The 234,229-nt window shown below is 43.5% G+C and overlaps 7 protein-coding genes across 11 annotated transcripts; all 7 read left to right on the forward strand.

The window, feature by feature from the left end:
* Positions 1–14,040: 14,040 nt before the first annotated feature.
* Positions 14,041–216,897, forward strand: LOC137635743 (zinc finger protein 813-like). Of its 5 annotated transcripts, XR_011042762.1 has the most exons (7): positions 14,051–14,234; positions 15,461–15,538; positions 176,068–176,326; positions 177,555–177,632; positions 210,735–210,994; positions 212,216–212,293; positions 216,528–216,897. XR_011042762.1 is itself a non-coding variant. In XM_068368198.1 (3 exons), exon 3 carries the CDS (start codon positions 40,910–40,912, stop codon positions 42,308–42,310), a length of 1,401 nt encoding a protein of 466 aa, XP_068224299.1. In that variant the 5' UTR covers positions 14,041–14,234; positions 15,461–15,538; positions 40,692–40,909; the 3' UTR covers positions 42,311–43,639. The 5 variants fall into 5 exon arrangements, 2 of the variants coding, with proteins under 2 accessions (XP_068224299.1, XP_068224300.1); XR_011042763.1 differs by lacking the exons at positions 210,735–210,994; positions 212,216–212,293; positions 216,528–216,897 and adding exons at positions 197,970–198,032; positions 206,953–209,876 and having other exon boundaries at positions 14,048–14,234; XR_011042764.1 differs by lacking the exons at positions 176,068–176,326; positions 210,735–210,994; positions 212,216–212,293; positions 216,528–216,897 and adding an exon at positions 206,953–209,876 and having other exon boundaries at positions 14,043–14,234.
* On the forward strand, positions 48,682–52,742 carry LOC137635741 (zinc finger protein 813-like). The gene is made up of 2 exons (XM_068368195.1): positions 48,682–48,966; positions 49,717–52,742. The coding sequence occupies exon 2, from the start codon at positions 49,936–49,938 to the stop codon at positions 51,418–51,420; it is 1,485 nt and encodes a 494-aa protein (XP_068224296.1). The 5' UTR covers positions 48,682–48,966; positions 49,717–49,935; the 3' UTR covers positions 51,421–52,742.
* On the forward strand, positions 67,155–79,280 carry LOC137635744 (zinc finger protein 845-like). The gene is made up of 2 exons (XM_068368200.1): positions 67,155–68,944; positions 76,961–79,280. The coding sequence occupies exons 1-2, from the start codon at positions 67,373–67,375 to the stop codon at positions 77,978–77,980; spliced, it is 2,592 nt and encodes an 863-aa protein (XP_068224301.1). The 5' UTR covers positions 67,155–67,372; the 3' UTR covers positions 77,981–79,280.
* Positions 167,509–169,924, forward strand: LOC137635740 (zinc finger protein 665-like). The gene has a single exon (XM_068368194.1). It carries the CDS (start codon positions 167,661–167,663, stop codon positions 169,731–169,733), a length of 2,073 nt encoding a protein of 690 aa, XP_068224295.1. The 5' UTR covers positions 167,509–167,660; the 3' UTR covers positions 169,734–169,924.
* On the forward strand, positions 198,039–200,932 carry LOC137635742 (zinc finger protein ZFP2-like). The gene has a single exon (XM_068368196.1). It carries the CDS (start codon positions 198,191–198,193, stop codon positions 199,673–199,675), a length of 1,485 nt encoding a protein of 494 aa, XP_068224297.1. The 5' UTR covers positions 198,039–198,190; the 3' UTR covers positions 199,676–200,932.
* Positions 216,898–217,462: 565 nt separating the features above from the next.
* On the forward strand, positions 217,463–218,401 carry LOC137635745 (zinc finger protein 83-like). Its single transcript, XM_068368201.1, has 2 exons — positions 217,463–217,809; positions 217,951–218,401. The coding sequence occupies exons 1-2, from the start codon at positions 217,463–217,465 to the stop codon at positions 218,399–218,401; spliced, it is 798 nt and encodes a 265-aa protein (XP_068224302.1).
* A 267-nt stretch (positions 218,402–218,668) lies between these two features.
* On the forward strand, positions 218,669–227,156 carry LOC137635746 (zinc finger protein 765-like; the record flags this gene model as incomplete). Its single annotated transcript, XM_068368202.1, has 2 exons — positions 218,669–218,726; positions 226,614–227,156. Coding segments are annotated over exons 1-2 (601 nt in total), but the record flags the coding sequence as incomplete, so codon positions are not given.
* Between the last annotated feature and the right edge of the window lie 7,073 nt (positions 227,157–234,229).

The following is a 234,229-nucleotide window of genomic DNA, read 5'->3' on the forward strand; positions in this document are numbered from 1 at the left end:
TATTTACATATGAACAAATAAAAATTTGATTAATGAAAAACAAAACTTTCATCATTGTGGCCAATTGTCTTTCCAGTTTAAATAAACAAAAAATATTTTTTTCTCAAAAATGTTTTTCACAGAAATATGCCATTTTGTATCTGTTTACCTCAATGAACTAATGAACGTCCCCCCTCCCCACAGGTGTGCAGACGGGTACATGGGCCAACGGTGCGAGTTCAAGGACTTGGACGGCTCCTACATCCCCGCCCGAGAGAAAGTCCTCCTGGAGACGGCATCCATTGCTGGCGGGGCCACCGTCGCTTGCGTCCTGGTGTTCATAGTCCTTTTCGCCGTCTACATATTCATGCAGAAGGACAAAGACAAACGATGCAGGTGAATAAAACGGTTTGAAAAGGGGCGGAGTCCCAGTCGTTCCCTTGATCGTAGATGTTTGGAAATTTTTCGTCCGTTTTTAGATGAGAACAACCTTCGTTAACTGGTTTTAGTTTGATCGTAGATTTTGGGACATTTTTTTGGTCGTTTTCAGATGAGAAAAATCTTCGTTAACCGGTTTTAGTGTGAAATATTCTCACGGTTAAGAGATAGTTATACAGTGGTTGAAATGTACATGTAACTCCTTACGAATGAATTGAATTCAAATTATTTGCACACGATTGCAGTAGTAATTCACCAAGACTATAGATTTTGGGACATATTTTGGTCGTTTTCAGATGAGAACGGTCTTCGTTAACTGGTTTTAGTTTGATCGTAGATTTTGGGACATATTATGGTCGTTTTCAGATGAGAACGGTCTTCGTTAACTGGTTTTAGTTTGATCGTAGATTTTGAGACATATTATGGTCGTTTTCAGATGAGAACAACCTTCGTTAACTGGTTTTAGTTTGATCGTAGATTTTGAGACATATTATGGTCGTTTTCAGATGAGAACAACCTTCGTTAACTGGTTTTAGTTTGATCGTAGATTTTGGGACATATTTTGGTCGTTTTCAGATGAGAACGGTCTTCGTTAACTGGTTTTAGTTTGATCGTAGATTTTGGCACATATTATGGTCGTTTTCAGATGAGAACGACCTTCGTTAACTGGTTTTAGTTTGATCGTAGATTTTGGGACATATTATGGTCGTTTTCAGATGAGAACGACCTTCGTTAACTGGTTTTAGTTTGATCGTAGATTTTGGGACATATTATGGTCGTTTTCAGATGAGAACGACCTTCGTTAACTGGTTTTAGTTTGATCGTAGATTTTGGGACATATTATGGTCGTTTTCAGATGAGAACGACCTTCGTTAACTGGTTTTAGTTTGATCGTAGATTTTGGGACATATTATGGTCGTTTTCAGATGAGAACGACCTTCGTTAACTGGTTTTAGTTTGATCGTAGATTTTGGGACATATTTTGGTCGTTTTCAGATGAGAACGACCTTCGTTAACTGGTTTTAGTTTGATCGTAGATTTTGGGACATATTATGGTCGTTTTCAGATGAGAACGACCTTCGTTAACTGGTTTTAGTTTGATCGTAGATTTTGGGACATATTATGGTCGTTTTCAGATGAGAACGCCCTTCGTTAACTGGTTTTAGTTTGATCGTAGATTTTGGGACATTTTTTGGTCGTTTTCAGATGAGAACGGTCTTCGTTAACTGGTTTTAGTTTGATCGTAGATTTTGGGACATATTATGGTCGCTTTCAGACGAGAACGACCTTCGTTAACTGGTTTTAGTTTGATCGTAGATTTTGGGACATATTATGGTCGCTTTCAGACGAGAACGACCTTCGTTAACTGGTTTTAGTTTGATCGTAGATTTTGGGACATATTATGGTCGTTTTCAGATGAGAACGACCTTCGTTAACTGGTTTTAGTTTGATCGTAGATTTTGGGACATATTATGGTCGTTTTCAGATGAGAACAACCTTCGTTAACTGGTTTTAGTTTGATCGTAGATTTTGAGACATATTATGGTCGTTTTCAGATGAGAACAACCTTCGTTAACTGGTTTTAGTTTGTGAAATATTCTGACAGTTGAGAAATAGTTATACAGTGTTTGAAATATACCATGTAACTCCTTACAAGTAAATGTAATCATTTGCACAAGATCGCAGTAGTAATTCACTAAAACTATAGAAGACCACTGTTAATAAAGTAAGAAAGAGTTCACTTGGAAAAGATTTTCTTTTTACTAAATGCTCCTTTTTCACAGGGATCTTGACGACGGACGAGACAATGATCGGCAGCCATTTTCGGGATACCAGAATCCCCGTCCGGAGGTGTTCCGAACCATAAGCAACCCGTACGCTCGTACTCTTGATGTGAGTATTTTTGTAACGTCCCTTAAGTCACTGTGTCATAGACTAGTGATGCTGGCCTGGAAGAACGTATTTAAGGAAAAAGTAATAAGAGTTGAGTCTAGGGAGAGACACAGCTCAAACCTTGAATATATTTAAGGAAAAAGTAATAAGAGTTGATTCTACGGAGAGAGACAGCTAAAACCTTGAATGTATTTAAGGAAAAAGTAATAAGAGTTGAGTCTAAGGAGAGAGACAGCTAAAACCTTGAATGTGTGTTGATGTATACTTAGGTCAATTAAGCGTCAAAAACCTGTTATTATGGTAAAGCCATCAGCTAAAAATTAATATCACTGTATTTGAAAAATAACAGTCTGATCATAAATAAGATTCTGTGAGGTGATTTAATCTAGTTTTCCTTTGCTCAACAGGAGCTAAGCCATGTGGAAGTAGAATCTGCTGGGCATGGCGTCAGCGCGGGCACGGTAGGAAGAATTGGCAGTGGAAGTACAGGAGGAGGAGGAGGAGGAAACCCAGTCGACTCAAATCCTCATCACAACGGGAAACAGCAGCAGCAGCAGCAAACTACATCCACGCCAACAGCCTTGTAGTTGACGGGGGAATATTTGGGAAAGCATCTCCGCGGGCTCGACGTAAAAGAACTCTCAGGAGCGTGTCATCGCAACAGCGCAGTGCTGCTTTCCGTACCGAAATTCTTCCCCTCGCAGTATTGGCGAAAACTACAATTTTTCCCCCTCGCAGTATTGGCGAAAACTACACCCGACCGTTGTTACTCAAAGACGACTTATTTGATCCTTGCTGGTGCAAGGTTTTTTTTTTATATTCTTCCTCCGCAATCTCTTCTCCTCCTCCTCCTGCAGTCCTGACTCTTTTCCCTGGTGCTCACTTTTTAAGTACTCGCTCGGCCAGCATGGATGTCTCACTTTAGGTAAAAGCCGAAGATGATGGTTGGATTGGTTCATGGGTCACCTTTTTCTTTTAGGTTTCAGTTGAGAGATGAATTGAATAAGAGAAAAAAAAAATAAATGTGCATTAGCTGTTTTAGACACATCTTCAGCTGCCAGACATTATATTCATATATATATAAATATATCTTATTCAATATGACACTTGATCGTTCTAATTGTCTTTTAGATTTCACAGAGTAATATATATCTATATAGTGTTTTAGTGGTCTCTTCTGCCTTGTGTATATAGAAGTAACCATGATAATGATCGTGTTTTTGAAAAGGTGCCTCTCTTCTCCGCACTGTTGCCTTCCATAACTAGGCTCGCAAGGTCCACATCTTCTAAGATAACGATGTATTTTGTCTAGATGTGCCCCTAATAGCCTTCTGAGAAACTGCATTCTACTTAAACACAAAAAAAAAAAGTTAAATGTGAGTATCTTTGCAAAGTCCCAGCCGTCCATGTGGTACTTAATAATATTAATAATATTAACAATATGATAATGTTAAAAATATGTCTCGTAGTTTTGATTTTCTGTGTAGATTCCAAAGAGTAATGATATTTTTATTCAGTCGTTCATTCATCGTATGTTTAGCTTCTTCGTGTTAGTATCCTCGTTGATTATCATGCGCAGTTTATATTTTTCTTTCGTATAGATATAACTTGTATATTAATATTAGTCATAGTGATCATGATAACCCAATCAATATTTTGTTTTATGCTGTGCTTAGATAATGCATTTCTCTACATTCCCAGCTTCAACGATTACCCCTTGTTTTACAAAGGGTGTGGCAGGCTTTTTTTTTTTTTTTGGGCCACCGATTCCAGACAATTCCATTAGAACCAGTGTATAGTTCAGTCAGTTTATCCAAAATGAAAAAAAAAAAGAAAATGGAAAAAAAATGATCACACGTTAGGTCTCTTCATAGTCGTTTTTATATTTCTATTTTTTTTTTTGTCTTAAAATCCGTAAGATTTTCCCTTTTGTTGAATAGAAAGAAAAAAAAAGGACACTTGTAGTCATACATTTAACTTTTAGGATTGTGTGGTGGATTGTTAAATCTTGATAACAGTATAAGGTTGCATCCTGAGGACTTGCGTTACACCACAACTTTGTCAGGTGTCCTCATGACTACCAAGTAACTTACGTAATATTTTTTAGTTCGTTATGACTACAGTAAACTCTTAACACATGACTGCTTTTTACTTCATTAATTAGATATACTCTTAAGTTGATAATCCCTAACTTAACTAGTTGAGACGGCTGACGCCGAGAGCCCCCCCCGCGGGCCTGGCGAGCAGTCTTAACGTTGTTATTTTATCATTGTGTTCAGCACTGCCAGCCTGCTTAGCACTAAAAGTTATCCAGTTTCTGATTAGGAAATGTTTGTACATATTGTAAAGAACCTAAGTTAATCTCCAGCGCAAGTGTGTTCAAGGTGGCCTCTCTGAACTAGAAAAGCCTTCATGTAATACACAGCAAATGTGTTTGGCCAAGGCTCGGGAGTCGGCAACGCTCCGAATCGGATGTTTTATCTTTTGCCCTGCACACAAGTTTGCAAACTGGGTTTCCTTTTATTATTAAGTTAATGGAAGGTGGCAAATATGTTCGCGAGCCTTGCCGGCTCCCCTTCCTCCTCCTCCTCCTCTAACTTCGGATGGAGGTGGACCACCTTCTACATTCTTGGCTGGAGTTGGGATAGCGTAGCTTGTAACATTTGTAAATAAATTATATCTAGCAAATTATTAGCATACTGCTGATCAGCTTTGTGTAAGATTGTCTGCTTTCTTTGTAATTCTTTTTGATTATTATCTTGCTATAGAGTTGATTATCTGTAAACATCAAGTTATATTAAGAAGCAGTTTCAACCCCCGAATGTCTTGTCTCTCTCAACACTGCTGCAGTAATATACCTCGCAAGTTGTTTGAGGAATGAAGGGTGTTTTCTTTCCGTCATTTTCACTTTGTGTAGCCCCTTGTGAAAGGCTCGACCCTTTTTTTTTTTTTTTTCCCCACACACACGGGCGTCTTTCGGTAGTGCAAAGTGCATTGAGGGAATTACAACTTAACATTTAGAGGCTGAATCCCCTTCATGCTTAAAACAATTTAATTTGTAACAGTGCTCAAGGCGACTTGCATTCTAAGGTTAATATTTTTTTGTGTCGGAATCCTCCTGCAGACTGCAGATCCACACCTTCTGACCACCTGTCGATCGCTGTAGTCAATGATGATATTAGACAAGGCACTCAGCTTGTAAAGGTTCCTATGATGGTATTTTGCCCGCATTATTTTCTGCTCTCCTGAGTCTCTAGCGGTTTGAGCTCTGCAAGTTTACAAAGGTCATGAACACAAGGTAAATTTTCTCACTCGTAAAAAGGGCTCCCGTCCCTGCGGTGACTTGAAGTGCTTCTTTTGTTTCCGTTGCCCTCGTGTTGTGTTGACGGCTTCCATATTAATGAACATTATGTATTTGGCTTAATCGTCTTCATCCACGTACTCTTTGATTTTGTGTACGCTGGCTGCTACGGGTGACAGGATTTACCGCTTTCTCGTTGGACCATGCCTTAACCAAATAGTCAGTACCCACAGGTTTCACCCCTGCATAAGTAGCTTTTTTCAAGTAGCAAAGCTATGGATGTTAGTTGCAATTAGCAAATCGTCGTCGTAGGTGAAATAGCGAAAGTTTGCGTAATGATCTAGTATTAATATCTGCCGAAGCCACAGTCAGTTACAGTACTTAGGAACAGAAGAGGGCTTAGTTCATTTGGTGTGTGTTTGTAGCCTCACACTACCTCTGGTATGCCTTGGCTAGTCTCACTGAACGCACCCGAGCTTCAACATCGTCGTCACCGCCGACATGCAGGGGTGGGTGGGGTTGCCGAGGTTCCATCCATTTAGCAAATACGGGATTCTTAGTCGATGCTTTATCGTTCGTAGCTAGAAGAGGGAGAATTCTGATGCTAGTTAATCATCATCATCCCGTGGAGAGAGAGAGAGAGATCGTGCCGTGTTCGTTTATTATAATCATTTTATGTCCAGATACTTGATGTGTGGAGGATCTTATCATCATCCAGTCAACAGAGATTTTACCATATTTAAATAGATTCCAAAACCATGGATTGTAAATGGTTAGGTTTATGTTATTGGAATGTGCAGGCAGTGGGGTACATGGCTGCCTGCACTTTAAGGAATGTGGGGATGTTCTGTGCGTTTTCTCCCACAGTATGTGATTACTGTTTGATAGTCTATGTGAGAGTTGCTTCCCAGTCTTTTACTTAGACTAATGACAGCATCCTCGGTAGGAAAAAGATTCGCGTGTACCGCACGACATTCGGAGAACAGCTTTGTCGTTATTCCTTTCGTTATCTTTGAATTAGGGTGGGTGCTGTTTCCATTGACAAAGTTATTGATGACTCGAGTGTACGTTCAGAATTAATCACCGGCACTTGAGAATTAGACAACTAATTATTTTATAGAATAATGGAAGAGCAAAGCTTTTAAGTGTAACAATACACTGAATTGATAATGTTAGTTAAGTGAAAATGGCCTTAGATTAACACCCTAGTGTCTTACAGGTAACCTTAAATTTTTCCCCTTTCTCGACCATGGTATATGGAAGCCCCGGTTGGAGCATATAAAAACACACATTAAATTCCAGTTGGTTGGACTTTTGAAATGGATGATTGCAGCTGATTGTCTGTACAGGAAGATAAAATATTGTTATCCAGTGTATTTTATTTTATCAGGTTATTGTCAATAGATGAAATAAAGAATTTGTTATAAAGTCTATACTTTTTTTTTTTCTTGATTCCTTGAAATTTTGCTTTGAATGAAAATGCTTGCGGTCTTCGAGCTCTGGTGTTGTTCGTTATACCTGCAAAGCTGATGTAGATATTTGCATTTTGTTATTTAAGATATTTGAAGCATAAAATGAGTTATATATATAATTTGTAGTGTTTTCAGTGCTTGTTAAATAGATCCATTGAATATTGTATTGTAAAAAAGTGTTCAGCATTTTTCAATCTCTCTAACAATATTTTACTGGAACTTTTGATACAAATGGGTAATTGATGTAGAAAGCAAATTAACATGAAAAAAAAAAACCAGCATAAAAATGCTGAAGAAAAGAAAATTAATGGATAAATAAGATGCATTAAACCTAGTCTATTTAAAGTGTTATGAATACAGAATTACAATCCTAAGAAATGTACAAAAGTAACGATGAAACCAGAAATAAAGAGCGGCTCATGCAAAACTACTAAAACATGAGAAGATGAATTTCGGTATTAATTAAATCGGATATTTAAAAAGCAATTCTGGAGACCTTTAGTTTAATTCTCTGGGTATATCCACTGTAGTCAAATATACCCTAGGAAGCTACTGAAGGAACCTTCCATCAGGACGACATGGCTATCTCACCCAAAAATAGATTTTTCGCTTCGCTCAAAATCCGTTATTTAAAAAGCATTATTGTTGTAGCCTAGTAGAAAGTTGATGGGTAGAGACTAAATCTATTGGAACAGGTATAATTCCCAGAAAGTTTTCATTATTGTCCTCGATATTCCTCTCCTTGTGAGACGCTATTTCTGGTTCTTTACATGCAGTGTCTATCAGCAGCCATTGCCTAGCCGTCCTTAGTTTCGGCTTAAATGGAGAGATGACTCGTAAACAACCTTCAAACCATACAGTAGAGGTTAGAGTCCTTACTTTATTCCTACGCGGATACAAACTTCCGAGTCATTTATATGGGGTTACTACTAATCGCGTTTTCTACGACCGGCCAATCAAAATTTGGTTTATTGCTTCGTGCTTGGTAAATGCAGTGCCATGGCAAGGAGCAAGCGGTCTTCCCCTCAACACTATTAGTCAGGAAGTGAGGAGGTTGTTTTCTCGCTTCCTCTCTACGATCGAGCATTTTGCATTCTTGTGTACCCTTTTAATGTTTAGCTCTTGATTTTTGTTTTTCTTAATTCAAGGTCATTTGAGTGACTTCATTAACTGTGAGTTACGAGTTACTGCTTATGTCCAGTAAAGCTCGGTGTTTACGTTTATGCACAGTACTGGAAAGCTATCTACCAGAATCCAAACATGGATGATTCTACCTTCGATTGTCTTCTTACCATTATGGCTTAGATACAAGATGATGATAGAAAAGCCTCTTTTGTCTTTGATGGTGATTTCAATGCTCACCATAGGGAGTGGTTAAATTCTGTCTCTCCTACTGATCGGCATGGCTTAAAAGCTTTAGACTTTGCCTCTGAATCAGACTGAACAAATCATAAGTGAAGCTGCTCGCAGGTCTGGTAACTGCTTGTGTCCCACGAGAGGGAAATAATTTAGGAAATAGAACAATTCATATAGAAAGATGTGTATATATATATATAATATATATATATATATATATATATATATATATATATATATATATATATATATATATGTATATATGTATATATATATATATATGTATATATATATGTATATATATATATATATATATATATATATATATATATATATATATATATATATATATATATATATATATACATATATATATATATATATATATATATATATATATATATATATATATATATATATATATATATATATATATATATATATAAAGTAAAAGGGAGGGTTGGAGAGTGAGCCAGGTGATCTTTGGAGATGTGGCAACAGTGGGGGAATCATTTTTAAACGGTGTCCTCCCATATCAACCATTTCTCACTGCATTGAGTATAGGTGGAACTTCAAATGTTGACATGAGTATCTTTCTGTATTTCACGTTGCTTAACTGTTTAACATTGGTAATTAACGTTGCAGCATTGCATTTAATAATAATAATAATACCCAAGTGCTCCAATAGGGATAAATAGTCCAGTGAGGAAAGGAAATAAGGAAATAAATAAATGATGAGAAAAAAATTAATAATAAATCATTCTAAATACAATAACTACAACAAAACAGATATGTCATATATATATATATGTATATATATATATATATATATATATATATATATATATATATATATATATATATATATATATATATATATATATATATATATATATATATATATATATATGTCATATTATTGTTATTATTATTATCATTATTATTATTATTATCATTAGTCTAGGATGATTCAACTTTATATATCCTTTGACTTTCAAATAAACTTTATTTTTCACGTAAAATGGTAATGTAGATTTTAAAACTCAAAAAATCGTATCGATTTGGGGGCACTATAGGATCAAGAAACTAGTCTTATCTTAATAGCTCTTTTGGTATATTCACGATAGTGAACATTTAAAATCTTTCATATTTTTCTTGCAACTTTGCTTTATTTACCCTTGGCCTTATGCCAACAAGTTTTCTTGCCGGAGAGTAACGATATATTGATAACTCCCATTTGTTTTGAATCTTTGTCGATAAAGAGGGTAGCCATCAAGGCGTTTTTATGACGTCATGGGTATAGCTTTAATCCCGGTAAAGCATCTTAAATAAATCGTCAAGTTCAACTAATATACAGAATAAATTCTACTAAAACGTATTTAAATATATTGATAATTTATATAAATGATATAGATTTTATCTATTTATATTTAAAGAAATATAATAAAATAAAACATTTCAAAGATGTATAGTTTATTTGTTTTGGTATGACGTCACCTAGAAGCCATCTTTTATTTATGACGTCATTACACACTAGCAAATCAAAGAGCTTTAAATATGTGACGTCATTAATTGAATAATTTGTAATACCAAATACACGAAAAACAGCAATTTTCAAACTATTTTTGTTTAATCGAAAGACATTTAATTAAACTATTCTTACAATCATAATGCATACACCCTTCTCCCTTCCGTATTTAAGTAAATAAAGCGAGTGCTTTGTACAATGACGTCATTATTTAAGAACCAATAACAATCGCTATCTTTTATGACGTCATTATTGAGGAGTCAATAACGAGCTCGAAAGTTAATGACGTCATGATCAAAGCAACCAATCACAGCACATAACCTTCCCACTAGACGAGCTTAACACTAGGTCTTATGAAATGCTATTGGGATATTCCCTTATCCGACCCTTATTTCATGAAGATATATTTTTACTTGAAGCAATTTTGTCTCAAGATGCTTTGAGTAGTAACTGCTGACTTATGGAACCTATTTTAAGTATCTTAGACATATAATAATGTATGAATCAAAGTAAATACATAAATGTATACTGTATTATGAATGTATTTTTATATGATTATGTATACGTATTAAACATAACTGTTTCCTATTGCACTGAAATAACTAAACCATTATATGTTAGGTAGTAGGTTGGCCAGGGCACCAGCCACCCGTTGAGATACTACCGCTAGAGAGTTATGGGGTCTTTTGACTGGCCAGACAGTACTACATTGGATCCTCCTCTCTGGTTACGGTTCATTTTCCCTTTGCCTACATACACACTGAATAGTCTGGCATATTCTTTACATATTCTCCTCTATCCTCATACACCTGACAACACAGATTACCAAACATTTCTTCATCACCCAAGGGGTTACTGCACTGTACTTGTTCAGTGCCCCTTTCCTCTTGGTAAGGGTAGAAGAGACTCTTTAGCTATGGTAAGCAGCTCTTCTAGGAGAAGGACACTCCAAAATCAAACCACTGTTCTCTAGTCTTGGGTAGTGCCATAGCCTCTGTACCATGGCCTTTCACTGTCTTGGGTTAGAGTTCTCTTGCTTGAGGGTACACTCGAGCACACTCTCCTATCTTATTTCTCTTCCTCTTGTTTTGTTAAAGTTTTTATAGTTTATATAGGAGATATTTATTGTTGTTACTCTTCTTAGAATATTTTATTTTCCTTTTTTCCTTTCCGCACTGAGCTATTTTCCCTGTTGGAGCCCCTGGGCTTATAGCATACTGCTTTTCCAACTAGGGTTGTAGCTTAGTAAGTAATAATAATAATAATAATAATGTGGATTGTAAATCGCATTTTAATGTTTTATTGGTCATTTATACATAATATAATGCACATTTGATAGAAATAATAATGATTTTGGTTGATTTTTATATTGTTCTACCATGATGTGTGAAAATAATTTCTTTCCAGTTAATATTTTGCTCTATATCTTTTCAGTTATTCGCTAGCGTTTGTATTCTGGCTTAATAGTTTTCTGATCACTATTATAACACTTTCCAAAGAGATAAGTCTTCGGGTTTTTCTACATGGCGTCATCTCCTGAATCTTTGAGTTATCACTAACATTTCCCTGCAACCAAGTCTCAGTTAATAAGCATAAATCTAATTCTACTTCATTATAATAAGATTTCTAATTTTTATGGTTTTATTCCCCACCGATTGAATATTTATCAGACCACACTTAACCAATGGGCTAGACTCCATGATCGGTTCTATTTTTTATCCTGGTAAGCTCCTCCTTGTATACTTTACAGTTATCATCATATGTCTTATGATTCGTATCACTGTAATTCCTCACTGTGCAAACTATAGGCAGAGAGAGAGAGAGAGAGAGAGAGAGAGAGAGAGAGAGAGAGAGAGAGAGAGAGAGAGAGAGAGAGAGAGTGTTGATCGCTTTGGTAAAATGATATTCAAATCTTACTGTTCCTAGGAAAAAAACAATTACAAAGAAAATTAATATTTAAATGAATGTTAATCGACTGATGTAATGAGTTAAAGGAAATTTAGAAATAATAACATAGAAATAGGGAATTTATAAACACCAATTAAAGAGGTTGTCTGGGTATATTAGAAAAGGTCATTGAAGTTAGAAGTAAAAGTATGTAATCTGTGAAGCTGTCTTGTGATGAGAGCAACGAGGAACTTTGTAATGGTAACAAAAGGGAAAATAAAACCAATGAAAAATCCAAAAATCACAACAGAAAAAGTAAAGAATTGCCTGGGAAAATTAAAGGCAAAAAAAAAGCGGCAGGACCAGATGGCCTAAAACCCGAACTATATAAGGCACTAGGAAAGAGCAAAATATGTCTTGAAACCTTACAGAAATGTTATCAAAATGAGTTGGACGAAAAAGAAAAACCGAATATGTGGAAGAAGTCAAGAACAAAGATGATTGAAAAGAAAAGAAGGCCAATGGCAAAAGACTTAAGACCCATAGCTCTATTAAATATTTCTTATAAAATATTCATGATGATGGTGAAAGAGGAAATAGAAAACCACATAAGAATGAATGAAGAAGACAATGAATGTCAAGCAGGATTTACAGGTGGAGGCAGGATAGAGGACAATATCTTTATATTACAGTATTGTGTTGAAGAGAGCTATAGTAACAAGAAACCCCTAATAGTAACCGCGATAGATTTTAGTAAAGCATTTGACTCTGTAAAAAGGGAGGTATTAATAGAAGTTTTAAAAGAATATAAAATTAACACCAAAATCATAAGTGCAATTGCAAATATCTATCAAGGAGATACTACGGGCATTGACTTAGGAGAAGTTATAGAACAAGAAATGGAGGTTACAAGTGGAATTAAACAAGGTTGCACAGGATCAACTTCACTTTTTAAACTGATTACGTATATTATCATGAAGAAAATAGAAGAGGAAGGAAACGGTTTCAGAAATCAATTAATAAAGATAGAATAACTATTTTTTTGCAGATGATGCCTTAATAATTGCACAGGATATACATAATGCAAAGCGTAACATCCAGATATTAGTAGAAACTAGTAAAAAATGTGGGTTGGAAATTAATAAAGAAAAGAGTAATATTATGATTTACAATATGAAAGAAAAGCCAGATAACATAGAGGGAATCAAAGTAGTAGAAAGTTTGACATACTTAGGAATAAAGCTAGACAATAGTAGGAATATATTTAAAACTCAGAAAAGGGTAATGATAGAAAAGGCAGAAAAATTAGCTAATCTAACATATTCAGTTACAGAGAAAAGTTGCAATAAAGTGATGATAGGAAAAACGTTCTGGAAAAGGATTGCTTTACCATCTATTTTGTATGGAACAAATGTTATAAATCTAACAGAAACTGAAATAGAGAAACTACAAAGAATAGAGAATGGGGTATATAGGAAGATTTTAGGTGCCACTAAAAGCACAGCTAATACTGCTCTAAGAGGGGAGATAGGTGCATCTTCAATGAAAGCAAGGGTGATGGATGGGAAGCTGCAGTACTTAAATCGTACCCTGAATGGAAAGAAGGAAATACTTAAAATAATTATCCAGGATATTCAAGAAAAAGAAGAAAGATGGTGGAAACAACCTGCAAAGTATTTGGAAGAATTAAGTTTAGGCATAAGACAAATAAGAAGAATGAACAAGGCAGAAATAAAGACGGAAACCAGAAAGTGGGATACTGAAAAGTGGAAAGAAGAAATAGAAAGTAAAGTGAGCTTAGAAATATATAGAACGTGGAAGAAAGAAATTAAAGAAGAGTTAATTTATGACAATACATTTGCTTCAATGATATTTTTTAGAGCAAGAACTAATACGTTAAAACTAAATATTGTAAATAGACACAATGGAGGGAATGTAAACTGTAATTTTTGTGAAAATGAGGAGGAAGATTTGATACATTTTTTGTTATTTTGCCAGGAATATAGAAAAGAAAGGAATGAAGTAATTGAGCTACAGCAACCATACGACGAAGACCCAAAGAAAATAGTAGGATTATTTTTATTTAGTGAAACAAATATAGAAAAGAAAAAAGAAGTATTAAACATAATGTGGAAGAAAAGACAAAACAGTACAAGAAGATAAGCGTTAAGAGGCGTCGTTGTAAAGGCTATGCCTCACCCCGGAACCTGAACCTCTTTCAAATAGTGACACGCGTTTTACATAGTGCCTCAAAATAAGCCATTTAGTTAGAGGAGAAGCCAACACCATTGTGAAATTGTGTAATATATAAACTCAATTTGGTGTGACTGGGGATATTTGTGAAGGAAAATGTCAACTGGGCCTTGTGAATCGGAATAAGGTAAGATAACTTAAATCTGTTTCTGGTTACTGATAATTTTAGCGTCTGTTCACAAGACCACGTGTTTTCACTGTTGTGGAGAGAGCAACGAGGAACCTGGAACGTCGACCCTGAATCACTCTCCTTTCGTTTTTTTAAAAGTGTATTTAATTGGGTTGCCACTAACGCCTGTCAAACCGTCTTTGAGGATTGACTTCTTAAAATATTTTATATTTCCTTGTTTCCTTTCCTCACTGGGTAATTTTCCCTGTTGGGGCCCTTGGGCTTATAGCATTCTGCTTTTCCAACTAGGTTGTAGCTTAGCAATTAATAATAATAATAATAACAATAAGCCATGGGTTCATAAAATATTCTTAGTAATATATGGAAATGTATTAGATTTTGGTAATTTATAACTGACTTTTTGGGTGTATGTCGTTCGTTGGGACAGGGTAAGATAAAGAGTCCGGCAGTCTAAGGATACGTCTCCTAGGTTAGGTTAAGTAGGAAACAGAAACATTCGGTAAGGTGATGTTGTGTCTAAAATGTGGTTTTTCACTCTGTTCCAACAAACTACAAAGGCTCCGCATTGGGAATGCTCGTCAGAAACATTGTTCGGAACTTTTTGAGTGAAGTGATCGAGATATCCCTAACCGAATAATAACATATCGCGTCCCTCAGAATTATATCGCTGTTTGTATATACCCACAAATAGTGGTTTTGAGTTTCCATGGGGCTCCCCAAATGGAGTGAAGAGATAAAAAAAACAATGTATTGACAGTGGCATGTATATATTAACAAGGAATGCATGAAGAAATAGCCGGACATGCGGCATGATATAGAGAATATAATAAGACTAACCTGGCCGAACTAGATCTGTTTTTGCGTGACCTAGCAGCGTTGTTCATGGTGTCTTCTTCTTCGGCTCTCCCTGCACGGGCCTGCCGAAATTCGCTCGGGACCGGAATTTTGATGGTCCTTCTTCACTCACGTCGCAAAATAACAACAAATTACGGTCCTGATGTGAATTTCCAGGTGTCCCACCATTGCATATGGCACTTAACTAACATGTAGAAAAATACGTTCCAACAATGCGAGTGCTGAGGGAAATTGTTTTCATATACAGCTATATTACTTATATCGTCCTGGTCACATTCAATTACACAAATTAATTGCATAAGATAATTTAATTTTATATATTAATTGTGATTTACAAAATTATAATTAAAGCATTATCCAAATGACAGGCACCCTAGAGATGAGGATCTAACGAAGCTTATCCAATCAAGAGATTTGTCCAAGGCCCCATAGCTGCGTCTCCACAGGTAATTATATTTGAATTTATTGTAATTGGTCCAATTATATGTTATAAGTAGTATTTATTTACGGTAAGCAGAAAGTTCCTGTTCTTTTATTCTAGTTGACATTTTTTGTAAATTATATCAAATAGGCCAGGGTACGTCACAAATAGGTTTAGACTAGGGTACGTGTTGGGTGCTACTTTAGCGTGAGATTTACCGCCATATGTACGAAGTGTGTATCGCTAGAATAAATGTGTGGAAATTTATGATAACATTTTCATTTGTTCCAACACGGAGTACTTACCTCGAACTACATTCTTAGGAGTATCTGGGATCTTCTCCCAACCGACCAGAATTTTGTGTAGTTTACCCTATCTCCGTTTTATATGCGGGGGAACCTCTGGCGGAGGAATACGCGCCATGAGGCGACCCTGGGTCAGAGAGCGTGCTCGCTGAGGTCTCGACCTCCAGTAAGTTTTCTGGTCGCGTCGTGATTACATCTCGCCGTGCTGATTATTTATACCTTTTGAGAATTGTAAGAGAACCTTACAAACCCACCTAACCTAATCTAGTAGTTCTCAGGTCACAGCCCCTATCCGGGGGCAAGCCCCTCTGGACCCTCCTTCCCAGGTCACAACCGCTAGCTGGACCTCCTATCCAGGTCTCCAACTAAAAGTAAATCACTAATAAATCATTTTTGTTTTGGTAATCTTTACAGAAGCTTTGCAGTAGAAATGTGCTGGTCTTCCCAAAAAAATTAAGTTAAAATCGGAACTTTGAGGCATTATTTCGCTGTTAATTTCACGAGTAACAGTAGCTCTGCACTGAACAGAGAGCATTTCCATCATAGTCAGTTGCCGACATAAATGAAATTACACAAAATTTTGAAATAGATTGATGTACTTCCCTTAAGTTCCCTCTTGGAGACGGCTTTATGTGATGGTGGTTGAGTTGAAACCGATGGGGTAGGTGGGGGAAATATGGCTGTTGTAGAACAACATCCAGGAACTTATGAAGAAGTACTACTTGTAAACTGTTAATTGGTTTAAAGAAACCAGCAGACAAATACATCATTGTAAATGCACAGAAAGCTCCCCAAACCCATGGGAAACAACGCTTGTGCAAAAAGTTCCCTTCTGTCTCTCAGATGTAAACAATGGACTTGACGTGCAAAACATATTTCACATTTTGACAGACCAATATGTAAGTTATTATGCCCCAGCCCCTATTAAACATAAAGAGAAAAATACCAAACTAGCTAGCCCTCCTTCATTTCTTATAGCGAATTCCAGTTTCGTTGTAAAGTATCTAATCTTTACCATGAAAACAATATCTTATATGGCTTCAAAAGACGGGTGCACGCTGTAATTATGGGGATATTTCGATAGAGTCCCACCCTGCATGTACAGCTCACCAGTACGTAGGAGCCTGAAGGTTTTCTTTTTTCGCGAGCAAAGCAAAATCCATTAGACTCTACGAAATATTTCAGAAATCTTTCGAAATATTGCCATAATTATAGGTTTTCTGAATGTTTTTGATAATGATTTCTGGTGGAAAGCCATAATTTTTTAGTTATGGTGGGTTGACTACCGAGTAATACTAATGAAACATGGTCAAAACACTGAAGTTTTTATTTGCTAGGAGGTAGCCTTTTTATATCAGCAGCCATTTCCTCCTGTGTGTATAGAAAATAGACAACAACTAACCTAAACTTCTCCCACCTAACCTAACCTACAAGCCGTGTCCTAACCTACTTACTTATTGGGGGGTGCTAATGCCCCCCCTGCGACCCCCATTACACTGCCTTATTCATAGTCTGCTTTCATGATACATACAGGCGGCCGGTATCTTACGTACACCCCTACCGGGTTCACAGAAAACCTGCCTTTCCATCTTATTTTCTATGGAGGTGTTGTAGCTTGGTTGATGATATTAATAATGTTAATAATTACAAGGCATTGTCCTGTCCCTTGTCCCTGGTATTCATGAAAAACTTATAAACTGGTTTTATTGAAAGTAATTGCTGCCTTAGTGGCGTTAATTTTGTAATTGACTTTTTGTATTGTTCTTATTATCTTTTTTTCAATATTAATCTTACCCGATGATCATGTAGCTGTCAACTCCGTTGCCCGACAGAAATCTACGGTCGGGATACGCCAGCGATCGCTATACAGGTGGGGGTGTACACAACAGCGCCATCTGTGAGTAGGTACTCAAGTACTTCTTGTCAACAAGAACTCAATTTTTCCTCTGTCGTGCCACCGGCAAGACCTACTAATACGCTGTCCCTAACTGGATTTGTTTTCACAACTTTTTGGTGAAGTACACTATTCCAGTTTTGAGCTTTCGCTATGCAGGGGTTTTATCTTCATTTCAAAACTTGAACTTGTTTTGGATAGATTTAATTATGGTGACGAAGAGAGTATGGACTCTCTTTCACTTTTAAATGGCCGACCCTTCCCTTAGACGGAAGTGTTGGTGTTGAAGAGAGTATAGACTCTCTTTCACTTTTTATGACCGACCCTTCCCTTAGACGGAAGTGTGTTTAGGTTTTTGGTAATTTTGCTTAACAAAGTTATAGATTTAGTTTATATCTCTCCGCCATTTATAGGCCTCTTCGATTAACTTTCCATTTATTATAAACTTATAAAACTTAATTTTTATGTTTGTTTATATGCGACCTTTCCTAATAGTAGGCGGTCCTTACTTGGAACCGAAGTTAATTAACATTGAGCCCGTCATATCGTATTTCCTGTTAAGAATTTATGCTATTTTAATTTTAATGTTTTTGAAAGAATTTCTTTGATAGTCTCGTACTGTTTTCAAAGATGAACTAACGTTTAGTTTAGTCTCCGCAGTTGTTGACGTTCAGAACGTTCAACATGCGCTCTATCGTTACGATAGAGAGAGAGTATTTCACGGTTTCGCGTTGCAGTAAGAGTAAACTGATTCTAGCGTTTCGTTCATTCTTTCTTAGCTTAAATGGTTTTAATTCTAATAAAGGAACTTTTTATTTGGGAAACCTTTCAGTTTTTTTTCCTTTAACAAATAATATGTTTTAACGATATATAATTGGGCTCATCTCTCAGGTTCTAAGTCAAGAGAGAGAGAGAGAGAGATAGAGACGGAGGGAGAGAGAGGAGAATAAACGTTTCGTTCAAGCGGGAAACGTTGTTCTCGTTTTTTACTCTTCTCCCTAGTCGCTATAGGGGAAGAAGGTAAAACGTTTCTAGAGTTTTATTCTTGTTCCCAGGCTTTATGCGGTGAGAGATTTTAAACGTAGTTTATTTGATCTAGTGTTTAGTCTCTTTTCCAGCCACTGAATTCTTTATCTTTCATTATGTTTTTCTGTTACATTGTAAAACTGTTTTCGCAATTACTACCTTTTAATGAAGGATAGGATTGCGTGTTTCAGGTACAAATCACTTAAAGTTTCGAGTTCACTGAAATAAGTGCAAACAGAAAATCAAAAGTGATAAAGTGATATGCGCAAAGTGTTACAGTGTTGCGTTCGAGGGTTCGTCTGTTCGTGCCAGTTGTTCACCTAGTCCGATACCTCTTACAAGCTCCCAAGCCCAGGGGAGAAGTAATGTCGAAGGACTTATGGGTTCCACAGGTCTTGATCGACGAACAGACGTTTCCCTCCGTGGTTTCGGGTGTATCTACACACGTTGCCGACGTGATCACCCCACCCACACAAAGACGAGAGAGCCCATTTATTCCTCGTCTGCGGAAGAGGTTTCTCGCAGAAACCATGGACCAAATCTTGCAGCTTTTAAGTGCAAGTCGGTCCCTTCCGCGCAAGTCCAACGGCCTAGGTGTAGCCACTGGGTCAGTTCGGACTCGCTGCAGTACGACAACTGCACACCTCCCAAGAGAGGCAAGGTGGTACCGCAACAGGCAGTAACTCCGTCTGTTGCCGCACCAGCTGTTTTAGACCCTCAGTCACAACGGACAGTAGCTCCGTTTGTTGTTGTCTTTCATAGACCCTAGTGGTCCATGCTGCAGACTATACAGTCTCAGCTTGCTCCTTCATGCAGGAGTATCGTGCTGGAAGGTTGACAATGCACCTGTTAACCTACAACCCGCCGAGGTTGTGCGCTCAGCAGATACTGCGGCTGCCTGCTCCCACACTCCACCTGTGAGAGCTCCACCTCCGATGCGCAGTCCACCCTGCCAGACGCATGTTCTTGCTGCACCTTCCGTTGACGTGTGAGCTACCGCATCAGCAGTGGGAAGGTGCTGTAGAGCTGCCGGGTTCCAGCTCTATGCGGCATTCTCCGCAACTCATGCGGCATGCTCCGCATACCATACAGCATGCTCCGCATACCATTCAGCATGCTCCGCAACCCACCGCAGCCCCTCCCACGCACCAGCACTCTGCTTTTGTTGTTGCCAGCTCCCACACTCCGACTGCGGAGAAGGTTGACGATGCACCCGTGGGCCTACACCTCCCACGGTTGTGCGCCCGGCATGGCTTCCTGCTCTCACACTCTTGTTGTGAGAGCTCCTCCACCCATGCACAGTCAACCCTGCCAGATGTATGATGACTCCCACACACAGAGCACTCCGTTGCCGTGCGTGAGCTACCACAAGCTGCTGTGTTTTGACACGGTGTGTCAGCCTCCGCAACACACTGTGGTTACCGCCACTCGCCCGCAGCTAACTAGTCAGTCAGGAGTTGAGGCTTCCCCACACAACTTTGGTTGTTGCCAACTCACAGACTGTCAAACAGTTACATGACGTTGCCTTCTGGTCTGCTACTTATACACCAGTGCTGTATGTCCTCACGCTCCTGTTGTGGTTGACAGTTCAGTTTTTGACAGTTCACAGACTGTCAATCAGTTTCATAACGTTGCCTTCTGGTCTGCTGCTTTTGCACCAGTGAAACCCTCACTGAGAGAACCTAGCTTTTCTCGGATATGGTTCCTGTAGATGAGAAAGTGCTGTTCTCCCTCCTTCTGATATTCCCTTGAGGACTCTGTCATTTGGAGAGGAGCCTTAAGCTGCTTAGCCTCCTATGGACTTTAATTTAAGCATAACATGCTTCCAGGGAGGGTAAATGGTTCCGCTTCAGTCGCTAACCCCGTCTGTTGCCACACCTGCTCCCATAGACCTTGGGCTTTGTTGCAAGACATGCAGTCCAAGCTTAGTCCTTGATAGAGGATTTTTTACGGAGAAGAACCTTCTTGCCAACGACCTTCCTACCGGTTGGTTGTACGCCCTGTTGACGCTGAGGTATCCTACTCACGTCCGCCAGTTGAGATGGTTCCTCCACCGGTGCGACCCAGTGTGGGTTGCCAGTCGCACGTTGACGTTAAGCTACTCTCGGAGGTGGTTGTGGACGTTCAGTGTGTCACTGGGAAGACGTTCAACAACCAGCAGAGGTGACTTGTTGTGACGCAGTGCGGCAACCTCAGCAACCCGATAAGGGGTTGTCTGTACTACCCAGACAGTCTAGACAGTTTCGGGTTGTCGCTGTACTTCCTCGCATCCTCATGGTTGACAGTTCACAGGCTGTGCAGCAGTACCATGATCTTGTGTCCGGCTCCGTCACGCATCCTCCAGTGCGACCGGATTCAGCGAGTCAGACGTTGCCCTCTCCGTTGCCGTTTCCTCATCAGTTTCGGATGAGGAACCCTCTGATGAGAACATGGCTGAACAAGAAGATCAATCCCCAGCCCTGCTATCCATCCAGAAGATGCTGAAGAAGGAATACGGCCCTGTCAGGCTGTGGATGAGTCTGGTTAGGACACTGTCATCCGTGGTTCAATTGGTGTCACTTGGAAGACTACACCTCCGTCCTCTTCGGTTTCATCTAGCTCTTCACTGGAAAAGGACAAGACGCTAGAAGCGGTCTCGATCCCGGTTTCCGGAAGATAAGTCTGGTCTAACCTGAGGAAAGGACTTTATCAACCTTTTATAGGGTCTTCCCCTGACTGTTCAGACTCCCAACCACGTTCTCTTCTCAGACGCATCGGACGTAGGCTGGGGTGCGACCTTAGGCGGTAGGGAATGCTCGGGATTATGGAACTCGAGTCAAAGGACAATGCATTTTAACTGCAAGAAGCTTCTGGCAGTACGTCTGACCTGGAAAAGCTTCAGGTCTCTCCTTCAAGACAAAGTAATGGAGGTCAACACGGACAACTCCCTGCTTTGATGTTCATCTCCTAGCAAGGAGGGACCTACTCTCTGACATGGTGCGAGTTCGCTAGTGACCTCCTCTCCTGTTCAACAGGTCTAGACTTTTCACTAGTAACAATTTCTTCCAAGGCAACTTGAATGTCTGAGCAGTTTGTCTCAGTAGGAAGGGACAATAATTCCAACATATTGGACCCTCCACAGAGATGTATGCAAGAGACTTTGGGTCACCTGGGGCCAGCCAACCATAGATCTCTTCGCAACCTCGATGTCCAAGAGGCTCTCAATACTTTGCTCACCTATCCCGGACCCAGCAGTGGTTCTTTTAGATGCCTTTCTACTAGATTAGTCTCATCTAGATCTATATGCATTCCCTCTGTTCTAGATTGTCAACAAGGTACTGCAGAAGTTCGCCTCTCACGATGGGACAAAGTTGACACTAGTTGCTTCCCTCTGGCCCGCGAGAGAATAACTTACCGAGGTACTTCGATGGCTAGTAGACGTTCCCAGAACTCTTCCCCTAAGGGTGGACCTGCTACGTCTGCCACGCGTAAGAAGGTACTCCAAGGCCTCCACGCTCTTCGTCTCACTGCCTTCAGAGTATCGAAAGACTCTCGAGAACTAGAGGTTTTTCGAAGGAGGCAACCAGAGCGATTGTTAGAGCAAGGAGAACATCCACCCTTAGAGTCTACCAATCGAAGTGGGAAATCTTCCTAAACTGGTGCAAGTCAGTATCCGTATCCTCGACCAGTACCTCTGTAACTCATATAGCTGACTTCCTCTTATATCTGAGGAAAGAGCGATCTCTTTCAGCTCCCACTTTCAAGGGTTACAGAAGCATGTTGGCATCAGTCTTCCGTCACAGAGGAATAAAGATCTACAGGACCTCCTTAAGTCTTTTGAGACCACGAAGGAGCGTCGTTTGGTTACACCTGGTTGGAATTTAGACGTGGTTCTAAGATTCCTTATGTTAGACAGGTTCGAACCACTTCAATCAGCCTCCCTGAAAGATCTCACCTTTAAGACTCTTTTCCTGATATGCTTAACCACAGCTAAAAGAGTCAGTGAGATTCATGCCTTCAGCAAGAACATCGGATTTTCATCCGAAACGGCTACATGTTCTACATCTTGGTTTTCTAGCCAAACACGAGCTGCCTTCTCGGCCTTGACCAATATCGTTCGTTATTCCAAACTTATCGTATGGTTGGAAATGAACTAGAAAGAGTATTATGTCCTGTAAGAGCTCTTAAGTTCTATTTTAAAAACCTTTACGAGGCCCGTCTGAAGCTTTATGGTGTTCAGTTAAGAATTCATCTTTGCCTATGTCAGAGAATTCTTTATCCTATTATTTTCAGACTGTTAATACGAGAAGCTCATTCCCTTCTGAATGAGGAAGACCAAGCTTGGCTGAAGGTAAGGACACACGAAGTTAGAGCTATCACAACTTCCGTGACCTTTTAATAAAATAGATCTCTGCAAAATATTTTCGACGCAACCTTTTGGAAAAGCTAATCAGTGTTCGCGTCTTTTATCTTAAGAATGTCCAGTCTCTTTACGAGAACTGCTACACTCTGGGACCATTCGTAGCAACGAGTGCAGTAGTGGTGGGGGCTCCACCACTACAATTCCCTAATTCCAGAACCTTTTTAATCTTTCTCTTGAAATATTTCTGGGTTGTCCGGAAGGCTAAGAAGCCTTCCGCATCCTGGTTTATTTGGCGGGTGGTCAAATTCTTTCTTGAGAAGCGCCTAGATTAGAGGTTGTGATGAGGTCCTTTAGTATGGGTTGCAGCCCTTCATACTTCAGCACCTAGGAGTCGCTCAGCATCCTAAGAGGATCGCTAGGCTCAGTAAGGAAGACGTACTTAAAAAGGCAGAGTAATGGTTCAAGTCGACTTCCTTACCAGGTACTTATTTATTTTATGTTTGTTATTTTGAATAACGGCTAAAATAAGATTCGGGATACTTAGCTTCTTTGTTAACATGTATGCTGGTCTCCACCCACCACCCTGGGTGTGAATCAGCTACATGATCATCGGGTAAGATTAATATTGAAAAATGTTATTTTCATTAGTAAAATAAATTTTTGAATATACTTACCCGATGATCATGAATTTAAGGACCCGCCCTTCCTCCCCTTAGAGAACCAGTGGACCGAGGAGAAAATTGAGTTCTTGTTGACAAGAAGTACTTGAGTACCTACTCACAGATGGCGCTGTTGTGTACACCCCCACCTGTATAGCGATCGCTGGCGTATCCCGACCGTAGATTTCTGTCGGGCAACGGAGTTGACAGCTACATGATCATCGGGTAAGTATATTCAAAAATTTATTTTACTAATGAAAATAACATTTCTCTTCATTGCTCTAATCCGCCAGTACCTGGGATAGGGACATTTTCCAGAGGAAGGTGATGGAGTCCATATTCATTCACAATTCTTCTTTAAGATATCACTACATATTACAAAAGTACAGATAATAAGTGTAAAGTATGTCTTTACCGTGAAACACTATCACAATGTAGATGTGTTGCAGGCTTTGCTGTCCTTGGGTGTTGCTGGACTTCCTTCTAAGGAAGTCTTTCTTAAGCTCCTTTAGCTGGGTTCCCAGAGTATTCCTGTTCCTGCTGCCCCTGTTGTTGCCGTCTCTTCTCCTGTCGACGCATAGTCTGTGTGAAGCCCATCTCTTGCCTTCTCCATCTAGTGTTGTTCATGACCCTCGCACTCATTTGCCCTCCCTTCGACGGCTACCTGCTGATGACGAGCCCTCCCATCACCCTCAGACCTCCAGGTCTTCTAGGGATTACAGCCCTCTACATTCGTCATTCGCCATGCAGAGCTCCTGTTCGCAAGATCGCCAATCTTCTTGTCGTTCTCCTGTTCGTGATCGTTAGTGTTCTCAGGATCATCACTCGCCGGCTCATGCTAGTCACTCCAGTGGTCTTAAGACAATCCCCATGGAACGTGGTTCGAGTTCTCAGGTCTTTTGAGAGACCTCCCTATGAACCATTGCGGCAGGCAACCGATCGCCACCTAACTTGGAAGACGGTGTTCCTGCTAGCTTTGGCTTCGGCCAAGCGACGATGATCTTCGTGGTCTCTCATACAACATCGCCCATTCAAGGGGATGGGGAGAGTAACGTTCAGCTTCGTCCCTAAATTTATTGCTAAGACTCAGAACCCTGGAGTAGCGGATCCACGATTCGACCCCTTCCGGATTTCTAGTCTCCTTACTGTAACAGATGACCCAGACCATCTCTTACTATGCCCAGTGAGGAGTTTGAGGCTGCATCTTAAGAGAACAGCCACAGCCCGTCGTCGTGTGTCTGGACTATTCGTCAGCACAGGAAGGACCAAAAGGAGGGTCACCAAGAACACCATCTCAGCATGGATTCGCAAGGTCATAGACCATGCACTGAATCCAACCCTTCTCTGTCACGTCGCCCGAGCTCATGATGTCAGGGGCGTAGCTACGTCCCTGGCATTCAAGAGAAACTTCTCAGTGACGCAGGTTCTTCAAGCTGGGGTGTGGAGTTGTCAGACCACATTCACATCCTACTACCTGCAAGACGTAACCCACAGAAGACCCGATACGTTCTCTATCGGTCCTGTGTTGGCTGCACAACAGCTGGTTTAAAACCTCAAGCTCCTTATTGGACAAGTAGCAGAAGGGTGAGTGGCATTGTTACCCGGTTTTAGTCTGCGTGAATGAAAAGGTTTGACTGGCCCTTATTCTTTTCTTCATCCTCCCCTCTCTTGGGGAAATCAGCATCCTGTGTTCTATGCATAGCTGACCTCAAACCACTGCAGGTAAACCATGCTCCTTTGTGTTCCTAGTATTAAGATTAATACTGTTACGTCCCCATACCCTGACGAGGTGGTATTGGGAAAGTCCTAGTTACACAGTTTTTCCTTCTAAAGAACTCAGAATAACTTTACCAGGACAGTCACACTTCTACATACCTCAGCACACAGCTTGCATAGGCCACGGACCTTGCATAGCATGGTTTTAGAGAGGTGCAGGGACTCCTTATTTTTTGAGTACTGATACACTCAGATCAGGAGCCCCCGGGTAAAGCCAAAAGCCAGATTGGCTGGGATGTCCACCCTTCCTAATGGGTGAGTCACCCCTATTAGATAGCGTGGTTTTTATTCCAGTTACAGAACAAATGACAAATTCGTAGATAATTTGTATTTTTCCTAACTATACGAACCTTAGCTATTTAAGCAAACTTACCCGCCAGCCCTATCTCCCTTGAAGTCCTACCTCCGAGCAAAGTGAGCTCAAGCACAGGTGTGTGAGGGGGGGGGTAGCAAGCTACCCTCCCCTACCCCCCCTAACTAGCGGTGTGGGTAGTAAACCCTTGTTAAATAGCCAAGGTTTGTATCGCTAGGAAAAATACAATTGTTCCGTAACCGAATACAAACCACGCTATTTACAAAGGGTATTACTTTTAGCGCAGCTGAAATGACGAGCCAATAGTTTTTAACGTGGGTTAATTACCCCCGTGCTAGTTAGCGGGGGGTGGGGAAGGGTAGCTTGCTACCCCTCCCCCCTCCACACACCGGTGACTTGCCCACTTCACTTTTGGCTCGGCGGTGATCAGACGTGTCTGTTCATCGCCTTCGTGACAGCCTTTAATTTGCTTCTTTTTCTTTTCAGCTTGTGTGATTGGTTGGAAGTTGACCTTCAGTTATTTTCTTTTATTTAATATGCGGACATGCCCTGGAGTTGCCGGCCGCCCTTGTGGGACTTTCATGTCGGACGTGATTACGGATCCTCACACCCTCTGCCCTCAATGTCGGGGCCGACGGTGCGACCAGGATAACATGTGCCGTGAGTGCAGGGAGTGGTCTGCCTCCCAGTGGGAGAGGTTTGGCCGTCGGCGTAAGAAGAAGTCCAAGAGAGACCGTTCTCCTCCGGGGTTAGCCTTGAAGGAGGAAGGTTCTCGGGACTCTTCTTCCGCCGCCTAAACCTCCTCCGAAGCTCCCCCTCGTCCGCCTCCTAAGGAGAGTCGTCCGAGTGGGAGCGCAGGCCCTTGTTCTGTTTCCCTACCTTCGGTGGGGGGAGAGGGCGTCGCCTCCCATAGCGAGGCGGTTCCCCCTCCTCCTCCGGGGGAGGTTATTGATAATAATGCCTTATCCAGTGATGATCTTTTACAGATTTGGTCGTCCCTGGGGCTTAAGGGCTTGCCCTCCAGGGTCGCTCTTATTGACCTTGTCTCGTTGGGGGCCGCTGTTAAACAGTCGCCGGTGGTAGCGGAGGTAGACCCTCTGTCTATTGTCGACGTCGTGGTGACAGAGGCCTCCGACGTGGCTGGGCCTTCCGACGCAGGTGCTGTTGCTGGTGATGGTGCTCTAGGCTCTCCTCCTCCTTCCGTGCATCCTTCGAAGGGGGAAGTGAGTCCTTCGGTCTCGACTGCTGCCCAGCTTCCTTCTGAGGGAAGTGTTTTGACGGAGACTCCCCTTCGGAGGACCGATGGTCCCGACGATCTCCCCTGAGGCCGCCTCCGCCGTAAGGCTCACCACCCTCTACGCCACAAGGGCCTCCCTTCCCCTTACAGGGGGACTAAGAGGCGCCTTTTTGGGTCTTCGTCCTCCGGGGGGGACTCTCCTCGTCAGCCTCAACCGACTGCTCCGCCCTCCTTGAACCTCTCTGCAGACCGCTCACCATCCCCTGCCGGATCTTCGCCTTCTGGAGAACTCGTCACCCGACGGGCAACGGTCCCTTCGGGGCTAAGGGATTCTTCCCTTACGCGAGCAGGGCTAGCGCACAAGCGCTCTCCTGCTCGCCAGCGATCTCCTGCTCGCCAGCGATCTCCTGCTCGTCGGCTCTCTCCTGATGTTCGCCCCCCTCGCCAGCGCTCTCCTGCTCGTCAGCTCTCTTCCGAGCGTCAGCGCTCATTTGAGGACCATCGCCCTGTGGTCTCTGACCACCCTTTAGTTCCTGCTAAACTCCCTGCTCACCATCCACCTGGTCCTGTGGCTACGCAACATCGTGCTGCGCGTGTGTCAGAAACACATGTTCGCCAACGCGCCAGCGATCTTCCCGTTCCTGCTCGTGAACGCGCCGCACCACCTGTCCTCTCACAGGACACGCGTCGACCTTCTGCTCGCCAGCGATCACCAGCTCGCCAGCGATCACCTACACATGGTGCCCGCCATCGCACGACCCTGCATGATCGCCCGCTTACGCATGCTGCTCCTCATCGCACTACCCTGAACGATCGCCCTCCTGCGGATGCTGATCACCATCGCACCCTTTCACGCGATTATTCACCTGCGCATGCTGCTCGCTATCGCACAACCCTGCACGACCGCCCGCTTACGCATGCTGCTCCTCATCGCACAACCCTGAACGATCGCCCTCCTGCGGATGCTGATCACCATCGCACCCTTTCACGCGATCATTCACCTGCGCATGCTGCTCGCCATCGCACAACCCTGCACGATCGCCCGCTTACGCATGCTGCTCCTCATCGCACAACCCTGAACGATCGCCCTCCTGCGGATGCTGATCACCATCGCACCCTTTCACGCGATCATTCACCTGCGCATGCTGCTCGCCATCGCACAACCCTGCACGATCGCCCGCTTACGCATGCTGCTCCTCATCGCACAACCCTGAACGACCGCCCTCTTGCGGATGCTGATCACCATCGCACCCTATCACGCGATCATTCACCTACACATGCTGCTCGCCATCGCTTACCATCACGCGGTCATTATCGCCAGCGATCTTCTTCACCTACGCGGCAGCACGATCCCTCGCCGTCGCGCCATCGCTTGCGTTCGTCGCCTCGGACACGTGTTCATTTACCTGCCCACCCTCACGCCCACTCGCCTGCGCGCCCGCGCGATCGCTCGCCTGCGCGACCGCTCGCCCGCGCGATCACCCGCGCAACCTTCGCCTTTGCGCGACCGTTCGCCCTCGCGCGACCATAGTTCGCGGCGAATTCCACAGCCGGTGGTAGCAGCAGGGACGCGTGCTCCTAGACGGCACTCGGGATCACCTCCATCCAAGCACAGGTTGGTAGTGCAGGACGAAGACAGGTCAGTACAGCATTCTTCCCCACCTTCTTTTCAGGCAGGTACCGTCGTGTCCACTCCAAAGGATCGCCCGATCCCTTTCACCTTAGCGAGGATTTCAGACTCTGTGTCCTTTGAGCAGCAGACTTGGTTTGGTCCGCTGGCACGGGCGTTAGTGAGGGTTATGAAACCAGCACTCGCCGGCCAGGGTAACAAACCAGCGGCTGTCTCTCCTACGCTGAAGAGAAAGAGAGGAGTGGACTTCGTGGTGACTTCCCCCAGGGCGAAGTTGGTTCCCAAGAGGTCGGTCTCGAGGGTCCCCTCTCCTGCACGAGTACTCTCTCCTTCTCCCGTGGACGAGGCCTTTCCGTCCTCAGGTGAGTCCAGTGGGGCGGTAGTCTTCCCCTCGGCACCAGGGGGGGGAGACTTCGCTTCAGGCAGGAGAATCGTCTCGTGAGGAAGGGGCCCCTCGAACCTCGTTGTTGGGATCCTGTATCCCTCCTAGGAGGGAACCCAAGGATTCCAAGACCATCCCTAAATCCTCTGCAAGGATTCGTCAGGAACCCACGACTACCCAGGGGAATGTCCACGTATCTCCCCAGGAAGAGATTCCTGGGGCAGGAGACTTAGCTGCCAGCCCGCAGGGAGGAGAACAGCAAGAGTCCGAACATGCCTTCTGGCAGGTCCTAAGCCTGATAAGGCAACTTAACAGTCTTACGGATCCAGTCATCCCCCCCCGTGAAGGCAAAGACACGATTCTGGATGAAGTGTTTGACGTTCGGAAGGCCCTAAGACCAGTGCAGCTCTGCCCTGGTCTCGGGGGCTGAAGAGTGCGGAGAGAATGTCTCGGCACCTGCGAAGGTCCTCTGAGGGAGTCTACCAAGCGAAGTGGAGAGTCTTTTGTGGTTGGTGTCGTGGAAGGGGTATCTCTCCACTCGATGCCACTATTCCAGCAATAGCGGACTTCCTTGTGTATCTGCGAGAAGAAATGCGCCTTTCTGTCTCGGCAGTGAAAGGCTATCGCCCAGCCTTAAGCTTGGCCTTCAGATTGAAGGGCGTGGATATTTCTTCATCGCTAGAACTTTCTTTACTCATACGTAGCTATGAGCTTACCTGCCCCCAGTCGGAAGTGAGACCCCCTCCTTGGAACGTGGTTCGAGTCCTCAGGTCTCTCAAGAGACCTCCCTTCGAGCCATTACGCCAGGCCTCCGATCGCCACCTGTCTTGGAAGACGGCTTTCCTACTCGCCTTGGCCTCGGCCAAGCGAGTTAGCGAACTTCATGGTCTCTCGTACGACATCGCCCATTCAAGGGGATGGGGGGAGGTAACGTTCAGGTTCGTCCCTGAGTTTGTGGCCAAGACTCAGAATCCTGGAGTGCCGGATCCTCGGTTCGACTCTTTCAGGATCGCGAGTCTCCGTTCTGTAACAAACGACCCAGACCAGCTGCTGCTATGCCCAGTGAGGTGTCTGAGGTACTACTTGAAGAGAACGGCTGCAGTCCGTCCTCATGTGCGAGCTTTGTTTGTGAGCACAGGCAGGACAAAGAGGAGGGTCACCAGGAACACCATCTCTGCTTGGATTCGAAGGGTTATCCACCATGCCCTGAATCCTGACCCTCCTCCGTCACGTCGCCCTCGGGCCCACGATGTCAGGGGTATTGCTACATCCCTGGCCTTCAAGAGAAACTTCTCTGTGACGCAGGTACTTCAAGCTGGGGTCTGGAAGCGTCAAACGACCTTCACAGCCCACTACCTGCAAGACGTGACCCACAGGAGCCTCGATACGTTCTCTATCGGCCCTGTGGTGGCTGCACAACAGCTGGTCTAACCTCAGGCTCCTTTTTGGACAAGTAGCAGTAGGTTGAGGGCGTTGTTACCCGGTCTTAGTCTGTGTGAATGAAAGAGTATGTCTGACCCTTACTTCTTTCTTCATTCTCCCCTCTCTTGGGGAAGCAGCATCCTGGTCCTCGCATAGCTGACCTCGACCTCTGCAGGTAACCCATGCTTCTTTGTGCTCCTAGTATTAAGCTTAATACTGTTGCGTCTCCCATACCCTGACGAGGTGGTATGGGGAACGTCCTATCCTAGAATTCCTATCTGAAGGTCTCAAGGTCAACTTCATAGGACGAGTCACACTCTCCTCCTCACACTACTTATGAAGGCCACTCGTTCCTAGCGATGCTAGGAACCTGTGAGGTACAGGGGCTCCCTCTCTCTAGTGCTGCTCACTGAGGGATCGAGCCCCCGGGCAAGCTGAAGTCAGTAAGGCTGGGGACTTTCCACCCTTCCTAAGGGGTAAGTCACCCTTTGTGAATAGCGTGGTTTGTATTTCGGTTACGGAACAAATGACAAATTCTAAGATAATTTGTATTTTTCCTAACCATACAAACCTTAGCTATTTACACATATGTGCCCGCCATCCCTGACCCCCAAGTCAAGTCCTACCTCTAAGTGAAGTGAAGCAAGTCACCGGTGTGTGGAGGGGGGAGGGGTAGCAAGCTACCCTTCCCCACCCCCCGCTAACTAGCGCGGGGGTAATTAACCCTCGTTAAAAACTATTGGCTCGTCATTTCAGCTGCGCTAAAAGTAATACCCTTTGTAAATAGCTAAGGTTTGTATGGTTAGGAAAAATACAAATTATCTTCGAATTTGTCATATTATCTACGAATTTGTCATATCTTAAGCTAATCATACAAATTGTCCCTCCATCACTTGTCCCCCGTAAGAACTTCCTGCAATGAAAAATGATGACATCACTGATATGTGAGTTGGTGTACCCGGTTATCCCAGATACCCCCTCGACCCTCCCACTACCTAGTGGGTGGGTGGTTGCCACCTTGCATTAAAGTCCTAATGGCTAATCTTCCAGCTTCTCTGAAAGATAATCCCCATTAAATAATTAAAGGTTTGTATTTTATGAAAAATACAAATTACTTCTAAATTTGTCATATTTTCATTGTGTTCTTCTCCAGCTGATTATAGTTTTCTATTATTTCAGACTTTTCATCCCAAAGGAAGGAATCATCCACTTCCTGCTGCCAAAGCTTGTAATCTACTGAAGGTATATGCAAGAGACGTAAGACTGGAAAAGAACGGGTCATGTCGGAAGATTTTGTTGTGCAGTATGATGTCTGAGAATAGGAAGTTTAGTCTTATTTTCATCTTTGGAGTCTATTGAAAATAATATTAAGGGGTTTGTCATCTTTTGATAGGGAGAGGATCATGAATTCTGAACCACCTTTTGAATTTTCATTGAAAAGTGAAATTGAAGATTTATTTTCACCTGCAGTCGATCCAGAAAATAATGATAGGTCTGGCAGTGTTGCTCTCTTTAATGATGGCGCTCTATTCTTGGATCCAAAAATGGAAGTCAAAGTAGAGCCAGAAATATTTGATTGTAGCGAAAGCTACTTGACAAATTCCTACGAGTACGATGCATCAGTGAGTGAAAACGGTTCATCAAGTTGTAAAGAGAATGTCGATGATGAGGAAAGTGTAGACACTTACTTAGGGACAGCTGTGAAAGAGGATAAAGGAAAAGAAAAAGGAAGACTTCCATGTGTAATCAGTGGAAGAGAATTATTACAGAAAGATGTTTTGAATCAAGAGGTGAATCAAATAAAGGAGAAGCAGATAAAAAAAAGGATCTTTAATAATGTTAACTCCAATGCTCTTGCTAGAAAGCGATGCACATGCAGTGAATGTGGGAAAACGTTTTCACATGAATTTAATCTTGCAGTGCATTTAAGAATTCACACGGGAGAGAGGCCATACAAGTGCAACGTCTGTAGCAAAACATTTACCCAGAAAAACAATCTCACTGTACATTTAAGAGTTCACACGGGAGAGAAGCAATACAAGTGCAGCGTCTGTAGCAAAACATTTAGTACAAAAGCACATTTCACTACACATTTAAGAATTCACACGGGAGAGAAGCCATACAAATGCGATGTCTGTAACAAAACATTTAATACAAAATCACATCTCACTATACATTCAAGAAATCACACGGGAGAGAAGCCATACAAATGCAATGTCTGTAGCAAAACATTTAATGCAAAACAAAGTCTCAATAAACATTTAAGAATTCACACGGGAGAGAAGCCATACAAATGTAATGTCTGTAGCAAAACATATACCCAGAAACACAATCTCACTATACATTTAAGACTTCACACGGGAGAGAGGCCATACAAGTGCAACGTCTGTAGCAAATTCTTTACTTCGAAAAAATATCTCCCTAGACATAAGAAATCACATGAGAGATCTATTCCAGTGTCATGAATGTGGCAAAACATATAATTTAAAACAGAGACTCTATAAACATTTAAGAACGCACATGGAAGAAAAACCATTCATGTGCACGGACTGTGGTAAAGCATTTTGGTCTGAAGGTTTCCTCAAGAATCATCACAGAAGGAGGTGCTATAAAATCTGATATTGTGATCTGGAATAAAGAAAAAAAAAACAGCAAAGATTAGAAATGTGGGAGTTCTTACCCCTTCGCACGATTGCCCAGGCCGTTAGCTCTCAAAGTCGACGAGGTGACATGATGCCTCCAAACAGCTCATGCGAAGCACAGAGTAACACCTCAGGTCAGGCAACAGCCAGTTAGTTTTTTGGACTTGCACCCACCTAACGGTGAGTGTCCACGGTAAATATAGTAAGGGTTTGTATGTAATGCAGTAATAAATGACAAATTTGGAAGAAATTTGCATTTTCCCTATGTATACAATCCTAGAGCTCTTAACACAACCTGGTCCCGCCATCACCTTCCCCCAGGAAGTTCTGCCGCAATTGCACAGTGACTTTCAGTTACAAGTGGTGGTGTGAGCAGAGTGGTTGGTCCAACTCTCGCCCTCCCTTCGCTAAGTAGCTAAAAGTTTTACAGCTAATTCCAGCTGTTGCCAAAATGCATCTCCAGTGTAAAGAGATCCAGGTTTGTATAGTTGGGAAAAATACAAATTATTTTCAAATTTGTCATATTAGCCTAATTATTACTATTAGAAGCGCCAAGGTGCGAAAGCAAATTGCCACTAGCCCAAGGGACCAAATAGTTGACAGTCTGGTGCAGTGAAGAAATAGAAATGTAAAGAATAAACTATATAAGAGAAAAATGAGATTATTTCAAGATAGATAACAATGTTGAATTAATAAGCATTATAAAAACCAGGAAATAAAACATCGTTAACAGAAAAACATTTGTACTAAGTTTGAAGTTGTAAATATCTGCTGATTCAGTTGCAGGGGCAGTAGTTGATTGGCTTGGTCACAGCCTAAATAAAGCTTAGAGAATAATATACAGCATTAAGCCTTTTGAAGCAATGCTGGTGACATTTTCTCTTTTTTGGAAATTAATACGGGTGATTCTACCTGCTTTTTGTACTGTAGTGAAGTTATGAATGTTAGCTTGAAGGAAGATTTAAAGGCCAGTCTGCTCATATTGGACTATGAAGCCATGCAATTATTTACAAAGTACTATGGTATGGAGATAACTTCATTTTGGGGGTTTGAATATAAGTATAGTAATAAGGTAGAAAAGTATCATTATTTTTTAAGATTTATGTGATTTTCTTGATGTAATCTATTTTATTGTCTTAGTGACTAGTTTAGGTTTTATAATTTTCTATTGGATTGTCCTTGAGAGGAGAATCTTCATTAAAATATCTAACTATTTGGTTTCTCTTTCATTTCCACAAATGATCTTCTCAAACATTTCAATATGCATTGGTCTTTCTGGAGAGAGAGTTTCTCGTCAAATGATTTTACAGCATTCTTCGTACAGTACTGTATTCAGGTTTCACAAGAATGAAGTTAAGATTTAAAGATATTTTGCTGAGTAATATTCCAAGTCCCAGGGCTGGGTCTTGTGGGTAAAATCCATAACCCAATTTATTTAAGAATAAATTCTACAGGTTTCAGTATTAATGTGAGTTAACGAAATTAGATATCTGATGTTATTAATTAAGTTTACAGTATATTGATTGTATTTGGGGTACAGAGCAGTAATCATGTCCAGAGGCTGTCATGGTTTGTTTTTGGAAATCCAATTTGTTTGGACTCATAGCTCACCCTAATGTTAACTGTAATAAGTACAATCATTTGGGTCTAATTTCGTGGCAAGTTAGTTGTCAGTGTTTGAATATGAAAAATAGAAGATTGAAGGATTAAAAGCAATATTTTTTTTTTTTTATGTAACTTTAAAGGAATATTTGTTCTGTCTATACCTTCGCTGTTTATAGGGATATTACTTTCGGCGAGGCTGGAAGATGAGCCATAAGACTTTTATTGAGGGATAATTACCTAAACCGCCAGTTAGCGAGAAGGTTGTGGGTAGCCGGCTACCCTGTTCACTGACACACTGGGCTGAGCATCTACTTTGCTTTTGGCTTGGTGGAGAACGGACATTGCTGCTCTCCTGCTCCCTTACCTTTTTGACTTGCCATTGAGTGATAGCTTTGAATTATTCTTTGTATGTGCCGTAACTGGAATACAAACCTACCCTATTCAATAGGGGTATTACTTTCAGTGAAGTTGAAATGATGAGCCATTAACCCTTTTACCCCCAAAGGACGTACTGGTACGTTTCACAAAAGCCATCCCTTTACCCCCATGGACGTACCTGTACGTCCTTGCAAAAAAATGCTATAAAAATTTTTTTTTTCATATTTTTGATAATTTTTTGAGAAAATTCAGGCATTTTCCAAGAGATTGAGACCAACCTGACCTCTCTATGACAAAAATTAAGGCTGTTAGAGCAATTTAAAAAAAATATACTACAAAATGTGCTGGGAAAAAAATAACCCCTTGGGGGTTAAGGGTTGGAAATTTCCAAATAGCCTGGGGGTAAAAGGGTTAAGATTTAGTGAGGTTCAACTTGCCGTTTCGCTAGTTAGCGGGCATGCTCTCACACACCGGTGATTTAATTTACTTTGCTTCTGGCTCGGATGGTAAACGTTGTTGCCGTTTTTCATCCTCACCAAGTTATATTTTGGAATGCCATTAATGCCTTTATTTTCTCTTTAATAGTATGTGTTTGTGTTGTCTTGTGCGACCTTGCATACCGTCCATAGACGTGAAAGCCAACCCTGCCGGACCTTCATGTCGGCCATGGGCACTGACTGCCACACACTTTCTCCCACTTGCAGAGGTCAACGGTGTGATTGTGGTAATAAGTGTAATGAGCATCGGGAGTGGTCTGCTTCCCAATGGGAAAGATTTTGGCGAGGGCGGAAGAAGAAGTCAAAGCGGGATATTTCTCTTTCGAAGGTTCCTTTGTGTGAAGGGAAAAAACACAAGATCTCTTCTTCTGCCTCCCGACCTTCCTCCGTAGCTCCTACTCGTTCGGCCTCTTCTGAGAGATCGTCGAGCAGTAGTGTAGACTTTAATTTTTGCCAACCCTTGTGCTTAAGAGATGGTGTTGCTTTCCCTAGCGAAGTGGCCCCAACTCTCCCCCTGGGTAAAGCCTTGTCTATGGGTTCTGTGTTACAGGTGTGGTCGTCCCTGCGGCTCCCGAGTCCGCCCTTCAAGGACTTCTTGCTGCAATTTATCTTCCGCATTGCGAGTTTGCAGCCGTTGTTGACTTCGGAGGTAGATCCACTAATTCTTGTCGATGTTGTAGTGTCAGAGGTGTCTTCTGTGGCCGCTGTCGACGCCCCTGACTCTCTAGACTCTCCTGCTGTTGCTGACGACTTCGTTTCCCCTGTTCTGTCCATCCTTCGAGGGGGAAACTAAGTCCATCGTCTGTCTCCTGTGAGTGGTTCTTCCCCTCGGATTCTCTCATAGAGACTCCTCTTCGGAGGACTGCTGATCAAGGTCAGCTTGCTGATCCCACGTCGCAGGGCTCTCCCTCCGGTTTGACTTAAAGGTTGCCTTTCACCATCATTGAAAAGGCTCTTCGTCCTCGTCTTCACAGCCGTCGCCCACAGAGGAGCTGCCGCTTCAGTGGTCTTTTGGTCCTCGACCTTCTCCTGTTCCTGGTCCTTCTCCTGATGACGCTGCGTATAGACCTCGGACTCCGGGCCTAGACTCTCCTGCGTATCGTTCGCGATCGCCATTGGTAGATGTTCCCCTTCCAAAGGGCACATCCCTGTTCCAGTTCGACATTCCAGCCAACCTCCTGACCTGCCGTCACTGTTCCCATCTCCTGTACATCCTCGGATGTTCTACCTAAGCGTTCAGCTGAGCGCCAACACTCTCCTGGTTGCCAGCTCCCTGCAGTGCACCTGTGCTCTCCAACAGCACATCAGTGCCAGCCTGCACATTGACATTCCCCTGACCGCTAGCCTTCTCCTTCTCATCCTCAGCCCCCTCCAATGCACCAGCGATCTCCCGATCTCCAACGCTCTTCAGCACAGCCCTGCCCTACCAAAGAGTAATGTTTGCCAGCTCGCCAGCACTCGCAGTGCAACTCCGCTCTCTAGCTCAAGCTCGTTAGCGCTCCCCTGAGGAATAGCGCTCCCTGAGACATCAGTGCTCTCATGCGCAGCCTCGGTATCAGGCTCGCCAATGCTCTCCTGCACGAAATCGCTCTCTTGTACGTCACCCCACTCCCAAGCGCCACTTGTCCACTGCGCAACAGCGCTCTCCTGTGCCAAAACTCTCTTCAGCTCACTAGCACCCTCTGACTCATTGGCGCTCTCCAGCTTGCCAATTTTCACCTGGCTGCCAACGCTCTCATGCAAATTTACCGGAAACTGCACACCAGCATCCTTATGCGTGTCGTCGTACTGCACGTTCTCTGGAAACCGCACCAGCATCATCCTGCTCAGCGTCTTACTGCACGCTATTGCTCTCCTGTGCGCTCTCTGGCCCACCAGCGCTCCCCAATGCGCTATCTCTCACTGTCCCACTTGCGCCATGGCCATGAGCAGGTTCTACAGGCTCCTAGGTTTTAAAGAACATCGAGTAGACAGCTCACCATCGCATCATTTCTCCTCCCTGCAAACGCATTACAGCGCGACCGCCATGGAAAGGTGGAGGGGTCTTCACAGAAGGGTTCAAGATCCCGAAGCTGCCTTCCTCAAAGGTGGATCCATCAACAGCAGCGACTCCTTTCAGGGAACTGTCGGTCCCTTTCCCTTCAGGGCCTTCAGGGGATATGTCTGACAGTGCGTCAGTCAGTCAGCAGTGGTCAGAGCAGTGGTGCAAGCCTTCAAGCCTGCTCTGTCTGCCAGGTCTTTGGAGCATTTTACAGCTACAGCAGACCTACTGTAAGGAACCACAGCTTCTTCTCCCCTGAAAAAGAAGAAGGTCTCAGATGTGGTTACTTCCCCTAGGGTAAAGCTGACTCCTATTGGGCTATCAAGGTCTGCTCCTGCATCTTCCACCTGACACTCTCCTACCTCACCTCTGCCGAGGGAGTAATGCCAGAGAGGGGCTTCCTCTCTTCCACCTTCGGAGGAAGTTTCCCCTCTCACGGAGAGTTCTCCACCTCCGATGGAAGTCAGGAGGGACATGACAATGCAGCTTTCGATGATGGAGCCCTTCCTCCTTCCATGGAAGGAACCGAAGGACTCCAAGACTCTTCCTAAGTCCTCTTCAAGAACCTCCAAGTCTACAGATGCAGCCTGTCACTGGAGGGATGTGCGCGACCCACTTGGAGAAGAGCTCTCGGGGGTGGAAAAAGGAGACTTCGCTGCAAGTCCAAGTCCAACGTCGGAAGGAGAGCAGAAAGAGTCGGACCATGCATTCTGTCAGGTTCTGACTCTCATCAGGATTCTCAATGGGTTTATCAACTGAGAGAGAAAAGACACGGTGTCTTTTGCACCTAGAAGCCCTCAGAGACCAGTGCATCCTTGCCTTGGACTCAGGGCGTGAAGGGTGCCAGGGCTACGATCATCCTACAGCTCTTTGAGCTCTCCTCCTCGCAACGTTCCGGCTCTACCACCAAGCTTCCCCCACCTCCTGTCTGCAGCAGAGGAGCTATTCTGAGATCTTAGACGTGCCTCGTCCAACTCCTCTTTTTCCCATACAGGCTACTTTGTGGCTTGATGTTTGGTTAGTGACCTTGGAAATCCTGGTAAGAACTGAGGATTTCTCAAAGAAATGTACCAGGGTTCTCACCATTACTCCCACCTTTACCAGGCTTTTGGGAGTCACCTGCATGAGGTGGACCCTTTGCTTCCTCGCCTGTTCCGGCAACTAACCCCTTTAGTCCGCCAGAGACTGCAGACATTGGACTAGGGGAGCAGTTCTTGGGTAACCCGGCCAAAGCCAGTAGGCCAGAAATGGGTCCAGTAGCTACAGCCGAGGCAGTTTCCCTCTCTCCTCAGCAGCATTTAGTTCCACTCTCCAGGCCAGCAAACGACAGTGCCAAACATCAGTCTAGCTGGTGGTAGTGGCTCTCAACAGTTCCTGTACAGGTAGTGCCACTCTACAAGAAGGGGCAGAGGCACACTCAAAGGTACTTTTCGGGACAGTAGATGGCAGTGTCCCCCTCCAGGGCAGCAGATGGCAGTGTCCCCCTCCAGGCCAGCAGACGACAGTGTCCCCCTCCATGGCAGCAGACGGCAGTGTCCCCCTCCAGGGCAGCAGATGGCAGTGTCCCCCTCCAGGGCAGCAGATGGCAGTGTCCCCCTCCAGGCCAGCAGACTGCAGTGTCCCCCTCCAGGCCAGCAGATGGCAACAAGCTTGGACCTTTCTCATGTCACAAGCTGGGTACTTTGTTTGAATACTTTGACCTAGACCGAAAAGGCTCTTTCTTGGTGTTAATTGCTAAGAAATTTGCATCATAAACCTAATGGCACTGTATTTTGAAATAGGACTTTTATATTTTATTTCTTTTTTTTTGGGTGTGTGGGTGTCCTAAAAAAAAAAAAACCAAGTACTTGTGTTTTGTATTGATATAGGGGCTTTTTTTTCAAATAATTTTTCAGTCTTGTATTGTTTTTCAATTCATATTCCATGTCATAGCAATGAACTTTAGTTACTAATTGGTCTTGCCTTCGTTCAAGTATCTCCAGTACATGAGGACATATGCCCACTTACAAGATGAGGAAGTCTTCAGGTGGACACCTCCCTCTCTCTGATCTGGCTGTTTTATCAAGGGAAACCAGTCGTCTTTCCTTGGCCCTCATCGCTCCCTTCTGGCCTCGGAAGGACTGGTTCCCAGACCTTTTTGAGGTCCTAGTGAACCCTCCTGTTAGATTGCTAGAGACCAGATCTACTCAAACAGCCTCACTTTCATTGTCTTCATCAGGGGCTCCACATGCTTCATCTTCATACTTGGAGCCTGTCAGGAGGTTCTCAAGGTAAAAAGGCTTTTCATCTAGTTAGCCTAAGCCATGTGATGCTCTACTTGTTGATTTTATCAAGTCAAATGGGCAGTTTTTTTTTTTTTTTTTTTTTTTACGCTGGTGCCAGATGAAAGGTCATTCTTCTTCCAGACCCTCTCAGCCTAAAATTGCAGAATTCCTGGTCCATCTTCACAGGGATGGAGGGTATCTGTTGTTCTTGAGAAGGCACTGGACAACACAAAGGCAACCAGAAAGAAACAACTTAACAAGTGAGTAATGTTACTTTGCCATAACAGAAGAAACAAAGCAAAGGCAGAGGGAGAAATATGGAAGAGTTTGTGGTAAATGTTCCTGTCTGTGCAAGATTACTATAAAGCCTTTTGCTGTTCATAATTCTGGAGGAAGGCTCAGAGGTGCATAGCAGTATTAGCTAGACAATTTTGATGGTGACTGGAGAGGAAGTACAGTAAAGGAAATAAGACTTTTGATGAAACTCTGTCTTTTTGAAGAGCAAGCGGAAAACTATTTAAAGATAAAACCAATTATGTCACAGGAAATACTGTGGATGATAGAATCTACAGAGGATATGAGATTTTTAGATGCCTAAAATGTGTAACAAGAACAGATAGAACACAGATCAAAGTCTGTGGTTTGTATGTTTAGGAAAAATGCAAATTACGTAACTTTATGAATTTATTTTATTTTTTAGAAAACTCCATTAATTTTATTGAGTTTTCCTTTTCTCCAACTGATTGTAGTTTTCTTTTCTTCCAGACTTTTCATCTCAAAGGAAGGAATCATCCACCTCTTGCTGCTAAAGCTTGTAAGCTACTGAAGGTATATGCCAGAGACGTAAGACTGGAAAAGAAATGGTCATGGAAGATTTTGTTGTACAGTATGATGTCTGAGAATAGGAAGTTTAGTCTTAATTTCCTCTTTGAAGTCTATTGAAAATAATATTAAGGGGTTTGTCATCTTTTGATAGGGAGAGGATGATGAATTCTGAACCACCTTTTGAATTTTCAATGAAAAGTGAAATTGAAGATTTATTTTCACCTGCAGTCGATCCAGAAAATAATTATATGACTGGCAGTGTTGCTCTCTTTAATGATGGCGCTCTTTTCTTGGATCCAAAAATGGAAGTCAAAGTAGAGCCAGAAATATTTGATTCCAGCGAAAGCTACTCGAAAAATTCCTACGAGTACGATGCATCAGTGAGTGAAAACGGTTCATTAAGTTGTAAAGAGAATGTCGATGATGAGGAAAGTGTAGACACTTACTTAGGGACAGCTGTGAAAGAGGATAAAGGAAAAGAAAAGGGAAGACTTTCATGTGTAATCAGTGGAAGAGAATTATTACAGAAAGATATTTTGAATCAAGAGGTGAATCAAATAAAGGAGAAGGAGATAAAAAAAAGGATCTTTGGTAATGTTAACTCCAATGCTCTAGCTAGAAAGCGATGCACATGCATTGAATGTGGGAAAACGTTTTCTAATAAATATAATCTTGCAGTGCATTTAAGAAATCACACGGGAGAGAAGCCATACAAATGTGATGTCTGTTGCAAAGCATTTACTTGCAAACAATATCTCACTGACCATTTAAGAATTCACACGAGAGATAGGCCATATAAATGTAATGTCTGTAGCAAAACATTTAAAATAAAAAAGAATCTCATTCCACATTTAAGAGTTCACACAGGAGAGAAGCCATACAAGTGTGATATTTGTAGCAAAACATTTATTAAAAAACCAGAACTCACTACACATTCAAGAATTCACACTGGAGAGAGGCCATACAAATGTAATGTCTGTAGCAAAACATTTATTACAAAACAGTGTCTCAATAAACATTCAAGAATTCACACGGGAGAGAGGCCATACAAATGTAATGTCTGTAGCAAAACATTTATTACAAAATCAATTCTCACTAGACATTTAAGAATTCACACGGGAGAGAAACCATACAAGTGCGATGTCTGTAGCAAAACATTTAATACAAAACATAATTTCACTATACATTCAAGAATTCACACTGGAGAGAGGCCATACAAATGTAATGTCTGTAGCAAAACATTTATTACAAAACAGTGTCTCAATAAACATTCAAGAATTCACACGGGAGAGAGGCCATACAAATGTAATGTCTGTAGCAAAACATTTATTACAAAATCAATTCTCACTAGACATTTAAGAATTCACACGGGAGAGAAACCATACAAGTGCGATGTCTGTAGCAAAACTTTTAATACAAAACATAATTTCACTATACATTCAAGAATTCACACGGGAGAGAGGCCATACAAGTGCAATTTCTGTAGCAAATTCTTTACTTCGAAAAAATATCTCAGTAAACATAAGAAATCACATGAGAGATCTATTCCAATGTCATGAATGTGGCAAAACATATAATTTAAAACAGAGACTCTATAAACATTTAAGAACTCACCTGGAAGAAAAACCATTCATGTGCACAGACTGTGGTGAAGCATTTTGCTCTGAAGGTTTCCTCAAGAATCATCATAGAAGGAGGTGCTATAAAATCTGATATTGTGATGTGGAATAAAGGAGAAAAAACAGCAAAGATTATAGATGTGAGAGTTTTTACCCCTTCGCACGATTGCCTAGGCCGTTAGCTCTATATGTCGACGAGGTGACATGATGCCTCCAAACAGCTCATGCGAAGCACAGAGTAACACCTCAGGTCAGGCACTAGCCAGTTAGTTTTTTGGACTTGCACCCACCTAACGGTGAGTCTCCACTGTAAATATGGTAAGGGTTTGTATGTAGTGCAGTAATAAATGACAGATTTGGAAAAAATTTGCATTTTCCCTATGTATACAATCTTGGAGCTCTTAACACATACTGGTCCCGCCATCACCTTCCCCCAGGAAGTTCTGCCGCAATTGCACAGTGACTTTCAGTTACAAGTGGTGGTGTGAGCAGAGTGGTTGGTCCAACTCTCGCTCTCCCTTCGCTAAGTAGCTAAAAGTTTTACAGCTAGTTCCAGCTGTTGCCAAAATGCATCTCCAGTGTAAAGAGATCCAGGTTTGTATAGTTAGAAAAAATACAGATTATTTTCAAATTTGTCATATTAGCCTAATTATTACTATTAGAAGCGCCAAGGTGCGAAAGCAAATTGCCACTAGCCCAAGGGACCAAATAGTTGACAGTCTGGTGCAGTGAAGAAATAGAAATGTAAAGAATAAACTATATAAGAGAAAAATGAGACTATTTCAAGATAGATAACAATGTTGAATTAATAAGCATTATAAAAACCAGGAAATAAAACATCGTTAACAGAAAAACATTTGTACTAAGTTTGAACTTGTAAATATCTGCTGATTCAGTTGCAGGGGCAGTAGTTGATTGGCTTGGTCACAGCCTAAATAAAGCTTAGAGAATAATATACAGCATTAAGCCTTTTGAAACAATGCTGGTGACATTGTCTCTTTTTGAAAGTAATACTGGATGATTCTACCTGCTTCTTGTACTGTAGTGAAGTTATGAATGTTAGCGGGAAGGAAGATTTAAAGGCCAGTGTGCTCATATTGGAATATGAAGCCACGCGATTATTTACAAAGTACTATGGTATGGAGATAGCTTCATTTTGGGGGTTTGAATATAAGTATAGTAATAAGGTAGAAAAGTATTTTTTAAGATTTATGTGATTTTCTTGATGTAATCTCTTTTGTGGTCTTAGTGACTAGTTTAGGTTTTATAATTTTCCATTGGATTGTCCTTGAGAGGAGTATCTTCATTAAAATATCTAAATATTTGGTTTCTCTTTCATTTCCACAATTGCTCTTCTCAAACATTTCAATCTGCATTGGTTTCTCTGGAGAGAGAGTTTCTCATCAAATGATTTTACAGCATTCTTCGTACAGTACTGTATTCAGGTTTCACAAGAATGAAGTTAAGATTTAAAGATATTTTGCTGAGTAATATTCCAAGTCCCAGGGCTGGGTCTTGTGGGTAAAATCCATAACCCAATTTATTTAAGAATAAATTCTACAGGTTTCAGTATTAACGTGAGTTAACGAAATTAGATATCTGACGTTATTAATTAAGTTTACAGTATATTGATTGTATTTGTGTCACAGAGCAGTAATCATGTCCAGAGGCTGTCATGGTTTGTTTTTGGAAATCCAATTTGTTTGGACTCATAGCTCACCCTAATGTTAACTGTAATAAGTACAATCATTTGGGTCTAATTTCGTGTCAAGTTAGTTGTCAGTGTTTGAATATGAAAAATAGAAGATTGAAGGATTAAAAGCAATATTTTTTTTTATGTAACCTTCAAGAAATATTTGTTCTGTCTATACCTTTGCTGTTTATAGGGATATTACTTTCGGCGAGGCTGGAAGATGAGCCACAAGACTTTTAGTGAGGGATAATTACCTAAACCGCCAGTTAGCGGGAAGGTTGTGGGTAGCCGGCTACCCTGTTCACTCACACACTGGGCTGAGCATCTACTTTGCTTTTGGCTTGGTGGAGAACGGACATTGCTGCTCTCCTGCTCCCTTACCTTTTTGACTTGCCATTGAGTGATAGCTTTGAATTATTCTTTGTATGTGCCGTAACTGGGATACGAACCTATCCTATTCAATAGGGGTATTACTTTCAGTGAAGCTGAAATGACGAGCCATTAAAATTTAGTGAGGTTTAACTATCCATTTCGCTAGTTAGCGGGCTTGGGTGGGCTTGCTACCATTCCCTTTCACACACCGGTGATTTAATTTACTTTGCTTCTGGCTCGGATGGTAAACGGTTGTTGCTGTTTTTCATCCTCACCAAGTTATGTTTTGAACTGCCATTAGTGCTTTTTGTTTGTGCTTTCTCTTTAATAGTGTGTGTTTGTGTTGACTTTTACAACCATGCATACTTGCCCTGGACTTGAAGGCCAACCCTGCCGGACCTTCATGTCAGCCATGGGCACTAACTGCCACACCCTTTCTCCCACCTGCAGAGGTCAACGGTATGATTGTGGTAATAAGTGCAATGAGCGTCGGGAGTGGTCTACCTCCCAGTGGGAAAGATTTTGGCGAGGGCGAAAGAAGAAATCAAAGCGGGATATTTCTCTTCCGAAGGTTCCTCTGTATGAAGGGAAAATAACACACAAGATCTCTTCTTCTGCCTCCCGATCTTCTTTCGAAGCTCCTACTCGTTCGGGCTCTTCTGAGAGACCGTCGAGCAGTAATGTAGACTTTAATTTTTGCCAACCCTCGTCCTTGAAAGAAGGTGTTGCTTGCCCTAGCGAAGTGGCCCCACCTCTCCCCCCGGGTAAGGCCTTGTCTATGGGTTCTGTGTTACAGGTGTGGTCGTCCTTGTGGCTCCTGGGTCCGCAATGCGAGTGTGCAGCCGTTGTCGACCTTTGAGTTCGATCCTCTAATTCTTGTCGATGTTGTGGTGTCAGAGGCGTCTTCTGGGGCCGCTGTCTACGCCCCTGACCCTCTAGACTGTCCTGCTGTTGCTGACAACTACGTTTCCCCTCTTCTGTCCATCCTTCAAGGGAGAAACTAAGTCCATCGTCTGTCTCTCATATGTCTCATATGAGTGGTTCTCCCGTCGGGTGAGTTCTCTCATAGAGATTCCTCTTCGGAGGACTGCTGCTCAAGGTCAGCTTGCTGATCCCACGTCGCAGAGCTCGCCCTCTGCTTTGACTTAAAGGTTGCCCTTCACCATCATTGAAAAGGCTCTTCAGCCTCGTCTTCGCAGCCGTTACCCACAGAGGAGCTGCCACTTCAGTGGTCTTCTGGCCCTCAACTTTCGCCCTTTCCTGGTCCTTCTCCTGACGACGCTGCGGCTAGTCCTCGGACTTTAGCCCTGGACTCTTCTACATATCGTTCGCGATCGTCATTGGTGGATGTTCGCCCTTCCAAAGGGCACATCCCTGTTCCAGTTCGACATTCCAGTCAACCTCCTGACCTGTCGTTACTATTCCCATCTCCTGTACATCCTCGGATGTTCTACCTAAGTGTTCAGCGGAGCGCCAACTCTCTCCAGCCTGCCAGCTCCTTGCAGTGCACCTGTGCTCTCCAACAGCACGTCAGCGCCAGCCTGCTCTCAAAACTCTTTCCAGAACGTCTTTCTCTCCACTGAGTCAGCGCTCACCAGAACATTGACGTTCCCTTGACCGCTAGCCTTCTCCTTCTCATCCTCAGCCCCCTCCAATGATCCAGCGATCTCCCGATTGCAAACGCTCTCCAGCAGAGCCCTGTCCTTCCAAAGAGTAGTGTTTGCCAGCTCGTCAGCAATCGCCAGTGCAACTCCACTCTCCAGCTCAAGCTCGTTAGCGCTCCCTGAGACATCAGTGCTTTCATGCACAGCCTCGGTATCAGGCTCACCAACGCTCTCCTGCACGACAGCGCTCTCTTGTACGTCACCCCACTCCCAAGCGCCAGTGGTCGGTTGTGCAATAGCGCTCTCCTGTGCCAAAACTCTCTCCACCTCACTAGCACCCTTTGGCTCGCTGGCACTCTCCAGCTTATCAGTGCTCACCTGCGCGCCAGAGCTTTCCTACGAATTTACCGAAAACTGCACGCCAGCATCCTCCTGTGTGGCGTCGCACTGCGCGGCTGCGCGTTCTCTAGAAACCGCACCAGCATCATCCTGCTCAGCGTCTTACTCCACACTATTCTTATCATGTGTGCTCTTCGGCCCGCTAGCGCTCACTGTCCCACTTGCGCCATGGCCATGAACAGGTTCTACAGGCTCCTAGGTTTTAAGGAACATCAAGTAGACGGCTCACCATCTTATCATTCCCCTCCCTGCAAACGCATTATAGCTCGACCGCCGAGGAAAGGAGGAGGGGTCTCCACAGAAGGGTTCAGGATCTCGAAGGTGGATCCATCAACAGCAGAGACTCCTCTCAGGGAACTGTCGGTCCCTTTCCCTTCAGGGCCTTCAGGGGATCTGTCTGACAGTGCATCAGTCAATTAGCAGCCCTGGTTCAGGACAATGGTCAGAGCAGTGGTGCAAGCCTTCAAGCCTGCTCTGTCTGCCAGCTCTTCAGAGCATTTTACAGTTATAGCAGACCTACTGTAAGGAACCACAGCTTCTTCTACCCTGAAGAGGAAGAAGGTCTCAGATGTGGTTACTTCCCCTAGGGTAAAGCTGACTCCTATTAGGCTATCAAGGTCTGCTCCTGCATCTTCCACCAGACACTGTCCTACCTCACCTCTGCCGAGCGGGTAATGCCAGGGAGGGGCTTCCTCTCTTCCACCTTCGGAGGAAGTTTCCCCTCGCACGGAGAGTTCACCACCGATGGAAATCAAGAGGGACATGACAATGCAGCTTTCGATGCTTGAGCCCTTCCTCCTTCCACGAAAGGAACCGAAGGACTCCAAGACTCTTCCTAAGTCCTCTTCAAGAACCTCCAAGTCTACAGATGCAGCCTGTCACTCGAGGGATGTGCGCGACGCACCCGAAGAAGAGCTCTCGGGGCTGGAAAAAGGAGACTTCGCTGCAAGCCCAAGTCCAACGTCGGAAGGAGAGCAGAAAGAGTCGGACCATGCATTTTGTCAGGTTCTGACTCTCATCAGGATTCTCAATGGGTTTATCAACTGAGAGAGCAAAGCCATGGTGTCTTTTGCACCTAGAAGCCTTCAGAGACCAGTGCATCCTTGCCTTGGACTCAGGGCATGAAGGGTGCCAGGGCTACGATCATCCTACAGCTCTTTGAGCTCTCCTCCTCGCAACGTTCCGGCTCTACCACCAAGCTTCTCCCACCTCTGGTCTGCAGCAGAGGAGCTATTCTGAGATCTTAGACGTGCCTCGTCCAACTCCTCTTCTTCCCATACAGGCTACTTTGTGGCTTGATGTTTGGTTAGGGACCTTGGAAATCCTGGTAAAAACTGAGGATTTCTCAAAGAAATGTACCAGGGTTTTCACCATTACTCCCACCTGTACCTGGCTTCTGGGAGTGTCCTGCTTGAGGTGGACCCTTTGCTTCCTCGACTGTTCCGACAACTAACCCCTTTAGTCCGCCAGAGACTGCAGACAGTGGACTAGGGGAGCAGTTCTTGGGTAACCCGGCCAAAGCCAGTAGGCCAGAAATGGCTCCAGTAGCTACAGCCGAGGCAGTTCCCCTCTCTCCTCAGCAGCATTTAGTTCCACTCTCCAGGCCGGCAAACGACAGTGCTAAACATCAGTCTAGCTGGTGGTAGTGGCTCTCAACAGTTCCTGCACAGGTAGTGACACTCTACAAGAAGGGGCAGAGGCACACTCAAAGGTACTCTTCGGGACAGTAGATGGCAGTGTCCCCCTCCAGGGCAGCAGACGGCAGTGTCCCCCTCCAGAGCAGCAGACAGCAGTGTCCCCCTCCAGGGCAGCAGACGGCAGTGTCCCCCTCCAGGCCAGCAGACTGCAGTGTCCCCTTCTAGGCCAGCAGATGACAACAAGCTTGGACCTTTCTCATGTCAAGAGCTTGGTACTTTGTTTGAATACTTTTACCTAGACTGAAAATGCTCTTTCTTGGTGTTAATTGCTACGAAATTTGCATCAGAAACCTAATGGGACTGTATTTTGAAATAGTACTTTTATATTTTATTTCTTTTTTTGGGGTGTCTGGGTGTCCTAGAAAAAAAAAACAGGTACTTGTGTTTTGTATACATATAGGAGTGTCCAATTAGTGGGAGGCTTTTTTTTTCAAATAATTTTTCAGTCTTGTATTGTTTTTCAATTCTTATTCCATGTCATAGCAATGAACTTTTGTTACTAAGTCGTCTTCCCCTCGTTAAAGTATCCCCAGTACATGAGGACAGATGCCCACTTACAAGATGAGGAAGTCTTCAGGTGGACACCTCCTCCCTCTCTCTGATCTGGGTGTTTTATCAAGGCGAGGGAAACCAGTCGTCTTTCCTTGGCCCCCATCTCTCCCTTCTGACCACGGAAGGACTGGTTCCCAGACCTCTTTGTGGTCTTAGTGGAGCCTCCCGTCTGATTGCTAGAGTGATCAGATCTACACGAACAGCCTCACTTTCATCGTTTTCATCAGGGGCTCCACATGCTTCATCTTCATGCTTGGAGCCTGTCCGGAGGTTCCCAAGGTAAGAAGGATTTTCGTTTAGTTAGCCTCAGACATTTGACGCTCTACACGTCTAGTTTATCAAGTCATATGGGCAGTTTTTTTTTATGCTGGTGCCGGATGAAAGGTCATTCTTCTTCCAGACCCTCTCAGCCTAAAATTGCAGAATTCCTGGTCCATCTTCACAGGGATGGAGGGTATCTGTTGTTCTTGAAAAGGCACTGGACAACACAAAGGCTACCAGAAAGAAACAACTTAACAAGTGAGTAATGTTACTTTGCCATAACAGTAGAACCAAAGCAAAAGGCAGAGGGAATGATATGGAAGAGTTTGTGGTATATTTTCGTGTCTGTGCAAGATTACTATAAAGCCTTTTGCTGTTCATAATTCTGGAGGAAGGCTCAGAGGTGCATAGCAGTATTAGCAAGACAATTTTGATGGTGACTGGAGAGGAAGTACAGTAAAGTAAATAAGACAATGGATGAAATGTCTTTGTCTTTTTGAAGAGCAAGGGGGAAACTATTTAAAGAATTAAACCAATAATGTCACCGGAGATGCTCTGGATTATAGAATCTACAGAGGATATGAGATTTTTAGATGCCTGAAATGTGTAACAAGAACTGATAGAACACAGATCAAAGTCTGTGGTTTGTATGTTTAGGAAAAATGCAAAGTACATAACTTTTTTAATTTATTTTATTTTTTAGAAAACTCCATTAATTTTATTGAGTTTTCCTCTTCTCCAACTGATTGTAGTTTTCTTTTCTTCCAGACTTTTCATCTCAAAGGAAGGAATCATCCACCTCTTGCTGCTAAAGTTTGTAAGCTACTGAAGGTAGATGCAAGAGATGTAAGACTGGAAAAGAAAGGGTCATGTTGGAAGTTTTTGTTGTACAGTATGATGTCTGAGAATAGGAAGTTGTCTTAATTTCATCTTTGGAGTCTATTGGAAATAATAATAAGGGGTGTGTCATCTTTTGATAGGGAGAGGATGATGAATTCTGAACCACCTTTTGAATTTTCAATGAAAAGTGAAATTGAAGATTTCTTTTCACCTGCAGTCGATCCAGAAAATAATGATAGGTCTGGCAGTGTTGCTCTCTTTAATGATGGCGCTCTTTTCTTGGATCCAAAAATGGAAGTCAAAGTAGAGCCAGAAATATTTGATTCCAGCGAAAGCAACTTGAAAAATTCCTACGAGTACGATGCATCAGTGAGTGAAAACGGTTCATTAAGTTGTGAAGAGAATGTCGATGATGAGGAAAGTGTAGACACTTACTTAGGGACAGCTGTGAAAGAGGATAAAGGAAAAGAAAAAGGAAGACTTTCATGTGTAATCAGTGGAAGAGAATTATTACAGAAAGATGTTTTGAATCAAGAGGTGAATCAAATAAATGAGAAGGAGATAAAAAAAAGGATCTTTGGTAATGTTAACTCCAATGCTCTAGCTAGAAAGCGATGCACATGCAGTGAATGTGGGAAAACGTTTTCTAATGAATGTAATCTTACTGTGCATTTAAGAATTCACACGGGAGAGAAGCCATACAAATGCAATGTCTGTAGCAAAACATTTTCTTCGCAATACAGAGTCACTAAACATTTAAGAGTTCACACGGGAGAGAAGCCATACAAATGTAATATCTGTAGCAAAACATTTACCCAGAAACACAATCTCATTGTACATTCAAGACTTCACAAGGGAGAGAAGCCATACAAGTGCAATATCTGTAGCAAAACATTTAATACAAAATCATATCTCACTATACATTCAAGAATTCACACGGGAGGGAAGCTATACAAGTGTGATGTCTGTAACAAAACATTTAATACAAAATCACATCTCACTTACCATTTAAGAATTCACACAGGAGAGATGCCCTACAAGTGCGATGTCTGTAGCAAAACATTTATCACAAAACAGTGTCTCACTATACATTCAAGAAATCACATGGGAGAGAAGCCATACAAATGCAATGTCTGTAGCAAAACATTTATTACAAAACAAAGTCTGTCTATACATTTAAGAATTCACACGGGAGAGAAGCCATACAAGTGTGATGTCTGTAGCAAAACATTTAATACAAAATCACATCTCACTGTACATTTAAGAATTCACACGGGAGAGAAGCCATGCAAATGTAATGTCTGTAGCAAAACATTTATTACAAAATCAATTCTCACTAGACATTTAAGAATTCACACGGGAGAGAAGCCATACAAGTGCGATGTCTGTAGCAAAACATTTAATACAAAATCACAGCTCACTGTACATTCAAGAATTCACACGGGAGAGAAGCCATACAAGTGTGATGTCTGTAGCAAAACATTTAATACAAAACAACAACTCACTAGACATTTAAGAGTTCACACGGGAGAGAAGCCAAACAAGTGCAACGTCTGTAGCAAATTCTTTACTTCGAAAAAATATCTCACTAAACATAAGAAATCACATGAGAGATCTATTCCAGTGTCATGAATGTGGCAAAACATATAATTTAAAATAGAGACTCTATAAACATTTAAGAACTCACCTGGTAGAAAAACCATTCATGTGCACGGACTGTGGTAAAGCTTTTTGCTCTGAAGGTTTCCTCAAGAATCATCATAGAAGGAGGTGCTATAAAATCTGATATTGTGATCTGGAATAACGGAGAAAAAACAGCAATGATTATAGATGTGAGAGTTCTTACCCCTTCGCACGATTGCCCAGGCCGTTAGCTCTCAAAGTCGACGAGGTGACATGATGCCTCCAAACAGCTCATGCGAAGCACAGAGTAACACCTCAGGTCAGGCACTAGCCAGTTAGTTTTTTGGACTTGCACCCACCTAACAGTGAGTCTCCACTGTAAATATGGTAATGGTTTGTATGTAGTGCAGTAATAAATGACAAATTTGGAAGAAATTTGCATTTTCCCTATGTATACAATCCTGGAGCTCTTAACACAACCTGGTCCCGCCATCACCTTCCCCCAGGAAGTTCTGCCGCAATTGCACAGTGACTTTCAGTTACAAGTGGTGGTGTGAGCAGAGTGGTTGGTCCAACTCTCGCTCTCCCTTCGCTAAGTAGCTAAAAGTTTTACAGCTAGTTCCAGCTGTTGCCAAAATGCGTCTCCGCTGTAAAGAGTTCCAGGTTTGTATAGTTAGGAAAAATACAAATTATTTCCAAATTTGTCATATTAGCCTAATTATTACTATTAGAAGCGCCAAGGTGCGAAAGCAAATTGCCACTAGCCCAAGGGACCAAATAGTTGACAGTCTGGTGCAGTGAAGAAATAGGAATGTAAAGAATAAACTATATAAGAGAAAAATGAGATTATTTCAAGATAGATAACAATGTTGAATAAATAAGCATTATAAAAACCAGGAAATGAATCATCGTCAACAGAAAAACATTTTTATCAAGTTTGAACTTGTAAATATCTACTGATTCAGTTGCAGGGGCAGTAGTTGATTGGCTTGGTCACAGCCTAAATAAAGCTTAGAGAATAATATACAGCATTAAGCCTTTTGAAACAATGCTGGTGACATTGTCTCTTTTTGAAAGTAATACTGGATGATTCTACATGCTTCTTGTACTGTAGTGAAGTTGTGAATGTTAGCAGGAAGGAAGAATTAAAAGCCAGTCTGCTCATATTGGAATATGAAGCCTTGCAATTATTTACAAAGTACTATGGTATGGAGATAGCTTCGTTTTGGGAGTTTGAATATAAGTATAGTAATAAGGTAGAAAAGTATTTTTTAAGATTTATGTGATTTTCTTGATGTGATCTCTTTTATGGTCTTAGTGACTAGTTTAGGTTTTATAATTTTCTATTGGATTGTACTTGAGAGGAGAATATTCATTAAAATATCTAAATATTTGGTTTCTCTTTCATTTCCACAATTACTCTTCTCAAACATTTCAGTCTGCATTGGTCTCTCTGGAGAGAGAGTTTCTCGTCAAATGATTTCACAGCATTCTTAGTACAGTACTGTATTCAGGTTTCACAAGAATGAAGTTAAGATTTAAAGATATTTTGTTGAGTAATATTCCAAGTCCCAGGGCTGGGTCTTGTGGGTAAAATCCATAACCCAATTTATTTAAGAATAAATTCTACAGGTTTCAGTATTAATGTGAGTTAACGAAATTAGATATCTGATGTTATTAATTAAGTTTACAGTATATTGATTGTATTTGGGGTACAGAGCAGTAATCATGTCCAGAGGCTGTCATGGTTTGTTTTTGGAAATCCAATTTGTTTGGACTCATAACTCACCCTAATGTTAACTGTACTAAGTGAAATCTTTTGGGTCTAATTTCGTGTCAAGTTAGTTGTCAGTGTTTGAATATGAAAAATAGAAGATTGAAGGATTAAAAGCAATATTTTTTTTTTATGTAACTTTAAAGGAATATTTGTTCTGTCTATACCTTCGCTGTTTATAGGGATATTACTTTCGGCAAGGCTGGAAGATGAGCCATAAGACTTTTAGTGAGGGATAATTACCTAAACCGCCAGTTAGCGGGAAGGTTGTGGGTAGCCGGCTACCCTGTTCACTCACACACTGGGCTGAGTATCTAATTTGCTTTTGGCTTGGTGGAGAACGGACATTGCTGCTCTCCTGCTCCCTTACCTTTTTGACTTGCCATTGAGTGATAGCTTTGAATTATTCTTTGTATTTGCCGTAACTGGAATACGAACCTACCCTATTCAATAGGGGTATTACTTTCAGTGAAGCTGAAATGACGAGCCATTAAGATTTAGTGAGGTTTAACTTGCCATTCCGCTAGTTAGCAGGCTTGGGTGGGTAGCTTGCTACCGCTCCCTCTCACACACCGGTGATTTATTTACTTTGCTTCTGGCTCGGATGGTAAACGGTTGTTGCTGCTTTTCATCCTCACCAAGTTATATTTTTAACTGCCATTAGTGCTTTTTGTTTATGCTTTCTCTTTAATAGTGTGTTTGTGTTGACTTGTGCAACCATGCATACTTGCCCTTGACTAGAAGGCTAACCCTGCCGGACCTTCATGTCGGCCATGGGCACTAACTGCCACACCCTTTCTCCCACCTGCAGAGGTCAACGGTATGATTGTGGTAATAAGTGCAATGAGCGTCAGGAGTGGTCTGCCTCCCAGTGGGAAAGATTTTGGCGATGGCGAAAGAAGAAGTCAAAGCGGGATATTTCTATTTCAAAGGTTCCTTTGTATGAAGGGAAAATAACAAGATCTTTTCTTCTGCCTCTCGACCTTCTTTCGAAGCTCCTATTCGTTCGGGCTCTTCTGAGAGACCGTCGAGCAGTAATGTAGACTTTAATTTTTGCCAACCCTCGTCCTTGAGAGAAGGTGTTGCTTGCCCTAGCGAAGTGGCCCCAGCTCTCCCCCCGGGTAAGGCCTTGTCTATGTGTTCTTTGTTACAGGTGTGGTCGTCCTTGCGGCTCCCGGGTCCGCAATGCGAGTGTGCAGCCGTCGTTGACTTCTGAGTTGGATCCTCTAAATCTTGTCGATGTTGTAGTGTCAGAGGCGTCTTCTGTGGCCGCTGTCGACGCCCCTGACCCTCTAGACTCTCCTGCTGTTGCTGACGACTACGTTTCCCCTCTTCTGTCCATACTTCGAGGAGGAAACTAAGTCCATCGTCTGTGTCTCATATGAGTGGTTCTCCCGTCGGGTGAGTTCTCTCATAGAGACTCCTCTTCCGAGGACTGCTGCTCAAGGTCAGCTTGCTGATCCCACGTCGCAGAGCTCGCCCTCTGCTTTGACTTAAAGGTTGCCCTTCACCATCATTGAAAAGGCTCTTCAGCCTCGTCTTCACAGCTGTCGCTTCAGTGGTTTTCTGGCCCTCGACTTTCGCCCTTTCCTGGTCCTTCTCCTGACGACGCTGCGGCTAGTCCTCGGGCTTCAGCCCTGGACTCTTCTGCGTATCGTTCGCGATCGCCATTGGTGGATGTTCGCCCTTCCAAAGGGCACATTCCTGTTCCAGTTCGACATTCCAGTCGACCTCCTGACCTGTCGTTACTGTTCCCATCTCCTGTACATCCTCGGATGTTCTACCTAAGTGTAACGGAGCGTAACTCTCTCCAGCTTGCCAGCTCCTTGCAGTGCACCTGTGCTCTCCAACAGCACGTTAGCGCCAGCCTGCACTCAAAACTCTTCCCTGAATGTCTTTCTCTCCACTGAGTCAGCGCTCTCCAGAAAATTAACGTTCCCTTGACCGCTAGCCTTCTCCTTCTCATCCTCTGCCCCCTCCAATGATCCAGCGATCTCCCGATTGCCCACGCTCTCCAGCACAGCCCTGTCCTTCCAAAGAGTAGTGTTTGCCAGCTCGCTAGCACTCACCAGTGCAACTCCACTCTTCAGCTCAAGCTCGTTAGCGCTCCCTGAGACATCAGTGCTTTCATGCGCAGCCTCGGTATCAGGCTCACCAACGCTCTCCTGCTCGAAAGCGCTCTCCAAACCAACAGCGCTCTCTTGTACATCACCCCACTCCCAAGTGCCAGTTGTCCACTGTGCAACAGCGCTCCCTGAGATATCAGTGCTCTCATGCGCAGCCTTGGTATCAGACTCGCCAACGCCCTCCTGCACAAAAGCGCTCTCTTGTATGTCACCCCACTCCCAAGTGCCAGTGGTCGACTGTGCAACAGCGCTCTCCTGTGCCAAAACTCTCTCCAGCTCACCAGCACCCTTTGGCTCGCTGGCACTCTCCAGCTTGCCAGTGCTCACCTGCGCGCCAGAGCTTTCCTACGAATTTACCGGAAACTGCGCGCCAGCATCCTCCTGTGTGGCGTCGTACTGAGCGTTCTCTAGAAACCGCACCATCATCTTGCTCAGCGTCTTACTGCGCGCTATTCTTCTCCTGTGTGCTCTCCGGCCCGCTAGCGCTTTCTGTCCCACTTGCGCCATGGCCATGAGCAGGTTCTACAGGCTCCTAGGTTTTAAGGAACATCGAGTAGACGGCTCACCATCGCATCATTCCCCTCCCTGCAAACGCATTACAGCGCGACCGGCGAGTAAAGGAGGAGGGGGTCTCCACAGAAGGGTTCATGATCCCGAAGCTGCTTTCCTCGAAGGTGGATCCATCAACAGCAGAGACTCCTCTCAGGGAACTGTCGGTCCCTTTCCCTTCAGGGCCTTCAGGGGATCTGTCTGACAGTGCGTCAGTCAATTATCAGCCCTGGTTCAGGGCAATGGTCAGAGCAGTGGTGCAAGCCTTCAAGCCTGCTCTGTCTGCCAGCTCTTCAGAGCATTTTACAGCTATAGCAGACCTACTGTAAGGAACCACAGCTTCTTCTCCCCTGAAGAGGAAGAAGGTCTCAGATGCGGTTACTTCCCCTAGGGTAAAGCTGACTCCTATTAGGCTATCAAGGTCTGCTCGTGCATCTTCCACCGGACACTGTCCTACCTCACCTCTGCCGAGGGGGTAATGCCAGGGAGGGGCTTCCTCTCTTCCACCTTCGGAGGAAGTTTCCCCTCGCACGGAGAGTTCACCACCGATGGAAATCAGGAGGGACATGACAATGCAGCTTTCGATGCTTGAGCCCTTCCTCCTTCCACGAAAGGAACCGAAGGACTCCAAGACTCTTCCTAAGTCCTCTTCAAGAACCTCCAAGTCTACAGATGCAGCCTGTCACTGGAGGGATGTGCGCGACCCACCCGGAGAAGAGCTCTTCGGGATGGAAAAAGGAGACTTCGCTGCAAGTCCAAGTCCAACGTCGGAAGGAGAGCAGAAAGAGTCGGACCATGCATTCTGTCAGGTTCTGACTCTCATCAGGATTCTCAATGGGTTTATCAACTGAGAGAGCAAAGACACGGTGTCTTTGGCACCTAGAAACCCTCAGAGACCAGTGCATCCTTGCCTTGGACTCAGGGCGTGAAGGGTGCCAGGGCTACGATCATCCCACAGCTCTTTGAGCTCTCCTCCTCGCAACGTTTCGGCTCTACCACCAAGCTTCCCCCACCTCCTGTCTGCAGCAGAGGAGCTATTCTGAGATCTTAGACGTGCCTCGTCCAACTCCTCTTCTTCCCATACAGGCTAATTTGTGGCTTGATGTTTGGTTAGGGACCTTGGAAATCCTGGTAAGAACTGAGGATTTCTCAAAGAAATGTACCAGGGTTCTCACCATTACTCCCACCTGTACCAGGCTTCTGGGAGTCTCCTGCTTGAGGTGGACCCTTTGCTTCCTCGCCTGTTCCGACAACTAACCCCTTTAGTCCGCCAGAGACTGCAGACAGTGGACTAGGGGAGCAGTTCTTGGGTAACCCGGCCAAAGCCAGTAGGCCAAAAATGGCTCCAGTAGCTACAGCCAGGCAGTTCCCCTCTCTCCTCAGCAGCATTTAGTTCCACTCTCCAGGCCGGCAAACGACAGTGCTAAACATCAGTCTAGCTGGTGGTAGTGGCTCTCAACAGTTCCTGCACAGGTAGTGGCACTCTACAAGAAGGGGCAGAGGCACACTCAAAGGTACTCTTCGGGACAGTAGATGGCAGTGTCCCCCTCCAGGCCAGCAGACGGCAACAAGCTTGGACCTTTATCATGTCTCAAGCTGGGTACTTTGTTTGAATACTTTGACTTTGACCAAAAAGGCTCTTTCTTGGTGTTAATTGCTAAGAAATTTGCATCATAAACCTAATGGGACTGTATTTTGAAATAGGACTTTTATATTTTATATCTTATTTTTGGGTGTGTGGGTGTCCTAAAAGAAAAACCAGGTACTTGTGTTTTGTATTGATATAGGGGTGGCCAATTAGTGGGAGGCTTTTTTTCAAATAATTTTTCAGTCTTGTATTGTTTTTCAATTCTTATTCCATGTCATAGCAATGAACTTTTGTTACTAATTGGTCTTCCCTTCGTTCAAGTATCCCCAGTACATGAGGACAGATGCCCACTTACAAGATGAGGAAGTCTTCAGGTGGACACCTCCTCCCTCTCTCTGATCTGGGCGTTTTATCAAGGCAAGGGAAACCAGTCGTCTTTCCTTGGCCCTCATCGCTCCCTCCTGGCCTCGGAAGGACTGGTTCCCAGACCTTTTTGAGGTCCTAGTGAACCCTCCTGTTAGATTGCTAGAGACCAGATCTACTCAAACAGCCTCACTTTCATTGTCTTCATCAGGGGCTCCACATGCTTCATCTTCATGCTTGGAGCCTGTCAGGAGGTTCTCAAGGTAAAAAGGCTTTTCATCTAGTTAGCCTAAGCCATGTGATGCTCTACATGTTGAGTTTATCAAGTCAAATAGGCAGTTTTTTTTTTACGCTGGTGCCAGATGAAATGTCATTCTTCATCCAGACCCTCTCAGCCTAAAATTGCAGAATTCCTGGTCCATCTTCACAGGGATGGAGGGTATCTGTAGGTCTTAAGAAGGCACTGGACAACACAAAGGCAACCAGAAAGAAAAAACTTGTTAGTAATGTTAATTTGCCATAACAGTAGAACCAAAGCAAAGGTAGAGGGACTGATATGGAAAAGTTTGTGGTAAATGTTCCTGTCTCTGCAGAATTACTATAAATCTTTTTGCTGTTCATAATTCTGGAGGAAGGCTCAGAGGTGCATAGCAGTATTAGCAAGACAATTTTAATGATGACTGGAGAGGAAGTACAGTAAAGGAAATAAGACAATGGATGAAACGTCTTTGTCTTTTTGAAGAGCAAGGGGAAAACTATTTAAAGAATAAAACCAATAATGTCACAGGAGATGCTGTGGATTATAGAATATACAGAGGATATGAGATTTTTAGATGCCTGAAATATGTAACAAGAACTGATAGAACACAGATCAAAGTCTGTGGTTTGTATGTTTAGGAAAAATGCAAAGTACATAACTTTATGAATTTATTTTATTTTTAAATATTTAACTTAGCCGGTGAATATATAATAGCTGCAACTCTGCGGCTCGACAGACATACATAAAAAACTCGCGAGCGATCGCTATGCAGGTTGCGGGTGTGCCCACCAGCGCCAACTGTCGGCCAGATACCACTCTCGGATGTAAACAAAACCTTCAATTTCTTCTCTGTCGACAAGACGTACTTTTACTCGCTGTAGAACCTGTAGTTTTTCCCATCATATTTGGTGAAGTACTTTAATTTGGTTTGAGCTTTCGCAGTACAGGTGTTTTTCTTCAAATAAACCCTTGAACTCTTTTTTGAATCGGATTATTTGTTGATGACTTAGATCGTTTTTTTTGGAATTTTCCCTTGACTAATTCAAAATGGCTGACCCTTCTCAAGTTCCCAAGTTTCGAAAGTGTAATGCCAGGGACTGTAATAGGCGTCTCCCAAAGGCTTCTCTCGACCCTCACACTGTTTGTTCCAATTGTCGGGGTAAAACCTGTCAATTGGGAGATCGGTGTGAGGAATGCGTGGGCCTTTCGGAATTCGATTGGATCGAATTTGATAAATATACACGCAGACTAGAGAGAGATAGGGTAAGGAGAAGTTCTTCTAGGTCTGTAGATTTTTCCTCTCCACATGCCCCTGAACCTAATCCTTCCCCTGTAGTGGTTGTTCCTAACCCCCCTCCTAGCACTCAGGAACCGTCTATGCAAGACATGATGCGTGCTATTCATGCCTTGGGGGAGAGAGTTGAGGCTTTAGCAAGTGACCGGAATCAACTCATGGCGGACGTGAAGGAACTCAAGCGGCGGAAAGTGGGAAAGTGCCTAGTGTTACGCAAAGTGTTGTGAACAGTGTTGGGACCGAGGGTTCGTCTGTTCGTGCCTGTCGTCCACCTAGTCCGGGACCTCTTGCAAGCTCCCAAGCCCAGGGGAGAAGCAATGTCGTACGACTTATGGGTTTGAGAGGCCTTGATCAGCGAACAGACGTTCCCTCTTTGGTATCAGGCGTATCTCGTCAAGATCGCCCCTACCATAAGACGAGAGAGCCCATTTTTACCTCGTCGTCCGAAGGTGTTTCTCGTAAGAAACCTTGGACCAAGGTCTCTAGACCTTTAAAACGCAAGTCGGTCCCTTCAGGACAAGTCCAACGTCCCGGATGTAGCCACTGGGACAGTTCGGACCCGTTGCCGTCATCTGATGACTGCTCGCCGCCTAAGAGAGGCAAAGTTGTGCCGTCTCATTCGCTAACCCCGTCTGTTACCGCACCTGCTTCCGTAGACCCTAAATGGGTGTTACTGCAAGACATGCAGTCTAAGCTTGCGTCCTTGATGGAGGACTACAACGCTGAGAAGGTTTCCGTTGAACCTACTGGCCATCAGCCATCCAAGCGTTCTGTTGTGCGTCCTGTTGACGTGGATGTAGCTTTCTCGCGTCAACCAGTTGGGGTTGTACCTCCACCGATGCGATCCAGTGTGGATTTCCAGCCGCACGTTGACGTTAGGCAACGCACTGATGCGATTGGTGACGTTCAGGACGTTCACCAACCATCAGAGTTGACTTGTTTTGACGCGGTGCGTCGACCTCCGCAACCCGGTATGGTGTTGACTGCACAACCCAGACGGTCTAAACAGTCTCGGGTGGACGCTGTGCGTCCTCGCGCACCTGTTGTTGTTGACAGTTCCCAGACTGTTCAGCAGTTTCAGGACGCTGCGTCCTGCTCCGTCACGTATGCACCAGTGCGACCGGACTCTGCGAGTCAAACGTTGCCTACACCTTTGCCGTTTTCTCATCAGTTATCAGATGAGGAACTGTCAGATGAGGACGTTGCTGAACCACAGCCTGAGGATCAGCCTTCAGAATTAGATGAGCCTAAAGCAGTTCAACCATCTTTGGACTTTAGAAAAGTCATGGTTGTTTTTAAAGAGTTGTTCCCTGATCACTTTATTTCTGTGGCTCCTCGTTCGCCGCCGTCCGAGTTTGTTTTAGGTGTTCCTGCTACCATGCCTGCCTTTACGAAACTCGTTCTCTCTCGCTCATCCAAGAGAGCTTTACGGCTGTTAGGCGATTGGTTAGAGACCAAGAAGAGTTTAGGGAAGACGGCATTTGCCTTCCCCCCATCTAAACTCTCGTCTAGATCGAGCGTCTGGTATGCCACGGGAGAAGTTCTCGGCTTGGGAGTTCCTGCCTCTGCCCAGGGCGACTTCTCAAGTCTTGTAGACTCTCCCCGTCGCCTTGCCATGAGACGCTCGAAGATTAGTTGGTCACCCTCGGACCTGGACCACCTTCTTAAAGGCATATTTAGGGCGTTTGAAGTCTTTAACTTCCTGGACTGGTGTTTGGGAGCCCTAAGTAGGAAAATCTCATCTGCCGATAGGGATGTTTCCTTACTCATTATGTCCTGCATGGACAAGGCCGTCCGCGATGGGTCCAACGAGCTTGCCGCTTCATTCACGTCCGGAGTCCTTAAGAAACGAGAGTCTCTGTGCTCTTTTCTGTCAGCAGGAGTGACGCCATGCCAAAGATCTGAGCTACTCTTTGCGCCCTTGTCTAAGTGCTTGTTTCCTGAAGTCTTAGTTAAGGAAATTGCCTTGTCTTTAGTGCAGAAGGACACCCACGATTTAGTTGCGTCCTCGGCTCGCAAAGCTCCCCCTTTGCCTGCCTTGTCTGCTAGACCTAAGATAGACACTCCAGCGTCCAGGTTTATCCCGCCCTTTCGTGGCAGAGCCTCCAGCAGGGGAGGTGCTCGTGCCGAAGGGAAGAGAGGAAAGAGGAAAGGATCCAAGTCTTCTCGGGGCAGAGTCTGACTGCCCGCAACTTCAGACAGCAGTAGGTGCCAGACTCAAGAACTTCTGGCAAGCCTGGGAGAAGAGAGGCGCAGATCAACAATATGTGAGGTTGCTCAGAGAGGGGTACAAAATCCCTTTTGTACGCAGACCTCCTCTAGCGACGTCCCCCATCGATCTCTCTCCCAGGTACCGAGAGGAAGCAAAGAGACAAGCCCTGAAACTGGAAGTGTCTCTTTTGCTAGAGAAGAGAGCGGTGGTCAAAGTCTCGGACCTTCAATCACCGGGGTTTTACAACCGTCTCTTCCTAGTATCAAAGAAGACAGGAGGTTGGAGACCGGTGCTAGACGTCAGTGCTCTGAATGTCTTTGTCACAAAGACGAAGTTTACCATGGAGACCACAAAGTCAGTCCTAGCAGCGGTCAGAAAGGGAGACTGGATGGTCTCTCTAGACCTAAGGGACGCTTACTTCCACATCCCCATTCACTCAGACTCCCAACCCTTTCTGAGATTCGTCTTCGACGATGTGGTGTACCAGTTTCGGGCCCTGTTCTTTGGCCTAAGCACAGCTCCTCTCGTGTTTACGAGGCTTATGAGGAATGTGGCAAAATTCCTCCATTTATCGGACATCCGAGCCTCCCTTTATTTGGACGACTGGCTTCTCAGAGCCTCTTCCAGTCATCGCTGTCTGAAGGATCTCAATTGGACTCTAGATCTGACCAAGGAATTGGGACTCCTAGTCAACTTGGAAAAGTCACAGCTGGTCCCATCCCAAACTATTCTGTATTTAGGGATGGAGATTCACAGTCAAGTTTTTCGGGCTTTTCCGTCGGCCCCCAGAATAGATCAAGCCCTGCTCGTCATCCAGAAGATGTCGAAGAAAGAACGCTGCTCAGTCAGGCTTTGGATGAGTCTGGTAGGAACGCTGTCATCCCTGGAGCAATTTGTCTCGCTAGGAAGGCTACACCTCCGACCTCTACAATTCCATCTGGCTTTTCACTGGAAAAAGGACAAGACGCTAGAGGCGGTCTCGATCCCGATTTCCGAAAAGATAAAGACTTGTCTGACTTGGTGGAAAGACAATATCAGTCTACGAGAGGGTCTTCCCCTAGCAGTTCAGAAACCCAACCACGTTCTCTTCTCGGACGCATCGGACTTGGGCTGGGGCGCGACGCTGGACGGTCGGGAATGCTCAGGTCTGTGGAACTCAAGTCAGAGGAGCATGCATATCAACAGCAAGGAGCTTTTGGCGGTTCATCTGGCCGTGATAAGCTTCGAGAATCTCCTTCGAGGCAAGGTGGTGGAGGTCAACTCGGACAACACCACGGCCTTGGCGTACATTTCCAAACAGGGAGGTACCCACTCATTGACTCTGTACGAGATCGCAAGGGACCTGCTCATCTGGTCAAAAGATCGAGGCATCTCCCTAGTAACGAGGTTCATCCAGGGCGACTTGAACGTCCTAGCAGATTGTCTCAGTCGGAAAGGTCAAGTAATTCCAACCGAATGGACCCTCCACAAGGATGTGTGCAAGAGACTTTGGGCGACTTGGGGTCATCCCACCATAGATCTCTTTGCAACCTCGCTGACCAAGAGGCTTCCAATCTATTGCTCTCCAGTCCCAGACCCAGCAGCAATACATATAGATGCCTTCCTCCTAGATTGGTCACACCTAGATCTTTACGCATTCCCACCATTCAAGATTGTCAACAAGGTACTGCAGAAATTCGCCTCTCACGAAGGGACAAGGTTGACGTTAGTTGCTCCCCTCTGGCCCGCGAGAGAATGGTTCACCGAGGTACTTCGATGGCTGGTAGACGTTCCCAGAAGTCTTCCTCTAAGAGTAGACCTTTTACGTCAGCCACACGTAAAGAAGGTACACCAAAGCCTCCACGCTCTTCGTCTGACTGCCTTCAGACTATCGAAAGACTCTCGAGAGCTAGAGGCTTTTCGAAGGAGGCAGCCAGTGCGATTGCTAGAGCGAGGAGAGCGTCTACCATTAGAGTTTACCAATCGAAGTGGGAAGTCTTCCGAGACTGGTGCAAGTCAGTTTCCGTATCCTCGTCCAGTACCTCTGTAGCCCAAATAGCTGATTTTCTCTTATACCTGAGAAAAGTTCGCTCCCTTTCAGCTCCTACGATCAAGGGCTACAGAAGCATGTTGGCCTCGGTCTTCCGGCATAGAGGCTTAGATCTTTCCAACAATAAAGATCTGCAAGACCTCCTTAAGTCTTTTGAGACCTCTAAGGAACGTCGTTTGGCTACACCTGGGTGGAATTTAGACGTGGTCCTAAGATTCCTCATGTCAGACAGGTTTGAGCCTTTACATTCAGCCTCCCTGAAAGATCTCACTCTTAAGACTCTTTTCCTGGTATGCTTGGCCTCGGCTAAAAGAGTCAGTGAGCTTCATGCCTTCAGCAAGAACATCGGGTTTTCGTCAGAAAAAGCTACTTGTTCTCTGCAGCTTGGTTTCCTAGCCAAGAATGAGCTACCTTCTCGTCCTTGGCCTAAATCTTTCGATATTCCTAGCTTATCGGAGATCGTAGGCAATGAACTAGAAAGAGTATTATGCCCTGTTAGAGCTCTCAAGTTCTACTTAACTCGTACTAAACCTTTACGAGGCCAATCTGCAGCGTTATGGTGTTCGGTTAAGAAACCATCCTTGCCTATGTCAAAGAATGCTTTGTCATATTTTATCAGATTGTTAATACGAGAAGTTCATTCACACTTGAGTGAGGAAGACCGATCTTTGCTTAAGGTTAAGACGCACGAGGTTAGAGCTGTAGCAACTTCCGTGGCCTTTAAGCAAAATAGATCTCTGCAAAGTATCATGGACGCAACCTATTGGAGAAGCAAGTCAGTGTTCGCGTCATTTTACTTGAAAGATGTCCAGACTCTTTACGAGAACTGCTACACACTGGGACCATTCGTAGCAGTGAGTGCAGTAGTGGGTGAGGGCTCAACCACTACAATTCCCTAATTCCATATCCTTTTAATCTGTCTCTTGAAATGTTTTTAATGTTGTTTTTATAGGTTGTTCGGAAGGCTAAGAAGCCTTTCGCATCCTGGTTGATTTGGCGGGTGGTCAAAGTCATTTCTTGAGAGCGCCCAGATTAGGGGTTTGATGAGGTCCTGTTGTATGGGTTGCAGCCCTTAATACTTCAGCTCCTGGGAGTCTGTCAGCATCCTAAGAGGATCGCTGGGCTCCGTAAGGAAGACAGACTTACAAGGCAGAGTAATCGTCTAAGTCGACTTCCTTACCAGGTACCTATTTATTTAGGTTTTGTTATATTGATAACTGTCAAAATGAAAAAACTCTTAGCTTATACGATGTAAACATATTTAACTCTGGTCTCTACCCACCTCCTTGGGTGTGAATCAGCTATTATATATTCACCGGCTAAGTTAAATATTTAAAAATGATATTTTAATTATAAAATAAATTTTTGAATATACTTACCCGGTGAATATATAAATTAAATGACCCTCCCTTCCTCCCCAATAGAGACGCAGTGGGATGAGAAGAAATTGAAGGTTTTGTTTACATCCTAGAATGGTATCTGGCCGACAGTTGGCGCTGGTGGGCACACCCGCAACCTGCATAGCGATCGCTCGCGAGTTTTTTATGTATGTGTCTGTCGAGCCGCAGAGTTGCAGCTATTATATATTCACCGGGTAAGTATATTCAAAAATTTATTTCATAATTAAAATATCATTTTTTAGAAAACTCCATTACTTTTATTGAGTTTTTCTCTCTTCTCCAACTGATTGTAGTTTTCTTTTCTTCCAGACTTTTCATCTCAAAGGAAGGAATCATCCACCTCTTGCTGCTAAAGCTTGTAAGCTACTGAAGGTATATGCAAGAGATGTAAGACTGGAAAAGAAAGGGTCATGTTGGAAGATTTTGTTGTACATTATGATGTCTGAGAATAGGAAGTTTAGTCTTAATTTCTTCTTTGAAGTCTATTGAAAATAATATTAAGGGGTTTGTCATCTTTTGATAGGGAGAGGATGATGAATTCTGAACCACCTTTTGAATTTTCAATGAAAAGTGAAATTGAAGATCTATTTTCACCTGCAGTCGATCCAGAAAATAATGATATGTTTGGCAGTGTTGCTCTCTTTAATGATGGCGCTCTTTTCTTGGATCCAAAAATGGAAGTCAAAGTAGAGCCAGAAATATTTGATTCCAGCTCAAGCAACTTGAAAAATTCGTCAGCACAGGAAGTACCAAAAGGAGGGTCACCAAGAGCTCCATCTCAGCGTGGATTTGCAAGGTCATAGACCATGCACTGAATCCAACCCTTCTCTGTCACGTCGCCCGAGCTCATGATGTCAGGGGCGTAGCTACGTCCCTGGCATTCAAGAGAAACTTCTCAGTGACGCAGGTTCTTCAAGCTGGGGTGTGGAATTGTCAGACCACATTCACATCCCACTACCTGCAAGACGTAACCCACAGGAGACCCGATACGTTCTCTATCGGTCCCGTGTTGGCTGCACAACGGCTGGTTTAAAACCTCAAGCTCCTTATTGGACAAGTAGCGGAAGGTTGAGTGGCATTGTTACCCGGTTTTAGTCTGCGTGAATGAAAAGGTTTGACTGGCCCTTATTCTTTTCTTCATTCTCCCCTCTCTTGGGGAAATCTGCATCCTGTGTACTATGCATAGCTGACCTCAAACCACTGCAGGTAAACCATGCTCCTTTGTGTTCCTAGTATTAAGATTAATACTGTTACGTCCCCATACCCTGACGAGGTGGTATTGGGAAAGTCCTAGTTACACAGTTTTTCCTTCTAAAGAACTCAGAATAACTTTACCAGGACAGTCACACTTCTACATACCTCAGCACACAGCTTGCATAGGCCACGGACCTTGCATAGCATGGTTTTAGAGAGGTGCAGGGACTCCTTATTTTTTGAGTACTTATACACTCAGATCAGGAGCCCCCGGGTAAAGCCAAAAGCCAGATTGGCTGGGATGTCCACCCTTCCTAATGGGTGAGTCACCCCTATTAGATAGCGTGGTTTTTATTCCAGTTACGGGACAAATGACAAATTCGTAGATAATTTGTATATTTCCTAACTATACGAACCTTAGCTATTTAAGCAAACTTACCCGCCAGCCCTATCTCCCTTGAAGTCCTACCTCCGAGCAAAGTGAGCTCAAGCACAGGTGTGAGGGGGGGGGGGATAGCAAGCTACCCTCCCCTACCCCCCCTAACTAGCGGTGTGGGTAGTAAACCCTCGTTAAATAGCCAAGGTTTGTATCGCTAGGAAAAATACAAATTATCTACGAATTTGTCATATCTTAAGCTAATCATACAAATTGTCCCTCCATCACTTGTCCCCCGTAAGAACTTCCTGCAATGAAAAATGATGACATATCACTGATGTGTGAGTTGGTGTACCCGGTTATCCCAGATACCCCCTCGACCCTCCCACTACCTAGTGGGTGGGTGGTTGCCACCTTGCATTAAAGTCCTAATGGCTAATCTTCCAGCTTCTCTGAAAGATAATCCCCATTAAATAATTAAAGGTTTGTATTTTATGAAAAATACAAATTACTTCTAAATTTGTTATATTTTCATTGTGTTCTTCTCCAGCTGATTATAGTTTTCTATTATTTCAGACTTTTCATCCCAAAGGAAGGAATCATCCACTTCCTGCTGCCAAAGCTTGTAATCTACTGAAGGTATATGCAAGAGACGTAAGACTGGAAAAGAAATGGTCATGTCGGAAGATTTTGTTGTGCAGTATGATGTCTGAGAATAGGAAGTTTAGTCTTAATTTCCTCTTTGAAGTCTATTGAAAATAATATTAAGGGGTTTGTCATCTTGTGATAGGGAGAGGATGATGAATTCTGAACCACCTTTTGAATTTTCAATGAAAAGTGAAATTGAAGATCTATTTTCACCTGCAGTCGATCCAGAAAATAATGATACGTCTGGCAGTGTTGCTCTCTTTAATAATGGCGCTCTTTTCTTGGACCCCAAAATAGAAGTCAAAGTAGAGCCAGAAATATTTGATTCTAGCGAAAGCAACTTGACAAATTCTTACGAGTACGATGCATCATTGAGTGAAAACGGTTCATTAAGTTGTAAAGAGAATGTCGATGATAAGGAAAGTGTAGACACTTACTTAGGGACACCTGTGAAAGAGGATAAAGGAAAAGAAAAAGGAAGACTTTCATGTGTAATCAGTGGAAGAGAATTATTACAGAAAGATGTTCTGAATGAAGAGGTGAATCAAATAAATGAGAAGCAGATAAAAAAAAGGATATTTGGTAATGTTAACTACAATGCTCTAGCTAGAAAGCGATGCACATGCAGTGAATGTGGGAAAACGTATTCTAATAAATATAATCTTGCAGTGCATTTAAGAAATCACACGGGAGAGAAGCCATACAAGTGTGATGTCTGTAGCAAAACATTTATTAAAAAAAGTTGTCTCAATAAACATTCAAGAATTCACGCAGGAGAAAAGCCATACATTTGCGATGTCTGTAGCAAAACATTTAATACAAAACAAAGTCTTACTATACATACAAGAATTCACACGGGAGAGAAGCCATACAAATGCAATGTCTGTAGCAAAACATTTATTAAAAAACATAGTCTCAATAAACATTCAAGAATTCACACGGGAGAGAAGCCATACAGGTGCGATGACTGTAACAAAACATTTAATACAAAATCACATCTCACTATACATTCAAGAATTCACATGGGAGAGATGCCATACAAGTGCGATGTCTGTAGCAAAACATTTAATACAAAACAAAGTCTCACTATACATTTAAGAATTCACACGGGAGAGAAGCCATACAAGTGCGATGTCTGTAACAAAACATTTAATGCAAAATCACATCTCACTATACATTCAAGAATTCACATGGGAGAGATGCCATACAAGTGCGATGTCTGTAGCAAAACATTTATTACAAAACAGTGTCTCACTATACATTCAAGAAATCACACGGGAGAGAAGCCATACAAATGCAATGTCTGTAGCAAAACATTTAATACAAAACAAAGTCTCACTATACATTTAAGAATTCACATGGGAGAGAAGCCATACAAGTGCGATGTCTGTAGCAAAACATTTAATACAAAATCACATCTCACTATACATTTAAGAATTCACCCGGGAGAGAAGACATACAAGTGCGATGTCTGTAGCAAAACATTCACTAGAAAATCAAATCTCACTACACATTCAAGAATTCACACGGGAGAGAAGCCATACAAATGCAATGTCTGTAGCAAAACATTTACCCAGAAACACAATCTCACTGTACATTTAAGAGTTCACACGGGAGAGAAGCCATACAAGTGCGATGTCTGTAGCAAAACATTCACTAGAAAATCAAATCTCACTACACATTCAAGAATTCACACGGGAGAGAGGCCATACAAATGCAACGTCTGTAGCAAATTCTTTACTTCGAAAAAATATCTCACTAAACATAAGAAATCACATGAGAGATCTATTCCAGTGTCATGAATGTGGCAAAACATATAATTTAAAACAGAGACTCTATAAACGTTTAAGAACGCACATGGAAGAAAAACCATTCATGTGCACGGACTGTGGTAAAGCATTTTGCTCTGAAGGTTTCCTCAAGAATCATCTTGGAAGGAGGTGCTATAAAATCTGATATTGTGATCTGGAATAAAGAAAAAAAACAGCAAAGATTATAGATGTGAGAGTTCTTACCCCTTCGCATAATTGCCCAGTCCGTTAGCTCTCAAATTCGACAAGGTGACATGATGCGTCCAAACAGCTCATGCGAAGCACAGAGTAACACCTCAGGTCAGGCAACAGCCAGTTAGTTTTTTGGACTTGCACCCACCTAACGGTGAGTCTCCACTATAAATATGGTAAGGGTTTGTATGTAGTGCAGTAATAAATGACAAATTTGGAAGAAATTTGCATTTTCCCTATGTATACAATCCTGGAGCTCTTAACACATACTGGTCCCGCCATCACCTTCCCCCAAGAAGTCCTGCCGCAATTGCACAGTGATTTTCAGTTACAAGTGGTGGTGTGAGCAGAGTGGTTGGTCCAACTCTCGCTCTCCCTTCGCTAAGTAGCTAAAAGTTTTACAGCTAGTTCCAGCTGTCGCCAAAATGCATCTCCAGTGTAAAGAGATCCAGGTTTGTATAGTTGGGAAAAATACAAATTATTTGCAAATTTGTCATATTAGCCTAATTATCACTATTAGAAGCGCCAAGGTGCTAAAGCAAATTGCCACTAGCCCAAGGAACCAAATAGTTGACAGTCTGGTGCAGTGAAGAAATAGAAATGTAAAGAATAAAGTATATAAGAGAAAAATTATATTATTTCAAGATAGATAACTGTTGAATTAATAAGCATTATAAAAACCTGGAAATAAAACATCGTTAACAGAAAAACATTTGTACTAAGTTTGAACTTAATCATATTGGAATATGAAGCCACACAATTATTTACAAAGTACTATGGTATGGAGATAGCTTCATTTTCGGGGTTTGAATATAAGTATAGTAATAAGGTAGAAAAGTATTTTTTAAGATTTATGTGATTTTCTTGATGTGATCTCTTTTATGGTATTAGTGACTAGTTTAGGTTTTATAATTTTCCATTGGATTGTCCTTGAGAGGAGAATCTTCATTAAAATATCTAACTATTTGGTTTCTCTTTCATTTCCACAAATGATCTTCTCAAACATTTCAATCTGCATTGGTCTCTCTGGAGAGAGAGTTTCTCGTCAAATGATTTCACAGCATTCTTAGTACAGTACTGTATTCAGGTTTCACAAGAATGAAGTTAAGATTTAAAGATATTTTGCTGAGAAATATTCCAAGTCCCAGGGCTGGGTCTTCTGGGTTAAATCCATAACCCAATTTATTTAAGAATAAATTCTACAGGTTTCAGTATTAATGTGAGTTAACGAAATTAGATATCTGATGTTATTAATTAAGTTTACAGTATATTGATTGTATTTGTGGTACAGAGCAGTAATCATGTCCAGAGGCTGTCATGGTTTGTTTTTGGAAATGCAATTTGTTTGGACTCATAGCTCACCCTAATGTTAACTGTAATAAGTACAATCATTTGGGTCTAATTTCGTGTCAAGTTAGTTGTCAGTGTTTGAATATGAAAAATAGAAGATTGAAAGATTAAAAGCAATATTTTTTTTTTGTAACTTTCAAGAAATATTTGTTCTGTCTATACCTTCGCTGTTTATAGGGATATTACTTTCGGCGATGCTGGAAGATGAGCCACAAGACTTTTAGTTAGGGATAATTACCTAAACCGCCAGTTAGCGGGAAGGTTGTGGGTAGCCGGCTACCCTGTTCACTCACACACTGGGCTGAGCATCTACTTTGCTTTTGGCTTGGTGGAGAACGGACATTGCTGCTCTCCTGCTCCCTTACCTTTTTGACTTGCCATTGAGTGATAGCTTTGAATTATTCTTTGTATGTGCCGTAACTGGAATACGAACCTACCCTATTCAATAGGGGTATTACTTTCAGTGAAGCTGAAATGACGAGCCATTAAGATTTAGTAAGGTTTAACTTGCCATTCCGCTAGTTAGCAGGCTGGGGGGGGGGAGCTTGCTACCGCTCCCTCTCACACACCGGTGATTTAATTTATTTTGCTTCTGGCTCGGATGGTAAACGTTGTTGCTGCTTTTCATCCTCACCAAGTTATATTTTGAACTGCCGTTAGTGCTTTTTGTTTATGCTTTCTCTTCAATAGTGTTTGTTTGTGTTGACTTGTGCAACCATGCATTCTTGCCTTGGACTTGAAGGCCAACCCTGGCGGACCTTCATGTCAGCCATGGGCACTGACTGCCACACCCTTTCTCCCACCTGCTGAGGTCAACGGTATGATTGTGGTAATGAGTGCAATGAGCGTCGGGAGTGGTCTGCTTCCCAGTGGGAAAGATTTTGGCGAGGGCGGAAGAAGAAGTCAAAGCGGGATATTTCTCTTTCGAAGGTTCCTTTGTGTGAAGGGAAAATAACAAGATCTCTTCTTCTGTCTACCTACCTTCCTCCAAAGCTCCTACTCGTTCGGGTTCTTCTGAGAGACCGTCGAGCAGTAATGTAGACTTTAATTTTTGCCAACCCTTGTGCTTAAGAGATGGTGTTGTTTCCCCTAGCGAAGTGGCCCCACCTCTCCCCCCCGGGTAAGGCCTTGTCTATGGGCTCTGTGTTACAGGTGTGGTCGTCCTTGCGGCTCCCGGGTCCGCAATGCGAGTGTGCAGCCGTCGTTGACTTCTGAGTTGGATCCTCTAATTCTTGTCGATGTTGTGGTGTCAGAGGCGTCTTCTGTGGCCGCTGTCGACGCCCCTGACCCTCTAGACTCTCCTGCTGTTGCTGACGACTACGTTTCCCCTGTTCTGTCCATCCTTCGAGGGGGAAACTAAGTCCATCGTCTGTGTCTCATATGAGTGGTTCTCCCGTCGGGTGAGTTCTCTCATAGAGACTCCTCTTCGGAGGATTGCTAATCAAGGTCAGCTTGCTGCTCAAGGTCAGCTTGCTGATCCCATGTCGCATAGCTCTCCCTCTGCTTTGACTTAAAGGTTGCCCTTCACCATCATTGAAAAGGCCCTTCAGCCTTGTTTTCACAGCCGTCGCCCACAGAGGAGCTGCCGCTTCAGTGGTCTTCTGGCCCTCGACTTTCGCCCTTTCCTGGTCCTTCTCCTGACGACGCTGCGGCTAGTCCTCGTACTTCAGCCCTGGACTCTTCTGCGTATCGTTCACGATCGCCATTGGTGGATGTTCGCCCTTCCAAAGGGCACATCCCTGTTCCAGTTCGACATTCCAGTCGACCTCCTGACCTGTCGTTACTGTTCCCATCTCCTGTACATCCTCGGATGTTCTACCTAAGTGTAACGGAGCGCAACTCTCTCCAGCTTGCCAGCTCCTTGCAGTGCACCTGTACTCTCCAACAGCACGTTAGCGCCAGCCTGCACTCAAAACTCTTTCCTGAATGTCTTTCTCTCCACTGAGTCAGCGCTCTCCAGAACATTAACGTTCCCTTGACCGTTAGCCTTCTCCTTCTCATCCTCTGCCCCTTCCAATGATCCAGCGATCTCCCGATTGCCAACGCTCTCCAGCACAGCCCTGTCCTTCCAAAGAGTAGTCTTTGCCAGCTCGCCAGCACTCGCCAGTGCAACTCCACTCTCCAGCTCAAGCTCGTTAGCGCTTCCAGAGACATCAGTGCTTTCATGCGCAGCCTCGGTATCAGGCTCACCAACGCTCTCCTGCTCGAAAGCGCTCTCCAAATCAACAGCGCTCTCTTGTACGTCACCCCACTCCCAAGCGCCAGTGGTCAACTGTGCAATAGCGCTCTTCTGTGCCAAAACTCTCTCCAACTCACCAGCACCCTTTGGCTCGCTGGCACTCTCCAGCTTATCATTGCTCACCTGCGCGCCAGAGCTTTCCTACGAATTTACCGGAAACTGCGCACCAGCATCATCCTTTGTGGCGTCGTACTGCGCGTTCTCTAGAAACCGCACCAGCATCATCCTGCTCAGCGTCTTACTGCACGCTATTTTTCTCATGTGTGCTCTCCGGGCCGCTAGCGCTCACTGTCCCACTTGCGCCATGGCCATGAGCGGGTTCTACAGGCTCCTAGGTTTTAAGGAACATCGAGTAGACGGCTCACCATCGCATCATTCCCCTCCCTGCAAAGGCATTATAGCGCGACCGCCGAGGAAAGGAGGAGGGGTCTCCACAGAAGGGTTCAGGATCCCAAAGCTGCCTTCCTAAAAGGTGGATCCATCAACAACAGAGACTCCTCTCAGGGAACTGTCGGTCCCTTTCCCTTCAGGGCCTTCAGGGGATCTGTCTGACAGTGCGTCAGTCAGTCAGGGCTATCTGTCAGAGCAGTGATGCAAGCCTTCAAGCCTGCTCTGTCTGCCAGCTCTTCAGAGCATTTTACAGCTATAGCAGACCTACTGTAAGGAACCACAGCTTCTTCTCCCCTGAAGAGGAAGAAGGTCTCAGATGTGTTTACTTGCCCTAGGGTAAAGCTGACTCCTATTAGGCTATCAAGGTCTGCTCGTGCATCTTCCACTGGACACTGTCTTACCTCACCTCTACCGAGGGGGTAATACAAGGGAGGGGCTTCCTCTCTTCCACCTTCGGAGGAAGTTTCCCCTCGCACGGAGAGTTCACCACTGATGGAAGTCAGGAGGGACATGACAATGCAGCTTTCGATGCTTGAGCCCTTCCTCCTTCCACGAAAGAAACTGAAGGACTCCAAGACTCTTCCTAAGTCCTCTTCAAGAACCTCCAAGTCTACAGATGCAGCCTGTCACTGGAGGGATGTGCGCGACCCACCTGGAGAAGAGCTCTCGGGGGTGGAAAAAGGAGACTTCGCTGCAAGTCCAAGTCCAACGTCGGAAGGAGAGCAGAAAGAGTCGGACCATGCAATCTGTCAGGTTCTGACTCTCATCAGGGTTCTCAATGGGTTTATCAACTGAGAGAGCAAAGACACGGTGTCTTTTGCACCTAGAAGCCCTCAGAGACCAGTGCATCCTTGCCTTGGACTCAGGGCGTGAAGGGTGCCAGGGCTACGATCATCCTACAGCTCTTTGAGTTCTCCTCCTCACAACGTTCCGGCTCTACCACCAAGCTTCTCCCACCTCCTGTCTGCAGCAGAGGAGCTATTCTGAGATCTTAGACGTGCCTCGTCCAACTCCTCTTCTCCCCATACAGGCTACTTTGTGGCTTGATGTTTGGTTATGGACCTTGGAAATCCTGGTAAGAACTGAGGATTTCTCAAAGAAATTTACCAGGGTTCTCACCATTACTCCCACCTTTACCAGGCTTCTGGGAGTCTCCTGCTTGAGGTGGACCCTTTGCTTCCTCGCCTGTTCTGGTAACTAACCCCTTTAGTCCGCTAGAGACTGCAGACAGTGGACTAAGGGAGCAGTTCTTGGGTAACCCGGCCAAAGCCAGTAGGCCAGAAATGGCTCCAGTAGCTACAGCCGAGGCAGTTCCCCTCTCTCCTCAGCAGCATTTAGTTCCACTCTCCAGGCCGGCAAACGACAGTGCTAAACATCAGTCTAGCTGGTGGTAGTGGCTCTCAACAGTTCCTGCACAGGTAGTGGCACTCTACAAGAAGGGGCAGAGGCACACTCAAAGGTACTCTTCGGGACAGTAGATGTCAGTGTCCCCCTCCAGGGCAGCAGACGGCAGTGTCCCCCTCCATGGCAGCAGACGGCAGTGTCCCCCTCCAGGGCAGCAGACGGCAGTGTCCCCCTCCAGGCCAGCAGACTGCAGTGTCCCCCTCCAGGCCAGCAGACTGCAGTGTCCCCCTCCAGGCCAGCAGACTGCACTGTCCCCCTCCAGGCCAGCAGATGGCAACAAGCTTGGACCTTTCTCATGTCACAAGCTGGGTACTTTGTTTGAATACTTAGACATTACCGAAAATGCTCTTTCTTGGTGTTAATTGCTAAGAAATTTGCATCAGAAACCTAATGGGACTGTATTTTGAAATAGGACTTTTATATTTTATTTCTTTTTTTGGGGTGTGTGGGTGTCCTAGGAAAAAACCAGGTACTTGTGTTTTGTATTGATATAGGGGTTGCCAATTAGCGGGAGGCTTTTTTTTTCAAATAATTTTTCAGTCTTGTATTGTTTTTCAATTCTTATTCCATGTCATAGCAATGAACTTTTGTTACTAAGTGGTCTTCCCTTCGTTCAAGTATCCCCAGTACATGAAGACAGATGCCCACTTACAAGATGAGGAAGTCTTCAGGTGGACACCTCGTCCCTGTCTCTGATCTGGGCGTTTTATCAAGGCAAGGGAAACCAGTCTTCTTTCTTTGGCCCCCATCTCTCCCTTCTGGCCTCGGAAGGACTGGTTCCCAGACTTTTTTGAGGTCCAAGTGAACCCTCCTGTTAGATTGCTAGAGAGACCAGATCTACTCAAACAGCCTCACTTTCATTGTCTTCATCAGGGGCTCCACATGCTTCTTCATGCTTGGAGCCTGTCAGGAGGTTCTCAAGGTAAAAAGGCTTCTCATCTAGTTAGCCTAAGCCATGTGATGCTCTACATGTCGATTTTATCAAGTCAAATGGGCAGTTTTTTTTTTCTCTAGTGCCAGATGAAAGTTCATTCTTCTTCCAGACCCACTCAGCCTAAAATTGCAGAATTCCTGGTCCATCTTCACAGGGATGGAGGGTATCTGTAGGTCTTAAGAAGGCACTGGACAACACAAAGGCAACCAGAAAGAAAAAACTTATGTTAGTAATGTGAATTTGCCATAAGAGTAGAACCAAAGCAAAGGCAGAGGGAGAGATATGGAAGAGTTTGTGGTAAATGTTCCTGTCTGTGCAAGATTACTATAAAGCCTTTTGCTGTTCATAATTCTGAAGGAAGGCTCAGAGTTGCATAGCAGTATTAGCTAGACAATTTTGATGGTGACTGGAGAGGAAGTACAGTAAAGGAAATAAGACTTTTGATGAAACTCTGTCTTTTTGAAGAGCAAGGGGAAAACTATTTAAAGAATAAAACCAATAATGTCACAGGAAATACTGTGGATTATAGAATCTACAGAGGATATGAGATTTTTAGATGCCTGAAATGTGTAACAAGAACAGATAGAACACAGATTAATGTCTGTGGTTTGTATGTTTAGGAAAAATGCAAATTACGTAACTTTATGAATTTATTTTATTTTTTAGAAAACTCCATTAATTTTATTGAGTTTTCCTCTTCCCCAACTGATTGTAGTTTTCTTTTCTTCCAGACTTTTCATCCCAAAGGAAGGAATCAACCCCCTCTTGCTGCCAAAGCTTGTAATCTACTGAAGGTATATGCTAGAGACATAAGACTGGAAAAGAAAGGGTCATGTTGGAAGTTTTTGTTGTACAGTATGATGTCTGAGAATAGGAAGTTTAGTCTTAATTTCCTCTTTGAAGTCTATTGAAAATAATATTAAGGGGTTTTTCATCTTTTGATAGGGAGAGGATGATGAATTCTGAACCACCTTTTGAATTTTCAATGAAAAGTGAAATTGAAGATCTATTTTCACCTGCAGTCGATCCAGAAAATAATGATACGTCTGGCAGTGTTGCTCTCTTTAATGATGGCGGTCTTTTTTTGGATCCAAAAATGGAAGTCAAAGTAGAGCCAGAAATATTTGATTCCAGCGAAAGCAACTTGAAAAATTCCTACGAGTACGATGCATCATTGAGTGAAAACGGTTCATTAAGTTGTAAAGAGAATGTCGATGATGAGGAAAGTGTAGACACTTACTTAGGGACAGCTGTGAAAGAGGATAAGGGAAAAGAAAAGGGAAGACTTTCATGTGTAATCAGTGGAAGAGAATTATTACAGAAAGATGTTTTGAATCAAGAGGTGAATCAAATAAAGGAGAAGCAGATAAAAAAAAGGATCTTTGGTAATGTTAACTCTAATGCTCTACCTAGAAAGCGATGCACATGCAGTGAATGTGGGAAAACGTTTTCTAATAAATCATATCTTACTGTGCATTTAAGAATTCACACGGGAGAGAAGCCATACAAATGTGATGTCTGTAGCAAAACATTTATTAAAAAAGCTCATCTCACTATACATTTAAGAGTTCACACAGGAGAGAAGCCATACAAGTGCAATGTCTGTAGCAAAACATTTAATACAAAATCACATCTCATTATGCATTTAAGAATTCACACAGGAGAGAAGCCATACAAGTGCAATGTCTGTAGCAAAACATTTAATACGAAATCACATCTCACTATACATTTAAGAATTCACACGGGAGAGAAGCCATACAAGTGCGATGTCTGTAGCAAAACATTTAATACAAAATCATATCTCACTATACATTTAAGAATTCACACGGGAGAGAAGCCATACAAGTGTGATGTCTGTAGCAAAACATTTATTAGAAAAAGTTGTCTCAATAAACATTCAAGAATTCACACGGGAGAGAAGCCATACAAGTGCGAGGTCTGTAGCAAAACATTTAATACAAAATCACTTCTCACTATACATTCAAGAAATCACACGGGAGAGAAGCCATACAAATGCAATGTCTGTAGCAAAACATTTAATACAAAACAAATTCTCAATAAACATTCAACAATTCACACGGGAGAGAAGCCATACAAGTGCGATGTCTGTAGCAAAACATTTAATATAAAATCAAATCTCACTATACATTTGAGAATTCACACGGGAGAGAAGCCATACAAGTGCGATGTCTGTAGCAAAACATTTACCCGGAAACAAAGTCTCACTGCACATTCAAGACTTCACACAGGAGAGAAGCCATACAAGTGCAATGTCTGTAACAAAACATTTAGTACAAAATCACATCTCACTTACCATTCAAGAATTCACACGGGAGAGAAGCCATACAAGTGCAACGTCTGTAGCAAATTCTTTACTTCGAAAAAATATCTCACTAGACATAAGAAATCACATGAGAGATCTATTCCAATGTCATGAATGTGGCAAAACATATAATTTAAAACAGAGACTCTATAAACATTTAAGAACTCACCTGGAAGAAAAACCATTCATGAGCTCGGACTGTGGTAAAGCATTTTGCTCTGAAGGTTTCCTCAAGAATCATCATAGAAGGAGGTGCTATAAAATCTGATATTGTGATCTGGAATAAAGAAAAAAACAGCAAAGATTATAGATGTGAGAGTTCTTACCCCTTCGCACGATTGCCTAGGCCGTTAGCTCTCAAAGTCGACGAGGTGACATGATGCCTCCAAACAGCTCATGCGAAGCACAGAGTAACACCTCAGGTCAGGCACTAGCCAGTTAGTTTTTTGGACTTGCACCCACCTAACGGTGAGTCTCCACTGTAAATATGGTAAGGGTTTGTATGTAGTGCAGTAATAAATGACAAATTTGGAAGAAATTTGCATTTTCCTTATGTATACAATCCTGGAGCTCTTAACACATACTGGTCCCGCCATCACCTTCCCCCAGGAAGTTCTGCCGCAATTGCACAGTGATTTTCAGTTACAAGTGGTGGTGTGAGCAGAGTGGTTGGTCCAACTCTCGCTCCCCCTTCTCTAAGTAGCTAAAAGTTTTACAGATAGTTCCAGCTGTTGCCAAAATGCATCTCCAGTGTAAAGAGATCCAGGTTTGTATAGTTAGGAAAATACAAATTATTTGCAAATTTGTCATATTAGCCTAATTATTACTATTAGAAGCGCCAAGGTGCGAAAGCAAATTGCCACTAGCCCAAGGGACCAAATAGTTGACAGTCTGGTGCAGTGAAGAAATAGAAATGTAAAGAATAAACTATATAAGAGAAAAATGAGATTATTTCAAGATAGATAACAATGTTGAATTATTAAGCATTATAAAAACCTGGAAATAAAACATCGTTAACAGAAAAACATTTGTACTAAGTTTGAACTTGTAAATATCTGCTGATTCAGTAGCAGGGGCAGTAGTTGATTGGCTTGGTCACTGCCTAAATAAAGCTTAGAGAATAATATACAGCATTAAGCCTTTTGAAACAATGCTGGTGACATTTTCTCTTTTTTGGAAATTAATACGGGTGATTCTACCTGCTTCTTGTACTGTAGTGAAGTTATGAATGTTAGCGGGAAGGAAGATTTAAAGGCCAGTCTGCTCATATTGGACTATGAAGCCTTGCAATTATTTACAAAGTACTATGGTATGGAGATAGCTTCATTTTGGGGGTTTGAATATAAGTATAGTAATAAGGTAGAAAATTATTTTTTAAGATTTATGTGATTTTCTTGATGTGATCTCTTTTGTGGTCTTAGTGACTAGTTTAGGTTTTATAATTTTCCATTGAATTGTCCTTGAGAGGAGAATCTTCATTAAAATATCTAAATATTTGGTTTCTCTTTCATTTCCACAATTGCTCTTCTCAAACATTTCAATCTGCATTGGTCTCTCTGGAGAGAGAGTTTCTCGTCAAATGATTTTACAGCATTCTTAGTACAGTACTGTATTCAGGTTTCACAAGAATGAAGTTAAGATTTAAAGATATTTTGTTGAGTAATATTCCAAGTCCCAGGGCTGGGTCTTGTGGGTAAAATCCATAACCCAATTTATTTAAGAATAAATTCTACAGGTTTCAGTATTAATGTGAGTTAACGAAATTAGATATCTGATGTTATTAATTAAGTTTACAGTATATTGATTGTATTAGTGATATAGATCAGTAATCATTTCCAGAGGCTGTCATAGTTTGTTTTTGGAAATCCAATTTGTTTGGACTCATAGCTCACCCTAATGTTAACTGTAATAAGTACAATCATTTGGGTCTAATTTCGTGTCAAGTTAGTTGTCAGTGTTTGAATATGAAAAATAGAAGATTGAAGGAGTAAAAGCAAAAATTTTTTTATGTAACTTTCAAGAAATATTTGTTCTGTCTATACCTTCGCTGTTTATAGGGATATCTCTTTCGGCGAGGCTGGAAGATGAGCCATAAGACTTTTAGTGAGGGATAATTACCTAAACCGCCAGTTAGCGGGAAGGTTGTGGGTAGCCGGCTACCCTGTTCACTCACACACTGGGCTGAGCATCTACTTTGCTTTTGGCTTGGTGGAGAACGGACATTGCTGCTCTCCTGCTCCCTTACCTTTTTGACTTGCCATTGACTGATAGCTTTGAATTATTCTTTGTATGTGCCGTAACTGGAATACGAACCTACGCTATTCAATAGGGGTATTACTTTCAGTGAAGCTGAAATGACGAGCCATTAAGATTTAGTAAGGTTTAACTTGCCATTCCGCTAGTTAGCGGGCTTGGGGGGGGGGGGGGGTAGCTTGCTACCGCTCCCTCTCACACACCGGTGATTTAATTTAAGTTTGCTTCTGGCTCGGATGGTAAACGTTGTTGCTGCTTTTCATCCTCACCAAGTTATATTTTGAACTGCCATTAGTGCTTTTTGTTTATGCTTTCTCTTTAATAGTGTGTGTTTGTGTTGACTTGTGCAACCATGCATACTTGCCCTGGACTTGAAGGCCAACCCTGCCGGACCTTCATGTCGGCCATGGGTACTAACTGCCACACCCTTTCTCCCACCTGCAGAGGTCAACGGTAAAGATTTTGGCGAGGGCGGAAGAAGAAGTCAAAGCGGGATATTTCTATTTCGAAGGTTCCTTTTTATGAAGGGAAAATAACACAAGATCTCTTTTTAAATATTTAACTTAGCCGGTGAATATATAATAGCTGCTGCTCCAGCGGCTCGACAGAAAACACACACAAAAACTCGCGAGCGATCGCTATGAAGGTTGCGGGTGTGCCCACCAGCGCCAACTATCGGCCAGATACCGCATATACATGTAAACAGACCTAATTTTTTCTCTGTCGGCCTTAACGACAAGACGTATCAATACTTACTGTATAACCTGGAGTTTTCTCAACATATTTGGTGAAGTACTTCATTTTGGTTTGAGCTTTCGCAGTGCAGGTGTTTTATCTTCAACTTAAATCTTGAACTCGTTTTTGGATAGATTTAATTTTTGATGACTTTGGATTGTTTTTTGGACTTTCTTTGATTTTTAAATGGCCGACCCTTCCCATAGTACGGAAGTGTGTTTTAGGCTTTTAGCAATTATCTTATCACGTTATAAATTAATTATAGATTTTCCTCTATATATTTTATATCTCAACCGCCTTTATTAGGCCTCTTCGATTAGCTTTCCATTTATAATAAACATCAAGATAAATTTTAATGATTTGTTTATATGCGACCTTTCCTGAGAGTAGGCGGTCCTAACTTGGAAACCGAAGTTAAACAACGTTGAGCCCTTTCAATCGTAAATAACTTTTACAGAGCAAATGATTTGAAACTTATTAAATGAATATTTTTTAGTAGATATTTTATGAAAGATTTTCTTTGAATAGTCTTCGTACTGTTTCAAAGATGAACTAACGTTTAGTTTATTTATGCTACGCAGTTTGCGCTCTATCGTTACGATAGAGAGAGAGAGTATCACGGTTTCACTTTGCAGAAAGAGTAAATCGATTCTGACGTTTTGTTCATTCTTCTTTCAAAGCTTAAATGTTTTAAATACTATTTTAAAGGAACTTTTTAATTGAAAAACCTTTCAGTTTTTTCCTTTAGTCAAATAACCTGTTTATTGACGAAAGGTAAGTGGGCTCTTCTCTTCGGTGCGAAATCAAGAGAGAGAGAGAGAGAGAGAGAGATAGAGACGGAGAGAGAGAGAGGAAGAGAGAACGTTCCGATCTTTATTCTCGTCCCAAGCGAGTAACGTTGTTCTCGAGTCAGTTTTTTTTTTTACTCTCGTCCCTAGTCTCTGTACGGGGAGAAAGAATAAAACGTTTTTAGTTTTTATTCTCGTCCCAAGGCACTGTACGGTGAGAGATTGAAAACGTAGTTTTGAATGAACTAGTGTTTAGTCTCCTCCCCAGCCACTGATCTTTTTATCTTAAAATATGTTTACTGTTTTTTGCTTGTATTAATGTGCTTACATTATACGACTGATTTCGCAATTATAACCTTTTGATGAGGGTAGAATTGCGTGCTTCAGGTAGAAATCAGTTTTATTCATACCTAATGTGAATTGTTAAAAAAAAAAAAAAAATTCGTTTTCAGTGAAATAAGTGCAAAACAGAAAATCGTAGTGATAAAGTGATAATTGCGCAAAGTGTTATCAGTGTTGCGACCGAGGGTTCGTCTGTTCGTGCCTGTCGTTCGCCTAGTCCGAGACCTCTTGCAAGCTCCCAAGCCCAGGGGAGAAGTAATGTCGTACGACTTATGGGTTCGAGAGGACTTGATCAGCGAACAGACGTTCCCTCTATGGTTTCAGGCGTGTCTCATCAACACCGCCCCTACCATAAGACGAGCGAGACGATTTTCTCCTCGTCATCCGAAGGCTTTTCGCATAAGAAACCGTGGAACAAGGTTTCAAGGCCCTTTAAGCGAAAGTCAGTCCTTTCAGGACAGGTCCAGCGTCCTGGTTTTAACTATTAGGACAGATCTGACCCTATGCAGTCATCGGAAGACTGCTCGCCGCCTAAACAAAAGCGTAACACAGGCTCCAAGAGTCTTTTTGTAGGCAAGGTTTTGCAGTCACAGACGTTACCCTCGTCTCTTACCGCAACCATTCCCGTTGATCCTAAATGGGTTGTACGGCAAGACATGCAGAATAAGCTTGCCTCTCTTATGGAGGACTATTCTGCTGAGCAGGTTCACGATGATCCTCGCCGCTTAGCTGATCGAGATCCTGGCCGTCAGCCGCCCAAACGAACCTTTGCTCGTCCTGTTGACGTTGACGTTACAAAGTCACGTCAGTCACGTTTTGTAGAGCCTCACTCGATGCAGTCCAGTGTTGACTTTCAGCCGCTTGTGGACGTTCAGCCGCTGCCGCATGCTCTTGTTGACGTTCAGGACGTTCGCCAACCAGCGAAGTTGACTTGTTTTGACGTTGAGCGTCAAGCACCGCAGTCAAGAGTTGTTTTGACTGCTCAGTCTAGGCAGTCAAGGCAGTCTCGAGTTGACGTCGAGCGTCCTCCCGCACCTGTTGGTTGTTGCTGGTCAGTCCTTTAAGCAGTTACATGACATAGCGTCCTTGACTGCTACTGTTGCTAGTTGCTGTTCCCCCTCCTACTGATATTCCCTTGAGGACTCTGTCAGACGGAGAGGAGCCTAAAGCTGCTCAGCCCTTTATGGACTTTAAATAAATCATGCTGATTTTTAAGGATCTTTGTCCGGATCTTTTTGTAACTGCTGCTCCTCGTTCGCCTAAACGTCAGAGTTTACATTAGGCCTAGCTACTTCGAAGCCGTTGTTTTATAAGCTATTGCTCTCTCGCTCTTCTAAGAGAGCTTTACGTTTGCTAGGCGACTGGTTTATCACCAGGAGGAGTTTGGGGGAGACAGCCTTTGCTTTCCCTACTTTTAAGCTGGCTTATAGAGCGAGAGTCTGATATGACACGGGAGAAGTTCTCGGCTTGGGAGTTCCTGCCTCTGCCCAGATAGACTTCTCAAACCTCATAGACTCTCCCTGGCGCCTGGCCATGAGACGCTCCAAGATATTATGGTCGACTTCAGAGCTAGACCATCTCCTGTTAGGAGTTTTTTTGAGCGTTTGAAGTTTTGCTGTACAATTATGTCATGCATAAACAAGGCTTTCAGGGATGGCTCCAATGATCTGACAGCCACGTTCTCTGCAGGAACAAGTCCCTCAGGGATGGCTCCAATGATCTGGCAGCCATGTTCACTGCAGGAGTACGTAAGAGGCAAGTGCGCTCAATGTGTTCATTGTCAAGACAAACTTCACGATGAAGTCTACCAGGCTGTCTTGACAGCATTAATGGAAGGCGACTGGATGGTCTCTCTCGACCTTCAGGAGGCATACTTCCACATTCCTATACACCCGGATTCCCAACCGTTTCTGAGGTTTGTTTACAGGAATGTGGGGTACCAGTTTCGAGCCCTGTGCTTTGGCCTCAGTCCTGCTCCTCTCGTGTTTACGAGGCTCATAAGGAATGTGGCAAAATCCCTCCATCTATCGGGGATCTGAGCCTCCCTGTACTTGGACGACTGGCTTCTCAGAGAATCGTCCAGTTTTCGCTGTCTGCAGGATCTACATTGGACGTTGAGTCTGGCCAGGGAGTTGGGACTTTTGGTCAACCTAAAAGTCCCAACTGATCCCATCCCAGATTATTCTATATTTGGGGATGGAGATTCGCAGTCCAGTTTTTTCGAGCTTTTCCGTCTGCCACCGAATAGAACAAGCCCTGCTCGAAGTCCAACTAATGCTGAAAAGAAAACGTTTGTTCAGTCAGGAGTTGGAACAGTCTCGTAGGGACTCTCTCATCCCTGGAGCAGTTTGTCTCACTAGGGAGACTACACCTTCTGCCTCTCCGGTTCCATCTAGCCTCTCACTGGAACTAGGACAAGACGTTAGAGACGGTATCATTCCCAGTCTCCGAACCAGTAAAGGCATGCCTGAAATGGTGGGACAGCAATATCAGTCTGAGAGAGGGACTATCCGTAGCAGTCAAGAACCCAAACCACGTGTTGTTCTCAGACGCGTCGGATTTGGGTTGGGGTGCGACCCTGGACGGTCGGGAATGCTCGGGTCTGTGGACCTCAAGTCAGAAGAGCATGCACATCAACGGCAAGGAGCTATTAGCAGTCCACTTGGCCTTGATGATATTCGAAAGCTTCTTCGAAACTAAGTGGTAGAGGTCAACTCAGACAACACCACAGCTTTGGCGTACATCTCCAAGCAAGGAGGCACACACTCCTTCACGCTGCTCGAGATCGCAGGGGACCTTCTCTTATGGTCAAGAAATCGAGGCATCTCCCTGTGGACGAGATTCATCCAGGGGGACTTGAACGTATTGGCAGACTGTCTCAGTCGAAGGGGTCAGGTGATACCCACGGAATGGACCCTCCACAAGGACGTGGGCAAGAGTCTTTGGGCTACTTGGGGTCAACCCACCATAGACCTCTTTGCCTCCTCGTTGACCAAAAGGTTACCAATCTATTGCTCTCCAGTCCTAGATACAGAAGCAATCCACATAGACGCGTTTCTACTGGATTGGTCTCTTCTGGACTTATATGCATTCCCACCATTCAAGATAGTTCGCCTCTCACGAAGGGACAAGGTTGACGTTGGTTGCTACCCTCTGGCCCGCGAGAGAGTGGTTCACCGAGGTACAGTACTTCAATGGCTGGTAGACTTTCCAAGAAGTCTTCCTCTAAGGGTAGATCTGTTACGTCAGCCCCACGTAAAGAATGTCCATCAAAGCCTCCCCGCTCTTCGTCTGACTTCCTTCAGACTATCGAAAGACTCTCAAGAGCTCGAGGCTTTTCGAAGGAGGCAGCCAGTGCTATTGCAAGAGCGAGGAGAGCTTCTACCATTAGAGTATACCAGTCGAAGTGGGAAGTCTTTCGAGACTGGTGCAAGTCAGCATCTGTGTCCTCGTCCAGTACCTCTGTAGCCCAAATCGCAGATTTTCTTTTACATCTGAGAAAGGTTCGCTCCCTTTCAGCTCCCACGATTAAGGGCTACAGGAGCATGTTGGCTTCGGTCTTTCGACATAGAGGCTTAGATCTTTCCAACAATAAAGATCTCCAAGATCTCCTTAAGTCTTTCGAGACCTCTAAGGAACGTCGTTTGGCAACTCCTGGATGGAACTTAGACGTGGTCCTAAGGTTCCTCATGTCAGACAGGTTTGAGCCATTACATTCAGCCTCCCTGAAGGATCTCACCCTCAAGACACTTTTCCTAGTGTGCTTGGCTTCGGCTAAAAGGGTCAGTGAACTTCATGCCTTCAGTAAGAACATCGGCTTCTCTACAGAAAAAGCCACTTGTTCACTTCAACTTGGTTTCCGGGCCAAAAATGAACAGCCTTCTCGTCCTTGGCCTAAATCTTTTGATATTCCTTGCTTATCAGAGATCGTAGGCAACGAACTGGAAAGAGTATTATGTCCTGTTAGAGCTCTTAAGTTCTATTTAGCTCGTACTAAGTCATTACGAGGTAAATCTGAGGCATTATGGTGCTCAGTTAAGAAACCATCATTGCCTATGTCAAAGAATGCTTTGTCATATTTTATCAGATTTTTAATACGAGAAGCTCATTCTCACTTGAATGAGAAAGACCGATGTTTGCTTAAGGTTAAGACGCACGAAGTTAGAGCTATAGCAACCTCCGTGGCCTTAAAGCAAAATAAATCTCTGCAAAGTATTATGGACGCGACTTTTTGGAGAAGCAAGTCAGTGTTCGCGTCATTTTACTTAAAAGATGTCCAGACTCTTTACGAGGACTGCTACACACTGGGTCCATTCGTTGCAGCAAGTGCAGTAGTGGGTGAGGGTTCTACCACTACATTACCCTAATTCCAATATCCTTTTTAATCTGTCTCTTGAAATGTTTTTAATATTGTTTTTTGGGTTGTACGGAAGGCTAAGAAGCCTTTCGCATCCTGGTTGATTTGGCGGGTGGTCAAAGTCATTTCTTGAGAGCGCCCAGATTAGGGGTTTGATGAGGTCCTGTTGTATGGGTTGCAGCCCTTAATACTTCAGCTCCTGGGAATCTTTCAGCATCCTAAGAGGATCGCTGGGCTTCGTGAGGAAGACAGACTAATAAGGCAGAGTAATCGTCTAAGTCAACTTCCTTACCAGGTACCTTTATATATTTGGGTTTTGTTATGATATAACTGTCAAAAACTCTAAGCGTATACGCTGTAAACTTAATTAACTCTGGTCTCTACCCACCACCATGGGTGTGAATCAGCTATTATATATTCACCGGCTAAGTTAAATATTTAAAAATGATATTTTAATTATAAAATAAATTTTTGAATATACTTACCCGGTGAATATATAAATTAAAGGCCCCCCTTTCCTCCCCGATAGAGACCCAGCGGGATGAGAAAAATTGGGTCTGTTTACATGTATATGCGGTATCTGGCCGATAGTTGGCGCTGGTGGGCACACCCGCAACCTTCATAGCGATCGCTCGCGAGTTTTTGTGTGTGTTTTCTGTCGAGCCGCTGGAGCAGCAGCTATTATATATTCACCGGGTAAGTATGTTCAAAAATTTATTTTATAATTAAAATATCATTTTCCTGCCTCCTGACCTTCTTTCGAAGCTCCTATTCGTTCGGGCTCTTCTGAGAGACCGTCGAGCAGTAATGTAGACTTTAATTTTTGCCAACCCTTTTGCTTAAGAGATGGTGTTGTTTCCCCTAGCGAAGTGGCCCCACCTCTCCCCCCGGGTAAGGCCTTGTCTATGGGTTCTGTGTTACAGGTGTGGTCGTCCTTGCGGCTCCCGGGACCGCAATGCGAGTTTGCAGCCGTCGTTGACTTCTGAGTTGGATCCTCTAATTCTTGTCGATGTTGTGGTGTCAGAGGCATCTTCTGTGGCCGCTGTCGACGCCCCTGACCCTCTAGACTCTCCTGCTGTTGCTGACGACTACGTTTCCCCTGTTTTGTCCATCCTTCGAGGGGGAAACTAAGTCCATCGTCTGTGTCTCATATGAGTGGTTCTCCCGTCGGGTGAGTTCTCTCATAGAGACTCCTCTTCGGAGGATTGCTGATGAAGGTCAGCTTGCTGATCCCACGTCGCAGAGCTCTCCCTCTGCTTTGACTTTAAGGTTGCCCTTCACCATCATTGAAAAGGCTCTTCAGCCTTGTCTTCACAGCCGTCGCCCACAGAGGAGCTGCCGCTTCAGTGGTCTTCTGGCCCTCGACTTTCGCCCTTTCCTGGTCCTTCTCCTGACGATGCTGCGGCTAGTCCTCAGACTTCAGCCCTGGACTCTTCTGCGTATCGTTCACGATCGCCATTGGTGGATGTTCGCCCTTCCAAAGGGCACATCCCTGTTCCAGTTCGACATTCGAGTCGACCTCCTGACCTGTCGTTACTGTTCCCATCTCCTGTACATCCTCGGATGTTCTACCTAAGTGTAACTCTCTCCAGCTTGCCAGCTCCTTGCAGTGCACCTCTGCTCTCCAACAGCACGTTAGCGCCAGCCTGCACTCAAAACTCTTTCCTGAATGTCTTTCTCTCCACTGAGTCAGCGCTCTCCAGAACATTAACGTTCCCTTGACCGTTAGCCTTCTCCTTCCCATCCTCTGCCCCCTCCAATGATCCAGCGATCTCCCGATTGCCAACGCTCTCCAGCACAGCCCTGTCCTTCCAAAGAGTAGTGTTTGCCAGCTCGCCAGCACTCGCCAGTGCAACTCCACTCTCCAGCTCAAGCTCGTTAGCGCTTCCTGAGACATCAGTGCTTTCATGCGCAGCCTCGGTATCAGGCTCACCAACGCTCTCCTGCTCGAAAGCGCTCTCCAAACCAACAGCACTCTCTTGTACGTCACCCCACTCCCAAGCGCCAGTGGTCAACTATGCAATAGCGCTCTCCTGTGCCAAAACTCTCTCCACCTTACCAGCACCCTTTGGCTCGCTGGCACTCTCCAGCTTATCATTGCTCACCTGCGCGCCAGAGCGTTCTTACGAATTTACCGGAATCTGCGCACCAGTATCCTCTTTTGTGGCGTCGTACTGCGCGCCTGCGCGTTCTCTAGAATCCGCACCAGCATCATCCTGCTCAGCGTCTTACTGCATGCTATTTTTCTCATGTGTGCTCTCCGGGCCGCTAGCGCTCACTGTCCCACTTGCGCCATGGCCATGAGCGGGTTCTACAGGCTCCTAGGTTTTAAGGAACATCGAGTAGACGGCTCACCATCGCATCATTCCCCTCCCTGCAAACGCATTATAGCGCGACCGCCGAGGAAAGGAGGAGGGGTCTCCACAGAAGGGTTCAGGATCCCGAAGCTGCCTTCCTCGAAGGTGGATCCATCAACAGCAGAGACTCCTCTCAGGGAACTGTTGGTCCCTTTCCCTTCAGGGCCTTCAGGGGATCTGTCTGACAGTGCGTCAGTCAGTCAGGGCTATCTGTCAGAGCAGTGGTGCAAGCCTTCAAGCCTGCTCTGTCTGCCAGCTCTTCAGAGCATTTTACTGCTATAGCAGACCTACTGTAAGGAACCACAGCTTCTTCTCCCCTGAAGAGGAAGAAGGTCTCAGATGTGGTTACTTCCCCTAGGGTAAAGCTGACTCCTATTAGGCTATCAAGGTCTGCTCGTGGATCTTCCACCGGACACTGTCCTACCTCACCTCTACCGAGGGGGTAATGCCAGGGAGGGGCTTCCTCTCTTCCACCTTCAGAGGAAGTTTCCCCTCGCACGGAGAGTTCACCCTTGATGGAAGTCAGGAGGGACATGACAATGCAGCTTTCGATGATGTAATCCTTCCTCCTTCCACGAAAGGAACCGAAGGACTCTAAGACTCTTCCTAAGTCCTCTTCAAGAAGCTCCAAGTCTACAGATGCAGCCTGTCACTCGAGGGATGTGCGCGACCCACCTGGAGAAGAGCTCTCGGGGGTGGAAAAAGGAGACTTCGCTGCAAGTCCAAGTCCAACGTCGGAAGGAGAGCAGAAAGAGTCGGACCATGCATTCTGTCAGGTTCTGACTCTCATCAGGATTCTCAATGGGTTTATCAACTGAGAGAGCAAAGACACGGTGTCTTTTGCACCTAGAAGCCCTCAGAGACCAGTGCATCCTTGCCTTGGACTCAGGCCGTGAAGGGTGCCAAGGCTACGATCATCCTACAGCAAATTGAGCTCTCCTCCTCGCAACGTTCCGGCTCTACCACCAAGCTTCCCCCACCTCCTGTCTGCAGCAGAGGAGCTATTCTGAGATCTTAGACGTGCCTCGTCCAACTCCTCTTCTCCCCATACAGGCTACTTTGTGGCTTGATGTTTGGTTAGGGACCTTGGAAATCCTGGTAAGAACTGAGGATTTCTCAAAGAAATGTACCAGGGTTCTCACCATTACTCCCACCTTTACCAGGCTTCTAGGAGTCTCCTGCTTGAGGTGGACCCTTTGCTTCCTCGCCTGTTCCGGCAACTAACCCCTTTAGTCCGCCAGAGACTGCAGACAGTGGACTAGGGGAGCAGTTCTTGGGTAACCCGGCCAAAGCCAGTAGGCCAGAAATGGCTCCAGTAGCTACAGCTGAGGCAGTTTCCTTCTCTCCTCAGCAGCATTTAGTTCCACTCTCCAGGCCAGCAAACGACAGTGCTAAACATCAGTCTAGCCGGTGGTAGTGGCTCTCAACAGTTCCTGTACAGGTAGTGCCACTCTACAAGAAGGGGCAGAGGCACACTCAAAGGTACTCTTCGGGACAGTAGATGGCAGTGTCCCCCTCCAGGCCAGCAGACGACAGTGTCCCCCTCCATGGCAGCAGACGGCAGTGTCCCCCTCCAGGGCAGCAGATGGCAGTGTCCCCCTCCAGGGCAGCAGATGGCAGTGTCCCCCTCCAGGCCAGCAGACTGCAGTGTCCCCCTCCAGGCCAGCAGATGGCAACAAGCTTGGACCTTTCTCATGTCACAAGCTGGGTACTTTGTTTGAATACTTTGACCTAGACCGAAAAGGCTCTTTCTTGGTGTTAATTGCTAAGAAATTTGCATCATAAACCTAATGGCACTGTATTTTGAAATAGGACTTTTATATTTTATTTCTTTTTTTTGGGTGTGTGGGTGTCCTAAAAAAAAAACCAAGTACTTGTGTTTTGTATTGATATAGGGGTGCCCAATGAGTGAGAGGCTTTTTTTTTAAAATAATTTTTCAGTCTTGTATTGTTTTTCAATTCATATTCCATGTCATAGCAATGAACTTTAGTTACTAATTGGTCTTGCCTTCGTTCAAGTATCTCCAGTACATGAGGACAGATGCCCACTTACAAGATGAGGAAGTCTTCAGGTGGACACCTCCCTCTCTCTAATCTGGCTGTTTTATCAAGGGAAACCAGTCGTCTTTCCTTGGCCCTCATCGCTCCCTTCTGGCCTCGGAAGGACTGGTTCCCAGACGTTTTTGAGGTCCTAGTGAACCCTCCCGTTATATTGCTAGAGAGACCAGATCTACTCAAACAGCCTCACTTTCATTGTCTTCATCAGAGGCTCCACATGCTTCATCTTCATGCTTGGAGCCTGTCAGGAGGTTCTCAAGGTAAAAAGGCTTTTCATCTAGTTAACCTAAGCCATGTGATGCTCTACTTGTCGATTTTATCAAGTCAAATGGGCAGTTTTTTTTTACGCTGGTGCCAGATGAAAGGTCATTCTTCTTCCAGACCCTCTCAGCCTAAATTTGCAGAATTCCTGGTCAATCTTCACAGAGATGGAGGGTATCTGTTGTTCTTGAGAAGGCACTGGACACCACAAAGGCAACCAGAAACAAATAACTTAACAAGTGAGTAATGTTACTTTGCCATAACAGTAGAACCAAAGCAAAGGCAGAGGGAGAGATATGGAAGAGTTTGTGGTAAATGTTCCTGTCTGTGCAAGATTACTATAAAGCCTTTTGCTGTTCATAATTCTGGAGGAAGGCTCAGAGGTGCATAGCAGTATTAGCAAGACAATTTCGATGGTGACTGGAGAGGAAGTACAGCAAAGGAAATAAGACTATGGATGAAACTCTGTCTTTTTGAAGAGCAAGGGGAACACTATTTAAAGAATAAAACCAATAAAGTCACAAGAGATGCTATAGATTATAGAATCTACAGAGGATATGAGATTTTTAGATGCCTGAAATGTGTAACAAGAATAGATAGAACACAGATCAATGTCTGTGGTTTGTATGCCTAGGAAAAATGCAAATTACAGTACTATATGAATTTATTTTATTTTTTAGAAAATTCCATTAATTTTATAGAGTTTTCCTTTTCTCCAACTGATTGTAGTTTTCTTTTCTTCCAGACTTTTCATCTCAAAGGAAGGAATCATCCACCTCTTGCTGCTAAACCTTGTAAGCTACTGAAGGTATATGCCAGAGACGTAAGATTGGAAAAGAAAGGGTCATGTTGGAAGATTTTGTTGTACAGTATGATGTCTGAGAATTGGAAGTTTAGTCTTAATTTCCTCTTTGAAGTCTATTGAAAATAATATTAAGGGGTTTGTCGTCTTTTGATAGGGAGAGGATGATGAATTCTGAACCACCTTTTGAATTTTCAATAAAAAGTGAAATTGAAGATCTATTTTCACCTGCAGTCGATCCAGAAAATAATGATATGTTTGGCAGTGTTGCTCTCTTTAATGATGGCGCTCTTTTCTTGGATCCAAAAATGGAAGTCAAAGTAGAGCCAGAAATATTTGATTCCAGCGAAAGCAACTTGAAAAATTCCTACGAGTACGATGCATCAGTGAGTGAAAACGGTTCATTAAGGTGTAAAGGGAATGTCGATTATGAGGAAAATGTAGACACTGACTTAGGGACAGCTGTGAAAGAGGATAAAGGAAAAGAAAAGGGAAGACTTTTATGTGTAATTAGTGGAAGAGAATTATTACAGAAAGATGTTTTGAATCAAGAGGTGAATCAAATAAATGAGAAGCAGATAAATAAAAGGATCTTTGGTAATGTTAACTCCAATGCTCTTGCTAGAAAGCGATGCACATGCAGTGAATGTGGGAAAACGTTTTCTAATAAATATAATCTTGCAGTGCATTTAAGAAATCACACGGGAGAGAAGCCATACAAATGTAATGTCTGTTGCAAAGCATTTACTTGCAAACAATATCTCACTGACCATTCAAGAATTCACACGGGAGAGAGGCCATACAAGTGTGATGTCTGTAGCAAAACATTTTCTTCGCAATACAGTCTCGCTGCACATTCAACAATTCACACGGGAGAGAAGCCATACAAATGTAATGTCTGTAGCAAAACATTTTTTTCGAAATACAGAGTCACTAAACATTTAAGAGTTCACACGGGAGAAAAGCCATACAAATGTAATGTCTGTAGCAAAACATTTACCCAGAAACACAATCTCATTGTACATTCAAGACTTCACAAGGGAGAGAAGCCATACAAGTGCGATGTCTGTAGCAAAATATTTACCCAAAAACAAAGTCTCACTGTACATTCAAGAGTTCACACGGGAGAGAAGCCATACAAGTGTGATGTCTGTAGCAAAAAATTTATTAAAAAAAGTTATCTCACTGTACATTCAAGACTTCACACAGGAGAGAAGCCATACAAGTGCGATGTGTGTAGCAAAACATTTAATAAGAAATCACATCTCACTACACATTTAAGAATTCACACGGGAGAGATGCCATACAAGTGCGATGTCTGTAGCAAAACATTTAATATAAAATCAAATCTCACCATACATTTAAGAATTCACACGGGAGGGAAGCCATACAAGTGCGATGTCTGTAGCAAAACATTTAATACAAAATCACATCTCACTTACCATTTAAGAATTCACACGGGAGAGATACCATATAAGTGCGATGTCTGTAGCAAAACATTTATTACAAAACAGTTTTTCACAATACATTCAAGAATTCACACGGGAGAGAAGCCATACAAATGCAATGTCTGTAGCAAAACATTTAATACAAAACAAAGTCTCACTATACATACAAGAATTCACACGGGAGAGAAGCCATACAAGTGCAACGTTTGTAGCAAAACCTTTAATAGAAAATCACATCTCGCTGTACATTTAAGAATTCACACGGGAGAGAAGCCATACAAATGTAATGTCTGTAGCAAAACATTTACCCAGAAACACCATCTCATTGTACATTCAAGACTTCACAAGGGAGAAGCCATACAAGAGCAATGTCTTTAGCAAAACATTTACCCTGAAACACAATCTCACTGTACATTTAAGAGTTCACACAGGAGAGAAGTCATACAAGTGCAACGTCAGTAGCAAATTCTTTACTTCAAAAAAATATCTCACTAAACATAAGAAATCACATGAGAGATCTATTCTAGTGTCATGAATGTGGCAAAACATATAATTTAAAACAGAGACTCTATAAACATTTAAGAACTCACATGGAAGAAAAACCATTCATATGCACGGACTGTGGTGAAGCATTTTGCTCTGAAGGTTTCCTCAAGAATCATCATAGAAGGAGGTGCTATAAAATCTGATATTGTGATCTGGAATAAAGAAAAAAACAGCAAAGATTATAGATGTGAGAGTTCTTACCCCTTCGCACGATTGCCCAGGCCGTTAGCTCTCAATGTCGACGAGGTGACATGATGCCTCCAAACAGCTCATGCGAAGCACAGAGTAACACCTCAGGTCAGGCATTAGCCAGTTAGTTTTTTGGACTTGCAGCCACCTAACGGTGAGTCTCCACTGTAAATATGGTAAGGGTTTGTATGTAGTGCAGTAATAAATGACAAATTTGGAAGAAATTTGCATTTTCCCTATGTATACAATCCTGGAGCTCTTAACACATACTGGTCCCGCCATCACCTTCCCCCAGGAAGTTCTGCCGCAATTGCACAGTGATTTTCAGTTACAAGTGGTGGTGTGAGCAGAGTGGTTGGTCCAACTCTCGCTCTTCCTTTGCTAAGTAGCTAAAAGTTTTACAGCTAGTTCCAGCTGTTGCCAAAATGCGTCTCCGCTGTAAAGAGTTCCAGGTTTGTATAGTTAGGAAAAATACAAATTATTTCCAAATTTGTCATATTAGCCTAATTATTACTATTAGAAGCGCCAAGGTGCGAAAGCAAATTGCCACTAGCCCAAGGGACCAAATAGTTGACAGTCTGGTGCAGTGAAGAAATAGAAATGTAAAGAATAAACTATATAAGAGAAAAATTAGATTATTTCAAGATAGATAACAATGTTGAATAAATAAGCATTATAAAAACTAGGAAATGAAACATCGTCAACAGAAAAACATTTGTATCAAGTTTGAACTTGTAAATATCTACTGATTCAGTTGCAGGGGCAGTAGTTGATTGGCTTGGTCACAGCCTAAATAAAGCTTAGAGAATGATATACAGCATTAAGCCTTTTGAAACAATGCTGGTGACATTGTCTCTTTTTGAAAGTAATACTGGATGATTCTACCTGCTTCTTGTACTGTAGTGAAGTTATGAATGTTAGCAGGAAGGAAGAATTAAAAGCCAGTCTACTCATATTGGAATATGAAGCCATGCAATTATTTATAAAGTACTATGGTATGGAGATAGCTTTGTTTTGGGGGTTTGAATATAAGTATAGTAATAAGGTTTATTTTTTAAGATTTATGTGATTTTCTTGATGTAATCTCTTTTGTGGTCTTAGTGACTAGTTTAGGTTTTATAATTTTCCATTGGATTGTCCTTGAGAGGAGTATCTTCATTAAAATATCTAACTATTTGGTTTCTCTTTCATTTCCACAAATGCTCTTCTCAAATATTTCAATCTGCATTGGTCTCTCTGCAGAGAGAGTTTCTCATAAAATGATTTTACAGAATTCTTAGTACAGTACTGTATTCAGGTTTCACAAGAATGAAGTTAAGATTTTAAACATAAGACTTACCCGGTAGTTATATATATAGCTTACGTCCCCGACGTCAACGGCAGAAAATTCGAAACTCGCGCCAATCACCGATTGGATAGCCAGGTGTACCACCCCTGCGCCCTAGCGAGGTACCTAGGAACCATTCCAGGAACCCTTATATATTCCCTGCCATGCTAGCGGCAAGATGTTGGATTTTTCACTCGCTGTAACCTGTATTTTTCAATATTAAACTTAGCCGGTGATCATATAGCTGTCAGCTCTGCTGCCCGACAGAGAAACCTAAGGACAAAATACGCCAGCGATCGCTATACAGGTGGGGGTGTACATCAACTGCGCCATCTGTCGAGCAGGTACTCAAGTACTCCATGTCAACACAGAACCAATTTTCTCTCTGTCGTGCCACTGGCAAGACCTACTAAATACGCTGTTACTAACTGGATTTGTTTTCACAACTATTTGGTGAAGTACACTATTCCAGTTTTGAGCTTTCGCTATGCAGGGGTTTCATCTTCATCTCAAAACTTGAACTCGTTTTGGATAGATTTAATTATGGTGACAAAGAGAGTATGGACTCTCTTTCACTTTTTAATGGCCGACCCTTCCCTTAGACGGAAGTGTGTTTAGGTTTTTAGTAATTTTGCTTAACACGTTATAGATCTATATATTTTATATCTCTCCGCCTTTATTGGGCCTCTTCGATTAACTTTCCATTTATTATAAACATATAAAAATAAATTTTTATGTTTTGTTTATATGCGACCTTTCCTGATACTGTAGTAGGCGGTCCTAACTTGGAACCGAAGTTAATCAACGTTGAGCCCGTTATATCGTATTTAGCCTTTAAAGAATTTAAAACTTTTTAAATTTAATGTTTTATGAAAGAATTTCTTTGATAGTCTCGTACTGTTTTCAAAGATGAACTAACGTTTAGTTTTTTAGACTACGCAGTTGTTGACGTTCAGGACGTTCAACATGCGCTCTATCGGTACGATAGAGAGAGAGTGTATCACGGTTTCACTTTGCAGTAAGAGTAAACCGATTCTGACGTTTCGTTCATTCTTTCTTAGCTTAAATGGTTTAAATTCTAAATTAAAGGAACTTTTTAATTGGAAAACCTTTCAGTTTTTTTCCTTTAGTCAAATAACATGTTTTTTGACGATTTATAATTGGGCTCTTCTCTTAGGTGCGAAATCAAGAGAGAAAGAGAGAGAGAGATAGACGGAGGGAGAGAGAGGAGAGAAAACGTTCCGTTCAAGCGGGTAACGTTGTTCTCGCGTTACTCTCGTCCCTAATCGCTGTACGGGGAAGAAGGTAAAACGTTTCTAGGGTTTTATTCTTGTCCCCAGGCTATGTGCGGTGAGAGATTGTAAACGTAGTTTATTTGAACTAGTGTTTAGTCTCTTTCCCAGCCACTGAAATTTTTATCTTTATATATGTTTTCTGTTTTTTGCTAGTATTAATGAGCTGCATTATACGACTGATTTCCCAATTACTACCTTTTAAATTAGGGTAGAATTGCGTGTTTCAGGTAGAAATCACTAAAGTTTCGATTTCAGTGAAATAAGTGCAAAACAGAAAATCAAAGTGATAAAGTGATATGCGCAAAGTGTTACAGTGTTGCGTCCGAGGGTTCGTCTGTTCGTGCCTGTCGTTCACCTAGTCCGGGACCTCTTGCAGGCTCCCAAGCCCAGGGGAGAAGTAATGTCGAACGACTTACGGGTTCGTCAGGCCTTGATCAACGAACAGACGTTTCCCTCCGTGGTTTCGGGCGTATCTACCCAAGATCGCCCCACCCACACAAAGACGAGAGAGCCCATTTACTTCTCGTCTGCGGAAGAGGTTTCTCGTAAGAAACCATGGACCAAGGTCTCGCAGCTTATTAAGTGCAAGTCGGTCCCTTCCGCGCAAGTCCAACGGCCCAGTTGTAGCCACTGGGTCAGTTCGGATTCGCTGCAGTCTTCCGACGACTGCTCACCTCCTAAGAGAGGCAAAGCGGTACCGCAACAGGCAGTAACACCGTCTGTTGCCGCACCTGCTGCTGTAGACCCTAAGTGGTCTTTGCTACAGTCTATGCAGACACAGTTAGCATCTTTTATGCAGGAGTATCGTGCGGAGAAGGTTGACGCTGCACCCGTTAGCCTACAACCAACCACGGTTGTGCGTACAGTAGACACTGACGCTACCTGCTCCCACACTCCGGCTGTGAGAGTTCCACCACCCATGCGCAGTGTACCCTGCCAGCCGCACGTTGACGTTCACAGACGCACGGAACCCTCCGTTGACGTTCGCGAGTTACAACAACAACCTAAGTTGTTTTGTTTTGACGCGGTGCGTCAACCTCCGCATTCTAGAGTTGTTTTGACTGCTCAGTATAGACAGTCAAAGCAGTCTCGAGTGAACACTGTATGTCCTCACGCACCTGTTGTGGTTGACAGTTCAGTTGTTGACAGTTCACAGACTGTCAAGCAGTTACATGACGTTGCCTTCTGGTCTGCTACTAATGCACCAGTGCTGTATGTCCTCACGCACCTGTTGTGGTTGACAGTTCAGTTTTTGACAGTTCACAGACTGTCAAGCAGTTACATAACGTTGCCTTCTGGTCTGCTGCTAATGCACCAGTGAGACCCTCACTGAGATAACCTAGCTTTTCTCGGACAAGGTTCCTGTAGATGAGAAAGTGCTGTTCTCCCTCCTACTGATATTCCTTTGAGGACTCTGTCATTTGGAGAGGAGCCTTAAGCTGCTTAGCCTCCTATGGACTTTAATTAAATCATGATGATTTTTTTTTAAGGATCTTCGTCCGGATCTTGTAACTGCTGCTCCTCGTTCGCCTAACGTCAGACCTTACACTAGGCCTAGCTACTTCGAAGCCGTTGTTGTTAAGCTAGTGCTCTCTCGCTCTCCTAGAGAGCGTTACGTTGGCTAGGCGACTGGTTTTTGCACCAGGAGGAGTTTTAGGGATACAGCCTTTGTTTTCCCTTCTTTTAAACTGGCTTATAGAGCGAGAGTCTGATAGGACACGAGAGAAGTTCTCGGCTTGGGAGTTCATGCCTCTGCCCAGTTAGACTTCTCAATTCTGGTAGACTCGCCCTGGCGCCTAGCCAGGAGACGCTCCAAGTTGTTTACAGGTCAACTTCTCAACTTTTGTCGAGCCTTTGAAGTTTTGCTGTACTATTATGTCACACATAACAAGGCTTCCAGGGATGGTAAATGGTTCCGCCTCAGTCGCTAACCCCGTCTGTTGCCACACCTGCTCCCGTAGACCCTAAATGGGCTTTGCTGCAAGACATGCAGCCCAAGCTTGTGTCCTTGATAGAGGACTTAAATACGGAGAAGAACCTTCTGGCCAACAACCTTCCAACCGGTTGGTTGTGCGCCCTGTTGACGCTGAGGTATCCTACTCGCGTCTGCCAGTTGAGGTGGTTCCTCCACCGATGCGACCCAGTGTGGGTTGCCAGTTGCACGTTGACGTTAAGCGACGCTCGGAGGTGGTTGTTGACGTTCAGTGTGTCACTAGGAAGACGTTCAACAACCAGCAGAGGTGACTTGTTGTGACGCAGTGCGTCAACCTCAGCAACCCGGTAGGGTGTTGACTGCTCAACCCAGACAGTCTAGACAGTTTCAGGTTGACGCTGTACTTCCTCGCGCACCCATGGTTGTTGACAGTTCACAGACTGTGCAGCAGTGCCATGATATTGCGTCCGGCTCCGTCACACATCCACCAGTGCGACCGGATTCAGCGAGTCAGACGTTGCCCACTCCGTTGCCGTTTCCTCATCAGTTTCGGATGAGGAACCCTCTGATGAGGACGTTGCTGAACAAGACGATCAACCCCCAGCCCTGCTATCCATCCAGAAGATGCTGAAGAAGGAACGCTGCCCAGTCAGGCTGTGGATGAGTCTGGTAGGGACACTGTCATCCGTGGATCAATTTGTGTCACTAGGAAGACTACACCTCCGTCCTCTTCTATACCATCTAGCTTTTCACTGGAAAAAGGACAAGACGCTAGAAGCGGTCTCGATCCCGGTTTCCGGAAAGATAAAGTCTGGTCTGACTTGGTGAAAGGACTATATCAACCTTAGAGAGGGTCTTCCCCTGACTGTTCAGACTCCCAACCACGTTCTCTTCTCGGACGCATCGGACGTAGGCTGGGGTGCGACATTAGACGATAGGGAATGCTCGGGATTATGGAACTCGAGTCAAAGGACATGCATTTCAACTGCAAGAAGCTACTGGCAGTACGTCTGACTGGGAAAAGCTTCAGGTCTCTCCTTCAAGGCAAAGTGGTGGAGGTGAACTCGGACAACACCACGGCTTTGGCGTACATCTCCAAGCAAGGAGGGACCTACTCTCTGACATGGTACGAGATCGCAAGGGACCTCCTCACCTGGTCAAAAGGTCTAGACATTTCACTAGTAACGAGGTTCATCCAAGGCAACTTGAATGTCATGGCAGATTGTCTCAGTCGGAAGGGACAAATAATTCCAACAGAATGGACCCTCCACAAGGATGTATGCAAGAGACTTTGGGCCACCTGGGGCCAGCCAACCATAGATCTCTTCGCAACCTCGATGACCAAGAGGCTCCCAATATTTTGATCACCAATCCCGGACCCAGCAGCAGTTCATATAGATGCCTTTCTACTAGATTGGTCACATCTAGATCTATATGCATTCCCTCCGTTCAAGATTGTCAACAAGGTACTGCAGAAGTTCGCCTCTCACGAAGGGACAAGGTTGACGCTAGTTGCTTCCCTCTGGCCCGCGAGAGAATGGCTCACCGAGGTACTTCGATGGCTAGTAGACGTTCCCAGAACACTTCCCCTAAGGGTGGACCTTCTACGTCAGCCACGCGTAAAGAAGGTACACCAAGGCCTCCACGCTCTTCGTCTGACTGCCTTCAGACTATCGAAAGACTCTCGAGAGCTAGAGGCTTTTCGAAGGAGGCAACCAGAGCGATTGCTAGAGCAAGGAGAACATCCACCCTTAGAGTCTACCAATCGAAGTGGGAAATCTTCCGAAACTGGTGCAAGTCAGTATCCGTATCCTCGACCAGTACATCTGTAACTCAAATAGCTGACTTTCTCTTATATCTGAGGAAAGAACGATCTCTTTCAGCTCCCACTATCAAGGGTTACAGAAGCATGTTGGCATCAGTCTTCCGTCACAGAGGCTTAGATCTTTCCAACAATAAAGATCTACAGGACCTCCTTAAGTCTTTTGAGACCACGAAGGAGCGTCGTTTGGTTACACCTGGTTGGAATTTAGACGTGGTACTAAGATTCCTTATGTCATACAGGTTTGAACCGCTACATTCAGCCTCCCTGAAAGATCTCACCTTTAAGACTCTTTTCCTGATATGCTTAGCCACAGCTAAAAGAGTCAGTGAGATTCATACCTTCAGCAAGAACATCGGATTCTCATCTGAAACGGCTACATGTTCTACAACTTGGTTTCTAGCCAAACACGAGCTGCCTTCTCGGCCTTGACCAATATCGTTCGATATTCCAATCTTATCGTATGGTTGGAAATGAACTAGAAAGAGTCTTATGTCCTGTAAGAGCTCTTAAGTTCTATTTAAAAACCTTTACGAGGCCCGTCTGAAGCTTTATGGTGTTCAGTTAAGAATCCATCTTTGCCTATGTCAAAGAATGCTTTACCCTTTTTATCAGACTGTTAATACGAGAAGCTCATTCCCATCTGAATGAGGAAGGCCAAGCTTTGCTGAAGGTAAGGACACACGAAGTTAGAGCTGTCGCAACTTCCGTGGCCTTTAAACAAATTAGATCCCTGCAAAGTATATTCGACGCAACCTATTGGAAAAGCAAATCAGTGTTCGCGTCTTTTTATCTTAAGAATGTCCAGTCTCTTTACGAGAACTGCTACACTCTGGGACCATTCGTAGCAACGAGTGCAGTAGTGGGTGAGGGCTCAACCACTACAATTCCCTAATTCCATAACCTTTTTAATCTTTCTCTTGAAATGTTTTATTATTGGTTTTGGGTTGTCCGGAAGGCTAAGAAGCCTTTCGCATCCTACTTGATTTGGCGGGTGGTCAAAGTCATTTCTTGAGAAGCGCCTAGATTAGAGGTTTTGATGAGGTCCTTTAGTATGGGTTGCAACCCTTCATACTTCAGCTCCTAGGAGTCGCTCAGCATCCTATGAGGATCACGAGGCTCAGTAAGGAAGACGTACTTAAAAAGGCAGAGTAATTGTTCAAGTCGACTTTCTTACCAGGTACTTATTTATTTTATGTTTGTTATTTTGAATAACTGCTAAAATGAAATACAAAATACTTAGCTCATAATAATGTCAACATGTAATGCTGGTCTCTACCCACCCCCCTGGGTGTGAATCAGCTATATGATCACCGGCTAAGTTTAATATTGAAAAATGTTATTTTCATTAGTAAAATAAATTTTTGAATATACTTACCCGGTGATCATAGATTAAAGGACCCTCCCTTCCTCCCCAATAGAGACCCAGTGGGCCGAGGAGAAAATTGGTTCTGTGTTGACATGGAGTACTTGAGTACCTGCTCGACAGATGGCGCAGTTGATGTACACCCCCACCTGTATAGCGATCGCTGGCGTATTTTGTCCTTAGGTTTTTCTGTCGGGCAGCAGAGCTGACAGCTATATGATCACCGGGTAAGTATATTCAAAAATTTATTTTACTAATGAAAATAACATATTACAGTTATTTTGGTGATGTACAATTTATTTTTAACCTTCGCTGGTTGGATTTTATTTTTACTGAGTGTTAGTGCTTTAACTAAGTTTGTATCTTCACAGAGGTAGAATGGGAGTTTTTTCCCCCTACTGTAAAACTAACGAACCTACTCTTTAAATATGATGGCGGAGATCGTCCACCATCTCTATGACGTCACAATCGTGTGACGTAAGCAACATAGTACTACGCAAAGTCTATAATCTATAGACCTTGGTACTACGTAATATGTTGCATAATTATTTTCTTTGCTTTTTCTTGTAAAGAATGAAAAGGAAGTCTAACTTATAATAAGTATTTAACTTTTAATATAAAAAGATTATATTAATTTTTAAGAAAATATTTGTCTTTTTAGTATTCGTTATTTAAATCATCGATACTATTTTCAAAGATTAAATAGAACTAGCGTATAGTTAATTTTCGCTGCGTAGTTCTCATGAAAATACGATGCAGTTCCAACAATTCTTGATATCGTTGTTTATTTTCTTTCGATGTTGGGATTCTAGTATTATTCGTATATTCACATATATGTTCCAATTGTAAAGTGTAGCAATCCACTATTTTGGAAACCCTTAAGATTTAAGGGTTGTTTACATATATTTATATATACGTTATTGCGATATCTGTTCATCTTAATAATAACAAATCACTATTTTTGGGAATCTTTAAGAATTAAGGGTTGTTTACATTTATTTTTATGTTATTCATATATCTGTTCATTTGAATCATATAACATGTAACTTTCCCGGTAGTTGTATATAACTACCGGGTGAGTATGTATAACATTTATCTTTACCGGTAGTTATATGTAACTACCGGGTAAGTGTGTTCAAACATTTATTTACAATGAAAATATCAGGGTAATATTTTATAAAAAATATTTTGTTACAATTTTATATAGCAAGAACTAGAAATGATTTTGCATTCTCATTCAAGCCCTTGGCAGTAGAGAAAGATCACGGGCAGGACTAGTTTTGGTCTTTTGTGTAAGAGTTTAAAAGTGCAAGTTTCAGTGCTAAATTAGTGCAGTGATTTTATTCAGCACAGTGGACGTTTTTTCCTAGCCTTAGACCTCTTCCAAGCTCCCCAACCCCTGGGAGAAGGAATGTCGATCGGCCAAAGGAAACGAGAGGCGTTAGCTCACGAGCAGACGTCCTCTCGAGCGTTCCCGTTGACATTCCCAAGAATGCTTGTCCTTGCCATGGGAAAGCAAAGAGCGTTGGATGTTAAGCTACTAACATTGCTGTTAGAGTCTTGCATTGCATCACATTTGCTGATAATAGCAATACTATAATGCTTACGAACCAACATAGACACGGTTTTTATTCCAGAGCGCCAGTCGGCCATGAGAACCCTCTGATGAACCGAACGCGGCGAGTGACGTAATGAAGATCATTTTACGCTCGGCGCTAAGTCTTTCAGGACGCTCGGCGCCACGTCTTTCAGGACAATCGGCGCCTCGTCTTTCAGGACGTTCGGCGCCATGTCTTTCAGGACGCTCGGCGCCACATCTTTCAGGACAATCGGCGCCTCGTCTTTCAGAAAGCTTGGCGCCACGTCTTTCAGGCCGTTCGGCGCCACGTCTTTCAGGTTGCTCGGCGCCACGTCTTTCAGGACGATCGGCGCCTAGTCTATCAGGATGCTCGGCACCTCATCTTTCAGGACGTTCGGCGCCACGTCTTACAAGATCTTTGTCAGTAGAAGACATTGGTGATCACTTTTCTCCTGTTGAATTTGAGATTCTCAGGAGAAGAAGATCCTTATTCCTTTCGTCCTTCAGTTGATTTAGAAACTCATGAAAGTTGTTATGATTATTTTCCAAATTATTTTATGCCTGTTGAATCACGTTCGGCATCCTCTGAATTTACACGTGGTCATAAATGAAGCTTTAAGGATGATGGGAGACTGTATATAGAGTCTCGGAAGGACCAAGGAGAGACAGCTTTCTTTTTTCCTCTGAATAACCTGGCCTCTAGATCTTGTATCTGGGGTACGAGATTATTTTTATTATCTCTAGCCAAGCTACAACCCCAGTTGGAAAAGTATGATGCTTTAAGCCCAAGGGCTCCAATAGGTAAAAATAGCCCAGTGAGGAAAGGAAATAAGGAGTTAAATAAATTATGAGGATAATTTAACAATAAATCATTCTTAAAACAGTAACAACGTCATAACGTCTAAAACAGATATGTCATATAGGGTGGAGGTCTAGCCACGTTAAGGTCGAGGACCTTGTGGCAGCCCCACAGAGACTGTTACAGCCCTCTGGGTGGATTGCCGAGTCTCAAGGAATTCAGGTAAATGAGGCATATAAACCCATGAAGCCAGCTTCCTTATCAGGTATTCCGGGATAGCAAGGGTGGAGGTCTAACCACGTTAAGGTAGAGGACCTTGTGGCAGCCCCACAGAGATTTTTACAGCCCCCTGGGTGGATCACTGAGTCTCTTAAGGATTCCAGACAATGGGGTAGGATAACTTTGAGGTCCGTGCTATTCCTAAAGGATGGATGCGAAATCTTTTTCCTTGTGAAACCTCCTTTGTTAGTATCTCTGATAAGACCTCTCTGCAAAACAATCTTTGCAACATCAAATGTCTCTCTTTTGGGAGAGGGAGGCTTTTATCCAGTCCTGGATGTGACTGCTCTCAATGCCTTCGTTCAGAAGTCAAAGTTCTCCTTGGAGACATTGAAATCATGAACTATTTAAAGTCTCATGTCAGCCTGGTCGCAAGGCGAAGCAGAGTATGACTGTTTTCGCCTTCAGGCAGTAGAGCCAGACTACATAACTTCTGGCAATCTTGGGAGGAGTGGGGAGCAGACCTTTGGTCAGTACATCTTCTGAAGGAGGACTACAATTTCTTTTCATAGGGAAACCTCCTTTAGTTTTAGCTCCAATAGATCTCTCTCCCAGATCTAGAGAGGAGTTTAAGAGGCAGGCTTTGCAATTAAACTTTTGCTAATGTAGCAGAATACTGCACTCAAGAGACATCAGATCCTCCCTGTATCTGGATGATTGACTTACCAGAGCTCTTTCTTACGATCTTCATGAAGGATTTTCAGATAAATTTGAACCTTTCAGAAGAATTGCGTATTCCTGTCATCAAGACGAGTCTCTTCTGACACCAGGACGCTTAGCACCAGGTCTTATAGGACGTTCGGCGTCTTGCTCTGTTAACCTCTCGGCGCCACGTCTTACAGGAAGCTTGGCGCCACACCTTCCAGGATGTTCGGCGCCACGTCTCACAGGACGCTCGGCTCCACGTCTTACAGGAAGCTCGGCGCCACATCTTACAGGACGCTTGGCACCTCGTCTTTCAGGACGCTCGGCATCACGTCTTTCAGGACGCTCGGCACCACGTCTTTCAGGACGCTCGGCGCCACGTTTTACAGGAAGCTCAGCGCCACGTCTTACAGGACGCTCAGCGCCCTGTCTTTCAGGACACTCGACGTCGGAGATCTAGAAAGAGGCATGACATTAAACATTAGAACCTCGGACTTCGTGGTGACACTAGTCGAATCGAATGTCGAGATCAAGGACATCTTAGTTCCGATCTCTTTGATCACAAAGGTTTTTGTTGAGCGTCTAGCCTTAGTACAACGCGGCGACATAGGCGGTGATCTGGTTTCCTTGACGCCAGGAGTCAGGACCTTAATAGATGTATCCTGATAAACACAACGTCACTAGTTCCGTTAGATCTTCTGACACCATCACAGAAAATACTTTATTTTAGGATGGTGATTCAGAGTCAAGTTTATTCTCTCCATTTCAACCTCAATCATTTTGGGACAAGGAGAAGGTCTTGAGTCGATATGCATCTCTTTTAGGATGCCATAAGAAGTTGCCTTCAGTGGTGGTTCGATCCAGTCAAACTTACAGAAGGTCACTCCTTTTGAACAGAGGATCTTAGACCTTGTGTTGTGTCTTGTCACCTCGGATTCGGGGTGGGACCAACACTAGACAGTTGGAAGCTTCGGGACTTTGGACAGAGGATCAGAGGAGCTTCCTCATCACCCAAAAGAACTGTTGGCAGTCCAGTTGGCTCTCAAAAAGCTTTGAAGGATCAGTTTGGAACAAAGTGGTGCAGGTCTATGCCGATCACACCACAGATTTGGCTTTCATTGCCAAGCAAGACGGAACCCACTCGAGGTTCCTTTACGGGACTGAGAGGAGTCTTCTCATCTGGGCTTAGGAGAATGTTTTCCTTCTAACAAGGTTCTTTAAAAAGAGAAGAACTTATGGCAGAACAGTCTCAGCTGGAGAATGGACACTCCATCGAGAAATCTGCAAGAATCTGTGGCGACTTTGGTGTCGTTCTTGTATAGTCCTATTCGTGATTTAACAGACAAAGAGACTAGAAACTTACTGCTCTCCAGTGCCAGATCTCGAAGCAGTCCACATAGACGCTTTCCTGTTAGTCTGGTCCAATCTGGATGTGTACGTTTTCCTCGTTCTATTTCCTTTACAAGGTGACACAAAACTTTGTGTCGCACGAAGGGACCAGGTGACCTTAGTGGCCGCCTTTTGGCCCTCAAGAGGATGGTTCCCAGAGATACTGGAATGGATGGTGGACTCTCCTAGAAGTCTTCCATTAAGAGTAGTTTTACTCAAACAACCTCTTGTGGAAAGTTACCTTTCTAGTCTCCAAGCTCTTCTAGCTACCTTCAACCTTTTGAAACCTCACAGGAATAGAGGTTTTCGAAAGAGGCAGCTAAGTGTTTTACAAGAGCAATAAGAACTTCTACCATCAGGATTTATCAATCCAAATTGGAGGCTTTAGAGAATGGTGCAGAGTCAACTCTGTTTTCTCTTCCAGTATCTCTACAACTCAGATTGCCGACTTCCTGTTTTACCTTAGAAGGAAGCTCATTTGTTCATCCTCTTCCATTAAGGGATACAGGTGTGTGTTAGCGACTGTTGTCAGACACAGTATCTTGGACCTTTCGATTGATGAAGTCCTACAGGAATTTCTCAACTTGTTTGTAACATCATACAACCAGGATTCACCAGCTTGGATCCTGGACTCAATCTTGAAGTTCCTTATGAGTGACAAACTTGAGCACTTGCTTTCATCTTCATTTTAAGGACCTCTCGATGAAAACTATTTTTCTTGTTAGTCTTGTGACAGCTAAAAGAATCAGTTAATAAATACGTTTTAGTAAAACGTTGGCTTTCGAGATTACGAAGCTATCTGCTCATTGCAGTTAGGCTTTCTCGCCAGGAAAGACTGCCTTTCTCGCCAGGAAAGACTGCCTTTCTCAACCTTGACCTAAGGCTTTTGAGTTTCCAAATTTTTCGGATATGGTTGGCGAGGAGTTGGAGAGAGTCCTGTGTCCCGTAAGAACCCTGAAGTTCTACCCAGGCAGTATGAAAGGGTTGCGAGGCAAGTCGAAAGCTCTTTGGTGCTCGATTAAGAAGCCCTCGTTTTTCAGATGTCAAGAATGTCCTTTCATTCTTCATCAGACTTATAAGAGAGGCTCATACACATTACAGTGAGACTGGCCTGAAGTTTCTAAGGTCAAGACGTATGAGGTTAGTACTATAACAACTTGAATGACCTTCAAGCAGAATAGATTGTTGTGGAGCATTATGGACACAACCTTTTGGGGGAATAAATCTGTGTTCACTTCACACTATTTTAATCGTGTCCAGACTCTTTATGAGGACTGCTACATTATGGGACCATTCGTGATAGCGAGTGCAGTAGTGGGTGAAGGATCCACCACAACGTTCCCATAATCCCAATAACCTTTTCTTCTCTTGGAACTTTTATTTGTTTTTATGGTTGTTTGTGGAGACTGTGTCAGTCTTCCAAAATCATTGATTTTAATCAGGTGGTCAATTTTGTTCCTTGAAGAGCGCCCGGAACTGGTTATTGGAGAAGGTTCTGTCATAATGAGGTATATACACCGGTTTGACAGTCCCAAGGGATATTCAGCCCCCTGGGAGGATCGCTGGATCTCATAAGGCTAGCAGACATAATGAGACAGAGAATCATTGAAGTCAGCTTCCTTATCAGGTACGAACCCTTAAGTTTGTTTTAATAACTCTTGAGAAAAATTCCAGATATACTAGCTGTCTCGAACCCTCCACCAAAGGTGTTAATCAGCTATATATATAACTACCGGGTAAGTCTTATGTTTAAAAATGGTATTTTCATTATAAAATAAATGTTTGAACATACTTACCCGGTAGTTATATATAATTAAAGTCCCACCCTCCTCCCCTCTAAGAGACTAGAGGCAAGGAATATATGAGGATTCCTGGAATGGTTCCTAGGTACCTCGCTAGGGCGCAGGGGTGGTACACCTGGCTATCCAATCGGTGATTGGCGCGAGTTTCGAATTTTCTGCCGTTGACGTCGGGGACGTAAGCTATATATATAACTACCGGGTAAGTATGTTCAAAAATTTATTTTATAATGAAAATACCATTTTAAAGATATTTTGCTGAGTAATATTCCAAGTCCCAGGGCTGGGTCTTGTGGGTAAAATCCATAACCCAATTTGTTTAGGAATAAATTCTACAGGTTTCAGTATTAATGTGAGTTAACGAAATTAGATATCTGATGTTATTAATTAAGTTTACAGTATATTGATTGTATTTGTGGTACAGAGCAGTAATCATGTCCAGAGGCTGTCATGGTTTGTTTTTGGAAATGCAATTTGTTTGGACTCATAGCTCACCCTAATGTTAACTGTACTAAGTACACTCATTTGGGTCTAATTTCGTGTCAAGTTAGTTGTCAGTGTTTGAATATGAAAAATAGAAGATTGAAAGATTAAAAGCAATATTTTTTTTTGGTAACTTTCAAGAAATATTTGTTCTGTCTATACCTTCGCTGTTTATAGGGATATTACTTTCGGCGAGGCTGGAAGATGAGCCATAAGACTTTTAGTGAGGGATAATTACCCAAACCGCCAGTTAGCGGGAAGGTTGTGGGTAGCCGGCTACCCTGTTCACTCACACACTGGGGTGAGCATCTACTTTGCTTTTGGCTTGGTGGAGAACGGACATTGCTGCTCTCCTGCTCCCTTACCTTTTTGACTTGCCATTGAGTGATAGCTTTGAATTATTCTTTGTATGTGCCGTAACTGGAATACGAACCTACGCTATTCAATAGGGGTATTACTTTCAGTGAAACTGAAATGACGAGCCATTAAAATTTAGTGAGGTTTAACTATCCATTTCGCTAGTTAGCGGGCTTGGAGGGGCGGGGGGTAGCTTGCTACCGCTCCCTTTCACACACCGGTGATTTAATTTACTTTGCTTCTGGCTCGGATGGTAAACGGTTGTTGCTGTTTTTCATCCTCACCAAGTTATGTTTTGAACTGCCATTAGTGCTTTTTGTTTGTGCTTTCTCTTTAATAGTGTGTGTTTGTGTTGACTTTTGCAACCATGCATACTTGCCCTGGACTTGAAGGCCAACCCTGCCGGACCTTCATGTCAGCCATGTGCACTAACTGCCACACCCTTTCTCCCACCTGCAGAGGTCAACGGTATGATTGTGGTAATAAGTGCAATGAGCGTCGGGAGTGGTCTGCCTCCCAGTGGGAAAGATTTTGGCGAGGGCGAAAGAAGAAATCAAAGCGGGATATTTCTCTTCCGAAGGTTCCTCTGTATGAAGGGAAAATAACACACAAGATCTCTTCTTCTGCCTCCTGACATTCTTTCGAAGCTCCTACTTGTTCGGGCTCTTCTGAGAGACCGTCGAGCAGTAATGTAGACTTTAATTTTTGCCAACCCTCGTCCTTGAGAGAAGGTGTTGCTTGCCCTAGCAAAGTGGCCCCACCTCTCCCCCCGGGTAAGGCCTTGTCTATGGGTTCTGTGTTACAGGTGTGGTCGTCCTTGTGGCTCCCGGGTCCGCAATGCGAGTGTGCAGCCGTTGTCGACTTCTGAGTTGGATCCTCTAATTCTTGTCGATGTTGTGGTGTCAGAGGCATCTTCTGGGGCCGCTGTCTACGCCCCTGACCCTCTAGACTGTCCTGCTGTTGCTGACAACTACGTTTCCCCTCTTCTGTCCATCCTTCGAGGGAGAAACTAAGTCCATCGTCTGTCTCTCATATGTCTCATATGAGTGGTTCTCCCGTCGGGTGAGTTCTCTCATAGAGACTCCTCTTCGGAGGACTGCTGCTCAAGGTCAGCTTGCTGATCCCACGTCGGAGAGCTCGCCCTCTGCTTTGACTTAAAGGTTGCCCTTCACCATCATTGAAAAGACTCTTCAGCCTCGTCTTCGCAGCCGTTACCCACAGAGGAGCTGCCACTTCAGTGGTCTTCTGGCCCTCAACTTTCGCCCTTTCCTGGTCCTTCTCCTGACGACGCTGCGGCTAGTCCTCGGACTTTAGCCCTGGACTCTTTTACATATCGTTCGCGATCGTCATTGGTGGATGTTCGCCCTTCCAAAGGGCACATCCCTGTTCCAGTTCGACATTCCAGTCAACCTCCTGACCTGTCGTTACTATTCCCATCTCCTGTACATCCTCGGATGTTCTACCTAAGTGTTCAGCGGAGCGCCAACTCTCTCCAGCTTGCCAGCTCCTTGCAGTGCACCTGTGCTCTCCAACAGCACGTCAGCGCCAGCCTGCACTCAAAACTCTTTCCAGAACGTCTTTCTCTCCACTGAGTCAGCGCTCACCAGAACATTGACGTTCCCTTGACCGCTAGCCTTCTCCTTCTCATCCTCAGCCCCCTCCAATGATCCAGCGATCTCCCGATTGCAAACGCTCTCCAGCAGAGCCCTGTTCTTCCAAAGAGTAGTGTTTGCCAGCTCGTCAGCAATCGCCAGTGCAACTCCACTCTCCAGCTCAAGCTTATTAGCGCTCCCTGAGACATCAGTGCTTTCATGCGCAGCCTCGGTATCAGGCTCACCAACGCTCTCCTGCACGACAGCGCTCTCCAAACCAACAGTACTCTCTTGTACGTCACCCCACTCCCAAGCGCCAGTGGTCGGTTGTGCAATAGCGCTCTCCTGTGCCAAAACTCTCTCCACCTCACTAGCACCCTTTGGCTCGCTGGCACTCTCCAGCTTATCAGTGCTCACCTGCGCGCCAGAGCTTTCCTACGAATTTACCGGAAACTGCACGCCAGCATCCTCCTGTGTGGCGTCGCACTGCGCGGCTGCGAGTTCTCTAGAAACCGCACCAGCATTATCCTGCTCAGCGTCTTACTGCACGCTATTCTCATGTGTGCTCTCCGGCCCGCTAGCGCTCACTGTCCCACTTGCGCCATGGCCATGAACAGGTTCTACAGGCTCCTAGGTTTTAAGGAACATCGAGTAGACGGCTCACCATCTTATCATTCCCCTCCCTGCAAACGCATTATAGCACGACCGCCAAGGAAAGGAGGAGGGGTCTCCACAGAAGGGTTCAGGATCCCGAAGCTGCCTTCCTCGAAGGTGGATCCATCAACAGCAGAGACTCCTCTCAGGGAACTGTTGGTCCCTTTCCCTTCAGGGCCTTCAGGGGATCTGTCTGACAGTGCATTAGTCAATTAGCAGCCCTGGTTCAGGGCAATGGTCAGAGCAGTGATGCAAGCCTTCAAGCCTGCTCTGTCTGCCAGCTCTTCAGAGCATTTTACAGTTATAGCAGACCTACTGTAAGGAACCACAGCTTCTTCTCCCCTGAAGAGGAAGAAGGTCTCAGATGTGGTTACTTCCCCTAGGGTAAAGCTGACTCCTATTAGGCTATCAAGGTCTGCTCCTGCATCTTCCACCGGACACTGTCCTACCTCACCTCTGCCGAGGGGGTAATGCCAGGGAGGAGCTTCCTCTCTTCGCCCTTCGGAGGAAGTTTCCCCTCGCACGGAGAGTTCACCACCGATGGAAATCAGGAGGGACATGACAATGCAGCTTTCGATGCTTGAGCCCTTCCTCCTTCCACGAAAGGAACCGAAGGACTCCAAGACTCTTCCTAAGTCCTCTTCAAGAACCTCATAGTCTACAGATGCAGCCTGTCACTCGAGGGATGTGCGCGACGCACCCGAAGAAGAGCTCTCGGGGCTGGAAAAAGGAGACATCGCTGCAATCCCAAGTCCAACGTCGGAAGGAGAGCAGAAAGAGTCGGACCATGCATTCTGTCAGGTTCTGACTCTCATCAGGGTTCTCAATGGGTTTATCAACTGAGAGAGCAAAGACACGGTGTCTTTTGCACCTAGAAGCCCTCAGAGACCAGTGCATCCTTGCCTTGGACTCAGGGCGTGAAGGGTGCCAGGGCTACGATCATCCTACAGCTCTTTGAGCTCTCCTCCTCGCAACGTTCCGGCTCTACCACCAAGCTTCTCCCACCTCCGGTCTGCAGCAGAGGAGCTATTCTGAGATCTTAGACGTGCCTCGTCCAACTCCTCTTCTTCCCATACAGGCTACTTTGTGGCTTGATGTTTGGTTAGGGACCTTGGAAATCCTGGTAAGAACTGAGGATTTCTCAAAGAAATGTACCAGGGTTTTCACCATTACTCCCACCTGTACCAGGCTTCTGGGAGTGTCCTGCTTGAGGTGGACCCTTTGCTTCCTCGACTGTTCCGACAACTAACCCCTTTAGTCCGCCAGAGACTGCAGACAGTGGACTAGGGGAGCAGTTCTTGGGTAACCCGGCCAAAGCCAGTAGGCCAGAAATGGCTCCAGTAGCTACAGCCGAGGCAGTTCCCCTCTCTCCTCAGCAGCATTTAGTTCCACTCTCCAGGCCGGCAAACGACAGTGCTAAACATCAGTCTAGCTGGTGGTAGTGGCTCTCAACAGTTCCTGCACAGGTAGTGACACTCTACAAGAAGGGGCAGAGGCACACTCAAAGGTACTCTTCGGGACAGTAGATGGCAGTGTCCCCCTCCAGGGCAGCAGACGGCAGTGTCCCCCTCCAGAGCAGCAGACGGCAGTGTCCCCCTCCAGGCCAGCAGACTGCAGTGTCCCCCTCTAGGCCAGCAGATGACAACAAGCTTGGACCTCTCTCATGTCAAGAGCTTGGTACTTTGTTTGAATACTTTGACCTAGACTGAAAATGCTCTTTTTTGGTGTTAATTGCTACGAAATTTGCATCAGAAACCTAATGGGACTGTATTTTGAAATAGTACTTTTATATTTTATTTCTTTTTTTGGGGTGTCTGGGTGTCCTAGAAAAAAAACCAGGTACTTGTGTTTTGTATACATATAGGAGTGTCCAATTAGTGGGAGGCTTTTTTTTTTCAAATAATTTTTCAGTCTTGTATTGTTTTTCAATTCTTATTCCATGTCATAGCAATGAACTTTTGTTACTAAGTGGTCTTCCCTTCGTTAAAGTATCCCCAGTACATGAGGACAGATGCCCACTTACAAGATGAGGAAGTCTTCAGGTGGACACCTCCTCCTTCTCTCTGATCTGGGCGTTTTATCAAGGCGAGGGAAACCAGTCGTCTTTCCTTGGCCCCCATCTCTCCCTTCTGACCACGGAAGGACTGGTTCCCAGAACTCTTTGTGGTCTTAGTGGAGCCTCCCGTCTGATTGCTAGAGTGATCAGATCTACACGAACAGCCTCACTTTCATCGTTTTCATCAGGGGCTCCACATGCTTCATCTTCATGCTTGGAGCCTGTCCGGAGGTTCCCAAGGTAAGAAGGCTTTTCGTTTAGTTAGCCTCAGACATTTGACGCTCTACACGTCTAGTTTATCAAGTCAAATGGGCAGTTTTTTTTAGGCTGGTGCCGGATGAAAGGTCCTTCTTCCAGACCCTCTCAGCCTAAAATTGCAGAATTCCTGGTCCATCTTCACAGGGATGGAGGGTATCTGTTGTTCTTGAAAAGGCACTGGACAACACAAAGGCTACCAGAAAGAAACAACTTAACAAGTGAGTAATGTTACTTTGCCATAACAGTAGAACCAAAGCAAAAGGCGGAGGGAATGATATGGAAGAGTTTGTGGTATATTTTCGTGTCTGTGCAAGATTACTATAAAGTCTTTTGCTGTTCATAATTCTGGAGGAAGGCTCAGAGGTGCATAGCAGTATTAGCAAGACAATTTTGATGGTGACTGGAGAGGAAGTACAGTATAGTAAATAGGACAATGGATGAAATGTCTTTGTCTTTTTGAAGAGCAAGGGGGAAACTATTTAAAGAATAAAACCAATAATGTCACAGGAAATACTGTGGATGATAGAATCTACAGAGGATATGAGATTTTTAGATGCCTGAAATGTGTAACAAGAACAGATAGAACACAGATCAAAGTCTGTGGTTTGTATGTTTAGGAAAAATGAAAAGTACATAACTTTTTGAATTTATTTTATTTTTTAGAAAACTCCATTAATTTTATTGAGTTTTCCTCTTCTCCAACTGATTGTAGTTTTCTTTTCTTCCAGACTTTTCATCTCAAAGGAAGGAATCATCCACCTCTTGCTGCTAAAGCTTGTAAGCTACTGAAGGTATATGCCAGAGACGTAAGACTGGAAAAGAAAGGGTCATGTTGGAAGTTTTTGTTGTACAGTATGATGTCTGAGAATAGGAAGTTTAGTCTTAATTTCATCTTTGGAGTCTATTGAAAATAATATTAAGAGTTGTTTCATCTTGTGATAGGGAGAGGATGATGAATTCTGAACCACCTTTTGAATTTTCCATGAAAAGTGAAATTGAAGATCTATTTTCACCTGCAGTCGATCCAGAAAATAATGATAGGTCTGGCAGTGTTGCTCTCTTTAATGATGGCGCTCTTTTCTTGGATCCAAAAATGGAAGTCAAAGTAGAGCCAGAAATATTTGATTGTAGCAAAAACAACTTGAAAAATTCCTACGAGTACGATGCATCAGTGAGTGAAAACGGTTCATTAAGTTGTAAAGAGAATGTCGATGATGAGGAAAGTGTAGACACTTACTTAGGGACAGCTGTGAAAGAGGATAAAGGAAAAGAAAAAGGAAGACTTTCATGTGTAATCAGTGGAAGAGAATTATTACAGAAAGATGTTTTGAATCAAGAAGGGAATCAAATAAAGGAGAAGCAGATAAAAAAAAGGATCTTTGGTAATGTTAACTCCAATGCTCTAGCTAGAAAGCGATGCACATGCAGTGAATGTGGGAAAACGTTTTCTAATGAATTTAATCTTACTGTGCATTTAAGAATTCACACGGGAGAGAGGCCATACAAGTGCGATGTCTGTAGCAAAACATTTTATACAAAATCACATCTCTCTTACCATTCAAGAATTCACTCGGGAGAGATGCCATACAAGTGCGATGTCTGTAGCAAAACATTTAGTACAAAACAAAGTCTCACTATACATAAAAGAATTCACACGGGAGAGAAGCCATACAAATGCAATATCTGTAGCAAAACATTTAATACAAAACAAAGTCTCACTATACATACAAGAATTCACACGGGAGAGAAGCCATACAAGTGCGATGTCTGTAGCAAAATATTTATTGAAAAACATAATCTCAATAAACATTTAAGAATTCACACGGGAGAAAAGCCATACAAGTGTAACGTCTGTAGCAAAACATTTTCTTCGAAATACAGTCTCGCTGCACATTCAACAATTCAAACGGGAGAGAAGCCATACAAATGCAATGTCTGTAGCAAAACATTTAATAAAAAATCAAATATCACTATACATTTGAGAATTCACACGGGAGAGAAGCCATACAAGTGCAATGTTTGTAGCAAAACATTTAATACAAAATAAAGTTTCAATAAACATTCAAGAATTCACACGGGAGAGAAGCCATACAAATGTAATGTCTGTAGTAAAACATTTACCCAGAAACACAATCTCACTATACATTCAAGACTTCACACGGGAGAGAAGCCATACAAGTGTGATGTCTGTAGCAAAACATTTAATAGAAAACAACAACTCAATAGACATTTAAGAATTCACACGAGAGAGAGGCCATACAAGTGCAACGTCTGTAGCAAATTCTTTACTTCAAAAAAATATCTCACTAAACATAAGAAATCACATGAGAGATCTATTCCAGTGTCATGAATGTGGCAAAACATATAATTTAAAACAGAGACTCTATAAACATTTAAGAACTCACATGGAAGAAAAACCATTCATGTGCACGGACTGTGGTAAAGCATTTTGCTCTGAAGGTTTCCTCAAGAATCATCATAGAAGGAGGTGCTATAAAATCTGATATTGTGATCCGGAATAAAGAAAAAAAAACAGCAAAGATTATAGATGTGAGAGTTCTTACCCCTTCGCACGATTGTCCAGGCCGTTAGCTCTCAGAGTCGACGAGGTGACATGATGCCTCCAAACAGCTCATGCGAAGCACAGAGTAACACCTCAGGTCAGGCTACAGCCAGTTAGTTTTTTGGACTTGCAGCCACCTAACGGTGAGTCTCCACTGTAAATATGGTAAGGGTTTGTATGTAGTGCAGTAATAAATGACAAATTTGGAAGAAATTTGCATTTTCCCTATGTATACAATCCTGGAGCTCTTAACACCTACTGGTCCCGCCATCACCTTCCCCCAGGAAGTTCTGCTGCAATTGCACAGTGACTTTCAGTTACAAGTGGTGGTGTGAGCAGAGTGGTTGGTCCAACTCTCGGTCTCCCTTCGCTAAGTAGCTAAAAGTTTTACATCTAATTCCAGCTGTTGCCAAAATGCATCTCCAGTGTAAAGAGATCCAGGTTTGTATAGTTGGGAAAAATACAAATTATTTGCAAATTTGTCATATTAGCCTAATTATTACTATTAGAAGCGCCAAGGTGCGAAAGCAAATTGCCACTATCCCAAGGGACCAAATAGTTGACAGTCTGGTGCAGTGAAGAAATAGAAATGTAAAGAATAAACTATATAAGAGAAAAAGGAGATTATTTCAAGATAGATAACAATGTTGAATTAATAAGCATTATAAAAACCAGGTAATAAAACATCGTTAACAGAAAAACATTTGTACTAAGTTTGAAGTTGTAAATATCTGCTGATTCAGTTGCAGGGGCAGTAGTTGATTGGCTTGGTCACAGCCTAAATAAAGCTTAGAGAATAATATACAGCATTAAGCCTTTTGAAACAATGCTGGTGACATTGTCTCTTTTTTGGAAATTAATACTGGTGATTCTACCTGCTTCTTGTACTGTAGTGAAGTTATGAATGTTAGCGGGAAGGAAGATTTAAAGGCCAGTCTGCTCATATTGGACTATGAAGCCACGCAATTATTTACAAAGTACTATATAGTAGTATGGAGATAGCCTCGTTTTGGGAGTATGAATATAAGTATAGTAATAAGGTAGAAAAGTATTTTTTAAGATTTATGTGATTTTCTTGATGTGATTTCTTTTATGGTCTTAGTGACTAGTTTAGGTTTTATAATTTTCCATTGGATTGTCTTGAGAGGAGAATCTTCATTAAAATATCTAAATATTTGGTTTCTCTTTCATTTCCACAAATGCTCTTCTCAAACATTTCAATCTGCATTGGTCTCTCTGGAGAGAGAGTTCCTCGTCAAATGATTTTACAGCATTCTTAGTACAGTACTGTATTCAGGTTTCACAAGAATGAAGTTAAGATTTAAAGATATTTTGCTGAGTAATATTACAAGTCCCAGGGCTGGGTTTTGTGGGTGAAATCCATAACCCAATTTATTTAAGAATAAATTCTACAGGTTTCAGTATTAATGTGAGTTAACGAAATTAGATATCTGATGTTATTAATTAAGTTTACAGTATATTGATTGTATTTGGGGTACAGAGCAGTAATCATGTCCAGAGGCTGTCATGGTTTGTTTTTGGAAATGCAATTTGTTTGGACTCATAGCTCACCCTAATGTTAACTGTAATAAGTACAATCATTTGGGTCTAATTTCGTGTCAAGTTAGTTGTCAGTGTTTGAATATGAAAAATAGAAGATTGAAGGATTAAAAGCAATATTTTTTTCTGAAACTTTCAAGAAATATTTGTTCTCTCTATACCTTCTCTGTTTTTAGGGATATTACTTTTGGCGAGGCTGGAAGATGAGCCATAAGACTTTTAGTGAGGGATAATTACCTAAACCGCCAGTTAGCGGGAAGGTTGTGGGTAGCCGGCTACCCTGTTCACTCACACACTGGGGTGAGCATCTACTTTGCTTTTGGCTTGGTGGAGAACGGACATTGCTGCTCTCCTGCTCCCTTACCTTTTTGACTTGCCATTGAGTGATAGCTTTGAATTATTCTTTGTATGTGCCGTAACTGGAATACGAACCTACCCTATTCAATAGGGGTATTACTTTCAGTGAAGTTGAAATGACGAGCCATTAAGATTTAGTGAGGTTTAACTACCCATTCTGCTAGTTAGAGGGCGTAGGGGCTTAGCTTGCCACCGCTCCCTCTCAAACACCGGGGATTTAACTTACTTTGCTTCTGGCTCGGATGGTGAACGGTTGTTGCCGTTTTTCATCCTCACCAAGTTATATATTGGACTGCCATTAATGCTATTTGTTTGTGCTTTGTATTTAATAGTGTATGTTTGTGTTGTCTTGTGCGACCATGCATACTTGCCCTGGACTTGAAAGCCAACCCTGCCGGGCCTTCATGTCGGCCATGGGCACTGACTACCACACCCTTTCTCCCACCTGCAGAGGTCAACGGTGTGATTGTGGTAATAAGTGCAATGAGTGTCTGCCTCCCAGTGGGAAAGATTTTGGCAAGGGTGGAAGAAGAAGTCAAAGCGGGATATTTCTCTTTCGAAGGTTCCTTTGTGTGAAGGGAAAAAACACAAGATCTCTTCTTCTGCCTCCCGACCTTCCTCCGAAGATCCTACTTTTTCGGCCCCTTCTGAGAGACTGTCAAGCAGTAGTGAAGACTTTAATTTTTGCCAACCCTTGTGCTTAAGAGATGGTGTTGTTTCCCCTAGCGAAGTGGCCCCACCTCTCCCCCCGAGTAAAACCTTGTCCTTGGGTTTTGTGTTACAGGTGTGGTCGTATAGCGGCTCCCAAGTCCGCCCTTCAAGGACTTCTTGCTGCAATTTATCCTCCGCAATGCGAGTTTGCAGCCGTTGTTGACTTCTGAGGTAGATCCACTAATTCTTGTCGATGTTGTGGTGTCAGAGGTGTCTTCTGTGGCTGCTGTCGACGCCCCTGACTCTGTAGACTCTCCTGCTGTTGCTGACGACTTCGTTTCCCCTGTTCTGTGCATCCTTCAAGGGGGAACTAAGTCCATCGTCTGTCTCCTGTGAGTGGTTCTTCCCCTCGGGTTCTCTCATAGAGACTCCTCTTCGGAGGACTGCTGCTCAAGGTCAGCTTGCTGATCCCACGTCGCAGAGCTCGCCCTCTGCTTTGACTTAAAGGTTGCCCTTCACCATCATTGAAAAGGCTCTTCAGCCTCGTCTTCACAGCCGTCACCCACAGAGGAGCTGCCACTTCAGTGGTCTTCTGGCCCTCGACTTTCGCCCTTTCCTGGTCCTTCTCCTGACGACGCTGCGGCTAGTCCTCGGACTTTAGCCCTGGACTCTTCTGTGTATCGTTCGTGATCGCCATTGGTGGATGTTCGCCCTTCCAAAGGGCACACCCCTTTTCCAGTTCGACATTCCAGTCAACCTCCTGACTTGTCGTTACTGTTTCCATCTCCTGTACATCCTCGGATGTTCTACCTTCAGCTGAGCGCCAACTCTCTCCAGCTTGCCAGCTCCTTGTAGTGCTCCTCTGTTCTCCAACAGCACGTCAGCGCCAGCCTGCACTCAAAACTCTTTCCAGAACGTCTTTCTCTCCACTGAGTCAGCACTCTTCAGAACATTGACGTTCCCTTGACCGCTAGCCTTCTCCTTCTCATCCTCAGCCCCCTCCAATGATGCAGCGATCTCCCGATTGCCAACGCTCTCCAGCACAGCCCTGTCCTTCCAAAGAGTAGTGTTTGCCAGCTCGCCAGTAATCACCATTGCAACTCCACTCTGCAGCTCAAGCTCGTTAGCGCTCCCCTGAGACATCAGTGCTTTCATGCGCAGCCTCGGTATCAGGCTCACCAACGCTCTCCTGCACGAAAGCGCTCTCCAAACCAACAGTACTCTCTTGTACGTCACCCCACTCCCAAGCGCCAGTCGTCGACTGTTCAACAGCGCTCTCCGGTGCCAAAACTCTCTCCACCTCACCAGCACCCTTTGGCTCACTGGCACTCTCCAGCTTATCAGTGCTAACCTGCGCGCCAGAGCTTTCCTACGAATTTACCGGAAACTGCACGTCAGCATCCTCCTGTGTGGCGTTGTACTGCGCGGCTGCGCGTTCTCTAGAAACCGCACCAGCATCATCCTGCTCAGCGTCTTACTGCACGCTATTCTTCTCGTGTGTGCTCTCCGGCCCGCTAGCGCTCACTGTCCCACTTGCGCCATGGCCATGAGCAGGTTCTACAGGCTCATAGGTTTTAAGGAACATCAAGTAGACGGCTCACCATCGCATCATTCCCCTCCCTGCAAACGCATTATAGCGCGACCGCCGAGGAAAGGAGGAGGGGTCTCCACAGAAGAGTTCAGGATCCCGAAGCTGCCTTCCTCGAAGGTGGATCCATCAACAGCAGAGACTCCTCTCAGGGAACTGTCGGTCCCTTTCCCTTCAGGGCCTTCAGGGGATCTGTCTGACAGTGCGTCAGTCAGTCAGCAGCCCTGGTTCAGGGCTATGGTCAGAGCACTGGTGCAAGCCTTCAAGTCTGCTCTGTCTGCCAGCTCTTCAAAGCATTTTACAGCTATAGCAGAGCTACTGTAAGGAACCTCAGCTTCTTCTCCCTTGAAGAGGAAGAAGGTCTCAGATGTGGTTACTTCCCCTAGGGTAAAGCTGACTCCTATTAGGCTATCAAGGTCTGCTCGTGCATCTTCCACCGGACACTGTCCTACCTCACCTCTGCCTAGGGGGTAATGCCAGGGAGGGGCTTCCTCCCTTCCTCCTTCAGAGGAAGTTTTCCCTCGCACGGAGAGTTCACCACCGATGGAAGTCAGGAGGGACATGACAATGCAGCTTTCGATGCTTGAGCCCTTCCTCCTTCCACGAAAGGAACCGAAGGACTCCAAGACTCTTCCTAAGTCCTCTTCAAGAACCTCATAGTCTACAGATGCAGCCTGTCACTCGAGGGATGTGTGCGACCCACTCGGGGTGGGAAAAAGGAGACTTCGCTGCAAGTCCAAGTCTAACGTCGGAAGGAGAGCAGAAAGAGTCGGACCATGCACTTAAAAGCCCTCAGAGACCAGTGCATCCTTGCCTTGGACTCAGGGCGTGAAGGGTGCCAGGGCTACGATCATCCTACAGCTCTTTGAGCTCTCCTCCTCGCAACGTTCCGGCTCTACCACCAAGCTTCTCCCACCTCCTGTCTGCAGCAGAGGAGCTATTCTGAGATCTTAGACGTGCCTCGTTAAACTCCTCTTCTTCCCATACAGGCTACTTTGTGGCTTGATGTTTGGTTAGGGACCTTGGAAATCCTGGTAAGAACTGAGGATTTCTCAAAGAAATGTACCAGGGTTTTCACCATTACTCCCACCTGTACCAGGCTTCTGGGAGTCTCCTGCTTGAGGTGGATCCTTTGCTGCCTCGCCTGTTCCGACAACTAACCCCTTTAGTCCACCAGAAACTGCAGACAGTGGACCAGGGGAGCAGTTCTTGGGTAACCCGGCCAAAGCCAGTAGGCCAGAAATGGCTCCAGTAGCTACAGCCGAGGCAGTTCCCCTCTCTCCTCAGCAGCATTTAGTTCCACTCTCCAGGCCAGCAAACGACAGTGCTAAACATCAGTCTAGCTGGTGGTAGTGGCTCTCAACAGTTCCTGCACAGGTAGTGGCACTCTACAAGAAGGGGCAGAGGCACACTCAAAGGTACTCTTCGGGACAGTAGATGGCAGTGTCCCCCTCCAGGGCAGCAGACGGCAGTGTCCCCCTCCAGGGTAGCAGACGGCAGTGTCCCCCTCCATGGCAGCAGACGGCAGTGTCCCCCTCCAGGGCAGCAGACAGCAGTGTCCCCCTCCAGGCCAGCAGACTGCAGTGTCCCCCTCCAGGCCAGCAGATGGCAACAAGCTTGGACCTTTCTCATGTCACAAGCTGGGTTCTTTGTTTGAATACTTTGACCTTGACCGAAAATGCTCTTTCTTGGTGTTAATTGCTAAGAAATTTACATCAGAAACCTAATTGGACTCTATTTTGAAATAGGACTTTTATATTTTATTTCTTTTTTTTTGGGTGTGTGGTTGTCCTAAAAAAAACCAGGTACTTGTGTTTTGTATTGATATACAGTAGGAGTGCCCAATTAGTGGGAGGCTTTTTTTTTCAAATAATTTTTCAGTCTTGTATTGTTTTTCAATTCTTATTCCATGTCATAGCAATGAACTTTTGTTACTAAGTGGTCTTCCCTTCGTTCAAGTATCTCCAGTACATGAGGACAGATGCCAGCTTACAAGATGAGGAAGTCTTCAGGTGGACACCTCCTCCCTCTCTCTGATCTGGGCATTTTATCAAGGCAAGGGAAACCAGTCTTCTTTCCTTGGCCCCCATCTCTCCCTTCTGGCCTCGGAAGGACTGGTTCCCAGACCTTTTTGAGTTCCTAGTGAACCCTCCTGTTAGATTGCTAGAGAGACCAGATTTACTCAAACAGCCTCACTTTCATTGTCTTCATCAGGGGCTCCACATGCTTCATCTTTATGTTTGGAGCCTGTCAGGAGGTTCTCATGGTAAGAAGGCTTTTCATCTAGTTCGCCTAAGCCATGTGATGCTCTACATGTCGAGTTTATCAAGTCAAATGGGCAGTTTTTTTTTTACGCAGGTGCCAGATGAAAGGTCATTCTTCATCCAGACCCTCTCAGCCTAAAATTGCAGAATTCCTGGTCCATCTTCACAGGGATGGAGGGTATCTGTTGTTCTTGAGAAGGCACTGGACAACACAAAGGCAACCAGAAACAAACAACTTAACAAGTGAGTAATGTTACTTTGCCATAACAGTAGAACCAAAGCAAAGGTAGAGGGAGTGATATGGAAGAGTTTGTGGTAAATGTTCCTGTCTGTGCAAGATTACTATAAAGCCTTTTGCTGTTCATAATTCTGGAGGAAGGCTCAGAGGTCCATAGCAGTATTAGCTAGACAATTTTGATGATGACTGGAGAGGAAGTACAGTAAAGGAAATAAGACATTGGATGAAATGTCTTTGTATTTTTGAAGAGCAAGGGGAAAACTATTTAAAGAATAAAACCAATAATGTAACAGGAAATACTGTGGATGATAGAATCTACAGAGGATATGAGATTTTTAGATGCTTGAAATGTGTAACAAGAACAGATAGAACACAGATCAAAGTCTGTGGTTTGTATGTTTAGGAAAAATGAAAAGTACATAACTTTATGAATTTATTTTATTTTTTAGAAAACTCCATTAATTTTATTGATTTTTCCTCTTCTCCAACTGATTGTAGTTTTCTTTTCTTCCAGACTTTTCATCTCAAAGGAAGGAATCATCCACCTCTTGCTGCTAAAGCTTGTAAGCTACTGAAGGTATATGCAAGAGATGTAAGACTGGAAAAGAAAGGGTCATGTTGGAAGTTTTTGTTGTACAGTGTGATGTCCGAGAATAGGAAGTTTAGTCTTAATTTCATCTTTGGAGTCTATTGAAAATAATATTAAGAGTTGTTTCATCTTGTGATAGGGAGAGGATGATGAATTCTGAACCACCTTTTGAATTTTCAATGAAAAGTGAAATTGAAGATCTATTTTCACCTGCAGTCGATCCAGAAAATAATGATAGGTCTGGCAGTGTTGCTCTCTTTAATGATGGCGCTCTTTTCTTGGATCCAAAAATGGAAGTCAAAGTAGAGCCAGAAATATTTGATTGTAGCGAAAGCTACTTGACAAATTCCTACGAGTACGATGCATCAGTGAGTGAAAACGGTTCATTAAGTTGTAAAGAGAATGTCGATGATGAGGAAAGTGTAGACACTTACTTAGGGTCAGCTGTGAAAGAGGATAAAGGAAAAGAAAAAGGAAGACTTTCATGTGTAATCAGTGGAAGAGAATTATTACAGAAAGATGTTTTGTATCAAGAGGTGAATCAAATAAATGAGAAGCAGATAAAAAAAGGGATCTTTGGTAATGTTAACTCCAATGCTCTAGCTAGAAAGCGATGCACATGCAGTGAATGTGGGAAAACGTTTTCTAATGAATTTAATCTTACTGTGCATTTAAGAATTCACACGGGAGAGAAGCCATACAAGTGCGATGTCTGTAGCAAAACATTTAATATAAAATCACATCTCACTATACATTTAAGAACTCACACGGGAGAGAAGCCATACAAGTGCGATGTCTGTAGCAAAACATTTAATATAAAATCAAATCTCACCCTACATTTGAGAATACACACGGGAGGGAAGCCATACAAGTGCGATGTCTGCAACAAAACATTTAATACAAAATCACATCTCACTTACCATTTAAGAATTCACACGGGAGAGATGCCATACAAGTGCGATGTCTGTAGCAAAACATTTATTACAAAACAGTGTCTCAATAAACATTTAAGAATTCACACGGGAGAGAAGCCATACAAGTGCAACGTCTGTAGCAAAACATTTACTACAAAATCACATCTCACTGTACATTTGAGAATTCACACGGGAGAGATGCCATACAAGTGCGATGTCTGTAGCAAAACATTCATTACAAAACAGTGTCTCAATAAACATTCAACAATTCACACGGGAAAGAAGCCATACAAGTGCGATGTCTGTAGCAAAACATTTAACACGAAACACAATCTCACTAAACATTTAAGAATTCACACAGGAGAGAAGCCATACAAGTGCGATGTCTGCAACAAAACATTTAATACAAAACAAAGTCTCACTAGACATTCAAGAATTCACACAGGAGAGAAGCCATACAAGTGCGATGTCTGTAGCAAAACATTTATTACAAAACAAAATCTCACTACACATTCAAGAATTCACACAGGAGAGAAGCCATACAAGTGCGATGTCTGTAGCAAAACATTTATTACAAAACAAAGTCTCACTACACATTCAAGAATTCACACAGGAAAGAAGCCATACAAGTGTGATGTCTGTAGCAAAACATTTATTACAAAACAAAGTCTCACTACACATTCAAGAATTCACACAGGAGAGAAGCTATACAAGTGCAATGTCTGTAGCAAAACATTTACCCAGAAACACAATCTCACTAGACATTTAAGATTTCACACAGGAGAGAAGCCATACGAGTGTGATGTCTGTAGTAAAACATTTACCCAAAAACAAAGTCTTACTTTACATTCAAGAGTTCACACAGGAGAGAAGCCATACAAGTGCGATGTTTGTAGTAAAAAATTTACTATGAAACACCATCTCACTGGACATTTAAGAGTTCACACAGGGATTCCCACCAGATCAGCTAAGTCTTAATCCTGGACCCCAGCAACCATCAAGGGAAGGAACCCCCCCCCCCCCTCAAAAAAAAGGAGACAATTTCAAAATGTTAAATGGTCCCTTGCGAAGAAGAAAGTACTCCTCTTCTTCATCACATACATAAGGTATGAGGGGTGGTGTCCTTTGGTTTCTGTATTGTAGACTGGTCACAAGGTGAGATAGATAGGATAGATGTTAAGACCAGGAAGATTCTCACCATGCACAAAGTCACATATAGAAACCAGTGTATGGACAGAATATACCTCCCACGCAGAGAAGGTGGACTAGGCTTAACCGAAATCAATCAAGCCTACAGAGCAGCAATAGTAAGAACTGGGCAATACTTAAAAGGCTCTGAGGATGAAAACATCAAGAAGGTTGCCAAACATCAAAATGGAGCCCCGAGCCAACTAACTTCAATGACAAAGCAGGCTAAGAACTTTGCAGAATTGCTAGAAGAAACCAAGGCCACTGAACAGACTGCAGCAGCAATGATAGCCAGGAAGACCAGGCACAAATTCAGTTCTATAGAGGAAAAACTTTGAATGGAAAGGTGGAAACACCAAAATAGGAAGATTCCAAGAAGAACTAGAAAAAGGTTACACAGATAAAGAATAGTCACTCAAATGGATAAAGAATGGAAATTTAGTTTTTGATGGAGAAAGGATGATAGTAGGAGTACAAGCCTAAGGCCTCCTAACAAACGGTTTAAAGAAAGTGACTGGCATATCAGGAAACGACCTGTGAAGGTTTTGTCCTGCAGCAGTTGAGAGTGTTGGTCATGTGGTTTCAGCCTGCCAGACCCTACATGCAGATGGTCACTTCACAGCTCGCCACAATAACATGTGTGAATATATACATTATTATTACGAATCAAACGCATAAACTATGTACTCTTTTACTACTTTATTGCAATTCAGACTATTATGGATTACAGTACAATAATACCTTCAATTTTCCCGCTGATCAAAAACCTTCACATTCTAATGGGGTCCATTACAATATTCAGGCAAATCTATAGAACTGATATTAATAAAAAAAGATACTGCTATACACCATCAAATTCATTCATTTTTTATTAGACACGATAGCAATACTTTATATCGTGAAATAATAAGTCATTTACATCATTCTGTGATTGAAAATGAAGTCCCTTTCTAAAATAACATTCTTTGAGTGACATGTAAACATGAGAAGGAGACCTGGATTGAGCTAAGCTACACTTTTATTTCTAGGTTATATATTCCATAGATAATCCTTTGGATTTAATTCATTCATTAGACATTATAATAGATAGGAAACTTGCCGTTTAGACATAAAACAACGTGAAATACAAGGTTTTTTTAAAACACTGAGTACGACTAAATATGTTAGTAACTCTATAGCAAATATTTACAACGGCTCCCCATCACGGTTGACTTTGTCTTACCTTCTTCACTATTAATTTCTTGGGTTACTTAAAGGATTATTTTTATTGATTTAAAAACCTGATTATTAGTTTATTTGGAAGATTTAATTCATGAAAAATAAGGATACAAACTCTGGTAGTATTCGAAACTATTCATCATATTGTAACATTTTCACAGTATCTGTATTTAGAATTATTTCAATTTAAGGTAAATAAAATTTTCCATTATTTGTGTGTTTTATAATTTCATAATCTCAAAAATTTACGTAGGCCTGCACAAAGATATGTAATGTGAGAGAGAGAGAGAGAGAGAGAGAGAGAGAGAGAGAGAGAGAGAGAGAGAGAGAGAGAGAGAGAGAGAGAGAGGGGGGGGCAGGCAGTAATAGTTAGGAAAACAAGGTTGAATATGCTAGAATTAATAAAAAAAAAAAGATTATACGAAACTGGAATAATAATTATATGCTTTGTGTGTTGTGTGGGGAGGCACAGGATACTACCAAGCATATGTTTAGCTGTTAAGAAAATTTAGAAATAACATAAAAATAGGAAATTTAGAAACACCAACTAAAGAGGTTGTCTGGGTATATTAGAAAAGGTCATTGAAGTTAGAAGTAAAAGTATGCAATCGGTGAAGCTGTCTGTGTAGGAGGTAAACGAATAATGAATTTTCTGCAGATGGCATCACTTTTTTTGCACCTAATAGGCTTCATCTAGTAGTATGCCCACAATCCAATGTTTTGGAGAGAGCAACGAGGAACCTTCAAGTCAGTGTTGCCACATATGGGAATTTATACCTAGATTTGGGGATTTTGCATGTCTGATGGGTGGGGTATTCTGTACTAATTTCTATGAAGAAGAAACAAAGATGTATTAACCTTCGTATTGTTGCAATTAGTTTACTTGTAATTACATGAATTATAGTGAGTAATTTTTATATTAGCAAAGCCTACATGATGAAAAAAGAATATTTGTGGAAATGGGGATTTTTGTGTTATTTTGAGGATTTTTATCATGATTTTTAGGGATTTTTAAACTAACCCAGCTGGCAATTTGGCAACGCTGCTTGAAGTTGAGAACGCTTACGAATAGTGACAGAGGAATTAGATAGTGCCTCAAAATAAGCCATTTCTTTAGGGGAAGAGCCAACACCGTTGTGAAATTGTGTAATATATAAACTGAACTTGGCGTTCTGGGGATATTTGTGAAAGAAAAAGTGAATCTGAATAAGGTAAGATAACTTGGGATGCGTCTCTGGTTACTGAAAATTTTGGCGTCTGTTTACAGGACCATGTTTTGGAGAGAGCAACGAGGAACCTGGAACGTGGACCCTAAATCACTTACCTCTGGTTTTTATTCCTAAGTTTATTTTAAGTATATTCTAATGCCTGATTGGTGAGTTATAATTAAAGCATTATCTAAATGACAGGCACCCTAGAGATAAGGATCTGGCCGAGCATATCCAATCAAGAGATTTGTCGGAGCCTTTGTAGATCAGCGGCCAAGTCCTCGCGCGGGCACAGAAAACTGGAATTTCTTCCCGTTTTCTAAACTTTCGTAAGACGTGGCCGTTGTACTTCAAAAGAATGTTCTGCAAAAACTCTAGAATAGAAAGCTGCCTAACTTGAATGAGCCCACCTAACCTTACCTACATGACGTGTCTCTCCTTAACGGGGGGAGCTAAGCCCCTCTGTGACTGCCGTATTTTGCCGTATTCTTATTCTTAAACCTAAATAGGGGGGCTAATGCCCCCCTGCGACCCCCCTTACACTTGCCTATTCTTAATCGGCCGTCGTTATACATACATGTGGCCGCTATCACTCATACACACAAGCATATTCTTAATCGGCCGACATCAGGCATGCATGTGGCCGCGATCACACAAACCCGAAACGGAGAGGGCCGTATTTACATTATTTCAGATTGAGCTTGCGGGTTTATTCGTAACCTAGGTACAGAGCTCGTTCGACTTATAAATTTCACGCCAAATTAAATGGTTTTCAAAATCTCTGTATATCGGTATAGTAAGTACTTTCCCAGGGTACTTATAACATTATGAACAGTCTTTATTCTATACAAGTTTCCGATAAAGTTGAAAATAAGGTGGCCTTTACCATACATACAGGTGGCCGCCATTGTACATACATCTGCGTCTCTATAGGTAAATATACTCAAATTTAACGTAATTGGTCCAATTACTGTATATGTTATAAGTAGTATTTATTTAAGCAGAAAGTTCCTGTTCTTTTATTCTAGTTGACATTTTTTGTAAATTATATCAAATAGGCCAGGGTACGTCACAAATAGGTTTAGACTAGAGTACGTGTTGGATGTGGTCCGATAGGCCTTTCTGACTGTGTCATTAAAGAAAAAGGGTGATTATACGATACTTTAATTCCCAGCCTAATACATGAACCATATATTTTTCCTACTTGCTATCTTGTGTTCGATGTATTTATGAACATGATTATGGGGGCAAACCACCCGTTCATGAGTTTTTGGACCTCCTTATATAAAGACAATTATGGGGGACCCCAGTGGGAAACTGGGGTATTTTTGGATGGGGAAATGTAATAAACGAGTTATTTGTAGCAATAATGATGGTAAAAATGTATAATAAGCACAATATAACCAGTTAGAAAAATATGGTTCGTGTAAGTGGCTGAAAATAGGCCAAACGTGATTATTTATTACTTTTGAGAATTGTAAAAGGGTACAAAACCTTATAATCCCACCTAACCTAGTAGTTGCCTAGGTCACAGTCCCCTAGCCGGAGGCAGGCCCTCCGGACCCTCCTTCACAGGTCACAACTAACTGGGGCCAAGCCCCCTGGAACCCCCTTCCCAGGTCACAACCGCTAGCCGGACTCCCCTTCCCAGGTCACAACCGCTACCTGACCCCCCTTCCCAGGTCACAACCACTAGCTGGACCCCCCTTCCCAGGTCACAAATTATAAGTAAATCTCAAATGAATTGTTACATTTTGAAAAAGTAAATCACAAACAATTCCTTACCTTATGATTGACACTTTTTTTTTTTTTTTTTGGCAAACTTTACCAAAGGTTTGGAGTAGAAATGTGCTGGTCTTCCCAAAAAATTAAGTTAGAATCGGAACTCTGAGGCATTATTTTGCTGTTATTTTTTAATTTCACATGAGTAACAATAGCTCTACACTGAACAGAGAGCATTTCCATCATAATGAATTGCCGACATAAGTGAAAATACACTAAATTTCGAAATAGATTGATGTACTTCCCTTAAGTTCCCTCTTTGATACGTCTATGTGATGGTGGTTAAGTTGAAACCGGAGGGGTAGGTGGGAAAAAATATGGCTGTTGTAGAACAACATCCAGGAACTTATGAAGAAGTACTTGTAAATTGTTAATTGGTTTAAAGAAAACAGCTGACAAATACATCATTGTAAATGCACAGAAAGCTCCCCAAACTCATGGGAAACAACGTATGGGCAAAAAGTTCCCTTTTGTCTCTCAGATGTAAACAATGGACTTGGAGTGAAAAACATATAGAGAAAAATACTAAGCTACCCAGCACTCATCCATTTCTTATAGCAAATTGTAATTTTGCTTGTAAAGTATCTTATGTTTACAATGTAAACAATATCTTTTACGGCTTTAAAAGAACGGGTGCACGGTGTAATTATGGTAATATTTCATTAGAGTCCCACCCAGCATTACCGCTTGCCAGTACATAGGAGCCTGAAGTTTTTCTTCTTTCGCGAGCGAAGCAAAAACCATTAGACTCTAGCGGAATATTTTAGAAATCTATAGAAATATTACCATTATTATAGGTACTGTATTTTGAACGTTTTTGATAATGATTTCTGGTGGAAAGCCATGATTTATTAGTTATGGTGGGTTGACTACAAGTAATACTTATGAAGCACGGTCAAAATATTGGGGTTTTTATTTGCAAGGACTTACCTTGCGGAGCGTTTTTATATCAGCGGCCATTTCCTCCCGTGTGTATAGAAAGTAGACAACATCTAACCTAAACGTCTCCCACCTAACCTGACCCACAAGCAGTGTCCATACACGGCCGCTATCTTACGTACACTCCCACCGGGCTCACAGAAAACGAGACTTTCCATCTCATTTTCTATGGTGTTCGTGCAGCGTTCATTGTTCTACACATACTTCCATAATTAATTGAGCTAATGATTTAATGGTTTTTGTTCTGCACATGTTCGCTGATTTTTCTACTAGGGTTGTAGTTTGGTTATTAATGTTAATAATGTTAACGATTATAAGGCATTGTCCTGTCCCTTGTCCCTGGTATTCATGAGAAACCTTTAAACTGGTTTTATTGAAAGTAATTGCTGCCTTAGTGGCGTTAATTTTGTAATTGACTTTTTGTTTTTAAATATTTAACTTAGCCGGTGAATATATAATAGCTGCAACTCTGCGGCTCGACAGAAAACACACTCAAAAAACTCGCGAGCGATCGCTATGAAGGTTGCGGGTGTGCCCACCAGCGCCAACTGTCGGCCAGATACCACTCTTGTATGTAAACAAAACCTTCAATTCTTCTCTGTCGACGTTGACGACAAGACGTATTCATACTCGCTGTAGAACCTGGAGTTTTCACATCATATTTGGTGAAGTACTTTATTTTGGTTTGAGCTTTCGCAGTGCAGGTGTTTTTCCTCAACATAAACTCTTGAACTCTTTATTGAATCGGATTATTTGTTGATGACTTGGATTGTTTTTGGAATTTTCTTTGACTAATTCAAAATGGCTGACCCTTCTCAAGTACCTAGATTTTGAAAGTGTAATGCTAGGGACTGTAATAGGCGTCTTCCAAAGGCTTCTCTCGACCCACATACTGTTTGTTCCAATTGTCGGGGTAAAACCTGTCAATTGGGAGATCGGTGTGAGGAATGCGTGGGGCTTTCGGAATTCGATTGGCTCGAATACGATAAATATGCACGTAGACTAGAGAGAGATAGGGTAAGGAGAAGTTCATCTAGGTCTGTAGATTTTTCCTCTCCACATGCCCCTGAACCTAATCCTTCCCCTGTAGTGGTTGTTCCTAACCCCCCTTCTAGCACTCAGGAACCGTCTATGCAAGACATGTTACGTGCTATTCATGCCTTGGGGGAGAGCGTTGAAGCGTTAGCAAGTGACCGTAATCAACTCATGGCTGACGTGAAGGAACTTAAGTGCCATAGTGCCACGGCGGAAAGTGGGAAAGTGATTAGTGCGCAAAGTGTTGTGAACAGTGTTGCGACCGAGGGTTCGTCTGTTCGTGCCTGTCGTTCACCTAGTCCGGGACCTCTTGCAAGCTCCCAAGCCCAGGGGAGAAGTAATGTCGTACGACTTATGGGTTCGAGAGGCCTTGATCAGCGAACAGACGTTCCCTCTATGGTATCAGGCGTATCTCATCAAGATCGCCCCTACCACAAGACGAGAGAACCCATTTTTCAATATTAAACTTACCCGATAATCATGTAGCTGTCAACTCCGTTGCCCGACAGAATTCTATGGAGGGATACGCCAGCTATCACAATACTAGAAGGGGGTGTATTCACCAGCGCCACCTGTGGCCAGGTACTACAGTACTTCTTGTTGACACCTCCTCAATTTTTCCTCTGTTGTGCTTCCGGCAAGACGTTCTGGGATACGCTTATGATCTTGGAGTATTTTCACGGCTTTTGGTGAAGTATTTCTCTCAGATTTCGGCTGTCGCTTTACTGGAAAACTTCTATATTAGCTTAGATAGCTATTATTTAGTCCTGATTAATGGTTAACGATCTTTTTGCTTGATTTGGAATCCCCACTTGGCTAACTCTTTTGATTCAAGATGTCTGACATTTCACAAGCCCCACCCCATAGACGATGTAGGTCTTGTAATAGGCGTATTCCGAAGGCCTCGGTAGATCCTCACACCGCTTGTTCTGACTGTAGGGAAAGGCCCTGTCAGTTGGAAGATCGATGTGAGGAATGCGCCGGACTTACGGAACTTGATTTTGTCCGATTTCTTAAGTATTCAACCAAGTTAGAGAGAGAGAGAGTGAGGAGGAGTTCTTCTCGCTCTTCACTTTTTTCCTCACCTCATGATCCCCTACCTTTTCCTCCCCCTGTAGTGGCTACCCCCGAACCTACTATTTGCCCTCAACCTGATATGTCTGTTGTTTTGCGTGCCATTCAGGCTTTAGGTGACAAAGTGGAGTCGGTGGTTAGTGATCATAAGTCTCTTATGGCCGAAGTCAAGGAACTTAAGGTCAAGAGTGCAGTGGGTGGTAATAGTGCCAGTGCTGTGACGAGTGCTAGTGTCAGTGCAGTGCCAAGTGCTAGTGTCAGTGTCAGTGTGGTGCGTGAGGGTACTTCTGTGCGTGCCAGTCGTCCTCCCAGTCTGGGACCTCTTGCAAGCTCCCAAGCCCAGGGGAGAAGCAATGTCGAAGGGCAAAAGGGTTCGGCAGGCCTTGATCGGCGCACAGAAGTATCCTCGGTGGTTGCGGGCGTGTCTTCCAGAGACCGTCACTCCCACCTGCAGACGATTGAGCCCGTCTTTTACTCGTCTGCTGAAGAATTGTCAGGGAGGAAACGTTGGACTCAGGTCTCAAGACCACTCCAACGCAGAGTCCAGACCTCAAGAGCTCTACAACCTGGCTGCAGTCATTGGATCAGCTCTGACTCGCCGCAGTCATCAGTTGAATGCACACCTCCTAAGAGGAGTAAGGTACTGCCGCAACAGATCTCTGCTGTTAAGGCTTTACCTCAGCAGACCTTAGTGTCTGCCGACCCCAAGTTGACTCTACTGCAGTCCATGCAGTCACAACTTGCGGTCTTGATGCGTGAGTGTCAGGCTGAGAAGGTTACACCTCCTCCTGCGATCGCTCCGCCTAACCGCAGTCCTGCCTGCCAGGCGTACGATGTTGAGGCTCCTCAGGATACCTTACCACGTTCTGAGTTGACTGTTTCCAGTGGTGTGCAGCTACCTCCGCCTTCCTTAAGGCAACCTCAGCAATGGGAACAGGAAGCTTATACCTTGCTTCCTCCGCTTCCACTTGCAGTTCCACCAGTGAGGCAACACTCTCTTGAGGTACAACAACCTCTCCCATCCATGAGTCAGACTCCTCAGCTCTCGCTGCAGCGACCTCAACCCTCCTCAAGGCGAGAACCTCAACACCTTAGCCTTGCGCCTCAGGAACCTCAACTCGCGAGACAATTACTGCGTTCTGCGCAGCCACTACCTCATCGCTCACAGCTCACACCTCAGGAACCTCAACTCGTTCCTCAGGAACCTGCTACTGCGCATCCACCAACCTTACAGCAAGCGCAACTCTTGAGTTCAGACACTCATGCCAGGAGTCAGCCTCCTCCACCCATGCGCCTACCTTCTGCTACTTCTTTTGATCAGCCTTTGCAGCCTGAGCCTCAGGTGTTCCCTCAACAGAGACTTGAGGAGGAAACCACAAGTTTTTTTGTTCCAGCTCGTGCTGATTCTGCTGTTCAGCATACCTTACCTCTCACTTCGCTACACTCTGGTGATGAGGTTTCTGATGATGAGGTTTCTGATGATGAGGCTGCACACCTGGATCCCTCATCAGACGTGGATGAATCCAAGTCTTCTCCGCCTCCTATTGACTTTCGTAAGGTCTTGGCTCTTTTCAGAGAGGTATACCCAGACCATTTTGTCTCTGCTATCCCCCGCTCTCCGCCATCTGAGTTTTCGCTGGGCATGCAGCCAGCCAAGTCTACGTATACTAAGCTCGTCTTAGCAAGGTCCTCTAAGAGAGCGTTAAGGATTTTAGGGGAGTGGTTGCAGTCTAAGCAGCAACTAGGAAAGACTTCCTTTATGTTTCCTCCGACTAAGCTCACTTCTAAAGCGGGCGTTTGGTATGCCACAGGAGAGGAACCAGGCTTGGGAGTACCTGCCTCTGCCCAGGCTGACTTCTCAAGTTTGGTAGACTCTCCTCGTAGAACAGCAATGAGGCGCTCTAAGGTTTGCTGGACCTTCTCAGACCTTGATCACTTCCTGAAGGGTGTTTTTAGAGCCTTTGAGATGTTCAATTTCCTAGACTGGTGCCTGGGGGCCCTTAGCAAGAAGACCTCCCCTGCGGACAAGGACTCAGCCATGCTCTTAATGTCCTGCATGGATAAGGCTATTAGGGATGGATCTGGCGAGCTTGCATCAATGTTTGTGTCAGGGGTGCTTAAGAAAAGGGAGCAGCTTTGTACCTTCCTTTCCTCCAGCATCACACCTTGTCAAAGGTCTCAACTCCTTTTCGCTCCGCTCTCGAAGTTCCTTTTTCCCGAAGAGCTTGTTAAGGACTTGTCTGCGGCCCTGATACAAAAGGACACCCATGATCTTGTGGCCTCATCAGCTCGTAAGACTAAGGTTGCTACCTCAGTCCCCAGGACTTATCGCACCCCAGTGGCTGATACTCCTGCTACGAGGTTTATTCCGCCCTTTCGTGGTAGAGCCCCCAGCCGAGGAAGCTCCCGTCCAGACTCTTCCAGGAGCAAGTCTAGGAAAGGTTCCAAGGCTTCTAAAGGAAAAAACTGACTCCTCATCTCCAGACAGCAGTAGGAGCCAGACTCAAGATCTTCTGGCAAGCCTGGGAAAAGAGAGGTGCAGATGCCCAGTCTGTCAGTTGGCTGAGGGAGGGTTACAGGATACCATTCTGCTGCAAACCCCCTCTGACCACATCTCCCATCAACCTCTCTCCCAACTACAAAGAAAAGGACAAGAGGCTAGCGTTGCACCAGGAGGTGTCGCTCCTTTTTCAGAAGAAGGCAGTGGTTATAGTCCGGGACCATCAATCCCCGGGCTTCTACAACCGTCTCTTTCTGGTGGCCAAGAAGACAGGAGGTTGGAGACCGGTGCTGGACGTCAGCGCGCTCAATGCTTATGTCACCAAGCAGACGTTCACGATGGAGACGACGAAGTCGGTCCTAGCAGCGGTCAGGCAGGAGGACTGGATGGTCTCGTTGGACCTGAAAGATGCTTACTTTCACGTTCCTATTCATCCAGACTCCCAACCTTTCCTGAGATTCGTTTTTGGAAAGGTTGTCTACCAATTCCAAGCCCTGTGTTTTGGCCTAAGCACAGCTCCTATGGTGTTTACGCATCTGATGAGGAATATAGCAAAATTCCTCCACTTATCGGACATCAGAGCCTCCCTTTACTTAGACGACTGGCTGTTGAGAGCCTCCACGAGTCGTCGCTGTCTGGAGAGTCTCAACTGGGCTTTGGACTTAATCAAAGAACTGGGTCTGTTAGTCAACCTAGAAAAGTCTCAGCTCATTCCCTCCCAATCCATTGTGTACCTGGGAATGGAGATTCGGAGTCAGGATTTTCGGGCTTTTCCATCGGCCCCAAGGATAAGCCAAGCCCTAGATTGCATCATGAGCATGCTGAAGAGGAGCAGTTGCTCGGTGAGACAGTGGATGAGTCTCACAGGGACCCTTTCATCGCTGGCCCTGTTCGTCGAGCTAGGGAGACTCCACCTCCGCCCTCTTCAATTCCATCTTGCAGCTCATTGGGACAAGGGTTTGACTCTCGAAGCAGTCTCTATCCCAGTCACCAAAGAGATGAAGACCACTCTCTTGTGGTGGAAGACCAATCTCCTTCTCAGGGAGGGCCTATCGTTGACGATTCAGACCCCCAATCTTCATCTCTTCTCGGATGCATCGGACTCGGGCTGGGGCGCGACCTTGAACGGACAGGAGTGCTCGGGAACGTGGAACGAGGAACAGGAAACGCTCCACATCAACTGCAAGGAGCTACTAGCTGTTCATTTAGCCCTATTGAACTTCAAGTCCCTCCTGCTAGGCAAGGTGGTGGAGGTGAACTCCGACAACACCACAGCCTTGGCTTACATCTCCAAGCAAGGAGGGACCCATTCGAGGAGCCTATACGAGATCGCAAGGGACCTCCTCATTTGGTCAAGAAGTCTAAACCTCACCCTAGTTACGAGGTTCATTCAGGGCAACATGAACGTCTCAGCAGATCGCCTAAGCAGAAGGGATCAGGTCATTCCCACGGAATGGACCCTCCACAAGAGCGTGTGCAACAGACTTTGGACCTTGTGGGGTCAGCCGACCATAGATCTGTTTGCCACCTCCATGACCAAGAGACTTCCGTTGTACTGTTCCCCAGCTCCAGACCCAGCAGCAGTTCATGTGGATTCTTTTCTGCTGAACTGGTCCCATCTCGACCTTTACGCATTTCCACCGTTCAAGATAATAAACAAAGTCCTTCAGAAGTTCATCTCGCACGAAGGGACACGGCTGACGCTGGTTGCTCCCCTTTGGCCTGCAAGAGAATGGTTCACAGAGGTACTTCAATGGCTGGTCGACGTCCCCAGGACTCTCCCTCTAAGAGTGGACCTTCTACGTCAACCTCACGTAGACAGGTTGCACCCAAACCTCCACGCTCTTCGGCTGACTGCCTTCAGACTGTCGAAAGATTCGCTAGAGCTAGAGGCTTTTCGAAGGAGGCAGCCAGTGCGATTGCCAGAGCAAGGAGGGTTTCCACTCGTAGAGTCTACCAATCCAAGTGGGAAGTCTTCCGGAGCTGGTGTAGAGCCAATGCAGTATCCTCTACCAATACCTCTGTGACCCAAATAGCTGACTTCCTATTACATCTTAGGAATGAGAGATCCCTTTCAGCCCCTACGATTAAAGGGTACAGGAGTATGTTGGCTTCAGTTCTCCGCCACAGAGGTTTGGACCTTTCTTCCAACAAGGACCTTCAAGACATCCTTAAGTCTTTTGAGACTTCTAAAGAGCGTCGTCTACCCACTCCAGGCTGGAACCTAGACGTAGTCTTAAGGTTCCTTATGTCACCTAGGTTCGAACCTCTCCAGTCAGCTTCCTTCAAGGACCTTACCCTCAAGACTCTTTTTCTCGTCTGCCTAGCAACAGCTAAAAGAGTCAGTGAGGTTCATGCCTTCAGCAAGAACATTGGGTTCACGACCGAATCTGCAACATGTTCTTTACAGCTCGGATTCTTAGCTAAGAATGAACTTCCTTCGCGTCCTTGGCCTAGATCGTTTGAAATACCTAGCCTCTCCAACATGGTAGGTAACGAGCTAGAAAGAGTTCTTTGCCCTGTCAGAGCTCTGAAATATTATCTTAATAGGTCAAAACCTATTCGAGGACAGTCAGAAGCCTTATGGTGTGCCATCAAGAAACCTTCGAGGCCCATGTCCAAAAACGGGGTTTCGTATTATATAAGGCTTCTGATTAGAGAAGCCCATTCTCACTTAAAGGAGGAAGACCTTGCTTTGCTGAAGGTAAGGACCCACGAAGTGAGAGCCGTAGCTACTTCGATGGCCTTTAATAAAAACCGTTCTCTGCAGAGCATAATGGATGCAACCTATTGGAGGAGCAAGTCAGTGTTTGCATCATTTTATCTTAAAGATGTCCAGTCTCTTTACGAGAACTGCTACACCCTGGGACCATTCGTAGCAGCGAGTGCAGTAGTAGGTGAGGGCTCAGCCACTACATTCCCTTAATCCCATAACCTTTTTAACCTTTCTCTTGAATACTTTTATTGTTGTTTTTATGGTTGTTACGGTAGGCTAAGAAGCCTTCCGCATCCTTTTGATTTGGCGGGTGGTCAATTCATTCTTGAGAAGCGCCTGGGTTAGAGGTTGTGTAGAGGTCCTTTAGTAGGGGTTGCAGCCCTATATACTTTAGCACCTTTGAGTTGATTCAGCCTCCAAGAGGAACGCTGCGCTCAGTAAGGAAGACGAACTTAAAAAAGAGGCAGAGTAACGGTTCAAGTCGACTTCCTTACCAGGTACTTATTATTTCATTGTTATTTGAGATAACTGTTATATGAAATATGGGATACTTAGCTATCCTTTAATCTTGTACACTGGTTTTCACCCACCCCCCTGGGTGTGAATCAGCTACATGATTATCGGGTAAGTTTAATATTGAAAAATGTTATTTTTATTAGTAAAATAAATTTTTGAATATACTTACCCGATAATCATGATTTAATTGACCCTCCCTTCCTCCCCATAGAGAACCAGTGGAACGAGGAAAAATTGAGGAGGTGTCAACAAGAAGTACTGTAGTACCTGGCCACAGGTGGCGCTGGTGAGTACACCCCCTTCTAGTATTGTGATAGCTGGCGTATCCCTCCATAGAATTCTGTCGGGCAACGGAGTTGACAGCTACATGATTATCGGGTAAGTATATTCAAAAATTTATTTTACTAATAAAAATAACATTTTTACCTCGTCTTCCGAAGGCTTTTCACGCAAGAAACCGTGGAGCAAGGTTTCTAGGCCTCTTAAACGGAAGTCAGTCTCTTCAGGACAAGTCCAACGTCCTGGATGTAGTCATTGGGACAGTTCGGACCCGCTGCAGTCATCGGATGACTGCTCGCCGCCTAAGCAAGGCAAAGTTGTGCCGTCTCAGACGCTAACCCCGTCTGTTACCGCACCCATTCCCGTGGACCCTAAATGGGTTATACTGCAGGACATGCAGTCTAAACTTGCGTCCCTTATGGAAGACTACAATGCCGATAAGGTTTCCGTTGAGCCTAGCCGTTTATCTCATCGAGATCCTGGCCTTCAGCCACCCAAGCGTTCTGTTGTGCGTCCTGTTGACTTTGGTGTAGCCACCTCACGTCAAACGGTTGGGTTAGTACCACACTCGATGCGGTCTCGTGTGGATTTTCAGTCGCATGTGGACGTTAGGCAACTCGCTGATGCGCCTGGTGACGTTCAGGACGTTCGCCAACCATCGGATTTGACTTGTTTTGACGCTGTGCGTCAACCTCCGCAACCTAGAGTTGTTTTGACTGCACAACCTAGGCGGTCTAAGCAGTCTCGGGTGGACGCTGTGCGTCCTCACGCACCTGTTGTTGTTGACAGTTCTCAGACTGTCAAGCAGTTTCAGGACGCTGCGTCCTGGTCCGCCACTTATGCACCAGTGCGGGTGGACGCTGCGTGTCAAGCATTGCCAACCCCTTTGCTTGTTTCTCATCAGTTGTCAGATGAGGAACTTTCGGATGAGGACGTTGCTGACCCTCAGCCTGAGGATCATCCTTCAGATATTGATGAGCCTAGAGCAGTTCCGCCATCTATGGACTTTAAAAAAGTCATGCTCATTTTTAAAGAGTTGTTTCCTGAACACTTTGTCTCTGTGGCTCCTCGTTCGCCGCCGTCTGAGTTTGTTTTAGGCGTACCTGCTGACATGCCAGCCTTTACAAAACTCGTTCTCTCTCGCTCATCCAAGAGAGCTTTACGGCTGTTAGGCGATTGGTTGGAAACCAAGAGGAGTTTAGGGAAGACGGCCTTTGCCTTCCCCCCATCTAAACTCTCGTCTAGATCGAGCGTCTGGTATGCCACGGGAGAAGTTCTCGGCTTGGGAGTTCCTGCCTCTGCCCAGGGTGACTTCTCAAGTCTTGTAGACTCTCCCCGCCGCCTAGCCATGAGACGCTCGAAGATTAGTTGGTCATCCTCAGACCTTGACCATCTACTTAAAGGCATTTTTAGGGCGTTTGAAGTTTTCAACTTCCTTGACTGGTGTTTGGGAGCCTTGAGTAGGAAAATCTCATCGGCCGATAGAGATGTCTCCTTACTCATTATGTCCTGCATGGATAAGGCCATCCGCGATGGATCCAATGAGCTCTCCTCCTCGTTCACTTCAGGAGTCCTAAAGAAACGAGAGTCTCTGTGCTCTTTTCTGTCAGCAGGAGTGACGCCCTGTCAACAATCTGAGCTACTCTTTGCCCCTTTGTCTAAGTTCTAGTTTCCTGAACTCTTAGTTAAAGACATAGCGTTGTCTCTAGTGCAGAAGGACACCCATGACTTGGTAGCGTCCTCGGCTCGCGAAGGGACCCCTTCGACTGCCTTTTCTGCTAGACCTAGGATAGACACTCCAGCGTCCAGGTTTATTCCGCCCTTTCGTGGCAGAGCCCCCAGCAGGGGAAGTACTCGTGCCGAAGGAAAGAGAGGAAAGAGGAAAGGAACCAAGTCCTCGCGTGGCAGAGTCTGACTGCCCGCAGCTTCAGACAGCAGTAGGTGCCAGACTCAAGAACTTCTGGCGAGCCTGGGAGAAGAGAGGCGCAGATCACCAGTCTGTGAGGTTGCTCAGAGAGGGGTACAAAATCCCATTTGTACACAAACCTCCTCTAGCGACTTCCCCCATCGATCTCTCTCCCAGGTACCGAGAGGAAGCAAAGAGACAAGCCCTGAAACTAGAAGTGTCTCTTTTGCTAGAGAAGGGAGCGGTGGTCAAAGTCTCGGACCTTCAATCACCGGGGTTTTACAACCGTCTCTTCCTAGTACCGAAGAAGACAGGAGGTTGGAGACCGGTGCTAGACGTCAGTGCTCTGAACGTCTTTGTCACAAAGACAAAGTTCACCATGGAGACCACGAAGTCAGTCTTAGCAGCGGTCAGAAAGGGAGACTGGATGGTCTCTCTCGACCTCAGAGACGCTTACTTCCACATCCTCATTCACTCAGATTCCCAACCTTTTCTGAGATTTGTGTTCGACAATGTGGTGTACCAGTTTCGGGCCCTGTGCTTTGGCCTAAGTCCTGCTCCTCTCGTGTTTACGAGGCTTATGAGGAATGTGGCAAAATTCCTCCATTTATCGGGTATCCGAGCCTCCCTTTATTTGGACGACTGGCTTCTCAGAGCCTCGTCCAGTCATCGCTGTCTGAAGGATCTCAATTGGACATTGGATCTGACCAAGGAATTGGGACTTCTGGTCAACATGGAAAAGTCACAGCTGATCCCATCCCAAACTATACTGTATTTAGGGATGGAGATTCGCAGTCCAGTTTTTCGGGCTTTTCCGTCTGCCCCCAGAATAGATCAAGCCCTGCTCGTAATCCAAAGGATGTTGAAGAGAGAACGTTGCTCAGTCAGGAATTGGATGAGTCTAGTAGGAACTCTATCATCCCTGGAGCAGTTTGTCTCGCTAGGAAGGCTACACCTCCGACCTCTACAATTCCATCTAGCTTTTCACTGGAAAAAGGACAAGACGCTAGAGGCGGTCTCGATCCCGATTTCCGAAACAGTAAAGGCTTGCCTGAATTGGTGGAAAGACAATATCAGTGTACGAGAGGGACTTCCTCTAGCAGTTCAGAAACCAAACCACGTTCTATTCTCAGACGCATCGGATTTGGGTTGGGGTGCGACACTGGACGGTCGGGAATGCTCAGGTCTGTGGACCTCAAGTCAGAGGAGCATGCACATCAACGGCAAGGAGCTTTTGGCAGTACACCTGGCCTTGATGAGCTTCGAGAGTCTCCTTCAAGACAAAGTGGTGGAGATCAACTCGGACAACACCACAGCCTTGGCGTACATTTCCAAACAAGGAGGCACCCACTCCCTGACACTGTACGAGATCGCAAGGGACCTGCTCATCTGGTCAAGAGATCGAGGCATCTCCCTGGTAACGAGGTTTATCCAGGGCGACTTGAACGTTCTAGCAGATTGCCTCAGTCGGAGAGGTCAGGTAATTCCTACCGAATGGACCCTCCACAAGGACGTGTGCAAGAGGCTTTGGGCGACTTGGGGTCAACCCACCATAGACCTCTTTGCAACCTCGATGACCAAGAGGCTTCCAATCTATTGCTCTCCAGTCCCAGACCCAGCAGCAATACATATAGATGCCTTTCTCCTAGATTGGTCTCACCTAGACCTATACGCATTCCCACCATTCAAGATTGTCAACAAGGTACTGCAGAAATTCGCTTCTCACGAAGGGACAAGGTTGACGTTAGTTGCTCCCCTCTGGCCCGCGAGAGAATGGTTCACCGAGGTACTTCGATGGCTGGTAGACTTTCCAAGAAGTCTTCCTCTAAGAGTAGACCTATTACGTCAGCCCCACGTAAAGAAGGTACACCAAAGCCTCCACGCTCTTCGTCTGACTGCCTTCAGACTATCGAAAGACTCTCTAGAGCTAGAGGCTTTTCGAAGGAGGCAGCCAGTGCGATTGCAAGAGCGAGGAGAGCTTCTACCATTAGAGTTTACCAATCGAAGTGGGAAATCTTCCGAGACTGGTGCTAGTCCAGTACCTCTGTAGCCCAAATCGCTGATTTTCTCTTATACCTGAGAAGAGTTCGCTCCCTTTCAGCTACCACGATCAAGGGCTACAGGAGCATGTTGGCTTCAGTCTTCCGGCATAGAGGCTTAGATCTTTCCAACAATAAAGATCTACAAGATCTCCTTAAGTCTTTTGAGACCTCTAAGGAACGTCGTTTAGCTACTCCTGGATGGAACTTAGACGTAGTCCTAAGATTTCTCATGTCAGACAGGTTTGAGCCTTTACATTCAGCCTCCCTGAAGGATCTCACTCTTAAGACTCTTTTCCTGGTGTGCTTGGCCTCGGCTAAAAGAGTCAGTGAGCTTCATGCCTTCAGCAAGAACATCGGTTTTTCGACAGAAAAAGCCTCTTGTTCTCTTCAACTTGGTTTCCTGGCCAAGAATGAACTGCCTTCTCGTCCTTGGCCTAAATCTTTTGATATTCCTAGCTTATCAGAGATCGTAGGCAACGAACTAGAGAGAGTATTATGCCCCGTTAGAGCTCTTAAGTTCTATTTAGCTCGTACTAAGCCTTTACGAGGTAAATCTGAAGCGTTATGGTGTTCGGTTAAGAAACCATTCTTACCTATGTCAAAGAATGCTTTGTCATATTTTATCAGATTTTTAATACGAGAAGCCCATTCCCACTTGAGTGAGGAAGACCGATCTTTGCTTAAGGTTAAGACGCACGAGATTAGAGCTATAGCAACTTCCGTGGCCTTCAAGCAAAATAGATCTCTGCAAAGAATCATGGACGCGACCTTTTGGAGAAGCAAGTCAGTGTTCGCGTCATTTTACTTGAAAGATGTCCAGACTCTTTACGAGGACTGCTACACACTGGGTCCATTCGTAGCAGCGAGTGCAGTAGTGGGTGAGGGTTCAACCACTACACTTCCCTAATTCCATATCCTTTTAATCTGTCTCTTGAAATGTTTTTAATATTGTTTTATGGGTTGTACGGAAGGCTAAGAAGCCTTTCGCATCCTGGTTGATTTGGCGGGTGGTCAAAGTCATTTCTTGAGAGCGCCCAGATTAGGGGTTTGATGAGGTCCTGTTGTATGGGTTGCAGGCCTTGATACTTCAGCTCCTGGGAGTCTGTCAGCATCCTAAGAGGATCGCTGGGCTCCGTGAGGAAGACAGACTTACAAGGCAGAGTAATCGTCTAAGTCAACTTCCTTACCAGGTACCTATTTATTTTGGTTTTGTTATATTGATAACTGTCAAAATGAAAAAACTCTTAGCTTATACGCTGTAAACATAATTAACTCTGGTCTCTACCCACCTCCTTGGGTGTGAATCAGCTATTATATATTCACCGGCTAAGTTAAATATTTAAAAATGATATTTTATAAAATAAATTTTTGAATATACTTACCCGGTGAATATATAAATTAAATTACCCTCCCTTCCTCCCCAATAGAGACGCAGCGGGACGAGAAGAATTGAAGGTTTTGTTTACATACAAGAGTGGTATCTGGCCGACAGTTGGCACTGGTGGGCACACCCGCAACCTTCATAGCGATCGCTCGCGAGTTTTTTTAGTGTGTTTTCTGTCGAGCCGCAGAGTTGCAGCTATCATATATTCACCGGGTAAGTATATTCAAAAATTTATTTTATAATTAAAATATATTGTTCTTATTATCTTTTTCTCTTCATTGCTCTAATCCGCCAGTACCTGGGATAGGGACATTTTCCAGAGGAAGGTGATGGAGTCCATATTCATTCACAATTCTTTTTTAATATATCACTACATATTACAAAAGTATAGATGATAAGTATAAAGAATGTCTTTGCGGGACACAATATCAGAATGTCAGTGTGCACAAAGTAATATTCACTTATTTACAAAAATTTTAGATTCGCTGATTTAACCCTGGAAAGGTACGGTGGGTCGTCCGCGACCCCGAGCGTAAAAAAAAAAAAAAGGTTTTTCTCACGTGACTCACCCCCGTGACTGAATTTGTGGGTGATCGACCTGCAGTAGGTGTCTCCCCTACACGCTCTAGTAGTGTCCAGATGTGCATTGCTGTAGCTGTACTCCTTCCCCGATTTCTGAGACGCGTCGGGGTCGAGCGCGACCGAGTTTACCCTTCTAAGGTAATTTGCATAATTATCAAAGTTAGTACGTATTATGAAATTGTCGTAGAATGGTGCAACTTGTATAGGTTATCAGTTGTGGAAAGTCTTGGTGGATTGTTTGGCTACCATGTGCATGATTTTTTTTTTAGTTAAAATGTCGTTCATCACCACGAGGACCATTTTACCGCGACTGCCCCTTTTTCATTTTTTTTCATTTTTTTGCCAAGTCATTTTTCCGTAAGATATTGCCAAATAGTGTCGTAAAACTTTTGCTTTTTTAGTGTTGGAAAGTGTGTCTAGATGATCTGGCTACCCATGCGTGACTTTGTTTTTGTCAGATACGACGTAGTTATTGGTATATTGGGTATTTAACTGCGGTTGCCAATTTCTGTTTTTTTTTCAATATTTGTAAAAATTTACTACGTAGTAAGGAATTGCCGTATATTATTGATTTTTTTTTTCATGTTTATGTGTTAGAAAGTGTGCCTTGATGGTTGGGCTAACACGTGCATGTCTTTTTTTTTTATCTGAGATGCCGTATATTAGAATGTTGGGCCTTTTACCGCGAGTGCCCCTTTTTCATTTTTTAAAATTTTTTTGCCAAGTCATTTTTCCGTAAGATATTGCCAAATAGTGTCGTAAAACTTTTGCTTTTTTAGTGTTGGAAAGTGTGTCTAGATGATCTTGCTACCCATGCGTGACTTTGTTTTTGTCAGATACGACGTAGTTATTGGTATATTGGGTATTAAACTGCGGTTGCCAATTTCTGTTTTTTTTCAATATTTGTAAAAATTTACTACGTAGTAAGGAATTGCCGTATATTATTGATTTTTTTTTCATGTTTATGTGTTAGAAAGTGTGCCTTGATGGTTGGGCTAACACGTGCATGTCTTTTTTTTTTTATCTGAGATGCCCTATATTAGAATGTTGGGCATTTTTCCGCGAGTGCCCCTTTTTCAATATTAAACTTAGCCGGTGATTATATAAGCTGAAGCTCTGCTGCCCGACAGAAAAACTCTACGTTCAAAATACGCCAGCGATCGCTATGCAGGTAGGGGGTGTACATCAACAGCGCCATCTGTCGAGCAGGTACTCAGTACTCAATGTAAACACAGAACTCAATTTTCTCTCTGTCGTGCCACCGGCAAGACCTACTAATTCGCTGTTGCTTACTGGATTGGTTTTCACATATTTTGGTGAAGTACACATTTTTAGTTATTAGCTTTCGCTTTGCAGACGTTATCTTCAATACATCCTTGCATTCTTTATTGATTTTGGATTATTTGTTGACGACTTTGGATAGATTTTGAATTCCCCTTTGACTAATTCAAGATGGCTGACCCTTCTCAAGTCCCTAAATTCAGGAAATGTAATGCTAGGGACTGTTCAAGGCGTCTTCCGAAGGCCTCTATCGATCCTCACACCATTTGTTCCAATTGTCGGGATAAGACCTGTCAATTGGAAGATCGATGTGAGGAATGCGTTGGGCTTTCGGAATTCGATTTCATCGAATTCCAGAAATACACACGTAGGTTAGAGAGAGATAGAGTCAGGAGAAGTTCATCTGGCTCCGTTGATTTTTCCTCTCCTCATGCCCCACAACCTATTCCTTCCCCTGTAGTGGTTGCTCCTGATCCCCCTTCTAGCACTCAACAACCTTCGATGGCAGATATGATGCGTGCCATCCAGGCTCTGGGTGAGAGAGTCGAGTCATTGGCGAGTGACCGTAACCAACTCATGGCAGACGTCAAGGAGTTGAAGTGTAAGAGTGCAGTGGGTAGTGACAAAGTGAGTGGTAGTGTTGTGGAAAGTGTTGTAGATAGTGTTGCGCTTGAGGGTTCGTCTGTTCGTGCCTGTCGTCCTCCCAGTCCGGGACCTCTTGCAAGCTCCCAAGCCCAGGGGAGAAGCAATGTCGTACGACCAAAGGGTTCGAGAGGTTTTAATCAGCGAACAGACGTTCCCTCCGTGGTTTCGGACGTATCTAACCAAGATCGCCCCACCCACACGAAGACGAGAGAGCCCATTTATTCCTCGTCTGCGGAAGATGTTTCTCGAAAGAAACCATGGACCAAGGTCTCGCGGCCTCTTAAACGCAAGTCGGTCCCTTCCGCGCAAGTCCAACGGCCCAGTTGTAGCCACTGGGTCAGTTCGGACTCGCTGCAGTCTTCCGATGACTGCACACCTCCTAAGAGAGGCAAAGCGGTACCGCATCAGGCAGTAACACCGTCTGTTGCCGCACCTGCTACTGTAGACCCTAAGTGGTCTTTGCTGCAGACCATGCAGACACAGTTAACGTCTTTAATGCAGGACTTTCGTGCGGAGAAGGTTGACGCTGCACCAACCGCTAGCCTACAACCACCCACGGTTGTGCGTCCAGTGGACGCTGAGGCTACCTTCTCCCGCACTCCAGCTGTGAGAGTCCCGCCACCCATGCGTTCCAGTGTACCCTGCCAGCCGCATGTTGACGTTCAGCGACGCACGGAACCTTCCGTTGACGTTCGCGAGTTACAACAACAACCTAAGTTGTTTTGTTTTGACGTGGTGCGTCAACCTCCGCAACCCAGTGTGGTTACCACTACTTGCCCACAGCAGACTAGACAGTCTGGAGTAGACGCTTTGCGCCCCCGCGCTGCTATGGTTGTTGCCAGCTCACAGACTGGGCAACAGTTCCATGACGTTGCGTCCGGTTCAGTCACGCATGCACCCGTGCTGCCGGACTCAGCTGACCAGCCTATTCCTACTCCTTTGCCGCTTCCTCCTCAGTATTCAGATGATGGACTCTCTGATGATGACGACGCTGCACACATTGACGACCCGCATACGGACATCGACGAACCCAAGACCACGCAACCCTCCTTGGACTTTAGGAAAGTTCTTGCACTGTTCAGGGAGATGTTTCCTGATCAGTTTGTTTCTGCGGCCCCACGCTCTCCTCCATCTGAGTTCGCTTTAGGCACGCAGTCATCCGCGCCTGCCTTTACGAAGCTCGTCCTCGCCCGCTCGTCTAAGAGAGCTTTACGAGTGTTGGGAGAATGGATGCAGTCCAAAAAGCACCTTGGGAAGACAGCATTCACGTTTCCCCCTGCGAGACTCTCTTCCAGATCGAGCGTCTGGTATGCCACGGGAGAAGTTCTCGGCTTGGGAGTTCCTGCCTCTGCCCAGGGCGACTTCTCAAGTCTAGTAGACTCTCCCCACAGGCTAGCCATGAGACGCTCCAAGATTTGTTGGTCTCCTTCAGACTTAGACCATCTGTTGAAAAGAGTGTTCAGAGCCTTCAAGGTTTTTAACTTTTTGGATTGGTGTTTGGGAGCGTTGAGCAGGAAGATCTCCCCTTCTGACAAGGAAACTTCCATGCTTATTATGTCCTGCATGGACAAGGCCATACGGGACGGTTCCAGTGAGCTTGCGGCTTCGTTCGTTTCCGGGGTCCTCAAGAAACGGGAAAACCTTTGCTCCTTCTTGTCAGCCGGAGTAACACAGTGTCAGAGATCGGAACTTATGTTTGCTCCTCTCTCAAAGTGCCTTTTCCCAGAGGAGTTGATAAAGGAGATTGCTGCCTCCTTGATTCAAAAAGACACGCATGACCTGGTTGCGTCCTCTGCCCGCAAAGCCACCCCTTTGCCTACCGTGTCTAGACCCAGGATGGACACTCCAGCGTCCAGATTCATTCCGCCCTTTCGTGGCAGAGCCTCCAGCAGAGGAGGTGCTCGTGCCGAAGGGAGACGTGGGAATAAGAAGAAAGGTACCAAGTCCTTTAAGGGCAGAGTCTGACTGCCAGCTTCTTCAGACAGCAGTGGGAGCCAGACTCAAAAACTTCTGGCAGTCCTGGGAGAAAAGGGGCGCAGATGCACAATCTGTGAAGTTGCTCAGAGAAGGGTACAAGATCCCGTTTGTGCGCAAACCCCCTCTAGCAACGTCTCCCATCGATCTCTCTCCCAGGTACAGAGAGGAGGACAAAAGACTAGCTTTGAAGCAAGAGGTGTATCTCTTACTAGAAAAGGGAGCGGTAGTCAAAGTCCGGGACCATCAATCCCCGGGCTTCTACAACCGTCTCTTCTTAGTGGTAAAGAAGACAGGAAGGGTGGAGGCCGGTGCTAGACGTCAGTGCTCTGAATGTCTGTGTCACAAAGCAGACGTTCGCCATGGAGACCACAAAGTCTGTTCTAGCAGCGGTCAGGAAGGAAGACTGGATGGTCTCTTTAGACCTAAGGGACGCTTACTTTCACGTCCCCATCCACCCAGATTCCCAACCTTTTCTGAGGTTCGTTTACGGAAAGGTTGTCTACCAATTTCAAGCCCTGTGCTTTGGCCTAAGCACGGCTCCTCTTGTCTTTACGAAACTGATGAGGAATATTGCCAAATTCCTGCATTTAGCGGACATCAGAGCCTCCCTCTATTTGGACGACTGGCTTCTAAGAGCTTCTTCCAGTCGTCGCTGTCTGGAGAATCTAAAGTGGACTCTAGATCTGACCAAGGAATTGGGTCTCCTGGTCAATATGGAAAAGTCCCAACTGGTCCCATCCCAAACTATAGTGTACTTAGGGATGGAGATTCACAGTCAAGCTTTTCGGGCTTTTCCGTCGGCCCCCAGAACAAGTCAAGCCCAAGGATGCATCCAGAACATGCTAAAGAAGGACCGATGTTCAGTCAGACAGTGGATGAGTCTGATAGGGACGCTTTCATCCCTGGAACAGTTCATTGCGTTAGGGAGACTGCACCTCCGTCCCCTTCAATTTCACCTAGCTGTTCACTGGAAAAAGGACAAGACGCTAGAAGCGGTCTCGATCCCCATTTCCGAGAAGATGAAGTCATCACTGACTTGGTGGAAGGACAACATCAACCTCAGAGAGGGTCTGCCCCTGGCTGTTCAGACCCCCAACCACGTTCTCTTCTCAGACGCATCGGACACGGGCTGGGGTGCGACATTAGACGGTCGGGAATGCTCGGGAACTCGGAACTCGAATCAAAGAACGTTACATATCAACTGCAAGGAGCTACTGGCAGTTCATCTGGCCTTGAAAAGCTTCAAGTCCCTCCTTCTAGGCAAGGTGGTGGAGGTGAACTCAGACAACACCACGGCCTTGGCGTACATCTCCAAGCAAGGAGGGACCCATTCTATGACGTTGTACGAGATCGCAAGGGACCTCCTCACCTGGTCAAGAGATCTAAACCTTTCTCTAGTAACGAGGTTCATTCAAGGCAACATGAATGTCATGGTGGATTGCCTCAGTCGGAAGGGTCAAATCATCCCAACAGAATGGACCCTACACAAGGATGTGTGCAAGAGACTATGGGCCACATGGGGCCAACCTACCATAGATCTCTTTGCAACCTCGATGACCAAGAGGCTCCCAATTTATTGCTCGCCAATCCCGGACCCAGCAGCAGTTCATATAGATGCCTTTCTACTGGATTGGTCCCATCTAGACCTTTATGCATTCCCCCCGTTCAAGATTGTCAACAAGGTACTGCAGAAGTTCGCCTCTCACGAAGGGACAAGGTTGACGTTAGTTGCTCCCCTCTGGCCCGCGAGAGAATGGTTCACCGAGGTACTTCAATGGCTGGTGGACGTTCCCAGAACTCTTCCTCTAAGAGTGGACCTTCTACGTCAGCCACACGTAAAGAAGGTACACCCAAGCCTCCACGCTCTTCGTCTGACTGCCTTCAGCCTATCGAAAGACTCTCGAGAGCTAGAGGCTTTTCGAAGGAGGCAGCCAGGGCGATTGCTAGAGCAAGGAGGACATCCACTCTTAGAGTCTACCAGTCGAAGTGGGAAGTCTTCCGAAACTGGTGCAAGTCGGTATCAGTATCCTCAACCAGTACCTCTGTAACCCAAATAGCTGACTTCCTATTATACCTGAGGAAGGAAAGATCTCTTTCAGCTCCCACAATCAAAGGTTACAGAAGCATGTTGGCAGCAGTCTTCCGTCACAGAGGCTTAGATCTTTCTAACAACAAAGATCTACAGGACCTCCTTAAGTCTTTTGAGACCTCGAAGGAGCGTCGTTTGGCTACACCGGGTTGGAATTTAGACGTGGTACTAAGATTCCTTATGTCAGAAAGGTTCGAGCCACTACAATCAGCCTCCTTTAAAGATCTCACTTTAAAGACTCTTTTCCTCGTTTGCTTAGCAACAGCTAAAAGAGTCAGTGAGATACACGCCTTCAGCAGGAACATCGGATTTTCATCTGAAACGGCTACATGTTCTTTACAGCTTGGTTTTCTAGCCAAAAACGAGCTACCTTCTCGTCCTTGGCCGAAATCGTTCGATATTCCAAGCCTTTCAAATTTGGTTGGAAATGAACTAGAAAGAGTCTTATGCCCTGTTAGAGCTCTTAAGTTCTATTTAAGACGAACTAAACCTTTACGAGGACAGTCAGAAGCTTTATGGTGTGCTATTAAGAAACCTTCTTTACCTATGTCAAAGAATGCAGTTTCCTATTATATCAGACTGTTGATACGAGAAGCTCATTCCCATCTGAATGAGGAAGACCATGCTTTGCTGAAGGTAAGGACACATGAAGTTAGAGCTGTCGCAACTTCAGTGGCCTTTAAACAAAATAGATCTCTGCAGAGTATAATGGACGCAACCTATTGGAGAAGCAAGTCAGTGTTCGCGTCTTTTTATCTTAAAGATGTCCAATCTCTTTACGAGAACTGCTACACCCTGGGACCATTCGTAGCAGCGAGTGCAGTAGTGGGTGAGGGCTCAACCACTACATTCCCCTAATTCCATAACCTTTTTTAATCTTTCTCTTGAAATGTTTTTTATTGTTGTTTTTTGGGTTGTCCGGAAGGCTAAGAAGCCTTTCGCATCCTGGTTGATTTGGCGGGTGGTCAAATTCTTTTCTTGAGAAGCGCCTAGATTAGAGGTTTTGATGAGGTCCTTTAGTATGGGTGGCAACCCTTGATACTTCAGCTCCTAGGAGTCGCTCAGCATCCTAAGAGGATCGCGAGGCTCAGTAAGGAAGACGTACTTAAAAAGGCAGAGTAATTGTTCAAGTCGACTTCCTTACCAGGTACTTATTTATTTTATGTTTGTTATTTTGAATAACTGCTAAAATGAAATACAAAATACTTAGCTCATAATAATGTAAACAAGTAATGCTGGTCTCTACCCACCCCCCTGGGTGTGAATCAGCTTATATAATCACCGGCTAAGTTTAATATTGAAAAATGTTATTTTTCAATATTAAACTTACCCGATAATCATGTAGCTGTCAACTCCGTTGCCCGACAGAATTCTACGGAAGGGATACGCCAGCGATCGCTATACAAGAGGGGGGTGTACTCACAAGCGCCACCTGTGGCCAGGTACTGCAGTACTTCTTGTTGACACCACTTCAATTTTTCCTCTGTCGTGCTTCCGGCAAGACGTTCATGGATACGCTTATAATTTTGGAGTCTTGTTCACGGTTTTTGGTGAAGTATTGCTCTAAGATTTCAGCTTTCGCTATTCAGGAAGTTTTATTATTAGCTTAGCTAACTTTTGGAATTAATTTGATTAATTATGGTGACGAAGAGAGTATGAACTCTCTTTCACCTTTAAATGGCCGACCCTTCCCTTAGACGGAAGTGTTGGTGTCTAAGAGAGTATAGACTCTCTTTCTTAATTTTGCTTAAGAAAAGTTATAGATTTATTTTATATCTCTCCGCCTTTTATAGGCCTCTTCGATTAACTTCCTTTTATTATAAACTTATTAAAATTAATTTTTATATTTGTTTATATTCGACCTTTCCTAATAGTAGGCGGTCTTTTCTTGGTACCGAAGTTAATTAACATTGAGCCCGTCATTTCGGTTTTACCTGTTAACATATTATGCTATTTTAATGTTTTTGAAAGAATTTCTTTGATAGTCTCGTACTGTTTTCAAAGTTGAACTAACGTTTTGTTTTGTCTCTGCAGTTGTTGACGTTCAGAACGTTCAACTTGCGCTCCATCGTTACGATAGAGAGAGAATTTTCACGGTGTCACGTTGCAGTAAGAGTAACCGTGTCTAGCGTTTTGTTCATTCTTTCTTAACTTAATGGTTTTAATTCTAATAAAGGAACTTTTCATTTTGGGAAATATTTCAGTTTTTTCCTTTAACAATAATATGTTTTAACGATATATATGATTGGGCTCTTCTCTCAGGTTCTAAGTCTAGAGAGAGAGAGAGAGAGAGAGAGAGAGAGATAGAGACGGAGGGAGAAAGAGGAGGATAAACGTTTCGTTCAAGCGAGTAACGTTGTTATCGTTTTTGCTCTTCTCCCTAGTCTCTTTAGGGGAAGAAGGTAAACGTTTCTAGAGTTTTTTCTTGTTCTCAAGCTTTATGCGGTGAGAGATTTTAAACGTAGTTTATTTGATCTAGTGTTTAGTCTCTTTCCAGCCACTGAATTATTTATCTTTCATTAGATTTTTCTGTTACATTGTAATTCTGTTTTCGCAATTACTAACTTTTGAGAAAGGATAGAATTGCGTGTTTCAGGTACAAACCACTTAAAGTTTCGAGTTCAGTGAAATAAGTGCAAACAGAAAATCAAAAGTGATAAGTGATTAGCGCAAAGTGTATCAGTGTTGTGCGTGAGGGTACTTCTGTGCGTGCCAGTCGTCCTCCCAGTCCGGGACCTCTTGCAAGCTCCCAAGCCCAGGGGAGAAGCAATGTCGAAGGGCAAAAGGGTTCGGCAGGCCTTGATCGGCGCACAGAAGTATCCTCGGTGGTTGCGGGCGTGTCTTACAGAGACCGTCACTCCCACCCGCAGACGATTGAGCCCTTATTTTGCTCGTCTGCAGAAGAAATTTCGGGGAGAAAACGCTGGTCTCAGGTCTCAAGACCTCTTAAACGTAAAGTCCAGACCTATGCCAGACGTACGAAGTTAGAGTTCAACAACCCGGATGCAGTCATTGGGTTAGCTCTGACTCTCCTCAGTCATCAGGTGACTGCACACCTCCTAAGAGAGGTAAGGCGATGCCTCAACAGACCTCATCTTCTATTAAGGCTTTGCCTCAACAGACCTTATCGTCTGTTGATCCCAAGACGACTTTGCTGCAGTCCATGCAGTCGCAGCTTGCGGTCTTAATGCGTGAGTTTCAGGCTGAGAAGGTTACACCTCCTCCTGCGAACGCTCCGCCTCTCCACAGTCCAGTCTGCCAGGCGTACGAAGTTGAGGTTCCTCAGGCTACCTTACCGCGTTCTGAGTTGCCAGTTACCAGAGGTGTGCAGCAACCTCCGCCTCCTCCTGCGAGAGCTCCGCCTCACCGCAGTACAGTCTGCCAGGTGTACGAAGTTGAGGTTCCTCAGGCTACCTTACCACGTTCTGAGTTGCCAGTTACCAGCGTTGTGCAGCAACCTTAACCTTCCTTAAGGCAACCTCAGCAATGGGAGCAGGAGTCTTATGCCTTACTTCCTCCGCTTCCGCTTGCGGTTCCACCAGCGAGGCAACAATCTCTTGAGGTACGACAACCTCTTCCATCAATGAGGCAGCCACCTCAGCACTCGCTGCAGCGACCTCAACCCTCCTCAAGGCAAGAGTCTCAACTCCTTAGGCTAGCACCTCAGGAACCTCAACTCGCGAGACAAGAACTGCGTTCTGCGCAGCCGCTACCTCAACTCTCGCAGCTCACACCTCAGGAACCTTAACTCGTTCCTCAGGAACCTGCTACTGCGCATCCGCAACCCTTACAGCAAGCGCAACTCTTGAGGCAGCAACCTCATGCTATGAGTCAGCCACCTCAACGCATGCATCTGCCATTTTTTCCTCAACTTGAGCTTCTTCCCATTCAACTTGGGAATAACAAATGACAATAATAACACCTCATTACTTCCATAACTTGCATTTGTAATCATATTCATGTATGCCTACACAAACATTATGATAATGGAGGTTATTTGTATTACTTATATAAAAATATATATGTATTCCTTGCAATATATTTTTAACAAATCGCAAAATATGGCAAAAATATCTTCTAAACAAAAATGAATCATGAGTTATGAATGTAAGGTAATATTATGTTGATATTAAACCCCATGCAAGCATGCATGAAGTAATGCAGTGTTGCCAACAGGGCGAGTTTCCCTTTCCTGAGGTGAAGTAGATTATAGTACATTTAGTGTAGCTTAATTCTACGATTATCATGCCGGCTATCAAATTCATCAACAAAACAGTCTAAATCAATTCCCTCGGCACGTGCACTTTCAATGGACGGTAATGCGATATTACTCACTCTAGCACTGGTCATGGAATTTCTGAGAAATGTTACACGCCATGCAACACGCTCTGCTTACCTTACAGCATGCTCTACATACAGCATGCTCTGCATACAGCATGCTCTGCATACAACATGCTCTGCATACCTTACCGCATGCTTCTCAGTCACACATCTTTGGTTGTTGCCAACTCACTAGACTGTCAAGCAGTTTCATAACGTTGCCTTCTAGTCTGCTGCTTTTGCACCAGTGAAACCCTCACTGAGAGAACTTAGCTTTTCTCGGATATGGTCCCTGTAGATGAGAAAGTGCTTTTCTCCCTCCTTCTGATATTCCCTTGAGGACTCTGTCATTTGGAGAGGAGCCTTTAGCTGCGTAGCCTCCTATGGACTTTTATTTAAGCATAACATGCTCCCAGGGAAGGTAATGGTTCCACTTCAGTCGCTAACCCCGTCTGTTACCACACCTGCTCCCATAGACCTTGAGCTGTGTTGCAAGACATGCAGTCCAAGCTTAGTCCTTGTTAGAGGATTTTTTTGTTTACGGAGTCAGTGTGTCACTGGGAAGACGTTCAACAACCAACAGAAGGGACTTGTTGTGACGCAGTGCGGCAACCTCAGCAACCCGATAAGGAGTTGTCTGTACGACCCAGACAGTCTAGACAGCTTCGGGTTGTCACTGTACTTCCTCGCTTCCCCATGGTTGACAGTTCACAGACTGTGCAGCAGTACCATGATCTTGTGTCCGGCTCCGTCAGACGACTGGCTTTTAAGAGCTCCCACAAGTCGTCGCTGTCTGGAGATTCTCAGATGGACTATGGATCTGACCAAGGAACTGGGCCTCCTGGTCAATTTTGAGGAGTCTCAGCTCGTCCCATCCCAGACCATTGTCTCCCTGGGTATGGATCTTCAGAGTCGAGCTTTTCGGGCTTTTCCGTCGGCCCCAAGGATCTTCCAAGCCCTAGAATGCATCCAGAGCATGCTGAGAAGGAACCGATGCTCAGTCAGGTAGTGGATGAGTCTAACAGGGACACTTTCATCGCTGGCCCTGTTCATCGTGTTAGGGAGACTCCACCTCCCCCCCTTCAGTATCATCTAGCTGCTCACTGGATAAAGGACATGACGCTAGAGACGGTCTCAGTTCCTGTTTCCGGAGAGAGGAGGTCTTCTCTCGCGTGGTGTAAGAACAGCTTTCTTCTCAAGGAAGTCTATCTTTGGCTGTTCAGAAACCCGACCGCCTTCTCCTCTCGGACGCATCAGACACGGGCTGGGGTGCGACTTTGGACGGACAGGAATGCTCGGGAACATGGAATCAGGAACAAAGGACACTTCACATCAATTGCAAGGAGTTGTTGGCGGTTCTTCTGGCCTTGATAAACTTCAAGTCCCTCCAGCTTAACAAAGTGGTGGAGGTGGACTCTGACAACACCACAGCCCTGGCTTACATCTTCAAGCAGGGAGGGACTCTTTCGTGAAGTTGTTCTAGATCGCAAGGGACCTCCTCATCTGGTCTAAAGATCGAAAGCTCACGCTGGTAACGAGGTTCATTCAGGGCGGTATGAATGTCATGGCAGATCACCTCAGCCGGAAGGGTCAGGTCATCCCCACAGAGTGGACCCTTCACAAGAATGTTTGCAGCAGACTTTGGGCCCTGTGGGGTCAGCCAACCATAGATCTGTTCGCTACCTCGATAACCTAGAGACTCCTGTTGTATTGTTCTCCGATTCCAGACCCAGCAGCAGTTCACGTGGATGCTTTTCTGCTGGATTGGTTCCATCTCGACCTGTATGCATTCCCGCCGTTCAAGATTGTCAACAGGGTACTTCAGAAGTTCTCCTCTCGCAAAGGGACACGGCTGACGTTGGTTGGCTCCGCTCTGGCCCGCGAGAGAATGGTTCTTAGAGGTACTGCAATGGCTGGTCGACATTCCCAGGACTCTTCCTCTAGGAGTGAACCTTCTACGTCTACCTCACGTAAAGAAGGTACACCCAAACCTCCACGCTCTTCGTCTGACTGCCTTCAGACTTTCGAAAGACTCTCAAGAGCTAGGGGCTTTTCGAAGGAGGCAGCCAGAGCGATTGCCAAAGCAAGGAGAACATCCACTCTCAGAATCTATCAGTCTCAAGGGGAAGTCTTCCGTAGCTGGTACAAGACCAATGCAGTTTCCTCAACCAGTACCACTGTAACCCAGATTGCTGACTTCCTGTTATATCTAAGGAAAGTAAGATCCCTTTCAGCTCCTACGATTAAGGGTTACAGAAGTATGTTGGCAGCGGTTTTCCGCCACAGAGGCTTGGATCTTTCCACCAACAAAGATCTACAGGACCTCCCTAGGTCTTTTGAGACCTCAAAGGAACGTCGGTTGTCCACTCCAGGCTGGAATCTAGACGTGGTCCTAAGGTTCCTTATGTCATCAAGATTTGAACCTCTCCAATCAGCCTCTTTTTAGGACCTCACATTAAAAACTCTTTTCCTTGTGTGCTTGACAACAGCTAAAAGAGTAAGTGAGATCCACACCTTCAGCAGGATCATTGTTTTCACATCTGAAACGGCTACATGTTCCTTGCAGCTCGGTTTTTGCTAAACGAGCTTCCTTCACGTCCTTGGCCTAAGTCGTTCGAGATCCCAAGCCTGTCCAACTTGGTGGGGAATGAACTGGAGAGAGTACTTTGCCCAGTTAGAGCTCTTAGGTACTATCTAAAAAGGTCTTAACCTTTACGAGGACAATCAGAAGCCTTATGGTGTGCTATCAAGAAACCTTCTTTTCCAAGTTCTAAGAACTCAGTTTCTTACTATTCAGGCTTCTGATTAGAGAAGCACATTCTCATCTGAAGGAAGAAGACCTTGCTTTGCTGAAGGTAAGGACACATGAAGTGAGAGCTGTGGCTACTTCAGTGGCCTTCAAACAGAGCCATTCTCTGCAGAGTGTTATGGATGCAACCTATTGGAGAAGCAAGTCAGTGTTCGCATCATTCTATCTCAAAGATGTCCAGTCTCTTTACGAGTACTGCTACACCCTGGGACCATTCGTAGCAACGAATGCAGTAGTAGGCGAGGGCTCAGCCACTACATTCCCATAATCCCATAACCTTTTAACCTTTCTCTTGAATACTTTTTATGGGTTGTACGGTCGGCTAAGAAGCCTTCCACATCCTTGTTGATTTGGCGGGTGGTCAATTCTTTCTTGAGAAGCGCCGAGGTTAAAGGTTGTGATGAGGTCCTTTAGTATGGGTTGCAGCCCTTGATACTTCAGCACCTTAGAGTTGTTCAGCCTCCTAAGAGGAACGCTGCGCTCAGTAAGGAAGACGAACTTATTTAAGGCAGAGTAATGGCTCAAGTCGACTTCCTTACCAGGTACTTGTAATTTCATTGTTATTTTGAATAACTGATAATATGAAATACGGGATACTTAGCTTCTTGATATACATGTACACTGGTTTTCACCCACCTCCCTGGGTGTGAATCAGCTACATGATTATCGGGTAAGTTTAATATTGAAAAATGTTATTTTCATTAGTAAAATAAATTTTTGAATATACTTACCCGATAATCATGATTTAATTGACCCACCCTTCCTCCCCATAGAACCAGTGGACCGAGGAAAAATTGAAGTGGTGTCAACAAGAAGTACTGCAGTACCTGGCCACAGGTGGCGCTTGTGAGTACACCCCCCTCTTGTATAGCGATCGCTGGCGTATCCCTTCCGTAGAATTCTGTCGGGCAACGGAGTTGACAGCTACATGATTATCGGGTAAGTATATTCAAAAATTTATTTTACTAATGAAAATAACATTTTTATTAATAAAATAAATTTTTGAATATACTTACCCGGTGATTATATATTAAAGGACCCTCCCTTCCTCCCCAATAGAGATCCAGTGGACCGAGGAGAAAATTGAGTTCTGTGTTTACATTGAGTACTGAGTACCTGCTCGACAGATGGCGCTGTTGATGTACACCCCCTACCTGCATAGCGATCGCTGGCGTATTTTGAACATAGAGTTTTTCTGTCGGGCAGCAGAGCTGCAGCTTATATAATCACCGGGTAAGTATATTCAAAAATTTATTTTATTAATAAAAATAACATTTTTATTTGTTTGGCATTTTTTTGCTTAGTCATGTTACCGTAAGGAATTGGCAAGTAGTGTCGCAAAACTTATATTTTTATAGTGTTGGAAAGTGTTTCTAGATGATCTGGCTACCCATGCCTATCTTTTTTTTAGCCAGATATGGCGTATATATAGGTATGTGTTCGATTTTCCGGTGATTGCCATTTTTTCGTTTTTTCCCATTTCTTTCAAAATTACTACGTACTAAGGAACTATCACAGAGTAATGATTCATTTAGATGTTTATTTGTCGGAAAATGTGCCTTGATGGTTTGCCTAGTACGTGGCTGAATTTTTTTTTTTTCTGAAATGCCGTATATTAGAATGTTGGCCATTTTTCCGCGAGTGCCCCTTTTTATTTGTTTTGCATTTTTTTGCTTAGTCATGTCACCGTAAGGAATTGGCAAGTAGTGTCGCATAACTTGTATTTTTATAGTGTTGGAAAGTGTTTCTAGATGATCTGGCTACCCATGCCTATCTTTATTTTTAGCCAGATATGGCGTATATATAGGTATGTGTTCGATTTTCCTGCGATTGCCACTTTTTCGTTTTTTCCCATTTCTTTCAAAATTACTACGTACTAAGGAACTATCACAGAGTAATGATTCCTCTAGATGTTTATTTGTCGGAAAATTTTGTTTACTTCTTTTTTGATTGAATATCATCAAATTTTTTTAGCTAAAATATTATATTGTTTTACATTTTTTTTTCGATTTTATTTCCCTTCAAAAAATTTTTTTTTGTGTTAGAATTTTAATTTTATAGTCGTAAAATAATCGACAATTATCCAGCAACCCACCATACAATTTTTATGCATATCCAAGAATAATTAGATTAGTAAATAACACCTTGAAATTGACATACCCTTCCTACATTTCAAGTGGCAGATTAGGGAGTCTGAGTCAGTGTGGTTGGCGGCCATTTTGTGGACATATCTGAAGCGTAAGTTGCCCTATCTATATATATTCTTGTTCCCTATAGAATTTGTGATATTTTGGTATATTTTTACCTGCATAAATATCATATTATATATTAAATATATGTATTTTTTTACGAAATTTCTAAGTACTCAAAAAATTACCTTTAGATATGGCCCCTGATATAAATGTAATTTACAAAATAATGAAGATTTTTTTACATATTTCTATTTTAGGATAACATATGTTTATTCCCTAAAAAAATTAGCCACTTCCTATTTCATTTGGGTACCCAAAAAAATTCATGAAATTTGGACAAATTTTTTTGGCCAAAAAAAGTTACCCCTTTTTTCTCATTTCAGATCTTCACCTCCATGGGTCTGACTTCATCCAAAATACATCAAGATGTGTCCTAAACATTCAAGAATCAATTCCTAAAAGGATTTGTGTATATATGTATAAACTTTTTTTTTATGAATTTTTATGTAAGGTCTTTTTTTCTACTTAATTTTTTAAAATATTCATAATAAATAGTTTTTCTGCAGATGAGTAGTATTTATCTTTACAGTTGTTTTAAGCATTCATTGAAGTTTTTTTTGGCTAAAGAAAAAAGGAGGTTACTGCTAAAACTGATTTTTCAAGAATTTTTTTTGGCGTCGGGGTCGAGCGCGTCCGAGTATACTCTTAAAGGGGTGTCCGAGGAGCGTACCTATCCAGGGTTAAGCATAACAAATCCTTCGAATCAACCGGTTTCGAGCAGGGAGAAGGTTTTCTGCTCATTATCAACAGTAAACTGTAATGCAGGATGTGTTTGTAAGGGCTTATATACGGAGTCCTGCTTTGAAATTCCATCTTTAGGGATCAGGTTTGCTGATTTTTTGAAAAACTCTCCTCAACTACAGTTCTCCCATATGAAAATTAGTGGAGAGAACGCCTAAAAGGGGACCCCATGGTGACACTGTCCTTCTGAATATACTGTGTGTGTGGCCCTTATGCAAACCTGACCTCCATGTGCGCTACATTGACGGTACTTTCATAAAAACGGCCAATGTGGAGTCCATAGAATTTTGACCCATTTTCAAGGGATGGAGCTCCCTTAGGTTCACCCTCGAGCGTAGTCCACCAAGGACCCACTGCCCGTGTGTGTGTGTGGGTGAGAGTCTCTCTCCTTTCCTCCCCCCCTCCCTCTCTCTCTCCCCCTGTTCATACCGGCACTAGTAACTGAACGTCACTTTTCATTTCGGCACGGTAGAGTAAAGCCGTTATCTTGCTCTACCGTACAAAGCTTTTAACATAAATGATTAAATAGGAACTTACCTAATAGCTAACCACTTTCGGATTGTCCCTTCATGTTGGCATTGGAGACCTATCCTCACGGTCTTTGTCATGTTTGCAGAGGTAACTCTTACACATAGAAGTCTCTTTGTAGTGAGTGTAGGGAGAGGTCACCCTCCCAGTGGCTGAAGTTTGGAAGGGGGCGGAAAGAGAAGGCAAAGAGGGATCCTTCTTCCCTTTCGGGTTCATCCTCGAAACGGATGAATCCTCACCATCAGACACACTGACTCTGCTCGGTCAGCTTCCCCTGGGAGTCAGGTGAGTAGTAGTGGCGTCTATGTGACTCCAGTACAACCTTATGCTCCAGAGGCCTCTGCTGTTGGGTACGCAGTGGTAACGTACAGGCTCCCCAGGGGTTTATCTCCATCTTTCCCCTTGAGACTCCATAAGTCTTGCACCAAAAGAGTGTCTTCGTATTCTACCGTCTCCACCACAGCACATGTTTGCCCCAACGTTCGTTCTGCTACGGCAGGCAAACATGAACAATTGCTGACAGTAGCCTTCCCACTTGCAGGAAGAGCTATTGTCAGTGGTCACAGGGGTTGTCCAGTTCAAGGGGAAGGTCCATCGGCGTCTGCATCTGTCTCTGCCTCCCTCTGAGGGCTCATTCCTCTGCTAAATTGACTTCAGTCGATGACCGAGACCCTCCCTGGGCTGCTGGGGATGCAAGCTCAGAGGAGGAAGGACCTTTCGACGACAGTTCAGAACCTGGACGACTGGCTGGTGTGGGCATCATCCAGGACGGCTTGTCTGCAAGCATCCAAGAAAGTGATCTAGTTCCTGGAACATCTGGGATTCAAGATAACATCAAGAAGTCTCAACTTTCTCCAGCTCAGGAGTTTCAATGGCTGGGAATCCATTGGAACTTTGTCACACCGTCTCTCCATTCCGCTAGGGAAGAGGAGAGAGATTGTAGGATCTTCAAGAGACTACTGATTTCCGACAGGATCTCAAGACGCCAACAGGAAAGAGTACTGGGCTCTCTCCAGTTTGCAGCAGTGACGGACCCAGTGCTAAAAGCACAACTAAAAGATGCTTCAGGAGTCTGGAGAAGATACGTATCAAACACTCGAAGAGATCAAAGAAGACCGATACCGACCTTACTACAATCACTTCTCAAGTCTTGGTTGAAGGCCAAGAACCTAAAGAGGACTGTGCCCTTTCAACCACCTCCACCATCGATAACCATCCACACGGATGCCTCGACGGAAGGATGGGGAGGTCACTCCCATCAAAGGAAAGTCCAAGGGACTTGGTCTTCTCTGTTCAAGACCTTTCACATCAACATTTTGGAGGCCATGGCAGTCCTTTTGACATTGAAAAAACTCTCTCCTCGCAGATCAGCCCACATCAGACTGATCCTGGACAGCGAAGTGATAATGAGGTGTCTGAATTGACAAGGCTCGAGATCGCCCCATATCAACCTTGTGATATTAGCCATCTTCCGTCAGGCGGAAAAGAAGAGATGGCACCTATCAGCAGTTCACCTTCAAGGGTTCCGCAATGTGATGACGTACGCTCTATTCAGGCTCAAGCCGATAGAGTCAGAATGGTCCCTAGACGCAGACTCATTCTCCTTCATCTTACAACAAGTCCTGGAAGTGCAGATCGATCTCTTCGTGATGAGCGACAACAAGAAACTACCTCGATATGTAGCCCCATACGACGACCCTCTAGCGGAGGCGACGGACGCCATGTCCCTCGATTGGAACGAATTGAACCGAATTTACCTGTTCCCACCGACCAATCTCCTACTGAAGGTCCTCAACAGGTTGAGATCCTTCCGAGGAACGACAGCTCTAGTGGCTCCCAAGTGGCCCAAGAGCAACTGGTTCCCTCTGGTAATAGAACTGAAGCTGAGGCTGGTCCCTCTACCGAACCCAGCACTATCTCAACGGGTGCAGAAGTCGACTGTCTTCGCTTCATCACAGAGAACGCAAATCCTTCATCTCATGATTTTCTCGCCCTAGCGGTTAAGAAAAGATTTGTGATCTCAAAAGGCAGTATAGACTTCTTAGAAGAATACAAGTCCAAGTCAACCAGAAGACAATTTGAATCGTCTTGGAAAAAGTGGGTTGCTTTCGTCAAAGCAAAAGGACTGAAAGAAATCTCGATAGATTTTTGTTTGTCCTTCTTTATCCACCTTCATGAACAAGGCCTGGTAGCCAACACGATAACTACATGTAAGTATGCGCTGACTAGACCTTTTCCATACGCCTTTCAAGTAGACCTGTCAAACGAAATCTTTAGCAAGATCCCAAAGGCATGTGCTAAACTCGGGCCTGCAGCTCCTCCGAAGCCCATTTCATGGTCCTTGGACAAGGTCCTCCTTTACGCTTCAACAGTGAACAATGAAGGTTGCTCTCAAGCATCTAACTCCAAAAGTTATTTTCCTGCTCGCTATAGCCTCAGGGGCTAGAGTTCGTGAAATAGTAGCCCCATCTAGAAATGAGGGCCATATTCAGTTCACAGAAGTGGGAGAACTGAATCTCTTTCCTGATCCAACCTTTCTGGCCAAAAACCAGCTTTCACTAAGAGATGGGGTCCCTGGAGAATCTGCCCTCTGAAGGAAGTTGTCTCTTTGTGTCCAGTAGAATGTCTAAAGGTCTATCTTCGAAGAACTTCCGACTTCAGGGGAGGACAGCTCTTTAAAGGAGAAACTTCAGGATCAAACTTATCCCTAAAAGAACTGAGGGGGAAGCTCACCTACTTCATTCGCAGAGCGGATCCTGACAGTACACCCGCAGGTCATGATCCAAGAAAAATTGCTTCATCACTGAACTTTTTTCAGTATATGGACTTCGAGCGTCTTTGCTCATACACTGGATGGAAGTCATTCAGAGTGTTCTACAAACATTATGCAAAGCAAGTGCATGAGTTGAAGCATTATATAATGGCGGCAGGTAGTGTATTAAAACCTGTCGTCTAGTGCTGCGATGAACAATGAATTGAGTGGGACTCTCAATTATTGTGTAAAGGTGTTGATACCTTCTAGTGTAATACCTTTGAAGTGAGTGTCACTAAAGACTGTTCAAAATATCTCAGGTGTAGAATTATACAAATAACACATGTGCCGTGTGTACTTTACACAGTTGATAATATCCAACAATTACAGAAAATTATATTAGAAAATTTTATTAAATTTTCAAATTTCATAGGGACACTAATCATTTCTTCCTTTTCAGGTAGAAAAAATTTTCTAGATCAAGTTGTATATATTTATACATGATTCTCCTAATATATATTAATATATATTACACATGCTATTGTATCTGTAGTCATTTTAAGTGAATAAATGTGTATTAATGTGTAATTACGTCTTATTTCGCCCTACAATTAACAAATAAATTATAGCCAGAGTTCTCTTTCTTACTTACTTAAGTATACCTCATATTATTGTTTGTGTACGGACAATAAATATACAGTGAACCCTCGTTTATCGCGGTAGATAGGTTCCAGTCGCGGCCGCGATAGGTGAAAATCCGCGAAGTAGTGACACCATATTTACATATTTATTCAACATGTATATTCAGACTTTTAAAACCTTCCCTTGTACGTAGTTCTGTTAACAAACTACCCTTTAATGTACAGAACACTTAATGCATGTACTACAGTACCCTAAACTAAAACAGGCACAAATATTAAAGGTGATTTTATATCATGCATTTCCTAAACACGCTAAAAAGCACGATAAAAAATGGCAACCAATGTTTTGTTTACATTTATCTCTGATCATAATGAAGAAACAAACTGGAGGTAGAGCTTTGCTTATTACCCAGACATATTTCCCATACTTTTCCCTTAGAACTACATCACATCTCCCTACTTTAGATATATATATATATATATATATATATATATATATTATATATATATATATATATATATATATATATATATATATATATATATATATATATATATATTATATATTGTGTGTGTGTATATATATATATTTATATGTATACACATATACATACCTACATATATACATAAATACATGCATACATATATATATATATTACTGTATATATATGGGTTATGGAAAAAATCCGCGAAGTGGTGAATCCGCGATGGTCGAACCGCGAAGTAGCGAGGGTTCACTGTAGTTGATACTTTTGTTCCAACAAGTATACGCAAACTGTAAGACTCTTGTATATCTAGTTGATACTATGTCTGTTCATACGGTATATGCAAACCTTGAGACCCCTTTTCTACTGTCTAGTATGACTCTACCCTGCAGGGGGCAGGAAGCCCTAACATTGCCTATGATTAGTGGTAATGACGTATAACGGTAACGTCATATGTCTCAATGGTCCGGATGATTATAGAAAAATCTGTCGCAAGGTATGGCACCTCTGAAAATCCAGAGATACAGTACTTTCTAGTAATTCTCTGGTAAACTTCCATCAGGATGACATGGCCCGAGCCCAAAAAGCGGATTTTGAGCGAAGGGAAAAATCTATTTTTGGGTGAGATAGCCATGTCGTCCTGATGGACCTGCCCTCCTTTTCCATAGAAAAAGCCTAGGCAAGATCCCTCCCGAAACTACTATATCTGTAGCACCATGCTTAATGCTACAAGGAATAAGCGCCATCTTGGATACTTGTAATAGTACGGGAGGAAGGGTAACCTTGATAACGGCTCCCCTTCTGTTTTCGCCACTCTTCCCCCTCGAAACGAAAACGCTATTCGGGGTGAAGATTGCTATGTGTCTTATCAAGATATATGTCCCCTGATATTATGCGATATCCTTAAGAGAAATTTTAAGGATATACACGTCAGGAGTTGAAATTCTGGAGACCTAAAGGTCAGTTCTCTGGAAATATCACTGTAGCCAAATATCCCTTAGAAAGCTACCAATAGGAACCTTCCATCAGGACGACATAGCTATCTCACCTTAAAATAGATTTTTCCCTTTGCTTCAAAATCCGTTTAAGGATATCGCATAATATCAGGGGACGTATTTCTTGATACGACACATGGCAATCTTCACCCCAAATAGAGTTTTCGCTTTGAGGGGGAAGAGTGGCGAAACAGAAGGGGAGCCGTTATCAAGGTTACCCGGTGGATTCCCTCCCTGTACCACCCCGGCGAACTATTCCTTGTTGCAATTAAGCATGGATAGCCGCAGATAAAGTAGTTTTGGGTTGGGACTTTTTTACATATATGTATACTCCTTTTTAGAAAGGAGGGAGGGTCCATCAGGACGACATGGCCATATCACCCAAAAATAGATATTTCGCTTCGCTCAAAATCCGTTTTTTGGTGTTAATTGCTAAGTAATTTGCATCATGAACCTTTTATATTTTATATCTTATTTTTTGGGTTTGGGGGGTGTCTTAATAAAAAAAAGATAGGTACTTGTGTTTTTGTATTGATATAGGAGTGCCCAATGAGTGGGCGACATTTTTTTTTTTAAATAATTTTTCTGTCCAAATTGTGGAATTCCTGGTCCATTTTCTCAGGGATGGAGGGTATCTGTTGTTCTTGAGAAGGTACTGAACTGCACAAAGGTAACCAGAAGGAAACAACAAGTGAGTAATGTTACTTTGCCATATCAGTGGAACCAAAGCAAAAGGCAGAGGGAATGATATGGAAGAGTTTGTGGTAAATTTTCGTGTCTGTGCAAGATTACTATAAAGCCTTTTGCTGTTCATAATTCTGGAGAAAGGCTCAGAGGTGCATAGCAGTATTAGCAAGACAATTTTGACAGTGACTGGAGAGGAAGTACAGTAAAGGAAATAAGACTATGGATGAAACTCTGTCTTTTTGAAGAGCAAGGAGAAAACTATTTAAAGATAAAACCAATTATGTCACAGGAAATACTGTGGATGATAGAATCTACAGAGGATATGAGATTTTTAGATGCCTGAAATGTGTAACAAGAACAGATAGAACACAGATTAAAGTCTGTGGTTTGTATGTTTAGGAAAAATACAAATTACATAACTTTATGAATTTATTTTATTTTTAGAAAACTCCATTATTTTTATTGAGTTTTCCTCTTCCCCAACTGATTGTAGTTTTCTATTCTTCCAGACGTTTCATCTCAAAGGAAGGAATCATCCACCTCTTGCTGCTAAAGCTTGTAAGCTACTGAAGGTATATGCCAGAGACGTAAGACTGGAAAAGAAAGGGTCATGTTGGAAGATTTTGTTGTACAGTATGATGTCTGAGAATAGGAAGTTTAGTCTTAATTTCCTCTTTGAAGTCTATTGAAAATAATATTAAGGGGTTTGTCATCTTGTGATAGGGAGAGGATGATGAATTCTGAACCACCTTTTGAATTTTCAATGAAAAGTGAAATAGAAGATCTATTTTCACCTGCAGTCGATCTTGAAAATAATGATACATCTGGCAGTGTTGCTCTCTTTAATGATGGCGCTCTTTTCTTGGACCCCAAAATGGAAGTCAAAGTAGAGCCAGAAATATTTGATTCTAGCGAAAGCTACTTGAAAAATTCCTACGAGTACGATGCATCAATGAGTGAAAATGGTTCATTAAGTTGTAAAGAGGATGTCAATGATGAGGAAAGTGTAGACACTGACTTAGGGACAGCTGTGAAAGAGGATAAAGGAAAAGAAAAAGGAAGACTTTCATGTGTAATCAGTGGAAGAGAATTATTACAGAAAGATGTTTTGAATCAAGAGGTGAATCAAATAAATGAGAAGCAGATAAAAAAAAGGATCTTTGGTAATGATAATGCCATTTCTCTAGCTAGAAAGCGATGCACATGCAGTGAATGTGGGAAAACCTTTTCTAATAAATATAATCTTGCAGTGCATTTAAGAATTCACACGGGAGAGAAGCCATACAAATGTGATGTCTGTTGCAAAGCATTTACTTGCAAACAATATCTCACTGACCATTTAAGAATTCACACGAGAGATAGGCCATATAAATGTAATGTCTGTAGCAAAACATTTAATGCAAAATCATATCTCACTATACATTCAAGAATTCACATGGGAGAGAAGCCATACAAGTGCGATGTCTGTAGCAAAACATTTATTACAAAACAGTGTCTCACTATACATTCAAGAAATCATACGGGAGAGAAGCCATACAAATGCGATGTCTGTAACAAAACATTTAATACAAAATCACATCTCACTATACATTCAAGAATTCACATGGGAGAGAAGCCATACAAATGCGATGTCTGTAACAAAACATTTAATACAAAATCACATCTCACTATACATTCAAGAAATCATACGGGAGAGAAGCCATACAAATGCGATGTCTGTAACAAAACATTTAATACAAAATCATATCTCACTATACATTCAAGAATTCACATGGGAGAGAAGCCATATAAGTGCGATGTCTGTAGCAAAACATTTATTACAAAACAGTGTCTCACTATACATTCAAGAAATCACACGGGAGAGAAGCCATACAAATGCGATGTCTGTAGCAAAACATTTGATACAAAACAAAGTCTCACTATACATACAAGAATTCACACGGGAGAGAAGCCATACAAATGCGATGTCTGTAACAAAACATTTAATACAAAATCATATATCACTATACATTCAAGAATTCACATGGGAGAGATGCCATACAAGTGCGATGTCTGTAGCAAAACATTTATTACAAAACAGTGTCTCACTATACATTCAAGAAATCACACGGGAGAGAAGCCATACAAATGCGATGTCTGTAGCAAAACATTTGATACAAAACAAAGTCTCACTATACATACAAGAATTCACACGGGAGAGAAGCCATACAAATGCGATGTCTGTAACAAAACATTTAATACAAAATCATATATCACTATACATTCAAGAAATCACACGGGAGAGAAGCCATACAAATGCGATGTCTGTAACAAAACATTTAATAGAAAATCACATATCACTATACATTCAAGAATTCACATGGGAGAGATGCCATACAAGTGCGATGTCTGTAGCAAAACATTTATTACAAAACAAAGTCTCACTATACATACAAGAATTCACACTGGAGAGAAGCCATACAGGTGTAACGTCTGTAGCAAAACATTTAATACAAAATCATATCTCACTGTACATTTAAGAATTCACACGGGAGAGAAGCCCTACAAATGTAATGTCTGTAGCAAAACATTTACCCAGAAACACAATCTCACTATACATTCAAGATTTCACATGGGAGAGAAGCCATACAAGTGCGATGTCTGTAGCAAAACATTCACTAGAAAACCAAATCTCACTATACATTTAAGAATTCACACGGGAGAGAAGCCATACAAGTGCGATGTCTGTAGCAAATTCTTTACTTCAAAAAAATATCTCACTAGACATAAGAAATCACATGAGAGATCTATTCCAATGTCATGAATGTGGCAAAATAAATAATTTAAAACAGAGACTCTATAAACATTTAAGAACTCACATGGAAGAAAAACCATTCATGTGCACGGACTGTGGTAAAGCTTTTTGGTCTGAAGGTTTCCTCAAGAATCATCATAGAAGGAGGTGCCAGACATTACTACATTGGATCCTCCTCTCTGGTTACGGTTCATTTTCCCTTTGCCTACATACACACTGAATAGTCTGGCATATTCTTTACATATTCTCCTCTATCCTCATACACCTGACAACACAGATTACCAAACAATTCTTCATCACCCAAGGGGTTACTGCACTGTACTTGTTCAGTGCCACTTTCCTCTTGGTAAGGGTAGAAGAGACTCTTTAGCTATGGTAAGCAGCTCTTCTAGGAGAAGGACACTCCAAAATCAAACCACTGTTCTCTAGTCTTGGGTAGTGCCATAGCCTCTGTACCATGGCCTTTCACTGTCTTGGGTTAGAGTTCTCTTGCTTGAGGGTACACTCGAGCACACTCTCCTATCTTATTTCTCTTCCTCTTGTTTTGTTAAAGTTTTTATAGTTTATATAGGAGATGTTTATTGTTGTTACTCTTCTTAGAATATTTTATTTTCCTTTTTTCCTTTCCGCACTGAGCTATTTTCCCTGTTGGAGCCCCTGGGCTTATAGCATACTGCTTTTCCAACTAGGGTTGTAGCTTAGTAAGTAATAATAATAATAATAATAATAAAATCTGATATTGTGATCTGGAATAAAGGAGAAAAAACAGCAAAGATTATAGATGTGAGAGTTCTTACCCCTTCGCACGATTGCCCAGGCCGTTAGCTCTCAAAGTCGACGAGGTGACATGATGCCTCCAAACAGCTCATGCGAAGCACAGAGTAACACCTCAGGTCAGGCACTAGCCAGTTAGTTTTATGGACTTGCACCCACCTAACGGTGAGTCTCCACTGTAAATATGGTAAGGGTTTGTATGTAGTGCAGTAATAAATGACAAATTTGGAAGAAATTTCCATTTTCCCTATGTATACAATCCTGGAGCTCTTAACACATACTGGTCCCGCCATCACCTTCCCCCAGGAAGTTCTGCCGCAATTACACAGTGATTTTCAGTTACAAGTGGTGGTGTGAGCAGAGTGGTTGGTCCAACTCTCGCTCTCCCTTCGCTAAGTAGCTAAAAGTTTTACAGCTAGTTCCAGCTGTTGCCAAAATGTGTCTCCGCTGTAAAGAGATCCAGGTTTGTATAGTTAGGAAAATACAAATTATTTGCAAATTTGTCATATTAGCCTAATTATTACTATTAGAAGCGCCAAGGTGCGAAAGTAAATTGCCACTAGCCCAAGGGACCAAATAGTTGACAGTCTGGTGCAGTGAAGAAATAGAAATGTAAAGAATAAACTATATAAGAGAAAAATGAGATTATTTCAAGATAGATAACAATGTTGAATAAATAAGCATTATAAAAACCAGGAAATAAAACATCGTCAACAGAAAAACATTTGTATCAAGTTTGAACTTGTAAATATATACTGATTCAGTTGCAGGGGCAGTAGTTGATTGGCTTGGTCACAGCCTAAATAAAGCTTAGAGAATAATATACAGCATTAAGCCTTTTGAAACAATGCTGGTGACATTGTCTCTTTTTGAAAGTAATACTGGATGATTCTACCTGCTTCTTGTACTGTAGTGAAGTTATGAATGTTAGCAGGAAAGAAGTATTAAAAGCCAGTCTGCTCATATTGAAATATGAGGCCTTGCAATTATTTACAAAGTACTATGGTATGGAGATAGCTTCGTTTTGGGAGTTTGAATATAAGTATAGTAATAAGGTAGAAAAGTATCATTATTTTTTAAGATTTATGTGATTTTCTTTATGTGATCTCTTTTGTGGTCTTAGTGACTAGTTTAGGTTTTATAATTTTCCATTGGATTGTCCTTGAGAGGAGTATCTTCATTAAAATATCTAAATATTTGGTTTCTCTTTCATTTCCACAAATGCTCTTCTCAAATATTTCAATCTGCATTGGTCTCTCTGTAGAGAGAGTTTCTCGTCAAATGATTTTACAGCATTCTTAGTACAGTACTGTATTCAGGTTTCACAAGAATGAAGTTAAGATTTAAAGATATTTTGCTGAGTAATATTCCAAGTCCCAGGGCTGGGTCTTGTGGGTAAAATCCATAACCCAATTTATTTAAGAATAAATTCTACAGGTTTCAGTATTAATGTGAGTTTACAAAATCAAATATCTGATGTTATTAATTAAGTTTACAGTATATTGATATTATTTGGGGTACAGAGCAGTAATCATGTCCAGAGGCTGTCATGGTTTGTTTTTGGAAATCCAATTTGTTTGGACTCATAGCTCACCCTAATGTTAACTGTAGTAAGTACAATCATTTGGGTCTAATTTCGTGTCAAGTTAGTTGTCAGTGTTTGAATATGAAAAATAGAAGATTGAAGGATTAAAAGCAAATTTTTTTTTTATGTAACTTTAAAGGAATATTTGTTCCGTCACTCTATACCTTCGCTGTTTATATTGATATTACTTTCGGCGAGGCTGGAAGATGAGCCATAAGACTTTTATTGAGGGATAATTACCTAAACCGCCAGTTAGCGGGAAGGTTGTGGGTAGCCGGCTACCCTGTTCACTCACACACTGGGCTGAGCATCTACTTTGCTTTTGGCTTGGTGGAGAACGGGCATTGCTGCTCCCTTACCTTTTTGACTTGCCATTGAGTGATAGCTTTGAATTATTCTTTGTATGAGCCGTAACTGGAATACGAACCTACGCTATTCAATAGGGGTATTACTTTCTGTGAAGTTGAAATGACAAGCCATTAAGATTTAGTGAGGTTTAACTTGCCATTCCGCTAGTTAGCGGGCTTTGGAGGGGGTAGCTTGCTACCGCTCCCTCTCACTCACCGGTGATTTAATTTACTTTGCTTCTGGCTCGGATGGTAAACGTTGTTGCTGTTTCTCATCCTCACCAAGTTATATTTTGGAATGCCATTAATGCTTTTTGTTTCTCTTTAATAGTGTGTGTTTGTGTTGTCTTGTGCGACCATGCATACTTGCCCTGGACGTGAAAGCCAACCCTGCTGGACCTTCATGTCGGCCATGGGCACTGACTGCCACACCCTTTCTCCCACCTGCAGAGGTCAACGGTGTGATTGTGGTAATAAGTGTAATGAGTGTCTGCCTCCCAGTGGGAAAGATTTTGGCAAGGGCGGAAGAAGAAGTCAAAGCGGGATATTTCTCTTTTGAAGGTTCCTTTGTGTGAAGGGAGAAAAACACAAGATTTCTTCTGCCTCCCGACCTTCCTCCGAAGCTCCTACTTGTTCGGCCCCTTCTGAGAGACTGTCAAGCAGTAGTGTAGACTTTAATTTTTGCCAACCCTTGTGCTTAAGAGATGGTGTTGTTTCCCCTAGCGAAGTTGCCCCACCTCTCCCCCCGAGTAAAACCTTGTCTATGGGTTCTGTGTTACAGGTGTGGTCGTCCTTGCGGCTCCCGAGTCCGCCCTTCAAGGACTTCTTGCTGCAATTTATCCTCCGAAATGCGAGTTTGCAGCCGTTGTTGACTTCTGAGGTAGATCCACTAATTCTTGTCGATGTTTTGGTGTCAGAGGTGTCTTCTGTGGCCGCTGTCGACGCCCCTGACTCTCTAGACTCTCCTGCTGTTGCTGACGACTTCGTTTCCCCTGTTCTGTCCATATTTCGAGGGGGAAACTATGTCCATCGTCTGTCTCCTGTGAGTAGTTCTTCCCCTCGGGTTCTCTCATAGACACTCCTCTTCGGAGGACTGCTGCTCAAGGTCAGCTTGCTGATCCCACGTCGCAGAGCTCGCCCTCTGCTTTGACTTAAAGGTTGCCCTTCACCATCATTGAAAAGGCTCTTCAGCCTCGTCTTCACAGCCGTCGCCCACAGAGGAGCTGCCGCTTCAGTGGTGTTCTGGCCCTCAACCTTGGCCTGTTCCTGGTCCTTCTCCTGACGACTCTGCGGATAGTCCTCGGACTTCAGCCCTGGACTCTTCTGCGTATCGTTTGCGATCGCCAATAGTGGATGTTCGCCCTTCCAAAGCGCACATCCCTGTTCCAGTTCGACATACCAGCCGACCTCCTGACCTGCCGTCACTGTTCCCATCTCCTGTACATCCTTGGATGTTCTACCTAAGCGTTCTGCTGAGCCCCAACTCTCTCCAGCTTACCAGCTCCCTGCAATGCACCTGTGCTCTCCAACAGCTCGTCAGAGCCAGCCTGCACTCAAAACGCTTTCCAGAACGTCTTTCTCTTCAATGAGTCAGCGCTTTCCAGCACATTGACGTTCCCTTTTCCGCTAGCTTTCTCCTTTTCATCCTCAGCCCCCTCCAATGCTCCAGTGATCTCCCGATCGCCAACCATATCCAGCACAGCCCTGCCCTTCCAAAGAGTAGTGTTTGCCAGCTCACCAGCACTCGCAGTGCAACTCCGCTCTCCAGCTCAAGCTCGTTAGCGCTCCCCTGAGCAACAGCACTCCCTGAGACATCAGTGCTCTCATGCTCAGCCTCGGTATCAGAATCGCCAAAATAGGAAGATTCCAAGAAGAACTAGAAAAGGTTACAGAGACAAAGAATTGTCACTCAAATGGATAAAGAATGGAAATTTAGTTTTTGATGGAGAAAGGATGATAGTAGGAGCACAAGCCTAAGGCCTCCTAACAAACGGCTTCAAGAAAATGACGGGCATATCAGGAAACGACCTGTGAAGGTTTTGTCCTGCAGCAGTTGAGAGTGTTGGCCATGTGGTTTCAGCCTGCCAGACCCTACATGCAGATGGTCACAGCTCGCCACAATAACATGTGTGAATATATACATTATTATTACGAATCAAACGCATAAACTATGTACTCTTTTACTACTTTATTGCAATTCAGACTATTATGGATTACAGTACAATAATACCTTCAATTTTCCCGCTGATCAAAAACCTTCATATTCTAATGGGGTCCATTACGATATTCAGGCAAATCTATAGAACTGATATAAATAAAAAGAAATACTGCTATACACCATCAAGTTCATTCATTTTTTTATTAGACACAATATCAATACTTTATATCATAAAATAATAAGTCATTTACATCATTCTGTGATTGAAAATGAAGTCCCTTTCTAAAATAACATTCTTTGAGTGACATGTAAACATGAGAAGGAGACCTGGATTGAGCTAAGCTACACTTTTATTTCTAGGTTATATATTTATAGATAATAATTTGGATTTAATTCATTCATTAGACATTATAATAGACAGAAAACTTGCCGTTTAGACATAAAACAACGTGAAATACAAGGTTTTGTTAAAACACTGAGGACGACTAAATATGGTAGTAACTCTATAGCAAATATTTACAACGGCTCCCCGTCATGGTTGACTTTGTCTTACCTTCTTCACTATTAATTTCTTGGGTTACTTAAAGGGTTATTTTTATTGATTTAAAAACCTGATTATTAGTTTATTTGGAAGATTTAATTCATGAAAAATAAGGATACAAACTCTGGTAGTATTTGAAACTATTCATCATATTGTAACATTTTCACAGTATCTGTATTTAGAATTATTTCAATTTAAGGTAAATAAAATTTTCCATTATTTGTGTGTTTTATAATTTCATAATCTGAGAGAGAGAGAGAGAGAGAGAGAGAGAGAGAGAGAGAGAGAGAGAGAGAGAGAGAGAGAGAGAGAGAGAGAGATGTTGTTAAATATGTGTGTGTGTGTGTGTGTGAGAGAGAGAGAGAGAGAGAGAGAGAGAGAATATGTTGTTAAATTTGAGTAGATTAAGGAGGTAGTGGAAGATCAATTAAGAGAAACATATGGGAAATGTTAGGGGAAAAATATCATAGAAATATGGAATAAATATGATATTAAAATAGAAGTAAGAAAGTATAAAAAGCAAGAACTCGAAAATGAAATAAAAAGTAAAGTAGCAATTGAAATAAAAAAAAATAGAAGAACAGAAAGCAGAGATGACCAAATTGAGGTTTATGTATAGTAATGGTAGAAGAGATTTCATAGGAGAACTTGACTCTCATGAGGTTGTAATAGTTATGAAAACAAGGTTAAATATGCTAGAATTAAAGGAAAATTATAGAAATAGGAATGATGATAATAGGCTTTGTGTGTTGTGTAGGGAGACAGAGGATACTATGGAGAATATTTTCAACTAACGGGTTAAGGAAATTTAAAAACCCCTACTAAAGAGGTTTCCCGGTATATTAGAAAGGTCATAGAAGTTTGAAGTACAGTAAAAGTATGCAGTCTGTGAAGCTGTCTGTGTAGGAGGTAAACTAATAATAATGAATTTTCTGCAGATGGCAACACTTTGCACCTAATATGCTCCATCTAGTAGTATGCCCACAATCCAATGTTGTGGAGAGAGCAACGAGGAACCTTGAAGTAGAGACCTCTTGCAAATAGTGACACCATTTTACATAGTGCCTCAAAATAAACCATTTAGTTAGAGGAGAAGCCAACACCATTGTGAAATTGTGTAATATATAAACTCAACTTGGTGTGACTGGGGATATTTGTGAAAGAAAATGTCAACTGGGCGTTGTGAATCGGAATAAGGTAAGATAACTTGAATCTGTTTCTGGTTACTGATAATTTTGGCGTCTGTTTACAAGACCACGTGTTTTCACTGTTGTGGAAAGAGCAACGAGGAATCTGGAACGTGGACCCTGAATCACTTGCCTTTCGCTTTTTTTAAAAGTGTATTTAATTGGGTTGCCACTAACGCCTGTCAAACCGTCTTTGAGGATTGACTTCTTGAAATATTTTATATTTCCTTGTTTCCTTTCCTCACTGGGCAATTTTCCCTGTTGGGGCACTTGGGCTTATAGCATTCTGCTTTTCCAACTAGGGTTGTAGCTTAGCACTTAATAATAATAATAACAATAAGCCATGGGTTCATAAAATATTCTTATGAATATATGAAAATGTATTAGATTTTGGTAATTTTTAACTGACTTTTTGGGTGTATGTCGTTCGTTGGGACAGGGTAAGATAAAGAGTCCGGCAGTCTAAAGATACGGCTCCTAGGTTAGGTTAAGTAGGAAACAGAAACATTCGGTAAGGTGATGTTCTTGTGTCTAAAATGTGGTTTTTCACTCTGTCCCAACAAACTACAAAGGCTCCGCATTGGGAATGCTCGTCAGAAACATTGTTCGGAACTTTTTGAGTGAAGTGATCGAGATATCCCTAACCGAATAATAACATATCGCGTCCCTCAGAATTATATCGCTGTTTGTATATACCCACAAATAGTGGTTTTGAGTTTCCATGGGGCTCCCCAAATGGAGTGAAGAGATAAAAAAAACAATGTATTGACAGTGGCATGTATATATTAACTAGGAATGCATGAAGAAATAGCCGGACATGCGGCATGATATAGAGAATATAATAAGACTAACCTGGCCGAACTAGATCTGTTTTTGCGTGACCTAGCAGCGTTGTTCATGGTGTCTTCTTCTTCGGCTCTCCCTGCACGGGCCTGCTGAAATTCGCTCGGGACCGGAATTTTGATGGTCCTTCTTCACACACGTCGCAAAATAACAACAAATTACGGTCCTGATGTGAATTTCGAGGTGTCCAGCCATTGCATATGGCACTTAACTAACATGTAGAAAAATACGTTCCAACAATGCGAGTGCTGAGGGAAATTGTTTTCATATACAGCTATATTACTTATATCGTCCTGGTTACATTCAATTACACATCTGAATTGCATAAGATAATTTAATTTTATATATTAATTGTGATTTACAAAATTATAATTAAAGCATTATCCAAATGACAGGCACCCTAGAGATGAGGATCTAACGAAGCTTATCCAATCAAGAGATTTGTCCAAGGCCCCATAGCTGCGTCTCCACAGGTAATTATATTTGAATTTATCGTAATTTGTCCAATTATATGTTATAAGTAGTATTTATTTACGGTAAGCAGAAAGTTCCTGTTCTTTTATTCTAGTTGACATTTTTTGTAAATTATATCAAATAGGCCAGGGTACGTCACAAATAGGTTTAGACTAGGGTACGTGTTGGGTGCTACTTTAGCGTGAGGTTTACGGCCATATGGACGAAGTGTGTATCGCTAGAATAAATGTGTGGAAATTTATGATAACATTTTCATTTGTTCCAACACGGAGTACTTACCTCGAACTACATTCTTAGGAGTATCTGCGATCTCCTCCCAACCGACCAGAATTTTGTGTAGTTTACCCTATCTCCGTTTTATATGTGGGGGAACCTCTGGCGGAGGAATACGCGCCATGAGGCGACCCGGGGTCAGAGAGCGTGCTCGCTCAGGTCTCGACCTCCAGTAAGTTTTCTGGTCGCGTCGTGATTACATCTCGCCGCGCTGATTATTTATAACTTTCGAGAATTGTAAGAGAACCTTACAAACCCACCTAACCTAATCTAGTAGTTCTCAGGTCACAGCCCCTATCCGGGGGCAAGCCCCTCTGGACCCTCCTTCCCAGGTCACAACCGCTAGCTGGACCTCCTATCCAGGTCTCCAACTAAAAGTAAATCACTAATAAATCCCTTTTGTTTTGGTAATCTTTACAGAAGCTTTGCTGTAGAAATGTGCTGGTCTTCCCAAAAAAATTAAGTTAAAATCGGAACTTTGAGGTATTATTTCGCTGTTAATTTCACGAGTAACAATAGCCCTGCACTGAACAGAGAGCATTTCCATCATAGTCAGTTGCCGACATAAATGAAATTACACAAAATTTTGAAATAGATTGATGTACTTCCCTTAACTTCCCTCTTGGAGACGGCTTTATGTGATGGTGGTTGAGTTGAAACCGATGGGGTAGGTGGGGGAAATATGGCTGTTGTAGAACTACATTCGGGAACTTATGAAGAAGTACTACTTGTAAACTGTTAATTGGTTTAAAGAAACCAGCAGACAAATACATCATTGTAAATGCACAGAAAGCTTCCCAAACCCATGGGAAACAATGCATGTGCAAAAAGTTCCCTTCTGTCTCTCAGATGTAAACAATGGACTTGACGTGCAAAACATATTTCACATTTTGACAGACCAATATGTAAGTTATTATGCCCCAGCCCCTATTAAACATATAGAGAAAAATACCAAACTAGCTAGCACGCGTTCATTTCTTATAGCGAATTCCAGTTTGGTTGTAAAGTATCTAATGTTTACCATGAAAACAATATCTTATATGGCTTCAAAAGACGGGTGCACGCTGTAATTATGGGGATATTTCGATAGAGTCCCACCCTGCATGTACCGCTCACCAGTACGTAGGAGCCTGAAGTTTTTCTTTTTTCGCGAGCAAAGCAAAATCCATTAGACTACGAAATATTTCAGAAATCTTTCGAAATATTGCCATAATTATAGGTTTTCTGAATGTTTTTGATAATGATTTCTGGTGGAAAGCCATAATTTTTTAGTTATGGTGAGTTGACTACCGAGTAATACTAATGAAACATGGTCAAAACACTGAAGTTTTTATTTGCTAGGAGGTAGCCTTTTTATATCAGCAGCCATTTCCTCCCGTGTGTATAGAAAATAGACAACAACTAACCTAAACTTCTCCCACCTAACCTAATCTACAAGCCGTGTCCTAACCTACTTGCTTATTGGGGGGTGCTAATGCCCCCCCTGCGACCCCCATTACACTGCCTTATTCATAGTCTGCCTTCATGATACATACAGGCGGCCGGTATCTTACGTACACCCCTACCGGGTTCACAGAAAAGGTGCCTTTCCATCTTATTTTCTATGGAGGTGTTGTAGCTTGGTTGATGATATTAATAATGTTAATAATTACAAGGCATTGTCCTGTCCCTTTTCCCTGGTATTCATGAAAAACTTATAAACTGGTTTTATTGAAAGTAATTGCTGCCTTAGTGGCGTTAATTTTGTAATTGACTTTTTGTATTGTTCTTATTATCTTTTTCTCTTCATTGCTTTAATCCGCCAGTACCTGGGATAGGGACATTTTCCAGAGGAAGATGATGGAGTCCATATTCCTTAACAATTCTTCTTTAAGATATCACTACATATTACAAAAGTACAGATAATAAGTGTAAAGTATGTCTTTACCGTGAAACACTATCACAATGTAGATGTGTTGCAGGCTTTGCTGTCCTTGGGTGTTGCTGGACTTCCTTCTAAGGAAGTCTTTCTTAAGCTCCTTTAGCTGGGTTCCCAGAGTAATCCGGTTCCTGCTGCCCCTGTTGTTGCCGTCTCTTCTCCTGTCGACGCATAGTCTGTGTGAAGCCCATCTCTTGCCTTCTCCATCTAGTGTTGTTCATGACCCTCGCACTCATTTGCCCTCAATTCGACGGCTACCTGCTGATGACGAGCCCTCCCATCACCCTCAGACCCCCAGGTCTTCTAGGGATCACAGCCCTCTACATTCGTCATTCGCCATGCAGAGCTCCTGTTCGCAAGATCGCCAATCTTCTTGTCGTTCTCCTGTTCGTGATCGTTAGTGTTCTCAGGATCATCACTCGCCGGCTCGTGCTAGTCACTCCAGTGGTCTTAAGACAATCCCCATGGAACGTGGTTCGAGTTCTCAGGTCTTTTGAGAGACCTCCCTATGAACCATTGCGGCAGGCAACCGATCGCCACCTAACTTGGAAGACGGTGTTCCTGCTAGCTTTGGCTTCGGCCAAGCGAGTCGATGATCTTCGTGGTCTCTCATACAACATCGCCCATTCAAGGGGATGGGGAGAGTAACGTTCAGCTTCGTCCCTAAATTTATTGCTAAGACTCAGAACCCTGGAGTAGCGGATCCACAATTCGACCCCTTCCGGATTTCTAGTCTCCTTACTGTAACAGATGACCCAGACCATCTCTTACTATGCCCAGTGAGGAGTTTGAGGCTGCATCTTAAGAGAACAGCCACAGCCCGTCGTCGTGTGTCTGGACTATTCGTCAGCACAGGAAGGACCAAAAGGAGGGTCACCAAGAACACCATCTCAGCGTGGATTCGCAAGGTCATAGACCATGCACTGAATCCAACCCTTCTCTGTCACGTCGCCCGAGCTCATGATGTCAGGGGCGTAGCTACGTCCCTGGCATTCAAGAGAAACTTCTCAGTGACGCAGGTTCTTCAAGCTGGGGTGTGGAATCGTCAGACCACATTCACATCCTACTACCTGCAAGACGTAACCCACAGAAGACCCGATACGTTCTCTATCGGTCCTGTGTTGGCTGCACAACAGCTGGTTTAAAACCTCAAGCTCCTTATTGGACAAGTAGCAGAAGGTTGAGTGGCATTGTTACCCGGTTTTAGTCTGCGTGAATGAAAAGGTTTGACTGGCCCTTATTCTTTTCTTCATCCTCCACTCTCTTGGGGAAATCAGCATCCTGTGTTCTATGCATAGCTGACTTCAAACCACTGCAGGTAAACCATGCTCCTTTGTGTTCCTAGTATTAAGATTAATACTGTTACGTCCCCATACCCTGACGAGGTGGTATTGGGAAAGTCCTAGTTACACAGTTTTTCCTTCTAAAGAACTCAGAATAACTTTACCAGGACAGTCACACTTCTACATACCTCAACACACAGCTTGCGTAGGCCACGGACCTTGCATAGCATGGTTTTAGAGAGGTGCAGGGACTCCTTATTTTTTGAATACTGATACACTCAGATAAGGAGCCCCCTGGTAAAGCCAAAAGCCAGATTGGCTGGGATGTCCACCCTTCCTAATGGGTGAGTCACCCCTATTAGATAGCATGGTTTTTTTTCCAGTTACGGAACAAATGACAAATTCGTAGATAATTTGTATTTTTCCTAACTATACGAACCTTAGCTATTTAAGCAAACTTACCCGCCAGCCCTATCTCCCTTGAAGTCCTACCTCCGAGCAAAGTGAGCTCAAGCACAGGTGTGTGAGGGGGGGGGGGTAGCAAGCTACCCTCCCCTACCCCCGCTAACTAGCGGTGTGGGTAGTAAACCCTCGTTAAATAGCCAAGGTTTGTATCGTTAGGAAAAATACAATTTATCTACGAATTTGTCATATCTTAAGCTAATCATACATTGTCCCTCCATCACTTGTCCCCCGTAAGAACTTCCTGCAATGAAAAATGATGACATATCACTGATGTGTGAGTTGGTGTACCCGGTTATCCCAGATACCCCCTCGACCCTCCCACTACCTAGTGGGTGGGTGGTTGCCACCTTGCATTAAAGTCCTAATGGCTAATCTTCCAGCTTCTCTGAAAGATAATCCCCATTAAATAATTAAAGGTTTGTATTTTATAAAAAATACAAATTACTTCTAAATTTGTCATATTTTCATTGTGTTCTTCTGCAGCTGATTATAGTTTTCTATTATTTCAGACTTTTCATCCCAAAGGAAGGAATCATCCACTTCCTGCTGCCAAAGCTTGTAATCTACTGAAGGTATATGCAAGAGACGTAAGACTGGAAAAGAAATGGTCATGTCGGAAGATTTTGTTGTGCAGTATGATGTCTGAGAATAGGAAGTTTAGTCTTAATTTCCTCTTTGAAGTCTATTGAAAATAATATTAAGGGGTTTGTCATCTTGTGATAGGGAGAGGATGATGAATTCTGAACCACCTTTTGAATTTTCAATGAAAAGTGAAATTGAAGATCTATTTTCACCTGCAGTCGATCCAGAAAATAATGATACGTCTGGCAGTGTTGCTCTCTTTAATAATGGCGCTCTTTTCTTGGACCCCAAAATGGAAGTCAAAGTAGAGCCAGAAATATTTGATTGTAGCGAAAGCAACTTGACAAATTCTTACGAGTACGATGCATCATTGAGTGAAAACGGTTCATTAAGTTGTAAAGAGAATGTCGATGATAAGGAAAGTGTAGACACTTACTTAAGGACACCTGTGAAAGAGGATAAAGAAAAAGAAAAAGGAAGACTTTCATGTGTAATCAGTGGAAGAGAATTATTACAGAAAGATGTTCTGAATGAAGAGGTGAATCAAATAAATGAGAAGCAGATAAAAAAAAGGATATTTGGTAATGTTAACTCCAATGCTCTAGCTAGAAAGCGATGCACATGCAGTGAATGTGGGAAAACGTATTCTAATAAATATAATCTTGCAGTGCATTTAAGAAATCACACGGGAGAGAAGCCATACAAGTGTGATGTCTGTAGCAAAACATTTATTAAAAAAAGTTGTCTCAATAAACATTCAAGAATTCACACGGGAGAGAAGCCATACAAGTGCGATGTCTGTAGCAAAACATTTAATACAAAACAAAGTCTCACTATACATTTAAGAATTCACACGGGAGAGAAGCCATACAAGTGCGATGTCTGTAGCAAAACATTTAATACAAAACAAAGTCTCACTATACATTCAAGAATTCACATGGGAGAGATGCCATACAAGTGCGATGTCTGTAGCAAAACATTTAATACAAAACAAAGTCTCACTATACATTTAAGAATTCACACGGGAGAGAAGCCATACAAGTGCGATGTCTGTAACAAAACATTTAATGCAAAATCACATCTCACTATACATTCAAGAATTCACATGGGAGAGATGCCATACAAGTGCGATGTCTGTAGCAAAACATTTATTACAAAACAGTGTCTCACTATACATTCAAGAAATCACACGGGAGAGAAGCCATACAAATGCAATGTCTGTAGCAAAACATTTAATACAAAACAAAGTCTCACTATACATTTAAGAATTCACATGGGAGAGAAGCCATACAAGTGCGATGTCTGTAGCAAAACATTTAATACAAAATCACATCTCACTATACATTTAAGAATTCACCCGGGAGAGAAGACATACAAGTGCGATGTCTGTAGCAAAACATTCACTAGAAAATCAAATCTCACTACACATTCAAGAATTCACACGGGAGAGAAGCCATACAAATGCAATGTCTGTAGCAAAACATTTACCCAGAAACACAATCTCACTGTACATTTAAGAGTTCACACGGGAGAGAAGCCATACAAGTGCTATGTCTGTAGGAAAACATTCACTAGAAAATCAAATCTCACTACACATTCAAGAATTCACACGGGAGAGAGGCCATACAAATGCAACGTCTGTAGCAAATTCTTTACTTCGAAAAAATATCTCACTAAACATAAGAAATCACATGAGAGATCTATTCCAGTGTCATGAATGTGGCAAAACATATAATTTAAAACAGAGACTCTATAAACGTTTAAGAACGCACATGGAAGAAAAACCATTCATGTGCACGGACTGGGGTAAAGCATTTTGCTCTGAAGGTTTCCTCAAGAATCATCTTGGAAGGAGGTGCTATAAAATCTGATATTGTGATCTGGAATAAAGAAAAAAAACAGCAAAGATTATAGATGTGAGAGTTCTTACCCCTTCGCATAATTGCCCAGTCCGTTAGCTCTCAAATTCGACAAGGTGACATGATGCGTCCAAACAGCTCATGCGAAGCACAGAGTAACACCTCAGGTCAGGCAACAGCCTGTTAGTTTTTTGGACTTGCACCCACCTAACGGTGAGTCTCCACTATAAATATGGTTAGGGGTTTGTATGTAGTGCAGTAATAAATGACAAATTTGGAAGAAATTTGCATTTTCCCTATGTATACAATCCTGGAGCTCTTAACACATACTGGTCCCGCCATCACCTCCCCCCAGGAAGTCCTGCCGCAATTGCACAGTGATTTTCAGTTACAAGTGGTGGTGTGAGCAGAGTGGTTGGTCCAACTCTCGCTCTCCCTTCGCTAAGTAGCTAAAAGTTTTACAGCTAGTTCCAGCTGTCGCCAAAATGCATCTCCAGTGTAAAGAGATCCAGGTTTGTATAGTTGGGAAAAATACAAATTATTTGCAAATTTGTCATATTAGCCTAATTATCACTATTAGAAGCGCCAAGGTGCGGAAGCAAATTGCCACTAGCCCAAGGGACCAAATAGTTGACAGTCTGGTGCAGTGAAGAAATAGAAATGTAAAGAATAAACTATATAAGAGAAAAATGATATTATTTCAAGATAGATAACTGTTGAATTAATAAGCATTATAAAAACCTGGAAATAAAACATCGTTAACAGAAAAACATTTGTACTAAGTTTGAACTTAATCATATTGGAATATGAAGCCACACAATTATTTACAAAGTACTATGGTATGGAGATAGCTTCATTTTCGGGGTTTGAATATAAGTATAGTAATAAGGTAGAAAAGTATTTTTCAATATTAATCTTACCCGATAATCATGTAGCTGTCAACTCTGTTGCCGACAGAAATCTACGGTCGGGATACGCCAGCGATCGCTATACAGGTGGGGGTGAACACCACAGCGCCATCTGTGGTCAGGTACTCCAGTACTTCTTGTCAACACCACCTCAATTTTTCCTCTGTCGTGCCTCCGGCTAGACCTACATGGATACGCTGTTGATTCTGGAGTTATTGCTCACGATTTGGTGATGTATTTGCTCTAGAGTTTAGCCTTCGCTATTCAGGAAGCTTTATCATTAGCTTAGCAAGTTTTTGGAATTAATTTGATTTAATTTTTGATTTAATTTTGGTGACGAAGAGAGTATAAACTCTCTTTCACTTTTAATGGCCGACCCTTCCCTTAGACGGAAGTGTTGGTGTCGAAGAGAGTATAGACTCTCTTTCTTAATTTTGCTTAACAAAAGTTATAGATTTATTTTATATCTCTCCGCCTTTTATAGGCCTCTTCGATTAACTTCCTTTTATTATAAACTTATTAAAATTAATTTTTATATTTGTTTATATTCGACCTTTCCTAATAGTAGGCGGTCTTTTCTTGGAACCGAAGTTAATTAACATTGAGCCCGTCATTTCGTTTTTTTACCTGTTAACATATTATGCTATTTTAATGTTTTTGAAAGAATTTCTTTGATAGTCTCGTACTGTTTTCAAAGTTGAACTAACGTTTTGTTTTGTCTCTGCAGTTGTTGACGTTCAGAACGTTCAACTTGCGCTCTATCGTTACGAGAGAGAGAGAGTATTCACGGTGTCACGTTGCAGTAAGAGTAGAACGATTCTATCGTTTTGTTCATTCTTTCTTAGCTTAAATGGTTTTAATTCTAATAAAGGAACTTTTTATTTGGGAAATCTTTCAGTTTTTTTCCTTTAACAATAATATGTTTTAACGATATATATAATTGGGCTCATCTCTCAGGTTCTAAGTCAAGAGAGAGAGAGAGAGAGATAGAGACGGAGGGAGAGAGAGGAGGATAAACGTTTCGTTCAAGCGGGTAACGTTGTTATCGTTTTTGCTCTTCTCCCTAGTCTCTTTAGGGGAAGAAGGTAAACGTTTCTAGAGTTTTATTCTTGTTCTCAAGCTTTATGCGGTGAGAGATTTTAAACGTAGTTTATTTGATCTAGTGTTTAGTCTCTTTTCCAGCCACTGAATTATTTATCTTTCATTATGTTTTTCTGTTACATTGTAATACTGTTTTCGCAATTACTAACTTTTAATGAAGGATAGAATTGCGTGTTTCAGGTACAAACCACTTAAAGTTTCGAGTTCAGTGAAATAAGTGCAAACAGAAAATCAAAAGTGATAAAGTGATAAGCGCAAAGTGTTACAGTGTTGCGTTCGAGGGTTCGTCTGTTCGTGCCAGTTGTTCGCCTAGTCTGGGACCTCTTACAAGCTCCCAAACAGGGGAGAAGTAACGTCGAAGGACTTATGGGTTCATCAGGCCTTGATCGACGAACAGACGTTTCCCTCCGTGGTTTCGGGTGTAACCAACTCACGTAGCCGACGTGATCACCCCACCCACACAAAGACGAGAGAGCCCTTTTATTCCTCGTCTGCGGAAGAGGTTTCTCGCAGAAACCATGGACCAAATCTTGCAGCTTTTAAGTGCAAGTCGGTCCCTTCCGCGCAAGTCCAACTCCTAGGTGGTGCCATTAGCACTGGGTCAGTTCGGTCTTGCTGCAGTACGACAACTGCACACCTCCTAGAGAGGCAAGGTGGTATCGCAACAGGCAGTAACTCCGTCTGTTGCCGCACCAGCTGTTTTAGACCCTCAGTCTCAACGGACAGTAGCTCCATTTGTTGTTGTCTTTCTTAAACTCTAGTGGTCTATGCTGCAGACAATGCAGTCTCAGCTTGCGGTGTTGATGCAGGAGTTTCAGGCAGAGAAGGTTAGCACACCTCCTCCTGCGAGCGCTCCTCCACCTCTGCGCAGTCCACCCTGCCAGACGTATGATGTTGAGGCTCCTCCTGCCTCCATGCGTGAGCTGCCGCATTGGGAGTTGCCAGGTACCAGCGCTATGCAGCAACCTCCACTTTCCTTGAGGCAGGAGCCTCATGCTATGCGGCAACCGCCTCAACTCTTGAGGCAAGAGCCTCAACTCTTGAGGCAAGAGCCTCAACTCTTGAGGCAAGAGCCTCAACTCTTGAGGCAAGAGCCTCAACTCTTGAGGCAAGAACCTCAACTCTTGAGGCAAGAGCCTCAACTCTTGAGGCAAGAGCCTCAACTCTTGAGGCAAGAACCTCAACTCTTGAGGCAAGAGCCTCAACTCTTGAGGCAAGAGCCTCAACTCTTGAGGCAAGAGCCTCAACTCTTGAGGCAAGAGCCTCAACTCTTGAGGCAAGAACCTCAACTCTTGAGGCAAGAGCCTCAACTCTTGAGGCAAGAACCTCAACTCTTGAGGCAAGAGCCTCAACTCTTGAGGCAAGAGCCTCTCTCTGCGCAGCCACCTCCTCAACCCTTGAGGCAGGAACCTCATGCTATGAGGCAGCCGCCTCAACGCATGCAGCAACCGCATTCTTCACAGCATGAGCCTCTCTCTGCGCAGCTACCTCCTCAACCCTTGAGGCAGACGCAACTCTTGAGGCAGGAACCTCACAGGAGCCTCATGCTATGCGGCATCCTCCTCAAACCATGAGGCAGGAGCCTCATGCTATGCGGCATCCTCCTCAACCCATGAGGCAGGAGCCTCATGCTATGCGGCAACCTCCTCTACCCATGAGGCAGCCTCATGCTATGCGGCATCCTCCTCAACCCATGAGGCAGGAGCCTCATGCTATGCGGCATCCTCCTCAACCCATGAGGCAGGAGTCTCATGCTATGAGGAGCCTCATGCTATGCGGCATCCTCCTCAAACCATGAGGCAGGAGCCTCATGCTATGCGGCAACCGCCTCAACCCATGAGGCAGGAGCCTCATACTATGCGGCATCCTCCTCAACGCATGCGGCATGAGCCTCATCCCTTGCAGCATGAGCCTCATCCCATGCAGCATGAGCCTCATACCATGCAGCATGAGCCTCATCCCATGCAGCATGAGCCTCATCCCATGCAGCATAAGCCGCACGCCATGCAACATGCTCTGCTTACCTTACAGCATGCTCTACATACAGCATGCTCTGCATACAGCATGCTCTGCATACCTTACCGCATGCTCCTCAGTCACACATCTTTGGTTGTTGCCAACTCACTAGACTGTCAAGCAGTTTCATAACGTTGCCTTCTAGTCTGCTGCTTTTGCACCAGTGAAACCCTCACTGAGAGAACTTAGCTTTTCTCGGATATGGTTCCTGTAGATGAGAAAGTGCTATTCTCCCTCCTTCTGATATTCCCTTGAGGACTCTGTCATTTGGAGAGGAGCCTTTAGCTGCTTAGCCTCCTATGGACTTTTATTTAAGCATAACATGCTTCCAGGGAGGGTAATGGTTCCACTTCAGTCGCTATCCCCGTCTGTTACCACACCTGCTCCCATAGACCTTGAGCTTTGTTGCAAGACATGCAGTCCAAGCTTAGTCCTTGTTAGAGGATTTTTTGTTTACGGAGTCAGTGTGTCACTGGGAAGACGTTCAACAACCAGCAGAAGTGACTTGTTGTGACGCAGTGCGGCAACCTCAGCAACCCGATAAGGAGTTGTCTGTACGACCCAGACAGTCTAGACAGCTTCGGGTTGTCGCTGTACTTCCTCGCTTCCCCATGGTTGACAGTTCACAGACTGTGCAGCAGTACCATGATCTTGTGTCCGGCTCCGTCAGACGACTAGCTTTTAAGAGCTCCCACAAGTCGTCTCTGTCTGGAGATTCTCAGATGGACTATGGATCTGACCAAGGAACTGGGCCTCCTGGTCAATTTTGAGGAGTCCCAGCTCGTCCCATCCCAGACCATTGTCTACCTGGGTATGGATCTTCAGAGTCGAGCTTTTCGGGCTTTTCCGTCGGCCCCAAGGATCTACTAAGCCCTAGATTGCATCCAGAGCATGCTGAGAAGGAACCGATGCTCAGTCAGGTAGTGGATGAGTCTAACAGGGACACTTTCATCGCTGGCCCTGTTCATTGAGTTAGGGAGACGCCACCTCCGCCCCCTTCAGTATCATCTAGCGGCTCACTGGATAAAGGACATGACGCTAGAGACGATCTCAGTTCCTGTTTCCGAAGAGAGGAGGTCTACTCTCATGTGGTGAAAGAACAGCTTTCTTCTCAAGGAAGTCTACCTTTGGCTATTCAGAAACCCGACCGCCGTCTCTTCTCTGACGCATCAGACACGGGCTGGGGTGCGACTTTGGACGGACAGGAATTCTCGGGAACATGGAATCAGGAGCTAAGGACACTTCACATCTTTTGCAAGGAGCTGTTGGCGGTTCATCTGGCCTTGATAAACTTCAAGTCCCTCCAGCTTAACAAGGTGGTGGAGGTGGACTCTGACAACACCACAGCCTTGGCTTACATCTCCAAGCAGGGAGGGACTCATTCGTGGAAGTTGTTCTAGATCGCAAGGGACCTCCTCATCTGGTTAAAAGATCGAAAGCTCACGCTGGTAACGAGGTTCATTCAGGGCGATATGAATGTCATGGCAGATCGCCTTAGCCGGAAGGGTCAGGTCATCCCCACAGAGTGGACCCTTCACAAGAATGTTTGCAGCAGACTTTGGGCCCTGTGGGGTCAGCCAACCATAGATCTGTTCGCTACCTCGATAACCTAGAGGCTCCCGTTGTATTGTTCTCCGATTCCAGACCCAGCAGCAGTTCACGTGGATGCTTTTCTGCTGGATTGGTCCCATCTCGACCTGTATGCATTCCCGCCGTTCAAGAATGTCAACAGGGTACTTCAGAAGTTCGCCTCTCGCAAAGGGACACGGCTGACGTTGGTTGGCTCCGCTCTGGCCCGCGAGAAAATGGTTCATAGAGGTACTGCATGGCTGGTCGACATTCCCAGGACTCTTCCTCTAGGAGTGGACCTTCTACGTCTACCTCACGTAAAGAAGGTACATCCAAACCTCCACGCTCTTCGTCTGACTGCCTTCAGACTTTCGAAAGACTCTCAAGAGCTAGGGGCTTTTCGAAGGAGGCAGCCAGAGCGATTGCCAGAGCAAGGAGGACATCCACTCTCAGAGTCTATCAGTCTAAAGGGGAAGTCTTCCGAAGCTGGTACAAGGCCAATGCAGTTTCCTCATCCAGTACCACTGTAACCCAGATTGCTGACTTCCTGTTACATCTAAGGAACGTAAGATCCCTTTCAGCTCCTACGATTAAGGGTTACAGAAGTATGTTGGCAGCGGTTTTCCGCCACAGAGGCTTGGATCTTTCCACCAACAAAGATCTACAGGACCTCCTTAGGTCTTTTGAGACCTCAAAGGAACGTCGGTTGTCCACTCCAGGCTGGAATCTAGACGTGGTCCTAAGGTTCCTTATGTCATCAAGATTTGAACCTCTCCAATCAGCCTCTTTTAAGGACCTCACATTAAAAACTCTTTTCCTCGTGTGCTTGACAACAGCTAAAAGAGTAAGTGAGATCCACGCCTTCAGCAGGAACATAGTTTTCACATCTGAAACGGCTACATGTTCCTTGCAGCTCGGTTTTTTTGCTAAAACGAGCTTCCTTCACGTCCTTGGCCTAAGTCGTTCGAGATCCCAAGCCTGTCCAACTTGGTGAGGGACGAACTGGAGAGAGTACTTTGCCCAGTTAGAGCTCTTAGGTACTATCTAAAAAGGTCATAACCTTTACGAGGACAATCAGAAGCCTTATGGTGTGCTATCAAGAAGCCTTCTCTTCCAAGGTCTAAGAACTCAGTTTCTTACCTATTCAGGCTCCTGATTAGGGAAGCACATTCTCATCTGAAGGAAGAAGACCTTGCTTTGCTGAAGGTAAGGACACATGAAGTGAGAGCTGTGGCTACTTCAGTGGCCCTCAAACAGAACCGTTCTCTGCAGAGTGTTATGGATGCAACCTATTGGAGAAGCAAGTCAGTGTTCGCATCATTCTATCTCAAAGATGTCCAGTCTCTTTACGAGAACTGCTACACCCTGGGACCATTCGTAGCAACGAATGCAGTAGTAGGCGGGGGCTCAGCCACTACATTCCCATAATCCCATAACCTTTTTAACCTTTCTCTTGAATACTTTTTATGGGTTGTACGGTCGGCTAAGAAGCCTTCCACATCCTTGTTGATTTGGCGGGTGGTCAATTCTTTCTTGAGAAGCGCCGAGGTTAAAGGTTGTGATGAGGTCGTTTAGTATGAGTTGCAGCCCTTTATACTTCAGCACCTAAGAGTCGTTCAGCATCCTAAGAGGACCGCTACGCTCAGTAAGGAAGACGTACTTAATAAAGGCAGAGTAATGGTTCAAGTCGTCTTCCTTACCAGGTACTTATTTATTTTATGTTATTTTTGAATAACTAATAAAATAAAATACGGGATACTTAGCTTCTTTGTTAACATGTATGCTGGTCTCCACCCACCACCCTGGGTGTGAATCAGCTACATGATTATCGGGTAAGATTAATATTGAAAAATGTTATTTTCATTAGTAAAATAAATTTTTGAATATACTTACCCGATAATCATGATTTAATTGACCCACCCTTCCTCCCCATAGAGAACCAGTGGACCGAGGAAAAAATTGAGGTGGTGTTGACAAGAAGTACTGGAGTACCTGACCACAGATGGCGCTGTGGTGTTCACCCCTACCTGTATAGCGATCGCTGGCGTATCCCGACCGTAGATTTCTGTCGGCAACAGAGTTGACAGCTACATGATTATCGGGTAAGTATATTCAAAAATTTATTTTACTAATGAAAATAACATTTTTTAAGATTTATGTGATTTTCTTGATGTGATCTCTTTTATGGTATTAGTGACTAGTTTAGGTTTTATAATTTTCCATTGGATTGTCCTTGAGAGGAGAATCTTCATTAAAATATCTAAAAATTTGGTTTCTCTTTCATTTCCACAAATGCTCTTCTCAAACATTTCAATCTGCATTGGTCTCTCTGGAGAGAGAGTTTCTCCTCAAATGATTTTACAGCATTTTTAGTACAGTACTGTATTCAGGTTTCACAAGAATGAAGTTAAGATTTAAAGATATTTTGCTGAGAAATATTCCAAGTCCCAGGGCTGGGTCTTGTGGGTAAAATCCATAACCCAATTTATTTAAGAATAAATTCTACAGGTTTCAGTATTAATGTGAGTTAACGAAATTAGATATCTGATGTTATTAATTAAGTTTACAGTATATTGATTGTATTTGTGGTACAGAGCAGTAATCATGTCCAGAGGCTGTCATGGTTTGTTTTTGGAAATGCAATTTGTTTGGACTCATAGCTCACCCTAATGTTAACTGTAATAAGTACAATCATTTGGGTCTAATTTCGTGTCAAGTTAGTTGTCAGTGTTTGAATATGAAAAATAGAAGATTGAAAGATTAAAAGCAATATTTTTTTTTTGTAACTTTCAAGAAATATTTGTTCTGTCTATACCTTCGCTGTTTATAGGGATATTACTTTCGGCGATGCTGGAAGATGAGCCACAAGACTTTTAGTTAGGGATAATTACCTAAACCGCCAGTTAGCGGGAAGGTTGTGGGTAGCCGGCTACCCTGTTCACTCACACACTGGGCTGAGCATCTACTTTGCTTTTGGCTTGGTGGAAAACGGACATTGCTGCTCTCCTGCTCCCTTACCTTTTTGACTTGCCATTGAGTGATAGCTTTGAATTATTCTTTGTATGTGCCGTAACTGGAATACGAACCTACCCTATTCAATAGGGGTATTACTTTCAGTGAAGCTGAAATGACGAGCCATTAAGATTTAGTAAGGTTTAACTTGCCATTCCGCTAGTTAGCAGGCTGGGGGGGGGGGGGGGGGTAGCTTGCTACAGCTCCCTCTCACACACCGGTGATTTAATTTACTTTGCTTCTGGCTCGGATGGTAAACGTTGTTGCTGCTTTTCATCCTCACCAAGTTATATTTTGAACTGCCGTTAGTGCTTTTTGTTTATGCTTTCTCTTCAATAGTGTTTGTTTGTGTTGACTTGTGCAACCATGCATTCTTGCCTTGGACTTGAAGGCCAACCCTGGCGGACCTTCATGTCAGCCATGGGCACTGACTGCCACACCCTTTCTCCCACCTGCAGAGGTCAACGGTATGATTGTGGTAATGAGTGCAATGAGCGTCGGGAGTGGTCTGCTTCCCAGTGGGAAAGATTTTGGCGAGGGCGGAAGAAGAAGTCAAAGCGGGATATTTCTCTTTCGAAGGTTCCTTTGTGTGAAGGGAAAATAACAAGATCTCTTCTTCTGTCTACCTACCTTCCTCCAAAGCTCCTACTCGTTCGGGTTCTTCTGAGAGACCGTCGAGCAGTAATGTAGACTTTAATTTTTGCCAACCCTTGTGCTTAAGAGATGGTGTTGTTTCCCCTAGCGAAGTGGCCCCACCTCTCCCCCCCGGGTAAGGCCTTGTCTATGGGCTCTGTGTTACAGGTGTGGTCGTCCTTGCGGCTCCCGGGTCCGCAATGCGAGTGTGCAGCCGTCGTTGACTTCTGAGTTGGATCCTCTAATTCTTGTCGATGTTGTGGTGTCAGAGGCGTCTTCTGTGGCCGCTGTCGACGCCCCTGACCCTCTAGACTCTCCTGCTGTTGCTGACGACTACGTTTCCCCTGTTCTGTCCATCCTTCGAGGGGGAAACTAAGTCCATCGTCTGTGTCTCATATGAGTGGTTCTCCCGTCGGGTGAGTTCTCTCATAGAGACTCCTCTTCGGAGGATTGCTAATCAAGGTCAGCTTGCTGCTCAAGGTCAGCTTGCTGATCCCATGTCGCATAGCTCTCCCTCTGCTTTGACTTAAAGGTTGCCCTTCACCATCATTGAAAAGGCCCTTCAGCCTTGTTTTCACAGCCGTCGCCCACAGAGGAGCTGCCGCTTCAGTGGTCTTCTGGCCCTCGACTTTCGCCCTTTCCTGGTCCTTCTCCTGACGACGCTGCGGCTAGTCCTCGTACTTCAGCCCTGGACTCTTCTGCGTATCGTTCACGATCGCCATTGGTGGATGTTCGCCCTTCCAAAGGGCACATCCCTGTTCCAGTTCGACATTCCAGTCGACCTCCTGACCTGTCGTTACTGTTCCCATCTCCTGTACATCCTCGGATGTTCTACCTAAGTGTAACGGAGCGCAACTCTCTCCAGCTTGCCAGCTCCTTGCAGTGCACCTGTACTCTCCAACAGCACGTTAGCGCCAGCCTGCACTCAAAACTCTTTCCTGAATGTCTTTCTCTCCACTGAGTCAGCGCTCTCCAGAACATTAACGTTCCCTTGACCGTTAGCCTTCTCCTTCTCATCCTCTGCCCCTTCCAATGATCCAGCGATCTCCCGATTGCCAACGCTCTCCAGCACAGCCCTGTCCTTCCAAAGAGTAGTCTTTGCCAGCTCGCCAGCACTCGCCAGTGCAACTCCACTCTCCAGCTCAAGCTCGTTAGCGCTTCCAGAGACATCAGTGCTTTCATGCGCAGCCTCGGTATCAGGCTCACCAACACTCTCCTGCTCGAAAGCGCTCTCCAAATCAACAGCGCTCTCTTGTACGTCACCCCACTCCCAAGCGCCAGTGGTCAACTGTGCAATAGCGCTCTCCTGTGCCAAAACTCTCTCCAACTCACCAGCACCCTTTGGCTCGCTGGCACTCTCCAGCTTATCATTGCTCACCTGCGCGCCAGAGCTTTCCTACGAATTTACCGGAAACTGCGCACCAGCATCATCCTTTGTGGCGTCGTACTGCGCGTTCTCTAGAAACCGCACCAGCATCATCCTGCTCAGCGTCTTACTGCACGCTATTTTTCTCATGTGTGCTCTCCGGGCCGCTAGCGCTCACTGTCCCACTTGCGCCATGGCCATGAGCGGGTTCTACAGGCTCCTAGGTTTTAAGGAACATCGAGTAGACGGCTCACCATCGCATCATTCCCCTCCCTGCAAAGGCATTATAGCGCGACCGCCGAGGAAAGGAGGAGGGGTCTCCACAGAAGGGTTCAGGATCCCAAAGCTGCCTTCCTAAAAGGTGGATCCATCAACAACAGAGACTCCTCTCAGGGAACTGTCGGTCCCTTTCCCTTCAGGGCCTTCAGGGGATCTGTCTGACAGTGCGTCAGTCAGTCAGGGCTATCTGTCAGAGCAGTGATGCAAGCCTTCAAGCCTGCTCTGTCTGCCAGCTCTTCAGAGCATTTTACAGCTATAGCAGACCTACTGTAAGGAACCACAGCTTCTTCTCCCCTGAAGAGGAAGAAGGTCTCAGATGTGTTTACTTGCCCTAGGGTAAAGCTGACTCCTATTAGGCTATCAAGGTCTGCTCGTGCATCTTCCACTGGACACTGTCTTACCTCACCTCTACCGAGGGGGTAATACAAGGGAGGGGCTTCCTCTCTTCCACCTTCAGAGGAAGTTTCCCCTCGCACGGAGAGTTCACCACTGATGGAAGTCAGGAGGGACATGACAATGCAGCTTTCGATGCTTGAGCCCTTCCTCCTTCCACGAAAGAAACTGAAGGACTCCAAGACTCTTCCTAAGTCCTCTTCAAGAACCTCCAAGTCTACAGATGCAGCCTGTCACTGGAGGGATGTGCGCGACCCACCTGGAGAAGAGCTCTCGGGGGTGGAAAAAGGAGACTTCGCTGCAAGTCCAAGTCCAACGTCGGAAGGAGAGCAGAAAGAGTCGGACCATGCATTCTGTCAGGTTCTGACTGTCATCAGGATTCTCAATGGGTTTATCAACTGAGAGAGCAAAGACACGGTGTCTTTTGCACCTAGAAGCCCTCAGAGACCAGTGCATCCTTGCCTTGGACTCAGGGCGTGAAGGGTGCCAGGGCTACGATCATCCTACAGCTCTTTGAGTTCTCCTCCTCACAACGTTCCGGCTCTACCACCAAGCTTCTCCCACCTCCTGTCTGCAGCAGAGGAGCTATTCTGAGATCTTAGACGTGCCTCGTCCAACTCCTCTTCTCCCCATACAGGTTACTTTGTGGCTTGATGTTTGGTTATGGACCTTGGAAATCCTGGTAAGAACTGAGGATTTCTCAAAGAAATTTACCAGGGTTCTCACCATTACTCCCACCTTTACCAGGCTTCTGGGAGTCTCCTGCTTGAGGTGGACCCTTTGCTTCCTCGCCTGTTCTGGTAACTAACCCCTTTAGTCCGCTAGAGACTGCAGACAGTGGACTAAGGGAGCAGTTCTTGGGTAACCCGGCCAAAGCCAGTAGGCCAGAAATGGCTCCAGTAGCTACAGCCGAGGCAGTTCCCCTCTCTCCTCAGCAGCATTTAGTTCCACTCTCCAGGCCAGCAAACGACAGTGCTAAACATCAGTTTAGCTGGTGGTAGTGGCTCTCAACAGTTCCTGCACAGGTAGTGGCACTCTACAAGAAGGGGCAGAGGCACACTCAAAGGTACTCTTCGGGACAGTAGATGGCAGTGTCCCCCTCCAGGGCAGCAGACGGCAGTGTCCCCCTCCATGGCAGCAGACGGCAGTGTCCCCCTCCAGGGCAGCAGACGGCAGTGTCCCCCTCCAGGCCAGCAGACTGCAGTGTCCCCCTCCAGGCCAGCAGACTGCAGTGTCCCCCTCCAGGCCAGCAGACTGCACTGTCCCCCTCCAGGCCAGCAGATGGCAACAAGCTTGGACCTTTCTCATGTCACAAGCTGGGTACTTTGTTTGAATACTTAGACATTACCGAAAATGCTCTTTCTTGGTGTTAATTGCTAAGAAATTTGCATCAGAAACCTAATGGGACTGTATTTTGAAATAGGACTTTTATATTTTATTTCTTTTTTTGGGGTGTGTGGGTGTCCTAGGAAAAAACCAGGTACTTGTGTTTTGTATTGATATAGGGGTTGCCAATTAGCGGGAGGCTTTTTTTTTCAAATAATTTTTCAGTCTTGTATTGTTTTTCAATTCTTATTCCATGTCATAGCAATGAACTTTTGTTACTAAGTCGTCTTCCCTTCGTTCAAGTATCCCCAGTACATGAAGACAGATGCCCACTTACAAGATGAGGAAGTCTTCAGGTGGACACCTCGTCCCTGTCTCTGATTTGGGCGTTTTATCAAGGCAAGGGAAACCAGTCTTCTTTCCTTGGCCCCCATCTCTCCCTTCTGGCCTCGGAAGGACTGGTTCCCAGACTTTTTTGAGGTCCTAGTGAACCCTCCTGTTAGATTGCTAGAGAGACCAGATCTACTCAAACAGCCTCACTTTCATTGTCTTCATCAGGGGCTCCACATGCTTCTTCATGCTTGGAGCCTGTCAGGAGGTTCTCAAGGTAAAAAGGCTTCTCATCTAGTTAGCCTAAGCCATGTGATGCTCTACATGTCGATTTTATAAAGTCAAATGGGCAGTTTTTTTTTACTCTAGTGCCAGATGAAAGTTCATTCTTCTTCCAGACCCTCTCAGCCTAAAATTGCAGAATTCCTGGTCCATCTTCACAGGGATGGAGGGTATCTGTAGGTCTTAAGAAGGTACTGGACAACACAAAGGCAACCAGAAAGAAAAAACTTATGTTAGTAATGTGAATTTGCCATAAGAGTAGAACCAAAGCAAAGGCAGAGGGAGAGATAAGGAAGAGTTTGTGGTAAATGTTCCTGTCTGTGCAAGATTACTATAAAGCCTTTTGCTGTTCATAATTCTGGAGGAAGGCTCAGAGTTGCATAGCAGTATTAGCTAGACAATTTTGATGGTGACTGGAGAGGAAGTACAGTAAAGGAAATAAGACAATGGATGAAATGTCTTTGTCTTTTTCAAGAGCAAGGGGAAAACTATTTAAAGAATGAAACCAATAATGTCACAGGAAATACTGTGGATGATAGAATCTACAGAGGATATGAGATTTTTAGATGCCTGAAATGTGTAACAAGAACAGATAGAACACAGATCAAAGTCTGTGATTTGTATGTTTAGGAAAAATGAAAAGTACATAACTTTATGAATTTATTTTATTTTTTAGAAAGCTCCATTAATTTTATTGAGTTTTCCTCTTCTCCAACTAATTGTAGTTTTCTTTTCTTCCAGACTTTTCATCTCAAAGGAAGGAATCATCCACCTCTTGCTGCTAAAGCTTGTAAGCTACTGAAGGTATATGCCAGAGACGTAAGACTGGAAAAGAAAGGGTCATGTTGGAAGATTTTGTTGTACAGTATGATGTCTGAGAATAGGAAGTTTAGTCTTAATTTCCTCTTTGAAGTCTATTGAAAATAATATTAAGGGGTGTTTCTTCTTATGATAGGGAGAGGATGATGAATTCTGAACCACCTTTTGAATTTTCAATGAAAAGTGAAATTGAAGATTTATTTTTACCTGCAGTCGATCCAGAAAATAATGATACGTCTGGCAGTGTTGCTCTCTTTAATGATGGCGCTCTTTTCTTGGATCCAAAAATGGAAGTCAAAGTAGAGCCAGAAATATTTGATTCCAGCGAAAGCAACTTGAAAAATTCCTACGAGTACGATGCATCAGTGAGTGAAAACGGTTCATTAAGTTGTAAAGAGAATGTCGATGATGAGGAAAGTGTAGACACTTACTTAGGGACAGCTGTGAAAGAGGATAAAGGAAAAGAAAAAGAAAGACTTTCAAATGTAATCAGTGGAAGAGAATTATTACAGAAAGATATTTTGAATCAAGAGGTGAATCAAATAAAGGAGAAGCAGATAAAAAAAAGGATCTTTGGTAATGTTAACTCCAATGCTCTAGCTAGAAAGCGATGCACATGCAGTGAATGTGGGAAAACTTTTTCTAATAAATATAATCTTGCAGTGCATTTAAGAAATCACACTGGAGAGAAGCCATACAAATGTAATGTCTGTTGCAAAGCATTTACTTGCAAACAATATCTCACTGACCATTTAAGAATTCACACGAGAGATAGGCCATATAAATGTAATGTCTGTAGCAAAACATTTAATACAAAATACTATCTCACTATACATTTAAGAATTCACACGGTAGAGAAGCCATACAAATGCGATGTCTGTAGCAAAACATTTGATACAAAATACTATCTCACTATACATTCAAGAAATCACACGGGAGAGAAGCCATACAAATGCAATGTCTGTTGCAAAACATTTACTTCCAAACAAAGTCTCACTAACCATTTAAGAATTCACACGGGAGAGAAGCCATATAAATGTAATGTGTGTAGCAAAACATTTAATATAAAAAAGAATCTCATTCCACATTTAAGAGTTCACACAGGAGAGAAGCCATACAAGTGTGATATTTGTAGCAAAACATTTATTACAAAACAGTGTCTCACTACACATTCAAGATTTCACACGGGAGAGAGGCCATACAAATGTAATGTCTGTAGCAAAACATTTAATACAAAATACTATCTCACTAGACATTTAAGAGTTCACACGGGAGAGAAGCCATACAAATGCAATGTCTGTAGCAAAACATTTAATACAAAATACTATCTCACTATACATTCAAGAAATCACACGGGAGAGAAGCCATACAAATGCAATATCTGTTGCAAAGCATTTACTTGCAAACAATATCTCACTGACCATTTAAGAATTCACACGGGAGAGAAACCATACAAGTGCGATGTCTGTAGCAAAACATTTATTAAAAAATCAAATCTCACTATACATATGAGAATTCACACGGGAGAGAAGCCATACAAATGTAATGTCTGTAGCAAATTCTTTATTTCAAAAAAATATCTCACTAAACATAAGAAATCACATGAGAGATCTATTCCAATGTCATGAATGTGGCAAAAACATATAATTTAAAACAGAGACTCTATAAACATTTAAGAACTCACATGGAATAAAAACCATTCATGTGCACTGACTGTGGTAAAGCATTTTGCATTGAAGGTTTCCTCAAGAATCATCATAGAAGGAGGTGCTATAAAATCTGATATTGTGATCTGGAATAAAGGAGAAAAAACAGCAAAGATTATAGATGTGAGAGTTCTTACCCCTTCGCACGATTGCCCAGGCTGTTAGCTCTCAATGTCGACGAGGTGACATGATGCCTCCAAACAGCTCATGCGAAGCACAGAGTAACACCTCAGGTCAGGCACTACCCAGTTAGATTTTTAGACTTGCACCCACCTAACGGTGAGTCTCCACTGTAAATATCGTTAGGGTTTGTATGTAGTGCAGTAATAAATGACAAATTTGGAAAATATTTGCATTTTCCCTATGTATACAATCTTGGAGCTCAGTGACTTTCAGTTACAAGTGGTGGTGTGAGCAGAGTGGTTGGTCCAACTCTCGCTCTCCCTTCGCTAAGTAGCTAAAAGTTTTACAGCTAGTTCCAGCTGTTGCCAAAATGCATCTCCAGTGTAAAGAGATCCAGTTTTGTATAGTTAGGAAGAATAGAAATTATTTGCAAATTTGTCATATTAGCCTAATTATTACTATTAGAAGCGCCAAGGTGCGAAAGCAAATTGCCACTAGCCCAAGGGACCAAATAGTTGACAGTCTGGTGCAGTGAAGAAATAGAAATGTAAAGAATAAACTATATGAGAGAAAAATGATATTATTTCAATATAGATAACAATGTTGAATAAATAAGCATTATAAAAACCAGGAAATGAAACATCGTCAACAGAAAAACATTTGTATCAAGTTTGAACTTGTAAATATCTACTGTTTCAGTTGCAGGGGCAGTAGTTGATTGGCTTAGTCACAGCCTAAATAAAGCTTAGAGAATAATATACAGCATTAAGCCTTTTGAAACAATGCTGGTGACATTGTCTCTTTTTTAAAGTAATACTGGATGATTCTACCTGCTTCTTGTACTGTAGTGAAGTTATGAATGTTAGCAGGAAGGAAGATTTAAAAGCCAGTCTGCTCATATTGGAATATGAAGCCATGCAATTATTTACAAAGTACTATGGTATGGAGATAGGTGCATTTTGGGGGTTTGAATATAAGTATAGTAATAAGGTAGAAAAGTATCATTATTTTTTAAGATTTATGTGATTTTCTTGATGTGATCTCTTTTATGGTCTTAGTGACTAGTTTAGGTTTTATAATTTTCCATTGGATTGTCCTTGAGAGGAGAATCTTCATTAAAATATCTAACTATTTGGTTTCTCTTTCATTTCCACAATTGCTCTTCTTAAACATTTCAATCTGCATTGGTCTCTCTGGAGAGAGAGTTTCTCGTCAAATGATTTCACAGCATTCTTAGTACAGTACTGTATTCAGGTTTCACAAGAATGAAGTTAAGATTTAAAGATATTTTGCTGAGTAATATTCCAAGTCCCAGGGCTGGGTCTTGTGGGTAAAATCCATAACCCAATTTATTTAAGAATAAATTCTACAGGTTTCAGTATTAATGTGAGTTAACGAAATTAGATATCTGATGTTATTAATTAAGTTTACAGTATATTGATTGTATTTGTGGTACAGAGCAGTAATCATGTCCAGAGGCTGTCATGGTTTGTCTTTGGAAATGCAATTTGTTTGGACTCATAGCTCACCCTAATGTTAACTGTAATAAGTACAATCATTTGGGTCTAATTTCGTGGCAAGTTAGTTGTCAGTGTTTGAATATGAAAAATAGAAGATTGAAGGATTAAAAGCAATATTTTTTTATGTAACTTTAAAGGAATATTTGTTCTGTCTATACCTTCGCTGTTTATAGGGATATTACTTTCGGCGAGGCTGGAAGATGAGCCACAAGACTTTTAGTGAGGGATAATTACCTAAACCGCCAGTTAGCGGGAAGGTTGTGGGTAGCCGGCTACCCTGTTCACTCACACACTGGGCTGAGCATCTACTTTGCTTTTGGCTTGGTGGAGAACGGACATTGCTGCTCTCCTGCTCCCTTACCTTTTTGACTTGCCATTGAGTGATAGCTTTGAATTATTCTTTGTATGTGCCGTAACTGGAATACGAACCTACGCTATTCAATAGGGGTATTACTTTCAGTGAAGCTGAAATGACGAGCCATTAAGATTTAGTGAGGTTTAACTACCCATTCCGCTAGTTAGTGGGCTTGAGGGGGTAGCTTGCTACTGCTCCCTCTCACACACCGGTGATTTAATTTACTTTGCTTCTGGCTCGGATGGTAAACGTTGTTGCTGCTTTTCATCCTCACCAAGTTATATTTTGAACTGCCATTAGTGCTTTTTGTTTATGCTTTCACTTTAATAGTGTGTGTTTGTGTTGACTTGTGCAACCATGCATACTTGCCCTTGACTTGAAGGCTAACCCTGCCGGACCTTCATATTGGCCATGGGCACTAACTGCCACACCCTTTCTCCCACCTTCAGAGGTCAACGGTATGATTGTGGTAATAAGTGCAATGAGCGTCGGGAGTGGTCTGCTTCCCAGTGGGAAAGATTTTGGCGAGGGCGGAAGAAGAAGTCAAAGCGGGATATTTCTCTTTCGAAGGTTCCTTTGTATGAAGGGAAAATAACACAAGATCTCTTCTTCTGCCTCCCGACCTTCTTTCGAAGCTCCTATTCGTTCGGGCTCTTCTGAGAGACCGTCGAGCAGTAATGTAGACTTTAATTTTCGCCAACCCTCGTCCTTGAGAGAAGGTGTTGCTTGCCCTAGCGATGTGGCCCCACCTCTCCCCCCGGGTAAGGCCTTGTCTATGGGTTCTGTGTTACAGGTGTGGTCGTCCTTGCGGCTCCCGGGTCCGCAATGCGAGTGTGCAGCCGTCATTGACTTCTGAGTTGGATCCTCTAATTCTTGTCGATGTTGTGGTGTCAGAGGCGTCTTCTGTGGCTGCTGTCGACGCCCCTGACCCTCTAGACTCTCCTGCTGTTGCTGACGACTACATTTCCCCTCTTCTGTCCATCCTTCGAGGGAGAAACTAAGTCCATCGTCTGTCTCTCATATTTCTCATACAAGTGGTTTTCCCGTTGGGTGAGTTCTCTCATGGAGACTCCTCTTCGGAGGACTGCTGCTCAAGGTCAGCTTGCTGATCCCACGTCGCAGAGCTCGCCCTCTGCTTTGACTTAAAGGTTGCCCTTCACCATCATTGAAAAGGCTTTTCATCCTCGTCTTCACAGCCGCCACCCACAGAGGAGCTGCCACTTCAGTGGTCTTCTGGCCCTCGACTTTCGCCCTTTCCTGGTCCTTCTCCTGACGACGCTGTGGCTAGTCCTCGGACTTTAGCCCTGGACTCCTCTGTGTATCGTTCGCGATCGCCATTGGTGGATGTTCGCCCTTCCAAAGGGCACATCCCTGTTCCAGTTCGACATTCCAGTCGACCTCCTGACCTGTCGTTACTGTTCCCATCTCCTGTACATCCTCGGATGTTCTACCTAAGTGTTCAGCGGAGCGCCAACTCTCTCCAGCTTGCCAGCTCCTTGCAGTGCACCTGTGCTCTCCAACAGCACGTTAGCGCCAGCCTGCACTCAAAACTCTTTCCAGAACGTCTTTCTCTCCACTGAGTCAGCGGTCTCCAGAACATTGACGTTCCCTTGACCGCTAGCCTTCTCCTTCTCATCCTCAGCCCCCTCCAAAAATCCAGCGATCTCCCGATTGCCAAGGCTCTCCAGCACAGCCCTGTCCTTCCAAAGAGTAGTGTTTGCCAGCTCGCCAGCAATCGCCAGTACAACTCCACTCTCCAGCTCAAGCTCGTTAGCACTCCCTGAGACATCAGTGCTTTCATGCGCAGCCTCGGTATCAGGCTCACCAACGCTCTCCTGCACGAAAGCGCTCTCCAAACCAACAGCTCTCTCTTTTACGTCACCCCACTCCCAAGCGCCAGTGGTCGACTGTGCAATAGTGCTCTTTTGTGCCAAAACACTCTCCACCTCACCAGCACCCTTTGGCTCGCTGGCACTCTCCCGCTTATCAGTACTCACCTGCGCTCCAGAGCTTTCCTACGAATTTACCGGAAACTGCGCGCCAGCATCCTCCTTTGTTGCGTCGTACGGTGCGCCTGCGCGTTCTCTAGAAACCGCACCAGCATCATCCTGCTCAGCGTCTTACTGCACGCTATTCTTCTCATGTGTGCTCTCCGGCCCGCTAGCGCTCACTGGCCCACTTGCGCCATGGCCATGAGCAAGTTCTACAGGCTCCTAGGTTTTAAGGAACATCGAGTAGACGGCTCACCATCGCATCATTCCCCTCCCTGCAAACGCATTATAGCGAGACCGCCGAGGAAAGGAGGAGGGGTCTCCACAGAACGGTTCAGGATCCCGTAGCTGCCTTCCTCGAAGGTGGATCCATGAACAGCAAAGACTCCTCTCAGGGAACTGTCGGTCCCTTTACCTTCAGGGCCTTCAGGGGATCTGTCTGACAGTGCGTCAGTCAGTCAGGGCTATGGTCAGAGCATTGGTGCAAGCCTTCAAGCCTGCTCTGTCTGCCAGTTCTTCAGAGCATTTTACAGCTATAGCAGACCTACTGTAATGAACCACAGATTCTTTTCCCCTGAAGAGGAAGAAGGTCTCAGATGTGGTTACTTGCCCTAGGGTAAAGCTGACTTCTATTAGGCTATCAAGGTCTGCTCGTGCATCTTCCACCGGACACTGTCTTACCTCACCTCTGCCGAGGGGGTAATACCAGGGAGGGGCTTCCTCTCTTCTACCTTCGGAGGAAGTTTCCCCTCGCACGGAGAGTTCACCACCGATGGAAGTCAGGAGGGACATGACAATGCAGCTTTCGATGATGGAGCCCTTCCTCCTTCCACGAAAGGAACCGAAGGACTCCAAGACTCTTCCTAAGTCCTCTTCAAGAACCTCCAAGTCTTCAGATGCAAGTTGTCACTCGAGGGATGTGCGCGACCCACCCGGAGAAGAGCTCTTGGGGGTGGAAAAAGGAGACTTCGCTGCAAGTCCAAGTCCAACGTCAGAAGGAGAGCAGAAAGAGTCGTACCATGCATTCTGTCAGGTTCTGACTCTCATCAGGATTCTCAATGGGTTTATCAACTGAGAGAGCAAAGACACGGTGTTTTTGCACCTAGAAGCCCTCAGAGACCAGTGCATCCTTGCCTTGGACTCAGGGCGTGAAGGGTGCCAGGGCTACGATCATCCTACAGCTCTTTGAGCTCTCCTCCTCGCAACGTTCCGGCTCTACCACCAAGCTTCTCCCACCTCCTATCTGCAGCAAAGGAGCTATTCTGAGATCTTAGACGTGCCTCGTCCAACTCCTCTTCTTCCCATACAGGCTACTTTGTGGCTTGATGTTTGGTTAGGGACCTTGGAAATCCTGGTAAGAACTGAGGATTTCTCAAAGAAATGTACCAGGGTTCTCACCATTACTCCCACCTGTACCAGGCTTCTGGGAGTCTCCTGCTTGAGGTGGACCCTTTGCTTCCTCGCCTGTTCCGGCAACTAACCCTTTTAATCTGCCAGAGACTGCAGACAGTGGACTAGGGGAGCAGTTCTTGGGTAACCTGGCCAAAGCCAGTAGGCCAGAAATGGCTCCAGTAGCTACAGCCGAGGCAGTTCCCCTCTCCTCAGCAGCATTTAGTTCCACTCTCCAGGCCAGCAAACGACAGTGCCAAACATCAGTCTAGCTGGTGGTAGTGGCTCTCAACAGTTCCTTCACAGGTATTGGCACTCTACAAGAAGGGGCAGAGGCACACTCAAGGGTACTCTTCGGGACAGCAGATGGCAGTGTCACCCTCCAGGGCAGCAGACGGCAGTGTAATCCTTCAGGGCAGTAGACGGCAACATGCTTGGAACTTTCTTATGTCACAAGCTTGGAACTTTTTTTGAATACTTTGACCTAGACCGTAAAGGCTCTTTCTCATGGTTTAAATTGCTAAGAAATTTGCATCATAAACCTAATGGCACTGTATTTTGAAAAAGAACTTTTATATTTTATATCTTATTTTTGGGTGTGTGGGTGTCTTAGAAAAAAACGTACTTGTGTTTTTGTATTGATATAGGGGTGCCCAATTAGTGGGAGGGTTTTTTTTTTCAAATAATTTTTCAGTCTTGGATTGTTTTTCAATTATTCCATGTCATAGCAATGAACTTTTGTTACCAAGTCGTCTTCCCTTCGTTCAAGTATCCCCAGTACATGAGGACAGATGCCCACTTACAAGATGAGGAAGTCTTCAGGTGTACACCTCCTCCCTCTCTCTGATCTGGCCGTTTTATCAAGGCGAGAGTAACCAGTCGTCTTTCCTTGGCCCTCATCGCTCCCTTCTGGCCTCGGAAGGACTGGTTCCCAGACCTTTTTGAGGTCCTACTGAACCCTCCAGTTAGATTGCTAGAGACCAGATCTACTCAAACAGCCTCACTTTCATTGTCTTCATCAGGGGCTCCACATGCTTCATCTTCATGCTTGGAGCCTGTCAGGAGGTTCTCAAGGTAAGAAGGCTTTTCATCTACAGTAGTTAGCCTAAGCCATGTGATGCTCTACATGTTGATTTTATCAAGTCAAATAGGCAGTTTTTTTTATGCTGGTGCCAGATGAAAGTTCATTCTTCATCCAGACTCTCTCAGCCTAAAATTGCAGAATTCCTGGTCCATCTTCACAGGGATGGAGGGTATCTGTAGGTCTTAAGAAGGAACTGGACAACACAAAGGCAACCAGAAAGAAAAAACTTATGTTAGTAATGTTAATTTGCCATAACAGTAGAACCAAAGCAAAGGTAGAGGGAGTGATATGGAAGAGTTTGTGTTAAATTTTCGTGTCTGTGCAAGATTACTATAAAGCCTTTTGCTGTTCATAATTCTGGAGGAAGGCTCAGAGTTGCATAGCAGTATTAGCAAGACAATTTTGATGGTGACTGGAGAGGAAGTACAGTAAAGGAAATAAGACTATGGATGAAACTCTGTCTTTTTGAAGAGCAAGGGGAAAACTATTTAAAGAATAAAACCAATAATGTCACAGGAAATACTGTGGATTATAGAATCTACAGAGGATATGAGATTTTTAGATGCCTGAAATGTGTAACAAGAATAGATAGAACACAGATCAATGTCTGTGGTTTGTATGTCTAGGAAAAATACAAGTTACATAACTTTATGAATTTATTTTATTTTTTAGAAAACTCCATTATTTTTATTGAGTTTTCCTCTTCCCCAACTGATTGTAGTTTTCTTTTCTTCCAGACTTTTCATCTCAAAGGAAGGAATCGTCCACCTCTTGCTGCTAAAGCTTGTAAGCTACTGAAGGTATATGCAAGAGATGTAAGACTGGAAAAGAAAGGGTCATGTTGGAAGATTTTGTTGTACAGTATGATGTCTGAGAATAGGAAGTTTAGTCTTAATTTCCTCTTTGAAGTCTATTGAAAATAATATTAAGGGGTTTGTCTTCTTTTGATAGGAGCTTAGGGTTTGTCTTCTTTTGATAGGGAGAGGATGATGAATTCTGAACCACCTATTGAATTTTCAATGAAAAGTGAAATTGAAGATCTATTTTCACCTGCAGTCGATCCAGAAAATAATTATATGTCTGGCACTGTTGCTCTCTTTAATGATGGCGCTCTTTTCTTGGATCCAAAAATGGAAGTCAAAGTAGAGCCAGAAATATTTGATTCCAGCGAAAGCAACTTGAAAAATTCCTACGAGTACGATGCATCAGTGAGTGAAAACGGTTCATCAAGTTGTAAAGGGAATGTCGATGATGAGGAAAATGTAGACACTGACTTAGGGACAGCTGTGAAAGAGGATAAAGGAAAAGAAAAGGGAAGACTTTTATGTGTAATCAGTGGAAGAGAATTATTACAGAAAGATGTTTAGAATCAAGAGGTGAATCAAATAAATGAGAAGCAGATAAAAAAAGGATCTTTGGTAATGTTAACTCCAATGCTCTAGCTAGAAAGCGATGCACATGCAGTGAATGTGGGAAAACGTTTTCTAATAAATATAATCTTGCAGTGCATTTAAGAAATCACACGGGAGAGAAGCCATACAAATGGGATGTCTGTTGCAAAGCATTTACTTGCAAACAATATCTCACTGACCATTTAAGTATTCACACGAGAGATAGGCCATATAAATGTAATGTCTGTAGCAAAACATTTAAAATAAAAAAGAATTCATTCCACATTTAAGAGTTCACACAGGAGAGAAGCCATACAAGTGTGATATTTGTAGCAAAACATTTACTACACAACAAGAACTCACTACACATTCAAGAATTCACACGGGAGAGAGGCCATACAAATGTAATGTCTGTAGCAAAACATTTAATATAAAAGGTCATCTCACTATACATTTAAGAGTTCACACAGGAGAGAAGCCATACAAGTGTGATGTTTGTAGCAAAATATTTATTACAAAACAAATTCTTACTACACATTCAAGAATTCACACAGGAGAGAAGCCATACAAGTGTGATGTTTGTAGTAAAAAATTTACTTTGAAACACCATCTCACTGGACATTTAAGAGTTCACACAGGGATTCCCACCAGATCAGCTAAGTCTTAATCCTGGACCCCAGCAACCATCAAGGGAAGGAACCCCCCTCCCTTCAAAAAAAAAAGGAGACAATTTCAAAATGTTAAATGGTCCCTTGCGAAGAAGAAAGTACTCCTCTTCTTCATCACATACATAAGGTATGAGGAGTGGTGTCCTTTGGTTTCTGTATTGTGGACTGGTCACAAGGTGAGATAGATAGGATAGATGTTAAGACCAGGAAGATTCTCACCCTGCACAAAGTCCCATATAGAAACCAGTGTATGGACAGAATATACCTCCCACGCAGAGAAGGTGGACTAGGCTTAACCGAAATCAATAAAGCCTACAGAGCAGCAATAGTAAGAACTGGGCAATACTTAAAAGGCTCTGAGGATGAAAACATCAAGAAGGTTGCCAAACATCATAATGGAGCCCCGAGCCAACCAACTTCAATAACAAAGCAGGCTAAGAACTTTGCTGGATTGCTAGAAGAAACAAAGGACACTGAACAGACTCCAGCCGCAATGATAGCCAGGAAGACCAGTCACAGATTCCCTTTTATAGAGGAAAAACTTTGAATGGAAAGGTGGAAACACCAAAATATGAAGATTCCAAGAAGAACTAGAAAAAGGTTACACAGACAAAGAATTGTCACTCAAATGGATAAAGAATGGAAATTTAGTTTTTGATGGAGAAAGGATGATAGTAGGAGCACAAGCCCAAGGCCTCCTAACAAACGGTTTCAAGAAAATGACGGGCATATCAGGAAACAATCTGTGAAGGTTTTGTTCTGCAGCAGTTGAGAGTGTTGGTGGTTTCAGCCTGCCAGACCCTACATGCAGATGGTCACAGCTCGCCACAATAACATGTGTGAATATATACATTATTATTACGAATCAAACGCATAAACTATGTACTATTTTACTACTTTTTTGCAATTCAGACTATTATGGATTACAGTACAATAATACCTTCAATTTTCCCGCTGATCAAAAACCTTCATATTCTAATGGGGTCCATTACAATATTCAGGCAAATCTATAGAACTGATATAAATAAAAAAACACACTGCTGTACACCATCAAGTTCATTCATTTTTTATTAGACACGATATCAATACTTTATATCATAAAATAATAAGTCATTTACATCATTTTGTGATGGAAAATGAAGTCCCTTTCTAAAATAACATTCTCTGAGTGACATGTAAACATGAGAAGGAGACCTGGATTGAGCTAAGCTACACTTTTATTTCTAGGTTATATATTCTATAGATAACCCTTTAGATTTAATTCATTCATTAGACATTATAATAGACAAGAAACTTGCCGTTTAGACATAAAACAACGTGAAATACAAGGTTTTGTTAAAACACTGAGGACGACTAAATATGTTAGTAACTCCATAGCAAATATTTACAAGGGCTCCCCGTCACAGTTGACTTTGTCTTACCTTCTTCACTATTAATTTCTTGGGTTACTTAAAGGGTTATTTTTATTGATTTAAAACCCTGATTATTAGTTTATTTGGAAGATTTAATTCATGAAAAATAAGGATACAAACTCTGGTAGTATTTGAAACTATTCATCATATTGTAACATTTTCACAGTATCTGTATTTAGAATTATTTCAATTTAAGGTAAATAAATTTTTCCATTATTTGTGTGTTTTATAATTTCATAATCTGAGAGAGAGAGAGAGAGAGAGAGAGAGAGAGAGAGAGAGAGAGAGAGAGAGAGAGAGAGAGAGAGAGAGAGAGAGAAAATGTTGTTAAATATATGTGTGTGTGTGAGAGAGAGAGAGAGAGAGAGAGAGAGAGAGAGAGAGAGAGAGAGAGAAAATGTTGTTAAATATATGTGTGTGTGTGAGAGAGAGAGAGAGAGAGAGAGAGAGAGAGAGAGAGAGAGAGAGAGAGAGAGAGAGAGAGAGAGAGAGAGATATGTTGTTAAATTTGAGTAGATTAAGGGGGTAGTGGAAGATCAATTAAGAGAAACATATGGGAAATGTTAGGGGAAAAATATCATAGAAATATGGAATAAATTTGATATTAAAATAGAAGAAGTAAGAAAGTATAAAAAGCAAGAACTCGAAAATGAAATAAAAAGTAAAGTGGCAAATAAAAAAAAGAAATAGAAGAACAGAAAGCAGAGATGACCAAATTGAGGTTTATGTATAGTAATGGTAGAAGAGATTTCATAGGAGAACTTGACTCTCATGAGGTTGTAATAGTTATGAAAACAAGGTTAAATACGCTAGAATTAAAGGAAGATTATAGAAATAGGAATGATGATAATAGGCTTTGTGTGTTGTGTAGGGAGACAGAGGATACTACCGAGAATATTTTCAACTAACGGGTTAAGGAAATTTGAAAACCCCTACTAAAGAGGTTTCCCGGTATATTAGAAAGGTCGTAGAAGTTTGAAGTAAAAGTATGCAGTATGTGAAGCTGTCTTGTGTAGGAGGTAAACTAATAATAATGAATTTTCTGCAGATTGCAACACTTTGCACCTAATGTGCTCCATCTAGTAGTATGCCCACAATCCAATGTTGTGGAGAGAGCAACGAGGAACCTTGAAGTAGAGACCTCTTTCAAATAGTGACACGCGTTTTACATAGTGCCTCAAAATAAGCCATTTAGTTAGAGGAGAAGCCAACACCATTGTGAAATTGTGTAATATATAAACTCAACTTGGTGTGACTGGGGATATTTGTGAAAGAAAATGTCAACTGGGCGTTGTGAATCGGAATAAGGTAAGATAACTTGAATCTGTTTCTGGTTACTGATAATTTTAGCGTCTGTTCACAAGACCACGTGTTTTCACTGTTGTGGAGAGAGCAACGAGGAATCTGGAACGTGGACCCTGAATCACTTGCCTTTCGTTTTTTTTTTTAAAAAGTGTATTTAATTGGGTTGCCACTAACGCCTGTCAAACCGTCTTTGAGGATTGACTTCTTGAAATATTTTATATTTCCTTGTTTCCTTTCCTCACTGGGCAATTTTCCCTGTTGGGGCCCTTGGGCTTATAGCATTCTGCTTTTCCAACTGGGGTTGTAGCTTAGCATTTAATAATAATAATAACAATAAGCCATGGGTTCATAAAATATTCTTAGTAATATATGAAAATGTATTAGATTTTGGTAATTTATAACTGACTTTTTGGGTGTGTGTCGTTCGTTGGGACAGGCTAAGATAAAGAGTCCGGCAGTCTAAGGATACGGCTCCTAGGTTAGGTTAGGTAGGAAACAGAAACATTCGTTTAGGTGATGTTCTTGTGTCTAAAATGTAGTTTTTCACTCTGTCCCAACAAACTACAAAGGCTCCGCATCGGGAATGCTCGTCAGAAACATTGTTCGGAACTTTTTGAGTGACTTGCTCGAGATATCCCTAACCGAATGATAACATATCGCGTCCCTCAGAATTATATCGCTGTTTGTATATACCCACAAATAGTGGTTTTGAGTTTCCATGGGGCTCCCCAAATGGAGTGAAGAGATAAAAAAAACAATGTATTGACAGTGGCATGTATATATTAACAAGGAATGCATGAAGAAATAGCCGGACATGCGGCATGATATAGAGAATATAATAAGACTAACCTGGCCGAACTAGATCTGTTTTTGCGTGACCTAGCAGCGTTGTTCATGGTGTCTTCTTCTTTTTTGGCTCTCCCTGCACAGGCCTGCCGAAATTCGCTCGGGACCGGAATTTTGATGGTCCTTCACACACGTTGCAAAATAACAACAAATTAGAGTCCTGATGTGAATTTCCAGGTGTCCCACCATTGCATATGGTACTTAACTAATATGTAGAAAAATACGTTCCATCAATGCGAGTGCTGAGGGAAATTGTTTTCATATACAGCTATATTACTGGTTACATTCAATTACACATCTTAATTGCATAAGATAATTTAATTTTATATATTAATTGTGATTTACAAAATTATAATTAAAGCATTATCCAAATGACAGGCACCCTAGAGATGAGGATCTAACGAAGCTTATCCAATCAAGAGATTTGTCCAAGGCCCCATAGCTGCGTCTCCACAGGTAATTATATTTGAATTTATCGTAATTGGTCCAATTATATGTTATAAGTAGTATTTATTTACGGTAAGCAGAAAGTTCCTGTTCTTTTATTCTAGTTGACATTTTTTGTAAATTATATCAAATAGGCCAGGGTACGTCACAAACAGGTTTAGACTAGGGTACGTGTTGGGTGCTACTTTAGCGTGAGGTTTACCGCCATATGTACGAAGTGTGTATCGCTAGAATAAATGTGTGGAAATTTATGATAACATTTTCATTTGTTCCAACATGGAGTACTTACCTCGAACTAGTTTCTTAGGAGTATCTGGGATCTTCTACCAACCGACCAGAATTTTGTGTAGTTTACCCTATCTCCGTTTTATATGCGGGGTAACCTCTGGCGGAGGAATACGCGCCATGAGGCGACCCGGGATCAGAGAGCGTGCTCGCTGAGGTCTCGACCTCCAGTAAGTTTTCTGGTCGCGTCGTGATTACATCTCGCCGCGCTGATTATTTATAACTTTTGAGAATTGTAAGAGAACCTTACAAACCCACCTAACCTAATCTAGTAGTTCTCAGGTCACAGCCCCTATCCGGGGGCAAGCCCCTCTGGACCCTCCTTCCCAGGTCACAACCGCTAGCTGGACCTCCTATCCAGGTCTCCAACTAAAAGTAAATCACTAATAAATCCTTTTTGTTTTGGTAATCTTTACAGAAGCTTTGCAGTAGAAATGTGCTGGTCTTCCCAAAAAAATTAAGTTAAAATCGGAACTTTGAGGCATTATTTCGCTGTTAATTTCACGAGTAACAATAGCCCTGCACTGAACAGAGAGCATTTCCATCATAGTCAGTTGCCGACATAAATGAAATTACACAAAATTTTGAAATAGATTGATGTACTTCCCTTAACTTCCCTCTTGGAGACGGCTTTATGTGATGGTGGTTGAGTTGAAACCGATGGGGTAGGTGGGGGAAATATGGCTGTTGTAGAACAACACCCGGGAACTTATGAAGAAGTACTACTTGTAAACTGTTAATTGGTTTAAAGAAACCAGCAGACACATACATCATTGTAAATGCACAGAAAGCTCCCCAAACCCATGGGAAACAACGCATGTGCAAAAAGTTCCCTTCTGTCTCTCAGATGTAAACAATGGACTTGGGTTATTATGCCCCAGCCCCTATTAAACATATAGAGAAAAATACCAAACTAGCTATCATTCGTTCATTTCTTATAGCGAATTCCAGTTTCGTTGTAAAGTATCCAATGTTTACCATGAAAACAATATCTTATATGGCTTCAAAAGACGGGTGCATGCTGTAATTATGGGGATATTTCGATAGAGTCCCACCCTGCATGTACCGCTCACCAGTACGTAGGAGCCTGAAGTTTTTCTTTTTTCGCGAGCAAAGCAAAATCCATTAGACTCTACGAAATATTTCAGAAATCTTTCGAAATATTGCCATAATTATAGGTTTTCTGAATGTTTTTGATAATGATTTCTGGTGGAAAGCCATAATTTTTTAGTTATGGTGGGTTGACTACCGAGTAATACTAATGAAACACGGTCAAAACACTGGAGTTTTTATTTGCTAGAAGGTAGCCTTTTTATATCAGCAGCCATTTCCTCCCGTGTGTATAGAAAATAGACAACAACTAACCTAAACTTCTCCCACCTAACCTAATCTACAAGCCGTGTCCTAACCTACTTACTTATTGGGGGGTGCTAATGCCCCCCCTGCGACCCCCATTACACTGCCTTATTCATAGTCTGCCTTCATGATACATACAGGCGGCCGCTACCTTACGTACACCCCTACCGGGTTCACAGAAAACCTGCCTTTCCATCTTATTTTCTATGGAGGTGTTGTAGCTTGGTTGATGATATTAATAATGTTAATAATTACAAGGCATTGTCCTGTCCCTTGTCCCTGGTATTCATGAGAAACTTTTAAACTGGTTTTATTGAAAGTAATTGCTGCCTTAGTGGCGTTAATTTTGTAATTGACTTTTTGTATTGTTCTTATTATCTTTTTCTCTTCATTGCTCTAATCCGCCAGTACCTGGGATAGGGACATTTTCCAGAGGAAGGTGATGGAGTCCATATTCCTTCACAATTCTTCTTTAAGATATCACTACATATTACAAAAGTACAGATAATAAGTATAAAGTATGTCTTTACCGTGAAACACTATCACAATGTAGATGTGTTGCAGGCTTTGCTGTCCTTGGGTGTTGCTGGACTTCCTTCTAAGGAAGTCTTTCTTAAGCTCCTTGAGCTGGGTTCCCAGAGTAATCCTGTTCCTGCTGCCCCTGTTGTTGCCGTCTCTTCTCCTGTTGACGCATAGTCTGTGTGAAGCCCATCTCTTGCCTTCTCCATCTAGTGTTGTTCATGACCCTCACACTCATTTGGGTTCCCTTCGACGGCTACCTGCTGATAACGAGCTCTCCCATCACCCTCAGACTTGCACATCTTCTAGGGATCACAGCCCTCTACATTCGTCATTCGCCATGCAGAGCTCCTGTTCGCAAGATTGCCAATCTTCTCGTCGTTCTCCTGTTCGTGATCGTTAATGTTCTCAGGATCATCACTCGCCGGCTCGTGCTAGTCACTCCAGTGGTCTTAAGACCATCCCCATGGAACGTGGTTCGAGTTCTCAGGTCTCTTGAGAGACCTCCCTATGAACCATTGCGGCAGGCAACCGATCGCCACCTAACTTGGAAGACGGTGTTCCTGCTAGCTTTGGCTTCGGCCAAGCGAGTCGATGATCTTCGTGGTCTCTCATACAACATCGCCCATTCAAGGGGATGGGGAGAGTAACATTCAGCTTCGTCCCTAAATTTATTGCTAAGACTCAGAACCCTGGAGTAGCGGATCCACGATTCGACCCCTTCCGGATTTCTAGTCTCCTTACTGTAACAGATGACCCAGACCATCTCTTACTATGCCCAGTGAGGAGTTTGAGGCTGCATCTTAAGAGAACAGCCACAGCCCGTCGTCGTGTGTCTGGACTATTCGTCAGCACAGGAAGGACCAAAAGGAGGGTCACCAAGAACACCATCTCAGCGTGGATTCGCAAGGTCATAGACCATGCACTGAATCCAACCCTTCTCTGTCACGTCGCCCGAGCTCATGATGTCAGGGGCGTAGCTACGTCCCTGGCATTCAAGAGAAACTTCTCAGTGACGCAGGTTCTTCAAGCTGGGGTGTGGAATCGTCAGACCACATTCACATCCTACTACCTACAAGACGTAACCCACAGAAGACCCGATACGTTCTCTATCGGTCCTGTGTTGGCTGCACAACAGCTGGTTTAAAACCTCAAGCTCCTTATTGGACAAGTAGCAGAAGGTTGAGTGGCATTGTTACCCGGTTTTAGTCTGCGTGAATGAAAAGGTTTGACTGGCCCTTATTCTTTTCTTCATTCTCCCCTCTCTTGGGGAAATCAGCATCCTGTGTTCTATGCATAGCTGACCTCAAACCACTGCAGGTAAACCATGCTCCTTTGTGTTCCTAGTATTAAGATTAATACTGTTACGTCTCCATACCCTGACGAGGTGGTATTGGGAAAGTCCTAGTTACACAGTTTTTCCTTCTAAAGAACTCAAAATAACTTTACCAGGACAGTCACACTTCTACATACCTCAGCACACAGCTTGCATAGGCCACGGACCTTGCATAGCATGGTTTTAGAGAGGTATTTTTCCTAACTATACGAACCTTAGCTATTTAAGCAAACTTACCCGCCAGCCCTATCTCCCTTGAAGTCCTACCTCTGAGCAAAGTGAGCTCAAGCACAGGTGTGAGGGGGGGGATAGCAAGCTACCCTCCCCTACCCCCCCTAACTAGCGGTGTGGGTAGTAAACCCTCGTTAAATAGCCAAGGTTTGTATCGCTAGGAAAAATACAAATTATCTACGAATTTGTCATATCTTAAGCTAATCATACAAATTGTCCCTCCATCACTTGTCCCCCGTAAGAACTTCCTGCAATGAAAAATGATGACATATCACTGATGTGTGAGTTGGTGTACCCGGTTATCCCAGATACCCCCTCGACCCTCCCACTACCTAGTGGGTGGGTGGTTGCCACCTTGCATTAAAGTCCTAATGGCTAATCTTCCAGCTTCTCTGAAAGATAATCCCCATTAAATAATTAAAGGTTTGTATTTTATGAAAAATACAAATTACTTCTAAATTTGTTATATTTTCATTGTGTTCTTCTCCAGCTGATTATAGTTTTCTATTATTTCAGACTTTTCATCCCAAAGGAAGGAATCATCCACTTCCTGCTGCCAAAGCTTGTAATCTACTGAAGGTATATGCAAGAGACGTAAGACTGGAAAAGAAAGGGTCATGTTAGAAGATTTTGTTGTACAGTATGATGTCTGAGAATAGGAAGTTTAGTCTTAATTTCATCTTTGGAGTCTATTGAAAATAATATTAAGGGGTTTGTCATCTTTTGATAGGGAGAGGATGATGAATTCTGAACCACCTTTTGAATTTTCATTGAAAAGTGAAATTGAAGATTTATTTTCACCTGCAGTCGATCCAGAAAATAATGATACGTCTGGCAGTGTTGCTCTCTTTAATGATGGCGCTCTTTTCTTGGATCCAAAAATGGAAGTCAAAGTAGAGCCAGAAATATTTGATTGTAGCAAAAGCTACTTGACAAATTCCTACGAGTACGATGCATCAGTGAGGGAAAACGGTTCATTAAGTTGTAAAGAGAATGTCTATGATGAGGAAAGTGTAGACACTTACTTAGGGACAGCTGTGAAAGAGGATAAAGGAAAAGAAAAGGGAAGACTTTCATGTGTAATCAGTGGAAGAGAATTATTACAGAAAGATGTTTTGAATCAAGAGGTGAATCAAATAAATGAGAAGCAGATAAAAAAAAGGATCTTTGGTAATGTTAACTCCAATGCTCTAGCTAGAAAGCGATGCACATGCAGTGAATGTGGGAAAACTTTTTCTAATAAATATAATCTTGCAGTGCATTTAAGAAATCACACGGGAGAGAAGCCATACAAATGCAATGTCTGTAGCAAAACATTTAATACAAAACAAAGTCTCACTATACATACAAGAATTCACACGGGAGAGAAGCCATACAAGTGCGATGTCTGTAACAAAACATTTAATACAAAATCACATCTCACTATACATTCAAGAATTCACACGGGAGAGATGCCATACAAGTGTGATGTCTGTAGCAAAACATTTATTACAAAATACTATCTCGCTATACATTCAAGAATTCACACGGGAGAGAAGCCATACAAGTGTAACGTCTGTAGCAAAACATTTAATATAAAATCAAAGCTCACCATACATTTAAGAATTCACACGGGAGAGAAGCCATACAAATGCAATGTCTGTAGCAAAACATTTAATACAAAACAAAGTCTCACTATACATACAATAATTCACACGGGAGAGAAGTCATACAAGTGTGATGTCTGTAGCAAAATATTTCACACAAAATCACATCTCACTTACCATTTAAGAATTCACACGGGAGAGAAGCCATACAAGTGCGATGTCTGTAGCAAAACATTTATTACAAAACAGTGTCTCACTATACATTCAAGAATTCACACGGGAGAGAAGCCATACAAGTGCGATGTCTGTAGCAAAACATTTATTACAAAACAGTGTCTCACTATACATTCAAGAAATCACACGGGAGAGACGCCATACAAATGCAATGTCTGTAGCAAAACATTTAATACAAAACAAAGTCTCACTATACATACAAGAATTCACACGGGAGAGAAGCCATACAAGTGTGATGTCTGTAGCAAAACATTTAATACAAAATCACATCTCACTGTACATTTAAGAATTCACACTGGAGAGAAGACATACAAGTGCAATGTCTGTAGCAAAACATTTCCCCATAAACACAATCTCACTGTACATTTAAGAGTTCACACGGGAGAGAAGCCATACAAGTGCGATGTCTGTAGCAAAACATTCACTAGAAAACCAAATCTCACTGTACATTTAAGAGTTCACACGGGAGAGAAGCCATACAAATGCAACGTCTGTAGCAAATTCTTTACTTCGAAAAAATATCTCACTAAACATAAGAAATCTCATGAGAGATCTATTTCAGTGTCATGAATGTGGCAAAACATATAATTTAAAACAGAGACTCTCTAAACATTTAAGAACTCACATGGAAGAAAAACCATTCATGCGCACAGACTGTGGTGAAGCATTTTGCTCTGAAGGTTTCCTCAAGAATCATCATAGAAGGAGGTACTATAAAATCTGATATTGTGATCTGGAATAAAGGAGAAAAAACAGCAAAGATTATAGATGTGAGAGGTCTTACCCCTTCGCACGATTGCCCAGGCCGTTAGCTCTCAAATTCGACGAGGTGACATGATGCCTCCAAACAGCTCATGCGAAGCACAGAGTAACACCTCAGGTCAGGCACTAGCCAGTTAGTTTTTTGGACTTGCACCCACCCAACGGTAAGTCTCCACTGTAAATATGGTAAGGGTTTGTATGTAGTGCAGTAATGAATGAGAAATTTGGAAGAAATTTGCATTTTCCCTATGTATACAATCCTGGAGCTCTTAACACATACTGGTCCCGCCATCACCTTCCCCCAGGAAGTCCTGCCGCAATTGCACAGTGATTTTCAGTTACAAGTGGTGGTGTGAGCAGAGTGGTTGGTCCAACTCTCGCTCCCCCTTCGCTAAGTAGCTAAAAGTTTTACAGCTAGTTCCAGCTGTTGCCAAAATGCATCTCCAGTGTAAAGAGATCCAGGTTTGTATAGTTAGGAAAATAGAAATTATTTGCAAATTTGTCATATTAGCCTAATTATTACTATTAGAAGCGCCAAGGTGCGAAAGCAAATTGCCACTAGCTCAAGGGACCAAATAGATGACAGCCTGGTGCAGTGAAGAAATAGAAATGTAAAGAATAAACTATATAAGAGAAAAATGAGATTATTTCAAGATAGATAACAATGTTGAATTAATAAGCATTATAAAAACCAGGAAATGAAACATCGTTAACAGAAAAACATTTGTACTAAGTTTGAACTTGTAAATATCTGCTGATTCAGTTGCAGGGGCAGTAGTTGATTGGCTTGGTCACAGCCTAAATAAAGCTTAGAGAATAATATACAGCATTAAGCCTTTTGAAACAATGCTGGTGACATTGTCTCTTTTTTAAAGTAATACTGGATGATTCTACCTGCTTCTTGTACTGTAGTTAAGTTGTGAATGTTAGCGGGAAGGAAGATTTAAAAGCCAGTCTGCTCATATTGGAATATAAAGCCATGCAATTATCTATAAAGTTCTATGGTATGGAGATAGCTTCATTTTGGTTGTTTGAATATAAGTATAGTAATAAGGTAGAAAAGTATTTTTTAAGATTTATGTGATTTTCTTGATGTGATCTCTTTTATGGTCTTAGTGACTAGTTTAGGTTTTATAATTTTCCATTGGATTGTCCTTGAGAGGAGAATCTTCATTAAAATATCTAAATATTTGGTTTCTCTTTCATTTCCACAATTGCTCTTCTCAAACATTTCAATCTGCATTGGTCTCTCTGGAGAGAGAGTTTCTCGTTAAATGATTTTACAGCATTCTTAGTACAGTACTGTATTCAGATTTCACAAGAATGATGTTAAGATTTAAAGATATTTTGCTGAGTAATATTCCAAGTCCCAGGGCTGGGTCTTGTGGGTAAAATCCATAACCCAATTTATTTAAGAATAAATTCTACAGGTTTCAGTATTAATGTGAGTTAACGAAATTAGATATCTGATGTTATTAATTAAGTTTACAGTATATTGATTGTATTTGGGGTACAGAGCAGTAATCATGTCCAGAGGCTGTCCTGGTTTGTTTTTGGAAATACAATTTGTTTGGACTCATAGCTCACCCTAATGTTAACTGTAATAAGTACAATAATTTGGGTCTAATTTCGTGGCAAGTTAGTTGTCAGTGTTTGAATTTGAAAAATAGAAGATTGAAGGATTAAAAGCAATATTTTTTTTTATGTAACTTTAAAGGAATATTTGTTCTGTCTATACCTTTGCTGTTTATAGGGATATTACTTTCGGCGAGGCTGGAAGATGAGCCATAAGACTTTTAGTGAGGGATAATTACCTAAACCGCCAGTTAGCGGGAAGGTTGTGGGTAGCCGGCTACCCTGTTCACTCACACACTGGGCTGAGCATGTACTTTGCTTTTGGCTTGGTGGAGAACGGACATTGCTGCTCTCCTGCTCCCTTACCTTTTTGACTTGCCATTGAGTGATAGCTTTGAATTATTCTTTGTATGTGCCGTAACTGGAATACGAACGTATCCTATTCAATAGGGGTATTACTTTCAGTGAAACTGAAATGACGAGCCATTAAGATTTAGTAAGGTTTAATTTGCCATTCCGCTAGTTAGCAGGCTGGGGGGGGGGGGAGCTTGCTACCGCTCCCTCTCACACACCGGTGATTTAATTTATTTTGCTTCTGGCTCGGATGGTAAACGTTGTTGCTGCTTTTCATCCTCACCAAGTTATATTTTGAACTGCCGTTAGTGCTTTTTGTTTATGCTTTCTCTTCAATAGTGTTTGTTTGTGTTGACTTGTGCAACCATGCATTCTTGCCTTGGACTTGAAGGCCAACCCTGGCGGACCTTCATGTCAGCCATGGGCACTGACTGCCACACCCTTTCTCCCACCTGCTGAGGTCAACGGTATGATTGTGGTAATGAGTGCAATGAGCGTCGGGAGTGGTCTGCTTCCCAGTGGGAAAGATTTTGGCGAGGGCGGAAGAAGAAGTCAAAGCGGGATATTTCTCTTTCGAAGGTTCCTTTGTGTGAAGGGAAAATAACAAGATCTCTTCTTCTGTCTACCTACCTTCCTCCAAAGCTCCTACTCGTTCGGGTTCTTCTGAGAGACCGTCGAGCAGTAATGTAGACTTTAATTTTTGCCAACCCTTGTGCTTAAGAGATGGTGTTGTTTCCCCTAGCGAAGTGGCCCCACCTCTCCCCCCCGGGTAAGGCCTTGTCTATGGGCTCTGTGTTACAGGTGTGGTCGTCCTTGCGGCTCCCGGGTCCGCAATGCGAGTGTGCAGCCGTCGTTGACTTCTGAGTTGGATCCTCTAATTCTTGTCGATGTTGTGGTGTCAGAGGCGTCTTCTGTGGCCGCTGTCGACGCCCCTGACCCTCTAGACTCTCCTGCTGTTGCTGACGACTACGTTTCCCCTGTTCTGTCCATCCTTCGAGGGGGAAACTAAGTCCATCGTCTGTGTCTCATATGAGTGGTTCTCCCGTCGGGTGAGTTCTCTCATAGAGACTCCTCTTCGGAGGATTGCTAATCAAGGTCAGCTTGCTGCTCAAGGTCAGCTTGCTGATCCCATGTCGCATAGCTCTCCCTCTGCTTTGACTTAAAGGTTGCCCTTCACCATCATTGAAAAGGCCCTTCAGCCTTGTTTTCACAGCCGTCGCCCACAGAGGAGCTGCCGCTTCAGTGGTCTTCTGGCCCTCGACTTTCGCCCTTTCCTGGTCCTTCTCCTGACGACGCTGCGGCTAGTCCTCGTACTTCAGCCCTGGACTCTTCTGCGTATCGTTCACGATCGCCATTGGTGGATGTTCGCCCTTCCAAAGGGCACATCCCTGTTCCAGTTCGACATTCCAGTCGACCTCCTGACCTGTCGTTACTGTTCCCATCTCCTGTACATCCTCGGATGTTCTACCTAAGTGTAACGGAGCGCAACTCTCTCCAGCTTGCCAGCTCCTTGCAGTGCACCTGTACTCTCCAACAGCACGTTAGCGCCAGCCTGCACTCAAAACTCTTTCCTGAATGTCTTTCTCTCCACTGAGTCAGCGCTCTCCAGAACATTAACGTTCCCTTGACCGTTAGCCTTCTCCTTCTCATCCTCTGCCCCTTCCAATGATCCAGCGATCTCCCGATTGCCAACGCTCTCCAGCACAGCCCTGTCCTTCCAAAGAGTAGTCTTTGCCAGCTCGCCAGCACTCGCCAGTGCAACTCCACTCTCCAGCTCAAGCTCGTTAGCGCTTCCAGAGACATCAGTGCTTTCATGCGCAGCCTCGGTATCAGGCTCACCAACGCTCTCCTGCTCGAAAGCGCTCTCCAAATCAACAGCGCTCTCTTGTACGTCACCCCACTCCCAAGCGCCAGTGGTCAACTGTGCAATAGCGCTCTTCTGTGCCAAAACTCTCTCCAACTCACCAGCACCCTTTGGCTCGCTGGCACTCTCCAGCTTATCATTGCTCACCTGCGCGCCAGAGCTTTCCTACGAATTTACCGGAAACTGCGCACCAGCATCATCCTTTGTGGCGTCGTACTGCGCGTTCTCTAGAAACCGCACCAGCATCATCCTGCTCAGCGTCTTACTGCACGCTATTTTTCTCATGTGTGCTCTCCGGGCCGCTAGCGCTCACTGTCCCACTTGCGCCATGGCCATGAGCGGGTTCTACAGGCTCCTAGGTTTTAAGGAACATCGAGTAGACGGCTCACCATCGCATCATTCCCCTCCCTGCAAAGGCATTATAGCGCGACCGCCGAGGAAAGGAGGAGGGGTCTCCACAGAAGGGTTCAGGATCCCAAAGCTGCCTTCCTAAAAGGTGGATCCATCAACAACAGAGACTCCTCTCAGGGAACTGTCGGTCCCTTTCCCTTCAGGGCCTTCAGGGGATCTGTCTGACAGTGCGTCAGTCAGTCAGGGCTATCTGTCAGAGCAGTGATGCAAGCCTTCAAGCCTGCTCTGTCTGCCAGCTCTTCAGAGCATTTTACAGCTATAGCAGACCTACTGTAAGGAACCACAGCTTCTTCTCCCCTGAAGAGGAAGAAGGTCTCAGATGTGTTTACTTGCCCTAGGGTAAAGCTGACTCCTATTAGGCTATCAAGGTCTGCTCGTGCATCTTCCACTGGACACTGTCTTACCTCACCTCTACCGAGGGGGTAATACAAGGGAGGGGCTTCCTCTCTTCCACCTTCGGAGGAAGTTTCCCCTCGCACGGAGAGTTCACCACTGATGGAAGTCAGGAGGGACATGACAATGCAGCTTTCGATGCTTGAGCCCTTCCTCCTTCCACGAAAGAAACTGAAGGACTCCAAGACTCTTCCTAAGTCCTCTTCAAGAACCTCCAAGTCTACAGATGCAGCCTGTCACTGGAGGGATGTGCGCGACCCACCTGGAGAAGAGCTCTCGGGGGTGGAAAAAGGAGACTTCGCTGCAAGTCCAAGTCCAACGTCGGAAGGAGAGCAGTAAGAGTCGGACCATGCATTCTGTCAGGTTCTGACTCTCATCAGGGTTCTCAATGGGTTTATCAACTGAGAGAGCAAAGACACGGTGTCTTTTGCACCTAGAAGCCCTCAGAGACCAGTGCATCCTTGCCTTGGACTCAGGGCGTGAAGGGTGCCAGGGCTACGATCATCCTACAGCTCTTTGAGTTCTCCTCCTCACAACGTTCCGGCTCTACCACCAAGCTTCTCCCACCTCCTGTCTGCAGCAGAGGAGCTATTCTGAGATCTTAGACGTGCCTCGTCCAACTCCTCTTCTCCCCATACAGGCTACTTTGTGGCTTGATGTTTGGTTATGGACCTTGGAAATCCTGGTAAGAACTGAGGATTTCTCAAAGAAATTTACCAGGGTTCTCACCATTACTCCCACCTTTACCAGGCTTCTGGGAGTCTCCTGCTTGAGGTGGACCCTTTGCTTCCTCGCCTGTTCTGGTAACTAACCCCTTTAGTCCGCTAGAGACTGCAGACAGTGGACTAAGGGAGCAGTTCTTGGGTAACCCGGCCAAAGCCAGTAGGCCAGAAATGGCTCCAGTAGCTACAGCCGAGGCAGTTCCCCTCTCTCCTCAGCAGCATTTAGTTCCACTCTCCAGGCCGGCAAACGACAGTGCTAAACATCAGTCTAGCTGGTGGTAGTGGCTCTCAACAGTTCCTGCACAGGTAGTGGCACTCTACAAGAAGGGGCAGAGGCACACTCAAAGGTACTCTTCGGGACAGTAGATGGCAGTGTCCCCCTCCAGGGCAGCAGACGGCAGTGTCCCCCTCCATGGCAGCAGACGGCAGTGTCCCCCTCCAGGGCAGCAGACGGCAGTGTCCCCCTCCAGGCCAGCAGACTGCAGTGTCCCCCTCCAGGCCAGCAGACTGCAGTGTCCCCCTCCAGGCCAGCAGACTGCACTGTCCCCCTCCAGGCCAGCAGATGGCAACAAGCTTGGACCTTTCTCATGTCACAAGCTGGGTACTTTGTTTGAATACTTAGACATTACCGAAAATGCTCTTTCTTGGTGTTAATTGCTAAGAAATTTGCATCAGAAACCTAATGGGACTGTATTTTGAAATAGGACTTTTATATTTTATTTCTTTTTTTTGGGTGTGTGGGTGTCCTAAAAAAAAATCAAGTAATTGTGTTTTGTATTGATATAGGGGTGCCCAATGAGTGAGAGGCTTTTTTTTTCAAATAATTTTTCAGTCTTGTATTGTTTTTCAATTCTTATTCCATGTCATAGCAATGAACTTTTGTTACTAAGTCGTCTTCCCTTCGTTCAAGTATCCCCAGTACATGAAGACAGATGCCCACTTACAAGATGAGGAAGTCTTCAGGTGGACACCTCGTCCCTGTCTCTGATCTGGGCGTTTTATCAAGGCAAGGGAAACCAGTCTTCTTTCCTTGGCCCCCATCTCTCCCTTCTGGCCTCGGAAGGACTGGTTCCCAGACTTTTTTGAGGTCCTAGTGAACCCTCCTGTTAGATTGCTAGAGAGACCAGATCTACTCAAACAGCCTCACTTTCATTGTCTTCATCAGGGGCTCCACATGCTTCTTCATGCTTGGAGCCTGTCAGGAGGTTCTCAAGGTAAAAAGGCTTCTCATCTAGTTAGCCTAAGCCATGTGATGCTCTACATGTCGATTTTATAAAGTCAAATGGGCAGTTTTTTTTTACTCTAGTGCCAGATGAAAGTTCATTCTTCTTCCAGACCCTCTCAGCCTAAAATTGCAGAATTCCTGGTCCATCTTCACAGGGATGGAGGGTATCTGTAGGTCTTAAGAAGGTACTGGACAACACAAAGGCAACCAGAAAGAAAAAACTTATGTTAGTAATGTGAATTTGCCATAAGAGTAGAACCAAAGCAAAGGCAGAGGGAGAGATAAGGAAGAGTTTGTGGTAAATGTTCCTGTCTGTGCAAGATTACTATAAAGCCTTTTGCTGTTCATAATTCTGGAGGAAGGCTCAGAGTTGCATAGCAGTATTAGCTAGACAATTTTGATGGTGACTGGAGAGGAAGTACAGTAAAGGAAATAAGACAATGGATGAAATGTCTTTGTCTTTTTCAAGAGCAAGGGGAAAACTATTTAAAGAATGAAACCAATAATGTCACAGGAAATACTGTGGATGATAGAATCTACAGAGGATATGAGATTTTTAGATGCCTGAAATGTGTAACAAGAACAGATAGAACACAGATCAAAGTCTGTGATTTGTATGTTTAGGAAAAATGAAAAGTACATAACTTTATGAATTTATTTTATTTTTTAGAAAGCTCCATTAATTTTATTGAGTTTTCCTCTTCTCCAACTAATTGTAGTTTTCTTTTCTTCCAGACTTTTCATCTCAAAGGAAGGAATCATCCACCTCTTGCTGCTAAAGCTTGTAAGCTACTGAAGGTATACGCCAGAGACGTAAGACTGGAAAAGAAAGGGTCATGTTGGAAGATTTTGTTGTACAGTATGATGTCTGAGAATAGGAAGTTTAGTCTTAATTTCCTCTTTGAAGTCTATTGAAAATAATATTAAGGGGTGTTTCTTCTTATGATAGGGAGAGGATGATGAATTCTGAACCACCTTTTGAATTTTCAATGAAAAGTGAAATTGAAGATTTATTTTTACCTGCAGTCGATCCAGAAAATAATGATACGTCTGGCAGTGTTGCTCTCTTTAATGATGGCGCTCTTTTCTTGGATCCAAAAATGGAAGTCAAAGTAGAGCCAGAAATATTTGATTCCAGCGAAAGCAACTTGAAAAATTCCTACGAGTACGATGCATCAGTGAGTGAAAACGGTTCATTAAGTTGTAAAGAGAATGTCGATGATGAGGAAAGTGTAGACACTTACTTAGGGACAGCTGTGAAAGAGGATAAAGGAAAAGAAAAAGAAAGACTTTCATGTGTAATCAGTGGAAGAGAATTATTACAGAAAGATATTTTGAATCAAGAGGTGAATCAAATAAAGGAGAAGCAGATAAAAAAAAGGATCTTTGGTAATGTTAACTCCAATGCTCTAGCTAGAAAGCGATGCACATGCAGTGAATGTGGGAAAACGTTTTCTAATAAATATAATCTTGCAGTGCATTTAAGAAATCACACTGGAGAGAAGCCATACAAATGTAATGTCTGTTGCAAAGCATTTACTTGCAAACAATATCTCACTGACCATTTAAGAATTCACACGAGAGATAGGCCATATAAATGTAATGTCTGTAGCAAAACATTTAATACAAAATGCTATCTCACTATACATTTAAGAATTCACACGGTAGAGAAGCCATACAAATGCGATGTCTGTAGCAAAACATTTGATACAAAATACTATCTCACTATACATTCAAGAAATCACACGGGAGAGAAGCCATACAAATGCAATGTCTGTTGCAAAACATTTACTTCCAAACAAAGTCTCACTAACCATTTAAGAATTCACACGGGAGAGAAGCCATATAAATGTAATGTGTGTAGCAAAACATTTAATATAAAAAAGAATCTCATTCCACATTTAAGAGTTCACACAGGAGAGAAGCCATACAAGTGTGATATTTGTAGCAAAACATTTATTACAAAACAGTGTCTCACTACACATTCAAGATTTCACACGGGAGAGAGGCCATACAAATGTAATGTCTGTAGCAAAACATTTAATACAAAATACTATCTCACTAGACATTTAAGAGTTCACACGGGAGAGAAGCCATACAAATGCAATGTCTGTAGCAAAACATTTAATACAAAATACTATCTCACTATACATTCAAGAAATCACACGGGAGAGAAGCCATACAAATGCAATATCTGTTGCAAAGCATTTACTTGCAAACAATATCTCACTGACCATTTAAGAATTCACACGGGTGAGAAACCATACAAGTGCGATGTCTGTAGCAAAACATTTATTAAAAAATCAAATCTCACTATACATATGAGAATTCACACGGGAGAGAAGCCATACAAATGTAATGTCTGTAGCAAATTCTTTATTTCAAAAATATATCTCACTAAACATAAGAAATCACATGAGAGATCTATTCCAATGTCATGAATGTGGCAAAAACATATAATTTAAAACAGAGACTCTATAAACATTTAAGAACTCACATGGAATAAAAACCATTCATGTGCACTGACTGTGGTAAAGCATTTTGCATTGAAGGTTTCCTCAAGAATCATCATAGAAGGAGGTGCTATAAAATCTGATATTGTGATCTGGAATAAAGGAGAAAAAACAGCAAAGATTATAGATGTGAGAGTTCTTACCCCTTCGCACGATTGCCCAGGCTGTTAGCTCTCAATGTCGACGAGGTGACATGATGCCTCCAAACAGCTCATGCGAAGCACAGAGTAACACCTCAGGTCAGGCACTACCCAGTTAGATTTTTAGACTTGCACCCACCTAACGGTGAGTCTCCACTGTAAATATCGTTAGGGTTTGTATGTAGTGCAGTAATAAATGACAAATTTGGAAAATATTTGCATTTTCCCTATGTATACAATCTTGGAGCTCAGTGACTTTCAGTTACAAGTGGTGGTGTGAGCAGAGTGGTTGGTCCAACTCTCGCTCTCCCTTCGCTAAGTAGCTAAAAGTTTTACAGCTAGTTCCAGCTGTTGCCAAAATGCATCTCCAGTGTAAAGAGATCCAGTTTTGTATAGTTAGGAAAAATAGAAATTATTTGCAAATTTGTCATATTAGCCTAATTATTACTATTAGAAGCGCCAAGGTGCGAAAGCAAATTGCCACTAGCCCAAGGGACCAAATAGTTGACAGTCTGGTGCAGTGAAGAAATAGAAATGTAAAGCATAAACTATATAAGAGAAAAATGAGATTATTTCAAGATAGATAACAATGTTGAATAAATAAGCCTTATAAAAACCAGGAAATGAAACATCGTTAACAGAAAAACATTTGTATCAAGTTTGAACTTGTAAATATCTACTGATTCAGTTGCAGGGGCAGTAGTTGATTGGCTTGGTCACAGCCTAAATAAAGCTTAGAGAATAATATACAGCATTAAGCCTTTTGAAAGAATGCTGGTGACATTGTCTCTTTTTGAAAGTAATACTGGATGATTCTACCTGCTTCTTGTACTGTAGTGAAGTTGTGAATGTTAGCGGGAAGGAAGATTTAAAAGCCAGTCTGCTCATATTGGAATATGAAGCCACGCAATTATTTACAAAGTACTATGGTATGGAGATAGCTTCATTTTGGTTGTTTGAATATAAGTATAGTATTAAGGTAGAAAAGTATCATTATTTTTTAAGATTTATGTGATTTTCTTGATGTGATCTCTTTTGTGGTCTTAGTGACTAGTTTAGGTTTTATAATTTTCCATTGGATTGTCCTTGAGAGGAGAATCTTCATTAAAATATCTAACTATTTGGTTTCTCTTTCATTTCCACAAATGCTCTTCTCAAACATTTCAATCTGCATTGGTCTCTCTGGAGAGAGAGTTTCTCGTTAAATGATTTTACAGCATTCTTAGTACAGTACTGTATTCAGGTTTCACAAGAATGAAGTTAAGATTTAAAGATATTTTGCTGAGTAATATTCCAAGTCCCAGGGCTGGGTCTTGTGGGTAAAATCCATAACCCAATTTATTTAAGAATAAATTCTACAGGTTTCAGTATTAATGTGAGTTTACAAAATTGAATATTTGATGTTGTTAATTATCCCTTTTACCCCCAAAGGATGTACTGGTACGTTTCACAAAAGCCATCCCTTTACCCCCATGGACGTACCGGTACGTCCTTGCAAAAAAATGCTATAAAAAGTTTTTCATATTTTTTGATAATTTTTTGAGAAAATTCAGGCATTTTCCAAGAGAATGAGACCAACCTGACCTCTATGACAAAAATTAAGGCTGTTAGAGCAATTTAAAGAAAATATACTGCAAAATGTGCTGGGAAAAAAATAACCCCCTGGGGGTTAAGGGTTGGAAATTTCCAAATATCCCGGGGGTAAAAGGGTTAAGTATTATGAATAGAACTTACTTGGCAGTTATATATACATAGCTAATAATCTCTATTTTGGCAGAATTTTTCTAAACGTGGCAACCGCCTTGTGGTGGTTGGATGGTAACACCCGTTAAAGGGTGGTAGGAGGAATCATTCCCGTTTTCTGTTTTTCAGTTCATCTCTGCCGGCCGGATTGACAACACTTTGGTCCGTCATTAAGAGTTTTTCTTCGCTTTACCTGCTCGGTGTACCAGTCTGCTTTTTGGTGAAGTACTCTGATTTGGGGTTTTGGCGATCGTGGTTTTTGTTATCTCTTTACCTTTTTGCTGTTTTTATTATGAGTGAAAAAAGTCATTACCGTGTCTGTACGAATGAGGAATGTAAGGTGAGACTACCGAAAATGGCGGTAGACCCTCACACCGTGTGTTTGAATTGTAGGGGTTTTGTTTGTGCCCTTAATAATAGGTGCGGGGAATGTAAAGTTTTGGATGAGAAAGATTGGTTGATTATGAAGCGCTATGTGAGTAAACTAGAGCTCGATAGAGTTAGGCTAGGTCTATGTCTAAGTCTGTTAGTGGTAAGGAAGACGAACTTAGTGTAGATTTATCTTTTGAACCTATAATTGATTCCTCTTTGGAAGTTGATCCTTCCCTTGAGTTAGTAACTCCTGCACCTCCTTCAGGATCCGTATCTACGGATGACCCTCGGTACGCTAGCCTGGCTGCCGAGTTGAAGGCCATTAAAGAACAACTGGAGGCCTTTAAAGGTAAGGAAAGTGAAAGTGCTTGTGTTAGTGCAGTGGAGGTGGCGACTGACCGAACCTGTCATTACCCTAGGCCTAGACCTCTACCAAGCTCCCAGGACCAAGGGAGAAGGTACTTCGATGACCGAAAGGGGGTGAGAGGTACGTACCCTCGGTCAGCCGTCGCCTCAGACAGTCCTGTTGTCGATTCCCAGTCTGCTCTTGACCGTCACGGGAAAGACGTGTCAGATGTGTTGCTCTCTTCTCCGAATTCGTCCAGACGTAAATGAAAGTTTGAAGCTTCAAGACCTACTAAGAGGAGATGGAACCGCGACGAACGGTCTCGTTCTTTCTCTCCCGGTTCTAGCAGTTATGAACCTTGTCCGTTGGAGGATGATTTCGACTCCGTGCCTGTGAAAAGGGCGAAGCCTAAGCCTACTGCCGAAGATCCTCCCCCTTCTACGAGTGTTATTCGTCAGCCCTCCCCTTTGGGGCCGCAAGACCCAGCTGATGTTGCTAAATCCTTTATGTCTGTCATGCAGGAACAACTTTTTACGTTAGTGCAAGCATTTAGCCTCCCCCACGCCCAGTCTGATAGACGTAAAGACGACTCGTTACCTATTAAGAAGTCTGCTTCTAAGAGAGAACGGAGTTCTTCTCCAAAGAAAACTTCTCCCTCTCTACGCCAGGATGAGGAATGTTTGCTTTCGCAAGGCGATACTTCTTCTCGATACCAGGACGATACGGTTTCTCGTTCTCGATACCGAGACGATACTTTATCGAACGATGCTGCTTCTCGTTCTCGATACCAGGATGATACCGCCTCCCGTTCAAGATACCAGCACGATACCTCCTCTCGTTCGCTTCGCCACGATGATACCTCCTCTTGTTCTCTACGCCAGGACGATACCTCCTCTCGTTCACGACGCCACGACGATACCGACCCTAGTTCTCGACGCCATGACGATACCGCCTCTCGTTCACGACGCCATGACGATACTGCCTCTCGTTCTCGACGCCAGGACGATACCGCCTCTCGCTCTCGACACCAGATCGACTCTGCCTCTCGTTCTCGGTGCCAGGGTGATACCAGCCTGCCTCTTCGGGACGATACTGCCTCTCGTTCCAAGGATTCTTCTAGCGCTGGACTCCAGGATGCAACCCGTCTTTTGCAGGACGATTCCTTTGATTTGCCCTTGTCGGGTTCTAAGGAACCTTCTTCTCGTTCGAAGGATATTGCAGATGTGTATCAGGACCTTGAGGATGTTTCTGATGACGATGATAATCCTGCCGACGCTGCGGGAGATTACAAAGTTCTCTCTCACTCCCTTCTTGAACTTTTTGGAGAGGAATTCCAACCTGCTGCCCCTCAATCTCCTCAGTCCCAATTTAACAGAAAGAAGGCCAAGAAACAGTCGGCCTTCATCAAGATGAAACTGTCTATTTCCGCAAAGAAGGCTCTTACAAAGATTGATGACTGGTTGAAGGAGCGGAGACAAGCAGTTAAGACTTCCTTCTCGTTTCCACCAGCTCGTCTTGCTTCAAAAGCGGGTATGTGGTATGCAACTGGGGAACCTTTGGGTCTGGGAGTGCCTTCCTCCTCCAAGGGTGACTTCTCTGGCTTAGTGGACTCTGCTAGAAGGCATGCTCTCAACTCAGCCAAGGTCATGTGGTCGATGTCGGAGCTGGATCATCTCGTCAAAGGTATTTTTAGAGCCTTTGAGGTTTTTAGTTTTCTAGACTGGTTGCTTGGGACTCTGGCAAGGAAAACTGACCAGATGGAAGGATCTAGGGACCTTACCAGTATTATGTCCTGTATGGACAAGGCCCTTAGAGATGGGGTGAATGAGTTGGCTGTGCTGTTCTCAGCTGGGATCCTAAAGAAGAGAGCCCTGCTTTGCTCTTTTGCTTCTAGTTCTGTTACCACTGCACAAAAGTCTGAGCTTCTTTACGCCCCCCTCTCTCAACATCTTTTTCCCGAGTCCCTGGTTAATGACATTACGCTTTCTCTGGCCCAAAAAGCCACCCAAGACCTTTTATCTCGTTCTGCTCGTAAGCCCTTGGCAGCCCCTCCTTCTTCTTCGAAACGGGAGGAAAGGAGATTCCAGCAGCCCTTTTGGGGGTAGGACTACTTCAAGACCAGATTTTAGAGGGAGAAGGCAAGAATCAGGACCAAGATCTACCAGGGGTTCTTTCAGACCTCGCTCCAGAAAATGAAGTTCGTCTCCTCCAGACAGTAGGCGCAAGACTGTCAGGTTTTTGGCGGTCTTGGAAGAGGAGAGGGGCGGACACCTGGTCCCTCTCAGTCATCAAGGAAGGATACAAGATCCCCTTTCTGAAAAAACCTCCTCTCGCAGATGCTCCGCTGGCCTTAGTAGCCCGGTACTCAGATACGGGGAAACAGAAGGCCCTAATAGACCTTGTCGACCAAATGCTAGACAAGGGAGCGATAGAACCGGTTCGGGATCTATCCTCCCCAGGCTTTTACAATCGCCTGTTTCTGGTCCCCAAGAACTCGGGCAGATGGAGACCCGTCCTGGATGTCAGCTCTCTCAACGTCTTTGTGGAGAAGACAAAGTTCTCCATGGAGACGACTCAGTCGGTGCTGGCGTCAGTACGTCCAGGGGACTGGATGGTGTCCCTCGACTTGCAGGACGCGTATTTCCATGTCCCCATCCATCCGACTTCAAGGAAGTACCTGAGATTTGTAATGCAGGGCAAGTGCTTCCAATTCAGAGCTCTTTGCTTCGGTCTCAGCACGGCTCCTCAAGTCTTCACCAGGATAATGGCGAATGTGTCAGGCTGGCTGCATCAGGAGGGGATAAGGATATCCTTCTATCTGGACAATTGGCTGATTCGTTCACGATCGAGGGAGAAATGTCTGGAGGATTTACGGAAGACTTTTATGATGGCTCAAGATCTAGGCCTGGTCATCAACAGGGAGAAGTCTCAGATCAGTCGAATCAGACTATTCTCTATTTGGGGATAGTTCTGAATTCAGTTCTTTTTCGGGCTTCTCCCTCTCAGGAAAGACAGACCAAGTGTCTCGTAAAAGTCAGAACTTTCCTGGACAAGAAGAGGTGCTCAGCGAAGGAGTGGATGAGTTTGCTGGGGACTCTATCCTCCCTCGAACAGTTTGTCTCTCTGGGGAGACTCCACCTAAGGCCTCTTCAGCACTTTCTTTCGAAGATGTGGAACAGAAAGACGCAGGAAGACTCCTTTACCTTCCCCATTCCAACAGAAGTCAAGAATCTTCTGAAGTGGTGGCTGGACCCAACCTTGTTAGGGGAAGGGATCTCCTTACACAAGAAGAACCCAGACCTAGTGTTGTTTTCAGACGCATCAGAGTCAGGCTGGGGGGCAACACTAGGAAGCAAGGAGGTCTCAGGCTATTGGGAAGGAATTCAGCTGGGATGGCACATCAACAACAAGGAGCTGATGGCCATTTTTCTGGGGCTAAAGGCCTTCAAAGACTTGGTGTCTGGGAAGATTGTGGAGGTCAACTCAGACAACACCACAGCTCTTGCTTACATCACGAAGCAAGGAGGGACTCACTCTCTGTCTCTGTTCGAGACAGCAAGAGAGCTCCTTCTTTGGGCGAAGGAGAACAGGATAAGCCTGCTGACGAGGTTTGTTCAGGGACAGAAGAATGTGAGGGCGGACATGCTCAGCAGGAAAGGGCAGGTCCTTCCCTCAGAATGGACCCTCAACCAACAGGTCTGTCAGAGTCTCTGGAGGCTGTGGGGGAGACCCCTCAACGATCTTTTCGCCTCCAACTTATCCAAGAGGATCCCCATCTATTGCTCCCTAGTTCCGGACAAGGAGGCAATAGCAGTAGACGCCTTTTTGATGGATTGGACGGGGAGGGACACTTATGCTTTTCCCCCGTTCAAGATCATCAATCTGGTAGTCAGGAAATTCGCTCTCCTCGTTTCTGGACGAATGATCCTGATAGCTCCGTTCTGGCCGATGAGGGAATGGTTCACGGAGGTGGTGGAC

The sequence above is a fragment of the Palaemon carinicauda genome, unplaced genomic scaffold (genome assembly GCF_036898095.1).
Source record: "Palaemon carinicauda isolate YSFRI2023 unplaced genomic scaffold, ASM3689809v2 scaffold166, whole genome shotgun sequence".
NCBI lineage: Eukaryota > Metazoa > Arthropoda > Malacostraca > Decapoda > Palaemonidae > Palaemon > Palaemon carinicauda.

Excerpts from the sequence above, each read along its gene's own strand:
- LOC137635743 (XM_068368198.1), top strand. The coding sequence starts at position 40,910 with ATGATGAATTCTGAACCACCTTTTGAATTTTCAATGAAAAGTGAAATT.
- LOC137635740 (XM_068368194.1), top strand. The coding sequence starts at position 167,661 with ATGATGAATTCTGAACCACCTTTTGAATTTTCAATGAAAAGTGAAATA.
- LOC137635741 (XM_068368195.1), top strand. The coding sequence starts at position 49,936 with ATGATGAATTCTGAACCACCTTTTGAATTTTCAATGAAAAGTGAAATT.
- LOC137635745 (XM_068368201.1), top strand. The coding sequence starts at position 217,463 with ATGCCATACAAGTGTGATGTCTGTAGCAAAACATTTATTACAAAATAC. Across the intron at positions 217,810-217,950 it reads ACGGGAGAGAAGCCATACAA|AAATCACACGGGAGAGACGC; the intron begins GTGCGATGTCTG and ends TATACATTCAAG.
- LOC137635744 (XM_068368200.1), top strand. The coding sequence starts at position 67,373 with ATGATGAATTCTGAACCACCTTTTGAATTTTCAATGAAAAGTGAAATT. Across the intron at positions 68,945-76,960 it reads AGAGGCCATACAAATGCAAC|CGATGCACATGCAGTGAATG; the intron begins GTCTGTAGCAAA and ends CTACCTAGAAAG.
- LOC137635742 (XM_068368196.1), top strand. The coding sequence starts at position 198,191 with ATGATGAATTCTGAACCACCTTTTGAATTTTCAATGAAAAGTGAAATT.